Source organism: Hemiscyllium ocellatum, chromosome 38, assembly GCF_020745735.1.
Source record: "Hemiscyllium ocellatum isolate sHemOce1 chromosome 38, sHemOce1.pat.X.cur, whole genome shotgun sequence".
NCBI lineage: Eukaryota > Metazoa > Chordata > Chondrichthyes > Orectolobiformes > Hemiscylliidae > Hemiscyllium > Hemiscyllium ocellatum.
The window spans coordinates 32,676,727-32,953,806 of NC_083438.1; the positions used below are offsets into that span (position 1 = coordinate 32,676,727).

The 277,080-nt window shown below is 49.0% G+C and overlaps 4 protein-coding genes and 1 long non-coding RNA gene across 12 annotated transcripts; 4 read left to right on the forward strand and 1 right to left on the reverse strand.

Moving 5' to 3' along the window:
• Positions 1 to 8,802: 8,802 nt before the first annotated feature.
• Positions 8,803 to 12,724, reverse strand: LOC132833876 (uncharacterized). Of its 2 annotated transcripts, XR_009647123.1 has the most exons (3): positions 12,480 to 12,715; positions 10,480 to 10,714; positions 8,803 to 8,972 (listed from the first exon to the last, which is right to left on the reverse strand). It is a non-coding gene; the product is annotated as an uncharacterized LOC132833876 (long non-coding RNA). The 2 variants fall into 2 exon arrangements; XR_009647122.1 differs by lacking the exon at positions 10,480 to 10,714 and having other exon boundaries at positions 12,480 to 12,724.
• A 154-nt stretch (positions 12,725 to 12,878) lies between these two features.
• LOC132833968 (uncharacterized) lies at positions 12,879 to 102,127 on the forward strand. Of its 4 annotated transcripts, none has more exons than XM_060852672.1 (8): positions 12,879 to 12,905; positions 38,365 to 38,610; positions 89,299 to 89,359; positions 95,418 to 95,660; positions 96,273 to 96,341; positions 96,855 to 97,026; positions 99,765 to 99,891; positions 102,050 to 102,127. In XM_060852672.1, the coding sequence occupies exons 2-8, from the start codon at positions 38,533 to 38,535 to the stop codon at positions 102,071 to 102,073; spliced, it is 774 nt and encodes a 257-aa protein (XP_060708655.1). In that variant the 5' UTR covers positions 12,879 to 12,905; positions 38,365 to 38,532; the 3' UTR covers positions 102,074 to 102,127. The 4 variants fall into 4 exon arrangements, with proteins under 4 accessions (XP_060708655.1, XP_060708656.1, XP_060708653.1 ...); XM_060852673.1 differs by lacking the exon at positions 12,879 to 12,905 and adding an exon at positions 32,415 to 32,509 and having other exon boundaries at positions 99,765 to 99,903; XM_060852670.1 differs by lacking the exon at positions 12,879 to 12,905 and adding an exon at positions 32,415 to 32,509.
• A 13,930-nt stretch (positions 102,128 to 116,057) lies between these two features.
• LOC132833863 (small conductance calcium-activated potassium channel protein 3-like) lies at positions 116,058 to 152,410 on the forward strand. Of its 3 annotated transcripts, none has more exons than XM_060852494.1 (8): positions 116,058 to 116,111; positions 138,247 to 138,336; positions 140,963 to 141,360; positions 142,770 to 142,908; positions 144,187 to 144,297; positions 146,210 to 146,328; positions 147,651 to 147,720; positions 148,670 to 152,410. In XM_060852494.1, exons 2-8 carry the CDS (start codon positions 138,274 to 138,276, stop codon positions 148,832 to 148,834), a joined length of 1,065 nt encoding a protein of 354 aa, XP_060708477.1. In that variant the 5' UTR covers positions 116,058 to 116,111; positions 138,247 to 138,273; the 3' UTR covers positions 148,835 to 152,410. The 3 variants fall into 3 exon arrangements, with proteins under 3 accessions (XP_060708477.1, XP_060708476.1, XP_060708478.1); XM_060852493.1 differs by lacking the exon at positions 116,058 to 116,111 and adding an exon at positions 119,275 to 119,359; XM_060852495.1 differs by lacking the exons at positions 116,058 to 116,111; positions 144,187 to 144,297 and adding an exon at positions 119,275 to 119,359.
• An 8,164-nt stretch (positions 152,411 to 160,574) lies between these two features.
• On the forward strand, positions 160,575 to 203,467 carry smg9 (SMG9 nonsense mediated mRNA decay factor). 2 transcript variants are annotated; one of them, XM_060852640.1, is made up of 14 exons: positions 160,575 to 160,628; positions 168,869 to 168,921; positions 171,807 to 171,883; positions 176,112 to 176,343; positions 177,284 to 177,381; positions 182,010 to 182,122; positions 186,480 to 186,591; positions 186,780 to 186,875; positions 187,177 to 187,262; positions 190,846 to 190,952; positions 192,290 to 192,397; positions 193,872 to 193,997; positions 196,694 to 196,838; positions 202,122 to 203,467. In XM_060852640.1, the coding sequence occupies exons 3-14, from the start codon at positions 171,839 to 171,841 to the stop codon at positions 202,198 to 202,200; spliced, it is 1,347 nt and encodes a 448-aa protein (XP_060708623.1). In that variant the 5' UTR covers positions 160,575 to 160,628; positions 168,869 to 168,921; positions 171,807 to 171,838; the 3' UTR covers positions 202,201 to 203,467. The 2 variants fall into 2 exon arrangements, with proteins under 2 accessions (XP_060708623.1, XP_060708624.1); XM_060852641.1 differs by having other exon boundaries at positions 160,577 to 160,617.
• Positions 203,468 to 240,573: 37,106 nt separating this feature from the next.
• LOC132833948 (uncharacterized) lies at positions 240,574 to 273,404 on the forward strand. Its single transcript, XM_060852635.1, has 5 exons — positions 240,574 to 240,891; positions 264,201 to 264,317; positions 265,288 to 265,410; positions 268,958 to 269,092; positions 272,513 to 273,404. Exons 1-5 carry the CDS (start codon positions 240,840 to 240,842, stop codon positions 272,719 to 272,721), a joined length of 636 nt encoding a protein of 211 aa, XP_060708618.1. The 5' UTR covers positions 240,574 to 240,839; the 3' UTR covers positions 272,722 to 273,404.
• Positions 273,405 to 277,080: the final 3,676 nt, after the last annotated feature.

Here is a 277,080-nt window from a genome sequence, read left to right on the forward strand (position 1 = left end):
CTCCATCGTCAGACCATGGCAACACGACACCTGGAGGAAGAGCGCCTCATCTTCTGCCTAGGAACCCCCCAACCACAAGGGATGAATGCAGATTTCTCCAGCTTCCTCATTTCCCCTCCCCCCCCCACCTTTTCTCAGTCCCAACCCTCAGACTCAGCACCACCTTCTTGACCTGCGATATTCTTCCTGACCCCTCTGTCCCCACCCCCTCTCCGGCCTATCACCCTCACCTTAACTTCCTTCCACATATCGCATTCCCAATGGGCGGCACGGTGGCACAGTGGTTAGCACTGCTGCCTCACAGCGCCTGAAGACCCGGGTTCAATTCCCGACTCAGGCGACTGACTGTGTGGAGTTTGCACGTTCTCCCCGTGTCTGCGTGGGTTTCCTCCGGGTGCTCCGGTTTCCTCCCACAGTCCAAAGATGTGCGGGTCAGGTGAATTGGCCATGCTAAATTGCCCGTAGTGTTAGGTAAGGGGTAATGTAGGGGTATGGGTGGGTTTCGCTTCGGCGGGTCGGTGTGGACTTGTTGGGCCAAAGGGCCTGTTTCCACACTGTAAGTCTAATCTAATCAAAAAACGCCGCCCGCCTTCCCCCCACCTCTAAAGGAGAGCTAATAAAATAAAAAAAAACAGCCCCTTAAAATGGACATTATAACAAAAATCAGAACTTTTAAGGAAACCTAACAAATTAACTTAATGATGTTTCTATAGCTTATAGTGCACTTCCACCACTGCAGTACCAGTTATGAAAAGTGAGACTTGTTTTACATGGACAGGTGCTTATCCTGGTAAACAAGTCCTCACCGGAAGGTTCCAGTCAGTTATAATAAATGGAAGTTTGACTTTCTACTCCCAATAAATTCCACTTTCCTCTGAAGTTGGAAGTCTTACCTCTCTACTGGCGAAGGTTAAAGCAATGTGAAAGTAAAATTGGATCTGCTGAAAAAAAAGAGGTTTTTTAAGTTTTGCTGGCATCTAAAAAAAAGCTGCTCAGAAACCAAATGGGTCTTTTCCATGCCTTGACATAACAAAGATAGAAAAGGAGTGTCTGATTCAAATTTCAAAAGAAATATCCAAACCAGCTCAACCACATCATGAGGAAGATCAATATTCTATCAACTGGAATATTTCAGCCAACAGAAACCAAATGAACAAAGAACAAAGAAAATTGAGAGACGAGGAACAGGATTTTGGCCCTACAAGCCCGAACTGATCCAAATCCACTGTCTGAACCTATCTCCAATTCCTAAGCATCTGTATCACTGCTCTCCACCTACTCATGCATCTGCCCAGATGCACTTTAAATAAAGTATACCATGCCTACCTCAGCTGGCAATGCTTCCAGGCACCAACCACCCTCTGTGTAAAGTACTTGCTGCTTCTCTCCCCCTTAAACCTTTCACCTTTAACGTGTGAATTCTCATTATTGAATCCCTCACTCTGAGAAAAAGCTTATCTACCCTATCTATACCCTTCATGATTTTGTAGATCTCAATCAGGTCCCCTCTCAATCCCCTTTTTTCGAATGAAAACAATTCTAACCTACTCAGCTTCTCTTCATAGTTAGCACCTTCCAAACCAGGCAACATCCTCGTAAACCTTCTCTGCACTCTCTCCAAAGCATCCACATCCTTTTGGTAATGTGGCGACCAGACTGTACACAGTATTCTAAATGCGGCCGAACCAATGTCTTGTACAATTTTAACATGACCTGCCAGCTCTTATACTGAATACCGTGTCCAATGAAGGCAAGCATACCATATGCCTTCTTGACCACTCTCCACTCATGCAGGCACCTTCAGAGTACAATGGACCTGAACTCCCAGATCTCTCTGCTCATCAACTTTTCCCAAGGTTCTTCCATTTACAGTATAGTTGGCTCAAGAATTAGATTTCCCAAAATGCATCACCTCACATTTACCAAAATTGAACTCCATCTGCAACTTCTCCTCCCAACTGTCCCATCTATCTACATTCTCCTGTATTCTTTGACAGTCCCCAATGACTTTCTGCTACTCCACCAATCTTCATGTTGTCTGCAAACTTGCTATGCAGACTAATAATGCCCCCTTTCATTTACGTATATTACAAACAACATTGGGCCCAGCACTGATCCCTGTGGAACACCACTGGTCAACCTTCTCCATTTTGAAAAACTCCCTTCAACTACTTCGGTTTCCTGTTCCTCAACCAGTTCTTCATCCACCTAGCTAGAACACCCTGCGACTTCATTTTCTCCATTAGTTTACCATGGGGGTCATTTGCAAATAGAATGTTGGTTTTTTTCCTGGTTCATTCAATAAATATATTAAGGACAAAAGGTTAACTAGGGAGAGACTAGGGCCCTTCAAAGATCAGCAAGGCGGCTTATGAGTGAAACTACAGAGATGGGGAGATGCTAAAAAGTGTTTTGCTTCAGTGTTTACTGTGGAGAAGGACATGGAAAGTATAGAATGTGGGGAAATAGATGGTGACATCTACTTTACATCTTGAAGAGAAAGTGCTGGATGTTTTAAAACACAAAGGTGAATAAATCTCCAGGATCTGATCAGATCTCTATGGGAAGCTAGGGAAGTGATTGCTGGGCCCTTTGTTGACATATTTACTGCATCAGTAGTTACAGGTGCCAAAAGACTGGAGGTTGGCTAACATAGTGTCACTACTTAAGAAAGGTTGTAAGGAAAAGTCAGGGAACTATAGACCAGTGAGCCTGACATCAGTGGTGGGCAAGTTATTGGAGGGAATACTGAGGGACAGGATTTACATGTATTTGGAAAGGTAAGGACTGATTAGGGATAAACAGAGCTTTGTGCTGAGAGACTGTATATATACACATATACACGCTTCAGTAGTAGAGGTCAGGGTTGCTGGTTGAGCAGATGGCCATTTTCAACAATGGAGAAACTTCTTCAAATCAGACACTGATGGATCTTTGGAGTTCTCTCCCACAGAAGGCTGAGGCGAAGTGGAAAAGGTTTGGCTAAAGTTGTTTCTTCCATTCCTTTCAATGTCCATGGACAGACAAGCAAATGTTAAGTAGGTGACCAAGGAGCAGTGGCCAGTCCTTAGACTTGGAATGAATGAAAGAAACAATTTGCCATAGCTCAAACTGCACTGGGAATTATAGGGCATATTTTAATCAGTCGGCTGCAATGCGTGCCTCGTAGATACTCAACTTCTCAATGATTTGTATGAAGGTAAGTTTTATCTGGAGTTTGGTAGTACCTCTGAGCCAATACCTCTTCAGTTCATTTCTGATGATGGGGAGTTTAACAGAATCTGCAAGTGATCCTTCTTATCCCAAATGCTTTTGTTCCTCAATAGCTTTTAACTTTCTTGGCCTTGAAATTGCCAAGGTGGAAGAGTGGGTGGTATGTGGAAATAAAAGTTCTTGGTCATAATTCACGTAACAAGGGACTCTATGAGCAGGTGGTGAGAACTGTTGCACAACTGGGTCCACTTGACTAATGCTTGTCCCAACCAGTACCCTCCACTGACACCCTCCTTCGACTGACTGAAGTGGTCCTCACTCTTAACTTCTCCTTCAATCCTCCCACTTCCTCCAAACCAAAGGAGTAGCCATGAGCACCCGCCTGACCCCCAGCTATGCCTGCCTCTTCATCGGATATGTAGAACAGTCCATCTTCCACAGCTACACTGGCACCACCTCCCACCTTTTCCTCCGTTACATCGATGATTGTATTGGTGCTACCTTATGCTCCCACGAGGAGGTTGAACAGTTCATCCACTTTACTAACACCATCCACCCTGAACTCAAATTTACCTGGACTGTCTCAGACTCCTCCCTCCCTTTCCTAGACCTCTCCATTTCTATCTCGGGCGACTGACTCAACACAGACATTTACTACAAACCAACCAACTCCCACAGCTACCTAGATTACACCTCCTCCCATCCTGGCCCTGTAAAAGCGCCATCCCTAATTCCCAATTCCTTCGCCTCTGCCACATCTGCTCCCAGGAGGACCAATCCCACTATCGAACAACCCAAATGGCCTCCTTCTTCAAAGACCGCAATTTCCCCTCCGACGTGATCGACGATGCTTTCCACCACATCGCCTTCACTTCCTGCACCTCCGCCCTTGAACCCCGCCCTCCAATTGCCACCAGGACAGAACCCCACTGGTCTTCACCTTCCATCCCACCAACCTCTGGATACATCGTATTGTCCTCTGTCATTTCCGCCACCTCCAAACAGACCCCACCACCAGGGATATATTCCCCTCCCCACCCCTATCAGCATTCTGGAGAGACCACTCCCTCCGCGACTCCCTCGTCAGGTCCACACCCCCACCAACCCAACTTCCACTCCTGGCACCTTCCCCTGCAACCGCAAGAAGTGCAAAACTTGCGCCCAGACCTCCCTCCAAGGCCCCAATGGATCTTTCCATATCCTTCACAAATTCACCTGCACCTCCACACACACCATTTACTGTATCCATTGCACGATGTGGTCTCCTCTACATTGGGGAGACAGGCCGCCTACTTGCAGATTGTTTCAAGGAACACCCGCACCAACCAACCCAACCTGCCAGTGGCTGAACACTAACTCCCCCTCCCACTCCACCAAAGACTTGCAGATCCTTGGCCTCCTCCATCGCCAGACCCTAACCACATGAGCACCTCATCTTCCGCCCAGGAACCCTCCAACCACATGGAATGAATGTACATTTCTCCAGCTTCCTCATTTCCCCTCCACCCACCTTTTCTCCGTCCCAACCCCCGGATTCAGCACCACCCTCTTGACCTGCAATCTTCTTCCTGACTTCTCCACCCCCACCCCCTCTCCAGCCTTTCACCCTCACCTCCTTCCACCTATCGCATTCCCAGTGCCCCTCCCCCAAATCCCCTACCTTTTATCTCAGCCTGCCTGGCACACCAGCCTCATTCCTGAAGAAGGGCTTATTCCAGAAACGTAGATTCTCCTGCTCCTCGGATGCTGCCTGGCCTGCTGTGTTTTTCCAGCATCACATTTTTCAATAGAGGGAATACAGAGTGGTTTTGGTGTCCTGACCTCAGCAAGAGGATGTACTTGCTTTGGAAGGGGTGCAATAAACTTTCATTGGACTAAGCCTTTTCACTAGGCGGGCTGTCCTTTGATAAGAGATTGAGAATAGGCTGCTAGTCCCAGATTTCTGGAAGAATGAGACTTTACCTCATTGGAACTATCAAATTTACATTACAGTTCATCTTGTGACCAATACTTTTTTTTAAATTCACTTAGTGACATAGTTTGAGATCCCAGGTACACTAAGAGAATAAAGCCACCAGATTCCACAGTGTTAAACAAAATAAGCTTTACTAAACAAAGTTAGAATAGCAAGAATAATGTGCAATATATGTACAACTTGCATTGTACCATATAGAATTAAACTGATAATACACTCCACAGAGCACAAATAGCAAATGGGGTCAAGGCAATTACCACGTATTTCTTAACGGATCGAGACATTATTAAATGTGTGGGTCATCAGATATCAATTAAATTTTATAATGGATTCAGTTTTTAAGGTCTTCACAAGTGCACCATCATGGACTGTCTTAATGATTGCTCATACCCTGGTAGTTCACTCTCCTTCCTAAATTTTTCGATTCTTGAGACTGACACAAGGATACAATTTTAGCTCTTTGCAGACAGCTAACTTCACAAAGCTACTATTGCCCCTGGGTTTCACAACTTCGATTTTTCACAACTGCACTAAGCAAATACTGTTTGTACAAATCTTTCACTCCATTCTCAGCTGTACTGAACAAAAGCTGGCTTACATTTTCCAAGCCATTATGGATCTCCTGAGTTTGAAGCATAACACCGCTGCTTCCAGGGCTTTTCCTGTGTCCTACCTGCATGGAGATCATTACAGTAGTGCCCTTTAAGAATGAAGCCTCTTTCTCCGAAAGCTGGCCATCTAGGCTGTCAAATGTACGCCCTGGCTGCCATACACAGGCATTCATGCTCATACCAGTCCAGTGATTTCTCTGTCCATAGAGCTGGGAGTGGAATGGCATGGGAAAATTGTAGTCCTTCACCTCCATCTCTTAAGAAAGGTCAGCTCACACCTTAATGCAGGAACAAGACTGTGGGTTTATCTGTCTGAACCCCCTTTAACATAGGAACCAGGCTCTGGGTTTATCGGCCTGAATTCCCTTTAATACAGAAACTAGACTCTGCATGATGCCACTTTAACAGATTGTTTACCAGGAAACAGCCAAATTTCTTCCTCCAAAGTGTTTTTTTAAGTATCTTATAAGCTTTGTGAAGGAGATTTCCATTACTGTAAAATGTGTTGTATGTTTCTGATATTCTGATGTTGTCTATTTGTGCACATGCTGGGAGAATACATGTGATTCAAACTGCTATCAAGTTGCTTCGTTATGCCATATGTCCAGCACAAGCTGCTTTTACCTGAAGATCCTCAATGTCTGAGCTTTAGCTTTCTCCCAGAAATGAAAGCAGCAAGTTCCTGATAAGAGATTCTTATAAATCCAACATCACAATGTAACCATGTGAAGCTTGGGATGTAATGTATGGGCAGGGATGTTACATCTACTTATTCTAGGTGACCCATCTGACCAGGTTTTTGGGCTCCTTGGAAGCAGGTTGGAAGTAAAGAAGGCGAATGTTATGTTGAACTTCTTGGTGAGAGGAGTTGACTAGGAGGAATTGTGTGTAGGAGCAGTGATGACTTGCTTCAATTACACAGGATCTTGGTGAATACCACATCCGTGTAGTTTTGGTCTCTTCACCTGAGAAAGATATTCTTGTTATACAGTGAGTGCAGTGAATGTTTATCACACTGATTCCTGGGATGGCAGGAGTGATGTCCAGAAAGCGAGGAGATCGGTTAGGAATAATTTACTGCAATTTAGAAGAATTATAGTGGGTCAGGTGAGGGTTGGAGGAAGGAGGTGGTGGTGGTACAGGTCTCAGAAACCTACGGGCTAGACAGGTTGGTTCAATCTTGCTCCTATCTCTTTGTTTTAATATTTTGATGTAAAACCTGATGTCCTCACCTGGTCTGGGGTCTGTGATTGCAGTCCTCTATCTCCCCAATGACTTACTTGGAATTTCAGTTTTTATCAAACCAATGAAGAGAAAAAAAAGAATTAAACTGTATAGACCACTGGCTATGACTCGGAGTCTGAATCAGGTCACAATAAATAAACATCCAGTGCAGTCTTAGGGAAAGTCCCCTCAGTCAGGATCCTGGTTTCCAGGTTGGGAGACTATGTCAGAGCCTGAATTCCCTGTGCATCTCACACTGCACTATTACCATCCCTGGTCATAACTGATCTCACCAGCAGAGGACAGTCAGGAGGGAGAGGTGATCATCTCCAGAGAGAATGTCTGTGTGGCATTTGATGCCGAGAATCAAACCTGGGACCCTGGTGCAGTGAGGCAGCAGTGCTATCCACTGAGCCAACATGCCACCCCACAGTGTTGGTGAACTGGAGACAGGCCTATAGACGCTCTCAAGCAGCCTTTATGAGACCCAGTGCACTGACCATTAAAGTGCATCCCAGGATCCTATGGTGGTGGTGGGGGGGGGGGAAGAAACCAGGATGTAAGCTGCTGGAAATGATCCTGCTCAGGGTCACTCTGGAAAACTTCCATTCTACCCTTCACAGTTCGTGCAATCCTGTTGGATTTTTGGTTCCCAATCCTGTTCCTGATCCCTCCTGATCAGTCTGACCTGAGCCTCATTCCTCCCTGGATGTGTTTCCCTAAAGCCCAATAGAGTCTCTGAACATTTCTGCAGTTTGTTTCACACACCATACTAAACATGATGTTTTCTTTAGGACGAGCTCTGACACCTGGACTGAACACACTTGTATCAGGTAAATCTGTTTCTAGACTACTGCATGTGTTTTCAGCTCTTACATTGGTTCATGCTGGATAGACAGGGAGGTTTGAAATGCTGCGAGATATTTTATCAAAAGAATGACTCCGTGACAGTGAGTGGTGTGGGTCACTGTTGCCTGGAACTGGTTCTTAAGCTACTTGACATTTTTATTTCAATCTCCGAGACTCACTTTTCTGTTCTTCAGATACAGAACTCTCATGAAAACCAAAAGATCTGATGTTGTAATAAAAACAAAAACAAAAACAAAAACAAAAACAAAAGTTGCCAGAAAAACTCAGCAGGTCTGGCAACTTCTGTGGAGAAAAATTCGAGTTAACATTTCAGGTAAAGTGACTCTTCCTCAGAATTCAAAGAACTCTGAATGTGCTACCAACTAGTATTAGTGTTTCCACAATTCTGTGTAGGAACTCAATGTACAATTTTAACCAAACTCCCATGACTGGTTGAAGTCAATGGAGAAGAACACACACCCAGGAGGGAACCAGTGTTGCATCCAGTCCTATGCCTTATCTGATCAGCAAATTATTTTAAAATGTCCACTTTATTTCAGCAGCTATTGGGTTTAATTAAAAAGGGAGACTGCCACTTGTCAGTTATGTCATTTGGAAAGACATATCAATCACATTTTGAGGCAATGTGCATGTACAAGGAGTTGAGGTGGTCTGGTGTGTTGGTGGTTATTGGTATCTAATCTCCCAAATTCCTCCAAGAGTATAATTAACCAAGGATCTGTTTGTGTGAACTGGTTCTGAAACACGAGTGCTGAAGTTCTCTGCTGTTAGTCTCGTTACTGCGTCCTAGTCTGTTAGTGGCTTCACTTGATCCTGGACTTTCTACTATAGCAAGATATGGATTACTAATCAAAGTGCTTGTTTCTATTTTTACTGTAATTGCGAACCAAAAACAACTGAGGTACCAAGTTTCGCAACATCTAACAGTTCACGTTTATTATGATTGTTACATATTTTGTACACGAAAATCCCATGTGTTGGAGGTTGAGCTCTTGAAAATCACAACTTTAAGTGAGACCTGGTTCCCCCTTGTAATCAGTGTTTCAGTGGCAGAGTTAGATTGCTGCTGACAATTTTTGCTGAAAAAAAATGCACAGATTGAAATACTGAACTGTGTGTGTACATTACTATGTATAAACAATTGAATAATTTACAAAACAAAATGAATCACTAAATATGAAAGAAATACCACATGCCACGCAATTCAATACTGTTTAAAAAATGACTGCTGTACAGTACTTTTAAACTGAACATTCCTCATCCAGTGGCAGGTGCGAGTTGGTATTGGATCAGCCCATCTGATCTAATCCCTCGCTCAATATTAAATAGAGACCCTCATCTAATTCTTCATCAGCAATATTGAAGTGAGCTGTCGTTTTTCTGTTTGTTTAGTGCCTTGATCACACAGCTGCTGGAACATCCAGCTCTTGCCCATTGCCTCCACCATAAGCCTCCTCTCCTTTATACTGTGCTCCATCACCATGCAGTTCCTGTCACCCATTTTCCAGCTGCCATTGATCCCCAGGATGTTGAGTGTCATTTGAGGGGTCTGTGCTCCTGAACAGCTCCTTTACACACTTGCTCGAAGTGTTGGATTCTTTAATACAACGTGCACTCTGCTGGTTTTTCTCTCTCATAAGAATTATGTTCCAAGCTGATGCTCTAGCAATTGAAGCATTATAAAGTCATAGAGATGTACAGCACAGAAACAGACCCTTCAGTCCAACCTGTCCATGCTGACCAGATATCCCACCCAATCTAGTCCCACCTGCCAGCACTCAGCCCACATCCCTCCAAACCCTTCCTATTCATATACCCATCCAAATGCCTCTTAAATGTTGCAATTTTACTAGCCTCCAACACTTCCTCTGGCAGCTCATTCAACATACGTACCACCGTCAGTGTGAAAACATTGCCCCCTATGTCCCTTTTATATCTTTCCCCTCTCACCCTAAACCTATGCCCTCTAGTTCTGGACTCTCCTACCTCAGGGGAGAGTTTGTCTACTTATCATATCCATGCCCCCCAATTTTGCAAACCTCTATAAAGGTCACCTCAGCCTCCGATGCTCCGGAGAAAACAGCCCCAACCTGTTCAGCCTCTCCCTATAGCACAAATCCTCCAACCCTGGCAACATCCTTGTAAATTTTTTGAGCCCTTTCAAATTTCACGACATCCTTCCAATAGGAAGGAGACCAGAATTGCATGCAATATTCCAAAAGTGGCCTAACCAATGTCCTGTACAGCTGCAATATGACCTCCCAACTCCTGTACTCAATACTCTGACCAATAAAGGAAAGCATACTAAATGCCTTCTTCACTATCCTATCTCCCTGCGACTCCACTTTCAAGGAGCTATGAACGTGCACTCCCAGGTCTCTTTGCTCAACAACACTCCCTAGGACCTTACCATTAAGGTATATAACATCAAGTGGTTCTCTTTGATAGAAGGTGACCTGTTCAGGTGAAACATACAGCCTTGTGAAACTCAGTTTCCACTGCACTGAGCCTGGATCAGGAACGGTGGAATCAGCCCAATGTTGTGGGGTTCCTGGTGCAAAAGTCTGAAATGAGGATTGGACTCACCAATGACTTCCTGCTTTACACAAAACCTTGAGTAGCAGAATCCCAGGAGGGAACTCCCAGTGTAAATGCTTATGAGAAAAGCTTTACAATTTGGAAACTTTGAAACCATCCTGTTAACGAGTGCCTGAGAATGTCAGGTAGTTTCTGATGAAATTATTGACTTGTTCTCAGCCTGGACGATACAATCAGATTCCACTTATTGTCCATCTCGTCTTGAACCACTGCAGACGGACAGCTGTACAGTATGGAAACAGATCCTTCAGTCCAACTTGTCCATGCTGACTAGATATCCTATATTAATCTAGCCCTATTTGCCAGCACTAGGCCCACATACCTCTAAACCCTATTCATGTACCCATCCAGATGCCTTTTAAAATGTTGTAATTGTACTAGCCTCCACCACTTCCTCTGGCAGCTCATTCCATAAATGCATGCATTTTGAGTGAAGAAGTTGCCCCTTTGAATCAAAAATCTATACCCTTTCGTTTGGACTTCCCTACTAGCACGACCCAGAGCTTTTGATAGACTGCGATTTTCGTTCTCCATTTTAATTCTTGTTCTCACTCTGACACTGAAGGTTCACAGCCTCAAGGTAGGCCATTTAAGATTGAGATGGGTAAAACATTTCTTCACTCAAAAGGATAGTAGACCTATGACCCACACTGCAGAGGCCCTACCACTTGGGTTACACCCAAGTGATGGCTACATTTACTGATTTCAAAGGGATCAAGGGCTACAGGGGAAGGTGGCTTTGAGACAGAGGACCAGATATGATCACACTGAATGGTAGAGGGCCAACTGGCCTACTCCTGTTCCCAGTTTCTATTCTTTGACCAAACACTTTATAGCTTTCAGGACTGAACTGTGAGTTTACATGTAATCTAATCCTATTTTACTAGATATTTCTTTTATCTAAACCACCAACAAACCTCACTCTTTACAACAAAAACAATAACAAATTACAAGTATTGTGCACCAGGGTTAGTGCTCATTTTTCTCTTTGGAGACTACATGACAGCCAACTATTTAGCTGGTTCCTATTTGTTTAAAATGTGCTGCTGGAAAAGCACAGCAGGTCAGGCAGCATCCAAGGAACAGGAGATTCGATGTTTCAGGCATAAGCCTGAAGGAGGGCTTATGCCCAAAACGTCAAATCTCCTGTTCCTTGGATGCTGCCTGACCTGTTGTGCTTTTCCTGCAGCACATTTTTAGCTCTGATCTCCAGCATCTGCAGACCTCACTTTCTCCTCCAATTTTTTTAAGGCATTTTCTAATCAAATCTACACATCTCTGGAGCAGCTGAGACTTGAACCCCACACTCTTCAGGGGTAAGGTTACTACCACTACACCACAAGAGCCTCCTCACTTCTGTCTGTTTTTTAAAAAAATAACTGATTTTTCTCATCAACCTGGTGAGATATGTTATTACGTATCTCTGGAGCAGGTGGGTCTTAAACCTGTTCCTCCATTTTCAGTGGCAGAGACATTACCACTGCATCACAAGAGGGCCCTTACTTGTTTTCTTTTAAATTTAACTTATTTTCCTAATCAACCTGTTCAGAAATGTTATTACACATCTCTAGTGAGCATGGTACTTAAACACAGGTCTCCAACATCAGTAAAGACATTATCACCTACCACACAAGTCTCCTCACTTTTCTCTTTGCTTTCTGCCAGATTGACATACAGCTCTTTCTTTCACATCTCCTCTGGACAGGTATTTTGTTGCCTCACTTGTCATTTCAATCGACCTCTTTAGATTTGCCAAATAAACTCTTTGGTCTTTAAATCTCTACTTTCCTCCAGCCTGTCACAGATCTTTACTCTTGTTCTTGTTCTTTTTCCTCCTTTCACTTGTTCAAGCCCTCTTACACTTCCAACTTGTCTCAGAAGAGCTTATGCTCGAAACATCGACTCTCCTGCTCCTCGGATGGTGCCTGAACGGCTGTGCTTTTCCAACACCACACCTTTTGACTCAGTTTAGATGAAAACTCACTCACCAAAAACATTAACTCTGCGATTTTTCCACAGACGCGTCTGGACTTGCTGACTCCTCTCACCATCTCCCATCCTAACATGGCGCCTGTTTTCTTCCCGGCATTTTCCACCCCACGGCCTCCCTCTCCCGCCCTGCGCTCTCATTGGGTGAGCTGCCAGCCAATCAGCGGATAGCATGGGCGGTGGCATGCGTTTCACTGGGACAATGCGCCAAAGGGAATCCTCAGGATCTGTTACCTCTTGTTGATTGGCTGGGTCTCTTGGGCCAGTATCACGGGGCGCACCTGAGTGGGTGGGGCGGCCTATGATTGACAGCCCGGACCAGCCGCCTAATTGGCCCTTGGCTCGAGCAGAAACCGTTAGAAAAAAACAGTTAAAATTTAAAAGTGGGACTGGAGGTAAAACTTCGAACTGATTGGCCAACTACAGTAAGTTTAATTTTTTGGGGGAGGGAGAGGAGATATCACGTAAAGGAAGCTTAAAAAAAACTAAAGAGGTAAATGTAAGATGTGTTAGAATAAGCATTGAATTTATTGGAAAGAAATGTTTGTTTTAAGAATGAATCATTGTCTGGAGTTGGGGCTTCCAAGAGGAAAGGGAACTGGACAATGGGAAATCCTCCCAAACCAACAACACCCAGCCTTCCTGAGAAGGACAACGCAATAGGAGCATGGAAAAATTATCACCTTCAAGCTCCTCTTAGAATCGCACACTCACACTCCTGCTTTGGAGAGATGTTCCTTCATCGTCATTGTGTTATAATCCTGGAACTCCCTCCCTAATGGCACAGTGGGAGCTAAACCTGATGGAACTCAAGTGGTTTGAGCAGAAGGCCCCCACCATCTTCCCAAGCAGGACATAGGATGGACAATTAATGTGGACCTTATCATTTAACATAGCTCAAGAATTAATAGAGCATTGTAAAGATGAAGCATCTCCCTCCACTGCTGTACACTCTGAAGATTATGCTTTATACAGAAAGCTGTGGTTACATGGACAACTCCTGTAGCATAATTAACAGCATCCTACCAGGAAAGCACAGGTAGATACCATGACTGGTGGGCTAATAATTCTCCCATGGGACACCTGTTCTCTGTTGACCAGACTAGAGCGAACAAATGTGGAAGTCAAATGATGTCTGCTGAAAAAAGCCCCATCTTTGAGGTGATTCAATTTTTCTTTGGATGCAGCAACACAGCTAAGATAGCTTTATGGTACAATGGATAGCATCTCTGTCTCTGAGTCAGGAGCTGTAGTTTCAAGTTCAACCCCAAGACTCATTGACCATGGAAGGTGCATTCATAATGCAACCGAACAGGTCAACCTGCAAATCCTTCCAACGTGGTGATGGAAGGTGGTGGAAGTAAGAGAGAGTCCTGGTCAGCTATGATTGATGTGGAGTGGTGATTAGATTAGAGGGGTGCTGGAAAAGCACACCAGGTCAGGCAGCATCCGAGGAGCAGGAAAATCAACAGTTTTGGGCAGGATTCATTCCTGCGCCTCGGATGCTGCCTGACCTGCTGTGCTTTTCCAGCACCATTCTAATCTTGTCTCTGATCTCCAGCATCTGCAGTCCTCACATTCGCCTTGATGTAGAGTGATGTCCTTCAAGCACAAACTTCTGGCTTCAGGCTTGTGATCTAAAGAGAAAAAAACATAAATAGACAGAGGTGGATCAGTGGTTAGCACTGCTGTCTCACAGCGCCAGGAACCCAGGTTTGATTTTAGCCTTGGGTGACTGTGTAGAGTTTGCACATTCTCCCTGTGTCTGCATGGGTTGTCTCCCACAGTCCAAAGATGTGCAGGTCAGGTGAGTTGGCCATGTTAAATTGCCCATAATGTTACGTGCATTCGTTAGAGGGAAATAGATCTGAGTGGGTTGGTGTGGACTTGTTGGGCTGAAGGGTCTGTTTCCACACTGCAGGGAATCTAATCTAAAGTGTGCGATTCACTTGCCTCATATCTCCAGCTGAAGGAAGGATATAAAGAAAGCAGGAAATAAGTCTAATGACTGTCCTGTGAATCTTCAAAGGTATCCTCACTAATGTAATAGTGGATAAAAAGTGAGTGTCTCATTGAAATTCTGAATGCACACACAAATCAGTTCAAACTGCATCCATGAAGAAGTTCAATGTATTTTCAACACCGAAACAAAGTGAATAGAAATTGGATGGAATTTTCCATGTTGTGAATGAATTTCAAAGGTCAACAAAGGAATGTGTGTTTAAAATATTAAATAATGATTAGCCAAATGAGCCTAACCACAGGTATAATGAAGTTCAAAATGGATAGAAACCCAGTGGTGCACTCAATGGATTGCAAATTAGATCCCTGACATTGTTGATGGATCTGTGGAAATCTAACCTGCTCTTTGGATTTGCACAGAGCCCTCCAGCCATTTCCAGTACAATGCCAGCTACATGTCATGTTGTCCTCTCATATCGCCCACCCTGTGTCAGAGGGAGCCAAACTCTGAAGGGCACAAAATGGAAAGGACCACCTTCTGATTCTCCCAATCACGTTCTGCTCCCTGGAAGCACCGCGTCCTGCAAGAGAAAAGATAAAATGTCGATGTGTGTGCAGCTCTGTCATTGTCTGTAGTGCCGACCATAATTGAATAATTGGAAACATGGATTAGAATAATTTGGAGGTGCCGGTGTTGGACTGGGGTAGACAGAGTTAAAAATCACACAACAGGGAGTTAGAGCAGCAGTCTGAAAGCTAGTGCTTCCAAATAAACTTGTTGGAGTATAACCTGGTGTTGTGTGATTTTTTAATTTTGGAAACATGGAGTCAGTGAGGGTTCAGGGTATTGTTAGCAGCATTAATAGGTGTGTGAAGATAAGCTGCTGTTATTTGAGAACACCGAGTATTCAGGAGTGTTGCTAGGTGACTAGTGGGATGTGTGATGCATTGGGCACTGGGTGGCTATTCATGTTCTGGGTATGAGATACCATGGGCATACACATTTAACAACCTTAACGGCCAGTGTGAGGTCATTTGACTTCTTGTGATGCTGTTACCAAATCTTTGGGCCAGACATTAGAAATGAACTTCCCTGACCACCTGCTCCCATTCTTCTGGACCCCCGAACTTCTCCTGTCCATTATCAGCACTAAGCCTCCAGCACAGTATCTTTGCCCCTTTGTCTTCTCTCTTTGTTAACATTGGCATGCAAAGCTATTCAGCAGCAGCCCCCTGGAATTCAATGCAGTTCACATTTAATGTCTGGTACAGATATTAGTTTTGTATGTGTATCTTCAGTCCTTTCTGCATGTTATTTGTCAAACAGGGAGTTTCTGATCTATGTTATCCAGAAGTTATTTTCAAATGGGGAATATTGTCCTCAGTCAGTTTCAGCAATAAAGTAATTTTCATTTGTCAGACATAGTGCCCTATTGGTGAGACAATGAATCCTCCATTCACTTTAACTCCGAGATGAAATCTGTTTTTTGGAACTTTGTTGCCTATGTGTTTTTGTAAGTTGACAACTGAGAGAATAAACTTTTGCTTGAGTGGAGATTGTAATATTTAAGGTTATATCAGATTTTGTCTCGGAATAGGGCTGTTGCGGGGTTTACATGTCACACATCAATTCAAGAGTCAGTGAAAAGTAGTTGGTGAGGGGTTATTTGGAAGCAGACAAAGAGGAACACTGGCTCCATGCAGCAGAAATACTGCTGTTAGCTGTTTCATAATATGAAAGTCACGAGTGTTTACTGAGTTATATTGGCTCTAAGTCAAACAGCATCTTGATTTAAAATTTGTATCCTTGTTTTCAAGTCCCTCAATGGTCCTGTACCGCAACCCATCTAATTCTCTGAACCCCTTCACTTGTTCATCTCTGATTTCAATTGCTTCATCATGGACAGCTGTGCCTTCAGTTGCCTGTGCCCCAAGCTTTGAAGTCCCTCTTGAATCCTCTTTACTTGTACAGTTTACTTTACACCTTTATGATGCTCCTTAAAACCTACCTCACTGACTTTAGATCATGTGACCAAACAATTCCTTATGTGACTTTGTGTCACATGATATTTGGAATGCCTCTGTAAAGAGCCTTGGGATGTAACTTCCGTAAATAGTGTTAGATAAGTTGATATTTCTGTGGTTATGATGGAACTGAGCATGATGTTTACTTCAATATTCTCCCAAACAGGAGAACTGCTTTTTACAAACCACACCGGAGTAGCAGATTGCTCCTAAGTGAGCTCTGGGAAATAAATAATAAATGTATTGAGACCCGAGAGAGCGGTGTTCTGCCTGCTGCAGATTGATTCTGTTAAGTTTCATTCTTGAAGAAAAATTACAAGAGCTTCAACATATCCTTGAGCCATGAGCAGGTTATTGCTGAGCAGGTGCTGCTTGATAGCATTGTTGATGATACTTTCTATCACACCTTTCTCCTTCAGTGGTCCCTGGCATCAGAGGTGCCAGTCTTCAGCCAATTCAATTCACTCCATGTGATATCAAGACACATAAGAGGTACTGGATTCTGCAAAAGCTGTGGGCTTTAATAACATTCTGGGAACAGTACAGAAGACCAGAACTTGCCACTCCCCGAGCTGAGCTGTTCCAGTATAGCCATAACACTAGCATCCACTATACAATGTAGAAAATTGCGCAGGTATGACCTGCACACAAAAAAACAGGCCAAATCCAACCATGTCAATTACCATCCCATCAATCTACACTTGATTGGCATGGTGGCCCAGTGGTTAGCACTGCTGCCTCCCAGCGCCAGGGGTTTGGGTTCAATTCCGAATATTGTATGCAATTCTAGTCTCCTTCCTATCTGAAAGGTGTTGTGAAACTTAAAAGAATTCAGAAAAGATTTACAAGGATGCTGCCAGGGTTGGAGGATTTGAGCTATAAGGAGAGGCTGAACAGACTGGGGCTGTTTTCTCTGGAGCATTGGAGGCTGAGGGGTGACCTTACAGAGGTTTACAAAATTATGAGGGGCACGGATAGAATAAATAGGCAAAGTCTTTTCCCCGGGGTCGGGGAATCCAGAACTAGAGGGCATAGGTTTAGGGTGAGAGGGGAGAGATATAAAAGAGACCTAAGGGGAAAGTTTTTCACACAGAGGGTGGTACGTGTATGGAATGAGTTGCCAGAGGAAGTGATGGAGGCTGGTACAATTGCAACATTTAAAAGGCTTCTGGATGGGTATGAGAAAAGGAAGGGTTTGGAGGGATATGGGCCAGGTGCTGGCAGGTGGGATTTGATTGGATTGGGATATCTGGTCGGCATGGACGGGTTGGACAGAAGGGTCTGTTTCCATGCTGTACATATCTATGACTCTATAACTGTCTGCGTGGAGTTTGCACATTCTTCCCGTGTCTATGTGAGTTACCTTCGGGTGCTCCGGTTTCCTCCCACAGTCTGGATGTGCAATTTAGTTGAATTGGCCATGCTAAATTGCCTATAGTGTTCAGGGATGTGTAGGCTAGGTGCATTAGTCAGGGGTAAGTATAGGGTAGGGGAATAGGTCTGGGTGGGTTACTCTTCGAAGGGTCGGTGTGGACTTGTTGGGCCTGCAGGAAATCTAATCTAAAATGATGGAACGTGTCATAACGGTACTGCACAGAACACCTGGTCACAGATGTTCAGTTTGTGTTTGGCCAGGCCCACTTAGCTTCTGACCTTTTTATAGCCTTGGTGCAAAACCACATAATTCCACAGGAGGTGAGAGTGACAATCCTTGATGTCAAATTTGACTGTGTTTGGTATCAAGGAACCCTAGGAGAACTGCAGATGCTAGAGATCAAGATCAGGTTCGAAAAGTGTGGAACTGGAAAGGCACAGCAGGTCTGGCATCTAACCAGCAGGAGAATTGATGTTTCAGGCATAAGTCCTTCATCAGGAACATCAAAGAATCTTAGTAAAATTGGAATCAATGGGGATCATGTGAAAATTCTCCAGTTCCTCATGAAGGGCTTTTGCCCGAAACGTCAAGTTTTCTGCTCCTCGGATATTGCCTGACCTACTGATTGATTGAAGTCACACCTGGCGTATAGGAAGATGGTTGTGGTTGTTGGAAGTCAGTCACCTCAAGGCATCTCTGCAGGAGTTCCTCAGGGCAGTGTCTTCCGTTCAACCATCTCTGCAGGAGTTCCTCAGGGCAGTGTCTTCTGTTCAACCATCTTCATCTGCTTCATCAATGACTTTCCCTCAGTCATAAGGTCAGAAATGGGAAGCTTCAATGATGATTGCACAATTTTGAGCACCATTTGCCCCTTAGATACTCAAGCAGACCATGTTCAAATGCAACAACATCTGGACAATATCCAAGTTTGGACTGTCAAGTAGCAGGTAACATTTGCATTACATAAACGCCAGGCAATGACCATCTCCAATAGGAAACAATCTAAACACTGCACCTCATTCATTCAGTGGTGTTGCCATGGCTGCAACACTTTCTGGGGGCTTGCCACTGACTCAACTGAAATTGCCATGGCTGCAAGAACAGGTCAGAGGCTAGGGGTACTGTGGTGAGTAATTCACGTCCTGACTCCCCAAAACCTGTCCATCATCTACAAGGCATAAGTCATGAGTGTGATGGAATATTCCCATGCCTGGATGGGTGCAGCTCCAACAACATGCAAGAAACTTGACAGCATCCAGGATTGACACCATATCTACAAGCATCCAGTTGCTCAACCACTGACTCTTGGTAGTAGCCGTGTGTACCATATCCAAGATGCACTGCAGGAATTCACTAAAGATCATGAATTAGCACCTTCCAAGCCAACAATCGCTTCCATTGAGAAAGACAAGGGCAGCAGATACACGGGAAGACCACCCCATGCAAGTTACACTCCAAGCCAATCACCATCCTGACTTGGAAATATATTGCTTTTCCTTCACTGTCACAGGGTTAAAATACTGGAATTCCCTCCCTAATGGCATTGTGGGTTGACAACACATGGACTGCAGTGGTTCAAACTGGCAGCATACCAGCATCTTGTCAAGGATATCTAGGGACAGGCAATAAATGATGGCCAGCTCATGATGCCCAGATCCCATGAGTAAATATATGTTCTTGTGTGTTCTTCATTGATTTACATAAGAGACACAGCATAGAACCAGGCCATTCAGCTAAACTAACCCATGATGTTTATGCTCCACTCAAGCCTGTACCCTTCTTTCTTCACCTAAATCAATCATTATAACCCTGCATTCCTTTCTCCCTTATGTGTTCATTTAACTTCCACTTGGGTGGCACGATGGCTTTGTGGTTGCCACTGCTGCCTAAATTGTTCATAGTGTTCAAGGATGTGTAGATTAGGTGCATTAGTCAGGGGTATATGTAGGGGAATGGACCTGGGTGGGTTATTGTTTGGAGGGTCGGTATGGGCTTGTTGGGCTGAAGGGCCTGTTTCCACACTGTAGGGATTCTATAGTTCACCTCAACCATTTCATTTGGAAGTGAGTCCCACATTCTGCCCATTCTCTGGATAAAGATTCTCATGATTGTTTGATTGGATTTATTAATTATTGCTTTATATCAATGGTTCTTAGCTTTCTCTTCCTCAGAGCAAACTTTCTCTCTGAATCCATTGTATCATAATAATTGAGAACATTAAAGACTTTTAATAACTTATCTCTTGGCCTTCTTTCTTCAATCACAACCCAGCTTTCCCAAAACATAAACTCACACATTTATCATTTTTGTTAATCTCTCAATGCCTTCCCCAGTGTCTCGAGATCCTTTCTATATTACAGCTAGCAGAATTGCACGCAGTACTCCAAGTCTGGCCCAATCAAGATTAGATATAGATTTAGTATTACCATTCTACTTTTCAATTCTATCCCTCTGGAAATAAATCCGAATTAGAGTCAGAGAATCATAGAGATGTACAGCACGGAAACAGACCCTTTGGTCCAACCCGTCCATGCTGACCAGATATTCCAACCCAATCTAGTCCCACCTGCCAGCATCTGGCTCATATCCCTCTAAACCTTCTTATTCAGATAATCCTCCAGATGCCTTTTAAATAGCCTCCACCTTCATCTGGCAGCTCATTCCGCACACATACCACCCTCTGTGTCTCTTTTATATCTTTCCAATCTCACCTTAAACCTATGCCTTCTAGTTCTCGACTCCCCTACCTCCGGGAGACTTTGTCTATTTATCCTATCCATGACTATGCCCCTCATGATTGTATAAACTCTCAGCCTCTGACGCTCCAGGGGAAAAAGCCCCAGCCTATTCAACCTCTCCCTATAGCTCAAACCCTCCGACCATGGCAATATCCTTGTAAACCTTTTCTAAACGTTTTCAAGTTTCCCAACATCCTTCCAATAGGAAGGAGACCAGAATTGCACGCAATATAACAAAAGTGGCCTAACCAATGTCCTGTACAGCCTCAACATGACCTCCCAACTCCTGTACTCAATGCTCTGACCATTAAAGGAAAGCATGCCATACACCTTCTTCACTATTCTATCGACCTGTGACTCTACTTTCAAGGAACAATGAACCTGCACTCCAAGGTCTCTTTGTTCAGCAACAATCCCCAGGACTTTACTTTTAAGTGTATAAGTCCTGCTAAGATTTCCTTTCCCAAAATTCACATTCATGGTTTACTTTCAGTTTTGCTTTGTTAATCTAAGCTATGGAACAACTTTTCTGTGATTGATGTATTTACACTCCAAGATCACTTTGTTTCTTCTTCCTGCCTACATTTGCACCTTCTATGTAATAAGTGACTTCCCTAATCTTCCCACCAACTTGCACTACCCCATATTTATTTGTGTTTTACTTCACTTGCCAAATATTTGCCAATTTTGAATGCGGCTGTGAGGTCACCCAGGTTAGCCAGATGCAAGACATTGTTCAACACCTTGCACAGTCCTCAATAGATTAGAAGGTGGTACCCCTTTCCAATGCAAGATGTACAGGTAAATTTTCTGCTTTAGCATGATCATCTCACCTCTATATGTGTTAGCACAGAATTGTGTTCTGCACCCATTTTCTTTCAGAACACAGAAATCCACTGAAGTTTGTTCTTATCTATTTAAGAAAGAAATTGGTATTCTTGGTCATTGCTGCAATCCTGTCAAAACAACTTGTCCAGCTGACTTCCACTGAAGCCATGAAATAATTTGACCCTTCAAAGATAGATTCCAATATTGCTGTTTTGTTTTTGATTTCCAGCATCTGCCATTAAAAACAAAAACAGAAACCGCTGGAATATGTTTTTGTTTTTGACTGTAAATGCTTGATTTTCATTTTCTTATTTCCTTATTCTGCACATAGCAAATACAGGCAAGAATGGTGGACATTTCCAAAATGGCTGAGAAATATTGGGTTGAATTGGAAAGTCATTGTTCTGCCATTGATCATTGCCCTGCAGAACGCTTTCTTCTGAAACTCAACTCTACTGTTATTCTATGATGGCATTTGACCTCTATTTTATCAAGTAGCTTGGCATTCTGCTGTCCAGACCGTCCTTTACAATTTCAACGTACTTTGAATCAACTTTTTTTAAATTTCAAAAATAAACTTTATTCACAAAATTATTTGGGTCTCTTTACAAATGGTCATGCCATTCTTGTGCACACATTACATTTCTTTACATACAGACATTGAAATTTACTTTTCCTATATATGAGTCCATACATTTACTATCTAGCTCTTCTGAAGCATCAGCAGAGCACATATGACTGGGCCCCTATTCTTCTTATGCAGGCAGATGTTACACAGTGGTCTTCCCCCACTGCGCCTTGACGGCAGCTGCCCCAGGTTTCAGCGTGTCCCTCAACACATAGTCCTGGACCTTGGAATGTGCAAGTCTGTAACACTCAGTCAGGGCCAACTCCTTCAGCTGGAAGATCAACAGGTTTCGGACCGCCCAGAGAGCGTCCTTCACCGAGCTGATGATCCTCCAGGCACAGTTGATGTTCGTCTCGGTGAACGTCCTGGAGAACAGACCATAGAGCATGGAGTCCCGCGTCACGGCGCTGCTCGGGGCGAACCTCTACCAACACCACTACATTCCTCTCCAGACTTCTTCTGCGTAAGCACATTCCAGAAGGAGGTGTGTGACAGTCTCGTTCCACCCCCCGCAGCTGCTTCGAGGGCAGCGTGCGGTGCGGCTGAGAGTCTGGGCGTGCATAAAGGATCTCGCAGGCAGAGCCCTTCTCACCACCAGCCAAGCCATGTCTTGGTGCTTGTTGGAAAGTTCTGGCGATGAGGCATTCTGCCAAATGGCTTTGACAGTCTTCTCAGGGAATCACTTGATAGGATCCGCCCTCCATGTTTCCCGAAGGGTCTCAAGGACACTACGTGCTGACCACTTCCTGATGGACTTGTGGTCAAAGGTGTTTTTCTTCATAAACTTCTCCATGAAGGACAGGTGATACAAAACGGTCCAACTACTCGGAGCATTCGCGGTAGCGAGGCCTTCGCAACACCGGGGACAGGTAGAACCTCAGTACGTAGTGACACTTGGTATGACCGGACATCCACACACAGCTTGATACAGCCACACACAAAGGTGGCCATTAGGGTGAGGGTGGCATTGGGTGTATTTTTCCCCCCTTGCCCAGATCTTTATACATCGAGACCCTTCGGACCCGGTCCATCTTTGATCTCCATATAAATTGGAAGATGGCCCAGGAATAGGCCAGACTTGTGCCACGTATAACAGCAAAGACAGTGCCTCACACCTGATGACCAGGTTTTTTTCCAGCGATGGAGAGCGACCGTAGCTTCCATCTGCCCGGTTTCTACCTCACTTTGCTGATATGCTCCTCCCAAGGCTTGGCGCATGTCCCAGCCCTCCCCCCCGAACTAAATACCCAGCACCTTCAGATGGTCGGTCCTGACGGTGAAGGGGATCGAGGATTGATAGGCCCAGTTCCTGAAGAGCATGGCCTCACTCTTGCCTCGGTTTACCTTGGCCCCTGAGGCCCGTTCGAACTGGTCACATATGCACATGAGTCTGCGCATGGACAGCGGATCCAAGCAGAAAACGGCAACGTCATCCATGTACAGGAAGACCTTAACCTGCAGGCCCCCACTGCCAGGAATAGTCACCCCTCTCAGGCTCGCATCTTTCCTGATGGACTTGGCAATGGCTCTATGCAGCACACAAACAAGGCAGGAGAGAGAGAGGGCAGCCCTGCCTGACTCCAGATCTGACTGCGAAGCTATCTGATTCCCACCCATTGATTGAGACTGTACTGACAATGTTGGTGTAGAGCTGTCTGATCCAATTGCAGATTCCCTCCCCAAAGTCCATTTTAGAGAGAACATCTCTCATATACGTGTGTGATATCCTGTCAAAGGCTTTCTCCTGGTCCAGGCTGATCAGGCAGATGTCTAACCCTCTGTCCTGCACGTAGGCGATCATATCCCTGAGGAGTGCGAGACTCTCAGTAATCTTCCTGCCTGGTACAGCACAGGTTTGATCAGGGTGAATCACCGACCCCAGAGCAGACCTGACCCGGTTGGCGATTACCTTTGACAAAATTTTGTAATCTGCATTCAACAATGAGATTGGTCTCCAATTTTTGAGTTCCTCTCTCTCTCCCTTCTGCTTGTAGATGAGGGTGATGATGCCTTTCCTCATGGATTCACTCATGGTACCTGCCCGAAGCATACTGACATACACCTCCAGCAGGTCCTGGCCAATCAAGTCCCACAGAGCAGAATTGAGCTCGACCGGTAAACCGTCACTTCCGGGAGTTTTATTCATTTCGAAGGACTCGAGGGCCTTGGTCAGCTCGTCCAGAGATAGCAGCTGGTCCAGTCTCTCCCGTGTTCTGTCGTCTAAGACCTCCGTGATAGAGGACAGGAACGACTGGGAGGCTGTGCTGTCGGTTGGCTTCGCGTCATACAGACTGGCATAGAAGGATTTGCTAATCCTCATGACATAAGCCTGAGATGACGTTATCGAGCTGTCTTCTTCCTTCAGGCTGCTGAGCACGGAGCTCTCTTTGCGCACCTTCTGGAAAAAGAAACGTGAGCACGTCTCGTCCTGCTCCACCGAGCGGACCCTGGACCGGAAGATTATCTTGGAGGCCTCCGAGGTAAAGAGCAGGGCTTGCTGGCCCTTCAACTCCTTGAGGTCCTCCGTGACATTGACCCCCAATGACTGCAGCAGGAGCAGGTTCTGCATACTTTCCTGGAGCTGGGACAGTTTTCCCCGCCTCTCTCTCACTTCCTGAACACCTTTGAAGATGAAGAGCCTCTTGATGTTCCCTTTTACTGTTTCCCACCAGTCCGCTGGGGACTCAAAGAAGGGCTTCACGGTTCTCCAACCTGCGTAGTCCCTCTTGAGCTCCTCATGTTTTCTGGGGTCAACAGCTTTGTGTTCAACTTCCACGTTCCCTTACCAGACCGCTGCTCGTCCTGTAGGTGACAGTCGGCCAGCAGGAGGCAGTGGTCAGAGAAGAACACCGGCTTGACGTCGGTGGATCTGATCAAATCAACCTCTTCAGATATTTCATGCTACACCATGGAAGCAGGAGGAACTGAAGCCTCTCATGAGTTCAATATCATATGACCTATTATAATCAGATGTGGTTTCCATTTGCTTCAGTAAGCTTTTGCCTCTATAGGATAAGAGTCCCAAGTTTTGTTTTCAAAATCATTGGTTGGTTATGAGTTCCATTTCTCCTTTAGAACTAAGCAGTTCCCTTTTCTCTGAAAGGTGCTAAGATACTAAAGCAGAAATGGACCTCAACCAACCAATGATTTTTCAAAACCAACCAAATCAAAACGGGAACACTGCTGACCCATAGATATTTCATGCTTGGGAATTCAGCACAGTTCACAATTTCACTTGTACAGTTACACACAGTGTCATTATAGTCCCCAGTTCCCCAAATCCAGCTTAAATAAAACCAATATTCTTGTTGCTGCCTTTGCATGTCCTTATTTTTACAGTATATGGCATCTTTATATATTTTTTAATAAAACCTTCCACTCCTGGGTGCTATACAACCCTTGCATTTGAACTTGATGAAGGAATCCCTGTCTTGTTGTGAGGATTTTGTTGGTTTTAAGCTGATGATATATTATGATGGTATATTCAGCCTTGATTGAGCGTATTTAGAATTATTTTTCCAATTCTTTGAAATTGATTTTGCCCTCACAGTTATAGCTTAATTACATAAAGAAGAAATGTATGAAGCAGGTAGAATGAACAGGTTACTCTCTGCCTACATTCAGAACATTGTAAACACATAGATCCAAAAAGATATACAGCTCAGAAACAGACCTTTCGGTCCAACTCAACCCTTCCTATTCATATATCCACCCAGCACCGATCCATACAGCACAATGCTAGTCACAGGCCTCCAGTCTGAAAAGCAACCCTCTACCATCATCCTCTGTCTCCTACCTTTGGGCCAATTTTGTATCCAAATAGCTAGTCCTCCCAGTAGTCCATGTGATCTAACTTGTTACCAGTCGACCATGTGGAACCTTGCTGAACGCCTTATGACGTCCACATAGACAACGTCTAGTGCTCTGCCTTCATCAATTCTTTTCACTTCTTCAAAAAATTCAATCAATATGGGCTGGGTGCTGGCAGGTAGGACTAGATTGGGTTGGGATATCTGGTCAGCATGGGCAGGTTAGACCGAAGGGTCTGTTTCCATGCTGTACAGCTCTATGACTCTATAAGTTAGTGAGATATGATTTCCCACTCACAAAGCCATGTTGACTATCCCTAATTAGTCCAAATATATGGAAATCCTGTCCCTCAGAATTTCCTCCAACAATTTTCCCACTACTGATGCCTGGCTCACCAGTCTATAGTTGTCTGGCTTTTCCTTACCACCTTTAAAACATAGAACATTACAGCGCAGTACAGGCCCTTCAGCCCTCGTCGTTGCGCTAACCTGTGAAACCAATCTGAAGCCCATTTTCATCCATATGACTATCCAATGACCCTTTAAATGCCCTTAAAGTTGGCGAATCTACTACTGTTGCAGGCAGTGCATTCCACGCCCCTACTACTTTCTGAGTAAAGAAACTACCTCTGACATCTCTCCTATATCTATTACCCCTCAATACAAAACTATGCCCTCTCATGCTAGCCATCACCATCCAAGGAAAAAGGCTCTCACAGTCCAATCTATCTAACCCTACGATTAAATATATCTTTCTTAAATAATGGCACCACGTTAGCCAACCTCCAGTCTTCTGGCATCTCACCCGTGACTATTGATGTTACAAATATCTCAGCAAGGGGCCCAGCAATCACTTCCCTAGCTTCCCACAAAGTTCTAGGTTACACCTGACCTGGTCTCAGTGATTTATCCAGCTTTATGCATTTTAAGATGTCCAGCACGTCCACCTCTTTTTACGGATACTTTTTAAGAAATTGCTATTTATTTCCCCAGGTTCTCTAACTTCTATATTTTTCTTCACAGTAAGCACTGAAGCACATTACTTGTTTATTCACTTGTTTATGCTCCTCCCCATATAGGCCACATTGCTGATGTTCAAGTGGTGAAAATGTGTTGCTGGAAAAGCGCAGCAGGTCAGGCGGCATCCAAGGAGCAGGAGAATCAACGTTTTGGGCATGAGCCTTTGGATGCTGTCTGACCTGCGCTTTTCCAGCAACACATTTTCAGCTCTGATCTCCAGCATCTGCAGTCCTCACTTTCTCCTTGATGTTCAAGTGGCCCAACTATCTCCCAAGTCACTCTTTTAATGTACTTGTAGAAGCCCTTTGGATTCTCCTCAACCATACTTGCCAAAGCTATGTTTTGTCCCCTTTTTGCTCTCTTGATATCCCTCTTAAATATATTCCTACTTCCCTTATACGCTTTGAGGAATTCACTTGATCCCTGCTGTCTATACCTGACATATGCTCCTTCTTTTTCATGATCCTGTTGATTCTTTGCTCCTGCCTGCCTTGACTATTTGAATTGCTCATTTTCCCAACTGCACCAGCCTCAGACTAATCCCTTTTCTCACTATCTCTCTGGGATCTCCCCTCACCCCAGCCCACCCCACTAGTTTAAATCCTCCATCATGGATATAGCAAATCTCCCCACCTATAGCAAAGTCCCCTTCCAATTCAGTTGCAAATAGTCCATCTTAGACCGGTCACTTCTACCCTGGAAGAGATTCCAATGATCCAAAAATGTGTACTCTTCTGCCCTGCACCAGCTCCTCAGTCACATCTCCATCTGCTCTACCCTCCTATTCCTACTCTCACTAACACGTGGCACTGGGAGTAATCCAGATATTACTATCCTCCAGATCTACCTTTTAACCTCCTGCCTAATTTCCTACATTCTCTCCTCAGAATCTTGTCCTTTTCTCCATTGATTCCAGTCTGTACAATGCTGGTCTCTCACTCTCCTCTTTGAGAACGTTCTGCACTCTGTCCAAGACATCCTTGACCCTGGCACCGGCGAGGCAACACAACTTCTGATATCTCATAGAAATGTCTGTCTGTGCCTCTGACTAGAGTCCCCTAACACAATCAATAGCTTGGAACCTGGCATACCCCATGTTACATTACAGTCTGTCTCGGTACCAAAAACTTGGCTGTTTGTGCTGCATTCACCTTCCAGTCCATCACCCCATACATTTTCCAAAACAGCATACTTGTTTGAGATGGGGCTAATCACAGGAGACTGCTGCACCACCTGCCTACCTTTCCTTGAGTTAACCCATCTACCGACTGTATCTGCGATTTTTCTACCCTCCTGAAATCCCTTAGCTCCTGTAAACTAATCATTGCCTCTAACTGCCACTCCAACTGATCTATGTGAACCAATACAATTCACAACCAAACACACTTCCTGCAGACATAACCATTAGGAACATTGAAATTCTCCCTAATCTCACACATCCAACAGAAAGACTACATTACTAAGGCCATCTTTGCACCTGAACAATATACAGACAGACCCAGAAAACAGCACAGTCTTACTGCTCTAAAAAACATGGCTCTAACTTTTGTATTTTTCAAAAAAGCTTAATCTGGAGACAGATCTCGATAAAATATAAACAAATGAAATTAAATGGACTCAATTATAGACTTAAAAACGAAACTTAGTTGATCCCTAGCTGTGATCCTGATGCTGAGGTTTCTCAAAGTTAAGCTGTGAATTTCAATAGTTCGTAACATTATTCTTAGACTGAACTTCAATGTTCAGAGATACTTGCAACCGTGGGCGGCACAGTGCACAGTGGTTAACACTGCTGCCTCACAGTGCCTGAGACCCGGGTTCAATTCCCGACTCAGGCGACCGACTGTGTGGAGTTTGCACGTTCTCCCCGTGTCTGTGTGGGTTTCCTCCGGGTGCTCCGGTTTCCTCCCACAGTCCAAAGATGTGCGGGTCAGGTGAATTGGCCATGCTAAATTGCCCGTAGTGTTAGGTAAGGGGTAAATGTAGGGGTATGGGTGGGTTTCGCTTCGGCGGGTCGGTGTGGACTTGTTGGGCCGAAGGGCCTGTTTCCACACTGTAAGTAATCTAATCTAATCTAATCTAATCTAATCAATAAACAGCGCAGGCAACCAGCTGTGAAAGTTCATGACCTGGACAGTCAGTTGCACAGGTTCATTGCTTTTTATTCCACCTCCACATGGTAGTTACTACTCCAAGAAATCAAGCAAATCAGCTCTAACACTGAAAAATACTTCAAAAAAGAGGCAGCTCTTACGGTCATAACTTTCTCCCATCCTCTGTCTTGCTACGCCAATCAGGAGTGGGCAATGATGCCAGTCTTGTCCCAGACCCAAGAATCAAAATGTGCCGACCTTCATCCACTCTCAGGGGTATGATACAACAACCAAAACTCTGGCCTTCTAGCTGTCTTCACCCTCTGTGTCACTGAGAAAGAAAAAGTAGCAATAACAATCAACCAGTAAACACACTGTTAAAGGAACAGGGTCTAAAAAGCCATGGGAGAACACCCCAGTGGTGCCCTTGTCATGTGACAGACAGCACTGGAGAATTGCAAACAATTGCTGCCCTTGGAACTGGAATCAAATGGAACCACGGACAGTTACATCACTAAAAGAGGCCATTTTACCCATCGTGTCTGTGCTAGCTCTGTTAGGCCACACCCAGCCTCAACACTGTAGCTTCTTTCTGACATTCTCATAAATTTAAATGTAATAGTTTGAATGTCACTTTTTAAATTACAATCAATTTAAAAGCAGTACTGTGAAGGAACGACGTTTTCGAACCTCCAAAATCCTAAAGCAGAAGCTTCTTGTTAATTTGATATCATTTGATTCCAGCTTCCTGATTGAACAAAATGATGCTTCCAGAATGATGCGGAGGAGCCAGTGTTGGACTGGGGTGGGCAAAACTAAAAATCGCACAACACCAGGTTACAGTCCAATAGGTTTATTTGGAGGTACTAGCTTTTGGAGCGAAGGAGCAGCACTCCAAAAGCTAGTGCCTCCAAATAAACCTGTTCGACTATAACCTGGTATTGTGAGATTTTTAACTCCTTCCAGAATGGCAGACACGGTGAGTCAGGAGTGAGACTACTGTCTTTAAGTATATGTACAATTGCTCAATATTTACAGGCCCAACTGGGCAGGCTGGTGGTTATGCTTATATGAGCCCAACCCTGTTCATCTCCTCCCCCATCCAAAAGAACTGTGTATTACTAAGGCCATCTTTGCACCTGAACAATATACAGACAGACCCAGAAAACAGCACAGTCTTACTGCTATAAAAAAACATGGCTCTATCTTTTGTATTTTTAAAAGAAGCTTAATCTGGAGACAGATCTTGATAAAATATAAACAAGAAAATATTAAAGCTACTCACTATGATAGACTCCCATCACCATATTCTTCTAGTCTATTCTCCCTCATGTACTTATCACATTTAAATGTATTATATTATTCACCACAATACTCCCTGTGACAGCAAGTTCTACATTCTCCTTGCTCTCTAGGCAAAGGAGTTACTCTTGAATTTCTGATTGGAATTATTGGTGACAGTTTAATATTGATGGTCCTTAACTCTGCTCTCACCCATAATTACAGCAGTGACTTCACTTCAGAAATTATTTAACTGGTTGAAAAGAGCCTTGGAATTACTTCTGGTTGCGAATGTAGCAATGTGATAGCAGAGAAGAGTGACACATTTGCTTTTAGGAAGAAATATGAGGAAAGGCAAAATAAATTATAGGTATAATTTTATAGACAGTGTGGGAATGGAGTGACTGGGCATAAGTGCCTGCCAATCTTTGAAGGTTGCTAAATAAGTTATCGAGTATTGTGTTCAAATCTCCCATTTCAGGAAGAATGTCAAAGTCTTGTGGTGAGCTTAAGAAGAGACTTACTTGAATGAGAGGCTTAATTTACTGTGGAAAGATTGGAGAAGCTGAATATATCCTCCTTAGTGGAGATAGGTAAACAGGCTGGATCTATCCTCCTTAGAGGAGATAAGTTAAGAGGGAGATTTAATAGAAGCAGAAATAAGGAGGACTTATTTTCCAGGGCAGGAAGGTTAATCAACGGAGAGGCGCAGATTGAAGAGAATTGTCAAAAGAACAAATCAGAATTTTCTTTCATGCTGTAAGTTGTTATAATCTGGAACGTGTTGCTTACAGCACATGTGATGGGTTTTCAAAAGGGAATTGAATAAATATTTGAAGTTGAAAAAATTGCAGGGTTATGAAGAATGGGATCGATGGTTATATATTTCAAAGAGGATGAAATGAGGACTGCAGATGCTGGAGATCAGAGTCGAGAGTGTGATGCTGGAAAAACACAGCAGGTCAGACAGCATCAGAGGAGCAGGAGAATCGACGTTTCAGGCAAAAGACCTTCTCCTGCTCCTCAGATGCGGCCTGACGTGCTGTGCTTTTCCAGCACCCCACTCTCGACATATATTTCAAAGAGTTGAGATAGACATGATGGCTGAGTGGCCTCCTCCTGTACAGTATTATTCTAAATCTTTCTTAAAGATAGAAATAATCAGGCTGTGACAAACATGAGTATTATTAAGAGGTAAATATTCTGCTAATGGCAAGTCCCAGCATGTTGCTACCCGAGATTTAGATACCTGAATCAACCTGTTAGGGATGTTATTACACACCTTTGGTGTAGGTGGGTCAGCTCTCCTGGCTCAGAAATAGGGATGTTATTACTACACCACAATAGGTCCTTAAGCAACTGCTGAATCATTGCTGAAACAAAGGATTGAATCTTTAGAGTCAAGATTAGAGTGGTGCTGGAAAAGCACAGCAGGTCAGGGAGCATCCAAGGAGCAGGAAAATCGACGTTTCGAGTCCTGATGAAGGGCTTTTGCCCAAAACGTCGATTTTCCTGCTCCTCAGAAACTGCCGAACCTGCTGTGCTTTTCCAGCACCACTCTAATTTTGACTCTGATCTCCAGCATCTGCAGTCCTCGCTTATGCCTTTGAATCTTCAATCTAACACTCCCCCAATTGAGTTATTTCTGCTGACCGCCTAACTCCGTTTACAGCTGCATCATTTGATGAAAGGACATTTAGCTTGAATCATTAATGCAGTTTATTTCCACAGGTGCTGTCTGACCTGTGAGTGTTTCTAGCTCTTTATGTCCAGAAACCATCTGCTGGAAGTCGGTTAAGAGATAAAAATTGGAACTCTTCATTAATAGCCCCTTAATTTCTCACTCCGAGGAATGGCACAGCTTTTACGCACTGATGATCCTTCACACAAACTCCCTTTGATAATCATCATTTGAAACTCTTAAAGGTCTTGTCAGTAAGATTCTGATTTAGCTTTTGGGAAAATTTGGTCAGATGTTCCAATCAGCTGAGGTACCAAATAATTCTGAGTTTCACCAAAATCTCTACACATGACAAATTGAGAAACTTCATTGATTGTATTTCATTTGTTGACTCGATTATATATATATTCAGCTGGGGAACGCCTGTGGGAGTCAACAAAGAATGTTGTTCAGTAACTTTGGAACTGACTTCCTGCTCAGAACTGCTTTTCAGTTTCATAAGCATCAGCAGTGAAACTCAAGCACTGGGTTTTAATACTCTCCATCTGAAGTATTTGAAAGAAAATAAAATGAGGTGCTTCTACTCCAGGTGGGTTATTTATTTGCTAAAACGTAAATGTTAATTGTTAGATTTGCTCAGCTGAACTCCTGATTTTATAGTCCAGTATATTTTGTGTAGGCTGACAATATTTTATCAAATGCTAAATTTTGGTTGGGAAATTATCAAAGTTTACAGCAGAAAAGATGCCATTTGGCCCATTATGTTTGTGCCAGTCATTAGTGTTCACTACGGGGGTGTTCTATTAATTTTGTATTTAGTTTATCACTGTTAACCATGAAATAGGGGCTCCATCAGAATCATTGACAGATACAGCAGAGGAGAAGGGAATTCAGCCAGTCAGAACCTGTGCCAACTCTCCAAAAGGTCTGTCCAATTAATTTCATCCTTCCTCCCCTAACTCTTTCTATCATAGCCCTGAAATTATCTTCTCTTTAAGTATTTCTCCAATGCTCCCGCTTTGGAAAATTCCTGTTGAATCAGCATCCACCTCCTCTCAGACGGTTCCAGATCACAACAAGGAAAAACATATTCTCCTTAAACCCCCTTCTGGTTGTTTTGCAGCTCTCTTCAATCTGTGTCTCTCTGATGATATCGCTCCTGTCACTGGAAATAGCGTGTCACTATTTACTCTGACAATACCTTTCATGTTTTTTGAACAGCATGATTAAATCTCCCTTTTAACCTTCTCCATGCTGATGAGAAGAATCCCAGTTTTTCCGGTCACTGAAGTAATATAAATAAGGTAAATAAAGTAAATAAAGAAACGTAATACTGGGAGGAAAACTACTTTGTTTAAATAATTCAGACTATGAATGTCCATTTTTTCACAGTAAACCCCAAGTCCAACGCCACTGTCTAACTCATCGCACACTTTCTTTAATATACCATCCACCTAATCCTACTCACCCTCTTGATCCCTATAACCTTTAATATTCCATCCAGCCTATATCCACTCATCCCTCACCCCCCATTCCATTTCATATTACACCTAACCTAATCCCACTCTCTCTGACTCATTTGCCCCAGTTTAATCTGACTCTCCCCCTCTCCCCCATACCCTTTAATATCCTAAACACTCTCTCACTCCTTACAGCCTGTAATATTCATCCAATCTGATGCCATTCTCCCTTCTCAGCCCCCATGGCACTTAATAAGTCATTTAGTTTGATCCTCACTCCCTGTACACTTTAACATTCTGTTCTAATTCCATTCACCCCTCACAGTCCATCCCCATTAATATCTCAGTCAGGCCAATACTATTTTCCTGCTGATTGTCCACATATCTTTTAATATTATATTTGTTTGGACCAACTATCTCATTCCGTTTTATTTGTGGTATTTTCATAACAGAATATAGCAGAGAATCTTAGAATTGATCACGTTATGTATAGAAGAACCTGTTAACATTTTTCTAACCTTAGTGATTTTTGTGACGATTTGTAGCTCAGGCTGATGATAAGCCTGTAAGTTTGCTTGCTGAGCTGAAAGGTTCACTTTCAGACATTTCACTGGAGACTGTCACTGATGATGCTACCTAGTATGGTGACCCAATGTCTGAAAACAAACCTTCCAGCTCAGAGAGCAAACTTAGAGACTTATTTTTCTAAACTGTTGTATATCCAGGATTCCATCTTATCTGTTCTTAATATAAAAGTCAGCAAGTGTGTGTGAGAGAGAAAACATGTCAGGAAAGGATGGGATCAGGTTTGATTGCAATGCTTCCTGTAGTGACAGACCCAGTGAATACTCTAAGATCATGAAATAGCTGCCATTTGAGCATGATTCTTGATAATATATTTCTTTGCCTGGAACGGAGGAGAAGATCTGTGTCAATATGAACATATACAAATATTGAGAGTGTGTTTAAAAATTCAGTACTGGGGCTTGGGTGCGGATTATTTGCCCAATGGAACCAAAGATGAGGGACTTTCAGTTACTGAATAGAGACTGGAGTTGTTCTCCTTGGAACAGAGAAAGTCAATCCAAAACTTAATGGAGGTCTTCAAAATCATAAAGAGTTTTGATACGGTAAATCAGGAGAAGTAGCAGGAAGGTCAGAAAGCAGAGGGGGACAGTCTGAAGATATTATGAACCAGAGGAGAAAATGTGAATCATGTTGACACTGGACACAGTGATCCAGAATACACAAAGGGATTTGAAAACAAGGTTTACAAGGGTGTTAATCCCAGAGCAGAGACTTGGGGGTGGATTTTCGACAAATGGTTGTGGGAGCAGGAAGAACTCAAGGACTGTATGCTGCCCTGTGTTGCATAATTCCCTGATTCAATCTCTAATCCAGAATCACACAGAGACAAAGTATTGCAAAACCTCTTCTGGCAGTTAGAGGAAACTGCAGTTGTGTGCTGAAAACAACAAGTGAAAAATTATTCAAAGATCAAATGGTTCCAGGCTGGAAGAAGCCTTTCAACTCTCTAGAATAGAAACATAGCTAGTTAAAATACCCCATTCTTTCCACATAATCTTATATCTCTCAGGCAGTGCATTCCAGATCTTAACCACTTCCTGCAAAACAAGTTTATTCTCAAGTTGCTATTGTTTGATTGACCAATCTCCCTAACTCTGTGATTCTGTTTGTCAGTCTTTCATCCAGTGGGAACAGTTTCCCCATCTCTACTTTGTCCAGTGCCTTATGATTTTCAACACCTCAATCCAAACCCTGGTCAACCTTCTCCTCTTCAAGCAGAACATCCTAATTTCTTCAATTTATCAAAATACTTAAACGCTTCTTATCTGTGGAACCTTTCTCGTGAATCTTTTCTGCAGCTTCACTAATGCCCTTCCTAAAGTGCAGATATACCAGTGATGTATAAACATTCATAACAACCACCTTACTTTTGTAGTTTATAACTCTTGTATAAAGCCCAGGATTACAGCTGTTTTAGTAATCACTTGTCCTGCGACCTTCAAGGATATTATACATACAGAGGGTGTTCGCTCTGTTTTTGGATATTAGATTAGATACAGTGTGGAAACAGGCCCTTCGACCTAACAAGTCCACAGCGACCCACCCAGACCCCATTCTCCTAAATTCACCCCTTCACCGAACACTACGGGCAATTTAGCTCAGCCAGTTCACTTAACCTGCACATTTTTGGACTGTGGGAGGAAACCAGAGCACCTGGAGGAAACTCACGCAGACACACAGAGAATGTGCAAATCCACACAGTCAGTCGCCTGAGGCGGGAATTGAACACAGGTCTCTGGTGCTGTGAGGCAGCAATGCTAACCACTGTGCCACCGTGCCGCCCACAAATCATCCCCTTTTTTTTGTGTTTCCTCATTCTCTCTAGCAAAATATGCAATGTAAAGTCTTAACTCCACGTTAAAAATACTTTGCTTCTACTTGTTTCACATTTTTAATTTGATCAGTTGTTTATCTTAGGAAGAATGTCCGAGTCTCTGAGAAAGGAGAGGCAAGAAGGGGAACTCACAAGACAGGATCCAAGGCAGGAAGAGTTTAGTATTGAGGGGCTGAATGGTCTCTCCCCGTTCCTAGAAGGTGAAGATGAGATATCTGGCAGAATGTCTCATGACCAGAACTTAACACACAAACGCCAAGATGAAACTTGTCCAATGCTGAGGAAAGCTCTTCCCATCAACCTTTCTCTGGAGTCACACCCACTCCTTTTCCTGCAAGTTACTGTGATTGAAAATGGGATGTTATCCGCCTAACGGTGGAATGGACCTTTGCAAGTGAGGCCAGGAGATAGAGACATTGTTTTTGTCAAGATTATTTAAAGTAATTCCAAGATGCAGCGTACTGTGCTCTTTGAGTGTTCACCAGGGACACACATCAAGTTAAACATCAACTGCATCTGTAAGACCATCAACTCAATGAAAGACACTCTTCGGTCTGCCCAAAACTTGCTGGTATTCCAATGCAAGCTATCTTTCAGTATGTGATCCAGATTGACATTTTCTGTTCTAAGTCTACAAGCTGAAGGACACAGCAAAGCTTGGGATAGCCACTGCAGAGGATTAATGTGAAAAGGCCACTGTCTAAAAGCTTTCAGCCTCAGTAGACATAGGGGCTGGAAACTGTAGAACTCCTTGGTCTGTGTGCCTGACAAGAATTGCATGGAAGGATATGGGAAGTAGGAAATAGGAGTGGGTCACTTGAATCCTAACGCCTCCACTGTCATTAATTAAGATCAAGGATGATGTCCCCAGGCCTCAACTCCTCTTTCATGCCAAGTCTTCATAGCCCTCAACCCCGCAAATTCAAAAATTCATCCAATTCCTCTTTAAATGTTTTTAGTGATCTAGCTTCCCAAGTCTCTGGGATAGAGAATTCCAGACATTCACTACCCTTTCAGAAAAATAAAATCCTTTGCATCTTAGTTTTAAATGCTTGTCCCCTTCTTCTGTAACTATGCCCCTTAGTTTGAGAACCTCTCACCAGTGGAAACATCCTCTCAACATTTATCCTGTCAAACCCCATCAGATCTTGCCTCTTCATTCTTGTAACCTTTAATGAATAAAGGCCTAAACTGTTTAACTGTTCCAGATAAGTCATCTCTTCATCCCAAGAATCAGCCCTTTAAAACTGTCTCCAATACCAGTAAAACCTTTCTTAAAAACAGGGCCCAAAACTACACACAGTCCTCCAGGTGTGGCATCACCAACACCCTGTGCAGTTTCAACAGGAATTCCCTACTTTTAAACTCCAACTCCTGTAAATATCAACAATATGGAAATTTAACAAGGCACCTCTGAGTAGAACATACCATCAAGAGAAAAGTCTGTTTCTATTCCACTACAATTAATTTTCAATTTGAAATGATTAGCCCTCAGGTTCTATACCTGGCGTGGAATGTATGCCATGAACATTAAGTACAATTGTTTGGAGTCAGGTTAAATTTTGTTGCACTTTCTGTAATTTTTAAGTTGTCAAAATGTTTAGTAATATGCTTAATTTTGGCAAAAGGTCCAGTTGAAATGTTCAAAATGATAAAGTTAGATTAGATTCCCTACAGTATGGAAACAGGCCCTATCGCTCAACAAGTCCACACTGACCTTCCGAAGAGTAACCCACCCAGATCCATTCCCCCACCCTCTATTTACCCCTAACTAATGCACCTGACACGATGGGCAAGTTAGCATAGCCAATTTACCTGACCTGCACATCTTTGGACTGTGGGAGAAAAGCAGAACACACCCATGCAGACACAGGGAGAATGTGCAAACTCCACACAGACAGTGACGCGAGGCAGGAATTGACCCTAGGTCCCTGGTGCTGTGAGGTAGCAGTGCTAACCATTGAGCCACCGTTCCACCCAGCATTAGTGATAATGAAACACATGGACTTGAGTATTTGAAAGGAGAAGGCTTAGAACAATACATTCACTGGCTCTAGCTTGAGTTTATACCCGAACTTTGCAACATCCATTCTCCCGGTCTCCCTGGTGACCAACTAGAAAGACAACAGTCTTTTCCTTATCTGATTGAATGATCTTAAACTCCCCTTCTCAAGTTTTGAGAAGATTTGTAGCTCAGGTTGAGGTTCTGGACGTCAGTTTGCTCGCTGAGCTGGAAGGTTCATTTGAGTTTTCCAAACGAATGAATGAACCTTTGCCTTCCCAACTCAAACATATTTGGAATTACTAAACAGAAATATTGAAAGAAATGTGTTTTCTAATGCCTCAGGCTTTGCTCCTAGCTCTATCTTGGTGATTAATCTTCAACTCCTGCAGACTCTAGGACAATCCTAAAGGATTGGAAAGAACATCACCACTTCAGAGCAAAAGAAGGATGGACAATAAATAGCAGTCTTGTGGTTAATGCTTGCATACTGCAATGAATTGCTGTTATTGTGCAAAGAGTTACAGTTGTTACAAACGAGTTGTTTTACTATTTTGCAGTTGCATTTGTATTTTGGGAGCTTGCCCCAAATTGGGGGAACAAGAGGAAGAACATCATCCCAGAAAACATTCATGATTACAGAACTATTCCAAAAAGATCAGTTCTGATGCACTAGGATCTCAGTGAAAGAATGGCTTGTGCTGGATATTGGCCAGGTCGGGAGAAATATGAGGAGCACTTGGGGACTGCTTCCTCTAAAGACTGACAGAAGTTTGAATTGGGAAACTTGTCCTGCTCTACAACGGGTGAGTAAATCATGTTTGTATACAGATACTTACATGACTTTAATCTGTATGTGAAATGTTGTTATACCCTCAGTAAATGTGAGCCAATCCAAAACTCTGCTGCCCCGTATCCCAAGTCACACAAGTCCCATGCAACACATAATAGACCTGCATTGGCTCATGGTCTGGCACTGTCTACATTTTAAAATTGTCATCCAAGTTTCAAATTCCTCAATTGACCCACCCTAACTCTGTAAAACTCCTCCAACCCCTACGACCATCTGCATCTCTGTAGCTTCTTCAAGCCCCTACACTGCACCCAATTTCAGTGACTTGCTGCAGTCCTTTCAATGTACCCTATCCCTGTGATCTTCTCAATCCCTAACAGCCTCCAGATCACTACCCTCTCCAATTCTGGCCTCTTGCACAATTCCTGATTTCCAATCCTTCGCCAGTAGTGACTATGACTTCATTACCTGTGGGTCCTAAGTCCTGGAATACCCTTCCTCATCTACTCTTCCAGTACAGTCTCCTGCACTAAGACACTCCTTAAACCTATCCATTTTGCCAAGTTTTAGGCACTTGTCCTAATACCTTCTAATGTGATGTGGTGTCAGAATGTATTTGATTATATTGTAGGAACATTAAAATATTCTTCTCAGCTATACTCTATCCCTCCTTCTGACAACAGTCTGAGATTAAGCTAAACTGTTGGAAATGTTGCAATTTTTAATTAATCAAATTTAAATTCCTCCAGCAACTATGATGGGATTTGAACCCACATGCTCCAAGACCACTTCCCTGGGTTTCTGGATTTAAATAGTCCAACTTATTTGTCACTATAGCACCATCCTTCCTAATTGACTGTCAAGACATATATTGTGCTAAGTGAATATAAATTGTTGCTGCTTCTGCTTTTTTTAATGTAACACCTGGTAACATTTTGTATTAAAAATACAAAGATGGGAACTTACTGTTGTTGTTGCTGGAGGGAAGGAGGTTACCCTCGTTGTTGGAGGTGCTTTTGAAAGGGAAGTTGTTGTTGTCATGGTTATCTGGGTGAAATGACGCTCCCGGCCAGAGGTTGTGCTGCAACCTGGTCTGGGTACCTGCCATTCTTCAGTCAGCCACTAGATGGGAGCAGCTCATTAGATGCGAGAAGTTAATTAATACCTTGCTGATTTCCTTTAAAACAGTTAATCTTTGTCCCTTTCAACTTGGAAACAGTTTACTCCAGAGAGAAAAAAATTGCTGAGCCTTTCAATCCCTGAAAAGTTGTTAAAGTTTTGATGTTTACAATATCACAGAGCCCCAAGTATTAGAAATCCCTTCCTTGTCTACGCTACCTGTATTATCCCCTCCTTGAAGATGCTCCTCATACAAATTATTTGAGTAAAGTTTTAGGCACTTGTCTTTATCCCATCTTATGTGACTCACTGTCAGATTGTGGCTGATTAAACGTTGGGAAGATCAAACCATTCTCCCGCTGTACTGTCTCCACCCCTCTATTACAATACAACTGCAATGTGAATGTCATTGTTGGCAACATTTCTGTGAAACATGTTGGGGCATTTTATGTTGAGTGAAGAGCACAGTAAATGGGAGGGATGTTGTTGTTGCTAAGATTGCTCCAGGAAGTCATGTTCTTGTCCATGTTGTTGTTGCTAATAAACGTCAAATTGTTGCTGTGGTTCTCTGGGTGAAATGTTACCTACAGTCTGATCCAGATACCTTCCATTCTTCAGACAGCTTCTAGGCACAGATAGAACAGCTTCTGTGAATATTCTGTTCCTCTTCCCTCTCTGATTCCCCTTTGGATCACACTGGCCTCTCCATTACAGGAGGTGCAAATGTACATTATCCTGCTCCCTTACATACAGTGTCACATTGTCAAACTCAACGTTTATCTTCCATTCCTAATGTCTGCATTTGTTTTCACACATAAGTCCAACAGACTGATCCCCCTGAATTGAGTTATTGAATTTAGCTCCTGGTATGCCTCCTTTTTTAAAGTTTGCATCCTTGTTTACATAGCACTCCCTCTTCAGTCTTCCTTATTTCTGTAATCTCCACCAGTCCTGTACCCCTCCCTATCACTGTAATCTCCCCCGTCTCTAGATCCCTCCCTACCTCTGAACTTCCTTCAGCCCCTACAATACTTCCTATCGCCAGTTCCTACACATCTCCCTGACTCTGTAATCTCCTCCAGCAGCTACATCCCTTCATACCTCTGTAATCTCCTTCAGGCCTAAAGCTCCTCCCTATTTCTGTAACCACCTTCAGCACCTACAATCTATTATCTAGAGAAATCGTACGACTAGCCAAGAGGAAAAGGGAAGCGTACATAAGATCCAGGCAGCTAAGAACAGAACGGGCGCTGGAGGAATATCAGAAGAGTAGAACCAGTCTTAAACGAGGAATCAAGCGGGCTAAAAGGGGTCATGAAATAGCTTTAGTGAGCAGAGTTAAGGAGAATCCCAAAGCCTTTTATTCTTATATAAGAAGCAATCTAGAGAAAAGATTATCCGTTAAGGGGTAATGAAGGAAGGCGATGTGTTGAATCTGAGGGAATGGGTGAGATTCTGAATGATTACTTTGCATCAGTGTTCACTGAGGAGAGGGACATGATGAATGTTGAGATTAGAGATAGAAGTTTGATAAATCTGGATCACGTTGACATAAGTAGGAAACATGTGTTGGGTAGGCTAGAGGTTATTAAGATGAACAAATTCCCAAGACCAGATGGGATCTATCCCAGGTTGCTGAAGGGGTCTAGATAGGAAGTGGCTGGGCTCCTGACAGATATCTTTGTAACATCCTTAAACACAAGTGAGGTGCCGGAGGACTGCAGGATTGCTCATGTTGTCCCCCTGTAAAGGAAGGGTAGTAGGGATATTCCGGGTACTACAGACCAGTGAGCCTGACGTCAGTGATGGGAAAGTTGCTGAAAAAGGTACTGAGGGATAGGATCTATTTATATTTAGAAAAGAATGGGCTTATCAGTGATGGGCAACATGGTTTTGTGCAGAGGAGATCGTGCCTTACCAACTTAATAGAGTTCTTCGAGGAAGTGACCAAGTCATAGATGAAGGAAGGGTTGTAGATGTCATACATTGACTTTAGTAAGGCATTTGATAAGATTCCCATGGTAGACTAATGGAGAAAGTGAAGTCATATGGTTTGCAGGTTATTCTAGCGAGGTGGGTAAAGAACTGGTTGAGCTACAGAAGACAGGGAGTAGTGGTTGAAGGGAGTTTCTTGAAATGGAGAAAGGTGACCAGTGGTGTTCCACAGGGGTCAGTATTGGGGCCACTGTTGTTTGTAATGTACATAAATGATCTGGAAGAGGGCACTGTTGGTGTGATCAGCAAGTTTACAGATTACACGAAGATTGGTGGAGTAGCAGAAGGCATAAGGGACTTTCAAAGAATACAGGAGGATATAGGTAGACTAGAGAGTTGGGCGGAAAAGTAGCAGATGGTGTTCAATCCAGGGAAATGTGAGCTGATGCATTTTGAGAAGTATAATTCTATAGCAAATTATACAGTAAACAGAAGAGACTTGGGAAAAGTTGATGAGCAGGGAGATGTGGGAGTTCAGGTCCATGTACCCTGATAGTGGCTGCACAGGTGGATAGAGTGGTCAAGAAGGCATATGGTCTGCTTGTCTTCATCGGACAGGGTATTGAGTATAAGAACTGGCAGGTCATGTTAAAGTTGTACAAGATGTTGGTTCGGGCCACATTTAGAATACTGTGTACAGTTCTGGTCGCCATGTTACCAAAAGGATGTGGATGCTTTGGAGACGGTGCAGAGAAGATTTACGAGGATGTTGCCTGGGATGGAAGGTGCTAGCTATGGAGAGAGATTGAGTAGGTTAGGATTGTTTTTATTAGAAAAAAGGAGATTGAGTGGGCACCTGATTGAGGTTTACAAAATCATGACGGGTATAGAGAGGATGGATAGACATAAGCTTTTTCCTAGAATGAAGGATTCAATAATGAGAGCCACACATTCAAGATGAGAGGTGAGAAGTTCACGGGGGATACACAGGGCAAGTACTTCACACTGAGAGTGGTAGGTGCCTGGAACACATTGTCAGCAGAGGTAGTAGAGGCAGGTATGGTAGATTCATTTAAGATACGTCTGGACAGATGCATGAGTAGGTGGGAGCAGAATGATACAGATCCTTAGGAGTTGGGCGACATGTTTAGACAGGGGATTCGGATTGGCACAGGCTTGGAGGGCCGAAGGGCCTGTTCCTGGGCTGTACATTTACTTTGTTCTTTGTTCTTTTATCTCTATAACGTAATCTGCTTGAAGTGAAATATTACCATGCACAAATGTCATAGAGTCATAGAGATGTACAGCATGGAAATAGACCCTTCGGCCCAACTCGATATCCTAACCTCAGCTTGTCCCATTTGCCAGCACTTGGCTCATATCCCTCTAAATCCTGCCTGTTCTAATACCCATCCAGATGCCTTTTAAATGTTGCAACACCTGGTAACATCCTGTATTATATTAAAAATACAAAGATGGGAAATTATTGTTGTTGTTGCTGTCGGGAAGAAGGTTACTCTCATTGTTGGAGGTACTTTTGAAAGACAAGTGGTTAGCACTGCTGCCTTGCAGCACCAGATTCCCAGGTTTGATTCCAGCATCAGACGACTATCTGTGTGGAGTTTGCACATTCTCCCCATTTCTGTGTGGGTTTGCTCCGGTTTTCTCCCACAGTCCAAAGATGTGCAGGTGAATTAGCCATGCTAAATTGCCCATAGTATTGGGTGCTTTAGTCAGAGGGAAATAGGTCTGGGTAGGTTACTCTTCGGAGAGTCGGTGTGGACTTGCTGGGCCAAAGGGCCTGTTTCCACACTGGAGGGAATCTAAGCTAAAAAAAAGTTGTTGTTGTCATGGTTATCCGGGTGAAATGCCACCTTCGGCCAGAGGTTGTGCAGCAACCTGGTCTGGGTACCTGCCATTCTTCAGTCAACCACTAGATGGGAGCAGCTCCTGTAATTTTCTTCTCCGTCTCTGTCTGATTCCCATGTGGGTTAAACTGTTCTATCCATTACCCACATGTTTCTGTCACCTCATACAGCGCATTGACCTCCACAGAGTGTTACATTATCAAACTTATCATTTACTCCCCATCTCCTCTGCTGGCATTTTTTTAAACCACAGATTTGTCAGTGAGAATTTGAAACTCTACTGCCCAATATCATAACTTAAACAAAATCTTGTTCATTCTCCATCCTCATATTCACTGACTGAAATTGGTTCCTGGTTTGGCAACGCCGCCATTTTGAAATTCTCTACCTCTTTTCAAATCACATCTTCTCCAACCTTTCCATCTCTGCAACCTCAATAACCCTGGTATCCCTCAGTACCTCTGTAACAATCTACAGCCGTCAAACCTCCCATTCTCTGTAATGACCTCCAGCTCTGAGAGTTATCCCTATTTCTGTTATCTCCTACAACCTCTACAAATCTTCCTTCCTCTATAACATCCCTAGCCTCAGAACCCTTCCTTTCCCTATAGCCTTCTGCAATCTCTCCAACTCTCCATATTTTTGTATTCTTCTCCAGGCCCTACAATTCTCCAAGATCTCTGCCATTCCAAATCTGGAATCTCGTCTCTCCAATTCTGGCATCTTGCATATTCCCTGTTTTCCAACTTTCTACCGTGGGTGGCTATGCTTTAAGCTATCTGAGCTGTTGTATGTAAATTACTACAGGCTACTTTAACTTCAGCTACTTATTAAGAAATCTCATAGACAATCGAATATTGAAACCTTATTGCGTATATGAACCAAAATATGACTCCTTAAGTAGGCAAGTTAAGTCTGATAACTCGACTGAGCTATTACCTGATCAATGGTGAAATTTAGTTATTATTCCAGTCAACAGCATCTGTCTCTATATAAGTCATAATTCGATTCCTGTGCAGTGTGGTTCTCTACAGATCTGCTACTGAATTTAATACTTATAGGATTTTCTGTCTTGTGAAGTTTCTGATGTGACATTATTGATGATACTTTAGATCTGTTCATCCATAGGATTGATTACACTATGGAATCATTAAGTCTGTAGCTGCCTTCTTATCAGGTGTAGCTTCCCTGTTCCTTGTTACATTCGATGTGAACTGTCTCCTGTCTCCCAGGAAACGGGGTGTTATTGTTGCTTCAACTCCTTCTTCTTAATTAAAAAATCACACAACACCAGGTTACAGTCTAACAGGTTTATTTGGAAGCACTAGCTTTCGGAGCGCTGCTCCTTCATCAGGTGATTGTGGAGTAGGATCACAAGACACAGAATTTGTAACAAAACATCACGATGTCATGCAACTGATACGATATATTTGAATAAACCTAGATTGCTGTAAAGTCTTTCATCTTTTGGAATGAGTTGCACATTTCAGTTCATTAATATGTAGATTTCTGAACCCTCTCAAGTTTCACAACTCACATAACTTCTTTCAAATCACATTCTCGAGATAACAAATGGTTTTATAAAACAAGGTGACATCTCAGCTCAGACGATGAATGAAAGGTATGAGGTTAGAGTCAGCAGTATCCCAACCTTGAGTCAGATTTGAGGCACCTCTCCATCCTTCTGCCAAGGATGGTTAATTAAGGTGTTACTTGTTTCCTTTAAAACAGTTAATCTTTGTCCCTTTCATCTTGGAAACAGTTTACTCCAGAAAAAAAATATTGCTGAGCCTTTCAATCCCTGAAAAGTTGTTAAAGTTTTGATGCTTACAGTATCACAGGGCCCCAAGTATTAGAAATCCCTTCCTTGTCTACGCTACCTGTATCATCCCCTCCTTGAAGATGCTCCTCATACAAATTATTTGAGTAAAGTTTTAGGCACTTGTCTTTATCCCACCTTATGTGACTCACTGTCAGATTGTGGCTGATTAAACGTTGGGAAGATCAAACCATTCTCCCGCTGTACTGTCTCCATCCCTCTATTACAATACAACTGCAATGTGAATGTCGTTGTTGGCAACATTTCTGTGAAACATGTTGGGGCATTTTATGTTGAGTGAAGAGCACAGTAAATGGGAGGGATGTTGTTGCTGCTAAGATTGCTCCAGGAAGTCATGTTCTTGTCCATGTTGTTGATGCTAATAAACGTCAAATTGTTGCTGTGATTCTCTGGGTGAAATGTTACCTACAGTCTGATCCAGATACCTTCCATTCTTCAGACAGTTTCCAGGAACAGATAGAACAGCTTCTGTGAATATTCTGTTCCTCTTCCCTCTCTGATTCCCCTTTGGATCACACTGGCCTCTCCATTACAGGAGGTGCAAATGTACATTATCCTGCTCCCTTTCATACAGTGTCACATTGTCAAACTCAACATTTCCTTTCCATTCCTCATGTCTGCATTTGTTTTCACATGATGAATGAATTTGGAATTGAATCTCTACTTCCAAAAACATAAATCCAACACGCTGAACACCCCTGAATTGAGTTATTGAATTTAGCTCCTGGTATGCCTCCTTTTTTAAAGTTTTCATCCTTAATTTCATAGCACTCCCTCTTCAGTCTTCCTTATTTTTGTAATCTCACCAGACCTGTAACCCTCCCTTTCACTGTAATCTCCCCCGTCTCTAGATCCCTCCCTACTTCTGAACCTCCTTCAGCCCCTACAATACTTCCTATCTCTGTAACCTCCTCTGGTTCCTACACATCCCCCTGTCTCTGTATCTCCAGCATCTACCTACCTCCATGCCTGTGTAATCTCCTCCAGGTCTGAAGCTCCTCTCTATTTCTGTTACCTCCTCCAGTATGTACAATCTATTATCTCTGTAACTTAATCCTACTTGAAGTGAAATATTACCATGCACAAATGTCATAGAGTCATAGAGATGTACAGCATGGGAACAGACCCTTCGGCCCAACCTGTCTATGCCGACTAGATATCCTAACCTAATCTAATCCCATTTCCCAGCACTTAGCCCACATCCCTCCAAACCCTTCCTATTCATATACTCATCCAGATGCCTTTTAAATGTTGTAATTGTACCAGCCTCCACCACTTCCTCTGGCTCATTCCATAGATACACCACCCTTTGTGTGAAAAGGTTGCCCCTTAGGTCCCTTTTATATCTTTCCCCTCTCACCCTAAACCTACACCCACTAGTTCTGGATTCCCTGCCCCTGGGAAAAGACTTTGTTTATCCTATCCATGCCCCTTGTAATTTTACAAATCTCTATATGGTCCTTCTGAATCTGCTGTGAATATGAGAACTCTGCCATGAGGCACACACACTGTAGGCAGATGTTGTGGGGAAAATCACCAGCCTTCGAGTCAGAGTCAGGGTTCAACCATAGTGTTTATTGTACAAGGAAATACTGGAGCTCCAGGCAGAGAAACACCAGCCACACAGTGGTCAGCTGCGATTCTTCTCTCGATCTGGAGCACATGTCAAGATACTTTTATACATTTTGTGATACAATAGGTCAGTGATGTAGTTATTGTCTCTGTAACATAATTTGCTTGTTGTAAACATTGCAGAATTGTTGATAGTTTTGGTGCAGTCATTGTCAGTTCCAGCGTGGCATTTGTTAATTTAATCGCGGTCGTTGGCAATTTCAGTGTAGACATTGTCAGTTTCACTGTCTGCGCAGAAGTCTGTTGCTGTTCCTGAGAAGGACGATTACTGCAGCCTTGGCTATTATCATCCTGTATTGAATCTGTGACAGACTGTTAGCATTTCTATCAAAGGTGTTGACTGGACCCAGACACTTCGGCGGGCAGTATACGCTACTCATGTGCATTCTCTCCTCCACCCACCTTAACCTAATCAACTGGGTTGTGAGTGCATTGTGTTGGTATTCTGGTGGCCCTAGGCAGTGTCTGTGTTTGCTCTGCTGTCTCTCTCGATATTGTGGTCCGGCGGCCATCTTGTGTGTCAACTGGCCAACTTATGGCTCAGCGGCCATCTTGTGTGTCCATATGCCTAGTGTCACCCTGCCCCCTGCCATCTCCCACTTCACAGACATCGTTGACACTTTCATGTTGTATACAGAAAACGTAGTGTCAGAAATGAAACTACGGTGAATGTTGCAGAACCTATGAGAAAGATCAACTCCTGACAGAAAGCCATAGGTATATTTGGAGCCGTGAGCTGCCATTAAATACAAGAACAAAGGAGCAAGCAACAATTAAAATGCCAGTTAAAAGAAAATTACTGCAGCTTTTTCTCTCCCTGCTGCTCTTTAAATGAATCCGAATGTGGAGAAAAACTGTATTTGTTTCCCTGTACAATGGCAGGGTAATGAAATAGCGACAGATTTGTCAACCCAGCCAGAAGAACCATGAGTTGAGAAGGAACTGTCTCAAAATGTATCCCACTCACAGAAGAGTCAAGAAAAAAAATTTGGCAGAAATTTTAAAAACTTTGAAGGCATATTTTGAACCACTGGCGTATTTTATTAATGAATGGTACATATTCATTTTCGGGGATCAAACTGAAAAAGAAAATCCACTGATCGTTTCCAAATGTCATTAAGTCAGCTCACAGAATCTTGTGAATTCATAATTTATAGACAATTTAATTAAAGATAGGATTGTGTGAGGTATAAGAGATGCTGCAGTCAGAGCACGTCCACTGAATAATGAAAAAATTATGCTCAAGACAGCAGTTGACAAGTGCAGAAGTGTTGAGATTGTGAACAGGCAGCTGGAGTACCTTCAAGGCAGAACAGGCCATGTCTTTCCACTTAATCATAGATATCCCAGACAAAAAAGACCAGAACAATCAAAGGTAAAGGGCAGGGCACAAATACTACTGAAGGCGTCATGAAAAGGAGAAGAAGGCATGTCGGACTCGGGGAAAGTAGTCTCCCCATTGCGAGAAGCTGAATTAATTTGTGCACCTGTGTCTAACAAAAGGCAGCCCGTTAAGTAGGCACAAATAGCCGTTGAACAGACATTGGCTGAAGATTCTGATGGAATTCCACTCTTCCATAGAGAAGTTGTTTCAGAGTGGATGAAGTGTGCAGCTGGAAAAAGCACAGCAGGTCAAGCAGTATCAGAGGAGAAGGCGAGTTGATGTTTCAGGTCTGAACCTTACAAGTCGACTCCCCTTCTCTGTGGAGAGGCTGAACAGGCTGGGGCTGGATAGGATAAATAGACAATGTCTTTTCTCTGGGGTCGGGGAGTCCAGAACTAGAGGGCATAAGTTTAGGGTGAGAGGGGAAAGATATAAAAGAGACCTAAGGGGCACCTTTTTCACACAGAGGGTGGTACGTGTATGGAATGAGCTGCCAGAGGATGTGGTGGAGGCTGGTACAATTACAACATTTAAGAAGCATTTGGATGGGTATATGAATAGGAAGGGTTTGAAGGGATACGGGCCGGGTGCTGACAGGTGGGACTAGATTGGGTTAGGATATCTGGTCGGCATGGATGGGTTGGACCAAAGGGTCTGTTTCTATGCTGTACATCTCTATGACTCTATGACTTGCTGTGCTTTGTCCAGCTCCACACTGACTATCCAATGCCTGCAGTTCTCACTTTCTCCAACAAGTTGTTTCAGCCAAGTTGATCGATGCAACATGATTTGTGATTGTTTGAATGGGGATTGCAGAAGAAGAACATAAGTCCACATGACGTGTCAGACACTGTTGTGCTCTGTAATTTAATGTACTTCACAGACCAGCCTGAAGTGATGCAACATGGTGACCCAAAGACATAGCCCTTGAAAGTGATATTGATGGCACCATGCTCATACCAGGAGGACACATTACTCTACAAGCCCACTGTGACAATACAAACAAAAGTCTGGAGTTCCAGATTGTAGAGAGCAAGCCATTGCCACCTGTTTCAGTTGCAGCAAGACTACAGAGTACAAAACCTTCCTCCACCACAACAAGGGTAGAGTCCCCTAGTCCTCACATTCCACCCCACTAACCTCCAATCCAACAGATCAACGTGCACCACTTCCATCACCTGCAGTCTGACCCCACAAGCAAAATGATATTTCTCTCCCTACCCCCATCCGCATTTTGCAGGGACTTTTCCCTCCACGGCTCCCTCGATGGGTCCACATTTCCCACCAATCCCTCCTCCACACCCAGAACCTTCCCCTGTGTTTGCAGGAGGTGCAATTCCTGTCCCCACACCTCCCCTCTTACTTCCACCCAAAGCCTCAAAGAATCATTCCAGGTCCAGCAGAGATTCGCGTGCATTTCCTCTAACCTGATTTATTGCATTCATTGCTCCCAATGTGGTCTCCTCTACATCAAGGGCCAAAGGGCCTGTTCTGCGCTGTATTGTTCTATGTTCTATGGTGCTAATTTATCTGAACTCAATGTCCTCAGAAAGTAATACTGCCTCTTATGCCTCAATGAACTTCACTTATTTTTCCAAGTTGCAAATAAACTCTTGCACTTTGCTTTCCCTTGTTAAAGCCAATGTCCATTTTCCTCCATTCGCAGTCCAAAAATGGAAAGATTTATGATCCAAATCTTTGACTCAGATTTTCAACAGCACTGAACCTTGATGTATCCCACAATTTACAGCTTGACTACCCATTTATTCCGACTCCCCATTGTGTTTGTTAATCAGTTCTCAATCCATGTCAGTACATTACCCCAATCACATGTGCTCTACTGTTATTTAATAAGCTTATTTTGACTCATAGAGTCAAAGAGATGTACAGCGCCAAAACAGACCCTTTGGTCCAACCCTTCCATGCCAACCAGATATCCCAACCCAATCTAGTGCTGCCTGCCAGCACCTGGCCCATATCCCTCCAAACCTTTCCTATTCATATACCCATCCAGATGCCTTTTAAATGTTGCAATTGTACCAGCCTCCACCACATCCTCTGGCAGCTCATTCCATACACGTACCACCCTCTGCGTGAAAAAAGTTGCCCCTTAGGTCACTTTTATATCTTTCCCCTCTAACCCTAAACCTATGCCCTCTAGCTATGGACTCCCCCACCTCAGGGAAAAGACCTTGTCTATTTATCCTATCTATCCCCTCATATTTTTATAAACCTTGGCCTAGCTTATTCAGCCTCTCCCGATAGCTCCAATCCTCCAACCCGAGCAACATCCTTGTAAATCTTTTCTGAACCATTTCAGGTTTCCCAATTTCCTTCCGATAGGAAGGAGACCAGAATTGCATGCGATATTTCGTGCACCTTTACAAACCTTTCTTAAATTCCTTATGTACTACATCTATTGTCTCCCCTTATATATTCTATGACCTGTATCCTCAAAAATCTTCAAAAGGTTAAGCAAATATGATTTTCCTTTCAAAATTCATTTTGACTCTGCCAATCCGAGCATCCTAACTATCCTGTTGTGTCATCCTTGACTGTAGATCTTAGCATTACCAGATGACAGATGTTAGACTAACAAGTCTGTATTTCCCATTTTCCTTCCCACTCCTTTCATTAATAGTGGGGTTGAAACAAGGTGAGATTGAAACATGAATGTAAAATAACGAGGAGTAGAAAATCAGAAAGTACAAACTTCTGTCAGCATGTAAAAGGAAAACATTAGCAAAAACAAATGTGGGTTAATTGTAGGAGAGTTTATAATAAGTATTACTTTGTCTCTGTCCTCTCAAAGGAAGTCATAGATCTTCCTAAGATAATTGTGATCCAAATCTTAGCCAAAAGAATTCCTCAAACCCTTTGCCCAGGTATTCTTCCCTTGAATGACAGACAAAAAACCAGGAGTCGACTCAGACTTTAATTAAACAAACTCTTCTTTATTGAATTCTTTAGGCAACAATGCTCAATATAAAACATACAGTCATTGTAACATTTACTTCATAGCGCTTAAATTCAACTTGAATTCACTTCATTTAATTTCACTTTACCTTACATTAACCTAATTCACATTTAATTCTAACTGTAGCTTTAGTTGTATAAGTTTGGCTTGAAACAAATGCTACACCAAACTGAGTGAAGTAGCCAACTTTGCTCATGGTGTAGATCTTGCCTCATGTTTCTTTGTCTTCTCTGAAGATTTGCCTTCCTCGAAGACTTCAGGGCATGTGCTTCTCAAATGTTGGTCTTGAATGGGCACTCCTGCAAAATCCTTTGTGCTGTTAACTTTTATCCCATTTATTCATTTTCCAGAAACTTCTCTGGAACTCATCCAATGAGCTGACCAAACCTGGTCACAACGTTTGATCTCAGCCAATGGAATTTGCTGGTAAACAACTCACAAATATTTACACCAAGTTGTAAGCAGTCATGTCCCATGGTCATTATAAGGCAATCCAGTGCCAGTATCTGGCAGACCATTATAAAACCTCCCTTATTTTGTCAAGGGACACAGGAGGTCATAACTTATAGGTCCCAACAAGTCCTTGCTGCAGTTTTCACCTAGGTCAGAGTTTAAACTAGTTTGACTAAAGTTCCCAGCATACTTGGCTGTAGTGCTTAACCAGTCTTGTGGCTACACAAGGATCCAGTGAGAACGAGAACAGGTAGATATTAATGTTAGTGAAAAGTAGTATTGAAGAAATCAATGGGATTAAAAGTTGACTAAACCCTAGGATCTAATAACTGTTACCCTAGAATGTTGGAAGAGATGATTACAACCACCTTGCATAATTCAATTAATTCTTCAATGGTGCCCGCAGATTGGAAAACTCCAAGTGTAATCCCAGCTCCATGTTATTTTACATTCATATTTCATTCTCACCTTGTTTAAACCCTAATATTAATGAAAGGAGAGAGAAAACAAGGAACTACAGGCCTGTTAGTCTGTCATCAGTTATAGGTAGAATACTAGAACTTATTAGAAACAATGTGATTACTAGGTGTTTAAAAATTAACTGTCTGATTGGGCAGAGTGAATCCTTCTTCTACAAAGGGGAAACCACGTTTGATAAACGTGATTGAGTTTTTTTGAGAATGTTTGTAGCAGAGTCAATAAGATGGACCCAGTGAACCTGATGTATTTTAATTTTCAGAAATCTTTTGTTAAAGTGCCACACAGGAGGTTAGTGACCGACATTAAAATGGATGCCGCTGGAGATTCAAGATGGCGGCAGTCTGAAAAGTCTGCTGTATTGGATTGTTTGCCATACCCCGGGCAGGGTGGGCTCCTACCTCACTCCCCCCCCACCCCCACATTAGCCACCCCTGAGGAAGATTTTTAGTATAAAGCAGGTAGAGCACCTAAATTAGGATTTGGAGGCTCTGGATATGAAACGAAGATGTCCAAAGGAAGGGGAGCTAGGGGAGTGCAGCAGGCAGAGCACTCCCCTGCTGTGTCGGGTGCACCCGCAGCTGCTGCCTCAACTCCCATGGCAGTGCCTTTACGTTCGGTGGAGCAGCAGCATCTACTCAGGGAGTTCGCAAAACTCCATGAAAAAAATCAAAAAAGCGCTGGAGCCAATTACTGCCACACTGATAAAGAATAAGCAAGAGACCCGGGCGATGGATCGGCACATGGAAGCAGTCAAGCAAAGGACTGCGGCCTCGGACACCGCGCTGGAGGGCTCTGAGGGGCGGATCCAAACCTTGGAAGGCCAGGTTCGGGCCTTGCTGGAACAAGTAGACGACCTCAAAAATCGAGGTCGGGGAACAAATTTACAGGTCACAGTTCTTCCGAAGCGTGAGGAGGGTGAGAATCTGGCTGAATTTCTTGAGAGGTAGCTCCCGGATTTTCTGGGGCTGGAGATTGAGTTGGGCCAGGTGAGTGTGGAGTGGGCCCACTGGATCGCGATGCACAGGTCCAGGTCAGATCTGCACCCCACCCCGCCCAGTCCTAGTGAGACTCCAGCACTATAAAGAAAAGCAGTTAATAATAGAAACGTCCAGAATACTGGGAAGAGATCCAAAGGGCTTTAGTATATAAAGGTTCAAGGATAATGATTTTGCAAGACTTTTCTTGGGCCATAATTAAGAAAAGGAAGACTTTTGATGATGCTAAAGAAAAAAATTAAGAGACTTGAATATTCAGTATTCTCTGAGGTACCTGACAATGCTACAGTTTACTTATGAGGGGGGGGTCTGTCTACAACTTTGACTTGGCAGATAAAGCAAAGAATTTTTGAACTCTCTCAAATAATAGATTTGGACTGAGGGGGAAAGAGGAAGAGATGTGTGCGGACAATGGCATAATCTTTTTTTAATCTTCTCTTTCTTCGTTCTTTTCCCTTTTGTGGTCTCTTGCCTTATAGATGTGGTAGTGCTTTGGTGTAAAATCTGGTTTGTTTCATGTTATATCTGTTTGGTAGTCATCTGTTGATTTACTGTTCTGTTTTTCTGGGCGAAGGGTGGTTACTTCTTTGATGTAAAGACATGTGAGGTTGCGATATGGTGGGGGAGGGGAGGGCGTCCATTGTTAACTTGCAGGAGTATAAATAACATGTCTTTTTCATTGGCTGTGTTTGGGGGTGTGGCCTTAACTGGAAAGTGCCAGGATGGCTGTAAGGTTGGGAGTGAATGCCCCCTATGGGTGAGGGGGAAGATTGCAGGCTATAGTAGGTGGTCATGGCAAGTGATCTGTTCAAGTGGTGCACCTGGAATATAAAATGGAGCCACTCCCCCATTAATAGGAGAAAGGTGCTTTCAAATCTTAGGAAAGAAAGCGTTGACATTGCGCTGTTGCAAGAGACACATTTCACCAATAGGGAACATCTGAAGTTACAGCATAGAGTCATAGAGATGTACAGCATGGAAACGGTCCCCTCAGTCCAACTCATCCATGCCGACCAGATATCCCAATCCAATCTAGGCCCACTTGCCAGCACCTGGCCCATATGCAAGAAAACCCTTCGTATTCATATACCCAGACAGGTGCCTTTTAAATGTTTCAATTGTACCAGCAATTCCAACACTTCCTCTGGCAGCTCATTACATACACGTACCACCCTCTGCATGAAACGTTTGCCCCTTAGGTCCCTTTTATATATTTCCCCTCTCACCCTGAACCTATGCCCTTTAGTTATGGATTCTCGCACCCCAAGAAAAAGACTTTGTCTATTTATCCTATCTGTGCCCCTCATGATTTTATAAACCTCTATACGGCCACCCCTCAGCCTCCGACGTTCCAGGGAAAACAGCCACAGCCTGTTCAGCCTTTCCCTATAGCAAAATTCCTCCAACCCTGGCGACATCCTTGTAGATCCTTTCTGAACCCTTTCAAATTTCGCAACACCTTTCCAATAGGAAGGAGACCAGAATTGCATGCAATATTCCAACAGTGGCCTAACTAATGACCTGTAAAGCTGCAACATGACCTCCCAACTCCTGTACTCATTACCCTGACCAGATACGATAGGGTATCCTTTTCGTCCTTTAACTTCAAAAACAGAGGAACGGTGAGGAATTAAAAAAGCCACGGGGGTTCAGTTCCATGTTTTACTTCTCTTTTAAGACCCAGTGGGGCCTCAAGGGTTAAACATTCCACTGCCAAAATACTTAACTGTTGGAATCCTGTCTTCTTACAATATAGACAGAACATCTCAGCAGGGGGGAGGCTGACTGAATCCCAGAAGAGGAGCATAGTGTAGCCACACACATGGATTCCCCTGTAGTCTCAGACAGAGGGATTTGTCCTTTCCAGACAAGCCTTGGCCTTAGCTGAAAATGTGTTGCTGAAAAAGCGCAGCAGGTCAGGCAGCATCCAAGGACGAGGAGAATCGACGTTTCGGGCATGAGCCCTTCTTCAGGGATGAAGAAGGGCTCATGCCAGAACGTCGATTCTCCTGCTCCTTGTATGCTGCTTGACCTGCTACGCCTTTCCAGCAACACATTTTCAGCTCTGATCTCCAGCATCTGCAATCCTCACTTTCTCCTCAAAGCCTTGGCCTTAACCTTATGAAACTGCCTCCTGCTCCCATTGTCTTACTCCCCCTCCTTATTAGCATAGGAATGTGAATCCCCCATTTAGAGCAGGCAAAACCTTCTGTTTTAATCTCTTTCCATCAACACATCATCATGACGAATACGATGATCAGTTCCTGTAATCCATTCACACGTTATCACAGGACATCGACATTTATTGGGCTTTATTCATTCATAATTACCTACTTTAAACTATGTGATGACAATCACCCATGTGACTGATAAACCTTTTGTTGACTTCCTATAAAATATACTGTCTCTGCATGTGGGGCAGAAGTTCATGAAGAAGTGTCACCACAAGTAGACACACAACTACTTTTGGGGACATTTTGAATCTCTTGCCAGCTGTCCAATAATAAAGCTACTGCTATTGTACAGAAACATGTGTCGTCTGGTGTTCTGGAGCAACACAGACATCAATACTAATACGTAGGAACCTCCCGCTTCAGGTGACAGATCAAATCAAGGATGAATATGGATAGTTTATCATTCTCAAGGCTCTGGTACACGGAGTAGAGTATGGCATCCTGAACGTTTACTGTCCCCTGGCGCACCCTCTTAAATCTTAAGTTCATAGAGTCTCTAAATTAATGGCTCTTAGGTGCACTGTACAATTAGAGGAGGAGACTTTAATCATGTCATGGACCCTGTGGTAGACAGGTTGCCAAGGGGTCAGTCAGGTACATCTCTGCAGTCTAGACTTGGGTAAGGATTTGGGGCTAGTGGATATGTGGACGTATCTTCACCTTAATGGGAGGGATTTTACTTTTTACTCCAGCCCGCACAAGTGCCACACAAGAATTGATATGTTCTTTGTTCTGTCGATTTGTTTGGACTTGGTGTTTGCCTGCAGGATTGGGAACATAACTATTTCGGACCATGCGGCAGCGATGCGCGGATAAGAGCAAGGGTAGTGGAATAGACACACGGCACTGGTGCATGGATCTGGTTCTGCTGAGGGATGGCAACTTTGTATAGTACATTACAAGGGTCTTCAGGGCTTTTTGGGACATCAATCAGGGTATAGCCAGGAATCCATCAGTGCTCTGGAGACCACCAAAGCATTCTTAACAGGGTTGATTATTTCATGCTCGACAATGAGAAAAAGGCAGAGTGGGGAGCAATAGCAGGTGCTTGAGGCCCAGCTAAAAACAGCCGAGTCGGCATATTATACCAGGACATCTGTGGTTAAGTTACAGCAGGTCACGGCTCTCCGGGCTACTCTGGACTCAGCGTTCACACAGACGGTGAAGAGAGCGGTCTCCTTTGCAAAGCATAGGGGATATGGGGATAAGCCAGGTAGATACCTGGCTAGGAAGAAAAGTGCTCCACAGTCCATTGTGTCTATTCAGGAGAGAACTGGCAACGTCACTCGCAAGTTGAAAAAGATTTATGCCAGATTCTGGGAATTCTATGCAGAGTTTTAGCAGTCGGAAGGCTATGGGGGTGGAGTAGTGAGAATGGAATCCTTTTTTGAGAGCCTGGACCTCCCCGGTATAAACGCAGATTAGGAGTCCATTTTAAATGCAGGAGGTGCAAGAGGTGGTAAGGCTTCAAGGCAGAGGTTGATAAATTCTTGATCTTACAAGGAATTAAGGGCAATGGGGAGAGTGCGGGTAAGTGGAGTTGAAATGCCTATCAGCCGTGATTAAATGGTGAGTGAACTTGATGGGCTGAATGGCCTTACTTCCGCTCCTATGTCTTATGGCCTTATTTCATTGTCACGGAGCGCAGTGAAGGCCGGAAAGTTAAATCTTTTCAAGGCAGCTCCGAGGTAGCAAGGCAGAGTTTATACACATGTTAACTGAACCATTTCTGGAGATGTCCAGTCATTCGTAAAGCCAGGACTGCCTTCCACCCTCTCTGAGGGAAGCCAATATCTCCCTGATTTTAAAGAAAGGCAAAGACCCCCAGACCCATCTCATTGTTGAATGCTGACTTCAAAATGTTATCAAAGATGTTGGTTCTGGGATTGGAAAAGGTGCTGCCTGTTATTATAAAAGAGGACCAGATAGGTTTCATCAAGCAGCTCCTCCAATCACATCAGACGGTGTTGAATATAGTGCAAATATGTCGGCAGAGATTGATTCTGGGCTGGGTGCTCTCATTGGATGCAGAAATGGCTTTTGATCAGGTGGAATGGTCATATCTCTTTGCTGTTCGAGATCGTTTTGGTCTGAGAGGGGCCTTTGCCAGGTGGGTGGCAGTGTTATGTAGAGACCCCAAGGTGGCAGTTATCACGAATGGGGTCAAATCGAGCAACTTTAGTGTGGGGAGGGGCAGCCGACAGGGGTGTCCCCTGTCGCCGCTGCTGTTTACCGTGGTCACTGAACTGTTGGCGGAGGCCATCCGAAAGGACCCTGAAATAGGTGGGAATTGGGGAACACAAAATTACTCTTTATGCGGATATGTCTTTCTGTTTTTGGCTAATCCGACAAAGTCTGTACCCAGCTAAAACAAAAAGTTAACTTCATACATGCACAGAAATTAATGCTTCTGTGTAGCACAATTAAACAGGATCAGTAAAAGATGTGATAAAATCCCTTTTGGTATATTTCTGAACATTTGGTAGTATGCGATGAGGTGCTGTGGAGCTATTTAATATTGATAGGTTACTAATGGGACTAGATTGAGTTGGGATATCCTGTCAGCATGGACGAGTTGGACTGAAGGGTCTGTTTCCATGCTGTACATCTCTGTGACTCTGCCACAATGACCTTGAGAGCAGTGCGCCTGTTTGGTATCTCTTCAGATCTGGGAGTTCAACCCCTTCATATCCTGTGGAAGTTGCACCTTGGTAAATTTAATTAGGGGGCACCTCCTGCACCAAATAAATGATCCAAGCCCACTGATAAATCTCCACAGCACCTGTTTGGGTAATGAAACAGGAACATCCTCATGGGATATAATAACCAAGGAAGAACATTCATTTTAATCAAGGCTATATGGCCTAGTGTGATATGAGTTCAGCTAGCTGGATGGCAGGTGTTGAAGACAACAAACACGCTGGTCTCCTGAACTTTTCCAATCGTAATTTCATAACGTCTCCAGCCAGAACATAAGCAAGTGGGTTAATGATGCTGTTCAAACTGGCCATGGCCCGGGCCACTTGGTAATCCAGATAAATGTTTTTGAATGCACTGGCCCTGGAGTTGGAAATACCTCGAGATCAGGTTAGCGTTTCTCAGGACGTGGTAAGGAGCGAAGCAAAGGGATAACAGGAAGGTGACAATCAGCATGAGCTGAAGGCAGCAATCTGGCAAGCATTGCTCCACGTTTTTACTGCGGATCAGAACACCACAACGGGGCTGTAACAGCCAACAATGATGGGGAAGGGGAGGAAGAAAGTGATCACAGCCATGTACTCCCGCGTCTCCTTTATTGTAACACCGTCGTAGCATTCAGTGCGATTGAGGTCGGCCTTGGTTAAATTTGGATCGGCCAAGGTTTGGGCTAGAACCAGCCCCCGGACCAGAAAGTTGATGAGCAGTGAGTAGCGGCGATTCCAGCTGCCCAGCACCTCCATGGGGTGTACTGTGCCCAGGTACCACTGCACACTGATACAAGTGAGGAATCCAAGGCCTCGCAGGTGAGATGTGCCCTCACCAACTTACTGTTGATGGATAAGATGAGATCTGTGGCTGAGCACTATGAGAGTCCGATTAGCATAAATTCGGTGAAAACATGGAGGATAATGTGGCAGGGTGAGGGCAATTTGCTGAAGGCTTCACTGTTTACCCCATTTGTGGGAGCCCCAGGGGTCAATGGACTCCAGCTTCAGAGCATGGAAGGGTAAAGGAATCTCCTGACTGGGAGATTTATTCGAGTGAGAGATCTTGATGTCTTTCAACCAATTAAGTCATAAATACAGAATTCCTAATAGGGACCTTTTCCGATTCTTCCAAGTTAGGGATCATAGACAGAAGAAGACCACACCCTTCGCCCAGCACTACAAGTCATTTATTGAGAGGAGTACTTTGATGTGGGAGCGCTCATCGTTAGTACCATATATTATCTGCAGTGAGGGAATGCCTTGAGGGATATGGAGAGACTCCATGGGATCTGGAATCAGGAGTTAGGGGGAAGAAATCTCATCAGAAGCATGGGAGGATATATGGGGGAAATATAAAGGAAATTTCTTTGTAATTTCTTTGTAATGAATTGGATGTTAGAAAATCCTCCAGGTCTTGTGGGGTGGCGCACACTTGTGATGGTGCACCTTCCCTATGGTGCAGCATGGAACAGAGCAATTTCATAAGAAATGGCAGCCCTTTCTAAAATACATAGATACGGACCTATTGGTGGAACTGATTAAGGCTTTTATATATAGCTGCGAAGGCCATATATGGTGGTCGTAGGACCCCAGGGGTAGGGAAGGGGGGAAACCTAGTAAATCTTGACATAATAACTGTTGCTCCTGTGGATGGGAGCTTCAGTGGAGGTGGGACAAGTGGAATAATGCAATGTGGTGCAATGTAATGTAATTTAATTTTATTGGATTGTAATTTAGTTTAATACAATTTCATTTAATTTGAGTTTATTTTAAGTTGGGTTAAATTAATATGAGACGATTGTAGTAGGCAGATTATTGTTCACGTTAAAAAATGTGATATTATATCTACTTTTCTGTACTTCTGTACTTTTATAACTTTTCGGTTCTTTTTGTAAAGGAGTATATATATAAATAAATGCATGACACTAGAGGTAAGATATGAATAATATTTGAGGATTGGTTAGTGGGCTGAAAGCAGAGAGATGAAATAAATGTTGGGCAGCACAGTGGCACAGTAGTTAGCACTGCTGCCTCACAGTGCCAGAGACCCAGGTTCAATTCTCGCATCAGGTGACTGTGTGGATTTTGCACTTTCTTCTTGTGTCTGCGTGGGTTTCCTCTGGGTGCTCCGGTTTTCTCCCACAGTTCAAAAATGTGCAGATTAGGTGAACTGGCCATGCTAAATAGCCCGTAGTATTAGGTGAAGGGGTAAATGTAGGGGAATGGGTCAGGATGGATTGTGCTTCGGTGGGTCGGTGTGGACTTGTTGGGCCAAAGGGCCTGTTTCCACACTGTAAGTAATCTAATCACAAAAAAAAATGGATAATTGTCAGGCTGTGTCCAGTGGGGATTAGTAAGGATCAATGTTTAGGCCCCTGCACAGCACAATCTACATCAATGTTTTGATGTGAGAAAAATGGTATTATTTCCCAAGCATGTACATGAGGCAAAACTTGATAGGAATACGAGTTGTGAGCAAGATGTAAATGCACTGCAGAAAGATGTAGCCGGTTTGAGTGAGTCGACAAGAGTCTGGGAGATAGAATATAGTGTCGACAAGTATGAAGTTGTCCACTTTGGTAGGAGGGTCAGTAGTGTAGAATGGTTTTAAATCGGTGAGATTAGAAAGTGTTGACATCTAAAGGTATGCAGGTGCTATTGTTAGTGAGTCACTGGAAGCTAATATACTGGTGCGTCCATGGATACGGGAATACTGCAGGAAAATGGCCATCAGGTGAAAAATGAGCCATGATCTCAATGAATGGAGGAGCAGTCTGTATGGGCCAAATGGCCTACTCCTGCACCTTTTCACGTCCTTATTTCACAGCTAGAATGGATTTAATATAAAGTTAGTTTTGTGGGATTCAGTGGAAGCCCACAGAACAAGCAAGGGTTAAATTAGACTTGATTAAACCAGGGTTGAGTCCTCAGCAGTTACTTTCAGGGCAAGAACAGTGGCTTTGTGTTGCTAACTGGGGAAGTGGTCATAGAGGGAATGTGGGATCTTTAAAATGGTTGAAGCACTTCAGCGAACAGCAGGGGGTAACCACAGAGATCAGTTTCAAATGCCCTCGCTATAGAAATTGACATTGCTTTGGGATTGACATTCCTACAGAAATTAACTTTGCGAGAGAAATTGACATTGCTGGAGAAATTGACATTGTGAGTGACCAGACAAATACAGTTACAGTAAAAAGTGAGGTCTGCAGATGCTGGAGATCAGAGCTGAAAATGTGTTGCTGGTTAAAGCGCAGCAGGTCAGACAGCATCCAAGGAACAGGAAATTTGACGTTTCGGGCAAAAGCACTTCATCAGGAATGAGGAAAATGTGTCCAGCAGGCTAAGATAAAAGGTAGGGAGGAGGGTGTTGGGGTAGGGTCGATGGAGATGTGATAGGTGGAAGAAGGTCAAGGTGAGGGTGATAGGCCGGAGTAGGGTGGGGGCGGAGAGCTCAGGAAGAAAATTGCAGGTTAGGAGGGCGGTGCTGAGTTCAAAGGAATCGACTGAGACAAGGTAGGGGAAGGGGAAATGAGGAAACTGGAGAAATCTGAGTTCATCCCTTGTGGTTGGAGGGTTCCCAGGCGGAAGATGAGGCGCTCTTCCTCCAACCGTTCTGTTGTTATGTTCTGGCGATGGAGGAGTCCAAGGACCTGCATGTCCTTGGTGGAGTGGGAGGGAGAGTTAAAGTGTTGAGCCACGGGGTGGTTGGGTTGGTTGGTCCGGGCGCCCCAGAGGTGTTCCCTGTAGCGTTCCGCAAGTAGGCGGCCCATCTCTCCAATATAGAGGAGGCCACATTGGGTGCAGCGGATGCAATAAATGATGTGTGTGGAGGTGCAGGTGAATTTGTGGCGGATATGGAAGGATCCCTTGGGGCCTTGGAGAGAGGTAAGGGAGGAGGTGTGGGCGCAAGTTTTGCATTTCCTGCGGTTGCAGGGGAAGGTGCCGGGAGTGGAGTTTGGGTTGATGGGGGGTGTGGACCTGACGAGGGAGTCACGAAGGGAGTGGTCTTTGCGGAACGCTGATAGGGGAGGGGAGGGAAATATATCCCTGGTGGTGGGGTCCGTTTGGAGGTGGCGGAAATGACAGCGGATGATACACTGTATGCGGAGGTTGGTGGGGTGGTAGGTGAGAACCAGTAGGGTTCTGTCCTGGTGGCGGTTGGGGGGCGGGGCTAAGGGCGGAAGAGCGGGAAGTGGAGGAGATGCGGTGGAGGGCATCGTTGATCACGTCTGGGGGGAATCTGCGGTCTTTGAAGAAGGAGGCCATCTGGGCTGTACGGTATTGGAACTGGTCCTCCTGGGAGCAGATGTGGCGGAGACGAAGGAATTGGGAATATGGGATGGCGTTTTTACAGGGGGCAGGGTGAGAGGAGGTGTAGTCCAGGTAGCTGTGGGAGTCAGTCGGTTTATAGTAGATGTCTGTGTTGATTCGGTCGCCCGAGATAGAAATGGAAAGGTCTAGGAAGGGGAGGGAGGAGTCTGAGACAGTCCAGGTGAATTTGAGGTCGGGATGGAAGGTGTTGGTAAAGTTGATGAACTGTTCAACTTCCTCGTGGGAGCACGAGGCAGCGCCGATACAGTCATCGATGTAGCGGAGGAAAAGGTGGGGGGGTGGTGCCAGTGTAGTTGTGAAAGATGGACTGTTCCACATATCCTATGAAGAGGCAGGCATATCTGGGGCCCATGCGGGTGCCCATGGCAACTCCTTTAGTTTGGAGGAAGTGGAAGGATTGGAAAGAGAAGTTATTCAGGGTGAGGACCAGTTCAGTCAGTCGAAGGAGGGTGTCAGTGGAAGGGTACTGGTTGGTGCGGTGGGAAAGGAAGAAGCGGAGGGCTTTGAGTCCTATGTGATGGAGGATGGAGGTGTACAGGGACTGGATGTCCATCATGAAGATAAGGCGTTGGGGACCAGGGAAGCGAAATTCATGGAGGAGGTGGAGGGCGTGGATGGTGTCCTGAACGTAGGTGGGGAGTTCTTGGACTAAGGGGGACAGAACCGTGTCGAGGTACGCGGAGATGAGTTCGGTGGGGCAGGAGCAGGCTGAGACAATGGGTCGGCCGGGGCAGTCAGGTTTGTGGATTTTGGGCATGAGGTAGAAACGGGTGTGGATTTTGGGCAGGAGGTAGAAACGGGTGTGGATTTTGGGCAGGAGGTAAATACAGTTACACCCAAACCACAGAAACCACAAGGGTATAAGAATGTGAGCCATGATCCAACAGAGAATTCTGCCTTTTAACATCAGAGGACAGGTCCTGGGGAAGGGTTACACCTGAAATGTCAAATTATCCACCTCCTGATGCTGCCTGCCTTGCTGTGTTCTCCCAGCCTCCTGCCTGTCCCTCCTGATGCTGCCTGGCTTGATGTGTTCTCCCAGCCTCCTACCTGTCCCTCCTGATGCTGCCTGGCTTGCTGTATTCTCCCAGCCTCCTGCTTGTCCCTCCAGATGCTGCCTGGCTTGCTGTGTTCTCCCAGCCTCCTGCCTGTCCCTCCTGATGCTGCCTGCCTTGCTGTGTTCTTCCAGCCTCCTGCCTGTCCCTCCTGATGCTGCCTGCCTTGCTGTGTTCCCCCAGCCTCCTGCCTGTCCCTCCTGATGCTGCCTGCCTTGCTGTGTTCTTCCAGCCTCCTGCCTGTCCCTCCTGATGCTGCCTGCCTTGCTGTGTTCCCCCAGCCTCCTGCCTGTCCCTCCTGATGCTGCCTGCCTTGCTGTGTTCTCCCAGCCTCCTGCCTGTCCCTCCTGATGCTGCCTGTCTTGCTGTGTTTTTCCAGCCTCCTGCCTGTCCAACCTGATGCTGCCTGGCTTGCTGTGTTTTTCCAGCCTTCTGCCTGTCCAACCTGATGCTGCCTGGCTTGCTGTGCTCTCCCAGCCTCCTGCCTGTACCTCTGGATGCTGCTTGGCTTGCTGTGTTCTTCCAGCCTCCTGCCTGTACCTCTGGATGCTGCTTGGCTTGCTGTGTTCTTTCAGCCTCCTGCCAGGCTATTTCAGATCCTTGCACCATCAATGTAGTTGTCTCTTTTTTTGCAATTGTACCATCCATGTAACTGCCACACTTCTGCAATAAAGAATATATTGTGTGGTTCCCATCCCCAGTTTTTCCTATTCCCAGGGGAAACAAGTACCGAACAGTAACTTTAACTGCAAACTTCACATCAGTGGGAAAACTTTTTACATTAACTGTTAGACCTGGGGTATTTGACCCTGCAGTGAAATCAAGCATTTGAATAATCATCTGACAATACTGAATGGGATGTGTTGGCCATGATCAAAATGAGGCAGTAGTGGGAACTGCAGATGCTAGAGATTAGAGTCAAGATTAGAGTGGGGCTGCCTGACCTGCTGTGCTTTTGCAGCACCACTCTAATGTTGACCAGGATCAAAATGAGTCTTTTTGTCTGTTGCAAGTGTCAGTCCCGAGATCTCCACTGACACCATTCAGGTGAATGTGTATAAACGACCTCATCAGTGACCCTTCCCTCTGTGTGGTGTGTTGTTAAATTTTTCCATTAATCGACAGTTTTCAAATTTATGCACAAAAGATTTTGATAAGACCTGGTCATTGGACGGGGCTAATCTGGCGTGGAATGTTGTCGTTTTTTTTGATGATTATTTTACCTTTGGTATCTATAGTGGCAAAAGAGAAACTAGGTCCCTATTATAGAAAGTGATGCTTGTAGATGGGCTGTGCAGATGAGGGTTTATCAACCATTTGACCAGAGGAAGCTGGTACAATTGCAGCATTTAAAAGGCATCTAGATGGGTATATGAATAGGAAGGGTTTGGAGGGATATGGGCCGGGTGCTGGCAGGTGGGACTACATTAGGTTGGGATATCAGGTTGGCATGAATGAGTTGGACCGAAAGGTCTGTTTCCATGCTGTACATCTATGACTCCATGACAACGCAGTTATTTTTAAAAAACTATGCCGGCCACACCCTGACGTTCTGGCTGGGAATTCATTCTGACATTAGTATCATTCTTTGTGTGTGAACAGGAAGGCACAGTCTGTTTGGCATCACGTTTGAGTTCTCAATATCCATTTACTTGCCACCAAATACAATATTACAATTACAAATTATAATTTAAGATGGAAATTGGCTGGTATAAAGGAAAAATGTAAATTGAAGAATTATTTAAAAATAACATTGAGTTGGATGCATTCAAAAATATTCACCTTTCGATAAATATTTCAATTGGTGGGAGTTATTATATTGACATCCACAGGGTTTTGATGTATTCTGTTATTAGCTGGGTGGATTTCACAAACACATTTGTTGCTGTTATTTTTACAGATTGGATGTGAGAATTGAGAGGTGTAGATTTTACCAGAATAGCTCAGCTTCAGGAGAGACAGATCAGAACTAATCCTACCCTTGTGGATTCTGGTTGTGAAATGTAGACTTTCACTTCTCCCTCTTAGTTAAGGGTTGGAACCAGAATCTAAAAATGTCGACTGTTTGAATTAAATTGAATGATCCAATTAGATATTCTCCCCACCGCGTAATTTCATAGTAATAGAGGGAGTAGGCCATTTGGCCGAACCAACCTGCTCCTCCATTCATTAAGATCATGGCTGATCTGTTCTCATCTATCCTGGTGAAGAGCTGATGCTCGAAATGTTGATTCTCCTGCTCCTCTGATGTTGCCTGACTGGCTGTGCTTTTCCAGCACCACACTCTTGACTCTGATCTCTCCATCGTCTCAGCTCCTTCTACCTGCATTCTGCCCGTAACCCTTAATTCCCCTACCATGCAAAAACCCATTCAACTGTGTTTTGAATATATTTAATGAAGCTGCCTCGATTGCTTCCTTGGGCAGGAATTTCCACTGATTCACTACTCTTTGGGAAAAGCAGTTCCTCCTCATCTCTGTCCTAAATCTACTCTCCCTAATCTTGAGGCCATGTCTCCTCATCCTAGTCTCACCCACCAGTAGAAACAACCTGCCTGCCTCTATCTTATCTCTCCCTTTCATAATTTTCTGTTTCTAAAAGTACCCTCTCATTCTTCTAATCTTTAGCGAGTACAGTCCCAGGCAGCTCGACCTCTCCTCAATGGGTAACCCCCTCAACTCTGGAATCAACCTGGCGAAACTTCTCTGCACCACCTCCAAAGCCAGTATACCCTTCCTTAAGTAAGGAGACCAGAACTGCACACACAATACTCCAGGTCCAACTCCTTGTACAATTGCAACAGAATGTCCCAGCTCTTAAATTCAATCCTTCTAGCAATGAAAGCCAGTGTGCTGTTTGTCTTCAACTGCTGCACCTGCAAATCAAATTTCAGTGATTCATGTACGAGTACTCCGAAGTCCCTCTGCACAACATCATGCTGCAACCTTTTACCATTTAAATAATACTCTGACCTAGTATTTGTACTTCCAGAATGGATAACCACATATTTAACACCATTGTATTCCATCTGCCAGACCCTTGCCCACTCATGTAATCTATCTAAATCTCTCTGCAGACCCTCCACATCCTCTGCACAGTTTGCCTTTCCACTCAATTTAGTGTCATTAGCATACCTGGATATGGTACACTCGCTTTCCTCTTCCAAGCCATTAAAAATAGGATGAACAGTTGTGGGCCCAATACCAACCTCGGTGGCACCCCACCCACTACTGATGTCCAACAAAAAAACACCCATTTACTCCGACTCTCTATTTACTATTGGTTAACCAGTCCTCTCTCCATGCTAGTACATTCCCCCACTTCATGCATTCTTATCTTACGGATGACTCTTTTATGCGGCACCTTATTGAATGCCTTCTGGAAATCCAAGTCTACAACATCCACCTGTTCCCTCCAACCACTATGCTTGTTACATCCTCCAAGAACTGCAGTAAGTTTGTCAAACTCAACCTTGTCTTCTTGAATCCATGCTGCGTCTGCCTGATGAACCCTTTCCATCCAGGTGTCTCACTATTTCTTCATTAATGTTAGCCTCCAGTATTTTTCCGACTACAGATGTTCAGCTGATTGGCCTATAATTACCTGCCTTTTGCCTACACCCTTTTTTAAACAGCGGTGTGACATCCGCTGTCTTCCAGTCCGCTGGGAACTGCCTGAATACAAGTGAATTTAGGTAAATCACCACTAATGCACCTACTATCACTTCCACTATTTCTTTCAGCATCCTGGACCAGGGGACTTATCTACCTTTAGACCCACTGGTTTGCTCAACATATGATGAAGGGCTTATGCTCGAAACGTTGAATTCTCTATTCCTGAGATGCTGCCTAACCTGCTGTGCTTTGACCAGCAACACATTTGCAGCTGTGATCTCCAGCATCTGCAGACCTCATTTTTTACTACCCCTTTAGTGATAACAATTGAATCGAGGTCCTCACCTTCCAGCGGATCCTTAATATCATACTTTTGCAAGTTAGATACATCTTATACTGTTAAGACTGACACAAAATATTCAAGGCCTTGGCCATTTCAGAATTACACAATATTAAATCCCCTTTCTCATCTGCAAGGGACCTATGTCCACTTTAGCCACTCTATTCCATTTTATATATTTATAAAACATTTTCCTATCTATCTGTTTTTATATTCTGTGCTAGCATGCATTCATAATCTTGAATCTTGGATTAAGAACGCAAGGGAGTACATTTTGGATGTAGGATCCGAGGAAGTATAGAGGAACTCAGGAATGTAGGTGTGAGTGTCCACAAACCCTTGAAGAAAGCCAGAGAGATAAATAGTGGTTTACAAGGCACATGGATTCTTGCCTTTATGCCTATAACCTCCAAGAGCAGGGAGGTGATGATGAAGACACACAGTATAAATATATTAATTCAGTGATGATTAGTGTACTGTGTGCAGTTCTAGTATGTGATTGCACTAGCGGAGCTATAGAAGAAATTAACCAAGACATTGCCTGGGCTGGAGTAATTCAGATATGAAGAGAGACTTGATAGGCTACAGTAATTCTCCTTAAAGCAGAGACGTCTGGGGGAGGGAGGAATCTGATTCAGGTGTAGGAAGTTCTGATGAGTCTAGACCTGATAGATAGGGAGAAACATTTCCCCTTAGTGGTGGAGAGCGAGTGTTAATAACCAGGAAACGTGGTTTTAAAATGAGGGGCAGGAGGGTATTTGAGGATTTCTTTTCACGGAGAGGATTTGATTTGATTTATAGTCATGTGTACCTCAGTACAGTGAGAAGTTTTGATTACGAGCTGTACAGGCAGATCATAGTGAGCAAGAAGATGGAAATCATAGGGTGAGAGAAAAGAAAACTTGGACAGGAAAAGGCATGCAGCTTACACCTCACAGGAGGTGTGCGAGGCAGGATCAACCTTAACAAGATCAGTATTACTGGAAGTTCGAGAGTCCATTTGTCAGTCTGATAACAGCAGGGAAGAAACTATCCTTCAACCTGCCGGTGCACGTGTTCAAGCTTCTGTGTCTTCTGCCTGATGAAAGAGGAGAACATTACAGGGGTGGGATGGGTCTTTGAAGATGTGGGCAGCCTTTCCATGGCAATGAGAAACCTTCTGAAGTTTCATACAATCTTGTTCAGGGCAGTTGCCACACCAGGCTGTAATGGAGCCGGACAGTACACTCTCAATGGGGCATCTGTAGAAGTCAGTGAGGATCCTTATGGACAAGCCGGATTTCCCGAGGCTGCTAAGAAAGAAGAAGCATTGTTGTGCCTTCTTGACCGTCACATCTACATGGAAGGTCCAGGACAGATTGTCAGTTATCGTCACTCTGAGGGACTTAGGGGGAAGCAATGGCCTAGTGGTATCATCGCTAGACTGTTAATGCAGAGACCCGGGTAATGTTCTGGGAACCAGGGTTGGAATCCCACCACGGCAGATGGTGGAATTTGAACTCAGTAAAATCTGGAACTAAGAGTCTAATGATGACCATGAATCCATTGTTAATTGTTGGGAAAACCCATCTGGTTCACTAATGTCCTTTAGGGAAAGAAACTGCCATCCTTACCTGGTCTGGCCTGCATGTGACTCCAGACCCACAGCAATGTGGTTGACTGTTAACCTACTCTGGGCAATTAGGGATGGACAGCAAATGCCGCCCAGCCAGCAACACCTCATCCCATGATTGAAAAACAATTGACTCCGTTTATGTAGATGCGGGTGTGTTCTCATCCTTTCTTTCTGAAGTCAATGTTCAGTTACTTAGAGGTTTTGCCGATATTGAGATAGGGCTCGTTATTATTACATCACATCATCAAGCTCTCTATCTCCTGTTTGTATTCTGACTCATCGTTGTTTGATATCCGTCCTACCACAGTGGTGTCATCTGCAAACTTGTAGATGGTGTTCGTTCAGTTGATGGTTATATGGAACGTCCTGCCTTAAAGAGTTGCTGAGATGGACACCTTCAAGGCTTAAGAACGAATTATAAAAAGATCTGAAGTGTCATTGTATGTAGGGCAAGTGCTGCAAAATGGGTTTGGAATAGATAGGTATTTGATGATGGACAGATTAGGGGCAGTCAACATAAATTGTCCAAGGGAAATCATACCTCATGAACTTGATTGAGTTTTTGAGGACTGATGAGGGCAGAGCAGTGAGCGTGAACGATATGGACTTCAGTAAGGCTTTGAACAATGTTCCTGATGGAAGACTGGTTAGCAAGGTTAGATTACATGGAATAAAGGGAGAAGCCAGTTGGATAAAGCACTGGCTCATGGATAGAAAACAGAATGTGGTGGTGGAGGATTTCTGTGACTGGAAGCCTGTGACCAGTGGAGTGCCACAAAGATTGATCCTGGGTCCACTGTTTTTTGTCATTTATATAAATGATTTAGATACGAACATACGAGTGTGGTTAGTAAGTTTGTAGATGATACCAAAATTGGGTAGTGGACAGTGAAGGTTACCTTAGAGTACAACGGCATCTTGATCAGATGAGTCAATGGGCTGAGTGGCAGATGGAGTTTAATTTGGACAAATGTGAGGTGCTGTGTTTTGGAAAGGCAAATCAGGGCAAGACTTGTACACTTAATGGTAAGGTCCTGGGGAGAGTTGCTGAACCAAGAGACCTTGGAGTTCATAGTTCCATGAAAGTAGAGTTGCAGGTAGATAGGATAGTGAAGAAAGTGTTTGGTATGCTTGACTTTATTGGTCAGTGCATTTAGTATAGGAGTTGGGAGTTCATGGTGCGGCTGTTCAGGACATTGGTTAGGCCACTGTTGGGAATACTGTGTGCAAATCTGGTATGCTGTGAAACTTGAAAGAGTTCAGAAAAGATTCACAGGAATGTTGCCAAGGTTGGAAGGTTTGAGCTATAGGGAGACGCTGTACAGGATGGTACGGTGGCTCAGTGGTTAGCACTGTTGCCTCACAGCACCAGGGATCCAGGTTCAAAAGACAACACCCTCAGATAATTGTCTGTGTGAATTATGCAATTCTCCCTGTGTCTGCAGGGGTTTCCTCCAGTGCTCTGGCTTCCTCCAACAGTCCAGAGATGTGCAGTTTAAGTGGATTGGTCATGCTAAATTGTGCATGGTGTCCAGGAATCTGTAGGTAGGAATGTTAGCAATGGGAAATTCAGGGTTACATGGATAGGATAGGGGGGTGAGTCTGGGAGGGATGCTCTTCAGAGAGTTGGTGTGGACTTTTTGGACTGAATGGCCTGTTTCCACATTATAAGGATTGTGTAACTCTGTTAATAGACTGGAGCTATTTTCCCTGAGGGGTGACCATATAAAAGATTACAAAATCATGCAGGGCATTGGCAGGCTAAATAGACAAGGTATTTTAACTGAGGTGGGTGAGTCCAAAAGTAGAAGGCATAGGTTTAAGGTGAGAGCGGACAGATTTAAAAGGGACCTAAGGGGTAACATTTTCATGCAGAGGGTGGTACATGTATGGAATGAGCTGCCAGAGCAAGTGTTCGAGGCTGGAACAATGACAACATTTAAAAGGCATCTGGATGCGAATATGAATAGGAAGGATTTAGAGGGATATGAGCCAAATACTGGCAAATGGGATTAGACTGATTTAGGATATCTGGTCTGCATGCACAAGTTGGACCAAAGGATCTGTTTCTGTGCTGTACATCTCTATGACTCTAACTGCTGAGGACGAAATGAACCAAAGGCCATTTGGGAACCCATTTTGGGAGGGGACTGGCGTATTGAAGAGGATGCTATGAATGCTCCTGATAACAATACGAGATTGCGAAACTTGTAAAGATAAAGCAAGGCTCAAAATTATAACCCTCAATTAGGAATTCCCAGCACAGAAACAGGCCGTTCTGCCCATCGACACCATGCTAATGTTTCTGCTCCACAAGAGGTTCCTCCCATCTCTTCATTAACTCAGCCTATCACCATCTCCCTCAAGACAAATTTGCCCTTGTGTGTTTATCCAGCTTCCCACCCCACCTTCAATGCATCAACATGCTTCACCTCGATCAGCCCCTCTGGGAACGTTTCCCACATCCATCCCCCACTCCCTCTGGGAGTATGTCCCACATCCCCCACACCCATCCCCCACTCCCTCTGGGAGCATGTCCCACATCCCCCACACCCGTCCCCCACTCCCTCTGGGAGCATGTCCCACATTCCCCACACCCGTCCCCCACCCCCTCTGGGAGCATGTCCCACATCCCCCACACCCGTCCCCCACTCCCTCTGGGAGCATGTCCTACATCCGACACATCCATCCCCTCACTCCTTCTGAGAATGTGTCTCACATCCCCACACCCATCCCCTCATTCCCTCTGGGAGCACGTCCCACATCTCAAACACCCATCCCCTCACTCACTCTGGGAACGTGTTCCACATCCCCTCACTCCCTCTGGGAACGTGTCCCATATCCCCCACACCCATCCCCTCACTCCCTCTGGGAACGTGTTCCACATCCCCCGCACCCATCCCCCCCATTCCCTCAGGGAACGTGTCCCACATCCCCCACACCCATCCATTCATTCCCGCTGGCAACATGTCCACATTCCCCACACCCTTCCGCCCTCTCCCTCTGGGAATGTGTCCCACATCCCCACACCCAACCCCCCACCCCTTCTGAGAGCACGTCCCACATCCCCAACACACATCCCCTCACTCCTCTGGGAACGTGTCCCACATCTCCCACACCCATTCCCCCCCCCCCGCACTCCATCTGGGAACGTTTCCCACATTCCCCACACCCATCCCCAACTCTCTCTGGGAGCATGTCCCACATCCCTAACACACATCCCCACTCCCTCTGGGAACATGTCACACTTTCCCTACCCATTCCCCACTCCCTCTGGGAACGTGTCCCACATCCCCTCACTCCCTCTCGGAACATGTCCCATGTCCCAGACACCCATCCCACATTCCCTCTGGGAACATGTCCTACATCCCCCACACCCATCCCCCCCACTCCTCCTGGGAATATGACCCACATCTCCTCACTCCCTCTGGGAATGTGTCCCATATCCCCCATGCCCATCCCCCACTCCCTCTGGGAACGTGTCCTACATCTTCCACACCCATCCCGGGAAGGTGTCCCACATCCCTGACTCCCATTCCCCCCTCTCCCTCTGGGAATGTTTCCCACAACTGCCACACCCATCCACCACTCCCTCTGGGAACATGTCCCACATCCCCCACTCCCTCTGGGAATGTGTCCTACATTCTCCACACCCATCCCCCCCACTCCCTCTGGGAACGTGTCCCCAATCCCACCCCCCCCTCCCCCCACACACACACACCCCCCCCCCACTTCCTCTGGGAACATGTCCTACATCCCCCACACCCATCCCCCCCACTCCTTCTGGGAACATGTCCCACATCTCCTCACTCCCTCTGGGAATGTGTCCCATATCCCCCATGCCCATCCCCCACTCCCTCTGGGAACGTGTCCTACACCTTCCACACCCATCCCGGGAAGGTGTCCCACATCCCCGACTCCCATCCCCCCCTCTCCCTCTGGGAATGTTTCCCACAACTGCCACACCCATCCCCCCAACTCCCTCTGGGAATGTGTCCCACATCCCCCACTCCCTCTGAGAATGTGTCCCACATCCCCTACACCCATCCCCTCGCTCCCTCTGACAGCATGTCCCACATCCCCAACACACATCCCCACTCTCTCTGGGAACGTGACTCACGTTCCCATACCCTCCCCCACTCACTCTGGGAACGTGTCCCACATCCCCCACACCCAGCCACCCCAATCCCTCTGGGAATGTGTCCCACATCCCCCACACGTATCCCCCACAATCCCTCTGGGAACGTGTCCCACATCCCCCACACGTATCCCCCACACTCCCTCAGGGAACGTGTCCCACATCCCCCACATCCCCCACATCCATCCCCCACACTCCCTCTGGGAACGTGTCCCACATCCCCACACTCCCTCTGGGAACATGTCCTACATTCCTGCACACACTCTGGGAGCAATCCCACATCCCACAGCAATCCAATTCCCACTCCCTTTAGAAACAAGTTCCACATTCTCCACCATCACATCCCTCCCACCACTTATTGCTGCAGCCATTCCCAGGAACTCCCCCATTCCCTGTCGATGGTGATTCTCCTGAATTTCCCATTGGATGTATTGGGGACAGTCTTTCCCTGGATGCCCTCATTTTCACCCTGCCCACCTGTGATGGTAATGCTGAGCTAATTTCCCAGGAGCTGCCTTCTGCCTACACGCGGAGAGTGTGCATTCTCTCAGACCAGGAAACCCACCTGGAGGCAGCGTTATCTCTCCACCCTGGAGGCTCCCAACCTCATTCCTGATGAAAGGCTTTTGCCTCGGATGCTGCCTGACCTGCTGTGCTTTTCCAGCACCACTCTAATCTAGACTCTGGTTTCCAGCATCTGCAGCCCTCATTTTTGCCTAGTTGATTTTAACCTTACCGCGAATCCTCTTGCAAGCATGCCTACCTTGAAGACAGTCTCCTCCTCTCTCCACAAGAATCTCAGTGAGTCTCTCTCTTCCTTCCTCCCCCCCAGGTCATCTCCTCTGCCCTGAAGCTCTTCAACATGTACTGACCAGCTCAGCACCACCCTCATGATCTGTCGGACCTGCCAATCTTCCTTCCCACATTTCAGCTCCACCCTCCTCTCCTCCATCCACCTATTGCACTCCTTGCTACTTCTCCCCAGCCCCACCCCCTCCTATTTATCTCTCCATCCCTGATGCTCCCTGCCTCATTCCTGGTGAAGAGCTTCTCGGATGCTGCCTGACCTGCTGTGCTTTTCCAGCACCACACTAAGACTGGTGACTCCGAAAATGTTCTGGGTCAGTGATGAATCTTTACTGTTTGAGGAAATGAAGGGAGTCAGAATTGGGGGGAGGGGGGATCGGTTCTCTTCACCTTCGGACCGGGTTTTTGTCTATTTCAGTGAATATTGCGTTCGGCTGGATTCAGACTTGGCCTGTTCTGTCAGCAACTGCGGAGTCCCGTTTGAACAGCGGGATTAATTTAACAATAATCGGGTTATTTTAAACACTGTAGGGATTCTGTGAGGTACGGAGAAATTAAATACCCGAAAACTCCTTCCAACGAAATCCTTATTTATCTAAACGAAAAACTTCAAACTAAAAGGAATCTTATTGAAATTTGTAATCAATATTTCTGTTTCATGTTTTAAGAAGTGACGCTAAGTAATTTAGTTTATTTATCGGCGCGCTTTGAACGGAATACCAAATGATTGCCGCGTGTGTATTTCTCGGCCATGAAACAGATCGGGGTGTTTCCGGGGACTGTTGGATTTCTCCTGTAACTGAGTCTTTGATTTTGGAAGAGTTTGAGACAGTAGCAAACAGGCGGGAGCCGCTGGATTCTCTGATTTTTTGGTAACCGGAAATGTAAAACTGATGGCGCTAGTTTCAACTGTAGATAGAAAATGGAGGTGGGGGATTGAAGGATTGTGCTTTACATAGCGAATATGTTTAATATAGAATATAAAACATCAAACAACCAGCTGATGAAGGAGCAGCGCTCCGAAAGCTAGTGTTTCCAAATAATCCTGTTGGACCAGAGTAAAAAATGAGGTCTGCAGATGCTGGAGATCACAGCTGCAAATGTGTTGCTGGTCAAAGCACAGCAGGTTAGGCAGCATCTCAGGAATAGAGAATTCGACGTTTCGAGCATCGAAACGTCGAATTCTCTATTCCTGAGATGCTGCCTAACCTGCTGTGCTTTGACCAGCAACACATTTGCAGCTGTTGGACCAGAGCCTGGTGTTATGTGATTTTTAACTTTACAAAATATAGCTTTAACTGAAAACTCTGTCAATCCGAAATAGAGATTATAACTGACAAATACTCACTATTTGGACAATCTGATGTGTTTAAGTCTGTATTTGAACAGTGTACCCTGTATTTTAAATGCCCGAAATTTAATAAGATGGGGAGCCCTTCATTCCTGATGAAGGGCTTTTGCCCGAAATGTCGATTTTCCTGCTCCTCCGATGCTGCCTGAACTGTGCTTTTCCCGCACCACTCTAATCTAATCTAGACTCTCATCTCCAGCATCTTCAGTGCTCACTTATGTACCCCATTACATCTGTACCCCATTACATCTGTACCCCATTACATCTGTACCCCATTACATCTGTACCCCATTACATCTTTCACTGGCGAATCGTGCCCTAATGGAGTCTGTAAAAATTTGTTCCGCTTTCTTAAAGTCAGTTCTTTGGGTCGGTCTGAATTTAAACTCGAAGTCGGTAAGGTGTTGAAAGAACTCACGTTGGCGAATGTAGTGGGAAGGGGATATTTAAATGGAGTTTATCCAGGCGGCACATCATAACAGGTTCAGGTCTCGCTGCATTGACCACACTCCGTGGAGTGGACGGGATTGAATTCCGAGCGGAATCTGAGGCTGTGAGATTGTCCGACCCGAGTGATTGTTACCGTTTAGATCTGAACCTGTAATTGGAAGACGTCAAGAATGATCTTGTTTCATTATATAACGTACAAAGAAGGAAATGGGCTGATTTTAAGGTGAAAGATTAATTGGAGTGGTGGTTGGAAACTGAGCTGGATGTATCTGAATAATTCGGTGAGAGACCCTCTCCCCGGTATCTCCTATCTGTGCTGTATCTATAAAGATTTCCTTTAATTGGAATCTGTTTTGTATGAGCACGGCAAGGTTTTTGACAAGACCTAATCATTGGTCAGGACTAATCTGCTGTCCGTTCTGATGCTGGTCGACTGATTGTGAGAATTCTCAGGTTGAGATTTTACCCAATGGGTCTACTTCAGTGTAGAAAGCTGAGATTTTCAGAAGTGGATTCTGATTGTGATCTGTACATTTTTACTTTATTCAGTTGAGTAAGAAGCAAGATCAAGAGATACCCAGTGCTTTACGTGAAAATTTAAATTCTCCAATTAAACAATTTTACTGTTTATACTCTCCATATTCCAAAGTCAATATTAACCGTAATGTTCTGAAAAGAGAGATTTTAATGAGTGAACGGTTGAATTTAACTAATTTTCAGTGGGAAATAAACAGTGAACAACTAAACACTAAAATGTTCAATTTTATTTCAGAATTCCATTCACCTGAACATTGTTTTCGACTGGCAGAAATTGTCAGATTATTCCCATTTATATCCTGCGCAAATCTCAATCCAATATTTTGAATTGGAGTTGTTGGTGTTGGATTGGGGTGGACAAGATTAAAAATCACACAGCACCGGGCTACAGACTAACAGGGTTATTTGGAAGTATTAGCTTTCCAGCTGCTGCCTCTTCATCATGGTTATGGAACATGACCATGTGACACCAAATCTATAGCAAAGGGGTGACAGTGACATGGAGGTGTAATGATATATTAAACTACATTAATTTTTTAAAAACCCACAACGTCAGTTATTATTCTTAAACCAATTCAGATCAAGTCTTTCATCTTTTCGAATGGGATATGGTGGTTTGCAACTCTCAGGACTCCTTCTAATTTATATTCTCAAGGTGACGTCAGTTTATCTAAGATGTGTAATTTTAGCTCAGACAATGCATTCCATGTGTGAAGGCAAAGACTTAATCAATGTTCTATTTCTAAAATGGGGCTGACAGAATTTTCTGTGGATTTATGCAGTCTTTGAGCAAAATAATTCTGCAAATACAAATTCACCCCATAAGCTTCTGTGTGTGTGGATGCAATTCAGAGACACTGAGAGCGTAAATACATGTAAGATTCTGTCAACCCCACTTTCAAAGTAGAACTGACTCAACATTGGTACAGTTTTTAGCTTCACACGTGGAATGCATTTGAGTATGTACTCATTTCAAACATTTATTTTGAATTCTGTTCATCAAAATATTTCAGTTGCAACAATCTTCATTGAATGAAACTTTGCTTTGGAAATTTGGGAAATAAGCAGGTGTTGGTAGGTCATTGAGCTCATCAGCTCATGGTCCAATTGGATTTCCATTTCAACCAGTCACTACTTAGGTGTTTCTTCATGAACATCCCTCAGAGCAGATATATTGGTAGCATGCGAGGGTTTCAACAATGGGGTTTTTTAAGCAAATGACTAACATGCATAACTTAATTTTTAAAATGGAACAAAGTAATAGAAATAAAGGGATAGTCACAGGAATACTTTTAATGTGGATTTAGTTTTGTTTTGGAAGGTTTGATGGCTGCTGTCATTCTGGCTGTGGGCCTCACCCTTTTGGTTACTTGAATGAAAGTTTCAAGCCCAGCGTACAGATTGGGTTGGTGCCAACATCCCCTCTGAGTCATTCCAACCCCAATGAGACATCTCTCGCTAATAGTGCACAGTTAATTGACGTTTGCAATGTTTGGGACCAGAGTACTCAGGTTTGCAAGAATAATAGCCAGACTTCAAGGGTGAAGTTCTAAAGAGAGATTGCACATAAATTATACCTAGAATTTGCAAGGTTAATAAGAGGTGACATAGAGTCATAGAGATATACAGTATGGAAACAGACCCTTCTGTCCAACTTGTCCACATTGACCAGATATTGTAACCTAATCTAGTTCCATTTGCCAGCACTTGGTTCACATCCCTCAAAACCCTTCCTATTCATATAGCCATCCAGGTTCCTTTTAAATGCTGTAATTGTAGCAGCCTCCACCACTTCCTCTGGCAGCTCATTCCATACACGTACCATCCTCTGTGTGAAAAGGTTGCCCTTTAGGTCCCTTTTATATCTTTCCCGTCTCACCCTAAACCTATGCCCTTTAGTTCTGGACTCACCCACCCTGGGGAAAACACTTTGGTATGGACAGGATAAATAGACACTCATGATTTTATAAACCTCTTTAAGGTCACCCCTCAGCCTCCGAAGCTCCAGGAAAAACAGCCCTACCCTGTTCAGTCTCTCCCTGTAGCTCAAATCCTCCAACCCTGGCAACATCCTTGTAAATCTTTTCTGAACCCTTTCAAGTTTCACAACATCTTTCTGATGGGAAGAAGACCAGAATTGTACATAACATTCCAACAGTGGCCTAACTAATGTCCTGTACAGCCGCAACATGACCTCCTAACTCCTGTACTCAATACTCTGACCAATAAAGGAAAGCATACCAAACGCCACCTTCACCATCCTATCTACCTGTGACTCCACTTTCAAGGAGCTATGAACCTGCACTCCAAGGTCTCTTTGTTTAGCAACACTCCCTAGGACTTTACCATTAAGTAGGTAAAAAAACAATGACTGCAGTTGTTGGAAACCAGATTCTGGATTAGTGGTACTGGAAAAGCACAGCAGTTCAGGCAGCATCTGAGGAGCAGGAAAATCGACATTTCGGGCAAAAGCCCTTCATGATTTCTGATGAAGGACTTTTGCCCGAAACGTCAATTTTCCTGCTCCTTGGATGCAGCCTGAACTGCTAAGCTTTTCCAACACCTCTCTTATTCTCTACCAGTCAGTGTATAAATCCTGTCCTGATTTGCCTTTCCAAAATGCAGCACCTCCCATTCTGTGGTTGTAAATGCAGGATATAAATGCAAGTCATTTTCCTTTCTCAAGACTGTACCATTAAGGAGGAAGCAATATTCTGTCAAATGTTGTTGAATTTAAAAAAAACTAACCCCCATAAATTTTTTTATGTAATATTTATGCATTTTAATCAAAGTGCATTTTTTCAATAGTCATTATAAATAATAAGTTTTGAATTTGAAATCATTTTCAAAGTTAAAAATCACACAAACCAGATACTCGTCCAACAGGTTTATTTGGAAGCCCTATTTGAAATATTTACTTCACAACCATCTGAAGGTGCAGCGCTCTGAAAGCTAATGCTTCCAATTAAACCTGTTGGACTATAACCTGGTGTTGTGATTTTTGACTTTGTCCACCCCAGCCTAACACCGGCATCTCCAAATCATTATTATTTATAAGACAATGTGTGCACTTGAACACCATCAAATCCTTACAGTGGGGAAGCAGCTCATTCAGCCCAATCAAGTTCACACCAACCTCTTGTAGAGCGTTCCATTCAGACCCATCTGTATTCCTTATAACCCTTCACTTGCCATGGCTAATCCACCTCACCTGCACACCCTTTGGATACTATGGTGAATTTAGCATGGCCAATCCACCCTAACCTGCACATCCCTGCACTGTAGGACCTTTCAAGACAATAACAGGAAAGGACGGGGTAGATAAAGATCGTGTTTCCACTGGTTGGGGATTCAAGACTTTTTGGGCACCGTCTGAGAACGAGGGGAAGCTTGTTCAGCAGAGATGTTAGGAAACACTTTGACACACAAAGGGAGGTGGATGTTGGAAGCTGTCTTCCACAGAGGACAGGAATGCTGGATCAGTTAATTTAAAATCTGAGACGGAGAAAGTTTTGTTAACAAAGTTATTAACGGATATAGACCAATAGCATGGGGGTGGAGTTAGATCACAGATCAGCTATAATCTCATAGAATGATGAAACAGGCCGGAGGGAGTGTTGAACACTTTATAATGGTCTCAGCAGAAAGGATCATTTGCCACTCGGTCTGTTAATGAGGGTTTGCACTATTCCTCTGTACATTGGATCTAACTTTTACACCACGTGCAGGAAGAAACTCGTTTATTTAAACTGGGGATAAGCGATACCGCTCACTGTTTCCTGTAAGCGGAAAATATACATTAATCTTTAGGGTGAGCGGCAGTTTATATCGACAAGGCAGAAGTGGGTACTGCAGATGCTGGAGATCAGAGTCAAGATCAGAGTGGTGCTGGAAAAGCACAGCAGGTCAGGCAGCATCCGAGGGGCAGGAGAATCTATACAGTTCCTGATGCCCGAAACGTCGATTTTCCCTGCTCCTCGGATGTTGCCTGACCTGCTGTGCTTTTCCAGCACCACTCTGATCTTGAGAATATATTGACAGGCGAAGGCTCCCGCCTCCGTTACCACTCAAAGGTAAAAGTTGAGATCATTTCCGAGGAGCAGTCCCCTCCTCTCCTGCTGAATCCAGTATCTGGAAGGCAGCGTTCGAGTCAACATACAGCTTGCCTTCCCTTCAAAATGCTCTGGGTGAGTGGTGAATATCTGAGTCTGAGGAAATGTAGTGGCTGTGAATGGGGCAAATCGGTTCTAGTAGTCTAAGGACTTTATCTGTCGCAGTAAAGTTGGCGGAATCAGATGCGGTGCGGGTGGTTCTGGTTCTAGCCGGCTCCGTCAGTCACGGTGCTCAATCCCGCCTGACCAAAGGCTTTAATGTAACAATAACCTGTTTATTTTAAACACCACAGTCCACAGGGTGTGGTCAATGCACTGAGACCTGAACCTGTTGTAATGTGCTCCATTTAAAACACCCTATTCTCACCAAAGTGGTTTCCGAGTTTAAAATCAGACCGATTTAAAAATAAAACAACTTTATCAATCTGGAATAGTTCTTACAAACACCATCGGCGAGTCTGAAACGTGTGATGGAAGAGATGTGATAAATCCCTGGGCAGGATAAAGGTAGGAATATTTCAATTATTCTTACCAACCCAAAGCAATGCCCGTGTGAACAGAATTCTGAAATAAAACGTGATCATTGTGCAATTGAACCCTTCCTTGTTCAATGATCATTTCCTGTCGCATGTTACTGCCAAATTCAATCGTTCGTTTGGATGAGAAACTAGGTACCTCAACGCTCTTTCTAACGAATTCCTCATTTAAATGCAACGGAAAACTAATGATCATTTCTGTTTATCGTTTTGTGAAGTGGCGCTAACTATCTTAGTTTTGTTCAACCGCGCACTTTAAACGGAAAATCGAGGAATTGCAGAGTGTGGGGTTTCCACCAATCTGTTAGCTTTCTCCGGTAATTTATTTGATTTTAGAATAGTCCAATGCACTGGTAACGGTGGGCCCTGCGTTACTTGAGTTTTTGATAGAATTGAATTGAATTTATTATGAGGTGTACCTAGGCGCAGTGAAAAGTTTTATCTTGAGAGCAATATAGACAGATCAGAGTTAAGTAACATAGTGTAAAGTTAATGGCGTTGATTTCAACTGTAGGTAGAAAATAGAAGTGGTGGATATAACTTTAACTGAAAACCTTGTCCATAGGGAATAAGAGGTTGGTTAATCCGTACTCGTTATTCTGGTCAAGCTGATAAATTTAAACCTGTATTTATTAGTCTCCCCTACACTTTAAAGGACCTGAAATTTAATAGGACGGGGAACTCTTTAGACCCTGATGGTGTTTGTAAGAACTGTTCCAGATTGTTAAAGTTGCTTTTTTGATTGATCGATCTGATTTTAAACTCGAAGTGTTGAAAGAGCCCGCTTTGGAGAATGTGGTGGGAACAGGGTGTTTTATCCAGGCAGTACATTACAACAGGTCCAGGTCTCACTGTATTGACCACACCCCGGGAACTGGCTGTGAATGAATTCCGATCGGAATGTGAGGCTGTGAGACTGTCCTTCCCGAGTGATTTTGTTACTGTTTAGATCTGAACCTGTATGTATAAGACAGCGGGAACTGTCTATCTGATTACATAAAGTACAGAAAAGGAAATGAGCTGATTTAAATTGAAAGATAAATTCAAAGTTTGGGAGAAGATTTGTAGCTCGGGTGCTTGTTGTTGTGGTTCTGTTCGCCGAGCTGGGAGCTTTTGTTGTAAACGTTTCGTCCCCTTTCTAGGTGACACTCTGTGTTTGGGAGCCTCCTGTGAAGCGTTTCTGTGGTGTTTCCTTCGGCATTTATAATGGCTTGTCTCTGCCGCTTCCGGTTGTCAGTTGCTGACAAGTTGCTGAAAGATGAATTGTGGCAGTCATGAGAAACTAGCTGCTTATACCAGAATAAACGTGTTGGACTAAAACCTAGTGATTTTTAACTGAATAAAAGAGTTCCATTGTTCGGAATCTGTTTATATCGATAGTTTTGATCAAACTTTGTCATTGGTTAAGTTTAATCTGCTGTACGTTCTCAAACATTTTAAGATTTGGAGATGCCGGTGTTGGACTGGGGTGTACAAAGTTTAAAAATCACCCAACACCAGGTTATGGTCCAACAGGTTTAATTGGAAGCACTAGCTTTCGGAGCCATGATCCTTCATCAGGTGGTAGTGGTGCCCTCCACAATCACTTGATGAAGGAGCGTCGCTCCGAAAGCTAGTGCTTCCAATTAAACCTGTTGGACTATAACCTGGTGTTGGGTGATTTTTAACTTCAAACATTTTAAAGTTTCGTTTATGCAGCTATTTAAAAACCGATTGTGAGAATTGACCGCTTTTCCCTGAATGTGTGAGCTTCAGTGTAGAAAGCTCAGAACCACAGCAATGTCACTGAGCTTGAGTGCTGACTGTAGACTTTCACTTTGTTTTCTCCCTCAGCTGGGAATGGAAATCAGGTTCCAAAGTTGTCCGGTATTTGTGTTAAAACTGAGTTCTCCAATTAGGGGATTTCCTCCTCCGGGTTTTCCACATTGCACAATCAAAATCAAGTCTTCAATCCGAAAAAAAAGACTCAATGACCGAACGATTGAATTTGGCAGTAATATTCGATGAGAAATGATCATCGAACAAAGTTACATTGTAAAAAAAAATGTTCACGTTTTACGGCATTGCTTTGGGTTGGCGGGAATAATACAAATATTCCCCCCTCTATCCTGCCCAAGGATTTATCACATCCCTGTTCAATACTTTGAAGGTGTGTGTAAAACTGCTGTAGAAATAAAAAGGCTTTTCAGCAAAGGCTAGCGGATTTAATGTTAGTCACACGAGTGTGGACGGAATTGTATAGGCCCAGCCCACAAAGACAGATAAATGCTGGAGAAACTCAGTAGTAGATCCGACGGTGTCTGTGGCGAGAGAAACAGAACGAACGTTTCGAGTCCAATTAGTTTCTTCTCCGGAAGGTGTTGGGGAGATGTTTGGAGATGCCGATATTAGGCACGGTGTGGAGGAGCCGGTGTTGGACTGGGCTGGACAAAGTTAAAACCCACACAACACCAGGTTATAGTCCAACCGGTTTATTTGGAAGCACTAGCTTTCGGAGCGCTGCTCCTTCATCAGGAGGTTGTGGAGGTTAAAGGTCATGTTCCATTCCGGATCATTCTGCTATAAATTCTGAGAGAATGACCTTTAACCTCCACAACCACCTGATGTAGGAGCAGCGCTCCGAAAGCTAGTGCTTCCAAATAAACCGGTTGGACTATAACCTGGTGTTGTGACTTTTTTTAAAAAAAACATTGATATTATGTCCATTTCGTAAATGTCACTTTTCTTCTGGATTTCTTGCGAACTTGTCCCCGAGCAGAAATGGCGTCTGTAGAGTGAGGCAGTTTTTCACAACCGTGTTGAGTGTTTGAACTTGTATGAACTGGTGACATCGAGATGACGGGGAATCAGAGGGGTAAATGTTGGTGCGGATTTGGTTCTGGTTTGGAAGCTTGGACGGGCTGAGCTGAGTCCGAATCCAGACCTGACTCCGACAGTTTCATGCAAGTTGAGATTAGACTATTGAGTATGGGCCAGTCGTTTCTCCCTGGGATTTGAGCACCTTGCCGATTCCTTATCTCCAGGAGAAAAATATGGAATTCATTGAAGTCAGTTTTTGTCACAAAGAACTCCGTCCACCCTGTCCAATACAAGGAAAAATGAACCAATCTTCAGTGGAAAAAAAATACTGAAAAACTTTAAAATTAATCGATGTTTCTGTTTGTGTATTTTTTTATTTAGTGAAGTGACGCTAATTTGGTTAATGCGATTTGTTTAAATGCTTACCTCCAGCGGAATATCGGGGGAAGCATTCCTGATGTAGGGTTTATGCCCGATTCTCCTGTTTTTCCAGCGCTACACTCTGGAATGGAGCGGAATATCAGAGTATTGCAGATTGTATATTTATCTGGAGGAGTTAAACTGATCAGACTGCTTCCTGGGGAGTATTTTCGCTCAGTCTGATAGCTTTCTGCTGTAATTAATGACTTGTGTTTTGAGTCATCGCAACAGGCCCATTGGGCATTGATCATCAGTTTTCTCTGCAGGAGAGAAGTTTCAACTGGAGATAGAGAATGAAATGGGGTGGGGGAATTGGGACATTCACAAAAAGAATGGTTTAATGTAAAATATAACTTTAACTGAGATCTCATGCCTGTAAGACATCCGTTTCTAATTGAGTTCATTATCTGGTCGCCCTGATGTGTTCAAGCAGCGAGGTGAATAAGGGTCTGATATCGAATGTTTTGGCGAGGATTAATCAGAATCTGTTATCACCGACGCATTCTTCCCTCATACCGTGAGTTTGAGTTGACCTTTTTTAATGAGAAGGAATCTAGTCAGTTGTTAATATTATTTTCGAAGCTGGTATTAATTTATAGCGGCCGACGCGGAGAAAGTGGAGCTAATTGTCCATTGAAGAATGTAGTGGGAACGGGGAATAATAATAACTTCCGTTTATCCAACAAGAGGCAGCGGGTGATAATCTGCCTGTTGTTCGGGAGGGAGTGAATTCCTATCGCTAATCACGCTGTAAGATGACCTTTCCTGAGTACACTGTCTACCGCATTTCTCTTGTCATTTAGTGAAGTATTGACTTTAAACTACTAGGAGTAACTTCTTAAAAGTTGAGCTGGGCAAAGGTCTGGCAGATGGAATACAATGTTAATAAATGTGAAGTCATTCATTTTCGTCGGATTATCACTTGAATGGAGGAGAAAGTGAGGTCTGCAGATGCTGGAGATCAGAGCTGGAAATGTGTTGCTGGAAAAGCGCAGCAGGTCAGTCCCACACTTTCCTCATTCCTGAAGAAGGGCTTATGTTCGAAACGTCGAATCTCCTGTTCTTTGGATGCTTGCCTGACCTGCTGCGCTTTTCCAGCAACACATTTTCAGCTTATTACTTGAATGGTAACTATTTGCAGCTTGCTGCTATGCAGAGGGACCTGTGCATGACTCACAAAGGGTTGGTCTAAGGTAGAACAACAAATTAGGAAAGCAAATGGAATTTTGTCCTTTTGTAAGAGGGATTGAGTTATGTTGCAGCTGCACAGGGTGCATGAGATACATGCAGAACTTTGTTTCTGACTTTCTTGAATTAACAGGACTGGGAAAATCAGACCTGGCATTCGATTTAACCATTTATTTCAATCTCCACAATCACATTACATCCCGTTTCCTCTCAAGAAAGAGAATTAGCACTCATATATAGATAGATATTGTCAATGTGTCTGTATACTATGTAGGGTATTTTCATGCTGTTATACTGCCAGTGGATGGTAATACTGGACAAAGTCAGGTTTCATGCTGGGATCGGATAAGAGTATACATTCATCATTGTGATTTGTTTACTCTGGTTGTCAGTCTTTGAACATATCATAAGGATCTACCAAACAAAAATGTATATTACAGAAAAGAATGGCACTATCTACAGTTTACTGTGTAAGAACCAGAGGAAATAGCCTCATTATAAATATCAAGTAAATAAACGCACATTTACAGATGCTATACAAATCAGTGACAATTTACATAATATAACTACATATTATAATTAACTTCTAATTATCTTTGTATGCATGAAAAATTGATTTTCAGAAATGATTAATGGGTTCTTATCTCTTGGCTGTTTGACTCTTCCTGTGCATAATAGTAATTACTGCATTGATGGCAGGAGACAGAGGGTGGTGACAGAGGGTTGTGATTTTGGACTGGAGGCTTGTGACCAGCAGCGTGTGCCACAAGGATCAGCGTTGGGTCCAAGGGCTTTACGTTATTTATTTAAATGATTTTGATGCGAATATAGAAGGCATGATTAATAAATTTGGAGAATAGGTGGTACAATGGATAGTGAAGAAGGTTATCAAAGAGTATAACTTGACTTTAATTAGATGGGCCGATAACGTTTGAAATAAGAGACCTAAGGTACAACTCTTCACGCAGAGGGTGGTACGTGTATGGAATGAGCTGCCAGAGAATGTGGTGGAGGCTGGTACAATTGCAACATTTAAGAGGCATTTGGATGGGTATATGAATAGGAAGGTTTTGGAGGGATAGGGGACCAAACACAGACAAATGGGACTGGTTCAGCTTAGGGATCTGGTTGGTGCAGACAAGTTGGACCGAAGGGTTTGTTTCTGTGCTATGTGACTTTGACTCCACCACTCGGATGACTCAAACTGCATTTCAGAAAGTCTTTCTTATCTATAAAAGTCTAGGATGAAGTGAGTCACTATACAAACGCACTTTCATTTCATAACTGATTCTTTCCTCTCAGCTGAACGTTTCAGTTTGATGAAGATGGGAATATTACAAACTGTAAATCTATAGTATACTTCTGCACAGTCAAAGAATAAATGCTTGAAGGGAGTGAAACTGGTGGGGCGGGCACATAATTTGGAGGAGCTGGTGTTGGACTGTGGTGTACAAAGTTAAAAATCTCAACACCAGGTTATAGTCCAACAGGTTTATTTGGAAGCACTAGCTTTCTGAGCGCTGCTCCTTTGTCAGGTGATTGTGGAGAATAAGATCGTAAGACGCAGAATTTATAGCAAATATTTAGTGTGATGTAACTGGAATTACATATTGAAAAAGACCTGGATTGTTTAAATCGCTCATTTTTTTTAGAATTACCATGTTAGGTTCAGTTCTTTCAATGTAAATCCAGAACATTTAAAAGTTACATTCTCGAGTGAACTTTAACAATTGTCTTGTCGGCCCAGAGAATGCATTTAAAGTGTGAGCTGCTCTGTGTGAAACAATGATTTGGAGATGCCAGTGTTGGACTGGAGGGTTCAAATTTAAAGATCACACAACACCAGGTTTTAGTCCAACAGGTTTAATTAGAAAGGCTAACTTTCGGAGCATTCATCAGGATGAAGGAGTGGCGTTCCAAAAGCTAGTGCTTACAATTAAATCTGTTGGACTATAACCTGGTGTTGTGATTTTTAACCTTGTGAAACAATGGTCAGACTGATTCTAATCTAAAAAATGGATTTACAGAATCTTACGTGGATTCATGCAGATTTTGAGCAAAGTACAATGTAATTCTGCAAGTACAAATTCACCCCACAAATGGAGATGCATATGTGTGCATGTGGGTGTGTGGTGGGGCGTGAGGGTTAGAAGTCTCTGAGGGTATGTGCATGTGAGTGTAAAGAGGTATAAGTCTGTGAGTGGGTGCAAGTGTATGTGTGAGCATTTTGAGAGAAGGTCTGTGTGAGTGGGAAGATTTGAAGAGAGCATTTGCAAGGCTAGCACTAGCACAATGGGCTGAGTGGATCCTGCTGTCTTGTGCAGGTCCTGCTGTATCTATTTTTTACACTATAATGTCAAAAACACAGCACACCATTTCCCACTCTGTCTGTCGCTGGGGCTGTGCTTTGTAAATCCTGATGTTTCATTCTGACACTAGTCAGTCAGACAAAGGGTCGTCTTACTGGCTTCAAGTGAGAGCACAAATTGTGGCACGTTTCATGTGTTTATCGATCAATGTGATCAGTTGCTGACTGAGTCAGAGTATTCCAAATGCCCGTGATGTTGCTCATTTACCTGAGGGATAAGATCTGTCTCTAACCATCTCGGTGTCACAAATGATTTCCTCCAGATTCAATATTCTGAAGCGGATTGAGAGTAGGCTTTTTGGGAATGCCTCCTCCCCCTCGTGACAAGTTCAGAAATTCCCTGATAGCTTCAGAACCTGCTCATGAAGACTGGGAGCTTCTCCCAGCTCCTGCATTGACCAAATTTGGCAGGTTTCCTTGTTTCCATGGCACCACCAAAGTACTTATCTCAAAGTGCTGATTCATGGGCCTGCTTGCTAGGCCCGAACCTGGGATCCCTTTCGTCAGAGCAGGGGAGAGTTTCCCTTTCTTTAACGGAGGGACTCGCTCCTTCCTGGATGACTGATTTTTCAAACCTACAATTCCCAGGTTGATCTGAAATCATGAGCCTTCATCACGTCAAGTCCGCTGCAAGAAGTAAACTGATCAGTGTCCTCTCCCCTCCAGGCTGAGGCAGGGACACCACTCAGTATTTCCCCAGTATTCGCTGGACAGGAGGGAGATGTTGCTTTTCAAGGTTTGCTAATGCCTGTGCAGCCCGGAACCGTGGGAGTGAACGGTGCTGGGAGATATCTCAGCCTGTTTTGTTCTTGCTGGCCCCTTGTCCATGATTTGTTTGAATCCATCGGGGTCTGACAGTCCCATCGCTTGTTCAGGCTGGGGAAGTGAAAACCTTTTCGCAGACTCGAGTGCCACAGTGGTTAGCACTACTGCCTCACAGCGCCACAGACCGGGGTTCAACTCCCGCCTCAAGTGACTGACTGTGTGGAGTTTGCACGTTCTCCCCATGTCTGTGTGGGTTTCCTCCGGATGCTCCAAAGATGTGCGGGTCAGGTGAATTGGCCATGCTAAATTGCCCATAGTGTTAGGTAAGGGGTAAATGTAGGGGTATGGGTGGGTTGCGGTGTGGACTTGTTGGGCCGAAGGGCCTGTTTCCACACTAAGTAATCTAATCTAATCCAGCAGCTCAAACTGAGTGGTAGAGTGGTGTGTGTGCACACGTGTGTGCGTGAGTGTGTGAACTGTTGGCTTACATTTCTACCCACCCTGTTTGCAATGTTTTTGAAGTAGCATCTCTTTGAACCTGGGATGAAATCATTGCGAACCCCATCGATGACCAGTTGTTAGTGTGCCTTAATGTTTCAAACTGAAACTGATCTAATACCTTTCTGAATTGCAATTTAATGTTTTAATTTCTGTTTCCCAATGATTGCAGGCAAGTATTTTACCGATGATGTTTGCATCAGCCAACATGGCGCATGAACCTTGTACAGAAGGTATGTGGTAGAATAGGAATCCGGAGTTGTGTGAAATATTTACCTCACTGTATTCAAATGAACTTTTAGCTCTTTTTCCAGCAAGAACACGTTAGAATTGGATTGTGATCTACCATCCACCTCAAATATTCAAAGTTTAAATTTAGATCTCTCTAAGATGCATACCATTATCCAGTTCAAATTACAGGCATCTTCACACAAACTGAACCAATTACAACAGACTGAAGAATGAGTGAAGAGATGAACTCTTGATTGTGTTCTCAATGAGCACATTCTCAGTGAGATTCCTGATGAATGGCTTTTGCCCGAAATGTTGATTTTTTTTTTTTCCCTGCTCCTTGGATGCTGCCTGACCTACTATGCTTTTCCAGTGTCGGAGTCATGGAGTCATGGAGATGTACAGCATAGAAACACACCCTTCGGTTCAACCTGTCCATGCCAACCAGATATTCCAACCCAATCTAGACCCACCTGCCAGCACCCGGTCCATATCCCTCCCAACACTTCCAATTCATATACCCATCCAAATGCCTTTTAAATGTTGTAATTGTACCAGCCTCCACCACTTCCTCTGGCAGCTCATTTCATACACGTACCATTCTCTGCATGAAAAAGTTGCCCCTTGGGTCTCTTTTATATCTTTCCCCTCTCGCCTTAAACCTATGCCCTCTAGTTCTCGACTTCCCCACCCCTGGGAAAAGACTTTGTCTCTTTATCCTATCCATGCCCCTCATGATTTTATAAACCTCTATAAGGTCATCCCTCAGCCTCCGACACTGCAGGGAAAACAACTCTAGCCTATTCAGACTCTCCCTATAGCTCAAATCCTCCAACCCTGGCAATATCGTTGTAAATCTTTTTTAAACCATTTCAAGTTTCACAAATCTTTCTGATACGAAGGAAACCAGAATTGCACATAATATTCCAAAGGTGGCTTTACCAATGTCCTGTACAGCCACAACATGATCTCCTAACTCCTGTATTCAACTCTGACCAACAAAGGAAAGCATACCAAACACCACCTTCACTATCCTATCTACCTGTGACTCCACTTTCAAGGAGCTATGAACCTACACTCCAAGGTCTTTATTCAACAACACTCCCTAGGATCTTACCATTAAGTGTATAAGTCCTACTAAGATTTGCTTTCCCAATATGCAGCACCTCACATTTATCTGAATTAAACTCCATCTGCCACTTCTCAACCCATTGGCCCATCTGATCAAGATCCTGTTGTAATCTGAGGTAACCTTCTTCACTATCCACTACACCTCCAATTTTGGTGTCATCTACAAACTTAGTAACTGTACCCCTTCTGTTCGCATCCAAATCATTTATGTAAATGACTCATCTTGACTCTAATCTGCAGTACCAACTTCTGCCATATTTGGCACAACATCAAGTAATTCACACAATTCACCCCCTCACACAATGAATATTATTGCAAGGTTCAGGAACAATTGTTAGTGACAAGCCAACATTATTACAGTGATATTGTTCAAGTGTCTTTCAATATTATTTTGTGCACACAGAACGGTACAGCACAGAAACAAGCCATTCTGCCTGTCTAGTCCGTGCCAGCGTTTCTACTCAATGTGGATCTCTTCCTACTCCATCTTGCCCTATTGACACATCCTCCATTTCCAAATTGCAAAAATAAAATTGATTAACCAAGTCTTAAAAGGATTTTAGGAAGCAAACTTTAAAACCACCCCAATACAGAAAGATGATTTTAGTACACTTATATAAATCCAATTTGTTTAAATTTAAGTCAAAACATTTGCTACATTAACTGTGAGCATCAGTGTGTAGCAGAATCTCTGTTCCACCATCTTGAAATTATCTTTGTCATATTGCTGGAATAATTCAATTCTGAGACCGCTCCAGCTGAACTTTTTTGTTGTTTTTCAACAGAAGCATTCACACCTCAATATATTTGAACAAGATTGTACAGAATAGCCAACAATTTCTAGCACAGAAGTTGGCCATTTACCCCATCAGTTCCATGTCAGTTTTTCTGCTTCATATGAGCATTCACCCCTTCACATCCTCCGCCTCATCTCCCACTATCACAACCCTCTTCTGTTCCTTTCTCCAACGTGTGCTTATCCAACTTCCCCACTTTGGTACATTAGTTCACTTTAACCACACACTGTGGGAGCAAGTTACACATTCTTCCCATTTTCAGGGTAAAGGAGATTCTCATGAATTACTAACAGAGTTTATTAGTGACTGTCTAATGATCCTCACGAATGAGTTAAAATCTGTATAATTGAATGATATCTTAATGATTTTGTGTATCATTGATTTTTATATTTTCTGATTCAGTCTGTGGAAGTACCTCCCTAGAGAAGGTGCAAAACTTGACCTACTCTTGGGAGGTAAGGCAGGTCAGTGGGGCAGCACTTTGGGATCAGCGACCATAATTCTGTTAGCTTCCAAATAGTGATGGAAAAGGATAGACCGGATCTAAAAGTTGAAGTTCTAAATTGGACCAAGTTTAATTTTGACGGTATTAGGCAAGGTCGTTCAAAAGCTGATTGGGGCAGATGTTCGCAGGTAAAGGGACAGCTGGAAAATTGGAAGCCTTCAGAAATGAGATAATGAGAATCCAGAGACAGTATATTCCTGTTAGGATGGAAAGAAAGGCTGGTAGGTATGGGGAATGCTGGATGATGAAAGAAATTGAGGGATTGGTTAAGAAAAAGAAGGAAACATATGTCAGGTGTAGGCAGGAAAGATTGAGTGAATCTCTAGAAGAGTACAAAGGCAGTAGGAGTCTACTTAAGAGGGAAATCAGGAGGGCAAAAAGGGGACATGAGATAGGTTTGACAAATAGAATTAAAGAGGATCCAAAGTGTTTTCAAAATAAATTAAGGACAAAATGGATAACAAAGGAGAGAATAGGGCCCCTCAAGGATTGGCAAGGCGGCCTTGGTGTGGATCTGCAGGAGATGGAGGAGACACTAAATGAGCATTTTGCATCAGTATTTACTGTGGAGAAGGACATGGAAAATATTAAATGTAGAGAAATAGATGGTGACATCTTTATAAATGTCCATATGACAGGGGAGGAAGTGCTGGATGTCTTGAAATGCATAAAGGTGGATAAATCCCCAGGACCTGATCTGGTGTACCCTAAAACTCTGTTGGAAGCTAGGGAAGTGATTGCTGGGCCTCTTGCTGGATACTTGTATCATCGATAGTCACAAGTGAGGTGCCGGAAGACTGGAGGTTGGCTAATGTGATGCCAGTCTTTAAGAAAGGTGGTAAGGACATGCCAGGGAACTATAGACCGATGAGCCTGATGTTGGTAGTGGGCAAGTTGTTGGAGGGAATCCTGAGGGATAGTATGTACATGTATTTTGAAAGGCAAGGACTGATCAGGGATAGTCAGCATGGCTTTGTGCGTGGGAAATCATAGCTTAAAAATGTGTTGCTGGAAAAGCACAGCAGGTCAGGCAGCATCAAAGGAGAAGGAGAATTGACGTTTCGGTCATAAGCCCTTCTTCAGGAATGAGGAGGGTGTGCCAAGCAGGCTAAGATAAAATTCTGGATTAGTGGTGCTGGAAGAGCACAGCAGTTCAGGCAGCATCCAAAGTGCATCCTCCAGTTTCATCCTCTGGGACACCCGCACACTGCAAGTCCTTGGCCTCCTCCGTCGCCGTGGCAACACGACGCCTGGAGGAAGAGCGACTCATTTTCTGCCTAGGAACCCTCCAACCACAAGGGATGAATGCAGATTTCTCCAGCTTCTTAATTTCCCCTTTTCCCCCCACCCCCCACCTTTTCTCAGTCCCAATCCTCAGACTCTGCACCGCATTCTTGACCTGCAGTCTTCTTCCTGACCTCTCCGCCCCCACCCTCTCTCCGGCCTATCACCCTCACCTTAACCTCCTTCCACCTATTGCATTCCCAATGCCCCTCCCCCAAGTCCCTCCTCCCTACCCTTTTATCTTAGCCTGCTTGGCACACCCTCCTCATTCCTGAAGAAGGGCTTATGTCCGAAACGTCGATTCTCCTTCTCCTTTGCTGCCTGACCTGCTGTGCTTTTCCAGCAACACATTAAGCTCTGATCCCCAGCATCTGCAGTCCTCACTTTCTCCGTGTGGGAAATCATGTCTCTCAACTTGACTGAGTTTTTTGAAGTAGTAACAAAGAGGATTGAGAGCTGGGCGGTGGATGTAATCTATATGGACTTCATTAAGGCGTTCGACAAGGTTTCCCATGGGAGACTGGTTAACAAGGTTAGATCTCACTGAATACAGGGAGAACTAGACATTTGGATAGAGAACTGGCTCAAAGGTAGAGGACAGAGGGTGGTGGTGGAGGGTTGTTTTTCAGACTGGAGGCCTGTGACCAGTGGAGTGCCACAAGGATCGGTACTGGGTCCTCTACTCTTCATCTATTTAAATGATTTGGGTGTGAACATAGGAGATACAGTTGTAAGTTTACAGAACACCAAAATTGGAGGTGTAGTGGACAGTGAAGAAGGTTACCTCAGAATACAACAGGATCTTGATCAGATGGGTCAATGAGCTGATAAGTGGAGTTTAATTCAGATAAATGTGAGGTGCTGCATTTTGGGAAAGCAAATCTGAGCAGGACTTAGACACTTAATGGTCAGGTCCTAGGGAGTGTAGCTGAACAAAGACCTTGGAGTGCAGGTTAATAGCTCCTTGAATGTGGATTCAGATAGGTAGGATAGTGAAGAAGGCGTCTGGTATGCTTTCCTTTATTGGTCAGCGTATTGAGTACAGGAGTTGGGAGGGCATGTTGCGGCTGTACAGGATATTGGTTAGGCCACTGTTGGAATATTGTATGCAATTCTGGTCTCCTTCCTATTGGAAGGAAGTTTTGACCCTTGAAAGGGTTCAGAAAAGATTTACAAGGATGTTGCCAGGGTTGCAGTGCTTGAGCTATAGGGAGAGGCTGAACAGGCTGGGGCTGTTTCCCTGGAGCATCGGAGGCTGAGGGGTGACCTTTATAGAGATTTATAAAATCATGAGGGGCATGGATAGGATAAATAGACAAGATTTTATCCCTGGAGTGGGGAGTCCAGAACTAGAGGGCATAGGTTTAGGGTGAGATACAAAAGGACCTGAGGGGCAACATTTCACGCAGGGGGTGGTATGTGTGTGAAATGAGCTGCCAGACGTGGTGGAGGCTGGTACAATGACAGCATTTAAAAGGCATCTGGATGGGTATATGAATAGGAAGGGTTTAGAGGGATATGGGCCAAGTGCTGGTAAGTGGGACTAGATTGGGTTGGAATATCTGGTTGCTTTAGAGGAGTTGGACCGAAGGGTCTATTTCTGTGCTGTATACCTCTATGACTATGCGATTGATGTTACAACCCAAACTTGCACCATTGACCAATATGGATAAAAGATTGTGTGATTGACATCTGCAAATAAAAGATTTGAGAAGCTTCTAGAAATTATAAAAGCTGAAAAATGGAAATCCTGTCATTGTTTTGGTAAAAACAATTTTCCCAGAAGGTGGGGTGCGTGCGGATGACATATTTTCTTTGAAGTAATTCAACAAGAGTTCACTAGGACTTAATTCTTGAATTAATAAATTGTTTAATCAGGAGATATTGACTAAAATGGGCCATTATTCTGAGGAGACTGGAGAAATGAAAGGTGATCACATTGATGCAAATTGCTTTCAGGCTTTGACAGGGTCAGTGCTGAAAGGCTGTTTCATCCCTGGGGAGGATAGTCAAGAAGATGGGGAGACCATGTCAAAATGTGGCATTGGCCGTTTTGAACTGAGATGCGGAGAGATTTTTTCACTTTGAGTTCTGTGCAGATTTGGAATACTCCGTCCAGAGAGCTATGGATGCTCCACCGTGGAGTGTTTTCAAGACGTGCATCAGTTGATTTTTGGGAACTGAGGGAAAATGGGGGAAGAAAATGGAGCTGGAGCTGAAGATCAGCTGTGATCATATGGAATGGGGAGTGGGTTTGAATGACTGAAAGATGACCAGCTGCTTGTATTATGAGTTTGGAACGGTCAACAAGTTCAATAAAGCCTGTTCTCCCTTCTCTCTTAGCACATATTGGAAAACCTTTAAATATAACAATTCCAGAATGCAAGAAGGGGAGTATGACACCAACCCTGACCAAGGGAATACAGGAGCTGATATGCAAGGATTTAGAGTGCAGCGGGACTTTCAAAGCAACATTTATTTGCAACGAATATTACAACGTCTACATTCCAAGTGTTTCAAAGAATAATATTTCTGAATACTGGCTCGTATGTGGTGAAGATCAGATAAAGATAGTCTTGAAGGAAGGTGAGTTTAAAGTGTCTGGAAGCAGTTGTGTGTTATGGCACAACATTCATAATCTCATTAAGTCTCTTTTCACCCATAATTTGTAGACCAATAGTCAGTGCAAATTCAGGCTGCACAATAACTGATATAAATAAAGATTAAACAGGAGATACACATATTTGAGGATGTGATGGTCTTGTGGGCTTAGTGCTGGACTGTTAATCTGAGGGATTATCACACTGTTGGGGGGTCAGTGCTGAGGGAGCGCCGCATGAGCTGGAGAAGGTGAGAACATGGTAGGACTGGTGGTAGTGAGGCTGTGGGGGGATCTGAATACACAGATGAGAATTTAAATGTGCCAGACTGGAAGCTGGTCCTGGTAGTCCTGGCTAATGATGGGAGAATGAACTTGGTGTGGTTTAGGATCTGGCAGCAGAGGATTGAATGGTGAATGTGTCCTGATGTCAGCGTGGTCCAGTCTGAAATATTGGCCACAAAAGCACAAAATGCTTGACCCTGCAGTAAGAGGGACACGAGTGTTAGTTCGTGCAGTAAATTAGGCTAGTTTGGGCTTATACGAAAGGTGAAGAGTGGCTCAGTTTCACATTGCAACTGTACTGTTCTATTTTCCAGGTTGTCCACATCGAGAGTCAAGTAACAATTCAATTCCAGACTGTCACGAACAGTTCAATACCACTCAAGGTAAAAGAGTGAAACTGTAGAATGTCATATCAGGTGTTAGCTGTGGTTCTAACCTGTCAGTCAGAAAGTCTTGGGTTCAGGACCATTCTGGAAGGAATTGTTTTTATTTAAGAAATGAAACAATGGGCAGAGTTGGAGGAAGAGGCAAGCGATTGACACGAAGTTGAAATGCAGTGACACTGAACACAGACATGATGGACTGAATGCACCATCTGTGATCCTCTGAAATTTACAGAGAAGGCCTGGAGTGGGGGATGGGGATGCAGTCTGAAAGGCTGCGCTTCTCTATGAGAGATGTGTTGGGTGGTGAGGGAGTCTGCAAGGCCAGGCCTGGGGTGGGGAGGGTGTCTGTGAGGCTGTGCCCAGGCTAGGGAGGGAGCCAGCAGAGTAAGACCCGAAGAGGTGGCGGGAGTTTAATACACTGTTCACCGGTACCAAGCTAACCAGGAGCCAGGAAACTCTGGAGGCACAGGTGATGTTCAACTTCCGTTTTTGAATTTCATTTCTTCTCAGATATTTTCTGGAAAACGGGGAACAGAACAACTTCAGACAAGAGTGATTCTTCAACAATAAAGCCCCCAGGGATTGTTGGAACGATTTGGATTATTGGAACGATTGGGATTATTGGAACGATTATAGTTTGCTGTGTATTGAAGCACAGGTACCCCTCAGTCTGGAACATTTGGTGAGTTGATTGTCATATATACTCCTTGATTTGGATCTCTAGTGAAGAGGCGCAAGATTGGGCACGGAATGAGCTCTCTGGGTGCTTTTTGATGTTTGACAGCTTAACAATGAGGGGCACTCAAAACTCCTTACTCCAACACTCCAGTATCTGGGGAAGTCCCCTTAACCCCCTCTCTCACCCGTATATAATGGGGAGGCCTCCCTAACCACCACTCTGATATGCAGACTGGCATTTGCTACCTTTGAATTCACAGCCACAAGTGAGAACTACTTTGCATGTGTTAATGAGTCCAGACTGTGCTGCAATTCACCTCTGAAACGGATTGGTCAGTGAGCTATTCTTGCTTGACCAGCTAATTGATGGGCTTCTCTCCTGTGGTCTCCATGTGCCTGCTCTCACTGGCACACACATGCATTTAGATTCTGACAGTTGCACATGCAGTAAGTGGGGCTTGATCAGTAACTTCACAAACAGGGCTTGAGCCATTTGTTCAGCGTACAACCTGAGGCTGAAATAGGGCACACCACAGGCAACCTGTGCAATTATAACTCCTCTGATCGCCACGTATTGTTCAAAATGGAGAACAGTCATAAGGCTGTCACCTTTGACCTCCAGTTCCCAGCCTGCTTGCTATTCTCCCTGGATTCAGGGATCTTCCCATATCCTTCCTGGAAGGGCTCTCAACACTTGGGTGACAGAGGAGAGGAGTTATTTTATGCTGCTACTCTGCAGCAGCAACACAAGTGGCAGTTCTCACTAATGGGATGCTCCAGAGGTGTTCCACCTGTCCAACAGCTCAGTTAGGGGGTGGCTGAATTCCAGTGCTCATTACGTAGGCAGCACAAAGCAAAGACTGGTGAGTCATAACAAATAACATGGAATCCATTCAGTATGGAAGGGGGCCATTCGGTCCACCAAAGAATATCCCAATAGATCCACCTGCCTACCTTATCCCTGTTACCTTGCATTTCCCATGGCTAACCCACCTAACCTACACATCCCTGGACACTATGGGCAAGTGAACATGGCCAGTCTGCCCTAACCTACACATCCCTGGACACTATGGGACAATTTAGCATGGCCAGTCCACCCTAACCTGCACATCCCTGGGCATTATGGGACAATTTAGCATGGCCAGTCCACCCTAACCTGCATATCCCTGGGCACTATGGGACAATATAGCATGGCCAATCCACCCTAGCCTGCACATCTTTGGACTGTGGGAGGAAGCTGGAGTACCCAGAGGAAACCCACTCAGACACGTTCCTTTTGTTGTTCACAACAAGAAAAGTACTGACTGCTCACATCCAGTCCACATTTGTAAAATTGCCTAACATTAGATGTGATTCCAGGAATGAATAACATTTGCTAAACAATCCTGAGTCTGCTAAGAATTATGCTAACAATCAGTTTAAGATTATAATTTGGGCTCACCGGGTCATGTATTTGTGTGTACTGAGAGCTACAAACAGTCATCCCATTGCATGCACAAGGGTTCCATTCCTGAGAACCCCTGTTATGGACCAGGCCAGAACCCCCTCAAAACATTTCAAGAAGGTAGCCCAGACCCTAACTTTTCCAGTTCTTCTAAGCAGGTGTAAAGTGGATGTTCCAGAGTGATTCAGTTGGCCCAACCACTCAGTTTTAAACAAAACAATTTATTTGTACATAAACAAAATAACCAAATTTAGATTAGCATACCTACTTGAAAACCCAGTGGACTCTATTGCAACTTAATGATACTGTTCCAAATACTTGCAAATCCCCATAAACACCCCCTTGGCAAATAAGGTAAAATCAGACACAGGCTCTTACAGACGTGCAATGTCAGAGAGAGAGAGGATCAGCATGGAGCTGTTTCTTTGACCAGTGGTCTCAAAAACCTGACTGCCCACTCAAACCAAACCAAACTCTGAACTGGGCAACTAGCCCCTCCCCTTTCATTGTACAAGTGTTTCAAAAGAAAGACTTAAAAAGCATTCTCAAGTAGATATTTACAGACACATTGGAACCTCTGCCATTACAACCCCTCTGAAAAACAACAAAGGAAAACATTCCTTTGTTAAAGGAACAGCATCATCATGTCCCCATGAACAATGAAATTTAAACATACAGGCTAACGATAGGTGGAAAATCACACATGTGAGTTCTGCCCCAGATGTTGAATAATGTTGTTACTTTTTGGTGTGGATAGGCGAATTTCCAAGTTATGATCTCAGAATTTATTGAATGTCTATACAGGACCATGTTTTTGCAGACAGAAAGGATAAGAAAATGTAGAAATTAGGTACAGGACCAGACCCTCCAAGCCAACATGGCCTTGTCTGATCCTCTGTCTCAATACCACGCTCTCACGCTCTCCCCAAACACCTGAACACCTTTGGTCTCTAGATAGGTAGCTATGCATTTCTTTCTTAAATATATTCAGTGACCTGGCCCGCACAACATTCTGTGGGAAGATTCTCCTATCCTCTGAATGAAGGAGTCTCTCCAAATTTCCATTCGAAATGGTCCACTGTACAATGTATGCTGAGTCTGTGATGCCCTGCCAGGGGAATGATGTCTCCACATCCAGTCTGTCCAGTTCTCAGTATTGAATATGTTTCAACGAGATCCCCTTTCATTCTAAGCTGTAGTGAATACAGGCCCAGTTGACTGAATACCACCTTGTGTGACCACAAGGGACATCCTAAACCCATCAACGTGTTGTATAATTTGAGGATTTGTTTTTCTAGTTCCCAACGCATGGTTCGCAGACACAGAGATCAAGAAACAGATCAGCATAGCTACGAATTAAGTCCCCTGAATAATTGTAATGCTGAGACCAGGATATCAATTGACCAAGAACATCGACTGACCAGGGTGTGTGGATAGGTATGTTTTGTGATACAATGATAAAGGGAACATAGAGTCATAGAGATGTAAAGCACAGAAACAGACCCTTCAGTCCAACCCGTCCATGCCGACCAGATATCCCAACCCAATCTAGTCCCACCCGCCAGCACCCGGCCCGTATCCCTCCAAACCCTTCCTATTCATATACCCATCCTGACGCCTTAAATGTTATAATCGTACAAGCATCCATCACTTCCATACACGTACCACCCTCTGTGAAACAGTTGCCTCTTAGGATTTTTTTTATATATATCTTTCCCCTCTCACCCTAAACCTCTGCCCTCTAGTTCTGGACTACCTGTGGCCAGGAAAATTACTTTGCCTATTTATCCTATCCATGCCCCTCATGATTTTGTAAACCTCTATAACCCCTCAGCCTCTGATGCTCCAGGGAAAACAGCCCCAGCCTGTTCAACCTCTCCCCGTCGCTCAAACCCTCCAACCCCTGGCAACATCCTTGTAAATCTTTTCTAAACCATTTCAACATCTTTCCGATAAGGAGACCTGAACTGCATGCAATATTCCAACAGTGGCCTAACCAATGTCCTGTACAGCTGCAACATGACCTCCCAACTCCTGTACTCAATACTCTGACCAATAAAGGAAAGCATACCAAACACCGCCTTCACTATCCTACCTACCTGCAACTCCACTTTCAAGGAGCTATGAACCTGCACCCCACGGTCTCTTTGTTCAGCTACACTCCCAAGGACCTTACTATTAAGTGTATAAATCCTGCTAAGATTTGCTATCTCAAAATGCAGCACCTCGCATTTATCTGAATTAAACTCCATCTGCCACTTCTCAGCCCATTGGCCCATCTGGTCATGGTGTAATATGAGGTAACCTCCTTCGCTGTCCACTACACCTCCGATTTTGGTGTCATCTGCAAACTTACTAACCACACTTCCGATGTTCATATCCAAATAATCCAATATAAATGATGAAAAGTAGTGGACCCAGCACCAATCCTTGTGGCACTCCACTGGTCACAGGCCTCCAGTCTGAAAAACAACCCTCCACCACCACCCTCTGTCTTCTACCTTTGAGCCAGTTCTGTATCCAAATGGCTAGTTCTCCCTGTATTCCATGAGATCTAACCTTGCTAATCAGTCTCCCATGGGGAATCTTGTTAAACACCTTACTGAAGTCCATATAGATCACATCTACTGCTCTGCCCTCCATCAATCCTCTGTTACTACTTCAAAAAACTCAATCAGGTTTGTGAGACATGATTTCCCACGTACAAATCTGCTCTCAACAGCACTGTCCCTGCAGTGGGGTGGGTGACCTTATGATGCTACATAACATCAAAATGAACATGGTGTTCTGCATATCTTAACCATTGATTGGTACTGTCTTCCATTTTGAGACATGGGTGTTGGTGCAGAGAGGTTGAGAGGTGACCTTGAAAGGTCTTTAACATGAGAAAAGGCTTCAATGAAGATGCTTTCATTTCTGAAGGGGAGACTAGGACGAGGGGCTTTTGATAGAAGACAGTCCCCAATAAATCCAATTGGGAATTCAGGAGAAACATCTTTCCTCCAGGGAGTGGGGGATATGTGGGACTCACTCCCACATGGAGTTTGCGGGGGGGGGGGGGGAGAGAATGTGGGACTCGTTCCCATGGGGGGTGGGGGGGGATGTGGGCCTCGCTCCCACATGGAGTTTGGGGGGGAATGTGGGACACACTGGGAGTGGGGAAATATGGCACTTAGTCACAGGAAGTTGGGGGGAATGTGGGCCTCGCTCCCACAGGGAGTGGTCCAGGTGAACTGTGGGATTGAAGAGGGTAAAGCTAGACAAACATGATAGGAGGTGGGGAGGGTGTGTGTGTGTGGGGGGGAAGATGAAGCGAGGGGTTTGGGTGCCGGCTGATGTGGAACCAAAGCCTGAGCAGAACGGTTTGGTTCGGCAAAAATGATCAGAGTCCAGATTAGAGTGGTGCTGGAAAAGCACAGCAGGTCAGGCAACATCCTGGGGCAGGAAAATTGACGTTTTCACCAGGAATGAAGCCAGGGAGCCTCTGGGGTGGAGAGAGAAACGGGAGGGGCTGGTTAGGCTGGCTGATCAATTTTTATCCTGTAACATCTTTGTAACTTTGTCATTTGTTTTTATATTTCAGGGTGTAAACACTATTCGGCCATGAAGAAATATCTGACTGAATCTGAACCTGACTAGTGTTTATGTTCTGGACTCCTGTTTTTATATGTTTTAAATAAAAAGATTAAAAATGTATTGTTGCCGTTATTGGAGTTTGTTTCCTTTACAGGATCTCTTTTAAACCCCCACCCTTCCTTCTATTTATCTCTCAGCCCCCTTTCTCATCCCCAGCATTCCTGATGAAGGCCTTATGCCTGAAATGTTGACTCTCCTACCCCTCGGATGTTGCCTAACCTGCTGTGCTTTTCCAGCAACACACTCTCGACTCTGATCTCCCGCATCTGCAGCCCTCACTGCCTCCTCTAAGACCTCATCATTTTAACAAGTTGCATTATAGGAAGTGAGTAAGTCAGACAAAAATTGGGCCACTATTGGGAAGAAGAGCAGTGGATAAGGGAGAGGGTGGGGACATCGTGGAGGTCTCCCCAGTGTCCCGAGGTTGATATCGATCCCTCATTAAAATAAACCAGATGACCTGGGTCATAGTCGCACTGCTGACTGTAAGATCTGCTAAAGTGCAGAAGTGACCAGAACTCAGGAAACTGGATTCAGAATTCGAATTTGGTTTATTGTCACATGTACTCACAGGAATACGGTGAAAAGGTTACAAGTCTCTGCTTACGACTCCATCTTGGGTATCAAGGCACAGATTCGAGTACAAATTCTTAGGGGAAAACGATGAGAAAAATAAGTGCAGCAATAAATTACAAAATAGTTAAAGATGACTTTGAAATAACAATCCTTCCAAAGAACAAAGTAAATGTGCAGCCCAGGAATAGGCCCTTCAGCCCTCCAAGCCTGTGCCGATCCGAATCCACTGTCAAAACCTGTCACTGATTCCTAAGGATCTGTGTCCCTCTGCTCCCCACCTCCTCGTGCATCTGTCCAGATGCACCTTAAATGAATCTACCATGCCTGCCTCTGCTGGCAACATGTTTCAGGCACCTACCACCCCTCTGTGTAAACTACTTTCTGCGGATATCCCCCTTAAACTTTTCATTTCCTTGAACACATGACCACTTGTTACTGAATCCCTCACCTGGGAAAATGCTTAGCTCTATCCATCCTGTCTATATCCTTCATGATTTTGTAAACCTCAATCAGGGGGTGTTTGATGGGAGACAGTGTAGGGGGAGCTTTACTCTGTATCTAACCCCATGCTGTCCCTGTCCTGGGAGTGTTTGATGAGGGGGACTGTGTGGAGAGAGCTTTATTCTATATCTAACCCTGTGCAGTCCTTATCCAGGGAGAGTTTGGTGGGGGACAGTGTAGAGGGAGCTTTACTCTGTCCCCCATCAAACACATCCAGGACACGGATAGCACGGGGTTAGATACAATGTAGATGGAGCTTTACTCTGTATTTAACCCCATGCTGTCACTGTTCTGGGATTGTTTGATGGGGGACAGTGTAGAGGAGCTTTACTCTGTATCTCTCCCCGTGCTGTCCCTGCCCTGGGAGTGTTTGATGGGGGACAGTGTAGTGGGTGCCTTACTCTGTATCTCTCCCCGTGCTGTCCCTGCCCTGGGAGTGTTTGATGGGGGACAGTGTAGTGGGTGCTTTACTCTGTATCTAACTCTGTGCTGTCCCTGTCCTGGGTGTGTTTGATGGGGGACAGTGTAGAGGGAGATTTACTCTGTATCTGACCCCATGCTGTCACTGTCCTGGGAGTGTTTGATGGGGGACAGTGTAGAGAGAGCTTTGCTCTGTATCTGACCCCATCTGTCCCTGTTCCAGGCATCTACCATCCTCTGTGTAAAGTACTTTCCGTGTGTATCCTCCTTAACCTTTTCACCTCTCAACTTGAACACGTGATCTCTTATTATTGAACCCCTCACCCTGGGAAAATGCTTAGCTCTATCCACCCTGTCTATATCCTTCATGATTTTGTAAACCTCAATCAGGTCCACCCACAATCTCCTTTTTTTTCGAAGGAAAACAATCCTAACCTACTCACCCTTACTTCATAGCTAGCACCTTCCATACCAGGCAACATCCTTGTAAACCTTTTCTGCGCTCTCTCCACAGCGTCACCATCCTTTTGGTAACGTGGTGACCAGAACTGTACACAGTATTCTAAATGCGGCCAATTCAAAGTCTTGTACAATTTGAACATGACCTGCCAGCTCTTATACTCAATACCGCGTCCAATGAAGACAAGCATACCATATGCCTTCTTGACCACTCTATCCACCTGTGCAGCAACCTTCAGGGTACAATGGACCTGAACTCCCAGATCTCTCTGCTCATCAATTTTTTCCCAAGGCTCTCCCGTTTACAGTAAAGTTCGCTCGAGAATTAGACTTCGCAAAATGCATCACCTCACATTTACCCGGATTGAACTCCATCTGCCACTTCTCCGCTCAACTTCCGACCCAGACGGTGTCGGGTTCCACCTCGAGGTCAGGGGTCATGGGCTGCAGAAGGTGTCCCGAGGTGGGGAAAGGCCCTAGGGAAGGCAGGGCTTTAGCTGTGGATTGTACATGATCCGGTGGGAAGCAGAGTTTGTTCATGGGGAAATGTACTGGGCTGGTATTCCTGTACATCTTCAGCCCACGTCCTTACAGATGGAAAGAGGTCATGGGTTTGGAAGGTGCTGTCTCAGGAGCCTTGGTGAGTTCCTGCAGTGCCTCTTGTATTTGGTATACATTGCTGTTACTGAGTGTTGGGGTGGTAGATGGAGTGGATACATTGCCAATCCAGTGGTTTTGTCCTGGATAGTGTCAAGCTTCTTGAGTGTGCTCTGAAGAGTCATTTAGACTCGAAACATGAGCGTGCTGTCTCTCCATGGATGCTGCCTGACCCCGCTGTGACCTCCAGCATTTGTTGTGCTCAGGACACATTCCAGCATCTGCAGCCATTCACTCTTCCTGCTTGAGTGGGTATTGTGCTCACAGCTGCCCCCCTGTGGACATTAGGCCTCCAGCAAGTTAATTTTCACTTTGTTCCAGTGTCAATGTTGGAGACTGGGGACAATGGAAGACAGATTTACTCTGTATCTGTCCCTGCCCTGGGAGTGTTTGATGGGGGACAGTGTAGAGGGAGCTTTACTCTGTATCTAACCCCGTGCTGTCCCTGTCCTTGGGAGTGTTTGATGGGGGACAGTGTAGAGGGAGCTTTACTCTGTATCTAACCCCATGCTGTCCCTGTCCTGGGAGTGTTCCAGGCACCTACCATCCTCTGTGTAAAGCACTTTCCGTGTGTATCCTCCTTAACCGTTTCACCTCTCAACTTGAACACCTGATCTCTCATTATTGAACCCCTCACCCTGGGAAAATGCTTATCTCTATCCACCCTGTCTATATCCTTCATGATTTTGTAAACCTCAATCAGGTCCCCCCTTTTTTCTAATGATAACCATCCTAACCTACTCACCCTCACTTCATAGCTAGCACCTTCCATACCAGGCCACATCCTTGTAAATGTTTTCTGCACCCTCTCCACAGCGTCACCATCCTTTTGGTAATGTGGTGACCAGAACTGTACACAGTATTCTAAATGCAGCTGATCCAAAGTCTTGTACAATTTGAACATAACCTGCCAGCTCTTATACTCAATACCGCGTCCAATGAAGACAAGCATACCATATGCCTTCTTGACCACTCTATCCACCTGTGCAGCAACCTTCAGGGTACAATGGACCTGAACTCCCAGATCTTTCTGCCCATCAACTTTTCCCCAGGCTCTCCCGTTTACAGTAAAGTTCGCTCAAGAATTAGACTTCGCAAAACGCATCACCTCACATTTACCCGGATTGAACTCCATCTGCCACTTCTCCACTCAACGTCCGACCCAGACGGTGTCGGGAACCACCTCAAGGTCAGGGTTCATGTGCTGCAGAAGGTGTCCCGAGGTGGGGAAAGGCCCTAGGGAAAGGCAGGCCTTTAGCTGTGGATTGTACATGGTCCGGCGGGAAGCAGAGTTTGTTCATGGGGAAATGTACTGGGCTGGCATTCCTGTACATCTTCTGCCCACGTCCTTACAGATGGAAAGTGGTCATGGGTTTGGAAGGTGCTGTCTCAGGAGCCTTGGTGAGTTTCTGCAGTGCCTCTTGTATTTGGTATACATTGCTGCTCCTGAGTGTTGGGGGTGGTAGATGGAGTGGATACATTGCCAATCCAGTGGTTTTGTCCTGGATAGTGTCAAGCTTCTTGAGTGTGCTCTGATGAAGAGTCATTTAGACTCGAAACATGAGCATGCTGTCTCTCCATGGATGCTGTCCGACCCCGCTGTGACCTCCAGCATTTGTTGTGCTCAGGACACATTCCAGCATCGCAGCCATTCACTCTTCCTGCTTGAGTGCGTATTGTGCTCACAGCTGCCCCCCCGTGGACATTAGGACTCCAACAAGTTAATTTTCACTTTGTTCCAGTGTCAATGTTGGAGACTGGGGACAATGGAAGACAGATTTACCCTGTATCTGTCCCCGTGCTGTCCCTGCCCTGGGAGTGTTTGATGGGAGACAGTGTAGAGGGTGCTTTACTCTGTATCTAACCCCGTGCTGTCCCTGTCCTAGCAGTGTTTGATGGGGGACAGTGTAGAGGGTGCTTTACTCTGTATCTAACCCCAAGCGGTCCCTGTCCTGGGAGTGTTTGATGGGGGACAGTGTAGAGAGAGTTTTGCTCTGTATCTAACCCCATGCTGTCCCTGTCCTGGGGAGTGTTTGATGGGGGACAGTGTAGAGGGAGATTTACTCTGTATCTGACCCCACGCTGTCCCGGGCAGTACCATCCTCTGTGTAAAGTACTTTCCATGTGTATCCTCCTTAACCGTTTCACCTCTCAACTTGAACACCTGTTCTCTCATTATTGAACCCCTCACCCTGGGAAAATGCTTATCTCTATCCACCCTGTCTATATCCTTCATGATTTTGTAAACCTCAATCAGGTCCCCCCTCAATCTCTTTTTTTCCCTAATGATAACCATCCTAACCTATTCACCCTCTCTTCATAGCTAGCACCTTCCATCCCAGGCAACATCCTTGTAAACCTTCTCTGCACCCTCTCCACAGCGTCACCATCCTTTTGGTAATGTGGTGACCAGAACTATACACTGTATTCTAAATGCGGCCGATCCAAAGTCTTGTACAATTTGAACATAACCTGCCAGCTCTTATACTTAATACCGCGTCCAATGAAGACAAGCATACCGTATGCCTTCTTGACCACTCTATCCACCTGTGCAGCAACCTTCAGGGTACAATGGACCTGAACTCCCAGATCTCTCTGCTCATCAATTTTTTCCCAAGTCTCTCCCCTTTCCAGTAAAGTTCGCTCGAGAATTAGACTTCGCAAAATGCATCACCTCACAGTTACCCGGATTGAACTCCATCTGCCACTTCTCCGCTCAACTTCCGACCCAGACGGTGTCGGGTTCCACCTCGAGGTCAGGGGTCACGGGCTGCAGAAGGTGTCCCGAGGTGGGGAAAGGCCCTAGGGAAAGGCAGGGCTTTAGCTGTGGATTGTACATGATCCGGTGGGAAGCAGAGTTTGTTCATGGGGAAATGTACTGGGCTGGCATTCCTGTACATCTTCAGCCCACGTCCTTCCAGATGGAAAGAGGTCATGGGTTTGGAAGGTGCTGTCTCAGGAGCCTTGGTGAGTTTCTGCAGTGCCTCTTGTATTTGGTATACATTGCTGTTACTGAGTGTTGGGGTGGTAGATGGAGTGGATACATTGCCAATCCAGTGGTTTTGTCCTGGGTAGTGTCAAGCTTCTTGAGTGTGCTCTGATGAAGAGTCATTTAGACTCGAAACATGAGCGTGCTGTCTCTCCATGGATGCTGTCCGACCCCGCTGTGACCTCCAGCATTTGTTGTGCTCAGGACACATTCCAGCATCTGCAGCCATTCACTCTTCCTGCTTGAGTGGGTATTGTGCTCACAGCTGCCCCCCTGTGGACATTAGGACTCCAGCAAGTTAATTTTCACTTTGTTCCAGTGTCAATGTTGGAGACTGGGGACAATGGAAGACAGATTTACTCTGTATCTGTCCCTGCCCTGGGAGTGTTTGATAGGGGACAGTGTAGAGGGAACTTTACTCTGTATCTAACCCCGTGCTGTCCCTGCCCTGGGAGTGTTTGATGGGGGACAGTGTAGAGAGAGCTTTACTCTGTATCTAACCCCGTGCTGTCCCTGTCCTGGGAGTGTTTGATGGGGGACAGTGTAGTGGGAGCTTTACTCTGTATCTAACCCCATGCGGTCCCTGTCCTGAGAGTGTTTGATGGGAGACAGTGTAGAGAGAGTTTTGCTCTGTATCTGACCCCATGCTGTCCCGGGCAGTACCATCCTCTGTGTAAAGTACTTTCCGTGTGTATCCTCCTTAACCTTTTCACCCCTCAACTTGAACACGTGATCTCTCATTATTGAACCCCTCACCCTGGGAAAATGCTTATCTCTATCCACCCTGTCTATATCCTTCATGATTTTGTAAACCTCAATCAGGTCCACCCACAATCTCCTTTTTTCCCTAATGATAACCATCCTAACCTACTCACCCTCTCTTCATAGCTAGCACCTTCCATACCAGGCAACATCCTTGTAAACCTTCTCTGCACCCTCTCCACAGCGTCACCATCCTTTTGGTAATATGGCGACCAGAACTGTACACTGTATTCTAAATGCGGCCGATCCAAAGTCTTGTACAATTTGAACATGACCTGCCAGCTCTTATACTCAATACCGTGTCCAATGAAGACAAGCATACCGTATGCCGCCTTGACCACTCTATCCACCTGTGCAGCAACCTTCAGGGTACAATGGACCTGAACTCCCAGATCTCTCTGCTCATCAATTTTTTCCCAAGTCTCTCCCGTTTCCAGTAAAGTTCGCTCGAGAATTAGACTTCGCAAAATGCATCACCTCACAGTTACCCGGATTGAACTCCATCTGCCACTTCTCCGCTCAACTTCCGACCCAGACGGTGTCGGGTTCCACCTCGAGGTCAGGGGTCACGGGCTGCAGAAGGTGTCCCGAGGTGGGGAAAGGCCCTAGTGAAAGGCAGGGCTTTAGCTGTGGATTGTACATGGTCCGGTGGGAAGCAGAGTTTGTTCATGGGGAAATGTGCTGGGCTGGCATTCCTGTACATCTTCTGCCCACGTTCTTACAGATGGAAAGAGGTCATGGGTTTGGAAGGTGCTGTCTCAGGAGCCTTGGTGAGTTTCTGCAGTGCCTCTTGTATTTGGTACACATTGCTGCTACTGAGTGTTGGGGGTGGTAGATGGAGTGGATACATTGCCAATCCAGTGGTTTTGTCCTGGATAGTGTCAAGCTTCTTGAGTGTGCTCTGATGAAGAGTCATTTAGACTCGAAACATGAGCGTGCTGTCTCTCCAAGGATGCTGTCCGACCCCGCTGTGACCTCCAGCATTTGTTGTGCTCAGGACACATTCCAGCATCTGCAGCCATTCACTCTTCCTGCTTGAGTGGGTATTGTGCTCACAGCTGCCCCCCTGTGGACATTAGGCCTCCAGCAAGTTTATTTTCACTTTGTTCCGGTGTCAATGTTGGAGACTGGGGTCAATGGAAGACAGATTTACCCTGTATCTGTCCCCGTGCTGTCCCTGTCCTGGGAGTGTTTGATGGGGGACAGTATAGAGAGAGCTTTACTCTGTATCTGACCCCGTGCTGTCCCTGTCCTGGGAGTGTTTGATGGGGGACAGTGTAGAGGGAGCTTTACTCTGTATCTAACCCCGTGCTGTCCCTGTCCTGGGAGTGTTTGATGGGGGACTGTGTAGAGGGAGCTTTACTCTGTATCTGACCCCGTGCTGTCCCTGTCCTGGGAGTGTTTGATGGGGGACAGTGTAGAGAGAGTTTTGCTCTGTATCTGACCCCATGCTGTCCCTGTCCTGGGAGTGTTTGATGGGGGACAGTGTAGAGGGAGCTTTACTCTGTATCTAACCCCGTGCTGTCCCTGTCCTGGGAGTGTTCCAGGCACCTACCATCCTCGGTGTCAAGCACTTTCCGTGTGTATCCTCCTTAACCTTTTCACCCCTCAACTTGAACACGTGATCTCTCATTATTGAACCCCTCACCCTGGGAAAATGCTTATCTCTATCCACCCTGTCTATATCCTTCATGATTTTGTAAACCTCAATCAGGTCCACCCACAATCTCCTTTTTTCCCTAATGATAACCATCCTAACCTACTCACCCTCTCTTCATAGCTAGCACCTTCCATCCCAGGCAACATCCTTGTAAACCTTGTCTGCGCTCTCTCCACAGCGTCACCATCCTTTTGGTAATGTGGTGACCAGAACTGTACACAGTATTCTAAATGCAGCTGATCCAAAGTCTTGTACAATTTGAACATGACCTGCCAGCTCTTATACTCAATACCGTGTCCAATGAAGACAAGCATACCATATGCCTTCTTGACCACTCTATCCACCTGTGCAGCAACCTTCAGGGTACAATGGACCTGAACTCCCAGATCTCTCTGCTCATCAATTTTTTCCCAAGTCTCTCCCGTTTACAGTAAAGTTCGCTCGAGAATTAGACTTTGCAAAATGCATCACCTCACATTTACCCGGATTGAACTCCATCTGCCACTTCTCCGCTCAACTTCCGACCCAGACGGTGTCGGGTTCCACCTCGAGGTCAGGGGTCATGTGCTGCAGAAGGTGTCCCGAGGTGGGGAAAGGCCCTAGGGAAAGGCAGGGCTTTAGCTGTGGATTGTACATGGTCCGGTGGGAAGCAGAGTTTGTTCATGGGGAAATGTACTGGGCTGGCATTCCTGTACATCTTCTGCCCACATCCTTACAGATGGAAAGTGGTCATGGGTTTGGAAGGTGCTGCCTCAGGAGCCTTGGTGAGTTTCTGCAGTGCCTCTTGTATTTGGTATACACTGCTGCTACTGAGTGTTGGCGTGGTAGATGGAGTGGATACATTGCCAATCCAGTGGTTTTGTCCTGGATAGTGTCAAGCTTCTTGAGTGTGCTCTGATGAAGAGTCATTTAGACTCGAAACATGAGCGTGCTGTCTCTCCATGGATGCTGCCTGACCCCACTGTAACCTCCAGCATTTGTTGTGCTCAGGACACATTCCAGCATCTGCAGCCATTCACTCTTCCTGCTTGAGTGCGTATTGTGCTCACAGCTGCCCCCCTGTGGACATTAGGCCTCCAGCAAGTTAATTTTCACTTTGTTCCAGTGTCAATGTTGGAGACTGGGGACAATGGAAGACAGATTTACCCTGTATCTGTCCCCGTGCTGTCCCTGTCCTGGGAGTGTTTGATGGGGACAGTGTAGAAGGAGCTTTACTCTGTATCTAACCCCGTGCTGTCCCTGTCCTGGGAGTGTTTGATGGGGACAGTGTAGAGGGAGCTTTAATCTGTATCTAACCCCGTGCTGTCCCTGTCCTGGGAGTGTTTGATGGGGGACAGTGTAGAGGGAGCTTTAATCTGTATCTAACCCCGTGCTGTCCCTGTCCTGGGAGTGTTTGATGGGGGACAGTGTAGAGGGAGCTTTAATCTGTATCTAACCCCGTGCTGTCCCTGTCCTGGGAGTGTTTGATGGGGGATAGTGTAGAGGGAGCTTTACTCTGTATCTAACCCCGTGCTGTCCCTGTCCTGGGAGTGTTTGATGGGGGATAGTGTAGAGGGAGCTTTACTCTGTATCTAACCCTGTGCTGTCCCTGTCCTGGGAGTGTTTGATGGGGGATAGTGTAGAGGGAGCTTTACTCTGTATCTAACCCCGTGCTGTCCCTGTCCTGGGAGTGTTTGATGGGGGACAGTGTAGAAGGAGGTTTACTCTGTATCTAACCCCGTGCTGTCCCTGTCCTGGGACAGTGAGGTCAGTGTGGAATGTGTTGTGATTGTAATGAGGTCAGTTTGGTGGATGTCACAGAATAGGAGTTCCCTGATTGGGGCTGTTAAGCTGGTCCCATCAGGGAGCCCTGACTGACAGATAGAAACAGGTATGCCAGGGGTTCTGCTCACTCTGAGAGCTGGTTCTGAGCTCGCTGGACAGTGTAATGTTATTGTCCCAGTATCAAACGGTGTCCTTTTAAAATTCATTTGTGGGACTTGGGTGTCACTGACTGGCCAGCATTGATAGCCCATCCCTATTTGCCCTTGAGAAGGTGGGGGTGAGCTGCCTTCTTGAGCCGCTGCAGTCCATGTGCTGTGGGTAGACCCACAATGCCCCTGAGGGAGGGAATTCCAGGATTCTGGCCCAGGAAGGAACAGCTGATATATTTCCAAGTCGGGATGGTGAGGGGAGGGGAACCTGCAGGAGGGTGGGGTTCCCATGTACCTGCTGCCCCTTGTCCTTCCAGATGGAAGTGGCCGTGGGTTTGGAAGGTGCTGCCTGAGGGCCTTTGGTGAGTTCCTGCAGTGGGTCTTGTAGCTGGTACACACTGCTGTTACTGAGGGTGGGTGGGGGGAGGGAGGGGATGGTACACACTGCTGTTACTGAGGGGTGGTGGGGGAGGGAGGGGATGGTACACACTGCTGTTACTGAGGGGGGGTGGGGGAGGGAGGGGATGGTACACACTGCTGTTACTGAGGGGGTGTGGGGGGAGGGAGGGGATGGTACACACTGCTGTTACTGAGGGGGGTGGGGGGGGGGGGGGGGGCGGGGAGGGGATGGTACACACTGCTGTTACTGAGGGAGGGTGGGGGGGAGGGAGGGGATGGTATACACTGCTGTTACTGAGGGGGGGTGGGGGAGGGAGGGGATGGTACATACTGCTGTTACTGAGCGTCGGTGGAGGGAGGGAGGGGATGGTACACACTGCTGTTACTGAGCGTCGGTGGGGGGAGGGAGGCGATGGTACACACTGTTGTTACTGAGTGCCGGTGGGGGGATGGAGGGGATGGTACACACTGCTGTTACTGAGGGTCGGTGGGTGGAGGGAGGGGATGGTACACACTGCTGTTACTGAGCGTCGGTGGGGGGAGGGAGGGGATGTTTGTGGATGGGACTTATTTCTGCGCTGACGAGAGGAAATCATGCCCCTGAAGAGATTTGCTCCTAAGTGTCGTCTTTGAGTTGTGATCCACATTTCTGGCATCATGCTGTTATTTGGGAAGTGTGATTCACTTGAGTCCAGTATGTGGAAGGAATGCTTTAGGTTTGTGTGGCAAATGACATTGGGCCGGATGACTGCAACAATTCATTGTCCTGACTGCTTGTGGAGCCAGAGCTTTTTCAGTTACTAGGGGCCTTACTTTCCCCAAGGCTCGTGATACCAAAAGCTTTCAAGGGTTGATGGATTTAGCGGAGGAATATTATGGCCCCAAGCCTCTTCTGACATGGTATTGGTTTTACTCGGCAGACTGAGAACCAGGGAGATCTCTGTCGGGAGTTTTGACCGGGTTAAGACGACAGGCAGAGGCATGAGATTTCAGTCTGATCCTTAATGAGATGCTGAGAGGTATGTGGAATTAATGATGTAATTGGGCAAAAGCACATCCCAACTGGACTTCAAACAGGCATTTCCGACTGGAAAATTGGTATTGGAAAATGCAGCAAGTGGAGCACGTGATTTGGAGTGTATTTTCATGGAAGTGTACACACTCGCTAATCCGACTGCTTGGGGAACACCACTCAAGTGTAACTCAGGGCTGGACCGAGGGACTGTAGCTCAGCTGACAGCAAAACCCCAAAGCCAAGCGAAATGGTCGAAATTTTCTTGAGGATCTGGACTGACAGGCCATTGTAGTTGCTGCCAGTATGCCAGCAAGAGGCCTCAATAGGTCTGACTTGAATATCCTGTATTCTAGGAGAGCGCACACCCTGGAACGTCCACCTGCAACTGGTTCGGGACAGTTAAATCGCTTAGCAACATCCAAATCCGAACCAATCAAAATGAAGGTGATTGAATGGTCACCCAGTTCTTATAGAGGTTGATACCAGCGCGGCGCTGTATCAGCGATAGTGGGACCAGTCTTTATGACAGTTCAGGGAGGAGCAAGTGGGGACTGCAGATGCAGGAGATCAGAGTCGAGAGTGTGTTGCTGGAAAAGCACAGCAGGTCAGGCAGCATCCGAGGAGCAGGAGAATCGACGTTTCGGGCACAAGCCCTTCGTCCGGAATGAGGAAAGTACTCTCTGGACTCCATCTCTTAAGTTAGTGTAAGACTTTGTCAAGGCTGAGAACCTATACCGGGGAACCATTACAAATTAAGGGTACAACTTCAGTTCCAGTCTTTGATGAGAAACGAAGAGTTACTGACCGGAGTAAAAGACTCACGCCCAATCTTAACAGGATGAAATTGGTTGGCACAACATTTCTCGATGAGAAAATGGCTGCCTGAGAGAATGTCCTGATGAAATACCTGGACGTTTTTCAGGGAAGAGGTTCTAAGAATTGTCAAAGGAAACCAAGGCTACCTTCCATGTTGACCAGGAAGTAGTTCCACGATTCCGGGAGGTCCGCCCCGCTGTCATTTGCATTATGGGTAAAAGGAGAGTCAGAAATTAGGAGGCTGGACAGTGAAGGGATCATCCAACCGCTCCGGTTTGTGGAATGGGCCCTGTGGGTCAGGATTGGGAAGCCTGATGGAATTGGTTGCCTCTGTAGGCATGGGCTGGCTCAGTGGTTAGCACTGCTGCCTCACAGCGCCACGGACCTGGGTTCGATTCCAGCCTCGGGTGACTGTCTGTGTGGAGTTTGCACATTCTCCCCGTATCTGTGTGGGTTCCCTCTGGGTGCTCCGGTTTCCTCCCACAGTCCAAAGATGTGCAGGTTAGGGTGGATTGGCCATGCTAAATTGTCCCATAGTGCCCAGGGATGTGCAGGTTAGGGTGGATTGGCCATGCTAAATTGTCCCATAGTGCCCAGGGATGTGCAGGTTAGGGTGGATTGGCCATGCTAAATTGTCCCATAGTGCCCAGGGATGTGCAAGTTAGGGTGGATTGGCCATGCTAAATTGTCCCATAGTGCCCAGGGATGTGCAGGTTAGGGTGGATTGGCCATGCTAAATTGTCCCATAGTGCCCAGGGATGTGCAGGTTAGGGTGGATTGGCCATGCTAAATTGTCCCATAGTGCCCAGGGATGTGCAGGTTAAGGTGGATTAGCCATAGGAAATTACCCATAGTGCCCAGGGATGTGCAGGTTAGGGTGGATTGGCCATGCTAAATTGTCCCATAGTGCCCAAGGATATGCAGGTTAGGGTGGATTGGCCATGCTAAATTGTCCCATAGTGCCCAGGGATGTGCAGGTTAGGGTGGATTAGCCACAGGAAATTACCCATAGTGCCCAGGGATGTGCAGGTTAGGGTGGATTGGCCATGCTAAATTGTCCCATAGTGCCCAGGGATGTGCAGTTTAGGGTGGATTAGCCACAGGAAATTACCCATAGTGCCCAGGGATGTGCAGGTTAGGGTGGATTGGCCATGCTAAATTGTCCCATAGTGCCCAGGGATGTGCAGGTTAGGGTGGATTGGCCATGCTAAATTGTCCCATAGTGCCCAGGGATGTGCAGGTTAGGGTGGATTGGCCATGCTAAATTGTCCCATAGTGCCCAGGGATGTGCAGAGTAGGGTGGATTAGCCACAGGAAATTACCCATAGTGCCCAGGGATGTGCAGGTTAGGGTGGATTGATGAGGTATTGTACAAGGTCTGCCCCGGGTCACCATTTATCTGCATGACATGCTAATAACCAGGAAGAGCAGTAAAGAGCATTTGGAGAACTTGGTAAAATTGTGCTTAAATGTTTCTCCAAGGGAGGTGTGCACTTTAGGAAGGTAAAAATGTGCATTCCAGTCCCCCCAAGTGACCTCCTTGGCTTACAGAGCCGACGAGACCAGATTACACCCATTAGGAGAGTAACTGAGAGTGGTCAAAGGTATCCCAGTTCCCTTTCTGTGGGCTGCTGGTTTATTACGGAAATTCATAAGTTGCCTCACATCCATCCGTCTGATGTTGAGAAAGGGGAAGCCGCCATTTCTAGCCTGTTGCTTATTGCCCTCGAGGGGGGTTGATATGAGTCACCCTCTTGTACCTCCATTTGGACATCCACCGTGCTGTTAGGAGGGCAGACCGTCCCTGGGTTTTGACCCAGCAACAGTGAAGGAACCCACAAGGTCAGGGGTGGTCCGTGCGTCATTGTGATCTCTGAACATGGTTTTAATACCGACCCTGTTCTGGATTAGTGGTGCTGGAAGAGCACAGCAGTTCAGGCAGCATCCAAGGAGCAGCGAAATCAACGTTTTGGGCAAAAGCCTTTCATCAGGAATAAAGGCAGAGAGCCTGAAGGGTGGAGAGATAAGCTAGAGGGGGGTGGGGGTGGGGAGAGAGTAGCATAGAGTACAATGGGTGAGTGGGGGAGGGGATGAAGGTGATGGTCCGGGAGGAGAGGGTGGAGTGGATAGGTGGGAAAGGAGCTAGGCAGGTAGGACAAGTCATGGGGACAGTGCTGAGCTGGAAGTTTGGAACGAGGGTGAGGTGGGGGAAGGGGAAATGAGGAAACTGTTGGAGTCCACATTGATGCCCTGGGGTTGAAGTGTTCCGAGGCGGAAGATGAGGCGTTCTTCTTCCAGGCATCTGGTGGTGAGGGAGGGGCAGTGAAGGAGGCCCAGGACCTCCATGTCCTAGGCAGAGTGGGAGGGGGAGTTGAAATGTTGGGCCATGGGGCGGTGTGGGCGATTGGCGACCAGCTGTGAGGTATTGGCGCGGCCGTACTTGGAGTATTGTGTACAGTTCTGGTCACCCCATTACAGGAAGGATGTGGAAACATGGGAGAGGGTTCAGAGGGGATTTGCCTGGTATGGGGGGAAGGCCTGACGAGGAAGGGCTGAGGGACTTGAGGCTGTTTTCGTTGGAGAGAAGAAGGTTGAGAGGGGACTTAATTGAGACGTATAAGATAATCAGAGGGTTAGATAGGGTGGACAGGGAGAGCCTTTTTCCTCAGGATGGTGATGGCTAGCATGAGGGGACATAGCTCTAAACTGAGGGGGTGATAGATATAGGACAGATGTCAGAGGTAGTTTCTTTACTCAGAGAGTACTAGGGACGTGGAATGCACTGCCTGCATAGATCTGCCAACTTTAAGGGCATTTAAATGGCCATTAGATAGACATATGGATGATAATGGAATAGTGTAGGTTAGATGGGCTTTGGATTGGTTCCACAGGTCAGCACAACATCGAGGGCCGAAGGGCCTGTACTGCGCTGTAATGTTCTATGTTCTCTCTCTGCCCTGCCCAACCTCCCAAGTAGAGATCGTTGACTTTCCTTTGACTCTTTTAAACTGAGTAAAGCGATCTCAGCCCTGTCCCCAATCAACGCTTCCTGGACGGGTTTGAGGTGCAGAGGGAATTAAAAAGGGGTTGCGCACATGTTTCCCACATTGGGAGAGGGGGTGCGTTGGCCATGTTTCAGGAAATACACTTTGCCGGTGACGGTGTGTTTTCAGGATGTCCTGAGGCGGGGAGAGGCGCTAGAGAAATGCAGGCCTTCTGCTGCACTCCCAGATGGTGTTGTAGGCTGTGCTCACTGCTGCCCTCCCGTGGACAGCGCCCCCCACAGCAGCTTCTGTGGAGTTCCTGCTCCATTTCACTGTGGCTGGCTGCTTGTGGGTCTGTGGGCTGGGTGCAGTGAATGGGGCAGAGTGTTGTTGAGGGAGGGTGGGTGGGGGTAGGGACCAACTCGGAGATCCCTGGCGAGTGGGCAGTCAGGGTGGGTTGAGTCTAGGGGCCGAGGGGAGGGGGGTGTGCGGTCACTGAGGAGGAGAGATGTGGGGGGGGGTTAATACACTGTACTGGAGGGGTTGTTGATGGGTGGGTGGGTGGGGGCAGATGCAGTCAGTTCTGGAGTGACCCCCCCCAGAGTCAGACCAGGTTTTAATTTTGTTTACCATTTCCAGGTCAACTCTCAATCCCCACCAGCTTAGAATGTGGAGGATGTGACCCTTCGGCCCCCAATTCTGAACTAACCCCCTCTGCCTGCACATGCTCCCTTTCCATCCACTCCCTGCCTGTTCACGTGTCTGTCTAAATGTCTCTTAAATAAACCCCTGCGATTCGAACATTGGCTCTACGCCAACTCACTTTTACGAGAGACCTACATTAGCAGCTGTTTTCAGAAATCCGAAGAGTTATGGATGAACTTTTCCCGTATCAATTAATGCTTCTTCACCATATACCATGTCGGATCATGAAAGGTTTCAGAGGAATACTCTACTTTCGGATAGTGGGAGATACCACTATAGGGTCAGTATAGAGGTGAGGGGCCGAATGTCCCCCTTCTGCACTGTGTCGGTGGAGCGGTGGTCTTGCTTGGTGTTGGATGCTCCTGGTTATGATGCTAGTGCTTGTGCATTGAGAGGGAGGGGGTAGGAGGCAGGGGGACTACAAGCAGGGGACACCCCCCCCAGCTTTGAAAGGAGTTTGGGAGGTTGACTCTGAGGATGGACAGAGACAGAGACAGAGAGAGAGAGAGAGAGAGAGAAAACGCGATCGCACTGATCAGTTCTGACTTGAGTAAAGCTGCCCCCGAGAATTGCAAAATACCCTTTCTGAGCTATATACAGTTCTGAAAAGGAAACTGGTGTTTCCTTTCGGTGTACTTACTCCGCTGATAAAGCTGCGTTTTGCTTAATTCCAGAGAGTTGTCTCTCTCCGTGTCTCTGTCACTGTCTCTGTCTCTGTGTGTGTGTTTCTGTCTCTCTCTCACCCGCCCACTCTGTGTCTCTGTCTCTCTCTGCCTATCTCTCTCTCTCCCTCTCTCTGTCTATCTCTCTCTCTCCCTCTGTCCGTCTCTGTCGCACTCTCTCTCTCTCCTCCCCATCTGTCCTCTCTCCCTCACTCTCCCTGTCCTCTCTCTCTCTCTCCTCTCTCTTTCACCCTCTCTCCCCCTCTCTCTGTGTTTGTCCCTCTCTCTCTCTGTACTCTCTCTTTTTCTCTCCCTCTCTCTCTCTCTCTCTCTCTCTCTCTTCCTCCCCCGTCAGTCCTCTCTCCCTCACTCCCCCTGTCCTCTCTCTCTCTCTGTTCTCTTTCTGTCTGTCTCCCTCTCCCTCCCTCTCCCTCCCTCTCTCCCGATGTCTGGGTCCTCCTTCAGCATGGTCTTCCCTGAACAGACAGTCGCTGAGACACAGTTCTGCCCTCTTGCCAGGCAGCCTCTGGCTGTGCCCAGCGCCAGTGACGGGGCAGGGTGGCAAACTCGCAGGACGAGGGTGGTGGGTCCTCTGGAAGATATCGCCTCTGCTCTCCGACGGAGGAAAGTCATCGTGAGGAGCAAGCAGAGGCTGAGTGTGTCTTCCCTGCTGCTAGCTGCCGTGGGGATTGGATTAATGATGGCCAGCACTGAGCTCTGTCTATACGACACCAGCCCGGTGAGTAACCACTCCCTCAGCATTTCGCTCTCATTTACTCACTGACTGTGGGATGTGAGCATCTCTGACTGGGCTCAGCTTTCATCGCCCCATCCCTCATTACCCCCTCTTCATAGGATCATAGAATCCCGACAGCGTGAAAGCAGGACATTTAGCCCAACAATTCCACAACGACCCTCTGAAGGGTATCCCACCCAAATGCTAAATTACCCATAATGCCCAGGGATGTACAGGTTAGGGTGGATTGGCCATGCTAAATTGTCCCATAGTGCCCAGGGATGTGCAGGTTAGGGTGGATTGGCCATGCTAAATTACCCATAGTGCCCAGGGATGTGCAGGTTAGGGTGGATTAGCCATGCTAAATTGTCCCATAGTGCCCGGGGATGTGCAGGTTAGGGTGGATTGGCCATGCTAAATTGTCCCATAGTGCCCAGGGATGTGCAGGTTAGGGTGGATTAGCCATGCTAAATTGTCCCATAGTGCCCAGGGATGTGCAGGTTAGGGTGGACTGGCCATGGGAAATTGTCTAGGAGAAAGTGAGGACTGCAGATGCTGGAGATCGGAGCCTAGATTAGTGTGGTGCTGGAAAAGCACAGCGGGTCAGGCAGCATTCACAGAGCAGGAGAATCGATGTTTCGGGCACATGCCCTTCATCATCCCATATTGTCCAGGGATGTGAAAGTTAGGTAGTTTAGCTTTGGGAAATGCAGGGTTCAGGGAGTGGGTGTGAGTGGGATGCTCTTCAGAGGCTGATGTGGACTCAGTGGGCTGAATGGCCTGCTTTCACATTGTAAGGATTCTCTGAATTCAGTCACTTCTGACTGTCCTAAACATCAGAGGGTATAGTCCTGGCCTGTCTAATCTTTCCTTAATAGGCAATCTCTCATTCCACGTATTAGTCCAGTTAACCCTTTCTGAACTGGTCCCAATACTTTAGCATCCCTCTGTAAACACATTCATCCATCCTGTACACAATATTCCAAATGTAGCCTCACCAATGCCCTGGATCATTAAAGTTACCCTTCCTACCTTTGCAAATAAAACATTCCATTCTCCGAGCTTTCCTGACTTCCTGCTGTCCCTGTCTCACCATAATCTGTGATTCATGTACAAGGACCCTCAGATCACTCTGGTACCTCTCACTGTTTCCCTCACAGTTTTTAATCTTTTTGCTGAAGTGAGTAAATGTACTTGTACCTTCTCTCATGAAAACTCATGCAAAATATTTCTTTAATCCACCTGCTCTCTCATTATCCTCCATTACAAATTCCCCAGACATGTTTTCTGTAGGATCAACACTTTGCTGATATCAAGTCAGGGAGATGTACAGCACAGAAACAGGCCCTTCGGTCCAACCCGTCCATGCTGACCAGATATCCCAATCCAATCTGGTCCCACCTGCCAGCACCCGGCCCATATCCCTCCAAACCCTTCCTATTCATATACCCATCCAGATGCCTTTTCAATGTTGCAATTGTACCAGCCTCCGTCACTTCCTCTGGCAGCTCATTCCATACACGCACCACCCTCTGTGTGAAAAAGTTGCCCCTTAGGTCTCTTTTATATCTTTCCCCTCTTACCCTAAACCTATGCCCCTCTAGTTCTGGACTCCACCACCCCAGGATTTGGATGTGAACATAGGAGGTACAGTTAGTAAGCTTGCAGATGACACCAAAATTGGAGGTGTAGTGGACAGCGAAGAGGGTTACCTCAGATTACAACAGGATCTGGACCAAATGGGCCAATGGGCTGAGAAGTGGCAGATGGAGTTTAATTCAGATAAATGTGAGAAGCTGCATTTTGGGAAAACAAATCTTAGCAGGGCTATGCACTTGTCTATTCATCCTATCCATGCCCCTCATGATTTTAGAAACCTCAATAAGGTCACCCCTCAGCCTCTGACACTCCAGGGAAAACAGCCACAGCCTGTTCAGCCTCTCCCTATAACTCAAACCCTCCAACCCTGGCAACATCCTTGTAAATCTTTCCTGAACCCTTTCAAGTTTCACAACATCTTTCCAATAGGAAGGAGACCAGAATTGCACGCAATATTCCAACAGTGGCCTAACCAATGTCCTGTACAGCCGCAACATGACCTCCCAACTCTTTGACTCAATACTCTGACCAATAAAGGAAAGCATACCAACGCCTTCTTCACTATCCTATCTACCTGCGACCCCACTTTCAAGGAGCTATGAACCTGCACTCCAAGGTCTCTTTGTTCAGCAACACACCCTAGGACCTTACCATTAAGTGTATAAGTCCTGCTAAGATTTGCTTTCCCAAAATGCAGCACCTCACATTTATCTGAATTAAACTCCATCTGCCACTTCTCAGCCCATTGGCCCATCTGGTCCAGATCCTGTTGTAATCTGAGGTAACTCTCTTCACTGCCCACTACACCTCCAATTTTGGTGTCATCTGCAAACTTACTAACTGTACCGCTTATGCTCGCATCCAAATCATTTATGTAAATGACAAAAAGTAGAGGACCCAGCACCGATCCTTGTAACTCTGTTTTTGTAAATATGTGAAGCAACGTTTCAGCTCTGTTTTTATATTTTTGACCAACTGTTTCTCGTTCTCTGTTTTTTAATAATTTGCATAATGATATGGCTTTCTTCTGAGTTTGATACTGTCTGTGAGTTGGTGGGTCTGATCCTCAGAAATGTTTTTCATGGTTCAGATGTATCCATTCTGCACTTTCTGGATTATCACCTGAAATATCATCCACCGCAGAAACTTGGAAAGATTTCCTTCATTGACTCCCCCGCCTCACTCCTCTCCTCCTTCCAAAAGGAACACCCCAAGCTTTAGGGCAGCACAGTGGCTCAGTGGTTGGCACTGCTGCCTCACAGCGCCAGGGACCCGGGTTCGATTCCAGTCTCTGACGACTGTCTGTGTGGAGTTTGCACATTCTCCCCGTGTCTGCGTGTGTTTCCTCCGGGTGCTCCAGTTTCCTCTCACAGTCCAAAGATGTGCAGGTTAGGGTGGATTGGCCTGAGTTAAATTACCCATAGTGCCTAGGGATCTGCAGGTTAGGGTGGATTGGCCATAGGAAATTGTCCCATAGTGCCCAGGGATGTGCAGGTTAGGGTGGATTGGCCATAGGAAATTGTCCCATAGTGCCCAGGGGTGTGTAAGTTAGGGTGGATTGGTCATGCTAAATTGTCCCATAGTGCCCAGGGATGTGCAGGTTAGGGTGGATTGGCCATGCTAAATTACCCATAGTGCCCAGGGATGTGCAGGTTAGGGGGATTGGCCATGCTAAATTACCCATAGTGCCCAGGGGTGTGCAGGTTAGGGGGGATTGGCCATGCTAAATTACCCATAGTGCCCAGGGGTGTGCAGGTTAGGGTGGATTGGCCATGCTAAATTACCCATAGTGCCCAGGGATGTGCAGGTTAGGGTGGATTGGCCATGCTAAATTACCCATAGTGCCCAGGGATGTGCAGGTTAGGGTGGATTGGCCATGCTAAATTACCCATAGTGCCCAGGGGTGTGCAGGTTAGGGTGGATTGGCCATGCTAAATTGTCCCATAGTGCCCAGGGATGTGCAGGTTAGGGTGGATTGGCCATGCTAAATTACCCATAGTGCCCAGGGATGTGCAGGTTAGGGTGGATTGGCCATGCTAAATTGTCCCATAGTGCTCAGGGATGTGCAGGTTAGGGTGGATTGGCCATGCTAAATTGTCCCATAGTGCCCAGGGATGTGCAGGTTAGGGTGGATTGGCCATGGTAAATTGTCCCATAGTGCCCAGGGATGTGCAGGTTAGGGTGGATTGGCCATGCTAAATTACCCATAGTGCCCAGGGATGTGCAGGTTAGGGTGGATTGGCCATGCTAAATTGTCCCATAGTGCCCAGGGATGTGCAGGTTAGGGTGGATTGGCCATGCTAAATTACCCATAGTGCCCAGGGATGTGCAGGTTAGGGTGGATTGGCCATGCTAAATTGTCCCATAGTGCCCAGGGGTGTGCAGGTTAGGGTGGATTGGCCATGCTAAATTACCCATAGTGCCCAGGGGTGTGCAGGTTAGGGTGGATTGGCCATGCTAAATTACCCATAATGCCCAGGGATGTGCAGGTTAGGGTGGATTGGCCATGCTAAATTGTCCCATAGTGCCCAGGGATGTGCAGGTTAGGGTGGATTGGCCGTGCTAAATTACCCATAGTGCCCAGGGATGTGTAGGTTAGGGTGGATTGGTCATGCTAAATTGTCCCATAGTGCCCAGGGATGTGCAGGTTAGGGTGGATTGGTCAGGGATAAATGTAGAATAACGGAGAAATGGGTCTGGGTGGGTTACTCTTTGAAGGGTCAGTATGAACTTGTTGGGCCGAAGGGCCTGTTTCCACAGTGTCGGGATTTTCTGACCCTATGACTCTGATTGTAGAATTGGCAATTTGACTGCATGGGGCTCGACCTCCCCTCTGCAGCGCTACCTCCAACGTGCCTCTGTCCGTTGCCCCCTCCCTCGCTCGTCTCTGTCCCGAAGATGCTGCTTTTGAGCTCAAAAGAGGGCAGTATTTCCTGGCTGACAACTCACTGTAAGGTGTCTACACCGTGAAACCAGGCCCTTCGGCCCGACCTGCCATGCTGTGCCCAGCTTTCACAATTAAACGCGTCCCATTTGCGTACGTTTGGTCCCTATCTCACCCCCCCACCCCCCTTCCTTCCCATCACCACCCTCTGTGTGAGAAAGCTGCCCCTCTGGACCCTTCTGTATCTCTCCCCCTCTCACCTCAAACCCGAGCCCCTCCAGTTTTAGATTCCCCTACCCTGGGGAAAGGCTGTCAGCTATCTACATTATCGATGCCTCTCAAGATTTGATAGACCTCTATAAGGTCACCGCTCGGTCTCCTACACTCTGCAGAAAAATGTCCCAGACTTTCCAACCTCTCTATACCACACAAACTCTTCCAGCCCCGGTTGTTAAACCTCTCTACGCTCTTTCTAATTTATGAATACCGTTTCTCTGTATTATACTGCACACAGTATTCCAAAATGGCCTCCCCAATATCTTGTACTGCTGCAACATGACATATACCCAATGTTCTGACTGATTAAGGAAACATGTCAAAAGTTCATTAATTATTTTAGTTAAAAAAAAGTACCGTGGTGTCCGAAATAAAACTGTTAAAGTTGTTATCGCCACACTCCAGTCAGATAAGAAACAGTCCCCAAATACGTTCTGTGAATGCTTCCTCATAGCTACCCCTGCCAATCTGACTATTCCAATCTCCATGAAGGTTAAAGTCACCTCCAATTAATTTGTTATTATGCCCTTATTATCTCCTGATTGATTCTCTGTACCACCATAAAGCTACTTTGAGGAGACCTTGAGACCACACCCTTGTCTTCTCCCCCATTTTTATCCCTTACCTCCATCCATATCGTCCGATTCAAGATCATTTCCTGCTGCTGTACAGATTCCATGCTGTTCTAATAACGCCAACCCACCATCTTTTCCTTTCTGCCCAACCACCTGAGTTGTCACGTACCCTTTTAATGATTACCTTCCTGCCTTTAATCTCCTTGTAATCATGTGACCACAAACACATCCCAGTCCAATCTTCCATCCATCGACTCTGTCTACACTCCTCTCTGCCTCAGAAAGGATGCCAACATCATCAAAGACCTGATTATATTCCCTTCCATCGGGCAGAAGATACAGAAACATAAACACACGTACTAACAGATTCAAGAACAGCTTCTTCCCCACTGTTATTGGCGTTCTGAATGGAACTCTCAAGTTTTAAATGTCATGTTGATCTCGCTGTGAGAGCACCTTCTCTGCAGCCATGACATTGCGTTCCCCGTTCTGTTCCATTACCCCTTTGGATTGTGTGATCTTACTGCAAAACAAAACTTTTCACTGTATTGAGGTACAAATGACAATGATAAATCAAATTAAATCTGCAACGGTTATGAGATCATACCCATCAGCCTCTATGTGTGCTGTTAATTGTTTTTATTAAATACCATTTACCTTTAAGTAGAATAAAAGCGAAGTAATTTTGTTCTTTGCCCCCTTTGATCCTATTCGCCGTTTGTATCCTCTGTCCCATGCTTTATCCTAATAACTGCCCCTATAATAATGCCATATCCTTTTGCTTAGTTGGCTACATCTCCCTCTCCCAAACCCCTCCCCTCCAATTAAATTAAAGCCCTCCCTACACCATCAGGATATTGGTTACAGCACAGATCAGGTGAAGCCTGTCCCAGAAGATCAGCTCCCCCCTCTTACCCGAGGACTTTAAATTGTACATTTATCCAATGAAACTCCAGCCCATTGACTCAATCGATCGAGATCGCTTTGTAATCTTAGGTAGCCTTCTTCACTCTCCACAATGCCGCCAATTTCTGTGTCATCCATTAACTTGTTAACCATGTCTCCTATATGCTCATCCAAATCATTGGTATAAATGAGAAACAAGTGCCCCCTGCATCGATCCCCGTGGAACATCGTTGGTCACAGGTCTCCAGTCTGAAAAAACAACCCACCGCCACCACTCTCTGCCTCCTGCCTTTCAGCCAGTTTTGTATCCACTCGGCCAGTTCACCCTGAACCCCATGTGATCTGACTTCCCTCATTAGTCTACCATGTGGAATCTTGTCCAAGGCGTTACGAAAATCCACATAAACTGCTCCGCCCTCAGCAACCTTCTGGGTTGCTTCCACAAAAAACTCAATCAGGTTTGTGAGACACAGTTACCCACGCCGACTGTCCCTAATCATTCCTCGCCTCTTCCAATACGTCTAAATCCTATCTCTCAGAATCACCTCCAACAACGTACCCACCAGCGAAGTCAGACCCTTCTTACACAAAGACATGACATTAACCATGCCCCAGTAATTCAGTATCTCACCCACAGTTATAGAAGATGCTTAGGGGGCCCTGTAATTTCCTCCCTAAGACCATAAGACGTAGGAGTGGAAGTAAGGCCATTCGGCCCATCGAGTCCACTCCGCCATTCAATCACATTCAACTCCACTTACCCGCATTCTCCCCGTAGCCCTTAATTCCTCGAGACATCAAGTCATTCCACAATGTCCTGGGATACACCTAATCAGGTCCCGGAGATTTATCCACCTTTATATTTTTCAAGACCTCCAGCACTTCCTCTCCTGTAGTGGGAACCGTCAATATTTATTAACAGCTCCTATTTCTTTCTCCATAGTGAAAATAGATGCGAAACATCCATTTAATGTCTGCTCCCCCTATCTCCTGATTTACCGCAAATCAATTTGGCTGTGGCTCAGGGAGCTGTCCAGGGGATGTTTTCGTAGTAATTTAGGAAAGGTGACCCTGTGGACAAAGCACAAAATGAGTTATTTCAGTCAGAAGGTCACCAAGGGGAAATACGGTGCCACTCTGCATCTGGAATGAAAATGTGCAGAGATGGCTGGTGAACACATATTGAGAATTCAGTTTTATAAATAGTGACAGAGAAGACAATAGGGAGGAAATTACTCAAACTCTCTATTCAAATTACAAACCTGGTTCACCATCAAGTGCTCTATTGTGTAAAATTCCAAGAAAGGCACTTTCAGAAGAATCGGGGGGGGGAGGGTGGTGGGGTGGGAGTGGGGAGGGTGGGGATTCTGGAAGAGATTTACCCGGGAGGGTGTCAGGGTTTGAGGGACATCAGTTCACATGGAGAGAGGCCGGGAGACTGGGATTATCCAGCAGAGATGGTTCAGGGGAGGTTGGATTACAGAGTTCAGACTCACCAGGGGGTTGTAGAGGGGGGTGGGTTTTGATCGAGTCAAACAGACCGACGGAGGGGAGAGGCCATTTTGGATTTGGTGCTCAGCAATGAGCCAGGACAGGGGTCAGATCTCGCGGTGATGACGGTGATCACAACTGCCTCACATTTACCACAGCCTTGGAGAGGGAAAGGAGCAGTTACCCAGGGAAGGTATTTAATTGGGGAAAAGGAAGTTATGACGCTATCAGACAGGAGTTGGGAAATACAGACTGGGAGCAATTGTTCTACAGAACGGGCACAGCAGACGCGTGGAGACTGTTTAAGGAGCAGTTGTTGCGAGTGATGCACAAATGTATTCCTCTGAGATGGGTAAGATGAAGGAACCTTGGATGACGAGAACAGGGGAGCTTCTCGTCAAAAGGAAGAAGGCAGCTTACATAAGGTGGAGGAAGCCAGGATCTAGCATAGCTTTAGAGGATTACAGGCTAGCTAGGAAGGAGCTCAAGAATGGACTGAGGAGAGCCGGGAGGGGGCATGAAAAAGGCTTGGCAAGAAGGATTAGGGAGAACCCAAAGGCATTTTACTCATACGTGAGGAATAAGAGAATGATCAGAGAGAGGGTAGGGCCGGTCGGGGATAGTGGAGGGAACTTGTGCAGGGAGTCTGAGCAGATAGGGGAAGCCCTGAATGATTTTATTGCTTCAGTTTTCTTTAAGGAAAGGGACCTTGTTGTGAATGAGAACTTTGAGGAGCTGGGAAACAGGCTGGACCAGATCAAGATTGATGAAGTTGATGTACTGGAAATGTTGGAAAAGTCCCCAGGGCCAGACCAGATTTATCCCAGGCTGCTCTGGGAAGTGAGAAAGGATGTTGCTAAGCCGCTGGTGAAGATCTTTGCCTCATCACTCTCCACAGGAGTTGTACCGGAGGACTGGAAGGAGGCGAATGTCGTTCCTCTTTTCAAGAAGGGTAATAGGGAAATCCCTGGCAATTACAGACCAGTCAGTCTTACGTCTGTGGTCAGCAATATTTTGGAAAGAATTCTGAGGGATAGGATTTATACCTATTTGGAAAAGCATAGCGTGATTAAAGGCAGTCAGCATGGCTTTGTGAGGGGCAGGTCATGCCTCACAAATCTTATTGAGTTCTTTGAGGAGGTAACGAGACAGGTCGACAAAGGTCGAGTAGTGGATGTGGTGTATATGGACTCCAGCAAGGTATTTGATAAGGTTCCCAATGGTAGGCTCATTCATAAAGCAGCAAGTATGGGATACAGGGAGATTTGGCTGTCTGGATTCAGAATTGGCTGGCTGACAGAAGGCAGAGAGTGGTTGTAGATGGAAAGTATTCTGCCTGGAGGTCAGTGTTGAGTGGTGTCCCTCAGGGCTCTGTTCTTGGGCCTCTACTTATTGTAATTTTTATTAATGACTTGGATGAGGAGATTGAGGGAAGGTTAGTAAATTTGCAGATGACACAGAGGTTGGAGGAGTTGTCAATTGTATCGAGGGCTACTGCAGGCTGCAGTGTGACATAGACAGGATGCAGAGCTGGGCTGAGAAATGGCAGATAGAGTTCAACCTGGATAAATGCGAAGCGATGCATTTTGGAAGGTCAAACTCGAATGCTGAATATAGGATTAAAGACAGGATTCTTGGCAGTGTGGAGGAACAGAGGGATCTGGATGTGCAAATACATAGATCCCTCAAAGTTGCTACCCATGTGGATAGGGTTGTTAAGAAAGCATATGGTGTTTTGGCTTTCATTAACAGGGGGATGGAGTTTAAGAGCCGTGAGGTTTTGCTACATCTCTACAAGTCCCTGGTGAGATCACACTTGGAATATTGTGTCCAGTTCTGGTCGCTTTACTATAGGAAAGATACAGAGGCTTTGGAGAGGGTGCAAAGGAGGTTTACCAGGATGCTGCCTGGACTGGAGGGCTTGTCTTATGAAGAGAGGTTGACTAAGCTCAGACTTTTCTGTCTGGAGAGAAGGAGGAAGAGAGGAGACCTGATTGAGGTGAACAAAATAATGAGAGGAATAGATAGAGTCAATAGCCAGAGGCTTTTCCCCAGGGCAGGATTGATTGGCATGAGGGGTCATAGTGTGAAGATATTAGGAGGAAGGTATAGAGGAGATGGCAGAGGTAGGTTCTTTACGCAGAGAGTTGTGAATGTATGGAATGCATTGCCAGTGGTGGTGGAAACAGAGTCATTAGGGACATTTAAGCGACTGTTGGACATGCACATGGATAGCAGTGAGGTGAGGGGTGTGTAGGTTAAAGTATTTTATTTTACATTAGGATTAAACTATGGCACAACATCGTGGGCCGAAGGGCCTGTTCTGTGCTGTACGTTTCTATGTTCTATGTCCCATGAGTCGATGAGGGAGGCACTGTCTCCAGGGGCTGGAGGGTCAGTCACAGGAGGACACAGATTGGAGAGACCCGGGAAAAGGCCCAGAGAGTGGGGGGGTCGGGCAGAGGAGGAGAATTTGTCTTTCGACCCAGTGGGTTGTTGTTGTATCTGGGAACGCGCTACAAGAAAGGAACTGATTGAGCAGGAACGTTCACCGCAATGAGGAGAAATACCGGAAGTGGGTGTTCATCGTCTTGCAGCTTTTATTGCACCAGTTTACTTCTGTCAGTTCATCATTCTGTTTTGTTGACCTCCTGACTCTCCCCAAAACCTGTTCCACCTTTGGCAAGGTACAAGTCAGGAGGGTGAGGGAATACTCCCCAGCTGCCCCCCAGGATGGTGGCAGATCCAACAAAACTCAAGAAGCTCAACACCACCCAGAATGAAATAGCCGACAGTTGTTTGCCAACCTAACGATGTTGGCTATTTTAGACTGCATTGACATGACTGCCATTTTGTGCTGACTTCAAGGAGCAGCCATTTTGATTTGAATTGAGAGGTCGGCCATTTTGGTCTGAGATGAGGGGAAACATCTACCTACATTGGGAATCTTTGGAACACTGTCCCCAGAGACCTGTGGATGTTCCGTTCTTGAGTAGATCCAAGGCCAAGACCAGTTGATTTTCAGGGAGGCAAACAGAAGCTGAGGGCGAAGGGAGTGTGTTAATAACAACACGGGTCACCTGGGGGGCAGGGTGTTAATATTTACAGGGAGGGATCCCCAGGAAGTGTGTCAGTATTTACAGGGGGGAATCCCTGGGGAGTGTGTCAGTATTTACAGGGGGAATCCCTGGGGAGTGTGTCAGTATTTATAGGGGGGAATCCCTGGGGAGTGTGTCAGTATTTACAGAGGGGAATCCCCGGGGAGTGTGTCAGTATTTATAGGGGGGAATCCCTGGGGAGTGTGTCAGTATTTACAGAGGGGAATCCCCGGGGAGTGTGTCAGTATTTACAGGGGGGAATCCCTGGGGAGTGTGTCAGTATTTACAGAGGGGAATCCCCGGGGAGTGTGTCAGTATTTACAAGGGGGAGTCCACGGGCAGTGTGTCAGTATTTACAGTGGTGAATCCCTGGGGAGTGTGTCAGTATTTACAGGGGGGAATCCCCGGGGATAGCGTCAGTATTTACTGGGGGGGAATCCCCGGGGAGTGTGACAGTATTTACAGGTGAGATCCCCTGCAGATTGTGCCAATTTTTCCAGGGAAGACCCCTTGAGGAGTGTGTCAGTATTTACAGGGGGAATCCCCGGGGAGTGTGTCAGTATTTACAGGGGGAGTCCCCGGGGAGTGTGTCAGTATTTACAGGGGGGAATCCCCGGGGAGTGAGTCAGTATTTACAGGGGGGATTCCCTGGGGAGTGTGTCAGTATTTACAGGGGGCAATCCTGGGGGAGTGTGTCAGTATTTACTGGGGGAATCCCCGGGCAGTGTGTCAGTATTTACAGGGGGGAATCCCTGGGCAGTGTGTCAGTATTTACAGGGGGGAATCCCCGGGGAGTGTGTCAGTATTTACAGGGGGAAATCCCCGGGCAGTGTGTCAGTATTTACAGGGGGGAGTCCCCGGGGTGTGTGTCAGTATTTACAGAGGGGAGTCCCCGGGGTGTGTGTCAGTATTTACAGGGGGGAATCCCCGGGGAGTGTGTCAGTATTTACAGGGGGGAGTTCCCGCGGAGTGTGTCAGTATTTGCAAGGAGGAATCTACGGGGAGTGTGTCAGTATTTACGGGGGGGGAATCCCCGGGGAGTGTGTCAGTATTTACAGGGGGGAATCCCAGGGGAGTGTGTCAGTATTTACAGGGGGGAATCCCCAGGGATTGTGTCAGTATTTACAGGGGGGAATCCCAGGGGAGTGTGTCAGTATTTACAGGGGGGGATCCCGGGGGAGTCTGTCAGTATTTACAGGGGGAGTCCCCGGGGAAGTGTGTCAGTATTTACAGGGGGTGGTCCCCCGGGATAGTGTCAATATTTACATGGAGGATTCAGTGGGGAGTGTGTCAATATTTACAGGGGGGAATCCCCAGGGCGTGTCTCTGTGTTTACAGGAGGAATCCCCGGGGATTGTGTCAGTATTTACAGGGGGGAGTCTCCGGGGAGTGTGTCAGTATTTACAGGGGGAATCCCCGGGGCATGTGTCAGTATTTACAGGGGTAATCCCTTGGGAGTGTGTCAGTATTTACAGGGGGAATCCCCGGAAAGTGTGTCAGTATTTACAGGGGGGAATCACCGGGGAGTGTGTCAGTATTTACAGGGGGGAATCCCCAGGGAGTGTGTCAGTATTTAAAGAGGGTGGTCCCGGGGATAGTGTCAATATTTACATGGAGGATTATTGGGGAGTGTGTCAGTATTTACAGGGGGGAATCCCTTGGGAGTGTGTCAGTATTTACAGGGTGAATCCCCGGGGATTGTGTGAGTATTTACAGGGAGGTATCAGTATTTTACAGGGGTGAATCCCCGGGGAGTGTGTTAGTATTTACAGGGGAAAACCCCAGGGATTGTGTCAGAATTTACAACAGGGAATCCCCAGGGGGAGTGTGTCAGTATTTACAGGGGGGAATCCCCGTGGAGTGTGTCAGTATTTACAGGGGGAATCCCTGGGGAGTGTGTCAGTATTTACAGGGGGTGGTCCCCCGGGATAGTGTCAATATTTACATGGAGGATTCAGTGGGGAGTGTGTCAGTCTTTACAGGGGGGAGTCCCGGGGGAGTGTGTCAATATTTACAGGGGGGAATCCCCAGGGCGTGTCTCTGTGTTTACAGGGGGAATCCCCAGGGATTGTGTCAGTATTTACAGGGGGGAGTCTCCGGGGAGTGTGTCAGTATTTACAGGGGGAATCCCCGGGGCATGTGTCAGTATTTACAGGGGTAATCCCTTGGGAGTGTGTCAGTATTTACAGGGGGAATCCCCGGAAAGTGTGTCAGTATTTACAGGGGGGAATCCCCGGGGAGTGTGTCAGTATTTACAGGGGGGAATCCCCAGGGTGTGTGTCAGTATTTAAAGAGGGTGGTCCCCGGGGATAGTGTCAATATTTACATGGAGGATTATTGGGGAGTGTGTCAGTATTTACAGGGGGGAATCCCTTGGGAGTGTGTCAGTATTTACAGGGGGAATCCCCGGAAAGTGTGTCAGTATTTACAGGGGGGAATCCCCGGGGAGTGTGTCAGTATTTACAGGGGGGAATCCCCAGGGTGTGTGTCAGTATTTAAAGAGGGTGGTCCCCGGGGATAGTGTCAATATTTACATGGAGGATTATTGGGGAGTGTGTCAGTATTTACAGGGGGGAATCCCTTGGGAGTGTGTCAGTATTTACAGGGGGAATCCCCGGGGAGTGTGTCAGTATTTACAGGGGGCATCGCCGGGGCATGTGTCAGTATTTACAGGGGTGAATCCCCGGGGATTGTATGAGTATTTACAGGGAGGTATCAGTATTTTACAGGGGTGAATCCCCGGGGAGTGTGTCAGTATTTACAGGGGAAAACTCCAGGGATTGTGTCAGAATTTACAACAGGGAATCCCCAAGGGGAGTGTGTCAGTATTTACAGGGGGAATCCCCGTGGAGTGTGTCAGTATTTACAGGGGGAATCCCTGGGGAGTGTGTCAGTATTTACAGGGGGTAATCCCCGGGGAGTGTGACAGTATTTACAGGTGAGATCCCCTGCGGATTGTGCCAATTTTTCCAGGGAAGACCCCCTGAGGAGTGTGTCAGTATTTACAGGGGGAATCCCCGGGGAGTGTGTCAGTATTTACAGGGGGAATCCCCGGGGAGTGTGTCAGTATTTACAGGGGGGAATCCCCGGGGAGTGAGTCAGTATTTACAGGGGGGATTCCCTGGGGAGTGTGTCAGTATTTACAGGGGGCAATCCTGGGGGAGTGTGTCAGTATTTACTGGGGGAATCCCCGGGCAGTGTGTTAGTATTTACAGGGGGGAATCCCCAGGGATTGTGTCAGTATTTACAGGGGGAATCCCAGGGGAGTGTGTCAGTATTTACAGGGGGGGATCCCGGGGGAGTCTGTCAGTATTTACAGGGGGAGTCCCCGGGGAAGTGTGTCAGTATTTACAGGGGGTGGTCCCCCGGGATAGTGTCAATATTTACATGGAGGATTCAGTGCGGAGTGTGTCAGTATTTACAGGGGGGAGTCCCGGGGGAGTGTGTCAATATTTACAGGGGGGAATCCCCAGGGCGTGTCTCTGTGTTTACAGGGGGAATCCCCGGGGATTGTGTCAGTATTTACAGGGGGGAATCTCCGGGGCATGTGTCAGTATTTACAGGGGGAATCCCCGGGGCATGTGTCATTATTTACAGGGGTAATCCCTTGGGAGTGTGTCAGTATTTACAGGGGGAATCCCTGGAAAGTGTGTCAGTATTTACAGGGGGGAATCACCAGGGAGTGTGTCAGTATTTACAGGGGGGAATCCCCAGGGAGTGTGTCAGTATTTAAAGAGGGTGGTCCCCGGGGATAGTGTCAATATTTACATGGAGGATTATTGGGGAGTGTGTCAGTATTTACAGGGGGGAATCCCTTGGGAGTGTGTCAGTATTTACAGGGGGAATCCCCGGGGAGTGTGTCAGTATTTACAGGGGGCATCGCCGGGGCATGTGTCAGTATTTACAGGGGTGAATCCCCGGGGATTGTATGAGTATTTACAGGGAGGTATCAGTATTTTACAGGGGTGAATCCCCGGGGAGTGTGTCAGTATTTACAGGGGAAAACTCCAGGGATTGTGTCAGAATTTACATCAGGGAATCCCCAAGGGGAGTGTGTCAGTATTTACAGGGGGGAATCCCCGTGGAGTGTGTCAGTATTTACAGGGGGGAGTCCCCGGGGTGTGTGTCAGTATTTACAGGGGGGAGTCCCTGGGGTGTGTGTCAGTATTTACAGGGGGGAATCCCCGGGGAGTGTGTCAGTATTTACAGGGGGGAGTTCCCGCGGAGTGTGTCAGTATTTGCAAGGAGGAATCTACGGGGAGTGTGTCAGTATTTACAAGGGGGGATTCCCCGGGGAGTGTGTCAGTATTTACAAGGGGGAGTCCCCGGGGAAGTGTGTCAGTATTTACAGGGGGGAATCACCGGGGAGTGTGTCAGTATTTACAGGGGGGAATCCCCAGGGAGTGTGTCAGTATTTACAGGGGGGAATCCCCGGGGAGTGTGTCAGTATTTACAGGGAGAATCCCCAGGGAGTGTGTCAGTATTTACAGGGGGAGTCCCCGGGGAGTGTGTCAGTATTTACAGGGGGGAATCTCCGGGGAGGGTGTCAGTATTTACAGGGGAGAATCCCAGGGGAGTGTGTCAGTATTTACAGGGGGGAATCCCCGGGGAGTGTGTCAGTATTTACAGGGGGGATTCCCCGGGGAGTGTATCAGTATTTACAGGTGGGCTCCCTTGGGAGTGTGTCAGTATTTACAGGGGGAATCCCCGGGGAGTGTGACAGTATTTACAGGGGGCATCCCCGGGGCATGTGTCAGTATTTACAGGGGGGCTCCCTTGGGAGTGTGTCAGTATTTACAGGGGGGCTCCCTTGGGAGTGTGTCAGTATTTACAGGGGGAATCCCCGGGGAGTGTGACAGTATTTACAGGGGGCATCCCCGGGGCATGTGTCAGTATTTACAGGGGTGAATCCCCGGGGAGTGTGTCAGTATTTACAGGGGGAAACCCCAGGGATTGTGTCAGAATTTACAACAGGGAATCCCCAGGGGGAGTGTGTCAGTATTTACAGGGGGGAATCCCCGGCGAGTGTGTCAGTATTTACACGGGAGAATCCCTGGGGCGTGTGTCGGTATTTACAGGGGAGAATCCCCAGGGAGTGTGTCAGTATTTACAGGAGGGATTCCCCAGGGAGTGTGTCAGTATTTATAGGGGGGCTCCCTTGGGAGTGTGTCAGTATTTACAGGGGGAATCCCCGGGGAATGTGACAGTATTTACAGGGGGCATCCCCGGGGCATGTGTCAGTATTTACAGGGGTGAATCCCCGGGGAGTGTGTCAGTATTTACAGGGGAGAATCCCCGGGGAGTGTGTCAATATTTACAGGGGGGAATCCCCAGGGAGTGTGTCAGTATTTACAGGGGGGAATCCCCGGGGAGTGTCAGTATTTACACGGGAGAATCCCTGGGGCGTGTGTTGGTATTTACAGGGGGAAATCCCCAGGGAGTGTGTCAGTATTTACAGGACGGTTTCCCGGGGAGTGTGTCAGTATTTACAGGGGGGAATCCCCGGGGAGTGTGTCAGTATTTACAGGGGGGATTCCCCAGGGCGTGTGTCAGTATTTACAGGGGAGATTCCCCAGGGAGTGTGTCAGTATTTACAGGGGGGATTCCCCGGGGAGTGTGACAGTCTTTACAGGGGGCATCCCCGGGGCATGTGTCAGTATTTACAGGGGGAAACCCCAGGGATTGTGTCAGAATTTACAACAGGGAATCCCCAGGGGGAGTGTGTCAGTATTTACAGGGGGCAATCCCTGGGGAGTGTGTCAGTATTTACACGGGAGAATCCCGGGGCGTGTGTTGGTATTTACAGGGGGAAATCCCCAGGGAGTGTGTCAGTATTTACAGGAGGGATTCCCCGGGGAGTGTGTCAGTATTTACAGGGGGGAATCCCCGGGGAGTGTTTCAGTATTTACAGCGGGGAATCCCCGGGGAGTGTGTCAGTATTTACAGGGGGGAATCACCGGTGAGTGTGTCAGTATTTACAGGAGGGAATCCTCTGGGAGTGTGTCAGTATTTACAGGGGGGAATCACCGGGGAGTGTGTCAGTATTTACAGGGCGAGTCCCCGGGGAGTGTTTCAGTATTTACAGGGGGGAATCACCGGGGAGTGTGTCAGTATTTACAGGGGGAGTCCCCAGGGAGTGTGTCAGTATTTACATGGGTGAGTCCCCGGGGAGTGTGGCAGTGTTTACAGGGGGAAATCCCCGGGCAGTGTGTCAGTATTTACAGGGGGAAATCCCCAGGTAGTGTGTCAGTATTTACAGGGGGTAATCCCCGGGGAGTGTGTCAGTATTTACAGGGGGAGTCCCCGGGGAGTGTGTCAGTATTTACAGGGGAGAATCCCCGGGGAGTGTGTCAGTATTTACAGGGGGAAATCCCCAGGGAGTGTGTCAGTATTTACAGGAGGGATTCCCCGGGGAGTGTGTCAGTATTTACAGGGGGGAATCCCCAGGGAAGTGTGTCAGTATTTACAGGGGGGAATTTGGGGGAGTGTGTCTGTATTTACGGGGGGAATCCCCGGGGGGGTGGTGTCAGTATTGACAGGGGGAATCCCCAGGGATTGTATCAGTATTTACAGGGGGGAATCCCCGGGGAAGTGTGTCAGTATTTACAGGGGGGAATCCCCAGGGAAGTGTGTCAGTGTTTACAGTGGGGAATCCCCGGGGAGTGTGCCAGTATTTACAGGGGGGAATCCCCGGGGAGCGTGTCATTATTTACAGGGGTGAATCCCCGGGGAGTGTGTCTGTATTTACAGGGGGGAATCCCCGGGGAGTGTGTCAGTATTTACAGGGGGGAATCCCCGGGGAGTGTGTCAGTATTTACAGGGGGAATTCCCGGTGAGTGTGTCAGTATTTACAGGGGGGAGTCCCTGGGGAGTGTGTCAGTATTTACAGGGGGAGTGTGTCAGTATTTACAGGGGGAATCCCCGGGGAGTATGTCAGTATGTACAGGGGGGAATCCCCAGGTAGTGTGTCAGTATTTACAGGGGTGAATCCCCAGGGAAGTGTGTCAGTGTTTACAGTGGGGAATCCCCGGGGAGTGTGCCAGTATTTACAGGGGGGAATCCCCGGGGAGTGTGTCATTATTTACAGGGGTGAATCCCCGGGGAGTGTGTCTGTATTTACAGGGGGGAATCCCCGGGGAGTGTGTCAGTATTTACAGGGGGAATTCCCGGTGAGTATGTCAGTATTTACAGGGGGGAGTCCCTGGGGAGTGTGTCAGTATTTACAGGGGGAGTCCCCGGGGAGTGTGTCAGTATTTACAGGGGGGAATCCCCGGGGAGTATGTCAGTATGTACAGGGCGGAATCCCCAGGTAGTGTGTCAGTATTTACAGGGGGAAATCCCCGGGGAGTGTGTCAGTATTTACAGGGGGGAATCCCGGGTAGTGTGTCAGTATTTACAGGGGAGAATCCCCGGGGAGTGTGTCAGTATTTACAGGGGGTAATCCCCAGGTAGTGTGTCAGTATTTACAGGGGAGAATCCCCGGGGAGTGTGTCAGTATTTACAGGGGGAATCCCCGGTGAGTGTGTCAGTATTTACAGGGGGATTCCCCAGTGTGTTTGTCACTATTTACAGAGGGGAATCCCCGGGGAGTATGTCAGTATTTACAGGGCGGTGTCCCCGGGGAGTGTGTCAGTATTTACAGGGGGGAATCCCCGGGAGTGTGTCAGTATTTACAGGGGAGATTCCCTGGGGAGTGTGTAAGTGTTTAGAGTGGGTGTTCCATGGGGTGTGTGTCAGTATTTAGAGTGGGTGTTACCTGGGGAGTGTGTCAGTATTTAGAGAGGGTGTTACCTGGGGAGTGTGTCAGTATTTACAGGGGGGAATCCCTGGGGAGTGTGTCAGTATTGAGAGTGGGTGTTACCTGGGGAGTATGTGTAAAATGTTGTGTGAATGTCGCTCTGAGAGTTCAGGAGGGTGACCTCTGAACTGACTGGGTGACTGTTTTCTGAGATGCACTCTCCAATCAATATCGGTTGTGGTTTATTATCTCCCATGAGCCAGCAAGGTTAACCCATCCCAGTTTGCTCTCTGAAAGGAATGTGTCTTTTTATCCCCTTCTAGTTCACCATCGAGCTCCTCAGCGTCGCTATGTCCATCTCCACCCTCCTGCTTCTCATCCTGATCGTAGCTTACCACATCCGGGATATCCAGGTAACTGCCCTGCTTGTAACCAGCACCATCCCTTCAGTTTTCCCCCTCCCCAGTGGTCCTGACACATCAGACCGTAAGACATAGCGGCAGAATTAGGCTGTTCGGCCCATCAAATCTGCTCTGCCATTTGATCATTCTCAACCCCATTGTCCTGCCTTCACCCCATGACCCTTGACCCCCTTACTAACCGAGAACCCAATTCTGTCTTAAAGATGCTCAGTGACTTGGCCCCCACAGCCTCTCTGCGGCGATGGGTTCCACAGACACTCAACTCCAGAAATTCCTCCTCATCTCCAGTTCTAAAGGGTCATCTCTTCACTTTGAGGCTGTGCCCTTGAGTCCTCATCTCTGCTCCTGGTGGAAGCATCAATCTAGGCCCCTCGGTCTCTTGTATGTTTGAAGTAGATTCCACCCCTCCACCCCCCCACCTCCCCCCCCCCCCCCCCATTCCCCTAAACTCCATTGAGTACAGACCCAGAAACCTCAACTGCTCCTTATGTGACATAGGGGGCCACTTCGAAAGGCTCCTCACACAGCACCTTCCAAACCCACGGCCACTTCCATCTAGAAGGACAAGGGGCAGCAGGTACATGGGAACACCACCCCCTGCAGGTTCCCCTCCCCTCACCATCCCGACTTGGAAATCTATCGGCTGTTCCTTCCTGGGTCAGAATCCTGGAATTCCCTCCCTCAGGGGCATTGTGGGTCTACCCACAGCACATGGACTGCAGCAGCTCAAGCTGGCAGCTCACCCCCCCCACCTTCTCAAGGGAGGCAACTAGGGACGGGGGCAATAAATACTGGGCCCAGTCAGTGGTCATTTTAACCTGATAATGACCAGATGATGAACTGAGGAGTTGAAGAGAACAGCAATGATGCAGTTAAAGCTCTTTCTGTCTCTCTCTCTCTCTCTGTCTCTCTCTCTCTCCCTCTCTGTCTTGCTCACTCTCTCTGTCTCGCTCTCTGTCTCTGTCTCGCTCTCTCACTCTCTGTCTCGCTCTCTCTCTCTCTGTCTCGCTCTCTCTCTCTGTGTGTCTCGCTCTCTCTCTCTGTGTGTCTCGCTCTCTCTCTCTGTCTCGCTCTCTCTCTCTCTCTGTCTCACTCTCTCTGTCTCTTTCTCTCTCTCTCTGTCTCGCTCTCTCTCTCTCTGTCTCTCACTCTCTGTCTCGCTCTCTCTCTCTCTGTCTCGCTCTATCTGTCTCTTTCTCTCTCTCTCTGTCTCGCTCTCTCTCTGTCTGTCTCTCACTCTGTCTCGCTCTCTCTCTCTCTGTCTCGCTCTCTCTGTCTCACTCTCTCTCTGTCTCGCACTCTCTCTTTCTCTCTCTGTCTCGCTCTCTCTGTCTCACTCTCTCTCTCTCTGTCTCGTTCTCTGTCTCACTCTCTCTCTCTGTCTCGCTCTGTCTCTCTCTCTCTCTCTCTCTGTCTCGCTCTCTCTCTCTCTCTCTGTCTTGCTCTCTCTCTCTCTCTCTCTGTCTTGGGTATCATTGAATTGTGCCAATGGGAAAATATGCTCAAACACAATCATTGGCACCGTCCCTCCCTCAGCTCGGGCAGTTTTCCACACAGTTATATCCTGTTCTTGTTCCTGTAAATCAGAATGCCCAGGGACTGCATGTGTGTCACTGTGTGTGTGTGTGAGAGTGTGTGTCTGTGTGAGTGTGCGTGTGTCTGTGTGAATGTGTGTGAGTGTGTGTCTGTGTGAGTGTGTGTGATCTGTGTGTGTGTGAGAGAGAGAGAGTGCATGTGTTGTATCTGTGTGAATGTGTGAGTGAGTTGTGTGTGTTTGTGTGAGTGTGTGTGTCTGTGTGAGTGTGCGTGTGTCTGTGAATGTGAGTGAGTGTGTGTCTGAGTGTGTCTGTGTGAGTGTGCGTGTGTCTGTGTGAACATGTGAGTGATTATGTGTGCGCTTGTGTCTGTGAGTGTGTTTGTGTGTGTCTGTGTGAGTGTGCGTATGTCTATGAGTGAGTGTGTCTGTGTGTGTGTGTCTGTGTGAATATGTGAGTGAGTGTGTGTCTGTGAATGTGTGAGTGAGTGTGTGTGTTTGTGAGTGTGTGTCTGTGTGTGTTTCTGTGTGATTGTGTCTGTGTGAATGTGAGTGAGTCTGTGTGTTTGTGTGTGCGTGTGTCTGTGAATGTGTGTGAGTGTGTGTGTGAATGTGAGTGAGTGTGTTTGTGTGTGTCTGTGTGAGTGCGCATGTGTCAGTGTGAATGAGCGTGTGTCTGTGTGAGTGTGCGTGTGTCTGTGTAAACATGTGAGTGTGTGTGCGCGCTTGTGTCTCTCTGTGTGTGTCTGTGTGAGTGTGTGTGAATGTGTGTCTGTGTGAGTGTGTGTCTGTCTGTGTGAATGTGTTTGTGTGTGAGAGAGAGAGAGAGTGAGTGTGTGAGTGTGAGTGTGTGACCAGATTCACAGGAATTGGGGGAGCATGCTTGAGGGGCTGAATGGCCACCACTTGTCCTGATTTCCCAAGAAATGGTGGGGAGTGGAGGGCTTGTAAGACTGGAGGGGCCAAATGGCATCTGCCCAATTGCCGGAGTGTGGGGGGGATTTGGGGGAGGTGGAGAGGGCCCCCTCGCAGTGACTGAACCCACTCTGCATCTCGTTTCCCCACCACCCCCCCGACCTCCAGCTCTTCACCATCGAAGAAGGGATTCGGGAATGGCGGGTGGCGTTGACCAGACGCAGGAAGCTCCGGCTGGTCCTGGAGCTGCTGGTGTGCGCCCTGCACCCGTTCCCGCTGACGTTCCGGAGCTCTGGGAGCAGGGGGGAGGAGTCGCTGCTCTCTGGCACCGTCATCGTCCTCTCCAACCTGATGTTCCTACGGGTTTACCTGGTGCAGAGGGTCCTCTTCCTGCACAGCAGCGTTCTGGAACCTTCCTACCAGACTATTGGCTCGCTCAGCAAGATCAACCTCAAGTTCCACTTTGTGCTCAAAGTGCTCATGAACAACTGCCCCAGCAAAATCCTCCTCCTCTTCGTCCTCTTCGGCTGGTGTGGGGCATCGTGGGCCGTCACTCTGTGTGAGAGGTAAGTCTGAGGTACCGACTCTGTCACAGAGAGGGAATCCTCACCCACAAACTGAGACACCTCTTCCAGGGGCTAATAGGGTCAGAGAGATGTACAGCACGGAAACAGACCCTTCAGCCCAACTCGTCCATGCTGACCCAGATATCCCAACCCAATCTAGTCCCACCTGCCAGCACCCGGCCCATATCCCTCCAAACCCTTCCTATTCATATGCCCATCCAAATACCTCTTAAATGTTGTCATTGTAACAGCCTCCACCACTTTCACTGTAAACAGGCAGGAGGCTGGAGGAACACAGCCCCTCCCTCCCCCCACCGACGCTCAGTAACACCAGTGTGTACCATCACCTCCCTCCCCCCACCGACGCTCAGTAACAGCAGTGTGTACCATCCCCTCCCTCCCCCCACCGACGCTCAGTAACAGCAGTGTGTACCATCCCCTCCCTCCCCCCACCGACGCTCAGTAACAGCAGTGTGTACCATCCCCTCCCTCCCCCCACCGACGCTCAGTAACAGCAGTGTGTACCGTTCCCCTCCCTCCCCCATCGATGCTCAGTAACAGCAGTGTGTACCATCCACTCCCTCCCCCCCACCGAAGCTCAGTAACAGCAGTGTGTACCATCCTCTCCCTCCCCCCATCGACGCTCAGTAACAGCAGTGTGTACCATCCCCTCCCTCCCCCACCGATGCTCAGTAACAGCAGTGTGTACCATCCCCTACCTCCCCCCACCGATGCTCAGTAACAGCAGTATGTACTTTCCAAGCCATGTATTATCTTGTACGTCTCTATTAAGTCTCCCCTTAATCTTCTAAACTCCAATGAATGCAATCCCAGGATCCTCAGCCATTCCTCATATGTTAGACCAACCATTCCAGGCATCATCCGTGTGAATCTCCGCTGGACACGTTCCAGTGCCAGTATGTCCTTCCTGAGGTGTGGGGACCAAAACTGGACACAGTACTCCAAATGGGGCCTAAACAGAGCTTTATAAAGTCTCAGTAGCACAATGGTGCTTTTATATTCCAACCCTCTTAGGATAAGTGACAACATTGCATTCGCTTTCTTAATCACGGACTCAACCTGCATGTTCACCTTTAGGGAATCCTCGACTAGCACTCCCAGGTTCCTTTGTACTTTGGCTTTATGAATTTTCTTACCGTTTAGAAAGTCGTCTATGCTTTTATTCTTTTTGCCAAAGTGCAAGACCTCGCGTTCGCTCACGTTGAATTCTATCAGCCACTCTCCCAAACTGTCTAGATCCTTCTGTAGCCTCCCCACTTCCTCAGGAAAGGGTAGAAGTGTGAGTCAGTAAAATAAGTTTGCGCTGTGGTCACTTGCGTGGGGAATGAATATCGCGACGGCGCTGGGATTTTGCGAGGTGACTGACCCTCCCCCCCTTCCTATTGCAGGCACTCTCAGAATAACAGTACGAACAATATCATCACCTCCATGTGGCTCATCCCCATCACCTTCCTGACCATCGGCTATGGTGACATGGTTCCTGTTACAGTGTGTGGGAAGGTCATCTGCCTCATCACTGGGGTTACGGTAAGTGCACCCTCTCTCGGGCGCCCTGCTAGAACGATTGGCCAATATTGTGGTTTATACTGAGGCAACCCACCAGCTCTGAGCAAGCCCTTTGCAAAGCTCGGTTTCCGTTATTGAGATAGATTCCCCCTTGCGATATCATCAGCAACAGCAGCGGGTCATTCCACTTCCTGAATCTGCTGAACATTCCCAGGATGTACGTGTGGCTGACTAGGCCAGCCGGAACAACGTGGGAAAACAGACCCTTCGGCCCAACCCGACCAGATATCCCAACCCAATCTAGTCCCACCTGCCAGCACCCGGCCCATATCCCTCCAAACCCTTCCTATTCATATACCCATCCAAATGCTTCTTAAATGTTGCAATTGTACCAGCTTCCACCACATCCTCTGGCAGCTCATTCCATACACGTACCACCCTCTGAGTGAAAAAGTTGCCCCTTAGGTCTCTTTTATATCTTTCCCCTCTCACCCTAAACCTATGCCCCTCTAGTTCTGGACTCCCCGACCCCAGGGAAAAGACCTTGTCTATTTATCCTATCCATGCCCCTCATGACTTTATAAACCTCTATAAGGTCACCCCTCAGCCTCCGACGCTCCAGGGAAAACAGCCTCAGCCTGTTCAGCCTCTCCCTGTAGCTCAGATCCTCCAACCCTGGCAACATCCTTGTAAATCGTTTCTGAACCCTTTCAAGTTTCACAACACCCTTCCAATAGGAGGGAGATCAGAATTGTCCGCAATATGAATTTATAAATTTCTTGCTATTTGCTCTCAAGAGCTGAATTCGAGTATTTGGGGCGGCTCAGTGGTTAGCACTGCTGCCTCACAGCGCCAGGGACCTGGGTTCGATTCCAGCCTCGGGTGACTGTCTGTGTGGAGTTTGCACATTCTCCCCGTGTCTGCGTGGGTTTCCTCCCACAATCCAAAGGATGTGTGGGTCAGGTGATCTGGCCATGTTAAGCTGCCCATTGTGTTAGGTGCATTAGGCAGAGGGAAGTGTGTCTGGGTGGGTTACTGTTCAGAGGGTTGGCATGGACTTGTTGGGCCGAAGGGCCTGTTTCCACACCGTAGGGATTCTAATTTATTTTCCCAGCACCATGTTAATTGAACAGTTTGCAGTTTTCTGACTCACTCCAAACCCTCGGAATGTTGTTGAAGGGATTTGGAATGACCCTGGGTTCTGAAGGGGGGGGGGGGGGTGTTTTTGGAATGAAGCTTATGCCCTGGGAGAGACTGGGGCGAGGGGTGTAAAGGTATTTGACTATGTCACCCCCACAGGGAGTCAGCTGTACCGCCCTGTTCATCGCTGTGATCGCCAGGAAACTGGAGTTTGACAAGGATGAGAAACACGTCCACCATTTCATGCTGGATATCCAACTCACAAAGGAGGTCAGGAATCTGCAAGATGGCGGACTTGGTGGGAACGGGCTGATCTTCAATGGAAATGCAGGAGGTCAAGGGGAAGGGTCTTCAATGGGAGGGTGAGGGGGACGGAGAGAGGGTCCTCAGTGGGAGGGTGAGGGGGACAGAGGGAGGGTCCTCAATGGGAGGGTGAGGGGGACAGAGAGAGGTTCCTCAGTGGGAGGGTGAGGGGGACAGAGGGAGGGTCTTCAATGGGAGGGTGAGGGGGACAGAGAGAGGGTCCTCAGTGGGAGGGTGAGGGGGACAGAGGGAGGGTCCTCAGTGGGAGGGTGAGGGGGACAGAGGGAGGGTCCTCAGTGGGAGGGTGAGGGGGTCAGAGGGAGGGCCCTCAATGGGAGGGTGAGGGGGACAGAGGGAGGGCCCTCAGTGGGAGGGTGAGGGGGACAGGGGGAGGGTCCTCAGTGGGAGGGTGAGGGGGTCAGAGGGAGGGCCCTCAATGGGAGGGTGAGGGGGACAGAGGGAGGGCCCTCAGTGGGAGGGTGAGGGGGACAGGGGGAGGGTCCTCAGTGGGAGGGTGAGAGGGACAGGGGGAGGGTCCTCAGTGGGAGGGTGAGGGGGACAGAGAGAGGGTCCTCAGTGGGAGGGTGAGGGGGACAGAGGGAGGGTCCTCAATGGGAGGGTGAGGGGGACAGGGGGAGGGTCCTCAGTGGGAGGGTGAGGGGGACAGAGGGAGGGTCCTCAATGGGAGGGAGAGGGGGACAGAGAGAGGGTCCTCAGTGGGAGGGTGAGGGGGACAGAGAGAGGGTCCTCAGTGGGAGGGTGAGGGGGACAGAGAGAGGTTCCTCAATGGGAGGGTGAGGGGGACAGAGGGAGGGTCCTCAATGGGAGGGAGAGGGGGACAGAGAGAGGGTCCTCAATGGGAGGGTGAGGGGGACAGAGAGAGGTTCCTCAGTGGGAGGGTGAGGGGGACAGAGGGAGGGTCCTCAGTGGGAGGGTGAGGGGGACAGAGAGAGGGTCCTCAGTGGGAGGGTGAGGGGGACGGAGAGAGGGTCCTCAATGGGAGGGTGAGGGGGACGGAGAGAGGGTCCTCAATGGGAGGGTGAGGGGGACAGGGGGAGGGTCCTCAGTGGGAGGGTGAGAGGGACAGGGGAAGGGTCCTCAGTGGGAGGGTGAGGGGGACAGAGGGAGGGTCCTCAGTGGGAGGGTGAGAGGGACAGGGGAAGGGTCCTCAGTGGGAGGGTGAGGGGGACAGAGGGAGGGTCCTCAGTGGGAGGGTGAGGGGGACAGAGGGAGGGTCCTCAGTGGGAGGGTGAGGGGGACAGAGGGAGGGTCCTCAGTGGGAGGGTGAGGGGGACAGAGGGAGGGTCCTCAGTGGGAGGGTGAGGGGGACAGAGCGAGGGCCCTCAATGGGAGGGTGAGGGGGACAGAGGGAGGGTCCTCAGTGGGAGGGTGAGGGGGACAGAGGGAGGGTCCTCAGTGGGAGGGTGAGGGGGACAGAGAGAGGGTCCTCAGTGGGAGGGTGAGGGGGACAGAGGGAGGGTCCTCAGTGGGAGGGTGAGGGGGACAGGGGGAGGGTCCTCAATGGGAGGGTGAGGGGGACAGAGGGAGGGTCCTCAGTGGGAGGGTGAGGGGGACAGAGGGAGGGCCCTCAGTGGGAGGGTGAGGGGGACAGAGGGAGGGTCCTCAGTGGGAGGGTGAGGGGGACAGAGGGAGGGTCCTCAGTGGGAGGGTGAGGGGGACAGAGGGAGGGCCCTCAGTGGGAGGGTGAGGGGGACAGAGGGAGGGTCCACATTGGGAGGGGGGAGAGAGGGATTGATTATGGTGGGACTGCCCATGAAATGGGTCCTGCTAACTTCCCTCCCCCTCCCAGCTCCCTGTGCTAATATTTCACTCCCAGACTCTCTCTGCATTCACCAACATACCCCTCATGTGGTGACAGGTTCAGAAAATCGCTGCTGACCTGATTGGAGTGAGCTGGTTGCTATACAAACGCAGGAAGTGTGGAAACGCCCGACTGATCAGGAGATGTCACCGTGATGTCCTCGCTACTGTGTGTCGGTGGGTGACAATGTCTGTCCTGTTAGTCCGGAACCATCCCCAACCACCCCTACGCAGACTCACCCACAGGGTGGGAGCAGTATCACCCTCCGACAGTGCGGCGCTCCCTCAGCACTGACCCTCCGACAGTGCCCACTCCCTCAGCACTGACCCTCCGACAGTGCGGCACTCCCTCAGCACTGACCCTCTAATAGTGCGGCACTCCCTCAGCACTGACCCTCCGACAGTGCTGTACTCCCTCAGCACTGACCCTCCGACAGTGCGGCTGCCCCTCAGCACTGACCCTCCGACAGTGCGGCTCTCCCTCGGCACTGACCCTCTGACAGTGCGGCACTCCCTCGGCACTGACCCTCTAACAGTGCGGCGCTCCCTCAGCGCTGACCCTCCGACAGTGCGGCTCTCCCTCAGCACTGACCCTCCGACAGTGCGGCACTCCCTCAGCACTGACCCTCCGACAGTGCGGCACTCCCTCAGCACTGACCCTCTGACAGTGCGGCACTCCCTCAGCACTGACCCTCCGACAGTGCGGTGCTCCCTCAGCACTGTCCCTCTGACAGTGCGGCACTCCCTCAGCGCTGACCATCCGACAGTGCGGCACTCCCTCAGCACTGACCCTCCGACAGTTCGGGATTTGTCCAGCAATGATGGAATGCTGTTAGATTTTCTGGCTGAGTCTGCCCTGGTACTTTGGGCTATGGGGTATTGGTCCTGAAGTAGCCCATTTGGCCCACTGAATCCGCTCCCTCTTTCATTGAGGTCATGGCCAACCTGATACCCCTCAACTCCACTTTCCTATCTTTTCCTCATCACCTCCACTCCCCTTACTGAGGAAAAATCTCTTGGTCTCATCCTTGAATATACTCTACATCCTGTTGTGGTAAAGATTCCTTGGAATCATTATCTCATCTCGAATTCTGCCTTTAATTTGCAACGCCTAATTTTGAGATGATACCCTCTCATCCTCAACTCTCCCGCAACAGGATTCCAGCTCTCCGTATCTCCCCTTGGAATCTTGGATGTTTCAATGAGGTTTCTCAATCTTTTCAACTCTAACCAGGCCAGGCCCAACCTCCTCAATCTCTCCTCATGACAGAGTCCCCTCCTTCCCCCGCATCCGCCCAGTGAACCCTCTCTGGACTGCTCCCAATCCCAGAATCCCTTTCCTCAGGTGAATGGCCCAAAACTATTCACTGTATTCTAGCTGTGATCTGACTCCTGCCTTCTGTTGTTTGAGCAGACCACTTTCCTTGAGGTGAGGGGCTAACCCACTGACCTGGAGTTTTGACGTGACCCGGTTAATTTATTTTCTCTCGCGTTGTCAGATTCCGCAAAATAAAACTGAAACAGAGGAAGCTCCGGGAGCAGGTCAGCGCGATGATGGACATCTCCAAGGTAACAGGCGCTACTCTCTAATCAGCTTCCAGGTCAAAGGTCAATGGACCCATCATCGCCCCCTTCCCTTACACGGAACTGTGCAGAATGGAGTCAATGGGAAGGGGGTTTGATCCATTGGGATTCTGTAGAATGGGAGTGAGTAGGAAAGGATTTGGCTCCTCTGGATTTGTGTCCAATGGGAGTGAATGAAAAGGGAGCATGATTCATTGGGATTGCATCCAATGGGAGTGAATGGGAAGGGGTTTGGTCCATTGGGAGTGGGTCAAATGGGAATGAATGGGAAATGGTTTGAACCCACTGGGATTGCGTCCAGTGAAGGTGAATGGGAAGGGGTTGAGTCCATTGGGATTTGTACAATGGGAGCGAATAGGGAAGGGGTTTAGGTCCACTGCGATTGTGTAGAGTGGGAGTGAATAGAAAGACATTTAGGTTCCGTTAGGATTGTGTTGAGTGGCTGTGAACAGGAAAACGTTTCACTCCATTGGGATTGTGTGGAGTGGGAGAGAATGGGCAAAGGATTTTGGGGTCCAATTGGGATTGTGTAGACTGGGAGTGAATGGGAAGTTGTTTGGGTCCAATGGGATTGTGTAGACTGGGATTGAATGGCAAGGGGTTTAGGTCCATTGGGATTATGTAGAGTGGGAATGAATAGGGAAGTGTGTTGGGTCCTTTGGGATTGTATAGAGCAGAAGTGAATGGGAAAGTGTGTTGGGTCCTTTGGGATTGTGTAGAGCTGGAGTGAATAGGGAAGTGTTTTGGGCCCATTGGAATTGTGTAGAGTGGGATTGAATGGGAAGACGTTCAAGGTATTCCCTGACATGACGATCCTCAGAGATGCTGGGGGTGGAGGTGGGGGTGGGGATTGGCGAGGAACAACGTGTCATGAGTAGGGGGGTGAAGAGCGATGTCGCTACGGAAGGTTAACATGTAACTCCTGACCTTGAAGATGCAGCTGCTCCTCCAAGACATGAACACCAGGATGATGGAGTCCTATGCCGAGATGGAGAACAACCTGGCAGCCTTGGTAACCAAGGTCGATAGACTCTCTGCGGCCTTTGAGGAGCTGCCCAGGCTGCTCTGTGACACTTTTAACCGGCAAAACACCGGGTGAGGGGCGACCCCCCTTGGCAATGATTTTCCATAAACACTGGCTGGTACCTGGGCACCCAATCAGGAGAGGGTTGGGGGGCCTAGATGGTTTCGAGTCGCTGGCGAACTCCAGGTTTCCTGTCACCCATTCATTCTGAGGCTAATGCGAACCTTCCGGAACATTCTCAAAGGGGAAATGTCTGAGGCTGTTGGTCACCCTGAGGAGAAACGTTTATATCAAAGACCGCTCACCGACAGCTCAAAATGGTCGCCGTAGCGGCCGTGAAAATTCCTCTGAATTTCTGACCAAACCAGGGAACACGGCCGGGAATACTAAGGCTCAACCTTGTCATTTGGATGGATGTTCCTTTCGTTCATTCGGCTCTGCTTCCCGGATTTTAATGGCACCCCATCCCCACCCTTTTCCCTCCCCCTCTCTCTCGAAAGCTTCGGCTCCTCGGTGGGGGAGGGAACTGGTGGCGGTGGCAACGGAGGATTGCATTCCTCTAGCGCCCCACCCCACCCCAAGCACATGCCAGAACCACCTCCCTGGCTGACTTCCTGTGGACGTGGCATCACGATTGGAAACAGTTTGCGCAACACAGGCTCCCGCATGTCAGCACCGTGACAATGACCCACGTTCACCTGTAATGAGGGTTGGCGAATACAGGCCTCAAGCCATCAGGGACAACTTCCCCATTTCACTGCCTTTCATCCAAATAATCGAGTTTTATTCATTTGTGGGGGGCATTGCTGCCTGGGCCCACCATTTATCACCCCCGTCCCAAGTCTCCCCCTTGAGAAGGTGGGGGTGAGCTGCCATCTTGAACCACTGCAGGTCACATGCAGTTGGTAGACCCACAATGCCTTGAGGGAAGGAATGCTGGGACTTTGACACTGAAGGAGCGGTCATACATTTCCAAGTCAGGATGGTGATTGGCTGAGAGGGTGACTTGAATCCACAATCCATTGGCTTTGAGTATCATCGTGCACCACATGGCCATTACTAGTCTCTGGCGGTGAAAAGGCTGTTCAACCTTGGGGTGCATCATCCCATTTGGCATGGGATCAGGATGAACCGACTGATAAAGATCGATTCGTACTGTTAGCGGCTGACCCTGACCTCTGCTCCTAACTCTGACCCTATCCCTGCTCCCTGGCAAAACTATGTCCAACCGCACTGTGGTGCAACACTGGGGAAGAGACGTAATGCACTGTTTTGGCTGGTATACATAGGAAGGCAGTTCAGCACAGACAAAGGCCATTCAGCCCATCGCTCAGTGCTGGTGTTTCTGCTCCACCTTTCTCTTCACCTGCCCCCATCGCCATCTCCCTCCCTCCTTTTTGCCCTTGTGGGGTTTATCCATCGTTTCCACTTCACTTCCCAACATATCGACACAATTCACCATGAGCAAGTCCCTCATTTCTCCTCTCCCCACTCCCTGTGGGAATGGGATCCACATTCCATTCCCCACCCCAAATCCGTGGGGGAGTGAGTCCCACATTCCCTCACCCCCCCCAGCCCCACACTCCCTGTGGGAGTGAGTCTCGCATTCACCACCATTGATCGTGTGAAGACATTTATCTTGAAACCCCATTGGATGTTTTCAGGTCTGTCTTTTGTCGCTGCAGATGCCAAGCCCCTCACCCCCCCCCCCAAATTCTGGCCTCCCTACCCCCACAACGGGAAACATCCTCTCCATGACTGACCTATTGAACCCCCCCCCGAGATTTATTTAGGCCTGAGACGGCCCTCCCCTCAGCCTCCTCTCTCTGAGAAAAGGGAGGGAGAATGTCTGCCCAATCCCTCTTGCCTGTGAATCGTGACCTCTGACCTCTGTTGTCCTTGACTACACCTTCCTATCGGCCTCTCTATAACGCCACGTGTCACCGGAAAAAGTGAAAGATTGTTGTCTCTGTCCTTGACCTGATGGACTTGGATTGGCCATTTCTAAGGCCCATAGCTGTGGGTTTCTGGAGTCACGTGTAAATCAGACCGGGTCAGGATGGCAGATTTCTCCGAAAGGACATTAGTGAACCAGAGTGCTCTTTCTGACAATTGAAAATAATAACACAGTCGCCATCGCAGAGACGAACTTTATATCCCATTGGTTCACACTCATTGACTTTACTGGCCACCATCTGCAGTGTTTATCGTTGCATGTCTTGGTATAATCGAGACTTCACAATTTGGAGAGGATCCAGTTCAGTCACGGCCCATGATTTGTGATGACTTTATAGATTTCGGAAGCCTTCCCAACCCCACCACCCATCAGAATCACAGAATTGTTACTGGGCCAATGGTTCTCTGAATGATCTTCTCACCTAGTGCGGTTCCCTGACCTTCTCCCTGTAACCTCCACACTTTCCAGGTACCCCTGCTAATTCCCTACGGAAACCCCAGGACCCACCCGGCCAGGCCCAGGCCTGAGCCACTCACTGCCCCGCACCCTCTCCATTTCTTGTGGTGGGGGGGGGGGGGAGGGTTTGTCACTATCTTGACCAATCTCCTTCGACATCTCCATCTCCTCTCGTTCTTGAACTGTTTCTCCCTGCCCACGCCGTCGAGACCCCTCATGAGTTTGAACGTCTGATCTGCTCTCCGCCTTCTCTTCCTCACCCCGGCAATGTAACAGCAGGACTAGGCCATTCTGCCCATCGGGTCTCCTTGTTTCATGGCTGATCCTGAAATCCACTTTCCTGCCTTTCTCCCATGGCCCTTACTGGTTAAAGATCTGTCTGTCTCAGCCTTGAATATACCGTACTTAATGAGCCAGACCTCCGTAGCCTTCTGTGGTTAGACACTTCCACAGTGATGCAGGTTGGCAGGAAGAAATAGAGCAGCAGCATATTATTTAAATGGAAAAGAGTTGACCCAGGGACTCAATGGTGAGCACTGCTACCTCGTAGCGCCAGGGATCCGGGTTCGATTCCAGCCTTGGGCGACTGTCTGTGTGGAGTTTGCACATTCTCCCCGTGTCTGCTTGGGTTTCCTCTGGGTGCTCCAGTTTCCTCTCACAGTCTAAAGATGTGCAGGTTAGGGTAGATTGGCCATAATGCCCAGGGATGTGTGGGTTAGCGTAGATTGGCCATACTAAATTGGCCCTAGTGTCCAGGGATGTGCAGGTTAGGGTGGATTGGCCATGCTAAATTACCCATAGTGCCCAGGGATGTGCAGGTTAGGGTGGACTGGCCATGCTAAATTACCCATAGTGCCCAGGGATGTGCAGGTTAGGGTGGACTGGCCATGCTAAATTACCCATAGTGCCCAGGGATGTATAGGTTGGATTAGCTCTGGAGCAGCTTCAAGAGAACCTTCACACCGAGGGGGTGAGTGAGGGGAAATACTGGAAGGCGATATATCCTCCAGGGCAGCGGGTGAGGGGGTGGAGGGGGTCTAATCAGAGAGATCTGACAGAGACAGGCTGAATGCCACTCCCAATGTGCTGCAAGATGTTCCAACTCCAGGACAGTTATCCCTCTTGAGCCTGTCGTTGTTGGTGATGATGTCTTTGTTGTTATTATTATAAATGCTTTGGGCGCACGTTCCTGACGTGCAATTCTTTCTGTCATAATGCCGCGATATTTTTAAATAAAAGAACACAGAAAAGAAACGTCCAAGTGGAAATGCTCTGTTCCTTATCATCTCAGTGTGTGCCCTCATCAAACATTTCTCCCGGGGTCCAGCAACCAGTCAGGAGGAAGCCATTCAGATCCTTGAGATTGCTCTTGTATCCCTCTCCACCTTCACCACCATTCAATAGCTCCTCCAGCCCGATTCCACGTTCCCGAATTGTGAATTCCAAGAATTGGCTGCTCTGTGGTCAGGTGCTGAATGGCTACGAGCCTGGGTTAAGAGCTACAATGAAGCATGCTGGGAATTTCGGCCAAGCCTAAACCTATGCCCTTCAGTTCTGGACTCCTCCACTCCAGGGAATGGACCTTGTCTATTTATCCTATCCATGCCCCTCATGATTTTATAAATCTCTATAAGGTCACCCCTCAGCCATCGACACTCCAGCCCCAGCCTGTTCAGCCTCTCCCTGTAGCTCAAACCCTCCAACCCTGGGAACGTCCTTGTAAATCTTTTCTGAACCCTTCTGATAGGAGGGAGACCAGAATTGCACAGTTTTCCAACAATGGCCTAACCAATGTCCTGTACAGCTGCAACATGACCTCCCAACTCCTGTACTCAGTACTCTGACCAATAAAGGAAAGCATATCAAACGCCTTCTTCACTATCCTATCTACCTGCGACTCCACTTTCAAGGAGCTATGAACCTGCACTCCAAGGTCTCTTTGTTCAGCAACACTCCTGAGGACCTTACTATTAAGTGTATAAGTCCTGCTCAGATTTGCTTTCCCAAAATGCAGCACCTCACATTTATCTGAATTAAACTCCATCTGCCACTCCTCAGCCCATTGGCCCATCTGATCCAGATCCTGTTGTAATCTGAGGTAACCCTCTTCGCTGTCCACTACACCTCCAATTTTGGTGTCATCTGCAAACTTACAAACCACACCTGGGGGGCATCTAATCACGTTCTCCCCCGGAGAGCAGACAGGGGCTTGATGGAGAGAAACTATTTCCTGTGCTGGGGAATCTGGGACTGAGACTGATCATTCGGGAGCACCTGGATTTTCCTTCAGCAACAGGATTGAGGGGTACAGGGTAAAGGCAGCTCCTTGGGTTCTGGTCATAGCTCAGGGATGATCACATCGGCCAGAGAACAGACTGAAGGAAGGGGCTGAATGGCCACCAGCCCTTGAGGAGCTGACTCCCCACCTTCCTCTGCAGCACACTGTCTCTGAGTCTCCCAGCTATTCTGGGCTGCTGTCTGCCTGAAGGGAGCAGTTATCCCGCCTGCCCGATAATCACGGACACGTTCGGACCGTTTCTAGGCTGTGGGTCATTAACCCTCCTCATTTCCCCACCTATACGGGGGTGGGAGGCTGTGGGGAACGACTTTGGGTTATCCTGCCCATGTGATCACACACGTGCTAGGGTGCTCATCAACCATGAGGTGCATCACAACTAAGCTTAGTAATGAACGATCTGTAAACACACACACACAGATACACACACAGACAGACACACACACAGACACATACACACACACACACACAGACACACAGACTCACACACACAGACACACACACAAACACAGACACATACAAGCACAGACACACACAGACACATACAGGCACAGACACACAGACTCACACACACACACATACACTCTCTCTAACACACACACACACACAAACACTGACACATACAGACACACACACACAGAGACACATATAGGCACGGACACACAGACACATACAGGCATGGACACACAGACTCACACACACAGACACATACGCACACACACATACAGGCACAGACACACAGACTCACACACACAGACACATACACACACACACAGACACATACACACACACACACACTCACAGGCACACACACATTCACACAGACACAAGCATTTGGGGAGGGAGGTCCAGAGCAGTGGAACAGGGAATAGGGGTGGTATGGTGAAGGGCTGTCTGGACGATGAGGGGAGGAAAGGCACGTTGTTCAAAATAGGTGGACACCTGGGATACTTGCGAGTGGAATGTCTCCTCGTCTGAGCAGATGCAGGGGTGGAATTGGGAGAATGGGATGGAGTTCTTGCTGGATACTGGGTGGGGAAAGGTGTAGTTCCAGGTAGCTATGAGAGTCTGTGGGTACGTAGTAAACGTCCATCTGGAGACTGTCACATGGAGATGGAAATGGTGAGGTCAAGAAAGAGGAGGGAGGTGTCTGAGACGGACCAAGTGAATTTGAGGGCGGGGTGGGAGTTGTGGGCGAAGTCAACGAACTGCTGCGGGCTGCCTGGGTGCAGGACGCTACGCCAATGCAGTCATCGATGCAACAGCTGAAGAGTTGGGGCATAGCGATTATGTAGGTACTGAAGATGGACTGTTCGATACGGCCAACAAAGAGGCAGGCGTAACCAGGACACCTACAATTTTCTTTGTCTCAAGCCAACCCCATTGGCTGGGATTGAACATTGTCGTCAGGTTCGGTCAATTCATTGGCTGAGTGCCAGAGAAGGTTCTAGAAGGATGAGCACACTTTGGGATAAAAGTTAGCAGAACAAAAGGTTTCGTAGGAATGACCACTTGACACCAATAGTTGAGAAGCACGTGCCCTGAAGTCTTTTTTCTTCAAGAAAAAAAACCATGACGCAAGATCTACACCGTGAGCAAAATTGGCCACTTGACTCGATTTGGGGTCGTATTTGTTTCAAGCCAAACTAAAATATTTATAGTTAGGGTTAAATGTGGATTAAGTTAAAGTGAAATTAAATGAAGTGAGTTAAAGTTGGATGAAGTAAACAATAACTATCGTAACAATTGTATGTTTTAGATTGAGTATTGATTCCCCAAGTGTTAAATAAAGAAGGGTTTGTTTGATTAAAGTCTGAGTCGACTCCACGTCTTTTGTCTGTCACATGAGGGAAGAATTCCTTGACAAAAAGGACTCCTTTCAGGTAACAACCTTTGAGTGACAACATGTCTCCTCATCTCCATCCAAAATGGCCGACTGCTTATCCTGAGACAGTGGCCTGGTCGTAGTTTAGACTCTCCCGCGAGGGGAGGGTGGACCCCTCAGGTGGGAATAGCCTCCTAGCTTTGACCCTGCAAGAATTTAATTCATTTCATAGATTCACACAGTGCAGAAAGGGCCCTTCGGCCCATCGAGTTCGCACCGACGTAGATGCCAGTAAAAGTGTGCTGATCCCATTTTGTCCCATACCCTTGAATGTCACGATATTTGAAGTGCTCACCCAAATATTTTTACAGAGGTTGTAAAGTTTCTAGCCTCAATTACCTTCCCAGGCAATGCATTCCAGATTCCCATTATAGGCTGAGTGAAAAATCATTTTCTCAAATCCCCTCTGAATCGCCTGCCCCTTTCCCAAAGACTGTGCCATTTTGTGATTGATCCCTCAACCAAGGGGAACAGCTCCTTCCTATTCACCTCGTCCATACCCCTCATAATCGTCCACACCGCAACCATGTCGCCCCTCAGACTTCTCTATTCTACAGTAAACAATCCAAGCCAGGTTAGTCTCTCCTTATTGCTCATCCCCCAACCTCCTAAACTCCAGGAAATTGTATCCTATCTTACTTGGGCAGCACGGGGACTCAGTGGTTAGCACTGCTGCCTCAGAGTGTTCGATTCCAGCCTCGGTTGACTGTCTGTGTGGGGTTTTCACATTCTCCCCATGTCTGTGTGGGTTTCCACCAGGTGCTCCGGTTTCCTCCCACAGTCTGAAGATGTGCAGGTTAGGGTGGATTGGCCATGCTAAATTGTCCCATAGTGCCCAGGGATGTGCAGGTTAGGGTGGATTGGCCATGCTAAATTGTCCCATAGTGCCCAGGGATGTGTAGGTTAGAGTGGAGTGGCCATGCTAAATTGTCCCATAGTGCCCAGGGATGTGCAGGTTAGGGTGGTTTGGCCATGCTAAATTGTCCCATAATGCCCAGGGATGTGCAGGTTAGGGTGGATTGGCCATGCTAAATTGTCCCATAGTGCCCAGGGATGTGCAGGTTAGGGTGGATTGGCCATGCTAAATTGTCCCATAGTGCCCAGGAATGTGCAGGTTAGGGTGGATTGGCCATGCTAAGTTGTCCCATAGTGCTCTGGGATGTCTGGGTTAGGTACATTAGTCAGGGGCAAATATAGGGTAGGGGGAATGGGTCTGGGTGGGTTACTCTTCAGATGATGGCCTTTTTCCACACTCTAGGGATTCTATGATTCTCAGTTGCTCTCCAGCGGAGAATCCTCTCATGTTTGGAGTCCATTCCCCACCAGCCTGCAAGGTAACCCTTCCTTAGATAAAGAGACTAAACAATGCTTCACTTGAGGTTCGATCTTCCCAAAGCTCTATGTAAATGCAGCAAAACTTCCTCATTTGCACCCCTTCACAGTCAGGGCCTCTGCATTGCCTGCTCCATAGGCCCAATCTGCAGTTGCCATGGAGATCCCTCCAAGTTTCCCACTTGTTCATGACCAATTAAGATCGATATGCTGTCAAATTAAGTTAAGGTACCACTTGGAAAGGGGCATCAAAATTTAGACCCAGGAGGTTGAGTTAATGGATGCTGTCTGTGAAAGTTCAGTCACTGCGCCGTCTGCGTGGAATTCGTGCACTCTCTTGTCACATGTTGAGGGAAAGGTTGGTAGTCGGCCAATTGCTTTACACCCCTCCAATGTCTGTCAGTAGACAACACAGCGTGTCTTCTGACACATCCCTGCTCTGCGTTGGATGGCTAGACTTCAGCGATGTGTGACCAAGGTGAAGGAATTGACAAGTGCAGCACGCTAATGCCAGGTGATGACCATCTCCAACAGGAGCGAATCTAACCACCATCTTTGACTTTCAATGGTGTTACCATCCCTGAATTCTTCGCCATCAACATCCTGGGGGTGACCATTGGCTAGTAACGCAACTGGACATCCCCTATCCTCCTAAACCCCAAGAAATTATACCCCCATCCTGCTTGGGGAGGCACGGTGGCTCAGTGGCTAGCACTGCTGCTTCACAGCACCAGGGACCCAGGTTCAATTCCAGCCTCAGGTGACTGTCTGTGTGGAGTTTGCACATTCTGTCCGTGGGTTTCCTCTGGCTGGTCCGAAGATGTGCAGTTTAGGGTGAACTGGCCAGGGCTAAATTGTTCACAGCAATCAGGGATGTATAGGGTGGGTGCATTAGTCAGGGGGTAAATATACAGCAATAGGGGAATGGATGGAATACTTATCAGAGGGTTGGTGTGGATGTTTTGGGCCGAATGGCCTGTTTCCACACTGTTGGGATTCTAATAACATTCTATTTGATTTATTGTTGTCACATGTACCTCGGTACAGTGAAATATTTTGTTTTGCGTGCAATACTGGCAGCTCGCACCCTTCAAAGATCACAGAGTGATACAACAGAGCGAGGAACACAATATCACAGCTACAGAGAAGGTGCACAGAGAGCCAGATCAACACTTGAGAGGTCCATTCGGAACGCTAATGATGCAGGGAAGAAACCGTTGGTACGTGTGTTTAAGCTTCCGTACCTGCCGCCCGATGGAAGAGGATGGAAGAGATTAGAACTGGGTTGGGGGTCTTTGATGATATTGGCTGTCTTCCCGAGGTGATGTAGATGGAGTCAGTGGGTGGAAACGTGGTTCACAAACTCTCTGTAGTTTCTTCCAATCCTGGGAAAAGCAGTTGCTTTCACAATGCAGCTATTAAAAATTAGTAAGAGCTGATACAGACACCCCGAACTTCCTTCGCCTCCTGAGGGAGTAGAGGTGGTGTTTTGTTTTCTTGACTGTTGGCTCACTGTGGGTGGACCGGGATAAATTGCTGGTGATCATCACTCCCAGGAACTTGATGCGCTTGACCCTCTCCACCTCAGCTCCATTGAAATGGTCGAACTTCCTTGCTTTTTGAAGTCAATGACCAATGATCAGAAACACAGCAACTATAAGAGCAGGTCAGAGGCTAGGAATATGTTGGCAAGAAACTCCCCTCCTGACCCCCCAAAGCATGTCCCACCATCTGCAATGCACAAGGCAGGAGGGTGAGGGAATACTCCCCACTTGCCCCTGGATGGGGGCAGCTCCAACAACACTCAAGAAATTCAAGAAACACCATCCAGGGACAAAGCAGACGCTGCTGGATTGGCCCAACACCCACAAACATCCCCTCCCTCCCCCCACCGACCCTCAATAACAGCAGAGTGTACCATCCCCTCCCTCCCCTCACCGACACTCGGTAACAGCAGTGTGTACCATCCCCTCCCTCCCCCACCGACGCTCAGTAACAGCAGTGTGTACCATCCCCCCACCGACTCTCAGTGACAGCAGTGTGTACCATCTCCTCCCTCCCCCACCCCCCCTCAGTAACAGCAGTGTGTACCATCCCCTCCCTCCCGCCACTGACGCTCAGTAACAGCAGTGTGTACCATCCCCTCCCTCCCCCACATACGCTCAGTAACAGCAGTGTGTACCATCCCCTCCCTCCCCCACTGACGCTCAGTAACAGCAGTGTGTACCATCCCCTCCATCCCACACCGACGCTCAGTAACAGCAGTGTGCACCATCCCCTCCCTTCCCCACTGATGCTCAGTAACAGCAGTGTGCACCATCCCCTCCATCCCACACCGATGCTCAGTAACAGCAGTGTGTACCATCCCCTCCATCCCACACCGACGCTCAGTAACAGCAGTGTGTACCATCCCCTCCATCCCCCCACCGACGCTCAGTAAAAGCAGTGTGTACCATCCCCTCCCTCCCCCCACCCCCCCTCAGTAACAGCAGTGTGTACCATCTACAAGACCCACAGCAGAAACTCACCAAAGACCCTCAGGCAGCACCTTCCAAACCCACGGTCACTTCCATCTAGGAGGACGAGGAGTAGCAGATACATGGGGACACCACCTCCCTGCAAGTTCCCCTCCGAGCCCCTCACCATCCCGACTTGGAATTTTGCCAATTCCTTTGCTGTTACTGGGTCAAGATCCATCCCAAACAGCACTGCAGGTGCAACGATACCCCCAGGGTCTGCAGTAGTTCAGGGAGGTGGGTCGTAATCTCCCCCACAAGGGGCAGTAAGAGATTGCCTGCAATTACGACAAACTTAATGAAACAAAACCCTTACCGATGTTCTGCTGAGAGTTAAGGAGATACAATGCTGTCGGTGGGCCTGGCTGGATTTAAAATGACCAGCCTGGTCTCTGCCCGGTGACTAGTCAGCCTCTTGCTGCAGGGGTTAGAACATGTTTCCTCTCTTCTCATCTCCACTGGTGTGTCCAGATCGCAGGTAAGCCTGGGAGTGTGGTGGAGGCAGGTTTATTCAAGGCATTGAATAATTCATAGAATCATCAGAGAATCCCTACAGTGTTGAAGCAGGCCATTCTGCCCATCGAGTCCACACCAACCCTCTGAACGGCATCTCACCCAGACCCACCCCCGGCTAACCTATCCCTATAAACCTGCACCTCCCATGGCCAATCCACCCTAACCTGTACCCCTTTGGACTGTAGGAAGAAACCATAGCACCCGGAAGAAACCCACACAGACACGGGGAGAATGTGCAAACTCCACACAGACAGTCGCCCCAGGGTCGCATCGAACCCGGGTCCCTGGCACTGTGAGGCCTGATTATTTGGATAGGAACAGGTGTGGAGGAAATATCTGGTGATTGGCAGTTGGCCATGATTCTCACCTGAAGAGCTAGGGCAGGCATGATGGGATGAACAGCCTCAGCCTGCCCTGTAACAATGCGCTGTATTGGCGATCACGGAGTGACACCGTTGTCTAACTCTTTAAATTTTGCTTTGAGGATGATGTTACTTTCTGCAGACGGTCAAAAGGAAGCTTCTGGGTGTTGGGGAGGAGATGGGGGCAACATGAGTTTTCCCCAATCCCCTCTCATCAAGGTCACCGTCTCCCCCATTTATTTCAAAGAGCGGGGAGCTGTTGTCTTTCATTTGGGAAGGAAAGTAAGTGTGTTGCCATGAAATGGGGGGGGGGGGGAGGGGAGGGGAGCCTCATGAGCACTGTCCTGTCTCTGGGTCAGGAGGAGAGTGTGGGATTGGACAATGAAGGTGTTGGGGGAAACAGTCTGATTGAGGCGGAACTATAGTTCCCAGCCTCGGCGCTCCAGCCGGACGGCTCAGAGGCAGGCGCTGTTTGCCCGGGGCCGGTCCGCCGCTCTCAGTTCTCCGGGCGGCCGGTGGCGGAAGAGGCCGAGAGCAGGTGAGAGGGAGGTAGGTATTGACCTCAGGACCCAGCATTACTAGTTATACTAGTTACAGGGAACTAGTTATAGTTATATGGAACAACTCGTTATAGGGGACGGCCAGTTATGGCTATACTAGTCCAAATGTACCTTACTAATAGTTAAAATGTATATAACCAGCACTACTAGTTATACTAGTTATGGGGTACACCTAGTTGGTGGGAAAGACTGGTTACTTGGAAATGACTAGTTATACTGGTCAGAGTGTACTGTCCCCCTAATTAAAATGTATATAACCAGCACTACTAGTTATACTAGTTTTGGGGAACACCTAGTTAGAGGGAAAGACAGGTTACTTGAAATGACTAGTTATACTAGTCAGAATGTACTGTCCCCCTAATTAAAATGCATAGAACCAGCACCACTAGTTATACTAGTTTTGGGGAACACCTAATTGGAGGGAAAGACTGGTTACTTGAAATGATTAGTTATACTAGTCAGAATGTACTGTCCCCCTAATTAAAATGCATAGAACCAGCACCACTAGTTATACTAGTTTTGGGGAACACCTAATTGGAGGGAAAGACTGGTTACTTGAAATGATTAGTTATACTAGTCAGAATGTACTGTCCCCCTAATTAAAATGTATATAACCAGCACTGCAAGTTATAGTGAATAGCTGCTTATGCTGGTTATAGAGATCAACTAATTATCTGGAATTGCTGGTTGTACTAGAGTCACAGAGATGTCCAGCACAGAAACAGACCCTTCGGCCCAACCTGTCCATGCTGACCCAGATATCCAAACTCAATCCAGTCCCACCTGCCAGCACCCGGCCCATATCCCTCCAAACCCTTCCTATTCATATACCCATCCAAATGCCTCTTAAATGTTGTAATTGTACCAGCCTCCACCACATCCTCTGGCAGCTCATTCCATACACGTACCACCCTCTGTGTGAAAAAGTTGCCCCTTAGGTCTCTTTTATATCTTTCCCCTCTCACTCTAAACCTATGCCCCTCTAGTTCTGGACTCCCCCACCCAAGGGAAAAGACTTTGCCTATTTACCCTATCCATGCCCCTCATAATTTTGTAAACCTCTATAAGGTCACCCCTCAGCCTCCGACGCTCCAGGGAAAACAGCCCCAGCCTGTTCAGCCTCTCCCTGTAGCTCAGACCCTCCAACCCTGGCAACATCCTTGTAAATCTTTTCTGAACCCTTTCAAGTTTCACAACATCTTTCCGATAGGAAGGAGACCAGAATTGCACACAATTTTGACTGTACTGTGCTGTTAATTTAAATGTAGACATCACTGTTAGTTATATTGTTTCTAGGGATTTGCTAGTTACAATGCTTTACTGCATCCCTATTTAAAATGTATACACTAATTGCTGCTAGTTGTATTAATTAGTGAGTGTACTCCTAGTTAAAATGTATACAACGGCACTGCTAGTTAAAAGTAACAGCTTAGACGGGTTCCAAGGTATTGTGTTCCTGATTATAAATAGAGCCAGGATACAGCATTCCTCTGGTTATATGTGTTGAATAACACTACACTTCTGTTCAACTATCTTTATGATACTATGGTTCTGTTAATTATACTAGTTCTAGGGTACTGCATTCAGTTGGTCCTCTTAGAGCTAGGCTGTATACACTTAATGGTTAGGTCCTAGGGAGTGTTGCTGAACAAAGAGACCTTGGAGTGCAGGTTCATAGCTCCCTGAAAGTGGAGTTGCAGGTGGATAGAATAGTGAAGAAGGTGTTTGGTATGCTTTCCTTTATTGCTCAGAGCATTGAGTACAGGAGTTGGAAGGCCATTTGGTGAGGTCCGTTTTGGAATACCACATGCAATTGTGGTTTCCCTACTATAAGAAGGACATTGTGAAACTTGGAAAAAAGTGAAGACTGCAGATGCTGGAGATCAGACTTGAGTGTGTGGTGCTGGAAAAGCTCAGCAGGTCAGGCAGCTTGAAACAGGTTCAGAAAAGACTTACAAGGATATTGCCATGGTTGGAGGGTTTAAGGTCCAGGCCATTTAAAAGGCATCTGGATGGGTATATAAATAGGAAGGGTTCAGAGTGATTGACAAAAGGGACTACATTACTTAAGGATATGGTTGGCATGGACAAGTCGGACCGAAGGGTCTGTTTCTGTGCTGTATAAATCTATGATTCTATACAGCACTCTGTCCAGTTCCTGGTGTAGTTCTCCTAGTTAAACTAGTTTTAGGACCCCCGTCTCAGAGTTAAACTAGTTGCTCCTGCTCTGTGTATTAATCCTGTGCTAACAGGCTCTTGATTGTTCGATTAGTTTTAAGACACTGTTCTTGCCAGTTATTCTTGTTCAGCGATAATGCACAATTGGTGGTTGTCCTGCGATCGTGCTCATTAGACTGGTTGCAGGATGCTGCGTTTGAAATGGCTGTAAATATCGGACAGGATGCACTCCTGGTGCACGTTGCTGTTCAGTACAATGGGCTGACCCAGCACAGGAAGAGGCCAGTGCTTGTGTTTTTGAAAGATTAATTCAAACAGTATCAGTTCCCCATCTCTGCCCTGGTCGTTTCCCAATCCTCAAGCTAGTCATTTCCCCCCCATGGCTCTACACCTCTTTCCCCTTCATGTATTTCTTCAGTTCCCCTTTTGCAAGTACCTGCTGCATCTGTTTCCCTCCCCAGATCACAACAAGTTGCTGCATCAAACGTAAATTCGCCCTGAACTCCCATTTAAAGCTCCCCCTTAACTTTCTCTGCTCTTAGGAGAATGACTCCCAGCCTTTCTGCACGAACTGAAAGCCCTCATCTCTGAGACAGTTCTAATGAAACCCTCTTCAAGGCCTCAATGTCCATCCGGAAGTGAGTGGCAGAACGGAATGGGTCGCAGGAATCCAACTAGTGCTTAAGAACAAACCAGATGCCTTTCTAAACTAAAGAACATTTACCAGGCATCGATATGACTTAATGAAGAGGGATGAGGAGCTTCAGTTCATGTCAATTGTATCCCCACTATTCCCTGCCTATTCTTGAGAGAGTGGGAGCCTGGCACAGGGAGAGGAAGAGAGAGGGAATTGAATTTGCCATGTGTACCGAGGCACAGTGAAAAGCATTGTCTTGCGAGCAATACAGGCAGATCACACAGAGTTAAATAGCATGGATAAGTAAATAATAGTAAACAGCACCAAAAACACAAACACAGGTACAGGCGAAGGTTATGAGTTTGAGAGTCCATTCAGTATTCTAACAACAGGAGGGTAGAAACTGTTTCGAAACCGGCTGGTGTGTGTGTTCAGGCTTATGAGGGGAGGGTGAGAGAAGGAGTCCAGTGTTGGGGGGAGGGAGGAGAGAAGGGGTACCCAGCACTGGTGAGGTTGGGGAGAGTTGGGGGGGGCTGGGGAAGAGACCGAGAGAGAGAACGAACTGTTGCACATAGTGTTGAGGTTAGGTGCATTAATCAGGGGTAAGTGTAGAGTAATAGGGTAGGGGATAGGTTACTCTTTGGAGGGTCGGTGTGGACTTGTTGGGCCAAATGGCCTGTTCTTGTAGTGTCGGGATTCTGAGTTTGTCCCTGGGTAGCTAAGGTGGTGACATAGTAAACTTGTCACTGTCACCCTGTACCTCAGTACGTATCGCAATGAAACCTAATTCTAATATCTGACAGGCTGCCTCTTAAACATTGCAATTGTACCCAGCTCCATCACCCTCAACACGAAATATCTTGTTTATAAACTAACCCTCGCCCCATGCTAAAATAAAAATCCCTCGCTGACGGATTTTCCCAAGGTGGGGTTGTGCACTGAAGTTTTGAAATCCTGCTGGAAATGGTAATTGTGAAACTGTAACCCGTGTCCGTGTCCAGGCTGTTCTGCTTTCAGAGCCCTTGCTATATACGGAAAACTTCTTTTGAGAAGTGCTGGGTCCCGTTCCTTTCGATTTGAATTCTTCTTGGAGATTTGAGAATCAACACATTTTCGCCTCTTACTTCCCATCTCTTTTGATTCCCCGAATTCCATCTCTCTTCTCTTCTCTTTTTTCAGACTGAATTAAATAATTCGATATTTCTAGTTTGCGCGCCTTGGTGAGGGTGGATGTAGCGTCCAGATTTGGAGCTACATCCAATTCATACATGTGATTCATACATGGATATTGAGATTTACCAGCTTAATGGCCATTCAGATTGACAGATGAGTTATTCATTTTGGGATGGATTTCATTGTTTTAACTGTCTCTCGATCCTCTGATTCCAACCTCTTGAGAATTCCCCAGTTCCCTGTGCTCCACCAACAGCAGCTCCCTCACCCTGTGCCTTCAACCGCCTGGGACCCTGAACTCATTAGCTCCCTCCCCAGATGTCTCCATCTCTCTCCGGCAGGGCTATAAGAAACACGTATACGTACAGGTGTAGGCCGTTTGCCTCTTGCTCCCCCATTCCACAGGATTGTGGCTGATCCGACGTTCCTCATGTCCCCTTTTTCCGTGATTCCCCGACTGATCGGGAATCTCTCTCGGCCTTCAATATATGCAAGGACCCTGCTCCCCCCACGGCTCTCTGTGGTAAGGGTGTTCCAAACACCCTCCCCCCTCTCCCTCCCCATCTCCATCGGAAATTGGTGCCCCTTTTATTCAGAGATGGTGCCCCCCTGGGTCCTAGCCTCTTCCATGGGGAGGGGGGTAACACCCTCTCAGCATTGACCCCATCCAGCCCCCTGTTTGTTTCAGTCAGATCCCCTCTCATTCTTTCTAAGCCCCCAGGGAGTAGAGTCATAGAGATGTACAGCATGGAAACCCTTCGGTCCAACCTGTCCATGCCGACCAGATATCCCAACCCAATCCAGTCCCACCTGCCAGCACCCGGCCCCTATACCTCCAAACCCTTCCTATTTATATACCCATCCAAATGCCTTTTAAATGTTGCAATTGTACCAGCCTCCACCACTTCCTCTGGCAGCTCATTCCATACACGTACCACCCTCTGCGTGAAAAAGTTGCCCCGTAGGTGTCTTCTATATCTTTCCCCTCTCACCCTAAACCTATGCCCCTCTAGTTCTGGACTCCCCCACCCCAGGGAAAAGACTTTGTCCATTTATCCTATCCATGCCCCTCATAATTTTGTAAACCTCTATAAGGTCACCCCTCAGCCTCCAACGCTCCAGGGAAAACAGCCCCAGCCTGTTCAGCCTCTCCCTGTAGCTCAGATCCTCCAACCCTGGCAACATCTTTGTAAATCTTTTCTGAACCTTTTCAAGTTTCACAACATCTTTCCAATAGGAAGGAGACCAGAATTGCACGCAATATTCCAACAGTGGCCTAACCAATGTCCTGTACAGCCGCAACATGACCCCCCAACTCCTGTACTCAATACTCTGACCAATAAAGGAAACCATACCAAACCTGTTCAGCCTTTGTCCATGAGACTATCTCTCCCTCCCTCCCTCCCAGGGACACCCTCTTTGAGCTGCCTCCAATGAAATAATATCTTTCCGGAAATAATGGGACCAGATCCGCTCCCAGTATTCCGGGTGTGGTCTCCCCAGCACCTTGTACGGTTTGAATGAGACTTCCTGACTTTTACGCTCCAACCCTCTTGAAACTAGGGCCAACATTCCATTAACCTTAAGCTGAAAACTAAAGAAGCTGGAGATCAGGAACGCAAGCAGAACCCTTCCTGATTCCCTGCTGCCCGTGTGCGACCAGCTGGCTGTGTTATGTGCATGGGGGTCCCACAGTCCCTTTCTGCAGTTTCTCTCGGTTAAAATAACACTTTCTTCCCCCTTCGAAAATGAACGACTTTGCATTTTTCTCTCACGTTGTGGAACTGCAACAGTGACACAACAGGCGATGCTTCTGCTTTCAGAGCCCTCGCTTTTTTACTGAAAAGTTCCCTCGAGAAATATCGGGTCACGTTCCTTTGGAATTGAATTACCTTTTGGAGATTTGAGAATTAACATGGTTTCCCCTCTTACTTCCCATCTCCTTTCATTCCCCAAATTCCATCTCTATTCCCTTCTCTTTTTGCAGACTGAAGTGAATATTTTGGTATTTGAATCTTCGCTTCCTGCTTTACAGTTTGCGGGTCTCACGTTATTCTCTATTAGCTCAGGTTTGTGCCCACCCACTTGACCCATCGATATGTCCGTCAACTGTTTGTATTCCTCTCATCTCCACCACCTACTTTTCATGTCACCGGCAAATTCCATTAGTCCATTCCCTTCCTCCCTCTGAGTCGTTAATATATGTTGGAAGCATTTGTGGATCTTTCACTCATCCCTGTGGTCACTGATCGCCAATCTGCCAAGAAAATGCCAAATGAGTTTCCTCATTTCTCCTCTCCCCACCTCTCACCCCAATTCCAACCCTCCAGCTCAGCACCGTCCCCATGACCTGTCCCACCTCTCACCCCAATTCCGACCCTCCAGCTCAGCACCGTCCCCATGACCTGTCCCACCTCTCACCCCAATTCCAACCCTCCATCTCAGCACCGTCCCCATGACCTGTCCCACCTCTCACCCCAATTCCAACCCTCCATCTCAGCACCGTCCCCATGACCTGTCCCACCTCTCACCCCAATTCCAACCCTCCATCTCAGCACCGTCCCCATGACCTGTCCCACCTCTCACCCCAATTCCAACTCTCCATCTCAGCACCGTCCCCATGACCTGTCCCACCTCTCACCCCAACTCCAACCCTCCATCTCAGCACCGTCCCCATGACCTGTCCCACCTCTCACCCCAACTCCAACCCTCCATCTCAGCACCGTCCCCATGACCTGTCCCACCTCTCACCCCAACTCCAACCCTCCTGCTCAGCACTGTCCCCATGACCTGTCCCACCTCTCACCCCAACTCCAACCCTCCTGCTCAGCACCGTCCCCATGACCTGTCCCACCTCTCACCCCAACTCCAACCCTCCATCTCAGCACCATCCCCATGACCTGTCAATCTTCCTTCCCACCTATCTGCTCCACCCTCCTCTCTGACCTATCACCTTTACCCTCACCTCTATCTACCTATTGCACTCTCAGCTACCTTCCCTCCCAGCCCCCCCCTTCCATTTATCTCCCCACCTCCCAGCCTCATTCCTGATGAAGAGCTTTTGCCCAAAACATTGATTCTCCTGTTCCTCGGATGCTGCCTGACCTGCTGTGCTTTTCCAGCACCACACTGACCTTGACTCTAACCTCCAGCATCTGCAGTACCCTCTTCTGCCAACTGGATTGGAGACAGTCAGGGGCCTGATGTTGTCAGCCTGTAGATGGCAGTCATGTTTCACTTGAAGTCCATCTCCGAGCCTTCTAAATATTGATCATTGTCAAGGAATCGAGAGGTGAGCGTATCAGATTGTGTTGAGGCTGTACAGGACGTTAGTGAGGCCGTGTCTGAAGTACTGTGTCCAGTTCTGGTCACCGTGTTTGTAGGAAGGGTGTTATTAAGCTGGAGAGGGGTTCGGAAGAGAGTTCCCGGGCTATTGCCAGCAAGGGAGGGTTTGAGTTAGAAAGAAAAGCTGGGATTTTTATCCCCTGGAGCGTCGGAGGTTAAGGTGTGACCTTATTGAGGTTTATAAAATCACAAGGGGCATGGACTGGCAGGTGTCTGGGGTGAGGTATTTCCAAACTCGGGGGCATATTTTGAGGGTGAGAGGGGAAAGATTTTAAAAATGAGGTGCCATTTTTTTGTTTTGCTCAGAGGGTGGTTTGTGTGTGGAATGAACTTCCTGAGGAAGGGGTGGATGGGAGTACAGGGACTACATTTTAAAAGATTAGATTAGATCAGATTAGATTACTTACAGTGTGGAAACAGGCCCTTCGGCCCAACAAGTCCACACCGACCCGCCGAAGCACAACCCACCCATACCCCTACATTTACCCCTTACCTAACACTACGGGCAATTTAGCATGGCCAATTCACCTGACCCGCACGTCTTTGGACTGTGGGAGGAAACCGGAGCACCCGGAGGAAACCCACACAGACACGGGGAGAACGTGCAAACTCCACACAGTCAGTCGCCTGAGTCGGGAATTGAACCCGGGTCTCTGGCGCTGTGAGGCAGCAGTGCTAACCACTGTGCCACCGTGCTGCCCAAATGGGGTGGGCTAGGTCCCGGGGTAGGTCCATGAATAAGCAGGGATATGGGCCAGGAGCAGGCAGGTGGGGCTAGTATAGCTTGGGATGATGGTCAGTATGAACTGGAAGGGTCTGTTTCCATGCTGTTTGTCTCAATAAGATAACGTACCAGGATGTACTGATGCTCATGTCTTCTTTGTGAATTATTCCAGTAGGTACCCAGTGAGTGGTGTTCCCAAATCTGGAAGATTTGCCACGTATCCAGGTAATATAGTGGGTCAGCTGATGTTGATGAACCGAAACTTGCTTATTCCGGTAACGCAATCGCTTTCAATTTTTCTCTCTCGCTTTTGCTTGTTGCTTAATTCAGATTATTGGACCATTCTGTGGTAACTGATGTAAATCTAGCTTTGAGTCATTGAGTATAATCTCTACAAAAGCCCATATTAGGATATCTCAACACTTCACTCTCCTCAATCGCAGGATGAATGTTGAGTATGTGACCTTGCTAATGCGATCCACTCGATTGTAAAGGAAACCAATCATTGGTTGCGATTTAAAATATGCAGGAGATGACGGGGCGCTCCGCCCCCATTCTCCTCAGGGAAGGTGAAGGGGGAAATCAAATTGAGGTGTTCCTGGTTAGTGAGGGCCTGTCAATGGGGTGGGGGAAGTTACCAGAATGCCCTGTCAGTAACAGTGGTGGACTCTCCCTCTTTATGAGCATTTAAACGGGCATTGGATAGGCATATGGAGGATAGTGGGCTAGTGTAGGTTAGGTGGGCTTGGGTCGGCGCAACATCGAGGGCCGAAGGGCCTGTACCGTGCTGTATTTTTCTATGTCCTAGGGGCATGGATTGTGGAGAATCTTGGAGGTGGAGGAGCGCGGTGAGAGGAGGCGAACTTTTGTTTTTGTTTTGCTGTGAGAATGTGTGGGATCGGTTGCTTGAGGGTGTGGTGTGGACAGAATCTTTCCATAGTGAGTGACAGCAACACTGAGAGGGAGGGCAAGAGTTTGCTGGACTCTGTCTGTGGGAAGGAATGGTGGGACAAATTGGAGAGAACTTTCAACAAGTTAGAATGGTCACGATGGGCTGACTGGCCTCCTTGCACGCTGGAGAGCGCTAGAGTTGATGGATATTTTGTTCCACAAAACCGGACAATCCAGTACACAGTAGATAATAGACAATAGATAACAGGTGCAGGAGTAGGCCATTCTGCCTTTCGAGCCTGCACCACCATTCATTATGATCATGGCTGATCATCCTTAATCAGTATCCTGTTCTTGCCTTATCCCCATAACCCTTGATTCCACTCTCCTTAAGAGCTCAATCCAAATCTTTCTTGAATGAATCCAGAGACTGGGCCTCCACTGCCCTCTGGGGCAGAGCATTCCACACAGCCACCACTCTCTGGGTGAAGATGTTTCTCCTCATCTCTGTCCTAAATGGTCTACCCCGTATTTTTAAACTGTGTCCTCTGGTTCGGGACTCACCCATCAGCGGAAACATGTTTCCTGCCTCCAGAGTGTCCAATCCTTTAATAATCTTATATGCCTCAATCAGATCCCCTCTCAGTCTTCTAAACTCAAGGGTATACAAGCCCAGTCACTCCAGTCTTTCAGTGTAAGGTAGTCCCGCCATTCCAGGAATTGACCTCGTGAACCTATGCTGCACTCCCTCAATACCCAGATGCTTTACTGTCGGACAGCTGGCGAGAGATTCTCAGTGTCCCCAAAAGTAGTCGTGTGTCAACTTACACAGAACATGGAACTTTACAGCCCAGTACAGGCCCTTCGGCCCTCGATGTTGTGCTGACCTGTGGAACCAATCTGAAGCCCATTTAACCTACACTATTCCATTTTCATCCCTATGTCTGTCTAATGACCCTTTAAATGCCCTTAAAGTTGGCGAGTCTACTCCTGTTGCAGGCAGGGCATTCCACGCCCCTACTACTCTCTGAGTAAAGAAACTACCTCTGACATCTGTCCTGTATCTATCACTCCCTCAACTTAAAGCTATGCCCCCTCGTGCTCGCCATCACCATCCTGAGGAAAAAGGCTCTCCCTGTCCACCCTATCTAACTCTCTGATTATCTTGTATGTCTCCATTAAATCACCTCTCAACCTTCTTCTCTCTAACGAAAACAGCCTCAAGGCCCTCAGCCTTTCCTCATAAGACCTTCCCTCCATACCAGGCAACATCCTGGTAATCTGCTCTGCACCCTTTCCAAAGCTTCCACATCCTTCCTGTAATCTGGTGACCAGAACTGTACACAATACTTCAAGTGCGGCCGTACCAGAGTTTTGTACAGCTGCAGCATGACCCCATGGTTCCAAAACTTAATCCCTTTCCTAATAAAAGCTAACGCACCATGTACCTTCTTAATTGCGCACTTTCATTTTAACAAGGAAATTAGTGGTGAGACCCCTCCCCCACCCCCCCCGAATCTCTGCCCTACATACAAAGGCGTAACTTTTTACAGGAGTAGTGCATAAAGTCTATAAATCACATGGTTGATTGTCAATACATTGTTTAAGATAGGCCATTATAATTTTACAAGGCCCGGTGAATGTTGATGCCCTGTGATAACGTGTGAATGGATTACAAGGACTGATTATTGCATTGTTCATGGTCATGTGTTAATGGGAAGAGACTCGAGCAGAAGGGTTTTGCATGCTCTAAACGGGGGATTCACGTCTGAATGCTGATACGGAGGGGAAGGAAGACAATGGGAGCTGGAGGCAGTTTAGCAGGGTTGTCTGGAGAGGACAAATACCTCTGTCTCAGGCTCCAGGGGAATCCACATGTGGCTCCAATGGATTCCTTCCTTAGGATTCAGTCAGCCTCCCCCCTACTGAGCTGTTCTGTCTATCCTCTAAGAGGACAGACATGCAATTGAGACTGCAGTGCGTCCCTTTGGCAGTGGAATGTTTAACCCTCGAGTCCCCAGTGTGCCTTCAAAGAGAAGTAAAACATGGAAGTGATTCCCTTTGTGGCTTTCTGACTTCCTCACTTGGCTTTGAGCTGGGTTGCCAATGAGGTGGTGTGGATGGTGGTCTGTCGCTTCCTTTGAGCTGTCAGTCTCACATTGAGAGGGGGGGGGGCAGCGTTCTCTCAGCAAGTCTCAAACCCATGCTTGTTTCCACAGGATGAGAGTGGAGGACTGATAGACGGGGAAACATGCAGAAAACGCCAATCATTCTGGCCAAGCCTCCTGCGGAGAGGGTAAGTGGAGAGGACAGCAGCTGGGGTGCAGGCAGAGCGGCCTCGCTCTGTTCCCATTGGGACCCACTGTGCAAGCAGGGAAGGGCGTGTGGTTAACTTCAGCACAGTCTGGATCAGTGGTGCTGGAAGAGCACAGCAGTTCAGGCAGCATCCAAGGAGCAGCGAAACCGACGTTTCGGGCAAACGCCCTTCATCAGGAATAAAAGCAGTGAGCTGGAAGCATGGAGAGATAAGTTAGAGCTTTATTCCTGATGAAAGGCTTTTGCCTGAAACGTTGATTTCGCTGCTCGTTGGATGCTGCCTGAACTGCTGTGCTCTTCCAGCACCACTGATCCAGAATCTGGTTTCCAGCGTCTGCAGTCAATGTTTTTACCTAACTTCAGCACAGTGCCCACCCTTCAGTCACCTGTCTGTCTGGACACCACACCTCCGAAAGGCCAACAGAACACTTTCATCTTTCACCAGCCAGCGTAGAGTGTCACACTGTACGGTACGGGGATGTGCAGCAGGATCCCGTACCTGATAACAACCCGAATCGCTCTTTTTTTCCCAAAACCCCTTCGTCCATCGCTCCTGTTCTTTCGTGGAATTGCTGGGGAGAGTGACCTTTGTTAATTGCCCCCTTGAGAAGGTGGGGCAGAGCTGCCTCCTTCAACTCCTGCAGTCCATGTGCTGTGGGTAGATTCCAGATGCCCCTTAGGGAGGGAATTCTGGGATTGTGACCAGCCACACTGAAGGAACGGCCGATATATCTCCAAGTCGGGTTGGTGAGGGGCTCGGAGGGGAACTTGCATGGGGCTGGTGTTCCCATGTATCTGCTGCCCCTTGTCTTTCTGGCTGGTAGAGGGTTTGGAAAGTGCTATCTGAGGTGAATTTTGCAGTGCATCTTGTAGTCGGTACGCTGCTACTGAGCATTGGTGGGGGGGAGGGAGGGGATGGTACACACTGCTGTTACTGAGTGTCGGTGGGGGGGAGGGAGGGGATGGTACACACTGCTGTTACTGAGTGTCGGTGGGGGGAGGGAGGGGATGGTACACACTGCTGTTACTGAGGGGGGGGTGGGGGGAGGGAGGGGATGGTACACACTGCTGTTACTGAGGGGGGGTGGGGAGGAGGGAGGGGATGGTACACACTGCTGTTACTGAGGGGGGGTGGGAGTGTGAGGGGATGGTACACACTGCTGTTACTGAGGGGGGGTGGGAGTGTGAGGGGATGGTACACACTGCTGTTACTGAGTGTTGGTGGGGGGAGGGAGGGGATGGTACACACTGCTGTTACTGAGCGTTGGTGGGGGGAGGGAGGGGATGGTACACACTGCTGTTACTGAGCGTCGGTGGGGGGAGGGAGGGGATGGTACACACTGCTGTTACTGAGGGTCGGTGGGGGGAGGAAGGGGATGTGTGTGGGTGTGGGTCCAATCCATCGGGGGCTGCTTTGTCCGTGGATGGTGTCGAGCTTCTCGAGTGTTGTTGGAGTTGTCCCCCATCCAGGGGCAAGTGGGGAGTATTCCCTCACCTTGTGCAAGAGCTGGCTATTATTGAACTGGAGAAAGACTGCAGAAAGCTACACAATAGAGAGATTTGGGAGTGTCATCCGTGAATCAGAAACAAGCTGGGATTCAAATTCAGGAAGGGCAGATGGAATGTTGGCCTTTATTTCAAAGGGGATGTGGTACCAAAGTGACCAAGTCTTTTTGAAAGGATGCAAGGCGCAGGTGGGAGAACAGCCGGAATCCTGTGAACGGTACTGCTCTCCTTCGCTAAGGAATGATCTGCTGGTGTTGGAGGCAGTCCAGAAAAGATTCACACCATAATAGTCACAGACTCGGAGAGATGTACAGCACGGAAACAGACCCTTCGGTCCAACCCGTCCATGCTGACCCAGATATCCCGACTCAATCAAGTCCCACCTGCCAGCACCCGGGCCATATCCCTCTAAACCCTTCCTATTCATATACCCATCCAAATGCCTCTTAAATGCTGTAATTGTACCAGCCTCCACCACATCCTCTGGCAGCTCATTCCATACACGTATCACCCTCTGTGTGAAAAAGTTGCCCCATAGGTGTCTTCTATATCTTTCCCCTCTCACCCTAAATCTATGCCCTCTAGCTCTGGATTCCCCCACCCCTGGGAAAAGACTTTGTCTATTTATCCTATCCATACCCCTCATGATTTTATAAACCTCTATAAGGTCACTCCTCAGTCTCCAACACTCCAGGGAAAACAGACCCAGCCTATTCAACCTCTCCCTATAGCTCAGATCCTCCAACCCTGGCAACGTCCTTGTAAAGCTTTCCTGAACTCTTTCAAGTTTTACAACATCTTTCCGATAGGAAGGAGACCAGAATTGCAAGCAATATTCCAACAGTGGCCCAACCAATGTCCTGTACAGCCGCAACATGACCTCCCAACTCCTGTACTCAATACTCTGACCGATAAAGGAAAGCATACCAAGCACCTTCTTCACTATCCTATCTACCTGTAACTCCACTTTCAAGGAGCTATGAACCTGCACTCCAAGATCTCTTTGTTCAGCAACACTCCCTAGGACCTTACCATTAAGTGTATAAGTCCTGCTCTGAGCTGCCTTTCCAAAATACAGCACCTCGCATTTATCTGAATTGAACTCCATCTGCCACTTCTCAGCCCATTGGCCCATCTGATCCAGATCCTGTTGTAATCTGAAGTAACCCTCTTTGCTGATCCACTACACCTCCAACTTTGGTGTCATCTGCAAACTTACTAACCACACTTCCGATGTTCATATCCAAATAATCCAATATAAATGATGAAAAGTAGTGGACCCATCACCGATCCTTGTGGCACTCCACTGGTCACAGGCCTCCAGTCTGAAAAACAACCCTCCACCACCACCCTCTGTCTTCTACCTTTGATCCAGTTCTGTATCCAAATGGCTAGTTCTCCCTGTATTCCATGAGATCTAACCTTGCTAATCAGTCTCCCATGGAGAACCTTGTCGAACGCCTTACTGAAGTCTATATAGATCACATCTACTGCTCTGCCCTCATCAATCTTCTTTGTTACTTCTTCAAAAAACTCAATCAAGTTTGTGAGACATGATTTCCCACGCACAAAGCCATGTTGACTATCCCGAATCAGTCCTTATCTTTCCAAATAAATGTACATCCTGTCCCTCAGGATTCCCTCCAAAACTGCCCACCACCGAGGTCAGGCTCACCGGTCTATAGTTCCCTGGCTTGTCTTTACTGCCCTTCTTAAACAGTGGCACCACATTTGCCAACCTCCAGTCTTCCGGCACCTCACCTGTGACTATCGATGATACAAATATCTCAGCAAGAGGCCCAACAATCACTTCCTTAACTTACCACAGAGTTCTAGCGTACACCTGATCAGGTCCTGGGGATTTATCCACTTTTATGCATTTGAAGACGTTCAGCACTTCCTCCTCTGTAATATAGACATTTTTCAAAATGTTGTTATTGTTTTCTGCACATTCTATATCTTCCATATCCCTCTCCACAATAGACACTGATGCAAAATACTCGTTTAGTATCTCCCTCATCTCCTACGGCTCCACACCTAGACCCTCTCAAGTTACCCTTTTATTCTTAAAAGTATGGAGGGACTGTCTTGCGAGGGGAGGTTGAATGGTTTGGGCCTGTCCTCACTGGAAAAATAGAAGAACTATAACATACAAGATACCTCCGGGACTGGACAGCAGTGGGGGTGGGGAGGATGTGGGTTGGTTCCCCTTGTGAGAGAGTCTGGGGGAGTAATCTCAGAACATAAAGGGATCGCCTGTTTAAGGCAGAGACGAGGGGGAACTTCTTCTCCTGAGCGCGGAGAATGTATGGAATTCCTGACCACTGTCGAGTCTGGGTCGTTGAGTGTATTCAAGGCTGAGACAGATTTTAATGAGTGAGGGAAATTAAGGGTTGTGTGGGGGTGAGCAGGAAGGTGGAGTCAAGGATCCTAGATCAGCCGTGATCTCGTTGAAAGGTTGGAGCAGACTCGATGGGCCGAATGGCCAACCACTGCTCCCTTGTAGACAGGCATTTGGGAGTCAGGAGGTGAGTTGCCTGCTTTGGGATTTGAATTATAGACTCTCTGACTGTCGAAGTGAGAGAGAGACTGACAGTGGGAGAATCCTATCGGTGGGGGCAACTCGACATGGTCGGGGGCTGTGGAGAAAGGAGTGTTTCCTTTGATGTTTTGTCCTGATGCTGTGTCTTCTTCCCCGCCAGGGCAGTAAGGCAGTGCCCACCCCTCCTCTGCCCGCTGCCAATGCCAGCGAGAAGCCCATCGTGCTGATGAAGGCGAGGGAAGATGGCAAACCCACCGCGACGGGAGACGGTACCTCGCAGGTTCCCGCTTCTTCAGGGAAGGCCGAGAGGGAGTACCAGCGACCGACCCAACCCGTCTACCAGATCCAGAACCGGGGCATGGCCCAGTCTGCACCAAGCACCAACGTTGACCGTGAGTCTACCCTGCACACCGTTCGGCCCCTCTCCTCCATGCTGCTGTCCGTGCTCCACACCTCTGTCTCTTCCCCCCACAATGCCCTCCTGCTGTTTCCCACCCCCCCCTCGCTTTATCCTCCCACATCGAGACGGTTCACCCCCATCGGTGGGTACTGAGGTCAACGTGTGGGGGGCCGAGGCCGGGCCAGGCGCGGGGAGCTTGGAGAGGCCACATCTGGACCATCCCCGGGGGAGAGGGGGAGGGAGACGGTCCATTTCCCCCCCCCCCCCCATGGAGAGAGAGATGGTCCCCTCGCTGGGGGCGAGGGGGAGAGAGATGGTTTGTTCCTCCCTGGGAGAGAGGGGGGAGGGGAGGGAGATGGTCTGTTCCCACCCCACTCCACCCCGGGGAGAGAGGGGGAGGGGACAGTCTGTTCCCCCGACACGGGGAGAGAGAGGGAGAGAGAGAGACGGTCCCCTCCCTGGGGGAGAGGGGGAGGGAGATGGTTCATTCCCATCCCCTTGGGGAGAGAGGGGGAGGGAGATAGTTCATTCCTACCCCCCCGGGAGAGAGGGGGAGGGAGATGGTCCATTCCCACCCCCCCCCCCCCTGGAGAGAGAGGGGGAAGGAGACAGTGTGTATCTCACCCCCATCCCCCCCCCATCCCTGGGGGAGAGGGAGGGAGAGGTCCGTTCCCACCCCCAGGGAGAGAAGAGGAGGGGAGGGAGACAGTCCGTCCCCAGCCCCCTGGGAGAGAGGGGGAGGGAGGTGGTCCGTTCCCATCCCCTCAGGGAGTGGCTGGGGATTTGTTTTGAGTCGATGTGGCGTGTTTCTCCCCCCTCCCCCGGGGTTTGTTGAGGGTGACACTGAGAGTCTGGGTCCTGCGAGCGGCTGCCGGGTTAAAGGCCCCAGTCCCTGTTCCCCCAGTAACACTCTGACCCCTCTCCTTCCCCAGCCGTGATTGGCCAGGCCAAGCTGCACCCTCCCGAGAGGATGAAACACTCCATCAAACTGGTCGATGACCAGCTGAACTGGTGTGACAGCGCCATGGAGGTAGGTGCGCCGAACCTCACCCGCTACAACAACAACCAGGTGTGTTTGCAGAGCAGCGCTCCCCCGCAGCAAATGCCCCCCTGCTGCTCCACGTAACCGGGTGGGGGGGAGTGGGACAGCGCGGCTTTCACCAGCTCAGGTGTGATCTGAAACCCAGGCCCAGAGCTTGGGTTATCCAGCATCTCTTCAAAGAGAGGGAGAGCGGGAGAGAGAGAGCGAGAGAGATGGAGAAGTTCAGGGAAGATTTCCAGAGCTCAGAACCCTGGGACAATGACGGTGCAGCACTGGGAATTGGGGAATGCTTGGGATTCCAGGATTGGAGGGTGTGACATATAGGGAGGGGGTGTAGGGGCTGGAGGGGGTTACAGAGATAAGGAGGGGGTGTAGGGGCTGGAGGGGGTTACAGAGATAGGGAGGGGGTGTAGGGGCTGGATGGGGTTACAGAGATAGGGAGGGGGTGTAGGGGCTGGAGGGGGGTTACAGAGATAGGGAGGGGGTGTAGGGGCTGGAGGGGGGTTACAGAGATGGGGAGGGGGTGTAGGGGCTGGAGGGGGTTACAGAGATAGGGAGAGGGTGTAGGGGCTGGATGGGGTTACAGAGATAGGGAGGGGGTGTAGGGGCTGGAGGGGGTTACAGAGATAGGGAGAGGGTGTAGGGGCTGGATGGGGTTACAGAGATAGGGAGGGGGTGTAGGGGCTGGAGGGGATTACAGAGATAGGGAGGGGGTGTAGGGGCTGGAGGGGGGTTACAGAGATGGGGAGGGGGTGTAGGGGCTGGAGGAGGATACCAAGATAGGGAGGTGGTTTAGTGGTTGGAGGGGTTTACAGAGATAGGGAGAGAGTTTCGGGGCTGGAGGGGGTTACAGAGATAGGGGGGCTAGGGGCTGGAGGGGGTTACAGAGATAGGGAGGGGGTCTAGGGGCTGGAGGGGGTTACAGAGATAGGGAGGGGGTGTAGGGGCTGGAGGGGGTTACAGAGATAGGGAGGGGGTGTAGGGGCTGGAGGGGGTTACAGAGATAGGGAGGGGGTGTAGGGGCTGGAGGGGGTTACAGAGATAGGGAGGGGGTGTAGGGGCTGGAGGGGGTTACAGAGATAGGGAGGGGGTGTAGGGGCTGGAGGGGGTTACAGAGATAGGGAGGGGGTGTAGGGGCTGGAGGGGGTTACAGAGATAGGGAGGGGGTGTAGGGGCTGGAGGGGGTTACAGAGATAGGGAGGGGTGTAGGGGCTGGTGGGGGTTACATAGGGAGGGAGTGTAGGGGCTGGTGGGGGTTACATAGGGAGGGAGTGTAGGGGCTGGAGGGGGTTACAGAGATAGGGAGGGGGTGTAGGGGCTGGAGGGGGGTTACAGAGATAGGGAGGGGGTGTAGGGGCTGGAGGGGGTTACAGAGATAGGGAGGGGTGTAGGGGCTGGTGGGGGTTACATAGGGAGGGAGTGTAGGGGCTGGTGGGGGTTACATAGGGAGGGAGTGTAGGGGCTGGAGGGGGTTACAGAGATAGGGAGGGGTGTAGGGGCTGGAGGGGGTTACAGGGATAGGGGGTGTAGGGGCTGGAGGGGGTTACAGGGATAGGGGGTGTAGGGGCTGGAGGGGGTTACAGGGATAGGGAGATGTGTAGGGGCTGGAGGAGGTTACAGAGATAGGGAGGGGGTGTAGGGGCTGGAGGGGGGTTACAGAGATAGGGAGGGGGTGTAGGGGCTGGAGGAGGTGATGGGGTTAGGGAGGGGTGAGTGGGCGGGTGGAACACCGTGTTGCAGCGTGGCCCCTCGCCCCTGACTCTCGGTTGCTGTGGTATTGTCTCTGACCCCTTTTGCACTTCATTGTTGATCTGTGTCTGGGGAATTTGAAGCTTTCATTCAGCCCCGATCAGCTTGAGTCAGCACCACCTCCATCTCGGGATAGGCTTCCTACGGAAGTTCATGTGTGAAAATCAGGGTTTGAACTTCGTCCAGTGTCCAACGGGGAAGGGCCAAGACAAGCAAGTGAAAGGTTCGTTCCACTGAGTCACTGAGCGAGAGGGATTATCAGGGAACTGATAAAGGGACAACAGTTTCATTAAAGAGCCTTATCGGAGCACGCACTACCTCACCACAGGCAGCGTTGCTCGTAAATACAGGCCCAGCCAGCGACATTCACATCCTGTGACTGAATAAAGAAAACAAAAAAAAGGTTGTGCTTTTGAACAAATCATGAACGGCAGAGATTCCTCCTGGCCCAAAGGAAAACTTCAGGAGTCACAGAGATGTACAGCACAGAAATAGGCCCTGCATACCAACCAGTCCTCCGAAATTAATCTAGTCCCACCAGCCAGCACCCGGCCCACATCCCTCCAAACCCTTCCTATTCATATACCCATCCAGATGCCTTTTAAATGTTGCAATTGTACCAGCCTCCACCACTTCCTCTGGCAACTCATTCCATACACGCAGCACCCCCTGTGTGAAAAAGTTGCCCCTTAGGTCTCTTTTATATCTTTCCCCTCTCACCCTAAACCTATGCCCCTCTAGTTCTGGACTCTTCCCCCCCCCCCCCCCAAGATTTTGTCTCTTTATCCTATCCATGTCCCTCATGATTTTATAAACCTCTATAAGGTCACCCCTCAGCCTCCAACGCTCCAGGGAAAACAGCCCCAGCCTGTTCAGTCTCTCAAATTCTCCGACCCTGGCAACATCCTTGTAAATCTTTTCTGTACCATAAATTGGGCGGCACAGTGGTTAGCACTGCTGCCTCACAGCGCCAGAGACCCAGGTTCAATTCCTGACTCAGGCGACTGACTGTGTGGAGTTTGCACATTCTCCCCGTGTCTGCGTGGGTTACCTCTGGGTGCTCCGGTTTCCTCCCACAGTCCAAAGATGTGCAGGTTAGGGTGGATTGGCCATGCTAAATTGTCCCATAGTGCCCAGGGATGTGTAGGTTAGGGTGGGTTGGCCATGGGAAATTGCCCATAATGTTAGGTAAAGGGGAACGTAGGGGAATGGGTGGGTTGCGCTTTGGAGGGTCGGTGTGGACTTGTTGGGCTGAAGGGCCGTTTCCACACTGTAAGTAATCTAATCTAATCTTAAAACATTCTTCCGATAGGAGGGAGACCGGAATTGCACACAATAGTACAACAGTGGGCTAACCAATGTCTTTTACAGCCGTCACATGACCTCCTAACTCCTATATTCAATCCACTGACAAATAAAAGCAAATGTACCAAACACCACCTTCATTTCCGTGTCTACCTGTGACTCCACTTTCAAGGAATTACACACCTGCGCCACTAGGTCTCTCTGTTTGACAACACTCCTCCGAGCCCTAACGTTAACAGTGTAAGTCCTGCCTGGTCAGTGTCTCGATTAGAGTGGTTCTGGAAAAACCCAGCAGGTCAGGCAGCATCTGAGGAGCAGGAAAGTTAATGTTTCAGGCAAAAGCGCTTCACCTGGAATGAAGGGCTCTGGGGTGGAGAGATAAATGGGAGGTGGGTGGGCCTGGGGTGAAGGCAGTCTAGAATACAATCGGTGGATTTGGGGTGGTCAGTGCTGAGGGAGGGCCGCACTGTCGGAGGGTCAGTGCTAAGGGAGGGCCGCGCTGTTGGAGGGTCAGTGCTGAGGGAGTGCCGCACTGTCGGAGGGTCAGTGCTAAGGTGGCGCCGCACTGTCGGAGGGTCAGTGCTGAGGGAGTGGGCACTGTCAGGGGGTCAGTGCTGAGGGAGCGCCGCACTGTCGGAGGGACCGTGCTGAGGGAGTGGGCACTGTCGGAGGGTCAGTGCTGAGGGAGTGGGCACTGTCAGGGGGTCAGTGCTGAGGTAGCGCCGCGCTGTCGGAGGATCAGTGCTGAGGGAGCACCGCGCTGTCGGAGGGTCAGTGCTGTGGGAATGGGCACTGTCGGGGGAGGTCAGTGCTGAGGGAGTGGGCACTGTCGGGGGAGGTCAGTGCTGAGGGAGTGGGCACTGTCCGGGGGTCAGTGCTGTGGTAGTGGGCACTGTCGGAGGGTCAGTGCTGAGGGAGTGCCGCACTGTCGGAGGGTCAGTGCTGAGGGAGCGCCGTACTGTCGGAGGTTGACTCCTTGTGTTCTGATGGTGCGGCGCTCCCTCAGCGCTGTGGACTCCTGAAGCATAGGGAGTGAATGGCCTGGTAGTAGTATGGCTAAAAGTATTAATTCAGAAATCTGGGTAATATTCGAGGGTCCTCAGTTCAAACCAACCACGGTCGACAGTAGAATGTGAATTCACTTTCAAATAACCCTGGGTCATTAGGGTTGGGTGGTAAATGCTGGTATTTCGACTCCCGCTGAATGAATTTCCCAATGAACAAGGTCCTCATCAACGTCCGAGTCAAGCCTGGCCTTGGGGGTGATGGTCGGAAACTCTTCTGCGCAGCCACAGGCGTGCGCTTTCACACGCACACGCGCACCTGCACGCAGGCATGTGTAAGCACATGGACACGCACTCGCAGAGACACGGGGCATTGGAAGGTGCGATGCTTGTGAGGGTGTGAGACCGCGCGTGAGAATTCCTGAGGCTGAGATTGACCAATACTGACTGTGTGCATGAGGGCGGGGTGGGGATGGGGGGGGTACTGACTGCTGACAGAGCTCGCTGATGTTGCTGAGTAACCTTCACCCCCTGACTCCTCTCCTTCCCCTTTTTCAGTTCTTGCTGGACCAGACGGACGTGTTGGTGATCGGAATCATCGGGCTGCAAGGAACAGGCAAATCCACCATCATGTCGCTGCTCTCTGCCAACAACCCGGAGGAAGACCAGAGGTCAGGGTGGGCCGGGTTCTGAGGGCGCAGGTCAGAGGTCAGCACCAGGCTGAGCGGTTCCGTATCGGTGGCTGCATTTTGCGTCACTGAAGTGGCAGTTCGGCCCGTCGACCCTGCCCTTGCTCTCCATCTGAGCATCATTACTGAGTGCGAGTCGCCGGCCTTTACTTCCTTACACACTATTTCTATCCAAATCGACAACCAATATCTCAACTGAACCAGCCCCCATTATAGTTCCAGACAGGCCACTCCATACCGCAAAGCCTGCTGGGTAAACATGTATCTCCTCATGTCACCTTCGCTGTCTCTGCATGTCTCTTTAATTCAATGCTCCTCTTCCCCTACTTCTTTTCTGAACAGGGACAATATGTCCATCTACAGTCAGCCACGGACTCTCACTCCCACTCCCTTCCTCTCTTGGCATGCGGTAACCCCACCTCCACCCCCCCCCGGACATTTCATAATGAGGGAGCGCCGCGCCATCGGAGGGTCCGCGCTGAGGAAGCGCCGCACTGTTGGAGGGTCAGTGCTGACGGAGTGCCGCACTGTTGGAGGGTCAGTGCTGAGTGAGTGCCGCACTGTCGGGGGGTCAGTGCTGAGGGAGTGTTGCACTGTCGGGGGGTCAGTGCTGAGGGAGTGTTGCACTGTCGGAGGGTCAGTGCTGAGGGAGTGTTGCACTGTCGGGGGGTCAGTGCTGAGGGAGTGTTGCACTGTCGGAGGGTCAGTGCTGAGGGAGTGTTGCACTGTCGGAGGGTCAGTGCTGAGGGAGTGTTGCACTGTCGGAGGGTCAGTGCTGAGGGAGTGTTGCACTGTCGGAGGGTCAGTGCTGAGGGAGTGTTGCACTGTCGGAGGGTCAGTGCTGAGGGAGTGTTGCACTGTCGGAGGGTCAGTGCTGAGGGAGTGTTGCACTGTCGGAGGGTCAGTGCTGAGGGAGTGTTGCACTGTCGGAGGGTCAGTGCTGAGGGAGTGTTGCACTGTCGGAGGGTCAGTGCTGAGGGAGTGGGCATTGTCGGAAGGTCAGTGCTGAGGGAGCGCCGAGCTGTCGGAGGGTCAGCGCTGAGGGAGTGCCGCACTGTCGGAGGGTCAGCGCTGAGGGAGTGGGAATTGTCGGAGGGTCAGCGCTGAGCTCCGTAGTAGTGTCATATATTTCCTCCTTATGTCATTGTTGGAATGCACTTCAGTTTGTGGAGGAAATGTGAAATGTAATAAAAACAAAGTGTGTTCCAGACTCATTTCCTTGCTGTTCTGTCGGCGACGCGGCGGGGAGTGAGTGGTAATCCTGTGGTAGCCAGCTCCCTCCTGGTGTGAGGAGAGGGGGTGGGGGGCGGGGGATGGTGTTGGCTTTGCGGACTGGAGTGAGCACCGAGCCCAGCTGGAGTTGGCAGGAGCCCTGTGCTCTGCAGTAAACACTGCCCCGATTGTTCCTCCCCATCTGGTTATTCACACTGGCTGCAGGCCGTCTCTGCTCTTGGCCCTGAGTTGGTGTGTTGTGACTGCTCCGGTATCTTCGCCCATCTGTGTGTGTTTTCCCTTCTCTCTCGGGGAGTGTGTGTGTGTGTGTGTGTGTGTGTGTTTGTGCACAGTCACCTGTCTGAGTGCTCTCGGAGAGTGTGTTTGTGCGTGCGTGATCACGTCTGGGGTAGGTGCATGGTTTTGTTTTTCTGACTGTGTGCGTGTCCGGGGCACATGTCTGTTTGTGGCTCATTGTGCCCGCCTGTTTGCAACGTGTCTCTGATTTCTTATGCGTGTGCAGACGTTTCTTGTCTGACTCCTGGTGTTCTATAGCAATTTGGACCTGAAATGTTAACTCTCCTTTTCCCCCCACAGTTCCTGCCAGACCTGCTGAGTTTTTTATCCCCCCCAGCAATGTCTGTATTTGTTTCTGGTTTCCAGCGTCCGCAATCTTTCAGTTTCTTTTAACGCATTAACGATCTGACGCAGAGATTGAGAGTGTCAAAAATCGGTTTGCGGCTGACTCAAAGATAGGTGCAGGGATAGGAGGTGTTGAGGCAGGCTGAGGAAGGGCAGGCCTGGAGACGTGGCAGATGGAATACAACATGGGAACGTCTGAGGTCACGCACTTCCGTAGGAAGAATACCAGCCGAGACTGGTTTCTAAATGGAGATCGGCTTTGGAAATCTGAAACTTGATGGGATTTGGGACTCCCTAGTTCAGGATTCTCTTCAGGTTAAGAGGTTGGTTTGGCAGGTTCGGAAGGCAATGTTAGCTTTCATTTCCAGAGGGCTGAAGTACAATGGTAGAGATGTCCTGTATAAGGCTCTGGTCAAACCTCACTTGGAGTATTGCGAGCAGTTTTGGGCCCCCTTTCTAAGGCAGGATGTGCTGACTTTGGAGGGGGATTCAGAGGGAGGGTTGATGTCCAGAGATGAAGGGTTTGTTGCACAGAGTCATAGAGATGTCCAGCACAGAAACAGACGCTTCGGTCCAACCCGTCCATGCCGACCAGATATCCCAACCCAATCTAGTCCCACCTGCCAGTACCTGGCCGATATCCCTCCAAACCCTTCCTATTCATATACCCATCCAGATGCCTCTTAAATGTTGCAATTGTACCAGCCTCCACCACTTCCTCTGGCAGCTCATTCCATACACGTACCACCCTCTGCGTGAAAAAGTTGCCTCATAGAAGTCTTCTATATCTTCCCCCTCTCACCCTAAACCTATGCCTCTATAGTTCTGGACTCCCCCACCCCAGGGAAAATACTTTGTCTATTTATCCTATCCAAGCCCCTCATAATGTTGTAAACCTCTACAAGGTCACCCCTCAGCCTCTGACGCTCCAGGGAAAACAGCCCCAGCCTGTTCAACCTCTCCCTATAGCTCAGATCCTCAAACCCTGGGCAACATCCTTGTAAAGCTTTTCTGAACCCTTTCAAGTTTCACAACATCTTTGCGATAGGAAGGAGACCAGAATTGATGAGTTGTGGTTGAGGACTCGGGCTGTACTCGATAGGTTTTGGAAGGATAAGGAGCAGCAGAGTGGGGAATGGCTGATTGAATCTTACAGCATACTGAGGGGCTGGGACAGACTGATGGGGAAATAATATTTCCGATAAACAAGGACCCGAGGGCACAGCCTCTGAGTGGAGGGACGATGTGGACGAATTTCTTCAGCCGGAGGGTAGGGAATCTGTTAAAACAATTCATTCACGGGTTAAGGGCACCGCTGTCTACCCTAGTGTTTATTGCCCCTCCCAGAGGGCAACTGAGAGTCAGCCATATTGCTGTAGGTCTGGAGTTCTCTGTAGGTCCAGACCAGGTAAAGATGGCGGTTTGGTTCTCAAATGGACATTTGTGAACCAGATGGATTTTTCCGAAAATTGGCAATGGTCGTCATTGGAATCTTAATGCCAGCTTTTTATTAAAACTGGATTTGCACCCAGATCCTCGGAATGTTATCTGGATCTCTGGATGAACAGTCCAGTGATAACTGCAATAGACCATCACCTCCCCAGTGGGACTCACTGCCACAGAAGGCTGTGGAGGCCAAGTCATTGCGTGTGTTTGCGACAGAGTTTCCCTAAAGTGGTGTTACCAGTGTCTTGTACAACTGCAGCGTGACGTCCCAACTCCTGAACTCAGTTTTCTGAAGACTGAAAGCACCCTGTCTACCCGGCACTGTTTTCCCTGGAGCGTCAGAGGCTGAGGGGTGACCTTTATAGAGGTTTATAAAATCATGGGGGGCACAGATAGCGTAAACAGACAAGTCTTTTCCTGGGGTGGGGGAGTCCAGAACTAGAGGGCACAGGGCGAGAGGGAAAAGATATCTGAGGGACAACGTTTTCACACAGAGGGTGGTACGTGTATGGAATGAGCTGCCAGAGGAAGTGGTGGGGGCTGGTACAATTGCAACATTTAAAAGGCATCTGGATGGGTATATGAATAGGAAGGGTTTGGAGGGATATGGGCCGGGTGCTGGCAAGTGGGAGTAGAGTAGGTTAGGATATCTGGTCAGCATGGATGAGGTGGGCTGAAGGGTCTATTACCGATTACTGGGGGGCATCAAAAGGTACATGGAGGAAGCAGGAGAATGGGAGTGAGAAGCATATCAGCCATGGTTGAATGGTGGATCAGACTCGATGGGCTGAATGGCCTCATTTCTGCTCCTATATCTTATAATCTTGCGTACTTTTCTGTTTAGTGTGCGCGCGCACGCTGGTGTGTTTGACCTTTCACCGCCACCACGTTTGGAGCGTGTGCATGTGTTTACTCTGTCTGATGTGTGTGTGTATGGTTTGAGCTTGTTGCGTGTGTTCACGGTAGTCCCCTTGAGCAGAGAGTTCGGTGAAAGGCCAGGCTGTTCCCTCACAAGCGGTTTCTGTTTTTGTTTTCGAAGGGCGTATGTGTTCCGAGCCCAGACCCAAGAGATTAAGGAACGCGGTGGGAACCAGACAAACGGGATTGACTTCTTCATTACCCAGGAACGCATCATATTCCTGGACACTCAGGTTCGGAGGTTGTGAATTTTTGATCTGTGATATTGTACAATGGAGATGACTGATATCAGTGAGGTCGCTGTGTCTCGCGATAGGGCTTGCTTTCCTCAGTCTGGTCTCTTGTGTGGTGGTTCCTGCTCCGTTGTATTTGAGCAGTGGGACGGACGTTAACTGTCATTCTTTTCCCTTTGCTCCTGCAGCCTATTTTGAGTCCCGCTGTACTCGATCACCTGATCAATAATGATCGTAAACTCCCTCCGGAGTACAGTCTGCCGCACACCTACGTGGAGATGCAGGTACCTTGAGCCCCCAGCGTGTGTTAACGGTGTCATGTTCGCTCCTGTCCCCAGGGAGACTGCCCGGCGTACCCACCCAGAATGCACAACTCTCCCATCCTCATCGCTCACTTCCTGCTCCCCTTCGCCCGTCTCCCCTCCGCCCGTCTCTGCCCCCTCCTCCCCTCGCACTAGTTTCCCCCATACCTGTCTTTTCCCCTCCCCCTCCCCCTCAGCCTCCCTCCTTCCCCTTGCCCTGTCCAGTTGAGCAGTGCCCCTGCCCTGCCTGTTGTCTAACGTATGGTGTCCCTTGCCCCCGCAGTCTCTGCAGATGACTGCCTTCCTGTTCACCGTGTGCCATGCAGTGCTCCTGGTCCAGGATTGGTTCACCGACCTCAACCTGTACAGGTAGGAGCAGCCTGCAGCCCAGGGGGGCACTGACCACACAGGGTGCCAGCTCAGGGAGGGCACAGTGAGGCCAGGCACACGCCATATCGGGAGAGAGACAAGGGCGAACCAGTGGGGAACGGGGGGAGATGGGGAGAGACACAAGGGCGAACCAGTGGGGGAACGGGGGGAGATGGGGAGAGACACAAGGGCGAACCAATGGGGGAACGGGGGGAGATGGGGAGAGACACAAGGGCGAACCAATGGGGGAACGGGGGGAGATGGGGAGAGACACAAGGGCGAACCAATGGGGGAACGGGGGGAGATGGGGAGAGACACAAGGGCGAACCAATGGGGGAACGGGGGGAGATGGGGAGAGACACAAGGGCGAACCAATGGGGGAACGGGGGGAGATGGGGAGAGACACAAGGGCGAACCAATGGAGGAACGGGGGGAGATGGGGAGAGACACAAGGGCGAACCAATGGGGGAACGGGGGGAGATGGGGAGAGACACAAGGGCGAACCAATGGGGGAACGGGGGGAGATGGGGAGAGACACAAGGGCGAACCAATGGGGGAACGGGGGGAGATGGGGAGAGACACAAGGGCGAACCAATGGGGGAACGGGGGGAGATGGGGAGAGACACAAGGGCGAACCAATGGGGGAACGGGGGGAGATGGGGAGAGACACAAGGGCGAACCAATGGGGGAACGGGGGGAGATGGGGAGAGACACAAGGGCGAACCAATGGGGGAACGGGGGGAGATGGGGAGAGACACAAGGGCGAACCAATGGGGGAACGGGGGGAGATGGGGAGAGACACAAGGGCGAACCAATGGGGGAACGGGGGGAGATGGGGAGAGACACAAGGGCGAACCAATGGGGGAACGGGGGGAGATGGGGAGAGACACAAGGGCGAACCAATGGGGGAACGGGGGGAGATGGGGAGAGACACAAGGGCGAACCAATGGGGGAACGGGGGGAGATGGGGAGAGACACAAGGGCGAACCAATGGGGGAACGGGGGGAGATGGGGAGAGACACAAGGGCGAACCAATGGGGGAACGGGGGGAGATGGGGAGAGACACAAGGGCGAACCAATGGGGGAACGGGGGGAGATGGGGAGAGACACAAGGGCGAACCAATGGGGGAACGGGGGGAGATGGGGAGAGACACAAGGGCGAACCAATGGGGGAACGGGGGGAGATGGGGAGAGACACAAGGGCGAACCAATGGGGGAACGGGGGGAGATGGGGAGAGACACAAGGGCGAACCAATGGGGGAACGGGGGGAGATGGGGAGAGACACAAGGGCGAACCAATGGGGGAACGGGGGGAGATGGGGAGAGATACCAGGGCGAACCAATGGGGGAACGGGGGGAGATGGGGAGAGATACCAGGGCGAACCAATGGGGGAACGGGGGGAGATGGGGAGAGATACCAGGGCGAACCAATGGGGGAACGGGGGGAGATGGGGAGACACCAGGGCGAACCAATGGGGGAGATGGGTGACGGTTGAGGATGGAATAATGGTGGGGAGATCGGTGGGGGAGACGGGTGAGGATGGGGGATGGAGTGGAGACAGGAGGGTGGGACAGGGGGTTGGACAAATTCAATCACAGCTGAGAGAGGGAGAGTAAAACAATTCACCCCAAAGACACAGCATCATCACATTTGTAGCTTGTCAATGACCCTCTGTCTCTCTCTGCTAAATTACCCATAGTGCTCAGGGATGTGTAGGTTAGGGTGGATTGGCTGTGGTAAATTACCCATAGTGCTCAGGGATGTGTAGGTTAGGGTGGATTGGCTGTGGTAAATTACCCATAGTGCTCAGGGATGTGTAGGTTAGGGTGGATTGGCCATGCTAAATTACCCATAATGCCCAAGGATGAGCAGATTGGATGAGTTAACCATGGGAAATGCAGGATTATGAGGATGGGGTCTGGATTGGATGCTCATCGGTGGGTTGGCGTGACCGTGAGGGGCCGAATGGCCTGCTTCCACACTGTGTTGGGATTCCTATGATTTCAATCATTCATTCGAGTGAAATCAAGTCCAGGCCCCTTCTGCAGAGTATCTTGTCACAGCATAAAGCTTCAGTCCCCTTGAGTGGTCAGTCTGAGGGAGTCCGTGTTGTCCCTGGCCCAGGGTGAGGGTATACTCCCTGCGGGAGAGTGACCAGGACTCCACACAGTGAACCACTCCAGCCAGCGTTAATCCCAGTCTCTCAGCAGCCACAGCTCAGCCCCCACCCCTCGCTGTCCTGGAACTCCGAGTCCTGTCAGAACTTGGTCGAGGACACATTCCAGGAAATGCTGATCCAGTGGGATGTTGGCTGCAAGTCCCAGGTCCATGGGAACGAGGCTCGCTCAGCCCATGTTGATGGAGAGCTGCCTGGGAAAGCAGTTAGATTGTGGGTCAGCGGGTCCGGGGAGGGGGGAGAGAGACAGAGTCGCAGATGTTGGTGGGGGGACGATGATGCGCATTTGTAGAGAGACCCAAGTTGCAGGCGTGGGAATCCTTACGCACACCAGCGATGGCGGACAGGTCCTTTGTTTCATGTCTCTTCAGGAAGATGGTACCTCCGACAGTGCGGCACTCCCTCAGCGCTGACCCTCCGACAGTGCGGCACTCCCTCAGCAGTGACCCTCCGACAGTGCGGCATTCCCTCGGCAGTGATCCTCCGACAGTGCGGCGCTCCCTCAGCACTGACCCTCCGACAGTGCGGCGCTCCCTCAGCGCTGACCCTCCGACAGTGCCCACTCCCTCGGCGCTGACCCTCTAACGGTGCGGCGCTCCCTCAGCACTGACCCTCTGACGGTGCGGCGCTCCCTCGGCGCCGACCCTCCGACAGTGCGGCGCTCCCTCGGCACCGACCCTCCGACAGTGCGGCGCTCCCTCGGCACCGACCCTCCGACAGTGCGGCGCTCCCTCGGCACCGACCCTCCGACAGTGCGGCGCTTCCTCGGCACCGACCCTCCGACAGTGCGGCGCTCCCTCGGCACCGACCCTCCGACAGTGCGGCGCTCCCTCGGCTCCGACCCTCCGACAGTGCGGCGCTCCCTCGGCTCTGACCCTCTGACAGGGCTCCACAGTTGAGCAGGCAGGCGGGTGACTCTGTGACTGTCAGAGACTGGTCCCTGTCTGAGGAAACCCGTCCAGCATCTACAACCCCTTTTTTCTCTGTCACCTCCTGTAAACCGTACAGCACTCTGTGATCTCGGAGTTCCTGCAGAGAGTGACAAGAAGTGAGATTCAGGTTAACAAAGGGACCAAGGTGTGGAGCAACGGGCAGATGCAGACAGAATGAGTGGCATTGAGAGAGCCAGGGAGATATGCACAGAGACTGACACACAGGTTAAGGGTCAGACAGACCGACAGCTTACTCCCGGGGATCTCCAGCTCAGTGTGGGCATGACCCTGCATCCCCAGCCCCCGACTCTTTCGACAGATCACCGCAATCTCTGCCCGGTGCCTGCTGTTCTGGAGGGCGCTCGGTGCCAAAGGTCAGGCTTGGTTGCGTTCCCAGAGGGCAGTGGGGGGTACTTGACCCTGAGAGGTCAGAAGGAGAGTGAATAATGACGGGCGACGTTCTCGCTCTCTCAGGTTCCTGCAGACAGCGGAGATGCTGAAACCTTCCACTCCCTCGCCAAGTCACGAGTCGAGCGGGGGCCCGGGTTCGGACGAAGGGTCGGAATATTACCCGAACATCAGTAAGTACAGAGGGAGCCTCCCAGATCAGCGTCTGTGACTGAGCTGAGCAGTGCAGCAAACGGCCCTGGATATCAGAGAGCTGCTTCACTCAGTCAGGGCACACAGGGGCGCGTTACCCCGTCGCGTAGTGAACCAGAACAGCTCTCATTCCCCGGCTCAGAATCCTGTAAATGCAGGCCGCAACGCTGAGAGTTACTGAGGCTCCCAGGCTGAGGGGTTGCAGTGTCAGCATGGAGCTGCAGTAGCACAGAGACTGCGGGGCGTATGAGAGGATATCTGGGTTTTCAGAGGGGCAGGAGCCCTCCGTGAGGAGCTGATCCAGTTATGATTCACCTCAGACTGCGTCTCCTCGCCTCCCACCCTCCTGAGCAACACGATTCCAGCTTTCATTTCCCACCTCACCGGAAAGGTGCAGCTCATCCAGAATGCTGCCCCTAAAGCCCCCTCATCTCTGTAACCCCCTCCGGCCCCTACACCCCCTCCCTATCTCTGTAACCCCCCTCCAGCCCCTATACACCTCCCTATCTCTGTAACCCCCTCCCTATCTCTGTAACCCCCTCCGGCCCCTACACCCCCTCCCTATCTCTGTAACCCCCTCCGGCCCCTACACCCCCTCCCTATCGCTGTAACCTCCTCTGGCTGTTGGCCCTTGTGTCTCCCCAGGGTTGCTGAGGGGTGTGTGGGAGTGCAGCTCTGCTGAGGACACCGTCTCTGGGATGAGCTGCTGGGCCGGGGGCTCTCTGTGCCCCCCCCCTTCCCTGGTCCGGGTTAATGCCCCCCCAATCCATGTGGCGTTACAGAGCGGCCGAGGGACGATGCCGGGAATTGTTCCATGTCTTTTGAGTCCTCAGGCACGTGGCTGGATCGGAGACACTGGGCCTGCTCTCCTTGAGGTAGAGGAAGTTTGATCCAGGTGGTCAGAACCACTGAGGATGGGGGCCGGTGGGGAGAGTCAGTGGGCAGATTGGATAAGGAGACCCTCTCCCTGTTGATGGGGTTAGGACCGAGAGCCTGTTGCCTGAGAAACCGTTCTGGTGGTGCGCTCCAAAAGAGGGAGTCGGACTATAATCCATAGGGAAAAGTTGGACCATAATCCTCAGGGAAAAGGTTAGGAGGGGAGCTGTTCCTGAGGGTGAGAGAGAGTGGCTCCTGTGGGGACGACCAGCCTCCTGCCCGCGCCCCCGTGGTGCTGGACCATCCCGAACGTAGCTGCCACGTTTTGTGGGCAGCAGCTGATCCCGGGAGGGTGGGCACTCGCGACATCTGACTGATTTGGGCCAGCCCCAGTCTCCTGCATTGGCTGGTTTGACTCCCTCAATGTTTCCGTTCCGAGCAGTTTTCGTGCAGAATAAGGCCAGGCGGGACGACTTCTGCCCACGCAACCTCAAGAAGATGCACACAGTCATTGACAAACTGATGCTGCACTCCCACCTCAAGTATAAAGGTAACGGGGTTTGACTGGGACAAGGATGGTCATGGAGGGGTTGGGGAGGGGTTCATCCCAACATTCCTGCTCCCATTGGAGTGGACTCTCTGTGACCAGCAGTTTAACCAGCCTGGCGTAGAGGGAGCTTTACAGATGGAGTATAGGAGCTGGGGAGGTCATGTTGCGGATGTACAGGATATTGGTTAGGCCACTGTTGGAATATTGTGTGCAATTCTGGTCTCCTTCCTATCGGAAAGATGTTGTGAAACTTGAAAGGGTTCAGAAAAGATTTACAAGGCTGTTGCCAGGGTTGGAGGATCTGAGCTACAGGGAGAAGCTGAACAGGCTGGAGCTGTTTTCCCTGGAGCGTCAGAGGCTGAGGGGTGACCCTTATAGAGGTTTATAAAATTATGAGGGGCATGGATAGGGTAAATAGACAAAGTCTTTTCCCTGGGGTCAGGGAGTCCAGAACTAAAGGGGCATAGGTTTAGGGTGAGAGGGGAAAGATATAAAAGAGACCTAAGGGGCAGCTTTTTCACACAGAGGGTGGTACGTGTATGGAATGAGCTGCCAGAGGATGTGGTGGAGGCTGGTACAATTACAACATTTAAGAGGCATCTGGATGGGTATATGAATAGGAAGGGTTTGGGGGGATATGGGCCGGGTGCTGGCAGGTGGGACTAGATTGGGTTGGGATATCTGGGTCGGCATGGACGGGTTGGACCAAAGGGTCTGTTTCTGTGCTGGACATCTCTCTGACCAGATGAGTTGAGTTCGCTCGTGAAAGAGCACAGGCAGAATCCTGGCCATGGTGGCCTGGGTTGCGAGTGACCTGGGCCGATCCCGTCAGAAACCGCTCGGTTTGCACTCAGCCGGAACACCGTGTCCCATTCGGCACTCTGCACGCTTCGGGAACGCCGCCAGAGTCTCCGCAAGAAGGGCTGGAGGAGATTGACCGGGAGAGGGACCCAGGGTGCAGAGGGGGCAGGGTGGGGGGGAGGTGTGGCATTCCCACGGAGAGACCAGGAGAAGCTGGGATCCTCCCGCCCCCCAACACCCCCATTTCGGAGCTGGGAAAGGGTCAGGGGGAGATTGAATTGTGGCATTCAGAATGCTTGGGGGCGGGCGGGGGTGAAGGTGCGCTCAATCGAGTCGATGAGGGAGACCCCTTCTCTAGGTGGGTCAGTCAACAGAGGGACATGGATTGGAGAGAATCAGGAAGTGACCTCAGAGGAGGTGGGGGAGGGGCTGGATGAGTTGTTGTGATCTGCCATGCGCTGCCTGGAAGAGGCGGGAGGGGGTCTCTATCGTCGCCAGGTGTGGTGGGATTCCATTGTGGCGTCACCTGTTTACATCCATTAAATCCCATCGGATTGACCCCCGGCCCGGTGTTGGTCACCTCTTGCAGCCGGCTGTTGCAGTCAGCCCAGTGTTTACTCGTTTCCCGGTCGGGCCAGATCATTTTGCTCACAGCATTCCCTGTTCACCTCAGGTACACTCTCCATGTTGGACTGCAACATCTTTCCTGGGCTGAGCAATGACTTCCTGGAGTCAGAGGTCAACTTGTTTCTCCTCCCGGTGATGGAGAGTGAGGTGGAGGAGAACCTGGTCAGAGCTGGTAAGACGACCGTTCCTCGGACCCTTCGAACCTGTATTTGAAAGGAACAATGGCCAGTGCACTGCTCCAAGTCACTCTACACTGTCCCTCATCAAACACTCCCAGGACAGGGACAGCACGGGGTTAGATACAGATTAAAGCTCCCTCTACACTGTCCCTCATCAAACACTCCCAGGACAGGGACAGCACGGGGTTAGATACAGAGTAAAGCTCCCTCTACACTGTCCCTCATCAAACACTCCCAGGACAGGGACAGCACAGGGTTAGATACAGAGTAAAGCTCCCTCTACGCTGTCCCTCCATCAAACACTCCCAGGACAGGGACAGTACAGGGTTAGGGCAGCACAGTAGCACAGTGGTTAGCACTGCTGCCTCACAGCACCTGAGACCCGGGTTCGATTCCCGACTCAGGCGACTGACTGTGTGGAGTTTGCACGTTCTCCCCGTGTCTGCGTGGGTTTCCTCCGGGTGCTCCGGTTTCCTCCCACAGTCCAAAGATGTGCGGGTCAGGTGAATTGGCCATGCTAAATTGCCCGTAGTGTTAGGTAAGGGGTAAATGTAGGGGTATGGGTGGGTTGCGCTTCGGCGGGTCGGTGTGGACTTGTTGGGCCGAAGGGCCTGTTTCCACACTGTAAGTCTAATCTAATCTATTCTAAACAGATACAGAGTAAAGCTCCATCTACACTGTCCCCCATCAAACACTCCCAGGACAGGGACAGCACGGGGTTAGATACAGAGTAAAGCTCCCTCAACACTGTCCCCCATCAAACACTCCCAGGACAGGGACAGTACAGGGTTAGATACAGAGTAAAGCTCCCTCTACACTGCCCCCCATCAAACACTCCCAGGACAGGGACAGTACAGGGTTAGATACAGAGTAAAGCTCCCTCGACACTCAGCTATCAAATCCCGCAGAGGCCATGATTCCCTCACACGCCTGCCCCATGCCTTACCAGTAACAGCCAGGCTTTGAGGGGTTGCGAGTGAGTTCCTGATGGCAGAAATCCCAGCCACTGGTCTGCTGTCACTGTAGCAACGTCTGTAACATCGGCCGCAAATCCCCGAACAAACCCAGGAAGTAAGGGCGTGTGAAAGTGTCTCCCTGGTCCCTTTGGGGCCACTCGAGAGAACAGGCAGCCAAAGGTCACATGCAGGCTGTGAAATATCCAAACAGACCATCACCCTCACGGAGAAACCAGCCAGAAGTCCCCACTGTGTGCTGTACTTTTCCAAGCATCGTGTACAACAACACTTACTGTCTACAGAAATCAGACCCTCCGAGATGTTTGTAACTACTGAGGTGGTTCTGTTTTTTGGGAAGTTGATCACTCGCAGGAAAGGTAGGAACAGGAATGCTGTCAGTAAGTTCCCACAACCTGCATCAATTCCTAGTTTCCATGTCTGTTGAGGGATAAGTAATTGTCCCCAGAAAACGTATCCATCCACACTCTCTCCTAATGGTGGCCAGGGGTCCTTGAACATGGCTGCTGAATCAGACCTCGGTTCCCTCAGGAACACGGTACCTCAGAGAGTGCGGAGCTCCCTGTGCCCACCACTGGATTCATCCACCTCTCGTGTCCTATCCCCGGACCCGAACTCTGAGGGGTTTCAACCAGACCTCAAGGTCAGAAAGAGAGAACGCGATCCCACTGACGCTCTGTTGAAGAACAGCAAGCATCTGGGAATACGTGGGAGGATTCATCCCTGTGTCCTGGGGCCAGTATCTGTGCCCGAATCAGCACATTGGACTCTGGGTCTTGTGATTGAACAGTATAGTCCAGGCCATTCGGCCCTCCACGCGTTGAGGGTGGGAGCTGGGGCTGTTTGCAAATTGGCTTTTGGGTCTCTTGCAGGGGCAACCTGAAAACGTAGAAGATAGGAGCTGGAGAAGGCCATTCAGCCCTTCGATAGGACCATGGCTGACCATCCAACTCAGTCCCTGCTCTCCCCTTTGATCCCTTTACCCCTAAGAACGATACAGACGTACAGCAGGGAAACAGACCCTTCAGTCCGACCTGTCCATGCTGACCCAGATATCCCAACCCAATCTAGTCCCACCTGCCAGCACCCGGCCCATATCCCTCCAAACCCTTCCTATTCATATACCCATCCAAATGCCTCTTAAATGCTGTAATTGTACCAGCCTCCACCACATCCTCTGGCAGCTCATTCCACACACGTACCACCCTCTGTGTGAAAAAGCTGCCCCTTAGGTCCCTTTTATATCTTTCCCCTCTCACCCTAAACCTATACCTTCTAGTTCTGGACTCCCCCACCCTGGGGAAAAGATCTTGGCTGTTCATCCTATCCATACCCCTCATGATTTTATAAACCTCTGTAAGGTCACCCCCTCAGCCTCCGATGCTCCAGGGAAAACAGCCCCAGCCTGTTCAAACTCTCCCTATAGTTCAAACCCTTCAATATCCCTGAGTCAGCACATTGGGATCTGTGTCTTTTTTGCTTATGTTTGAACAGTACAGCACAGCACAGGCCAGGCCCTTCGGCCCTCGATGTGTTGTGGGTGGGAGATGGTGCTGGGTGTAAGTTGGCTTTTGGGTCTCCTGCAATGAGGGTTCTTTACCTTCTCCAAAGCCTTCAATTCTTTTGGCTTTGAGATGTCAGTGTGACAATTGTGAGCTTTGTCTGTCTTTTGGCCTTTGCTAACAGTGAGGTTTTTCCTTCCTTCGCGCGCACAGGGACCGGAGGGATATCTCTGTTCTCACTGCTTCCGGGTTACAAAGGTCACCCCAGCTTCCAGTCTCTGGTGGGCAAACTGAGGAGCCAGATCCTGTCCATGTGCCGGCCTCAGCTCTCTCACACCATCCTCACCGAGAAAAACTGGTAAGGACTCCCCTTCAAAGTTTGGGAGAAGATTTGTAGCTCGGGTGCTTGTTGTTGTGGTTCTGTTCGCCGAGCTGGGAGTTTTTGGTGCAAACGTTTCGTCCCCTGTCTAGGTGACATCTTCAGTGCTTGGAAGCCTCCTGTGAAGCGCTTCTGTGCTGATTCCTCCGGCATTTATAGTGGCTTGTCTCTGCCGCTTCCGGTTGTCAGTTGCTGTCCGCTGCAGTGGCCGGTATATAGGCCGACTCCCCTTCGGCCCTACGCTCAGCCTGCTATCTCAGTCTGTCAACGTCACCCTCCCTCCCTGAGAGTGTGGAGTGAAAGGGGGAGTTTGTTCCCACAGGAAGGCGGATTGTGTCGTGATTTGGAGGGGGAAACGTAGAAAACAGGAGTAGGCCATTCCAGCCTTGCAAAGCCCCATTCAATAAGATCACTTTCTGACCCCATTCCCTTTAGCCCTAGTCTAAAGCCATCTTGGAAACCAGGAAGATTCTGGCCTCAACCAGTGGCTGTGGTAGAGAGTCCCGTGAGCTCCCCCACTGTTTCTCCTCAGCTCAGCCTTACCCCTTACCTTGACACCTAGTTCTGGACTCCCCAGTCGCCAGGACCGTCCTTCCTGGTGGATAAGGACGTGAGCGAGTGAGGATCTGAGGAGGGGCGGTGGGGGGGGGGGGGGATTGGTGATGACGAGGAGGGTAAGGGATTGCTTAGGTGGAGCAGGAATGCTTCTAGATGGGCCGAGTGGCCTGTTTCTGTGTGGTATGTCTAGCGTCTCAGGAAGGTTGGTTCGTCAGCCTGCGCTGTTGCCACGGTGATCCTCGAGTTAGGCTTGCCTACCTCGTAGGCCGCACTGCTCCCAGATGTAATGTGCAGAGGTGGGGCGGGATGTGTGTCAATAAGTGGGTAGGCCTCACGGGACCTGGTGGGTCATTTGTGATCCACTCTTCATGCAGCGAGTGAGATTCTCAGCTGATTTAGAGGTTGCTGAAGTCTCTGTGACAAGCGAATTGGGAACGCCTTTCAGAAGAAACAAAAATGCCACTCTGTTTATTCCTTGCTGTGAACGCTGAGTGAGATGTTAGTGTTGAAGAATTGGACAATGCCAGGGGGAGCCTGATTGGCTGACAGGATGCCAATCTGATCAAACAAGACTGCAGTCTCTCTGATTGGCTGGTTGGGGGTGGGTCCTTCTGACTGGCCAGTGTCTGTGGCATGGTGCAGGGTTGGCGACGGAGTGTCATGTCATTGACCGATTGCCTCCCCATCTGTTTCTTCTTGACCATCCATAACATGTCGCCAACGCCATCAGCTCAGCAGTAACTGCTCAGTGACGCCCAGTTTGGGTTCCACCAGGGCCACTCAGCTCCTGACCTCATTCCAGCCTTGGTTCAAACGTGGACAAATGTTCTGAATTCCAGAGGGGAGGTCAGTGTGTCAGCCCTTGACATTAAGTCTGTTTTCGACCGAGTGTGGCATCAAGGAGTCCTAGCGAAACTGGAATCAGTGGGGATTGGAGCAAACGTGTTGGTTGGAATCATATCTAGCACATAGGAAGATGGTTGTGGTTCTTGGAGGTCAGTCATCTCGGCCACCTCTGCAGGAGTCCCTCAGGGTAGGGTCCTAGGCCCAACCATCTTCAGCTGCTTCCTCAATGACCTTCCCTCCATCATAAGGTCAGAGGTGAGGATGTTCACTCATGGCTGCAGTGTTCAGCACTATTCGCGACTCCTCAGATACTGAAGTTGTCCGTGTCCAAATCCAACAAAGATCTGGACAATATCCAGGCTTGGGTTGACAAGTGGCCAGTAATGTTGGCACCACGCAAATGCCAGGCAGTCACCATCACCAATGAAAGACAGTCCAACCATCACCTTGCCATCATTGCATCCCGCCCTCTATCAGCATCCTTTGGGTGCCCGTCGATCAGAAAATGAACTGGATGAGAAAGGTTACCAGAGTAGGTCAGAGGTGGGAATCCGTGTGGAAGCAGGTCATCAGGCCCGTCGAGTCTACACTGACCCTCTGAAGAGCATCCCACCCACACTCATCCCCACCCTATTCCTGTGACCCTGCACTTCCCAGAGGTAATAAGCACTGAGCCTGCACATCCTTGGGCACTACGGGACAATTTAGCATGGCCAATCCACCCTAACCGCACATCCCTGGGCACTATGGGACAATTTAGCATGGCCAATCCACCCTAACCAGCACATCCCTGGGCACCATGGGTAATTTATCATGGCCAATCTGCCATAACCTTCACATCTTTGGTGTGTCGGAGGAAACCCCACGCAGACACGAGGAGAATGTGCAAACTCCACACAGACATTCCCCTGAGGGTGGGTCAAACCCAGGTCCCTGGCGCTGTGAGGCAGCACTGCTAACCACTGAGCTACCTCACCCAGGAATCCTGCAGCAAATAACTCACCACCTGACTGCCTCCAAAGCCTGTCCCACCATCGACAAGGCCCAAGGCAGGAGGGTGAGGGAATACTCCCCACTTGCCCCTGGAAGGGGGCAGCTCCAACAACATTCAAGGAGCTCAACACCATCCAGGGACAAAGCAGTCCCCGCTGGATTGGCACCACACCCACAAACATTCCCTCCCTCCCCCCACCGACGCTCAGTAGCAGCAGTGTGTACCGTCCCCTCCCTCCCCCCCCCCCCCCCCCCCCCCCACCCCCACCGATGCTCAATAACAGCAGTGTGTACCATCCCCTCCCTCCCCCACCATCGCTCAGTAACAGCAGTGCGTACCATCCCCTCCCTCTCCCCACCGACGCTCAGTAACAGCAGTGTGTACCATCTCCTCCCTCCCCCCCCACCCCCCCTCAGTAACAGCAGTGTGTACCGTCTCCTCTTTCCCCCCACCGACGCTCAGTAACAGCACTGTGTACCATCCCCTCCCTCCCCCCACCCACCCTCAGTAACAGCAGTGTGTACCATCCCCCCCCCACCGACGCTCAGTAACAGCAGTGTGTACCACCCCCTCCCTCCCCCCACCGACGCTCAGTAGCAGCAGTGTGTACCATCCCCCCCCTCCCCGCCCCCCCCCAGTAACAGCAGTGTGTACCATCCCCTCCCTCCCCCCCACCCCCCCCTCAGTAACAGCAGTGAGTAACATCCCCTCCCTCCCCCCACCCCCCCTCAGTAACAGCAGTGTTGTACCAGCTACAAGACCCTCTGCAGAAACTCACCAAAGACCCTCAGGCAGCACCTTCCAAACCCACGGCCACTTCCATCTGGAAGGACAAGAGGCAGCAGGTACATGGGAACACCACCCCCCTGCAGGTTCCCCTCCCCTCACCATCCCGAATCGGAAATATACCGGCCGTTCCTTCCTGGGTCTGAATCCTGGAATTCCCTCCCTCAGGGGCATTGTGGGTCTACCCACAGCACATGGGCTGCAGCGGGTCAAGAAGGCAGCTCACCCCCACCTTGTGAAGGGGGGGCAACTAGGGACAGGGGAGGCAATAAATGCCGATCCCAATCTGTGAGGCCCAGGTCCTGTGGGAAACTGGGAAAAGAACGTCCAGGAACAATTATTCCGCTCTGAGTTGGTAATCACTGGTGCTGACCTCGATTCTGCAGATCAGTGTCAAGTTTGATGGATTATCAACGTTGGTCATCGGCCAGTCCCCTCCTCAGGGTGTTCACGGGAGGGAGAGGAGGGAGGATGGGGGCTTGTATCTCCCAGCTGTTTGTTATGACTGACTCACATCAGGGATTTATCAGGAGAATTGGCCTGTAGGGGATTGCCATGGCAACCAGCAAGCAGGACAGTGATTAACAACGTATTGTCATGCTACAAACTAACTGAGGCCAGAAGGCAATACCTCCCTCCACACCCCTCTGGAGTTAGTGCTGAGGGAGCGCCGCCCTGTCGGAGGGTCAGTGCTGAGGGAGTGGACACTGTCGGAGGGTCAGTGCTGAGGGAGCGCGGCACTGTCGGAGGGTCAGTGCTGAGGGAGCGCGGCACTGTCGGAGGGTCAGTGCTGAGGGAGCGCCGCACTGTCGGAGGGTCAGTGCTGAGGGAGCGCCGCACTGTCGGAGGGTCAGTGCTGAGGGAGTGCTGCACTGTCGGAGGGTCAGTGCTGAGGGAGTGGGCACTGTCGGAGGGTCAGTGCTGAGGGAGTGGGCACTGTCGGAGGGTCAGTGCTGAGGGAGTGGGCACTGTCGGAGGGTCAGTGCTGAGGGAGTGGGCACTGTCGGAGGGTCAGTGCTGAGGGAGTGCCGCACAGTCGGAGGGTCAGTGCTGAGGGAGTGCCGCACAGTCGGAGGGTCAGTGCTGAGGGAGTGGGCACTGTCGGAGGGTCAGTGCTGAGGGAGTGGGCACTGTCGGAGGGTCAGTGCTGAGGGAGCGCCGCCCTGTCGGAGGATCAGTGCTGAGGGAGCGCCGCGCTGTCGGGGGGGTCAGTGCTGAGGGAATGTCGCACTGTCGGAGGGTCAGTGCTGAGGAAGTGGGCATTGTCGGAGGGTCAGTGCTGAGGGAGCGCCGCCCTGTCGGAGGGTCAGTGCTGAGGGAGTGCCGCACTGTCGGAGGGTCAGTGCTGAGGGAGTGGGCACTGTCGGAGGGTCACTGCTGAGGGAGCGCCGCCCTGTCGGAGGGTCAGTGCTGAGGGAGCGCCGCGCTGTCGGGGGGGGTCAGTGCTGAGGGAGTGCCGCACTGTCGGAGGGTGAGTGCTGAGGGAGTGGGCACTGTCGGAGGGTGAGTGCTGAGGGAGTGGGCACTGTCGGAGGGTGAGTGCTGAGGGAGTGGGCACTGTCGGAGGGTCAGTGCTGAGGGAGCGCCGCGCTGTCGGAGGGTCAGTGCTGAGGGAGCGCCGCACTGTCGGAGGGTCAGTGCTGAGGGAGCGCCGCGCTGTCGGAGGGTCAGTGCTGAGGGAGTGCCGCACTGTCGGAGGGTGAGTGCTGAGGGAGTGGGCACTGTCGGAGAGTCAGTTTCAGCTGAGACATTAAAGGAACAGTGTACCAGCTCCGTGCGACGGTGTTACAGTCTGCCCAGCTTGAAGTAGGAATGATACCAAACTGTGCTCAGTGACCTGAGCTCATTCCTGAACCTGGAATCACTTGGAAAAAGTGGCACCCTGATTGGGTTTTACCCATGTGGGATCATGCTGTGCAGGTTGTGGCTTCCGCTGCACATCCCTCGTTGTGGAGGTGGCACGGTGCGATGCTCAGTTGGGTGTGGGTACGGGTGGGGGGGTGGGGAGGGGTGACCAACTCAGACCGGGGGCTGTCGCTTTGCAATCACAAGCTCTTTCCTTCTGTTCCTTCCGGAAGGTTCCACTACGCCGCCCGGATCTGGGATGGGGTGAAGAAATCGTCCGCTCTCTCCGAGTACAGTCGTCTGTTGTCCTGAGGGAGGGGGTGGGGGTGGTGTGGAGGGGGTGTGATGCTGTGACTCCCCTCCCCACCCCACTCCGTGTGGAAGACTCTGAGGGAGATCCCACTCTGGCCTTCGGGAGAAGGGTAGGAGAGCAGCATGCGCGGAGTGATCCGACTCCCTCTGTTCCCGGATCTTGGCATTCCCTTCTCCAGGAGCGCGTTCCCGTCAGTTCCCGTTCCCCTCGCACCCGCCTCTTTCCTCCCCCCGCCCCCTCCCCAGGACTGCAGCGCTGAGGGAACTGGGAGGCAGAATCCCACACGGCCCTTTCGGGCGGGATATCTCCCATTTTGGGGCGTGTTCCTGAGGCTGAGGGAAGGGGACGGAGCGATGGAATGATGTTCGGGAGTTGAGGGGTTCGGGAGCGACACCAGCAAGTCGCGGGAGCTTGGATGAGCTGACAGCTCCATGTCAGCCTTGGACCGGGATCGCTCCGTCCTGTCGCAGTGAGCAGCGCATGTGGGAGCAATGTCTGTGCTCTCCATTGACCCTCCTCTCAAACATCCCCACCCCTCCACACACACACACACACACACACACACACACACACACACACACACACACAGCACTGGGGTCATATTCCCCCCCCACCCCCCACCTCGAGCACTGCTCAGTCACCTCTGGCTCTCTCACTGCGGGCCAGGAGGAGTGAGGAAGGTTTCGGGAAGGAATGGCCTCTGGAGGCCGTTCAGCCCCCTCCTAGCCCCCCTGGCTCATCCACCATTTATTTGCTCCAAGACCCTTAACCCGTTGGTCAGTATCCCCTCCTTTCCTTGCACTTTTCCTGAAATTCCCTTTGACTCAGGATTGGAGGGATGGGCAGGGACAGAATTCTCGATTTCCCTCTTCCTGATGTGTTTTCCTCCCCCTCCCCCCGACTGGGAATGGGATGACCTGGGAACTTGGTGTGGACTCTCCCAACGGAGACAGAGCCGATGGGGAGAAGGGAGTGACCCGTTGAATGGTTTTAGACTTGGGAGTGAGGGGAGAGACAGTGAGCTCCGAGACAGAGCGACGATCCCGTGACACTGTCACCACCCCCTGCCAGAGTGTGGTCAGCTGTGTGTGTTAGAGCAGCCTCCACCCCTCCCCGAGGGCAGCGATGTGTGGGCACACTCCCCGTCGGTGCTCACTCTCTGGGTCACACCAAAGCAGTCGGTGTGATTTGTTTCTGAGTGTGGTGAAGGGCCACTCTCTGCTGACTCAATCGATTAAAGTTAATGTTTCTGTTTGTGGTTCAAAAGCTGTCTCGCTTTCTCGGGGTGGGGGGGGGTTGGGGTGCGGGACGGGGGGAGTGTGAGTGCAAGGGATGGGCAGGAGGAGTGTGCGCGAGGGGAGGGACGGACGGGGGGGGAGTGTGAGTGCGATGGACAGACGGGGGGAGTGTGCGCGAGGGGAGGGACGGATGGGAGGAGTGTGCGCGAGGGGAGGGACGGGGGAGTGTGCATGAGGGGAGTGACGGGGGGAGTGCGTGTGCGAGGGCGGGATGGGGGAGAGTGTGCTTGCGCGGGCGGGACGGGGGTGAGTGTGTGGGTGTGTGAAGGTGTGCGTTGACTGTGAGGGGTGTGGAGACGCACAGGGTGGTGTGTGTGTATGTGTGGGGGGGGGGGGAGGGGATGTGTGTGTATGTGCACAGTGGGGGCAGGAGTCGTGTTACAACACAAAGGTGAACCTGTCTGATCCAGAAAAGCTTACCTCAGCTTTGTAATCTGATAAAGTCTGAGTGACAGAAAACCCCCAAATTGCACTATTGAAGGAAAAATAATATCAATTTATTCTGTAACTCTAAAAGCGAATGTTAAGCCACAGCCATTCACAACTCTTAGCTCCCCCCGCCTTCTCTAAAGTGCTTGCGCTCTCCCCATAACTCTATAACAAGATGCTGTTCTAAAAAAAGCCCACATTCAAATTGCATCGACTTAATTTCCAAACCACACCATGGCTGTCATTTCCGGTCTCATCCTTCTTTCAGCTGTAGATCTCCCTGGGTTGTCTTCTGTCTTTGCTTCATATGAGAAAGGTATCTTTGACAGAGAGTGCTTTGAATGGCCGTCTGTCTCGATGACAGTTACTCTGTCTGACTTTCAAAAGACCTGCTGCTTTATATCCCAAACATCGGGTTGTCCCAATCGTTCAATATTTTCAAAAACAATAAGTTCAAACTCGATTGGGTTTTAGTATCCTGGGGCATAATTTTAACTGGTTAAATTTGAATTGTTATTCAAATAGCAACCAACTCAGGTATCGACTTCACAGCTAAATGTTACATATTTGTGATTTTCCAGTACTCTCTGAGACTGCTAGCTGGTCACATAACAGGTGCTTGTAAGCTCACCATGCCAGCCAGCATTCACTCTCTCTTAAAAGGTACAGTACACGTCTTCAACTTCATAACAGTAGGCCATTCGGCCCCTCAAGCTGCCTCTGCCATACAGTACGATCACAGCTGATCCCATCTTGTCCCCTTTCCTGCCTGCTCCTCTTAACCCTCTCACCCATTCTGAATTTAAACACTGATCTGCCGCCTCCGGTGCTAGGTAAGGTGGGGGTTTAGCAGCGAGTGTGAGAGAGTGGTCAGAGCACGAGGGTGAGGGATTGGTTGAGAGAAGGCGAGGATTTCCCATCCTGCACCTCTACTCAGTCAGGTACCTGCTGCAGTTTTGCACACCCCCACCCCCTCCCAGCACACGCTTGTTCCCATCGCTCCACCTTCAGCCGCACGGAGCTGTAAAATCTGGGATTCTTCCCCCTCCCACTCCCCAAACCTTTTTCCCGCTCTCCCCCTGCCACAGCGCAGCGCCCTCACGGGCTGCTGCCATTCGCTGTCCTATCCCTGAAGTCTCCACGTGTAGCGCAGGCCGTGACTTTTCCTGACGGCTGCGTCTCTAGGGACTTTTCTCAAATGGCGAAGGAAAATTCCGCGGCTGGTGGAAATTCGGGATCAAAGCAGAAAGTTCTGGGAATTCTCAGAGAGTTTCTTGCTGGGGTGAGAAAACCGCGTTTGATCATCGAGACTTTTGCTTTTAAAATCCATTTACTCTTGCACTTAATGATAAGGTCCTGGGGAGCGTTGCTGGACACAGAGACCTTGGAGTGCAGGTTCATAGCTCCTTGAAAGTGGGGTCGCAGGTAAATAGGATAGTGAAGGAGCGTTTGGTATACTTTATTAGTCGGAGCATCGAGTATAGGAGTTAGGAGGTCATGTTGCGGCTGTACAGGACATTGGGTTAAGGCTCTTTTAGAAGACTGAGTTCAGTTCGGGTCTCCCTACTGTACGAAGGATGTTGAAAGAAGGTTTGAACATCCCTTCAGTAGAAATGATGATCTTGGGGACAGATTTTCTGTGATGTATCTCTGCATTTTCCCCTGATATTCTATCTAAAGAACTTTCCCTGCAGCTGCTGTTTCCCAGGGGGAGGTGTCACGTTTTGGATTAATCTGATCACCCATTAGTGGAAAACTTTATCCCTGTCATATTCTCCGTGTCAGCCACTTTTTCTTTGTACTTTTCCCGAGAGTAATTAATAGGGAAAAAAAAAAATTCAGTTTCAAAGTGTAGAATCAGTTTTACTCTGTATCTAACCCCATGCTGTCCCTGTCCTGGGAGTGTTTGATGGGGGCAGTGTAGAGCGAGCTTTACTCTGTATCTAACCCCATGCTGTCCCTGTCCTGGGAGTGTTTGATGGGGGACAGTGTAGAGGGAGCTTTAATCTGTACCTAACCCTGTGCTGCCTATGTCCTGGGAGTGTTTGATGGGGGGACAGTGTAGAGGAAGCTTTACTCTGTATCTAACCCCGTGCTGCCTCTGTCCTGGGAGTGTTTGATGGGGGACAGTGTAGAGGGAGCTTTACTCTGTATCTAACCCCGTGCTGTCCCTGTCCTGGGAGTGTTTGATGGGGGGCAGTGTAGAGGGAGCTTTACTCTGTATCTAACCCCGTGCTGTCCCTGTCCCTGGGAGTGTTTGATGGATTTCCCCTCCCCCACCGTTTGCAAAAAGCTCAGCAACAGGAACATTGATCAATTCTGTGTACTCTGTCAGGCGTTCCTGAGTGTGTACTGACCTCGTGTGACCTGCTAGTTCCGCTTTGAGATGAAATGTCATTGTTTTCCAAGTGTCTGAGTCAGGAGTTTGACGAGACAGATTCCCTTGGCAACGTCTTTGTATTGAAAGTGCAGTGCGTTGAGTCCTCCTTCCTCACCCCCACAGCCCCCTTCCCTCTCTCTCTCTCTCTCTCTCTCCCTCCCTCCCTGCTCCTGCCTTTCCTGATTTTGAGGAGGGGTCCTGAAGACTTTCGAGATGGGGCCTACCTCAGCGCCTCTGCCTTAGGTCTGAGGGAGCCACCCTGAGGGGGGGCTCTGCTGGGTTTGAACCCCTGAACGTGACGTTGGAAACCCAGGGCGTCGGTGAGCGGGCACAGGACGTGGAGCTAGGTGAATCGATTCCACCGTGAACAAGAGAGAGGGAGGAGACAGTAGAGAGCTGAGTGAGCCCCAAAATAGACGCAGGATGAGAGATCGGAAGGAGAGTGGGAACTTCTGAACCTACACCTAATAAAGGGACAGGGATAAATCCGTGATGGCAAAGTGGGTGGGGGAGTCCAGAACAAGAGGGCATAGCTTTAGGGTGAGACAGGAACGATATAAAAGGGTCAGCTTTTTCACACAGAGGGTGGTACGTGTATGAAATGAGCTGCCAAAGGAAGTGGTGGAGGATGGGACAATTAAATGGTACCTGGATGGGTATATGAATAGGAAGGGTTTGGAGGGATATGGGCCAAGTGCTGGCAGGTGGGACTAGATTGGATTGGGATATCTGGTTGGCATGGGCGAGTTGGGCCGAAGGGTCTGTTTCCGTGCTGTACATCTCTATGACTGTATAAGTGATATAGGAATCCCGACAGATCTGAACTGGAGGAATGTATGCTCTATAGTGGTTCACCCCCCTGATTATTTTTCAAGCCTGTTATGATAGATAAATACATTAAGCAAGCTGTTCAATCTATCAGAGCTGAAAATGTGTTGCTGGAAAAGCGCAGCAGGTCAGGCAGCATCCAAGGAACAGGAGATTCGACGTTTTGGGCATGAGTCCTTCTTCAGGAAGAAGGAAGCTCTTCTTCAGGAAGATTCCTGAAGAAGGGTTTATGCCCAAAATGTTGAATCTCCTGTTCCTTGGATGCTGCCTGACCTGCTGCGCTTTTCCAGCAACACATTTTCAGCTCTGATCTCCAGCATCTGCAGACCTCACTTTCTCCTGTTCAATCTGTCAAACAGCAATGCGAGAGAATTGCCTCTCTGAGTGGCTAGAATCGAACGATGGAAATGGGGCAAATGGTCCAGTTGCGTTATCGCCCGACTCTGAATGGAGAGACTCGGGGAAATGTTCTGGGGAGTCAGGTTCAAATCCTCACCGCGGCACGTGAGGGAGTTTGATTTTGTTTTGATTTATCGTTACATGTCGCGGAGTACAGTGAGAAGCTTTGTTTGTGAGCGTCACAGGCTGGTCCTGATGTGAAAAGAAAGGTCTGAGACAGAAGCAGACAGGTGACATTGCACTGGATGTGTGCGAGATGAGATTAACATTAGCATGGTCAGCATTATCTGAAGTTGGACAGTTGATTTGTCGGTCTAATAACAGCTGGGGAGTAGCTGTTCTGGAATTTACCGGTGCATGTGTTCCGGCTTCTCCATCTTGTTCCTGCTGGAAGAGGTTGTGGGAGAGCAATACTGGGGTGGGATGGGTTTTTTTTTTAGATTAGATTAGGTTACTTACAGTGTGGAAACAGGCCCTTCGGCCCAACAACTCCACACCGACCCGCCGAAGCGTTTACCACCCAGACCCATACTCCTACATTTACCCCTTCACCTAACACTATGGCAAATTTAGCATAGCCAATTCACCTTTTTTGGACTGTGGGAGGAAACCGGAGCACCCGGAGGAAACTCACGCAGACACGGGGAGAATGTGCACACTCCACACAGACAGTGTGTCTGAGGCAGGAATTGAACCCGGGTCTCTGGCGCTGTGAGGCAGCAGTGCTAACCACTGTGCCACCGTGCCGCCCATAAATGCAAATTGCACCATCTGCCATAGTGGGATTTGAACACATTCCCACATAACATTAGCCTGGAACCCTGGATTACTAGAGCATTGACATTATCACTAGGCCACTACACTACTTACTCGAAGTAAGTCTTTGATGAATTCAGTAAAAATCTGGTGTTAAGAGTCCAGTTGTGACCATGAGTCCATTGTCAATTGTCAGAAAAGCCCATCTCTTTCAGTAAAGTCCTTTAGAGAAGGAAACTGCCATCCTTACCCGGTCTGGCTGATATGTGACTCCAGCCCCCTCAGAAATACAGCTTAACTCTTAACTCTGGGCAATTAAGCATAGGCAAAGCATGCTGGTCTAGCCAGCGACGTCCATGTCCCATTGAATGAATAAAACAAATTCTACTGCTGTTGCACTGTCACTCTGAGTAAAGGTCACTCGCTCCAAAACCACAGACCACAGATCAGAAAAAAATGGAACTCCAGACAGACACTTAGTCTCAGTGTAAATCCTGAGGGAGTGCCGTACTGTCGAGGGTCAGTGCTGAGGGAGTGGGCACTGTCGGAGGGCCAGTGCTGAGGGAGTGCCGCACTGTCGGAGGGTCAGTGCTGAGGGAGTGGGCACTGTCGGAGAGTCAGTGCTGAGGGAGTGGGCACTGTCGGAGGGTCAGTGCTGAGGGAGTGCCGCACTGTGGGAGGGTCAGTGCTGAGGGAGCGCCGCACTGTGGGAGGGTCAGTGCTGAGGGAGCGCCGCACTGTGGGAGGGTCAGTGCTGAGGGAGCGCCGCACTGTGGGAGGGTCAGTGCTGAGGGAGCGCCGCACTGTGGGAGGGTCAGTGCTGAGGGAGCGCCGCACTGTGGGAGGGTCAGTGCTAAGGGAGCGCCGCACTGTGGGAGGGTCAGTGCTGAGGGAGCGCCGCACTGTGGGAGGGTCAGTGCTGAGGGAGCGCCGCACTGTCGGAGGGTCAGTGCTGAGGGAGCGCCGCACTGTCGGAGGGTCAGTGCTGAGGGAGCGCCGCACTGTCGGAGGGTCAGTGCTGAGGGAGCGCCGCACTGTCGGAGGGTCAGTGCTGAGGGAGCGCCGCACTGTCGGAGGGTCAGTGCTGAGGGAGCGCCGCACTGTCGGAGGGACAGTGCTGAGGGAGCGCCGCACTGTCGGAGGGTCAGTGCTGAGGGAGCACCATTTTGTTGTTTCTGTGGTTTGGAGGGTGTGGGGATTTGGGATATTTTACCAGATGTCCTGCAGTTAATAAAAATCCCTGTAGCCACTTCAGAAAACGCAATTATCCTGGTCATTGTCATGTTGCTGTTGGCAGGGAATTCCTTTGTGCCTATTGTGTGCTGCAGTTGAAATATTACATCAAGGACCTATTTCACAGTGAATGTTTTGTGCTTGGGAAAGGTTCGAGATGAACGAAAAAGCATTCTCACTCTGTGGTGTGTACAGTCTGTCCACAAGCAATGTCAGTAAAACATTGCTCCTTGCTGTTTTCACAGTGTTTATGAGATCTGCATTTGTGATAACCGAGCAGAGGAAACAGGGTGATTTCTTCGAACTGATCTCACTGCTCCCCCGAAGGGCACAGCTCAAAACATCCCAATGTTCAGTGAGCATTTACACAGACACATCTTCACACACACACACACACACACCTCCCTCCCTATCTCTGTAACCTTCTGCAGTCCCTATGACACCTCTCTATCTCTGTAACCCCTTCCAGCCCCTACACCCCCTCCCTATCTCTGTAACCCCCTCCAGCCCCTACACCCCCTCCCTATCTCTGTAACCCCCTCCAGCCCCTACACCCCCTCCCTATCTCTGTAACCTCCTCCAGCTCCTACACCCCCTGCCTATCTCTGTAACCCCCTCCAGCTCCTACACCCCCTGCCTATCTCTGTAACCCCCTCCAGCTCCTACACCCCCTCCCTATCTCTGTAACCCCCTCCAGCCCCTACACCCCTCCCTATCTCTGTAACCTCCTCCAGCCCCTACACCCCCTCCCTATCTCTGTAACCTCCTCCAGCTCCTACACCCCCTCCCTATCTCTGTAACCCCCTCCAGCCCCTACACCCCCTCCCTATCTCTGTAACCTCCTCCAGCCCCTACACCCCCTCCCTATCTCTGTAACCCCCTCCAGCCCCTACACCCCCTCCCTATCTCTGTAACTTCCTTTAATCCTGGTCTCTCAAGCATCAGCTGATTCCCATTGCTCAGGCTGCCCGGGGTCCTCAGCTCAGCAATTCCCTCCCTGAACCCCTCTGCTCCTCAGTGAGCAGAGACCTCCATTAATATAGCACCATTAGGGGGTGGCAGAGATAGGGAGGGGGTGGAGGGGGTTACAGAGATAGGGAGGGGGTGTAGGGGCTGGAGGGGGTTACAGAGATAGGGAGGGGGTGTAGGGGCTGGAGGGGGTTACAGAGATAGGGAGGGGGTGTAAGGGCTAGAGGGGGTTCCAGAGGTTTATAAAATCATGAGGGGCATGGATAGGATAAATAAACAAGGTCTTTTCCCTGGGGTCGGGGAGTCCAGAACTAGAGGTTTAGGGTGAGAGGGGAAAGATATAAAAGAAACCTAAGGGGCAACTTTTTCACGCAGAGGGTGGTACGGGTATGGAATGAGCTGCCAGAGGATGTGGTGGAGGCTGGTACAATTACAACATTTAAAAGGGATTTGGATGGGTATATGAATAGGAAGGGTTTGGAGGGATATGGGCTGGGTGCTGGCAGGTGGGTCTAGACTGGGTTGGGATATCTGGTTGGCATGGACAAGGTGGATCAAGGGGTCAGTTCCTGGGCCGTACACCTCTATGACCCTCTGCCTGTCTGACTCACCTGACAGAGTGAAAGCAAGCCTGGGGACTGCTGGAGAAACTCTACAGGTGTGGCAGCATCTGTGGAGAGAGAGAGAGGAGTTAGCGTAGTGAGTCCGGTATGACACCTTGCCAGATGAAACAGCAGAGGAGTGCAAGATCTTGGAGGATTGCGGGCAATGTTTGAATTTGACATGCCAACCTGAAAACTGGTTCAGTGTTGCAGGTGAGTATTGTGAACATCAGTTAATATTTCCCAAGTCACAATATTCACAATCGGCCAGATTATCTTTGCCTGGGGAGATTTTAAAAAGATATTGAAGGGGGGTGGCCAATGTTTTTACCCAGAGGGTGGTTCGTATGTGGAATGTGTTGCTGGAAAAGCGCAGCAGGTCAGGCAGCATCCAAGGAGCAGGAGATTCGACGTTTCGGGCATAAGCCCTTCATCAGGAAGGAATCATTCCTGAAGAAGGGCTTATGCCCGAAACGTCGATTCTCCTGCTCCTTGGATGCTGCCTGACTTGCTGCGCTTTTCCAGCAACACATTTTCAGCTCTGATCTCCAGCATCTGCAGACCTCACTTTCTCCTCATCTGTGGAATGACCTTCCTGAGGGAGTGGGGGGTGTGGGGACAGTTACGATGTTTAAAAGACATTTGGATCAGGACATGACCAGGAAAGGGTTGGAGGGAGACGGGGTAGGAGTAGGCAGGTGGGACTCGGAACTAGGGTCGGTATGGACTGGCTGGGCCGAAGGGCCTGTTTCCATGCTGTCAGACTCTATGACGGATTTGTATCAGTGGTGGGTTGAGGTGTTATGGAGAGGAAAGTAGAGTTGAGGCGCGGATGAGATCAGCCATTCCCACTCCTCGTTCTGATGTGACATTCCTGGAATTCTCATCAACACAAGTGAAGAGAGCCTCTCCACTCTGGAATGTTTCATTCCCCATTCTCCTGAAGGTTGAAGGAGTCATGTGGAAGGGACACCCTGTTGGGACTGTGTCTCGTAATGGAGCGAGGGAAGGTGCCGATGGAGCTCAGGCTGAGGAACCCATCGCCACGGAGGCCGGGGCGTCAAGACAGAGGTTTGTCATCGGGGAGGGGATCGGGGGCGAAGGCAGGGGGTTGGGGGGGGGTGGAATGGGCTGGGGAAACGTCACACCTGCCATGAAATGGTGGAGTGGTCTCGATGGGCCAAGTGGCCAAATTCTCCTCCACTGCAGTGCGATGCTGTCCCACCTCAGGGGGTCACGGTTGCGTTCGGGAGGTGGAGGGGGTCGAAGTAACATCCGCGAGAACGACGCGGAGGATCAGTGAGGAGGGAAAGATCCCAGATCCCAGCAACGAACTCTGGTAGATTCCCATCATCAGTTGTCCAGAGTGAGAGCTTGGACCCAGAGTGGCTTATCCTGATACTCAGCCATCTAACAGTTTACACTCTTAACTGAATCAAGTGAAGTATCTTGTTCTCACAGAAATTAATCCACTTGTTCACTGGGACATGTGTTTTTACTTTCAGATTGTAAACAATTCAAATGTTGTTCTCTGGCCTGTGGAATTCAGCGATCAAGTTTCTCATTCATTTCCCAATTAACTGTTCTCTCATCAGAAAATCTCTGGGTTCCTTGTCTTCCGCCAATGCTCGTGACAGCAGTAATTTGCGATTTCAGTTCTCAAATCGTCCCAGGCTGATTTATTTCAACAGAAGTTTCCACACTGGGACGCAGCTCGAGAGGTGACCATCCATGTTGAAGGAGACTCTAGAGGTGGCGGAGGGGAGGGGAGGGGGGAGAGAGAGAGAGACGGAGAGATGTAAGGAGGGATTTCTCGGGCTCAGGATCCCTAGTGAAGACGCAGCCCGCAATGGTGGAGCTGCCACCAACTGTCCGCCCAATCAAGGACAGCACGGGGTTAGATACAGAGTAAAGCTCCCTCTACACTATCTCCTATCAAACACACCCAGGACAGGGACAGCATGAGGTTAGACATAGAGTTAAGCTCCCTCTACAGTGTCCCCCATCAAACACTCCCAGGACAGGGACAGCACGGGGTTAGACATAGAGTTAAGCTCCCTCTACAGTGTCCCCCATCAAACACTCCCAGGACAGGGACAGCACGGGGTTAGATACAGAGTAAAGCTCCCTCTACACTGTCCCCCATCAAACACTCCCAGGACAGGGACTGCACGTGGTTAGATACAGAGTTAAGCTCCCTCTACACTGTCCCCCATCAAACACTCCCAGGGACAGGGACAGCACGGGGTTAGATACAGAGTAAAGCTCTCTCTACACTATCTCCTATCAAACACACCCAGGACAGGGACAGCATGAGGTTAGACATAGAGTTAAGCTCCCTCTACAGTGTCCCCCATCAAACACTCCCAGGACAGGGACAGCACGGGGTTAGACATAGAGTTAAGCTCCCTCTACAGTGTCCCCCATCAAACACTCCCAGGACAGGGACAGCACGGGGTTAGATACAGAGTAAAGCTCCCTCTACACTGTCCCCCATCAAACACTCCCAGGACAGGGACTGCACGTGGTTAGATACAGAGTTAAGCTCCCTCTACACTGTCCCCCATCAAACACTCCCAGGGACAGGGACAGCACGGGGTTAGATACAGAGTAAAGCTCTCTCTACACTGTCCCCCATCAAACACTCCCAGGACAGGGACAGTACGGGGCTAGATATAGAGTAAAACTCCCTCTAGACTGTCCCCCCATTAAACACTCCCAGGACAGAGACAGCATGTGGTTAGTTATGGAGTAAAGCTCCCTCTACACTGTCCCCCATCAAACACTCCCTGGACAGGGACAGCATGGAGTAGATCTGGAGTAAAGCTCCCTCTACACTGTACCCCATCAAACACTCCCAGGACAGGGACAGCATGGAGTAGATATGGAGTAAAGCTCCCTCTACACTGTCCCCCATCAAACACTCCCTGGACAGGGACAGCATGGAGTAGATATGGAGTAAAGCTCCCTTTACACTGTTCCTATCCGATATTCCCGGGGCAGGTAAAGGGTGGCTGTTTCTCACGCCTGTTTTCCTGCTAGTCTCGGTTCTGCCAAGTTGGGAACAGTTCCGAACCGGATGCCAGTTGGGAAAAGGTTTTGGCAGGGGTAGTGGTGAAAGGTATTTATTCCACCGAAATCAATTCAACGCTGATGATCAAATGTTCTACTCATGAGACCATTTTGGAAAGGCAGATGTATTTTAAGAAGAGATTAAGACAGTAAATCCGATAGCATCTAACTCCCGATTCGTTGATCAGATGTGGGAATATTAATGTTGGCTGTGCACACACTAGCTAAATATTTACTGACAAATGACTCCCTTGTTGAAAGCCAGAATTCCCAACCTCTCGAACTACACTGATTTCATGACTTTTTCTAGTACACTGCTTTGGCAGTCCGGCCTGTGCTAAAATAAGATTAGGCTGATCTGTTTAGTATCATTTTGTGGCTTCTGACATTGCTCATGGATTTGCTAATGGACAGAAAGTGTCGAATTTCTATCTGTCCCTCTGCAGTGAATATATGAAAGAAACAGGTTGGCATTTGAGCTAGTCTGGAAATCAATGGGCTGAAGGACCTGATTCCACATGGCAGTGTTCTCTATGAGACGACTGTTGAGGTGGATTTGAACAGGAGGTTTAGGATTTCAAAGTGTTCCATTCACCCCCTAATGTTCCTGACCAGCCTGCTCAAAGGAACACCCCACGACCAGTGTTACAACGTGGGAAAAACAGCCCCTGCTAATTTAAACCTGCAATCCCAAGAAGATTAATCCTGTGCAGTAATCTGTGAAAATTCCAGAGGCCAAGAACTATCCTAAAGGTTACTATTTAAAATAAAAATTAACAACTTTTTCGAAAAATTCTGACAGAGAATATTAACTAAAAACTATTTATAACCCCTTTCTCTGATCTATCTTTTACTTTCCTTTCTGCAATAGTTGTCTGATAAACTCCTCCCCCAATTAAGATTTGACCAAAATATTCAAATTTCAAAACCAACCCGCTGTCGAATCTTTTCCTTGTATCTTCCCCGTCTTTTCTCCTTTCTCAGGATATCTGGTTCACATGTCATTGATAGATAAAGGTACCTTTAAGAGAGCTATCTTGTGGGCAGTCTGCATGTGTTTGGTGGCATGGCAATTCAATCTCTCTTGGTCTGATACCCCAAAGCATCAGATTCGTTTCATTGGTGTTAATATTGTCAAAATACCAAATTCAAACTTGATTGGAGTTTAGCATCTTGGGGCATAATTTTAACTGGCCAAATTTGAATTTGTTTTTTGTCTCATAGCAACCCAGGTACTGCTAGTTGCTGGATCAAATGTTACATTGTAAATGCTTGCTAAGTTCTTCAATTCTCTTAAAGGTACAGTATCCCTTACACCTTCATAACACCTCCCCCTTAAGAATAAATGAACCATCATGATGAAAAAATGCTTCTTTTTTTCTATTCTTTAAATGCACTATAACATACAGATAACTTTAATCCAAATGCAAATTAACTTCCTCCCCGCTGTATATAATATTAAATTGATGTACCTTAACTTTATCAGTTCAATCCATGATAACGTATCTGCGATTACGTTCTTACAACCTGCAACATGCACGATTTGTAAATTAAAAGTCTCCAGTGGAATAGGCTTATATTCTTGTCTTTAAAGCGTTCCAAGAATGTAAGAGGATTGTGATTCATGTGCACGATCATCTCCGACACATTGTTCGTGACATACACACTAAAATGCTGTAAGGCCAGTACTGAACGCAATAGTTCCTTTCCGATTGTGGTGTTGGATGTTGATCTTCTTTGAAAAGTGACCAAGTGGCAGTTCAATCCCATCCTCATCTTCCTGGAGGAGTACAGCTCCAACTCCCGGGTCATTAGCATCGATGGCAACTTGAAAAGCTATTTGGTATCGCTAAAACTGGTTTGGTGGTTATTATTGATTTCAAATGATCAAATGCCTCCTGGCATTGTTCTATCCACCGAAACTTTGTGTTCTTCCTCAGTAAATTGGTTAACGATGTAACCACGCTGTTGAGGTTTGGAACAAACTTCCAATAGAATCCGCTCAGTCCTAAGAATCGAAGCACTTTCTTCAAGACTGTTCGTGGAAATTCCTTCGTCTTTGCGTTCCATGGGGTCAATCTTCCATGGCCGATGTTACATCCCAAGAACAGCGCCTCTGCTTTCGCGAATTCCATTTTATTTAAGTTTATCACCAGTTTTGCTTCTCATTGTCATTCAAAGAGCTCTGCCAGCTGTACCATGTGATCTTTCCAGGACTCACTAAAGATCACCACATCGTCCAAATAGACTGCACAGTTTGTTAACCCAGCCACAACTCTGTTCATGAGTCTTTGGAATGTGGTGGGTGCGTTCTTCATTCCAAAGGGCATCACTTTAAACTGATATAGCCCATTTGGGGTTACAAGTGCAGAAATTTCTTTCGCCGAATCCGATAAAGGGACCTGCCAGTAACCACGCATTAAGTCCAAATTGGTGATGTAACTGGCTTTCTCGAGACAGTCCTCCAATCCCGGGATTGAATAGGAGTCCGATTTTGTAACTGTGTTGACCTTCTGATAATCCACGCAGAATCATTGAGTCCCATCAGGTTTGGGAATGAAGATTGGCAAACTGCATTCACTCTGGCTTGGTTCGATGATGTCCTCGTTGAGCATGGCCTCCACCTCCATCTGGACCTGTCTGGCTTTGAAAGGATTAAGTCGATAGGGGTGTTGTTTTATTGGAACAGCATTCCCTCCGTCTACTTCATATACAATAGCATTAGGCCTCCCCATCTGATTCTTACATATGTCCTCAAACCGCAGTAACGAATCTTTCAGCTGCGTTCTATGCTCCTGAGACCGATAGCTTACTAATCCATCCCACTCCTCAAGGACCTTTCATTTTTTAACATATTTTGAGACACCTCAAAATCAACATCGTCTGGATTTGATCCCTCATTCTGTGAGGCAGTAACTAACACCTGTTTCTCTAGTTCTTTCCCTCTCTTAGTTCTCAGGAAATCATTCTAACCCACGTGAAAGGCTCTTCAAATGCAGGAATTGGCAACACAGGTGCTGGTTTTATTACCACCCGTAGTTTACTTACCATTTAGCATGTATGACATGCACGGCAAAAGCTAACCACATCCTTGTGCATTCCAGGCCAATAAAAATGTTTTTGTACCTTAGCCTGAATATTTTGTACCCCTCTGTGACCTCCTCATGTAGTTCTTGTGCTACCTTTAATACCTCCTGTCTGTATGCTACCGGCAACACATTCTGGTGCACTTTGACCCATTTCTCCTCTACACTTACCTGCCGTGGTCTCCATTTCTGTCTGAGGATTCTGTCTTTCAGATAATAACGCTCCGGAAGAGTCTCTGCCTCCTTTTCAAAGTACACATTCACATATATATCTTTTATCATCTTGTTTTGCTGTTGCAAGTCCCTGAGCCATTCAGGAGTAAACACTCTTGTAGATTATCAAAAGTCTTATCTATTTTTAAAGCACACACCCATCAATCAAAATGACTGTTTAATTCTTTTGAACTCAACCTAACTCTGACTTGGTTCCTTCTTCATGTTTCTGAACCGCTGTCTATATGCTTCTGGTACCAATTCATAAGCACTTAAAATAACCTGTTTGACCTCTTCATAATCTCTTGATCCCTCATCTGACAGCGCAGCACATACCTCACTAGCTCTGCGTACCAGTTTAGTCTGAACTAGCATTACCCATAAGTCCTCAGACCACTCCATCTGTCTAGCCAATTTTTCAGATGAAATAAAGAAGGCTTTGACATCTTTCTCATTGAAAAGTGGCAGAGTTTTGACATATTTTTCACTACCTTCTTGATTAGATACCTACAGTGTGGAAACAGGTCCTTCGGCCCAACAAGTCCACACCAACCCTCCGAAGAGTAACCCACCCAGACCCATTTCCCTCTGACTGATGCACCTAACACTACAGGCAATTTAGCCTGGCCAATTCACCCTGACCTGCACATCTTTGTGACTGTGGGAAGAAACCAGAGCAAACCCACGCAGAGACGGGGAGAATGTGCAAACTCCACACAGACAGTCGCCTGAGGCTGGAATCGAACCTGGGTCCCTGGCGCTGTGAGGCAGCAGTGCTAACCGCTGAGCCACCATGCCACCCAATCTTTTAACCTCCATCCTGTTAACTTGACTTTGCTGACTAAGTTGCAAATGTGTTGCTGGTCAAAGCACAGCAGGCCAGGCAGCATCTCAGGAATAGAGAATTCGACGTTTCGAGCATAAGCCCTTCATCAGGAATAATTTTGCTGACTAAGTCACAACTTCTCATGTTCAAATTGTCTCTCTTTCTCTCTCCCTTTCTCCTCTCTCTCCTTCACTTTCTCTATCCCTTTCTTTATCTTTTAACTCCGTTTTCCTCAATTGCAATTTATGTTTTTCAACCTCTCCTGCGCTTGTCTGTTTCTCATAACACACCTAAATGTTTGAGTAATTCCCTTACAATTTCAGCTTTTACCTTTGGTTAAACCCAAATCTAACGTCTTTGCTAATTCTAAAAGCATAGCCTGTTTAATTTCTTCTAAAACTTTCTTGGCAAATTTGAGAAACATCTTCAAATCCCACATCCTCTTTAGCAATTTTAAGAGCCATTTCTTTCACTTTTAATTTAATCAACCACAAGTCACTGAAGCTAAACAAACCGTCTCATCTACATTTTCTTCAAATGTCTAGGACACTAACCTGCATGTGTTGAAATCAGCTGGGATTTTTCAGACACCACCCCGACATCTATCCAAATCTGTCTAAACCAGTTCAAATCTCAGCCAAAAGCCCCCAAATTGTTATGACACGGGGTGGACCCTCCTGCTTAATTTAAACCTGCAACACAGAAATGATTCATCCCGTGTGGTAATCTGAAATTTCCAGAGGCAAAGAACTATCCCAAAGGTCACCATTGAAAATAAAAATTAACAACATTTTTTTAGATGTCTAACATAGAATATTAACTAACAAATATTTACAATTCCTTTCTCTAACCTATCTTTGACTTTCCCTTCTACAATACTGGTCAAATTAAAACCCCTAATTAAGACTTACTGAACTATTCAAATTTCAAAACCAGCCAGCTGTCAAATCTTTTCCTTGTGTCTTCCCCTGTCTTCTTTTCTCCTTCCTTGGGATTTCTGTTTCACAGGTCGATGATAGATAAAGGTACCTGTAAGAGAGCTATTCTGTGGGCAGTCTGCATATGTTGGTGGCTTGGTAGTTCTCCAGTTTTTCAATTTGTTTAATATTTATATGACAAAGCAACAGATCATTTTATTGGTGTTAATATTGTCAAAATACCAAATTCCAAGCTTGTTTGGGATTTAGTATCTTGGGGCAAAATTTAAACTGATTGGCTGAATTTGATTTTTTTTGTCTCACAGCAACCTGCGAGCTGTTGGACAAAATGTTACATTGTACATTCTCTGGTATTCTGTGTGCTTGTGAATTTCTTCAACTCTCTTAAAGATACAGTATCCCTTACACCTTCGTAACACCAGCGATGTTACAATGTCTGGGATCACCGTGATTGGGGATACAGGTTGAGGGTACAGCATTGCCTGCAGGACTCAGAGCTGCACATGATCACCCACTGCAAAACAACACCCACCCTCACTCGGAAATCGGCCCCTCTGTCAGTGCAGTGCTCCTTCAGCACTGACCCTCCGACAGTGCAGTGCTCCTTCAGCACTGACCCTCCGACAGTGCAGTGCTCCTTCAGCACTGACCCTCCGACAGTGCGGTGCTCCTTCAGCACTGACCCTCCGACAGTGCGGTGCTCCTTCAGCACTGACCCTCCGACAGTGCGGCACTCCCTCAGCACTGACCCTCCGACAGTGCGGCACTCCCTCAGCACTGACCCTCCGACAGTGCGACACTCCCTCAACACTGACCCTCCGACAGTGCGGCACTCCCTCAGCACTGACCCTCCGACAGTGCGGCCCTCCCTCAGCACTGACCCTCCGACAGTGTGGCACTCCCTCAGCACTGACCCTCTGACAGCGCGGTTGGATGAGGTTGAACCATACCTCGAACCTATGGATTGTCTTGTGCCTTTGACGAAGGACAGGTCAACTGGCATTGAAGACAGTCCTGAGAGGATTCCTGAGACTGCACCTGGAGAAGAAGGGCCTGTGCTGTGGAGGTGCGATTGAGTGGTTTTGTCCTGTATTCACTGGAGGACAGAAATTGAGAAATTACTTTATTGAAACAAGGAAAAGTGATAGGGATTGAACAGGGAGGTGCGGTGAGGTTGTTCCCCTTGTGGGAGGGTCTCAGACCTCAGGGATTAATCTTACAATATGGCGTCACCCATCTGAGACAGAGATAGGGAGAAATTTCCTCTCTCTGAGGGCAGTGAATGCGAGGAATTCTTTCCATAGATGGATGTCAAGGCAGAATGACTGTCTTTCATCACACAATGTAGAAACAGGCCCACCGGCCCAACAGGTCCACATTGACCCTTCGAAGAGCAACCCATCGAGACCCATTCCCTTATCCCTACTACTCGACATTTACCTCTGACTAATGCATCTAACCTACACATCCCTGAGCACAATGGGACAATGTAGCATGGCCAATCCACCCTAACCTGCACATCCCTGGGCACTATGGGACAATTTAGCATAGCCAATCCACCCTTACCTGCACATCCCTGGGCACTATGGGACAATTTAGCATGGCCAATCCACCCTAACCTGCACATCTCTGGACACTATGGGACAATTTAGCATGGCCAATCCACCCTAACCTACACATCCCTGGGCACTATGGGACAATTTAGCATGGCCAATCCACCCTAAACTGCACATCCCTGGGCACCATGGGACAATTTAGCATGGCCAATCCACCCTAACCTGCACATCTCTGGGCACTATGGGACAATTTAGCATGGCCAATCCACCCTAACCTGCACATCCCTGGGCACTATGGGACAATTTAGCATGGTTAGTCCACCCTAACCTACACATCCCTGGGCACTATGGAACAATTTAGCATGGTCAATCCACCCTAACCTACACATCCCTGGGCACTATGGGACAATTTAGCATGGCCAATCCACCCTAACCTACACATCCCTGGACACTATGGGACAATTTATTATGGTCAATCCACTCGAACCTGCACATCCCTGGGCACTATGGGACAATTTAGCATGGCCAATCCACCCTAACCTGCACATCCCTGGGCACTATGGGACAATTTAGCATAGCCAATCCACCCTAACCTACACATCCCTGGGCACTATGGGACAATTTAGCATGGTCAGACCACCCTAACCTGTACATCCCTGGACACTATGGGACAATTAAGCATGGCCAACCCACCCTGACCAGTGGGAGGAAACCGAAGCACCCGGAGGAAACTCACACAGACATGGGGAAAATGTGCACACAGGCAGTCCACACAGACAGTCACCCGAGGCTGGAACCGAGCTGGGATCCCTGGCGCTGTGAGGCAGCAGCGCTAACTACTGAGACACAGTGCCACCCTATAATATTGACGGTGAATACATTGAAGAGAGACAGAGATTGACACAGCCGTGCCGAATAAGGGGAATGGGCCAAATGGCAGCAGATGAATGGAGTTGAGGGTGATCGGATTTGTTGTGATGTCATTGGATGGCGGAGCTGAGTCGATGGGCTGAATGCCCCTCTTCTGTTCCTGGATAGGGTCATCTCAAGCGCCAGCTGCCACTCCATCTCCCCACCCAGCCCACATCCATGCTAGGGGACTATGTAACCAACTCAGTCACCCCAGAGTTGAGTCCGTTTGGCATCTCGATCTTGAGTTGCTGCGTCGGGAGATATTTGAGGCGGGGTGGGGAAATGTTTGAGGGTTGAGGTGAACACTTGGGAAATGGAGGGTGTAACGATAATCTCTGTGACAGCCCACCCTCGGAGTTTTGGGGGGAGTTGGACTGCATTACCCAATGTCAGCAAGGATGTCCAGCAGACAAAATGAAAGTGAAAATTTGGCACCCCCACCCCATCTCTTTGCCCCTCACGCCAGTCTGTAGCAGGGGGCAGTGGCACGGGCTGGGGGTGGTGTGGAGAGAGCAGGTTGGAGGATGGACGGGCCGTTGGGGAATGGGGTTGGCGGGGGGTGTGGTGTTGGTTTGTTTGATAATGAGTCTGGAAACTGGGATTGATCCCTCTGGAAAACCTCCAGCCAAGAATCTTGTTCCTCAAGCCATCACTTTCATTTTGTTTGGAATCCCAGGCAGTCTTGGGCCATTCTCCTGTGGGATCTTGCTGTGCGTACCATTCAGGCCTTATCCCGAGACGACGGACGTGGGGGGCTAGGGAAAGGCGAGTGCCCGGTGTACAACAATTGCCTGTGGTGAGGTAGTGCGTGCTCCGATAAGGCTCGTTAATGAAACTGTCGTCCCTTTATCAGTTCCCTGATAATCCCTCTCACTCAGTGACTCAGTGGAACGAACCTTTCATTTGTTTGTCTTGGCCCTTCCCCGTTGGACACGGGACGAAGTTCAAACGTTTATTTTTACACATGAACTTCCGTAGGAAGCCTATCCCGAGATGGAGGTGGTGCTGACTCAAGCTGATCAGGAGCTGGGTGTGTTGGCTACATCTCGGAGTGTTCAGAGACTGGTACCAATATCGTTGACAGAAAAGTCCCAGACTCCACCCTGGCGCAGAACTCTTGACGCATGACGCTGTGTTGGAGACATGCTGCTCTTTGTAACCTTAACATTTAATACGAACCCAGACGCTTGTGCCTCTTGCTGAGTAGAAATGTTTGTTCGGAACAGTTCATTGGAAGAAAACTCTGTTGCATCCTTCAATACCACCAGATGATCCAAGCCCCGTTTCCTCCCTCGCAGTCACATGACCACTGCCGCACTCGGCAGGTGACGTGTCCTGGGAAGCAGGGCAACAGGACACAGGGTCAGGGTTCAAAGGTCAGAGGTCTGTGATGACACCACTCCGGCTGGTGTGTTGGGTGGTGGTGATGTGAGAAGGGATGGGCAAGGAGCCAGAATTTAACTTTGAGCTCCTCGTGTTCCGTCCCGCTCCTACTCTCCCTCCATCGCCTTCCACCTCTCCCTCTTGGCCTCTCTTACACTTCCTCTCACTCCTCTGTCTCTCCCTCTCTCCTCACCACTTTCTCCCCCTCACTCTCTATCTAACACTTCCTCCCTCTTCCATCACTCACTACCCGCTCTCTCTCACGCTCTCCCTCTCTGTCGCTCACTCTCTATCGAACACTTTCTCACTCAGTCTCTTCCATCATTGACTCCCCTCTCTTTCTCTCTCCCTTTCTCTCTCTCTCTCCCTTTCTCTCTGTCTCTCTCTCTCTCTTCTGTCTCTCAGTGCCCCCTTTCCCTGTCTCTCCCTTTCTCTCTGTCTCTCTCTCTCTCTAACACCTCTCTCTCTCTCCCCCTCTCACTCACTCTCTCTCTTTTGTCACGCACTCCCCTCTTTCACTCGCTAACTCTTCCCTCCCTTCCCTCTCTGTACCTCACTCTCCAACACTTTCTCTCCCTCTCTCGCATCACACATTCTCCCCTTCCCCCCGACTCTCTCTCTGCTGTTTCTCTCTCTCACTCTCAGCCCTGTTCTCTCTCTGCCTGCCTTCCCTCCATGAGATTCAGAGAGGAAGGAACAGCAGGAAGCCATTCAGCCCATCATGTCCACTTGGCCAGTCAATGGGATGATGGCTGATAACTCAAACCCACATTTCTGCCTTTCCCCTTCCCCACTCCCAAGCCCATCCATCCACCACTGTTTAAACATTCCATAAATATACGGACTGACGGAGAATCAGCCAGGCTCTGCAGAAACAATTCCTGGAATGCTCTCCCTCCCTCTCTCTCACTCACTCACTCTCTCTGGCCCCACTGTCCACTGCAAGTTTGGGGGACAGTGTAGAGGGAGCTTTACTCTGTATCTAACCCTGTGCTGTCCCTGTCCTGGGAGTGTTTGATGGGGACAGTGTAGAGAGAGCTTTACTCTATCTAACCCTGTGCTGTCTCTGAACTGGGAGTGTTTGATGGGGGACAGTGTAGAGAGAGCTTTACTCTGTATCTAATCCCGTGCTGTCCCTGTCCTGGGAGTGTTGATTAGGGACAGTATAGAGAGAGCTTTACTCTGTACCTAACCCTGTCCAGTCCCTGTCTCATAGAGTCATAGAGTCATAGAGATGTACAGCATAGAAACAGACCCTTCAGCCCAACCCGTCCATGCTGACCCAGATATCCCAACCCAATCTAGTCCCAGCTGCCAGCACCCGGCCCATATCCCTCCAAACCCTTCCTATTCATATACCCATCCAAATGCCTCTTAAATGTTGCAATTGTACCAGCCTCCACCACATCCTCTGGCAGCTCATTCCATACACGTACCACCCTCTGCGTGAAAAAGTTGCCCCTTAGGTCTCTTTTATATCTTTCCCCTCTCACCCTAAACCTATGTCCTCGAGTTCTGGACTCCCTGACCCCAGGGAAAAGACTTTGTCTATTTATCCTATCCATGCCCCTAATAACTTTGTAAACCTCTATAAGGTCACCCCTCAGCCTCTGACGCTCCAGGGAAAACAGCCCCAGCCTGTTCAGCCTCTGCCTGTAGCTCAAATCCTCCAACCCTGGCAACATCCTTGTAAATCTTCTCTGAACCCTTTCAAGTTTCACAACATCTTTCCGATAGGAAGGAGACCAGAATTGCACGCAATATTCCAACAGTGGCCTAACCAATGTCCTGTACAGCCACAACATGACCTCCCAACTCCTGTACTCAATACTCTGTCCAATAAAGGAAAGCATACCAAACGCCTTCTTCACTATCCTATCTACCTGCGACTCCACTTTCAAGGAGCTATGAACCTGTACTCCAAGGTCTCTTTGTTCAGCAACCCTCCCTAGGACCTTACCATTAAGTGTATAAGTCCTGCTAAGATTTGCTTTCCCAAAATGCAGCACCTCGCATTTATCTGAATTAAACTCCATCTGCCACTTCTCAGCCCATTGGCCCATCTGATCAAGATCCTGTTGTAATCTGAGGTAACCCTCTTCGCTGTCCACTACACCTCCAATTTTGGTGTCATCTGCAAACTTACTAACTGTACCTCTTATGCTCACATCCAAATCATTTATGTAAATGATAAAAAGTAGAGGGCCCAGTACCGATCCTTGTGGCACTCCACTGGTCACAGGCCTCCAGTCTGAAAAACAACCCTCCACCACCACCCTCTGTCCTCTACCTTTGAGCCAGTTCTGTATCCAAATGGCTAGTTCTCCCTGTATTCCATGAGATCTAACCTTGCTAATCAGTCTCCCATGGGGAACCTTGTCGAACGCCTTACTGAAGTCCATATAGATCACATCTACTGCTCTGCCCTCATCAATCTTCTTTGTTATTTCATCAAAAAACTCAATCAAGTTTGTGAGACATGATTTCCCATGCACAAAGCCATGTTGACTATCCTGAATCAGTCCTTGCCTTTCCAAGTACATGTACATCCTGTCCCTCAGGATTCCCTCCAACAACTTGCCCACCACTGAGGTCAGGCTCACTGGTCTATAGTTCCCTGGCTTGTCTTTACCACCCTTCTTAAACAGTGGCACCACGTTTGCCAACCTCCAGTCGTCCAGCACCTCACCTGTGACTATCGATGATATAAATATCTCAGCAAGAGGCCCAGCAATCACTTCCCTAGCTTCCTACAGAGTTCTTGGGTACACCTGATCAGGTGCTGGGGATTTATCCACCTTTAACCGTTTCAACACATCCAGCACTTCCTCCTCTGTAATCTGGACATTTTGCAAGATGTCACCATCTATTTCCCTACAGTCTATATCTTCCATATCCTTTTCCACAGTAAATACTGATGCAAAATATTCATTTAGTATCTCCCCCATTTTCTGCGGCTCCACACAAAGGCCGCCTTGCTGATCTTTGAGGGGCCCTATTCTCTCCCTAGTTACCCTTTTGTCCTTAATGTATTTGTAAAGACCCTTTGGATTCTCCTTAATTCTATTTGCCAAAGCAATCTCCCTCCCCGTTGTCTTCGTCTTCCCTTTCACCCTGACAGGAATATACTTTCGCTGGATTCTTGTTATCTCATTTCTGAAGGCTTCCCATTTTCCAGCCGTCCCTTTACCCGCGAACATCTGCCCCCAATCAGCTTTCGAAAGTTCTTGCCTAATACGTTAAAATTGACAATTCTCCAATTTAGAACTCCAACTTTTAGATCTGGTCTATCCTTTTCCATCACTGTTTTAAATCTAATAGAATTATGGTCGCTGGCCCCAAAGTGCTCCCCCACTGTCACCTCAGTCACCTGCCCTGCCTTATTTCCCAAGAGTAGGTCAGGTTTTGCACCTTCTCTAGTAGGTACATCCACATACTGAATCAGAAAATTGTCTTGTACACACTTAAGAAATTCCTCTCCATCTAAACCTTTAACACTATGGCAGTCCCAGTCGATGTTTGGAAAGTTAAAATCCCCTACCATAACCACCCTATTATTCTTACAGATAACTGAGATCCCCTTACAAGTTTGTTTCTCAATTTCCCTCTGACTATTGGGGAGGGTCTATAATACAATCCCAGTAAGGTGATCATCCCTTTCTTATTTCTCAGTTCCACCCAAGTAACTTCCCTGGATGTATTTCCAGGAATATCCTCCCTCAGCACTGCTGTAATGCTATCCCTTATCAAAAATGCCACTCCCCCTCCTCTCTTGCCTCCCTTTCTATCCTTCCTGTAGCATTTGTATCCTGGAACATTAAGCTGCCAGTCCTGCCCATCCCTGAGCCATGTTTCTGTAATTGCTAAGATATCCCAGTCCCATGTTCCTAACCATGCCCTGAGTTCATCTGCCTTCCCTGTTAGGCCCCTTGCATTGAAATAAATGCAGTTTAATTTATTAGTCCTACCTTGTCCCTGCCTGCCCTGACTGTTTGACTCACTTCTGTTCTCAGCTGTACCCGTCTCAGATCAATCTCTTTCCTCACTATCTCCCTGGGTCCCACCCCCCCACCTTACTAGTTTAAATCCTCCCAAGCAGTTCTAGCAAATTTCCCTGCCAGTATATTAATCCCATTCCAATTTAGGTGCAATCTGTCCTTCTTGTACAGGTCACTTCTACCCCAAAAGAGATTCCAATGATCCAAAAATGTGAATCCTTCTCCCATACACCAGCTCCTCAGCCACGCATTCATCTGCTCTATCCTCTTATTCCTGCCCTCATGAGCTCGTAACATTGGTAGTCCTGGGATTGTTTGATGGGGGACAGTATAGAGAGAGCTTTACTCTGTATCTAACCCCGTGCTGTTCCTGTTCTGGGAGTGTTTGATGGGGGACAGTGTAGAGGGAGCTTTACTCTGTATCTAACCCCGTGCTGTCCCTGTCCTGGGAGTGTTTGATGGGGGACAGTGTAGAGGGAGCTTTACTCTGTATCTAACCCCATGCTGTCCCTGTCCTGGGAGTGTTTGATGGGGGACAGTGTAGAGGGAGCTTTACTCTGTATCTAACCCCATGCTGTCCCTGTCCTGGGAGTGTTTGATGGGGGACAGTGTAGAGGGAGCTTTACTCTGTATCTAACCCCATGCTGTCCCTGTCCTGGGAGTGTTTGATGGGGGACAGTGTAGAGGGAGCTTTACTCTGTATCTAACCCCATGCTGTCCCTGTCCTGGGAGTGTTTGATGGGGGACAATGTAGAGGGAGCTTTACTCTGTATCTAACCCCGTGCTGTCTCCCCTGTCGGAGGATTTCCGTTTGCTGGCATAGTCTGTAACAAAAACATCCTCGACCTCAATCCACCAAAAGGATTTTCTTGAAATCATTGAAAACATAGTGGCGACAACATGCAGTTTTGTATAAAAGGAGGAAACCTGCTGTATCCGTAACAACTTGAAAATAATGCTGAAAATTCCAACTGCTCCTTTGAATACTTTCTGAATGTTATCAAACCGTAATCTCCCTGCTCACCCTCTCCCACTCCGAAAAGCTCAGCTCAACTCTGGCTCAGTGCTGAGGTAGAGGGCACCGTCGGAGGGTTAGTGCTGAGGGAGTGGGCACCGTCGGAGGGTTAGTGCTGAGGGAGTGGGCACTGTCGGAGGGTTAGTGCTGAGCGAGTTGGCACTGTCGCAGGGTCAGTGCTGAGGGAGTGGGCACCATCGGAGGGTTAGTACTGAGGGAGCGTCGCACTGCCAGAGGGTCAGTACTGAGGGAGTACCACGCTGTCGGAGGGTCAGTGCTGAGGGAGTGCCGCATTGTCAGAGGGTCAGTGCTGAGGGAGTGGGCACTGTCGGAGGGTCAGTGCTGAGGGAGTGCCACATTGTCAGAGGGTCAGTGCTGAGGGAGTGGGCACTGTCGGAGGGTCAGTACTGAGGGAGTGCCGCACTGGCAGAGGGCCAGTGCTGAGTAATTGGATTGAATTCTGAACCTCGTTTTGTTTATATGAAATGCTAAATTTCCATGTAAATTGTTTGGCACGAGCTGAATCTCTGTAGGCTGGCAGTGAACTACTGATGTGTCGGGTTTAATCCTGTGCCCTGCTAATCTCAAATCCCAGTGTGAATCACTGGGCTTAACTGGTACCATCCAGGGAAATAGCAGCCCCCACTTGATAGGCCCCACACCCACAAACAGCCCCTCCCTCTCCCCCCACCGACACTCAGTAACAGCAGTGTGTACCATCCCCTCCCCCCACCCCCCCAAGTAACAGCAGTGTGTACCATCCCCTCCCTCCCCCCAACCCCCCTCAGTAACAGCAGTGTGTACCATCCCCTCCCTCCCCCACCGACGCTCAGTACCACCAGTGTGTACCATCCCCTCCCTACCCCACCCCCCCAGTAACAGCAGTGTGTACCATCCCCTCCCCCCACCCCCCCCTCAGTAACAGCAGTGTGTACCATCCCCTCCCTCCCCCACCGACGCTCAGTACCACCAGTGTGTACCATCCCCTCCCTCCCCCCACCCCCCCAGTAACAGCAGTGTGTACCATCCCCTCCCCCCACCCCCCCCTCAGTAACAGCAGTGTGTACCATCCCCTCCCTCTCCCACCGACGCTCAGTAACAGCAGTGTGTACCATCCCCTCCCTCCCCCCACCCCCCCTCAGTAACAGCAGTGTGTACCATCCCCTCCCTCCCCCCACCCCCCCCCCCCCGCAGTAACAGCAGTGTGTACCAGCTACAAGACCCACTGCAGAAACTCACCAAAGACCCTCAGGTAGCACCTTCCAAACCCACGTCCACTTCCATCTAGAAGGACAAGGGGCAGCAGGTACATGGGAACACCACCATCTTCAAGTTTCCTCCAGGCTGAGTGGTTAGCACGGCTGCCTCCCAGCGCCAGGAACCCAGGTTCGATTCCAGCCTCGGGCGACTGTCTGTGTGGAGTTTGCACATTCTCCCCGTGTCTGTGTGGGTTTCATCCGGGTGCTCCGGTTTCCTCCCACAGTCCAAAGATGTGCAGGTTAGGGTGGATTGGCCATGCTAAATTGTCCCATAGTGCCCAGGGATGTGCAGGTTAGGGTGGATTGGCCATGTTAAATTGTCCCATAGTGCCCAGGGATGTGCAGGTTAGGGTGGATTGGCCATGCTAAATTGTCCCATAGTGCCCAGGGATGTGCAGGTTAGGATGGATTGGCCTTGCTAAATTGTCCCATAGTGCCCAGGGGTGTGCAGGTTAGGGTGGATTGGCCATGCTAAATTGTCCCATAGTACCCAGGGATGTGTAGGTTAGGGTGGCTTGGCCATGCTAAATTGTCCCATAGTGCCCAGGGATGTGCAGGTTAGGGTGGATTGGCCATGCTAAATTGTCCCATAGTGCCCAGGGATGTGCAGGTTAGGGTGGATTGGTCATGCTAAATTGTCCCATAGTGCCCAGGGGTGTGCAGGTTAGGGTGGATTGGCCATGCTAAATTGTCCCATAGTGCCCAGGGATGTGCAGGTTAGGGTGGATTGGCCATGTTACATTGTCCCATAGTGCCCAAGGGATGTGCAGGTTAGGGTGGATTGGCCATGCTAAATTGTCCCATAGTGCCCAGGGATGTGCAGGTTAGGGTGGATTGGCCATGCTAAATTGTCCCATAGTGCCCAGGGATGTGCAGGTTAGGGTGGATTGGTCATGCTAAATTGTCCCACAGTGCCCAGGGATGTGCAGGTTAGGGTGGATTGGCCATGCTAAATTGTCCCATAGTGCCCAGGGATGTGCAGGTTAGGGTGGATTGGCCATGTTACATTGTCCCATCGTGCCCAGGGGTGTGCAGGTGAGGGTGGTTTGGCCATGCTAAATTGTCCCATAGTGCCCAGGGATGTGTAGGTTAGGGTGGATTGGCCATGCTAAATTGTCCCATAGTGCCCAGGGATGTGCAGGTTAGGGTGGATTGGCCATGCTAAATTGTCCCATAGTGCCCAGGGATGTGCAGGTTAGGGTGGATTGGCCATGGTAAATTGTCCCATAGTGCCCAGGGATGTGCAGGTTAGGGTGGATTGGCCATGCTAAATTGTCCCATAGTGTCCAGGGATGTGCAGGTTAGGGTGGATTGGCCATGCTAAATTGTCCCATAGTGCCCAGGGGTGTGCACGTTAGGGTGGATTGGCCATGCTACATTGTCCCATAGTGCCCAGGGATGTGTAGGTTAGGGTGGATTGGCCATGCTACATTGTCCCATAGTGCCCAGGGGTGTGCAGGTTAGGGTGGATTGGCCGTGCTAAATTTTCCCGTAGTGCCCAAGGATGTGCAGGTTAGGGTGGATTGGCCATGCTAAATTGTCCCATAGTGCCCAGGAATGTGCAGGTTAGGGTGGATTGGCCATGCTAAATTGTCCCATAGTGCCCAGGGATGTACAGGTTAGGGTGGATTGGCCATGCCAAATTGTCCCATAGTGTCCAGGGATGTGCAGGTTAGGGTGGATTGGCCATGTTAATTGTCCCATAGTGCCCAGGGGTGTGCAGGTTAGGGTGGATTGGCCATGCTACATTGTCCCATAGTGCCCAGGGATGTGCAGGTTAGGGTGGATTGGCCATGCTAAATTGTCCCATAGTGCCCAAGGGATGTGCAGGTTAGGGTGGATTGGCCATGCTAAATTGTCCCATAGTGCCCAGGGATGTGCAGGTTAGGGTGGATTGGCCATGCTAAATTGTCCCATAGTGCCCAGGGATGTGCAGGTTAGGGTGGATTGGTCATGCTAAATTGTCCCACAGTGCCCAGGGATGTGCAGGTTAGGGTGGATTGGCCATGCTAAATTGTCCCATAGTGCCCAGGGATGTGCAGGTTAGGGTGGATTGGCCATGTTACATTGTCCCATCGTGCCCAGGGGTGTGCAGGTGAGGGTGGTTTGGCCATGCTAAATTGTCCCATAGTGCCCAGGGATGTGTAGGTTAGGGTGGATTGGCCATGCTAAATTGTCCCATAGTGCCCAGGGATGTGCAGGTTAGGGTGGATTGGCCATGCTAAATTGTCCCATAGTGCCCAGGGATGTGCAGGTTAGGGTGGATTGGCCATGGTAAATTGTCCCATAGTGCCCAGGGATGTGCAGGTTAGGGTGGATTGGCCATGCTACATTGTCCCATAGTGCCCAGGGGTGTGCAGGTTAGGGTGGATTGGCCGTGCTAAATTTTCCCATAGTGCCCAGGGATGTGTAGGTTAGGGTGGATTGGCCATGCTAAATTGTCCCATAGTGCCCAGGGATGTGCAGGTTAGGGTGGATTGGCCATGCTAAATTGTCCCATAGTGCCCAAGGATGTGCAGGTTAGGGTGGATTGGCCATGCTAAATTGTCCCATAGTGCACAGGAATGTGCAGGTTAGGGTGGATTGGCCATGCTAAATTGTCCCATAGTGCCCAGGGGTGTGCAAGTTAGGGTGGATTGGCCATGCTACATTGTCCCATAGTGCCCAGGGATGTGTAGGTTAGGGTGGATTGGCCGTGCTAAATTGTCCCATAGTGTCCAGGGATGTGCAGGTTAGGGTGGATTGGCCATGCTAAATTGTCCCATAGGGCCCAGGGATGTGCAGGTCAGGGTGGATTGGCCATGCTAAATTGTCCCATAGTGCCCAGGGATGTGCAGGTTAGGGTGGATTGGCCATGCTACATTGTCCCATAGTGCCCAGGGGTGTGCAGGTTAGGGTGGATTGGCCGTGCTAAATTTTCCCATAGTGCCCAGGGATGTGTAGGTTAGGGTGGATTGGCCATGCTAAATTGTCCCATAGTGCCCAGGGATGTGCAGGTTAGGGTGGATTGGCCATGCTAAATTGTCCCATAGTGCCCAAGGATGTGCAGGTTAGGGTGGATTGGCCATGTTACATTGTCCCATAGTGCCCAGGAATGTGCAGGTTAGGGTGGATTGGCCATGCTAAATTGTCCCATAGTGCCCAGGGATGTACAGGTTAATTTGGATTGGCCATGCCAAATTGTCCCATAGTGTCCAGGGATGTGCAGGTTAGGGTGGCTTGGCCATGCTAAATTGTCCCATAGTGCCCAGGGGTGTGCAGGTTAGGGTGGATTGGCCATGCTAAATTGTCCCATAGTGCCCAGGGATGTGCAGGTTAGGGTGGATTGGCCATGCTAAATTTTCCCATAGTGTCCAGGGATGTGCAGTTTAGGGTGGATTGGCCATGCTAAATTGTCCCATAGTGCCCAGGGGTGTGCAGGTTAGGGTGGATTGGCCATGCTAAATTGTCCCATAGTGCCCAGGGATGTGCAGGTTAGGGTGGATTGGCCATGCTAAATTGTCCCATAGTGTCCAGGGATGTGCAGGTTAGGGTGGATTGGCCATGCTAAATTGTCCCATAGTGTCCAGGGATGTGCAGGTTAGGGTGGATTGGCCATGCTAAATTGTCCCATAGTGCCCAGGGATGTGCAGGTTAGGATGGTTTGGCCATAGGGAATGCAGGGTGACAGGGATGGGATAGGGGAGTGGGTCTGGGTAGGTTTCACTTCAGAGTTCAATGTCTTACCGATGGGCCGAATGGCCTGCTTCGACTTCTGTAGGGATTCTATTCCATGTTTTCTGCAAGCCCCTCTCCATCCCGACTTGGAAATATATCGGCCGCTCCTTCCTGGGTCAGAATCCTGGAATTCCCTCCCTCAGGGGCATTGTGGGTCTACCCACAGCACATGGACTGCAGCGGGTCAAGGAGGCAGCTCACACCCCCCACCTTCTCAAGGCCAGGGGAAGATCTAGGGATGGTGGGGTTGAAACAAATACTTTTGAAACCATCAATCACGAAGTCACTAAATTGAGATAAAACATTTTGCCGAGGTGATGGGAGTGATTGCGTCAGTTATAAATGAATGCCAATGAGCTAACTAAGGAAACAATTATTCTGGGCTGCAGTGTACATACATCATTCGAGTGAGTGATTCAGGAACAGGAAAAATGCTGAAGGATTCCTCTGGACGGTGAATGAATATGTTCTATGTCTTTTCCTGTCCATGACTACGTTATCACTCCCTGTTTGGCTTGGAATCAGTGAATTGTGACATTGTCATATTTATTCACAAAATTAGTAACATCACTGAGTCATGTGTCACGTTCCGAAATCGAGCCCAGGAACTCCACCTTTCGAGTCATTTCTTGGAAATCTCTCTGATCACTAATCCCAATGGAGAAGTGTCAAATACCAGGCCGAGGTTCAGAGGTTTCAGGCCTGAGTCACAGCGTCCTGGACTTGGGTCCCAGTCCATGGAGCATGACACAAAACATCTCAAGTAATATTCTCTATTAGCTCAACTGAGGGAGTGCCGCACTGTCGGAGGGTCAGTGCTGAGGGAGTGCCGCACTGTCGGAGGGTCAGTGCTGAGGCAGTGCCGCACTGTCGGAGGGTCAGTGCTGAGGGAGTGCCGCACTGTCGGAGGGTCAGTGCTGAGGGAGTGCTGCACTGTCGGAGGGTCAGTGCTGAGGGAGCACTGCACTGTCGGAGGGTCAGTGCTGAGGGAGTGCCGCACTGTCAGAGTATCAGTGCTGAGGCAGTGCTGCACTGTCGGAGGGTCAGTGCTCAGGGAGTGCCGCACAGTCGGAGGGTCAGTGCTGAGGGAGTGCCGCACTGTCGAAAGTCAGTGTTGAGGGAGTTCCGCACTGTCGGAGGGTCAGTGCTGAGGGAGTTCTGCACTGTCGGAGGGTCAGTGCTGAGGGAGTTCTGCACTGTCGGAGGGTCAGTGCTGAGGGAGTGGGCACTGTCGGAGGGTCAGTGCTGAGGGAGCGCTGCACTGTCGGAGGGTCAGTGCTGAGGGAGCGCTGCACTGTCGGAGGGTCAGTGCTGAGGGAGTTCTGCACTGTCGGAGGGTCAGTGCTGAGGGAGTGGGCACTGTCGGAGGGTCAGTGCTGAGGGAGCGCTGCACTGTCAGAGGGTCAGTGCTGAGGGAGTGCCGCACTGTCGGAGGGTCAGTGCTGAGGCAGTGCCGCACTGTCGGAGGGTCAGTGCTGAGGGAGTGCCGCACTGTCGGAGGGTCAGTGCTGAGGGAGTGGGCACTGTCGGAGGGTCAGTGCTGAGGGAGTGCCGGACTGTTGGAGGGTCAGTGCTGAGGGAGTGCTGCACTGTCGGAGGGTCAGTGCTGAGGGAGCACTGCACTGTCGGAGGGTCAGTGCTGAGGGAGTGCCGCACTGTCAGAGTATCAGTGCTGAGGCAGTGCTGCACTGTCGGAGGGTCAGTGCTCAGGGAGTGCCGCACTGTCGGAGGGTCAGTGCTGAGGGAGTGCCGCACTGTCGAAAGTCAGTGTTGAGGGAGTTCCGCACTGTCGGAGGGTCAGTGCTGAGGGAGTTCTGCACTGTCGGAGGGTCAGTGCTGAGGGAGTTCTGCACTGTCGGAGGGTCAGTGCTGAGGGAGCGCTGCACTGTCGGAGGGTCAGTGCTGAGGGAGCGCTGCACTGTCGGAGGGTCAGTGCTGAGGGAGTTCTGCACTGTCGGAGGGTCAGTGCTGAGGGAGTGGGCACTGTCGGAGGGTCAGTGCTGAGGGAGTGGGCACTGTCGGAGGGTCAGTGCTGAGGGAGCGCTGCACTGTCGGAGGGTCAGTGCTGAGGGAGTGGGCCGCACTGTGGGAGGGTCAGTGCTGAGGGAGTGCCATGCTGTCGGAGGGTCGGTGCTGAGGAAGCGCTGCACTGTCGGACGGTCAGTGCTGAGGGAGTGGGCCGCACTGTCATTGAAACTGCCAGTGACTCTGAGGTGGAGTGATGGAGTGACGCAGTTATACAGCACAGAAATAGAACTTCTGGTCAAAGTAATCCTTGCTGACCTTTATCCCAGATTACCCCACCCCAACTGGCCCTTATCACTCCAAACATTCTTTAGAAGAACACTGCTGAACCAAGTGCTGGAGTAGGCCATCCGTCCCATCAAGCCTAGCCCCCCTATCAGTAAGAACATAGCTAACCTTATCATGGCCTCAGTTTCACTTACCCGCCCTCAAACCATATCCCTTCATTCCTTTATTGTTCACAAAATTGTTTTTACCTTAAATACATTCAACAAGGAAGTCTCATCTCCTTCCCTGGGCTGGGAATTCAACAGATTCGCAACCCTCTGGGTGAAGACGTTCCTTCCCAGTTCAGTCCTAAATCTGCTCCCCCTTATTTTGAGGCCATTCCCCTCTTGTCCTATTGTCACCCCCCAGTGGATATATCCTCCCTGCTTCTAACTTATCTATTCCCTTCATTATTATTTCTGGAAGGTCCCCTCCCATTCTTCTGAATTCCAATGGATATAATCCCAATCTACTCAGTTTCTGTCGCCAACTCCCTGAACTCCGGAATCAACCTCGGGAACCTGCTCTGCACCCCCTCCAGTCCTTTCTCAAGTGAGGAGACCAAAACTGCACACAGTATTCCAGGTGTGGCCTCACCAGCACCCAATACAGCTGCACCATAACCTCCCTGCTTTGAAACTCCAGCCCTCTGGCAATGAGGGGGCAATATTCTATTTGCCTTCTTAATTACCTGCTGTACCTGCAAACCAACTTTTTGTGATTCACGCACAAGGACACCCAGATCCCTCTGCACAGCAGCATGCTGTAATTGTCGACGAATAGTCCTTTTTGCTGTTATTCTGTCCAAAGTGGATGACCTCACATTTAGCCAACATTGTACTCCATCAGCCAGAACCTTCCCCACTCATTTAACCTATCACTATCCCTCTGTCAGGTTTTTGTGTACTTTTCACACTTTGCTCTACCACTCATGGGTACGGTGGCTCAGTGGTTAGCACTGCTGCCTCACAGCGCCAGAAACCCCGGTTCAATTCCAGCCTCGGGTGACTGACTGTGTGGAGTTTGCACATTCTCCCCGTGTCTGTGTTGGTTTCCTCCGGGTGCTCCAGTTTCCTCCCACAGTCTAAAGATGTGTAGGTTAGGGTGGATTGGCCATGCTAAATTGTCCCATAGTGCCCAGGGATGTGTAGGTTAGGGTGGATTGGCCATGCTAAATTGTCCCATAGTGCCCAGGGATGTGTAGGTTAGGGGGGGATTAGCCATGCTAAATTGTACCATAGTGTCCAGGGATGTGCAGGTTAGGGTGGATTGGCCATGCTAAATTGTACCATGGTGCCCAGGAATGTGTAGGTTAGGGTGGATTGGCCATGCTAAATTGTCCCATAGTGCCCACGGATGTGTAGGTTAGGGTGGATTGGCCATGCTAAATTGTCCCATAGTGCCCAGGGATGTGTAGGTTAGGGGGGGATTAGCCATGCTAAATTGTACCATGGTGCCCAGGAATGTGTAGGTTAGGGTGGATTAGTCCTGGGTAAATATAGGGGAATGCGTTTGGGTGGAATACTCATCGGAGGGTCGGTCTGGACCTGTTGGGCTGAACGGTCTGTTTCCTCACTGTCGGGATTCTAGATCATCTTAGTGTGATTTGTGAACTTTGACACACTCCACGTGATCCCCAACTCTAAATCATTGAGGGAATGTGGAGATAATTGCAGTCCCAACACCGATCCCTGAGGCACACCACTAGCCACTGATCACCAACTTGAAAAACACCCACTTATCCCCACTCTTTGCTTGCTGTTGGTTAACCAATCTTCTATCCATACTAATACATGACCCGTAACGCCTCATGGGCTTATCCGAATGACAAGTTTCAAATGTTGTAATTGTCCCCACATTGTCCACTCCCTCAGGAAGTCCATTCCACACACAAACCACCCTCTGCGTGAAACATTTACCCAATCGTGTCTCTTTTCGATCTCTCTCCTCTCACCTTAACAAAAATGCACCCACTCACCTGAGGGAAAAGATTCCATTCGCCTTAGCTATACCCCTCATGATTTTATAAATCTCCATCAGGTCACCCCTCAGCTGCCTACGCTCCAGTGAATAAAGTCCCAGCCTATCCAGCCTCTCCTAATAACTGAAACCCTCCATTCCCGGTAAATCTCTTCCGAACCCTCTCCAGTTTAATCATATCCTTCCTATAACGAGGCGATCCGAACTGGACACATTATTCCAGATGAGCTCTCACCAATGTCCTATACAACCTCAACATGACGTTCCCAACTCCTACACTCAAAAGATCTGAGCAATGCAGGCAGGCATGTCAAATACCTTCTTAACCCCCTTGTCTATATGTAATACAAAACTTCAAAGAATTATGTACCCCATGATCTCTCTGTTCTACATCTCTACCCTACTTTCAATGAGAGAAGCCCAGCCCCTGTTTGTTTTAGTAAAATGCAACACCTCACATTAATCCAAATTAAACTCCACCTGCCACTCTTCAGCCCATTGAACCAACTGATCCAGATTTCTTTATCATCTGAGATAACCTTCTTCAGCAGTGGGCGGCACGGTGGCACAGTGGTTAGCACTGCTGCCTCACAGCGCCAGAGACCTGGGTTCAATTCCCGCCTCAGGCGACTGTCTGTGTGGAGTTTGCACGTTCTCCCCGTGTCTGCGTGGGTTTCCTCCGGGTGCTCCGGTTTCCTCCCACAGTCCAATGATGTGCGGGTCAGGTGAATTGGCCATGCTAAATTGCCCGTAGTGTTAGGTAAGGGGTAAATGTAGGGGTATGGGTGGGTTGCGCTTCGGCGGGTCGGTGTGGACTTGTTGGGCCGAAGGGCCTGTTTCCACACTGTAAGTAATCTAATCTATTATACCATAGTGTCATCTGCAAACTCGCCAACCATCGTTTGGATATTCTCACCCAAATATATGACAAATAGAAGTGGACCCAGAACTAATCCCTGTAGGACATTCCCAAAAACAACCCTCCACCATCACAAAGGGTCAGTTAGACTCGAAACGTCGGCTCTTTTCTCTCCTTACAGATGCTGAGATTTTCCAGCATTTTCTCTTTTGGCTCCACCATCGCTCTCTGTCTTTCCAATTTTGAGTCAATTTTGTATCCAATTGGCGCGTTCAGCCTGAATCCCATGTGATCTGACTTTACTAATTACCACGCAGAACCTTGTCAAAGACTTTACTAAACTCCAAGTGGACAACATTTCTCTCTCTGCGTTGATGTGCATGTGCTGGGATGGATGAGGCCAGAAGTCACCTGACACCAGGTTATAATCCAACAGGCTTGTTCGAAATCACGAGCGTTCAGAGCATAACTCAGCTGAAGGGGCAGCCCTCCGAAAGGCAAAGATTTCAAATAAACCTGTTGGTCTCTAACTTTGGTGTTGCCTGAACTTGAAACTTTACCGCTCTGCCCTCATCAAGCTTCGTGGTTACTCCCTCGAAAAACTTCAGTCAAGTTTGTGAGACACAGCTTCCCTCACACGCTGACTGTCCCTAATCATTCCTTGCCTCTCCAAATGTGTCTAAATCCTATCTCTCAGAAACAACGTACCCGCCAGCAAAGTCAGACTCACAGCTCGATAGTTCAGAGGTTTCTGTCACATCTCTTCTTGAACAAAGGCAGGACGTCAGCTACTTTCCAGACAGTACCTGACCCGCAGTTAGAGGCAACACAAATATTTCTCTAAGGGGCCCTGCAATTTCCTCCCTAATTTCCCTCAACGTCCTGGGATACACTAGTTCAGGTCCCGGAGATTTATCCACCTTTATATATCCACCGCCTCCTCTGCAGTGGGAACCGTTTGCAAAGCGTCAATATTTATTTCCCAGAGTTCTCTAGCCTCCATTTCTTTCTCCACAGTGGAAAGGGACAAGGGAGTGGTGGGAATTGTGGGACTTGCTCCCAGTGGGAATGGGGAGGAAGTGGGGGGGGGGGGGGGAATGTCAGACAGGCTCCCACAGGGAGTTGGTGGGGGGGAACATGGGACTCACCCCCACAGGGAGTAGGGGGGTAGGGAATGTGGGACTCACTCCCACAGGGAGTGGGGGGAAATGTGGGACTCACTCCCACAGGGGGTGGGGGGGGTAGGGAATGTGGGACTCACTCCCGCAGGGAGTGGGGGGATGGTGAGGAATGTGGGACTCACTCCCACAGGGATTGGGGTGGGGGGGGTAATGTGGGACTCAATCCCACAGGGAATAAGGAGGGGGGGTAATGTGGGACTATCCCACAGGGAATGATCCGACAGGGAGTGGGTGGGGAGGTTAATCATGGTGGGAAGGGTGGAAAGCTGTATTAACAGTCGAGGGAGAGAGAGATAGAAAAGAAATGATGGGGATGTGGAAATGAAAAGGAGGAGCGGGTGAGCTAGTACGGAAGAGATGGCCCGAATGGCCCTAGCCCAGGCTGTGTGTGTGTCTATATCTAAGTATGTATCTGTCTATGTGTGTGTGTGCCTGTGTCTGTGTGTGTTTCTCTGTGTGTCTATGCGTGTGTGTGTGTGTCTATGTCTGTATGTGTATGTGTGGATATCTGTCTCTGTGTGTGTCTATGTCTGTGTATGTCTATGTGTGTGTGTCTGTATGTTTGTGTCTGTGTGTATGTGTGTGTGTCTGTCTGTGTGTATGTGTCTGTATGTTTGCGTATCTGTGTATGTGTGTGTCTGTATGTTTGTGTGTCTGTGTGTGTATGTGTGTGTGTGTTTGTATGTTTGTGTGTCTGTGTGTGTATGTGTGTCTATATGTTTGTGTGTGTGTCTGTATGTTTGTGTGTCTGTGTCAGTGTGCGTTTGTATGTTTGTGTGTCTGTGTGTTTGGATCTGAGTGTGTGCCTGTATGTTTGTGTGTCTGTATCTGTCTCTGTGTGTATCTGTATGTCTGTGTGTCTGTGTGTGTTTCTGTATGTTTGTGTGTGTGTCTGTATGTTTGTGTGTCTGTATCTGTCTCTCTGTGTGTCTGTATCTGTCTGTGTGTGTCTGTATCTGTCTGTGTGTCTGTATGTTTGTGTCTGTATCTGTCTCTGTGTGTGTCTGTATCTGTGTGTGTGTGTGTGTGTCTGTATGTGTTTGTGTGTGTGTGTGTGTGTGTCTGTGTGTGTGTGTGTGTGTGTGTCTGTATGTTTGTGTATGTTTGTGTGTGTGTGATGCTGGCTCTCCCGTTGCTGTGCTGAAGTTCAGGGTGGAGCGGTCGGCAGTGTTCCCCACTGTGTGAGAGACTGACTTGGCTGCCAGAGGATTTTCCGAAGCTATTTTTTTCAAATTGTTTTCCGGCTTTTAAACAGAAAGTAGGATGGTCCCTCCTCACTCAGCCCCGGCATCTGAGAGAGTTTTCACCCAGAGTGTCACAACGTTTTGTTTTGAGAGTGTGTGAGAGGTAGATCCTGGAGGCTGGAAATGTAATCACAACGCCCAGTTTTCCTGTGTTTATAATACTGCCCTCCAGGAAACTGCCTTCAATCCCTGTCTGCACTGACAGCCCTCACTATGCACCTCCAGCCTGCCCTCATCCTTGTGCTCTGTGCCTTCCTCGGCTATGGTAAGTTCTGAACCTCTGAACTTATTTACTTTTCTGGATGTGACAGTAACAACATATAACACTGTGATTAGCCCTACATCTCTCTCTCTCTCTCTCTCTGTCCCTTGGATAACTGCCCGGGATCTGAACAACCGCAAATTGCGGTTTACCAGTAAGAGGGAGTCTCCCTCGGTTCAACTGATTCAGGGATGTCATCACATCTCCCATTTTCAACAGAGAGAGATAAATGAAATGAGTATAGGAGAGAGAGAGAGAGAGAGAGAGATAAAGTCGTAAAGGAGAGAGAGAGAGAAGTGGAATGAGTATAGGAGAGAGAGAGAGAGAGAGAGAGATAAAGTCGTAAAGGAGAGAGAGAGAGAAGTGGAATGAGTATAGGAGAGAGAGAGGGAGAGAGATGGAATGAGTATAGGAGACAGATAGAGATGAAGGAGTGAAGGACAGAGAGAGAGACGAAGGACTGAAGGAGAGAGAGAGAAGTGGATTGAATAGAGAAGAGAGAGAGAGATGAAGGAGTGAAGGAGAGAGAGAGAGAAATGAAATGAGTATAGGAGAGAAAGAGAGAGAGATAAAGACGTAAAGGAGAGAGAGAGAGAAGTGGAATGAGTGAGTATAGGAGAGAGAGAGAGATGAAGGAGAGAGGGAGAGAGAGAGAGAGAGATGGAATGAGTACAGGAGAGAGAGAGAGAGATAAAGAGAGAGAGATGGAATGAGTATAGGAGAGAGAGAGATGAAGGAGTGAAGGAGAGAGAGATGGAATGAGTATAGGAGAGAGGTAGAGATGAAGGAGTGAAGGAGAGAGAGACAAAGGACTGAAGGAGAGAGAGAGAAGTGGATTGAATAGAGAAGAGAGATAGAGATGAAGGAGTGAAAGAGAGAGAGATGAAAGAGTGAAGGAGAGAGAGAAAAATGGAATGAGTATAGGAGAGAGAGAGAGATGAAGGAGTGAAGGAGAGAGAGAGATGAAGGACTGAAGGAGAGAGAGATGGAATGAGTATAGGAGAGAGAGAGGTGAAGGAGAGAGAGATGAAGGAGTGAAGGAGAGAGCGAGATGAAGGACTGAAGGAGAGAGAGATGGAATGAGTATAGGAGAGAGAGAGATGAAGGAGTGAAGGAGAGAGGGACAGAAGCGGAAAGAGTATAGGAGGGAGAGAGAGAGAGAGACAGAGACAGAGGAAAATAAATTCAGTGAATGACAGAAGGAGAAAGAGAAATAAATGGAGTTAGTAAAGTACAGAGAGAATCAGATTAAATACAAGAGAGAGAGAGAAAAATAGAGTGAGTAAAGGAGAGAGATGGAATGATTAAAGGAGAAAGAGAGAAACAGAATCAGTAAAGTGGGGCCCGGAGCTTCAGCCGGACCTGGTGTGATTTGCTTGTTGAAAACTGAAGACAGGATATGGGAGAGAGAAGTCAATATGTCCAGGGGTCCTGGGTGTAAAATGTGCTGCATTAATAAAGCAGACAATCTGCATTAATCACAGAGACATTCAGTACAAGAACTGGGGGTGCTGCTGAATTTGTGAAAGGAACGAGATCTAACTGAGCTGGGGGGGGGGAGCAGGGAACCTTTCCCAGGCTTCTTCGGACTCCCTTTGTGAAGGCATTGGGCTGGTATTCACCACAATCTCACAGACTGAGAGGTAATCTCACTGAGACCAACAAAATCCATCTGGAGATTAACAGGGTAGGTGCAGACAGGATGCTTTCACTGGTTGGAGCGGAGGGGTCCAGAATTTAAAAATAAAGGGGATGTCATAGGTGGGGGCAGCATGGTGGCTCAGTGGGTTAGCAATGCTGTCTCACAGCACTAGGCACCTGGGTTCGATTCCAGCCTCGGGTGTCTATCTGTCTGTGTGGAGTTTGCACATTCTCCCTGTGTCTACTTGAGTTTCCTCTGGGTGCTCCAGTTTCCTCCCATAGTTCAAAGATGTGCAGGTTAGGGTGGATTGGCCATGGGAAATTACCCATAGTGCCCAGGGATGTGTAGGTTAGGGTGGATTGGCCATGCTAAATTGTCCCTTAGTGCCCAGGGATGTGCAGGTCAGGGTGGATTGGCCATGCTAAATTGTCCCATAGTGTCCAGGGATGTGCAGGTTAGGGTGGATTGGCCATGCTAAATTGTCCCATAGTGCACAGGGATGTGCAGGTTAGGGTGGATTGGCCGTGCTAAATTGTCCCATAGTGCCCAGGGATGTGCAGGTTAGGGTGGATTGGCTGTTCTAAATTGTCCCATAGTGCCCAGGGATGTGCAGGTTTGGGTGGATTGGCCATGCTAAACTGTCCCATAGTGTCCAGGGATGTGCAGGTTAGGGTGGATTGGCTGTTCTAAATTGTCCCATAGTGCACAGGGATGTGCAGGTTAGGGTGGATTGGCCATGCTAAATTGTCCCATAGTGTCCAGGGATATGCAGGTTAGGGTGGATTGGCCATGCTAAATTGTCCCATAGTGCACAGGGATGTGCAGGTTAGGGTGGATTGGCCGTGCTAAATTGTCCCATAGTGCCCAGGGATGTGCAGGTTAGGGTGGATTGGCTGTTCTAAATTGTCCCATAGTGCCCAGGGACGTGCAGGTTAGGGTGGATTGGCTGTTCTAAATTGTCCCATAGTGCCCAGGGATGTGCAGGTTAGGGTGGATTGGCCATGCTAAATTGTCCCATAGTGTCCAGGCATGTGCAGGTTAGGGTGGATTGGCTGTTCTAAATTGTCCCATAGTGCCCAGGGATGTGCAGGTTAGGGTGGATTGGCCATGCTAAATTGTCCCATAGTGTCCAGGGATGTGCAGGTTAGGGTGGATTGGCCATACTAAATTGTCCCATAGTGCCCAGGGACGTGCAGGTTAGGGTGGATTGGCCATGCTAAATTGTCCCATAGTGCCCAAGGATGTGCAGGTTAGGGTGGATTGGCCATGCTAAATTGTCCCATAGTGTCCAGGGATGTGCAGGTTAGGGTGAATTGGCTGTTCTAAACTGTCCCACAGTGCCCAGGGATGTGTAGGTTAGGGTGGATTGGCCATGCTAAATTGTTCCATAGTGTCTAGGGATGTGCAGGTTAGGGTGGATTGGCCATGCTAAATTGTTCCATAGTGTCTAGGGATGTGTAGGTTAGGATGGATTGGCCATGCTAAATTGTTCCATAGTGTCTAGGGATGTGTAGGTTAGGATGGATTGGCCATGCTAAATTGTCCCATAGTGCCCAGGGATGTGCAGGTTAGGTGCATTAGTCAGGGGTAAATGTAGAGTAATGGGTAATAGTTCTGGATGGTATACACCTCGGAGGTTTGGTTTGGATTTGTTGGGCTGAAGGGCCTGTGTCCATACAGTAGGGATTCTAAGATTTTGGTCTGAGACGAGGAGGAAAGGCTTTATTGGGAGAGGCATGAATCTTTGGAATTGGGGTGGCATGGTAGCTCGGTGGTTAGCACTGCTGCCTCATCGCACCAGGGACCCGGGTTCAATCCCAGCCTCAGGCTTCTGTCTGCCTGTGTGGAGTTTGCACACTCTCCCAGTGTCTGTGTGGGTTTCCTCCGGTTTCCTCCCACACTCCAAAGATGTGCAGGTTAGGGTAGATTGGCCATGGGAAATTGTCCCATTGTGCCCAGGGATGTGCAGGTTAGGGTGGATTGGCCATGGGAAATTGTCCCATTGTGCCCAGGGATGTGCAGGTTAGGGTGGATTGGCCATGGGAAATTACCCATTGTGCCCAAGGATGTGCAGGTTAGGGTGGATTGGCCATGGGAAATTACCCATTGTGCCCAGTGATGTGCAGGTTAGGGTGGATTGGCCATGGGAAATTACCCATAGTGCCCAGGGATGTGCAGGTTAGGGTGGATTGGCCATGGGAAATTACCCATAGTGCCCAGGGATGTGCAGGTTAGGGTGGATTGGCCATGCTAAATTGTCCCATAGTGCCCAGGGATGTGTAGTTTAGGGTGGATTGGCCATGCTAAATTGTTCCATAGTGCCCAGGGATGTGCAGGTTAGGGTGGATTCGCCATGCTAAATTGTCCCATAGTGCCCAGGGATGTGCAGGTTAGGGTGGATTGGCCATGCTAAATTGTCCCATAGTATTAGCTTCATTAGTCAGATGGAAATGGGTCTGGGTGGGTTGCTCTTTGAAGGGTCAGTATGGACTTGTTGGGCTGAAGGGCTTGTTTCTACACTCGAGGGCATCTAATCTAATCTTTCCCACAGAGGGCTGTGGAAGCTCAGTTTTCAGTGACGTTTAATGTACAGATTGATAGATTTCTTATTTCCAGTGGGAAAACAGAATTATGGGGGTGGGGTAGGACACAAATATTGAAGTGTTTACTCAGGCGTGCCCATGTTGGAGGGTGGTCTTGGTTCGATGGACTGAATGACCTCATCCTGGACATTACACATCAGCAAGGATTGAAAGGACAGTCAATGGTAGGGCCCTGAGAAGGGTTGTCAAACAGAGAGTGACCTCAGGGTCACAGGTAGACCGACTGGTTAAGAAATTGTTCAGCACATTACCTTTATTGCTCAGACCTTTGAGTAGAGGAGTTTGGAGGTCATGTTCAGGCTGTGTAGGACATTAGTGAGGCCACCTTTTCGAATACTGCCTACAATCCTGGTCACCCCACAATAGGATTCGATTAGAATTCCCGACAGTGTGGAAACAGGCCCTTCGGCCCAACAAGTCCACACTGACCCTCCGAACAGTAACCCACCCAGACCCATTCCCCTACCCTGTATTTACCCCTGACTAATGCACCTAACACTATGGGCAACTTAGCATGGCCAATTCACCTGACCTGCACATCTTTGGATTTTATTTTTATTATTATTAAATTGGAGGGGGAGCAGAAAAAATTTACCAAAATGTAGCATTTGAGCAACAGGGAGAGGCTGATAACATGGGATCTTTTCCTTGGAGCGTCGGAGGCTGAGGGGTGACCTTACAGAGGTTTATAAAATCATGAGGGACATGGATAGGATAAATGGACAAGGTCCTTTCCCTGGGGTGGGGGAGTCCAGAACTAGAGGGCATAGGTTTAGGGTGAGAGGGGAAAGATATAAAAGGGACAACTTTCTCACACAGAGGGTGGTACGTGTATGGAATGAGCTGCCAGAGGATGTGGTGGAGGCTGGTACAATTACAGCATTTAAAAGGCATTTGGATAGGTATATGAATAGGAAGGGTTTGGAGGGATATGGGCCGGGTGCTGGCAGGTGGGACTGGGTTGGGTTGGGATATCTGGTCGGCATGGACGGGTCTGTTTCCGTGCTGTATGACTCTAAAGGCTTCAGAGGGAGTGCAGAAAGGATGGATGGAAAAGATTCCAAGGATGAGGAACCTCAAGAGGGTTAAGAGACACTCAAAATCATGAGGGATCCAGTCAGAATGGGGAGAGTCAGTTCCCATTACAAAATAATCAACGGGAGTGCGGGCTTACAGAGGGAACGGGGTTTCAGGTTTGCACACAGTGAATGGTGGTGTAAATTACAATTAGGACAAATGGATGAGCCATGTGGAATTGAACGTGGATAAATGCGAGCTTATCCATTCTGGCCAGCGAAATGGAGAGGCATTTTGTTATCTGAACAGAGAGCAAGTTCTGAGTGCTCAGAGCCGAGAATTGTTGCAGGAATTGTCCATTGTTGCTGGAGCAGGTAACAAGGCCAATGGAATTTTATTACTTACTGCGAAATGAATGGAATATAAACGTAAGGATGTGTTGTTGCAACTGTGCTAGGTGTTTAGTGAGACCACGCTGGAATGCTGCATATATTTCTGATCGCCTGGAGATTGGAAACTGCATTGGGGCTAGATCAGTGGATGATTCCAGAGATGGAGAGGTTTGTTTTATGAAAAGAGCTTTGGTCTTTACTCTCTGGAAGAAGAGTTAAGAGAACGAGGGGGTGAATAAACATCTTTTCCCCAGGGTACAAAGAACATTACAGCACAGGAACAGGCCCTTCAGCCCATCCAAGCCTGTGCTGATCCAGATCCTCTATCCAAACCTGCTGCCTATTTCCTAAGGATCTGTCTCCCCCTGTTCCCTGCCCATTCATGTATCTGTCTGGATACATCTTAAATGATGCTATGGTGCCCGCTTCTACCCCCTCCCCTGGCATCGCGTTCCAGGCACCCACCACCCTCTGCATGAAGAACTTCCCACACACATCTCCCTTAAACCTTTCCCATCTCACCTTGAACCCGTGACCCCTAGTCATTGAGCTCCCCCACTCTGGGGGAAAGCTACTTGCTATCCACCCTGCCTATCCCTCTCATGATTGTGTAGGCCTCAGTCAGGCCCCTCCCCTCAACCTCCATCTTTCTAATGAAAAGAATCCGAATGTCCACCAACCTCTCCTCATCGCCAGCACCCTCCATCCCAGGCAACACCCTGGTGAACCTCCCCTGCACCCTCTCCAAAGCCTCCACATCCTTTCGGTAATGTGGCGATCAGAACGTGGCCCGAACAGAAGTCCTACACAACTGTAACATGACCCGCCAACTCTTGCACTCAATACCCCACCCAATGAAGGAAAGCGTGCCGTATGCCTTCTTAACCACTCTACTGAGCTGCGTTACCACTTTCAGGGGACAATGGGCCTGAACACCCAGGTCCCGCTGTACGTCAATAGGGGAGGGGGAGTCCAGAACTAGAGGGGCATGCGTATAGGGTGAGAGGGGAAAGATATAAAAGGGACCGAAGGGGCAACTTTGTCACGCAGAGGGTGGTATGTGTATGGAATGAGCTGCCAGAGGAAGTGGTAGAGGCTGGTACAATTACAACATTTAAGAGGCATCTGGATGGGTATATGAATAGGAAGGGTTTGGAGGGATATGGGCCGGGTGCTGGCAGGTGGGACTAGATTGGGTTGGGATATCTGGTCGGCACGGACGGGTTGGGCCGAAGGGTCTTGTTTCCGTGCTGTACATCTCTGTGAGTCTATTGTACAATGACTTTTTCCACAGCACTAACATGATCCTCAAAATATCGACATTGTAAACAGTGTTACATGGACGAGGCGTTTAAAAAGCTACATTATCGATGAAATAAAACTGACTTAAGTATAAGAATATGTGCATCGAGTGGCTGGGAACATTCTGAAAAACATTCCAACATAATCAAGAAAGTGAAATATTATTCTCTGTTAGCCTGGCTGTGGTAACTGAATCCAAAATGAACCGCATTACTTGGAATGTGATCTCATATGTGAGGAATTTCTGGGACTGGGTTGGAAACAGGGGAGTCTGTATCCCCGACTGGCGGCAGGGTTTTACCAGCTTTGCCATAACCTCGGTCAGGCTTGGTAGAGGTGCATTTCTCTAGCGCCCCTCAGCACCTTGCATTTCACTCGACAACGGACTGGGCATATTGGGTTTGGAAGTGTGGTCACTGCCCCAATGTGGGAAGTGCCGCCCGCAAGGTGGGGACAGAAAGCTCCCACAGTCAGGAATACACCAACACTCTACCTGTCTTTCCACTGATGTTGATTAGGGAATGGATTTCGGTCCCAGGATACTGATTCCCACCTCCCCAGTGGATGCTCGTTCCCCCCATCGTCCCCCCAGCCTGAATCGGATTCCAATTCCTGCCCGTGGGATCATTTCCACAGAGCGGGAAGACAGAACATCTCCACATTATTGCTGCCTATGTCCCAACCCTGACTCAATCAAAGTTTACCGGCCTGCTCCCTGTCACTCACCTCCCAGCCAGCAACAACTCGATTTCCAAACTCCCATTCCCATTCCAGCAATAATTCTCCTCACATTCCCCCTACACACACTCCCTATGATTACCTCTTCCAGCCCCTACACCCCCTCCCTATCTCTGTAACCTCTTCCAGCCCCTACACCCCCTCCCTATCTCTGTCACCCCCTTCCTGCCCCTACACACCTCCCTATCTTTGTAACCCCCTCCCTATCTCTGTAACCGATCCCTATCTCGGTAACCCCCTCCAGCCCCTACACTCCTCCCTATCTCTGTAACCCCCTCCAGCCCCTACACCCACTCCCTATCTCTGTAACCCCCTCCAGCCCCTAAACCCCCCCTCCCTATCTCTGTAACCCCCTCCAGCCCCTAAACCCCCCTCCCTATCTCTGTAACTCCCTCCCTATCTCTGTAACCTCCTCCCTAGCTCTGTAACCCCCTCCCTACCTCCGTAACCCCCTCCAGCCCCAACACCCCCTCCCTATCTCTGTACCACCCTCCAGCACTTACACCCCCTCCCTATCTCTGTAACCTCCTCCCTATCTCTGTAACCTCCTCCAGCCCCTACATCCCCTCCCTATCTCTGTAACCCCCTCTAACCCCTACATCCCCTCCCTATCTCTGTAACCCCCTCTAACCCCTACACCCTCTCCCTATCTCTGTAACCTCCTCCAGCCCCTACATTCCCTCCCTATCTCTGTCACCTCCTCCATGTCTCTGTAACACCCTCTCTATCTCTGTAATCTCCTCCAGCCCCTGCACCCTTCCTATCTCTGTAACCCCCTCCCTATCTCTGTAACCCCCTCCAGCCCCTACACCCTCTCCCTATCTCTGTAACCCCCTCCAGTCCCTACACCCCCTCTCTATCTCTGTAACCCCCTCCAGCCCCCACACTCCCTCCCTATCTCTGTGACCCCCTCCAGCCCCTACACCCCTTCCCTATCTCTGTAACCCCCTCCAGCCCCTACACCCCCTCCCTATCTCTGTAACCCCCTCCAGTCCCTACACCCCCTCCCTATCTCTGTAATCCCCTCCAGCCCCTACACCCCCTCCCTATCTTTGTAATCCCCTCCAGCCCCTACACCCCTCTCTATCTCTGTAACCCCATCCAGTCCCTACACCCCCCTCCCTATCTCTGTAATCCCCTCCAGCCCCTACCCCCCTCCCTATCTCTGTAACCCACCCCAGCCCCTACACCCCCTCCCTATCTCTGTAACCCCCCTCCAACCCCTACACCCCTCCCTATCTCTGTAACCCTCTCCAGCCCCTACATTCCCTCCCTATCTCTGTAACCCCCTCCAGCCCCTACACCCCCTCCCTATCTCTGTAACCCTCTCCAGCCCCTACATTCCCTCCCTATCTCTGTAACCCCCTCCATCCCCTACCCCCCTCCCTATCTCTGTGACCCCCTCCAGCCCCTATTAGAACCTGGGAACAGTGTCTTCTCATTGACTTGATCAAAATCAAGAAGGGGGGTGGTTTGAACGGTCTGATTCCATCTCCCCCCTTGACCATCTGCGCCCAGGGGGAAGCAGCCTGACTTTGCGACAGCCCTGATTGTGCTCCCTTTAGGGATTGATGGGGGTCGATGTTCTCAGGTTCCCCAACACAGATAAAGGGTCCTCAGTAAACCATGGTCAGAAACTATTCTAATCCCATTCTGGGATTGCCATTGACCTCGTGATTCCCAATCCCAAGCTAGCAGTCGGAGATTCAGTCCAATCCCACTCTTGCATTGGATGTCGGGAAAGCCTATCTGGTTTAGTTATGTCCCGAAGGAAATCAGTCATGCCTGTGTGCTTCACCTACTCTGGGGCAGTATGGTGGTTCAGTGGTTAGCACTGCTGCTGGTCCGCGGTTCGATTCCAGCCTCAGGCAACTGTCTGTGTGGAGTGAATTGGCCGTGCCATAGTACCCAGGGATGTGCAGGTTAAGGTGAGTTATATTGCCCATAGTGTTCAGGGAGGTGCAGCTAGTCAGGATTAACTGCAAAGTAATAGGGTAGTGGAATGGGTCTGGGTGGCTTACTCTTCATGGGGGCTGGTTGGGGTGGATTTGTTGCGCCACAGATCCTGTTTCCACACTGTCGGGATTCGATGAGAATACATGTGACTCTGGGCTCACAGCGAGTCACTCCTTAAAGGACAATATTGGCTGGAGCATGGGGAATCTGAAAGGTCATGCTCTGGGAGAAATGTCCTCCACCTGTCTTTTTCCCACAAGCCTCCTCTCATCAATGCACGCCTAAAACCCACAGGAAGGCAGGTTTGCCACAGGTGGGAGGGTTCCTCACGGACGATTCCAAATCCACGCCACCATTTGCAAAAAAAAGTGAACTCAGCCAACCCTCTGTGATCCATTGCAACAGATTGCGTTGAAGGTTTGTGTGTGTGTGTGAGAGAGAGAGAGAGAGGCAGCGTTGAGTCATAGAGCTGTACACCATAGAAACACATCCTTATGTCCAACTCATCGATGCCAACCAGATATCCTAACTGTCGGAGAAATTAGCCCAATAAGTTAGAGATCACAAAGCACAGCTAGAAGTGAAATTAACAACCAGTATATTAGCACAACGATATCACGGAAGAGAAATTTCCGAAGCTGAAACAGCACGGACAGTCCGTCCAGATAGCCGAGAAGTCTCTTCCTCAAGCTGAGGATGAAGCCAGGTTTTATAGGAATCTTGTACAATGAGGTCAATTAAAATGGGGAAAGATACAACGTGTTTGGAAATTAAGTTAAAAATCACACAACACCAGGTTATAGTCCAACAGGTTTATTTGGAAGCACTAGCTTTCGGAGCGCTGCTCCTTCTAACCCTAATTCCACCATCACCTGATGAAGGAGCGTCGCTCCGAAAGCTAGTGCTTCCAATTAAACCTGTTGGACTATAACCTGGGGTTGGGTGAATTTTAACTTTGTACACCCCAGTCCAACACCGGCATCGCCAAGTTTGGAAATTAAGCAATCCAGTTTCCTCCCACAGTCACAAAGATGTGCGGGTCAGGTGAATTGGCCATGCTAAATTGCCCGTAGTGTTAGGTAAGGGGTAAATGTAGGGGTATGGGTGGGTTGCGCTTCGGTGGGTCGGTGTGGACTTGTTGGGCCAAAGGGCCTGTTTCCACACTATAAGTAATCTAATCTAATCTAATCTAATGATGGTAATTGGAAACCAGTTATTGGATAAGTGTCCTAGGTCCTGATACAAAGCACCATCCTGACAGTGTGAGTAGGGTCAGGAGATTCCAGCTCTCTGCAGGCCGGCGAGAATGTCTCCTCTAAAACTGTCAGGTGCTTCTATTGTTCCTGTCCTGGGAACGAGGTCCTTGGCGGTGTCTCTCCGTCTGACCTGTCCTTTGTCTAGCTTTGGGACAGCTGCGTTGACCGGGAATTGTTAGTGGGTTTTGGGAAGTGTATTCCCTAGTCTGTGAGTGCTGTCTGGTTTTGCTTGTCAGCCTATTTGGTCCCTTGCTGAGGCATTCTGGGTGTTTCTGGCCAAGTTTGCTTTCCTATGTTGTGTGTGGGCCTACTGTGGGTAGGCCGGGTGGCAGATCTTTTCCCACACTAACCCAATCTAGTCCCATTTGCCAGCACCCGGCCCATATGTTTGGTCTAACATACGAGGAACGGCTGAGGATCCTGGGATTGTATTCATTGGAGTTTAGAAGATTAAGGGGAGACTTAATAGAAACTTACAAGATAATACATGGCTTGGAAAGGGTGGACGCTAGGAAATTGTTTCCGTTAGGCGAGGAGACTAGGACCCCTGGACACAGCCTTAGAATTAGAGGGTGTCAATTCAGAACAGAAATGCGGAGACATTTCTTCAGCCAGAGAGTGGTGGGCCTGTGGAATTCATTGCCGCAGAGTGCAGTGGAGGCCGGGACGCTAAATGTCTTCAAGGCAGAGATCGATAGATTCTTGATGTTTCGAGGAATTAAGGGCCACGGGGAGAACGCTGGTAAGTGGAGTTGAAATGCCCATCAGCCATGATTGAATGGCGGAGTGGACTTGATGGGCCGAATGGCCTTACTTCCACTCCTATGTCTCATGGTCTTATATCCCTCCAAACCCTTCCTATTCATATACCCATCCAGATGCCTTTTAAATGCTGTAATTGTACCAGCCTCCACCACTTCCTCTGGCAGCTCATTCCATACATGTACCACCCTCTGGTTTGTTTGGCTTGCACGGAGACTATTTGCCCAGGCTCGCCCCACCCACAGGGCGGTAAAATACAATGCACTCGCTCTCCTAGCGATCCCAGGACAGTGGTCTCCAGCAGGACATCCTGCCCACAGCCCCAACCTGTAACAGTGACCTGCCCAGAGCCAGTAACAGCCCAGGGGTGTGAGGTTTGTTCAAGTGATTTATTACAAGCAGTTACCCGGCAAACACAGGGAGAGGAGATCCAGGCAGAAACACAGGAATACCAGACTCACTCCATTTCATATAAGATAGGAGGCCATTCGGCCCTGCTCCCCCATCCATCACCATCATGGCTGACCGTCCAACCCAACATCCTGCTTTCTCCCTGTAACCTTTGACCCCATTCGCCCCCACGTGCTGTATCTAGTCGCCTCTTGAACATATTCACTGTTTTGACCAGCTCCTTCCCGTGGGAATGAATCCCACAGGCTCCCCACTCTCTGGGTGAGGAAATGTCTCCTCATCTCTGTCCTAAATGGCCCACCCCGAATCCTCAGAGTGTGACCCCACCCCCGGATCTGGACCCACCCACCATTGGGACCCTCCTCCCAGCATTGACCCTGTCCCACCATCGGGAACCTCCTCCCAGCATTGACCCTGTCCCACCATCGGGAACCTCCTCCCTGCATCGACCCTGTCCCACCATCAGGAACCTCCTCCCAGCATCGACCCTGTTCCACCATCGGGAACCTCCTCCCTGCATCGACCCTGTCCCACCATCGGGAACCTCCTCCCTGCATCTGCCCTGTCCCACCATCGGGAACCTCCTCCCCGCATCTACCCTGTCCCACCATCGGGAACCTCCTCCCTGCATCGACCCTGTCCCACCATCGGGACCCTCCTCCCTGCATCGACCCTGTCCCACCAGCGGGACCCTCCTCCCTGCATCTACCCTGTCCCACCATCGGGAACCTCCTCCCTGCATCGACCCTGTCCCACCGTCGGGAACCTCCTCCCTGCATCGACCCTGTCCCACCGTCGGGAACCTCCCCCCTGCATCGACCCTGTCCCACCATCGGGAACCTCCTCCCTGCATCGACCCTGTCCCATCCTGTTAACATTTTAGAAGCCTCTATGAGGCCCCCTCCTCCTCCCCCTCACCCGTCTGAACTCCAGTGAAAACAATCCTAACCTGGTCAGTCTCTCCCCGTGCGTCAGTCCCCCATCGCTGGAACCATCCTGGGTAAACCCTCGCTGCACTCCCTCAGGAGCAAGGGTATCCTTCCTCAGAAAAGGAGTCCAGACCTGCCTACAATACTCTCGGTGGGGCCTCCCCAAGGCCCTGTATAACTGCAACAACACATCCCTGCTCCTGGACTCGAAACCTCTCACAGTGAAGGCCAACAAACCATTTCCATGCTGTAGCGCCTACTGCTCCTGCAAGCCTACCTTCAGCAACTGGTACATCCAGGTCCCTCTACACGCTCCCTTCTCCCAATGTACACCCCTTCAGGTGGTAATCTTGTTTTTGATTCCAAAGTGAATAACCTCAGATTTATCCAAATTATACTGCATCTGGAATTGATTTGTCCACTCACCCAATCTGTCCAGATCATGCTGGAGGATCTCTGTGTCATCGTCATAGTTTAGATTAGATTCCCTGTAGTGTGGAGACAAGCCCTTGGGCCCAACAAGCCCACAAGGGGCCTCCGAAGAGTAACTCACCCAGACCCATTTCCCTCTGACTAATGCACCTAACACTGCAGGCAATTTAGCATGGCCAATCCACCCTGACCTGCACATCTTTGGACTGTGGGAGGAAACCGGAACAAACCTGCACAGACACGGGGAGAATGTGCAAACTCCTCACAGACAGTCGCCTGAGGCGGGAATCGAACCTGGGTCCCTGGTGTGGTGAGGCAGCAGTGCTGACCACTGAGCCACCATGCTGCCCCATAGTTCATCCTCCCATCCAACTTGGTATCACCTGTAAACATTTGAGATGTTGCATTTTATTCCCTGCATCTAAATCATTGATGTATATTGTGAAAGGCTAGGGTCCCAGCACCAAACCCTGTGGCACCCCACCAGTTACTGCCTGCCAATTTGAAAAGGGCACCATTAATTCCTACCCTTTGTTTCCTCTCTGCCAAACAGCTTCCTCTTCATCTCAGTACACCTCCCCCAATCCCATGTGCTTTAATCTTGCACAATAATCTCTTATGTTGGAACTTGTCAAAGGCTTTCTGAAAGTCCAAATATACCACATCGACTGGCTCCCCCTGGTCAACTCTCCTCATAGAATTCCAACAGATTGATCAAGCATGCTCTCCCCATCATAAATCCATGCTGACTCCGGCTGACCCTGCCACTGCTTTCAAAATGCTACAATATGAAGTCCTTGAGAATGGATTTGAGATTTTTCCCTACTCCCGACGTTGGGCTTACTGGTCTATAATTCCCTGGTTTCTCTCTCCCTCCCTCTTTGAATATTGGAGTGACATTAGGTACCCTCCAGTCTGCAGGGGCACTTCCAGAGGCTATAAAATCCTGGAGGATGACCACCAATGCATTTGTGAGCACGGGTTAGTTCAGTGGCTAGCAATGCTGCCTCACAGTGCCAGGGCCCAGATTCGATTCCAGCCTCAGGCAACTGTCTGTGTGGAGTTTGTACATTCTCCAGTCAATGGTTTCATATCGATTCTGTGTGTGTGTCTCTGTGCATTTGTGTGTGTGAGTGTGTCTGACTGAGTGTCTGTATCTGTGGCTGTGTGTGTATATCTGTGTCTGTGTGACTGTATGTGTATCTGTATCTGTGTGACTGTATGTGTATCTGTATCTGTGTGTGTGTATATCTGTGTCTGTGTCACTGTATGTGTATCTGTATCTGTGTCTGTGTGTGTATATCCGTGTCTGTGTGACTGTATGTGTATGTGTATCTGTGTCTGTGTGAGTATCTGTGTGTGTGTGTGTATATACATGGGGGATTCTTCCCTTTCACCTCTGAACCCTTCCTATTCGTATACCCGTCCAGATGCCTTTTAAATGTTACAATTGTACCAGCCTCCACCACATCCTCTGGCAGCTCATTCCATACACGTACCACCTTCTGTGTGAAAAAGTTGCCCCTTATATCTTTCCCCTCTCACCCTAAACCTATGCCCCTTGAGCTTTCCCACCTCAGGGAAAAGACCTTGTTTATTTACACTATTCAGGCCCCTCATGGTTTTATAAACCTCTATAAGGTCACCCCTCAGCCTCCAACGCTCCAGGGAAAATACAGATGGCTCTGCTATAAGGAGCATTTCATCTGTGCAAATTGGCTCCAATGTGATTGACGAATTGTGGACGCTGTTTGGACCTTCTACTGAACGGATACACTGATTAAACCACGAGTGATCTCCTACAGCGTAACTTTGGATAGCATGAGACCACAGAGGAACATAACTGTCATGTTATAACAGAGTGTGACCTGTAGCCCCAGCCACTTCAGCCTTTTCCTGTTGCACAACTCCGGTAACCTCCTTGTAAATCTTTCCTGAACCCTTTCACAACATCCTTCCTGTAGCAGGGAGACCGGAACTAAACGCAAAAGTGGCTGAGCCAGTGACCTATACAGCCACAACATGACCTCCCAACTCCGATACTCAATGTTCTGACCAATAAAGTACCGAACGCTTTCTGACCTGATTGTGGCTTCAACTCTGCGTTCCTGCCTGTTCCTCACAAACTAGATCAAGGCCATTCGGCCCTTGGAGCCTGTTCTTGCCTTTCAGAGCGATCATGGATGATATTCGATCTCCTAATTTCCCCGCTCGTCCCCCCCCACCCCCCACCACCCGATGCCTTTCAAACTGAGACTTCTAGTATCTATTCAATAGCCTGGTCTCCACAGTAGAGAACTCCACAGGTTTGTTCCTCTCTGAATCTTTCCTGATCCCGGTCCTGAATGATGTTATCCCGTGTACCGGGGGGCTGTGTTTCCCCTGGTCAGAGATTCCCCGAACCCTTAGGCAAAAGTGGGGACTGCTGGAGATCAGAGTCAAGCTTAGAGTGGTGCTGGAAAAGCGCAGCAGGTCAGGCAGCATCCAAGGAGCAGGAGAATCGACGTTTCGGGCATAAGCCTTTCATTAGGAATGAGGCCCCATATCCTTTCTTAGCCAGGGACACCGAAACTACCCACAACTCTCCAGCCGTGCTCTCCCTAAGGCCCTGTAGCACCGTGATAAGACATCCTCGCTTCTGACCTCAAATAGTTTTTTTTTTGACAATGAAGACCTGAATATGACTGACTGAGTCCTACAGCACGGAAACATCCACTCCCGCCAACCATAATCCCAAACTAAACTAGGCCCGTTACCCTCCAACCCTTTCCTGCTCCTGTCCTGATCCAAATGTCTTTTAAACGTTGTAACTGTCCCCACACCGCCCCCCTCCCCTACTTCCTCAGGAACGCCAGTCCACACACAATCTCTGTGCAAAATAAATGCCCCCTCATTGTCTTTGTTTTTAAATCTTTCTCCTCTCGCCTTAGGAAAATATGCCCCCTCGTCTTGAAATCCCCAACCCAAGGGAAAAGACACCTTATCGATACCCTCCTCATGATTTTATAAATGTCTATACGGTCAACCTCCTACGCTCCAGTGAATAAAGTCCCAGCCTCTCTGTATACCGTGAACTGTCCATTCCCCGCAAAATGCTGGTAAATCCCTTCTGAACGCTCTCCAGTTTAATAAAATCCTTCCGATAATGGCTTGTCACAGCTCCCAGTCTAACTTTCATGGACTGGTGTACACTGGCACCCTTTGTGCATCACCATTTAAGCGCTCGAAACTATCGAATGCAGCCGTGAATATATTCGACGGCCCAGTCTCCTGCAGGAGACAATTCCCCGGACCGGCCACCTTTTGGGAAATCTCTCCTTCTCCCGTTCTTAAATGGGAGACCCCTTTTCTCTGAGTCTGTGTCCACATCATTTGGAATTGTCCCACTGGGTGTGGGGACGTTGGAGGGGGGGCACCATCATCTCAGCAGCTCGCTCCCTCGGAATCGTGGACATCACAATAAGACCACAATCTCATTCTACAAATATCCAACCAGCCCGACCTGGTCAACACTTCCCTCAGGACGAGCCCCTGCATCCTGGGTGAACAGTAAAGTGCCAGTTAGGGTGGGTATGCTAAATTGTCCCATAGTGCCCAGGGATGTGCAGGTTAGGGTGGATTGGCCATGCTAAATTACCCATAGTGCCCAGGGATGTGCGGGTTAGGGTGGATTGGTCATACTAAATTACCGATAGTGCCCAGGGATGTGTAGGTTAGGGTGGATTGGCCATGCTAAATTACCCATAGTCCCCAGGGATGTGCAGGTTAGGGTGGATTGGCCATGCTAAATTGTCCCATAGTGCCCAGGGATGTGTAGGTTAGGGGGGATTGGCCATGCTAAATTGTCCCATAGTGCCCAGGGATGTGCAGGTGAGGGTGGATTGGCCATGCTAAATTGTCCCATAGTGTCCAGGGATGTGTAGGTTAGGGTGGATTGGCCATGCTAAATTGTCCCCTAGTGCCCAGGGATGTGTAGGTTAGGGGGGATTGGCCATGCTAAATTGTCCCATAGTGCCCAGGGATGTGCAGGTGAGGGTGGATTGGCCATGCTAAATTGTCCCATAGTGTCCAGGGATGTGTAGGTTAGGGTGGATTGGCCATGCTAAATTGTCCCATAGTGCCCAGGGATGTGCAGGTTAGGGTGGATTGGCCATGCTAAATTGTCCCATAGTGCCCAGGGATGTGTAGGTTAGGGTGGATTGGCCATGCTAAATTGTCCCATAGTGCCCAGGGATGTGTAGGTTAGGGTGGATTGGCCATGCTAAATTGTCCCATAGTGCCCAGGGAGTGTAGGTTAGGGTGGATTGGCCATGCTAAATTGTCCCATAGTGCCCAGGGATGTGCAGGTTAGGGTGGATTGGCCATGCTAAATTACCCATAGTGCCCAGGGATGTGCGGGTTAGGGTGGATTGGTCATACTAAATTACCCATAGTGCCCAGGGATGTGTAGGTTAGGGTGGATTGGCATGCTAAATTGTCCCATAGTGCCCAGGGATGTGCAGGTTAGGGTGGATTGGCCATGCTAAATTACCCATAGTGCCAGGGATGTGCAGGTTAGGGTGGATTGGCCATGCTAAATTACCCATAGTGCCCAGGGATGTGCGGGTTAGGGTGGATTGGTCATACTAAATTACCCATAGTGCCCAGGGATGTGTAGGTTAGGGTGGATTGGCCATGCTAAATTACCCATACTGCCCAGGGATGTGCAGGTTAGGGTGGATTGGCCATGCTAAATTGTCCCATAGTGCCCAGGGATGTGTAGGTTAGGGGGATTGGCCATGCTAAATTGTCCCATAGTGCCCAGGGAGGTGGAGGTGAGGGTGGATTGGCCATGCTAAATTGTCCCATAGTGTCCAGGGATGTGTAGGTTAGGGTGGATTGGCCATGCTAAATTGTCCCCTAGTGCCCAGGGATGTGTAGGTTAGGGGGGATTGGCCATGCTAAATTGTCCCATAGTGCCCAGGGATGTGCAGGTGAGGGTGGATTGGCCATGCTAAATTGTCCCATAGTGCCCAGGGATGTGTAGGTTAGGGGGGATTGGCCATGCTAAATTACCCATAGTGCCCAGGGATGTGCAGGTTAGGGTGGATTGGCCATGCTAAATTACCCATAGTGCCCAGGGATGTGTAGGTTAGGGTGGATTGGCCATGCTAAATTGTCCCATAGTGCCCAGGGATGTGTAGGTTAGGGTGGATTGGCCATGCTAAATTGTTCCATAGTGCCCAGGGATGTGCAGGTGAGGGTGGATTGGCCATGCTAAATTGTCCCATAGTGTCCAGGGATGTGTAGGTTAGGGTGGATTGGCCATGCTAAATTGTCCCCTAGTGCCCAGGGATGTGTAGGTTAGGGTGGATTGGCCATGCTAAATTGTCCCATAGTGTCCAGGGATGTGTATGTTAGGGTGGATTGGCCATGCTAAATTGTCCCATAGTGCCCAGGGATGTGCAGGTTTGGGTGGATTGGCCATGCTAAATTGTCCCATAGTGCCCAGGGATGTGTAGGTTAGGGTGGATTGGCCATGCTAAATTGTCCCATAGTGCCCAGGGATGTGTAGGTTAGGGTGGATTGGCCATGCTAAATTGTCCCATAGTGCCCACGGATGTGCAGGTTAGGGTGGATTGGCCATGCTAAATTGTCCCATAGTGCCCAGGGATGTGCAGGTTAGGGTGGATTGGCCATGCTAAATTGTCCCATAGTGCCCAGGGATGTGCAGGTTAGGGTGGATTGGCCATGCTAAATTGTCCCATAGTGCCCAGGGATGTGTAGGTTAGGGGGGATTGGCCATGCTAAATTGTCCCATAGTGCCCAGGGATGTGTAGGTTAGGGGGGATTGGCCATGCTAAATTGTCCCATAGTGCCCAGGGATGTGTAGGTTAGGGTGGATTGGCCATGCTAAATTGTCCCATAGTGCCCAGGGATGTGTAGGTTAGGGTGGATTGGCCATGCTAAATTGTCCCATAGTGCCCAGGGATGTGTAGGTTAGGGTGGATTGGCCATGCTAAATTGTCCCATAGTGCTCAGAGATGTGTAGGTTAGGGTGGGTTGGCCATGCTAAATTGTCCCAGAGTGTCCAGGGATGTGCAGGTTAGGGGGGATTGGCCATGCTAAATTGTCCCATAGTGCCCAGGGATGTGCAGGTTAGGGGGGAATGGCCATGCTAAATTGTCCCATAGTATCCAGGAATGTGTAGGTTAGGGTGGATTGGCCATGCTAAATTGTCCCATAGTGCCCAGGGGTGTGCAGGTTAGGGTGGATTGGCCATGCTAAATTGTCCCATAGTGCCCAGGGATGTGTAGGTTAGGGTGGATTGGCCATGCTAAATTGTCCCATAGTGCCCAGGGATGTGCAGGTTAGGGTGGATTGGCCATGCTAAATTGTCCCATAGTGCCCAGGGATGTGCAGGTTAGGGTGGATTGGCCATGCTAAATTGTCCCATAGTGCCCAGGGATGTGTAGGTTAGGGGGGATTGGCCATGCTAAATTGTCCCATAGTGCCCAGGGATGTGTAGGTTAGGGTGGATTGGCCATGCTAAATTGTCCCATAGTGCCCAGGGATGTGTAGGTTAGGGTGGATTGGCCATGCTAAATTGTCCCATAGTGCCCAGGGATGTGTAGGTTAGGGTGGATTGGCCATGGGAAATTGTCCCATAGTGCCCAGGGATGTGTAGGTTAGGGGGGATTGGCCATGCTAAATTGTCCCATAGTGCCCAGGGATGTGTAGGTTAGGGTGGATTGGCCATGCTAAATTGTCCCATAGTGCTCAGAGATGTGTAGGTTAGGGTGGGTTGGCCATGCTAAATTGTCCCATAGTGTCCAGGGATGTGCAGGTTAGGGTGGATTGGCCATGCTAAATTACCCATAGTGCCCAGGGATGTGTAGGTTAGGGGGGAATGGCGCTGGGAGGCAGCAGTGCTAACCACTGGTCGAATACACTATGTCTTTCTCTCTCTATCACTCTCTGTCTGTCTCTCCCTCCCCCTTCCTATCTCCCTCCAACCTGTGGTTACTCACCTTTGGTCAGTTTAGAGGGATTATGGGACTCAGAGGTGAGGTCCAGTCAAGGTACATATTGTTCCTGATGTAACTAAACAACCTAACCATCTTCAACTGCTACATCAATGACCCTCCCACCAGGAGCGGGGACATTTGCTGACGATTGCACAATGTTTAATACCATTCGCGCTTCCTCAGATACTGAAGCAGTCTGTGTCCAAAGGCAACGAGACATAGACAATATCCAGGCTTGTGCTGGGACATGAACTAAAAATGTGCTACTGGAAAAGGTCAGGCAGCTTCCAAAGAGCAGGAGAATTGATGTTTCGGGCATAAGCCCTTCATCAGGAATGAGGAGAGTGTGCCAGGCAGGCTAAGATAAAAGGTAGGGAGGAGGGACTTGGGGGAGGGGCGATGGAGATGTGATAGGTGGAAGGAGGTCAAGGTGAGGGTGATAGGTCGGAGTGGGGTGGGGAGAGGTCAGGAAGAAGATTGCAGGTTAGGAAGGCGGTGCTGAGTTCGAGGGAAGGTGGGGGGAGGGGAAATGAGGAAACTGGAGAAATCTGAGTTTATCCCTTGTGGTTGGAGGGTTCCCAGGCGGAAGATGAAGCGCTCTTCCTCCAACCGTCGTGTTGTTATGTTCTGGCGATGGAGGAGTCCAAGGATCTGCATGTCCTCGGTGGAGTGGGAGGGGGAGTTAAAGTGTTGAGCCACGGGGTGGTTGGGTTGGTTGGTCCGGGCGTCCCTGAGGTGTTCTCTGAAGCGTTCCACAAGTAGGCGGCCCGTCTCCCCAATGTAGAGGAGGCCACATTGGGTGCAGCGGATGCAATAGATGATGTGTGTGGAGGTGCAGGTGAATTTGTGGCGGATATGGAAGGATCCCTTGGGGCCTTGGAGAGAAGTAAGGGAGGAGGTGTGGGCGCAAGTTTTACATTTCCTGCGGTTGCAGGGGAAGGTGCCGGGAGTGGAGGTTGGGTTGGTGGGGGGTGTGGACCTGACGAGGGAGTCACGAAGGGAGTGGTCTTTTCGAAACTCTGAAGGGGAGGGGAGGGAAATATATCCCTGGTGGTGGGGTCCGTTTGGAAGTGGCGGAAATGACGGCGGATGATACGTTGTATACGGAGGTTGGTGGGGTGGTAGGTGAGGACCAGTGGGGTTCTGTCCTGGTGGCGGTGGGGGGGTGGGGCTCAAGGGCGGAGGAGCGGGAAGTGGAGGAGATGCGGTGGAGGGCATCGTCGAACACATCTGAGAGGAAATTGCGGTCCTTGAAGAAGGAGGCCATCTGGGTTGTTCGGTATTGGAACTGGTCCTCCTGGGAGCAGATGCAGCGGAGATGAAGGAATTGGGAATATGGGATGGCGTTTTTACAGGGGGCAGGGTGGGAGGAGGTGTCGTCTAGGTAGTTGTGGGGGTCAGTCGGTTTATAGTAAATGTCTGTGTTGATTCGGTCGCCTGCGATAGAAATGGAAGGGTCTAGGAAGGGGGAGGGAGGAGTCTGAGACAGTCCAGGTAAATTTGAGGTCAGGGTGGAAGGTGTTAGTAAAGTGGACGAACTGTGCTGAGACATGGCAAATAACATTCGCGTTACACAAAGTCCAGGCTATGACCGTCTCCAATAAGTGACAATCTAACCATCGCCCCTTGACATTCAATGGGTTTCCCATCACTGAATCTCCTCCCCGTCAAAGTATCAACATCCTGGGAGTTTCCATTGACCAGACACTCCTCCCAGAAACCCAGCGGCTCCAAGAGCAGGTCCGAGGCTGGGAATCCTGCAGCAAGTAACTCCCCTCCTGACTCCCCCCAAAGCCTGTCCCACCATCGACAAGGCCCAAGGCAGGAGGGTGAGGGAATACTCCCCACTTGCCCCTGGATGGGGGCAGCTCCAACAACACTCCAGGGACAAAGCAGCCCCCGTTGGATTGACCCCACACCCACAAACATCCCCTCCCTCCCCCCACCGACGCTCAGTAACAGCAGTGTGTACCATCCCCGCCCTCCCCCCCCACCAACGCTCATTAACAGCAGTGTGTACCATCCCCTCCCTCCCCCCACCCCCTCAGTAACAGCAGTATGAACCATCCCCTCCCTCCCCCCACCGACGCTCAGTAACAGCAGTGTGTACCATCCCCTCCCTCCCCCACCCCCCCTCAGTAACAGCAGTGTGTACCATCCCCTCCCTCCCCCCAACCCCCTCAGTAACAACAGTGTGTACCATCCCCTCCCTCCCCCCACCCCCCCTCAGTAACAGCAGTGTGTACCATCCCCTCCCTCCCCCACCCCCCCTCAGTAACAGCAGTGTGTACCATCCCCTCCCTCTCCCCGCCCCCCCTCAGTAACAGCAGTGTGTACCATCCCCTCCCTCCCCCCACCCCCCCTCAGTAACAGCAGTGTGTACCATCCCCTCCCTCCCCCCACCCCCACCCCCCCTCAGTAACAGCAGTGTTGTACCAGCTACAAGACCCACTGCAGAAACTCACCAAAGACCCTCAGGCAGCACCTTCCAAACCCACGGCCACTTCCATCTGGAAGGACAAGGGGCAGCAGGTACATGGGAACCCCACCCCCCTGCAAGTTCCCCTCCCCTCACCATCCCGACTTGGAAATATATCGGCCGTTCCTTCCTGGGTCAGAATCCTGGAATTCCCTCCCTCAGGGACATTGTGGGTCTACCCACAGCACATGGACTGCAGCGGGTCAAGGAGGCAGCTCACCCCCACCTTCTCAAGGGGAGGGGGGTGCAAATTGGGCGAGGGCGATAAATACTGGGCCCAGCCAGCAACACCTACATCTCACAAACAAATAGACGTAACCTTGAAGGGCCGATTGGAGTCATACATCCTTCTGCCAGGGCTTAATGTCTGTCTTTTTCTCCTGTAGGTCAGACACTCAAGTGTTATAAATGTTCCAGTCCCAAGTGTAACACGACACGGATGGGTGTGGAGGATTGTGGAGTTGGCCAAGTGTGTATGACCATGTCAACGTGGCAGTTCCAAGGTAAGTGACCACCGTATTCCACCACAAACACACTTCCCATCAGGAAACCTGAAAACCTGCTGGGAGAGAAACGGGAAGAGGCAGAGACAGCCTTTGACAGATTCAAGTCACAGCACACCTAACACCCCCTAAAACCCACCCCACCCCACCCCACCCCACCCCACCCCACCAGGAAGGAGGGACTTCAGAATTCTCCACAAATGTGGAGTGTGAGTGTGAGTGAGTGTGTGAGTATGTGTGTGTGAATGTGAGTGTGAATGAGTGAATGTGAGTGTATGAGTGTGAGAGTGTGAGTGAGCGTGTGAGTATGAGTGCAAGTGCGTGTGAGTCTTTGAGTGTGTGTGTGAGGGTGAGTGTGTGTGAGTGTGAGTGAGCCAGTTCCTATCTTACAGTGAAAGGTGCTTTTAGCAGTTGCCCAACATCAAGAGCCCAGTCTGACAGGAACACCCCCAGGACATGGGGGGCCGGGGGTGGGGGTGGGGGGCGGTGGGAGGTGAGCACTCTCCTCCAGGGTCTCTAGGATGGGAACGCTGCTCTCTGGACCTGGATTTGTGACAGGGGTTAATACATTTTCTCTCTCTCTCTCTCTCACTGACTCTGTGTCTGTGTATCTCTCTCTCTCTGCCTCACTCTCTGTCTCTCACTCTCTCTCTCCCTCTCTCTCACTCCCTCTCTCTCTGTCTATGCATCTCTGTCTCTCTGCCTCACTCTCTGTCTCTAACTCTCTGTCTCTCACTCTCTCTCTCCTCCTCTCTCTCTCTCACCCTCACTCTCTCCCTCTCTTCTCTCTCTCTCTCCCTCTCTCTCTCTCTCTCTCTCTCTCCCTCTCCCTCACTCTCTCTTTCTCCCTCTCTCACTCTCTCTCTCTCCCTCTCCCTCTCTCACTCTCCCTCTCTCCCTCTCCCTCTCCCTCTCTCTCTCACTCACTCTCTCTCTCTCTCTCTCTCTCTCTATCTATCTCACTGTGTAGGTGATGTGATGTTGAAACACTCCTGTGTGCCCAGGAAGGACTGTGTAAACATCAGCCTCAACCTGGGAAGTATCAGGAAAGTGGTCAGTTGCTGTAATCGCGATCTGTGTAACACTAAGCCAGGTAAGGTGACATCCCCATCCCCGGCCCACGACCCTTTCCTGATCCATATTCCCCGTCTCTATCTGTTTATATCCCCCTGTCTCCCTCTCCCCGTCTCTGTCTGTTTATATCCCCCTGTCTCCCTCTCCCCGTCTCTATCTGTTTATATCCCCCTGTCTCCCTCTCCCCGTCTCTATCTGTTTATATCCCCCTGTCTCCCTCTCCCCGTCTCTATCTGTTTCTACCCACCAATTTTCATCTCTGTCTTTCTCTCTCTCTCCCTCTGCGCTTTAGTCTTCCTTTCTCTCTTCCTCCTGTTCTCTGTGTTATTCTGTCTTGCTCACTTCATCCATCCAGTCCTCTATCTTTGTCTCAGACTCTCACACTATCTGGACAGCTCGATTCATCTATATATTCACCTCACGGTCTGTGTCTTTACATTCTCTGTCTCTACCATCGTACCCCAGCATATCTCTTTCTTTATCCCTTTACCTTTATCCCTGAGTCTCTCTCTCTCTCTCATTGTCTCTCTGTGTGCCTACCCCACGGTATGTCTGTCTATCTGAGTTTCTATCTCTGTGTGTGTGTGTGTGACTATGTCTCTCTCTGTCTGTCTGAGTGTGTATGTGTTTCCGTCTGAGGGTCTGTGTGCGTGTGTGTATATATCTGTGTGTGCACATGTGTATATATATTTGTGTGTGTGTGCACGCACGTGTATATATATATATATATGTCTGTGTGTGTGTATATCTGTCTCCCTCTGTGTGTGTACATATCTGTGTATGTGCGTCTCTTTCTGTCTGTCTGTGTCTGTCTCTCTCTCACTCCCTATTTTGCTCACTATCCAGGTATCTATCTCCCTTTATCAGTCTCTGTATCCGCCTCCCTGTTTCTCCTTCTCTCGATCTGTGATTCTCTCTTTCATCCTAACGTTAATATAATTGAATGATCTCTCCCGTATTTCTCAAGGCCAGCTCTGTATGGGAGGGGTGTCAATCTCAGCAGTGGCCTGGGGTGATTGGAGGGGGTGGTGTTGTTGGGATCGGAGGTTATTCGGACAGGCAGCTGATTGGCGTAGGAGGTGGGAGACAGGAATAAACCTGTTTGATGAACAGAGCACTCTGCAAGTCAATACCCTTCATGTCATGAGGGTTAATTAGGGTGTAGGTTTGCTCGCTGAGCTGTAGGTTTGATATCCAGACGTTTCATTACCTGGCTAGGTAACATCATCAGTGGTGACCTCCAAGTGAAGGAAGCTGTTGTCTCCTACTTTCTATTTATATCTTTCTCCTGGATGGGGTTCCTGGGGTTTGTGGTGATGTCATTTCCTGTTTGTTTTCTGAGGGGTTGAGAGATGGTATCTAGATCTATGTGTTTGTTTATGGAGTTGTGGTTGGAGTGCCAGGCCTCTAGGAATTCTCTGGCATGTCTTTGCTTAGCCTGTCCCAGGATAGATGTGTTGTCCCAGTCGAATTGGTGGCTTTTTTTCATCCATGTATAGGGCTACGAGGGAGAGGGGATCGTGTCTTTTTGTGGCTAGCTGGTGTTCCTGTATTCTGGTGGCTAACTTTCTTCCTGTTTGTCCTACGTAGTGTTTGTTGCAGGATTACTGTTAACCAGAAATTGGATCCGCCACATCAACACAGCGGCTCCAAGGGCAGGTCCGAGGCTGGGAATCCTGCAGCGAGTAACTCCCCTCCTGACTCCCCCCAAAGCCTGTCCCACCATCGACAAGGCCCAAGGCAGGAGGGGGAGGGAATACTCCCCACTTGCCCCTGGATGGGGGCAGCTCCAACAACACTCGAGAAGCTCGACACCGTCCAGGGACAAAGCAGCCCCCGCTGGATTGGCCCCACACCCACAAACATCCCCTCCCTCCCCCCCACCGACGCTCAGTAACAGCAGTGTGTACCATCCCCTCATTTCCCCCACTGACGCTCAGTAACAGCAGTGTGTGCCATCCCCTCCCTCCCCCCACCGATGCTCAGTAACAGCAGTGTGTACCATCCCCTCCCTCCCCCCACCACCCCCTCAGTAACAGCAGTGTGTACCATCCCCTCCCTCCCCCCCACCACCCCCTCAGTAACAGCAGTGTGTACCATCCCCTCCCTCCCCCCACCACCCCCTCAGTAACAGCAGTGTGTACCACCCCCTCCCTCCCTCCCCCACCCCCCCTCAGTAACAGCAGTGTGTACCATCCCCTCCCTCCCCCCCACCCCCCCTCAGTAACAGCAGTGTGTACCATCCCCTCCCTCCCCCCACCACCCCCTCAGTAACAGCAGTGTGTACCATCCCCTCCCCCCCACCCCACCTCAGTAACAGGAGTGTGTACCATCCCCTCCCTCCCCCACCCCCCTCAGTAACAGCAGTGTGTACCATCCCCTCCCTCCCACACCCCCCTCAGTAACAGCAGTGTGTACCATCCCCTCCCTCCCCCCACCCCCCCTCAGTAACAGCAGTGTGTACCATCCCCTCCCTCCCCCCCACCCCCCCTCAGTAACAGCAGTGTGTACCATCCCCTCCCTCCCCCCACCCCCACCCCCCCTCAGTAACAGCAGTGTGTACCATCCCCTCCCTCCCCCCACCCCCACCACCCCCTCAGTAACAGCAGTGTGTACCATCCCCTCCCTCCCCCCCACCCCCCCTCAGTAACAGCAGTGTGTACCATCCCCTCCCTCCCACACCCCCCTCAGTAACAGCAGTGTGTACCATCCCCTCCCTCCCCCCACCCCCCCCTCAGTAACAGCAGTGTGTACCATCCCCTCCCTCCCCCCACCCCCCCTCAGTAACAGCAGTGTGTACCATCCCCTCCCTCCCCCCCACCCCCCCTCAGTAACAGCAGTGTGTACCATCCCCTCCCTCCCCCCACCCCCCCCTCAGTAACAGCAGTGTGTACCATCCCCTCCCTCCCCCCACCCCCCTCAGTAACAGCAGTGTGTACCATCCCCTCCCTCCCTCCCCCCCACCCCCCCTCAGTAACAGCAGTGTGTACCATCCCCTCCCTCCCCCCACCCCCTCAGTAACAGCAGTGTGTACCAGCTACAAGACCCACTGCAGAAACTCACCAAAGACCCTCAGGCAGCACCTTCCAAACCCACGGCCACTTCCATCTGGAAGGACAAGGGGCAGCAGGTACATGGGAACACCACCCCCCTGCAGGTTCCCCTCCCCTCACCATCCCGACTTGGAAATATATCGGCCGTTCCTTCCTGGGTCAGAATCCTGGAATTCCCTCCCTCAGGGACATTGTGGGTCTACCCACAGCACATGGACTGCAGCGGGTCAAGGAGGCAGCTCACCCCCACCTTCTCAAGGGGGGCAACTAGGGACAGGGGCAATAAATACTGGGCCCAGGCAGGGACCCTCATGTCCCAGGAGTGAATGAAAATAGAGGAAAATAACAGTGAGTTCCTGACAGGGTAGTGAGAGACTCGGGAGAGGGCTCTCCAATCGCAACAGCCAGCCAGAAAGCTGGTAGTTGGAGGGAGAGATGGAATGTGAAAGAGAGGAGAGTCCTGGGGAGATGGTGGAATGATCGAGTCTAACTTTTGTTCCTCTGTGTTTCCAGTCAGCCAGGAAAGCAATCAAACATGTGTCGGCTGTTTGGAGATGCTGAACGATTTTAAGTGCGCCAAGAAAGGGCAGATACGCTGTCAGGGGACCCAGACCAAGTGTGGGAGGCTTCAACACTTCCTCTCGGACAGTAGGTCACCGCTTCTGTCTCTCAACAACAATCGGCTGCATTTCTCTAGCACCTGTTACGAGGTGGCGCAACCCTGAGGCTCCTCACCAGGGAGGAGCCTTTCGGAAGGGAGTTCTGCCAACGGTGAACTGCCCTGGGGAGTTTGAGTGGTCAGAATTGGAGGAGCACAGAGATCTCTCAGGGGTTAGGGGCTGGAGGGAGTTACAGAGATAGGGAGGGGGTGTAGGGGCTGGAGGGGGTTACAGAGATAGGGAGGGGGTGTAGGGGCTGGAGGGGGTTACAGAGATAGGGAGGGAGGTGTAGGGGCTGGGAGGGTTACAGAGATAGGGAGGGGGTGTAGGGGCTGGGGGGGTTACAAAGATAGGGAGGGGGGTGTAGGGGCTGGAGGGGGTTACAGAGATCTCTGAGGGGTGTAGGGGCTGGAGGGGGTGACAGTGATAGGGAGGGGGTGTAGGGGCTGGAGGGGGTTACAGATATAGGGGGGGTTTAGGGGCTGGAGGGGGTTACAGAGATAGGGAGGGGGTGTAGGGGCTGGAGGGGGTTACAGAGATGGGGGGGGTTTAGGGGCTGGAGGGGGTTACAGAGATAGGGAGGGGTGTAGGGGCTGGAGGGGGTTACAGAGATAGGGAGGGGGTGTAGGGGCTGGAGGGGGTTACAGAGATAGGGAGGGGGTGTAGGGGCTGGAGGGGGTTACAGAGATAGGGAGGGGGTGTAGGGGCTGGAGGGTGGTTACAGAAATGGGGAGGGGTTGGAGGGGGTTACAGAGATAGGGAGGGGGTGTAGGGGCTGGAGGGGGTTACAGAGATGGGGGGGGTTTAGGGGCTGGAGGGGGTTACAGAGATAGGGAGGGGTGTAGGGGCTGGAGGGGGTTACAGAGATAGGGAGGGGGTGTAGGGGCTGGAGGGGGTTACAGAGATAGGGAGGGGGTGTAGGGGCTGGAGGGGGTTACAGAGATAGGGAGGGGGTGTAGGGGCTGGAGGGTGGTTACAGAAATGGGGAGGGGTTGGAGGGGGTTACAGAGATAGGGAGGGGGTGTAGGGGCTGGAGGGGGTTACAGGGATAGGGAGGGGGTGTAGGGGCTGGACGGGGTTACAGGGATAGGGAGGGTTTCATACACGGAGTGAATGAGGACAGCTTGAGTGCTCCCAGATCCATAAATCTGTCATCGGTGAGGAATGGAGCAGTTTGGTAATTGTCACAGTGGGTCACATCGCATCGCGCTGATGCAAATCACCTTGAATTCAAATCTGATTTCAATCCAAGCTGACCCTCCAACAGTGCCCACTCCCTCAGCACTGACCCTCCGACAGTGCGGCACTCCCTCAGCATTGACCCTCCGACAGTGCGGCGCTCCCTCAGCACTGACCCTCCGACAGTGCAGCGCTCCCTCAGCACTGACCCTCCGACAGTGCGGCACTCCCTCAGCGCTGACCCTCCGACAGTGCGGCACTCCCTCAGCGCTGACCCTCCGACAGTGCGGCGCTCCCTCAGCATTGACCCTCCGACAGTGCGGCACTCCCTCAGCACTGACCCTCTGACAGTGCGGCGCTCCCTCAGCATTGACCCTCCGACAGTGCGGCGCTCCCTCAGCACTGACCCTCCGACAGTGTGGCACACCCTCAGCACTGACCCTCCAACAGTGCGGCACTCCCTTAGCACTGACCCTCCGACAGTGCAGCACACCCTCAGCACTGACCCTCCGACAGTGCCCACTCCCTCAGCACTGACCCTCCGACAGTGCCCACTCCCTCAGCACTGACCCTCCGACAGTGTGGCACTCCCTCAGCACTGACCCTCCGACAGTGCGGCGCTCCCTCAGCATTGACCCTCCGACAGTGCGGCGCTCCCTCAGCACTGACCCTCCAACAGTGCGGCACTCCCTCAGCACTGACCCTCCGACAGTGCGGCGCTCCCTCAGCATTGACCCTCCGACAGTGTGGCACTCCCTCAGCACTGACCCTCCGACAGTGCGGCGCTCCCTCAGCACTGACCCTCCGACAGTGCGGCACTCCCTCAGCACTGACCCTCCGACAGTGCGGCGCTCCCTCAGCATTGACCCTCCGACAGTGCGGCGCTCCCTCAGCACTGACCCTCCAACAGTGTGGCACACCCTCAGCACTGACCCTCCAACAGTGCGGCACTCCCTCAGCACTGACCCTCCGACAGTGCAGCACACCCTCAGCACTGACCCTCCGACAGTGCCCACTCCCTCAGCACCGACCCTCCGACAGTGCCCACTCCCTCAGCACCGACCCTCCGACAGTGCGGCGCTCCCTCAGCACTGACCCTCCGACAGTGTGGCACACCCTCAGCACTGACCCTCCGACAGTGCCCACTTCCTCATCACTGACCCTCCGACAGTGCGGCACTCCCTCAGCACTGAACCTCCAACAGTGCGGCACTCCCTCAGCACTGACCCTCCGACAGTGCCCACTCCCTCAGCACCGACCCTCCGACAGTGCCCACTCCCTCAGCACTGACCCTCCGACAGCACGGCGTTCCCTCAGCACTGACCCTCTGACAGTGCGGCGTTCCCTCAGCACTGACCCTCCAACAGTGCCCACTCCCTCAGCACTGACCCTCCGACAGTGCGGCGCTCCCTCAGCACTGACCCTCCGACAGTGCGGCGCTCCCTCAGCACTGACCCTCCGACAGTGCGGCACACCCTCAGCACTGACCCTCCGACAGTGCGGCACTCCCTCAGCACTGACCCTCCGACAGTGTGGCACACCCTCAGCACTGACCCTCCGACAGTGCCCACTCCCTCAGCACTGACCCTCCGACAGTGCGGCACTCCCTCAGCACTGAATCTCCGACAGTGCGGCACTCCCTCAGCACCGACCCTCCGACAGTGCCCACTCCCTCAGCACCGACCCTCCGACAGTGCCCACTCCCTCAGCACCGACCCTCCGACAGTGCGGCGCTCCCTCAGCACTGAATCTCCGACAGTGCCCACTCCCTCAGCACTGAACCTCCGACAGTGCGGCACTCCCTCAGCACTGACCCTCCGACAGTGCGGCACTCCCTCAGCACTGACCCTCCGACAGTGCGGCACTCCCTCAGCACTGACCCTCCGACAGTGCGGGAATCTTTCTTTAACTATTTAGATTTGTTCCATTCCTGAGGGACGTATTCCCTCCCCCCACATTGAGCCGGGAGTGATGTGTTTTTGTAAATTGCAGTGCCATGAATTGACTAACCAATCAGCAGCCCCTTTTCCTGCTGGATAAGTTGTTGCTCCCTTTCTAAAATTGGGTTTCTTGTGTTTTTGTCCTGATGAGTGAGAGCTGAAATATTTGCCTGTGCTCCCCCGCGATTATTTGTTTGCAATTCTGCCTCGTCATCGTGCGTGGATGAGGTGGTGGGTCTGAGGGTGAGAAACTGTTTCCCACCATCACAATCTGTTTGTCCCTCCTCCAGCCGGTCGCAATTTAACAATCGATTTCCAAGGATGTCTCTCTGACTCGATTTGTCGCCTGAATTCAACGCAGATGATATTTGGAATGGAACTGCAGAAAGGCTTTGAGTGTTGTGATGACCGACTGTGCAATGGGAGTGCAAGAACCGAGTTGGGAGCTCTCTGTACTCTCTTACTGAGCTTGTATCTGCTTATCATCAGTCTCGACTGACCCCCTGTGATGTTCTCATGTGTACGTCGCTCTGTTTACCTGTAAATACCTCCCTTTATTTATCGGAATCTCCCTCTGTATTTATTGCGAATTCCTGATCATTTTGTTGGAAAGGGGGATCTGGGGAAATGAGTTGAAGGCTTTGCCCTGGGACTGAGTGGAACCCATCGCAACACTCTCGATCGATGTTTTATCGCTTTTGTTTCTGACAGATGTCTGCCTGTGCTGTGTCTCCGAACCCCCAGGGCTCCCCTCCCTCCCTCACTCTCCACACCCCCCTCCCCTAAACCCCCCAACTGACCCCCTCGTCCACTCCGAACCCTAACCCCGTTCCCTACGCCGGACCGCGTCTCCCCCACTCTCTCGGACAGACCCCTCAGGACCCTAACCCCGTTCCCTACACCGGGCCGCGTCTCCCCCACTCTCTCGGACAGTCCCCTCAGGACCCTAACCCCGTTCCCTATACCGGGCCGCGTCTCCCCCACACTCTCGGACAGCGTACTCCAAACCGAGACCACAGTAGGACGCCATTCAGGGGCCTACCCCTGCTGCTAGCCCCTTGTTTTGATGTTTAAAAAAAAGAGGCCATTGGAGAAGTTAGTGCTTTTGTTTATTGATGTGGTGTTGTTTTTACATTGTAAATATACAGGATATTAATGTCTATTAAAAATACGGCTCTCTCACACATGCGTTTTGTTCACAAAATGGATTGTCTTGTTCACAGGAGAAATACTTTCACAGTGAGACCTCCTCATTGGAGTAATGTTTGCACCCACCATGACTGGCCCCAATAGGAGACACTCGAACCACAACCTCTCGACATCCCATCACTCAATCCCCCACTGTCACCATCCTGGGGGTTACCATGGACCAGAAACCCAACTGGACCCACCACATAAACCCAGCGGCTCCAAGAGCAGGTCAGAGGCTGGGAATCCTGCAGCGAGTAACTCCCCTCCTGACTCCCCGCTAAGCCTGTCCCACCATCGACAAGGCCCAAGGCAGGAGGGTGAGGGAATACTCCCCACTTGCCCCTGGATGGGGGCAGCTCCAACAACACTCAAGAAGCTCGACACCGTCCAGCGACAAAGCAGCCCGCGCTGGATTGGCCCCACACCCACAAACATCCCCTCCCTCCCCCCACCCCCCACAGTAACAGCAGTGTGTACCATCCCCTCCCTCCCCCCACCGACGCTCAGTAACAGCAGTGTGTACCAACCCCTCCCTCCCCCCACCGACGCTCAGTAACAGCAGTGTGTACCAACCCCTCCCTCCCCCCACCCCCCCTCAGTAACAGCAGTGTGTACCATCCCCTCCCTCCCCCCACTGACACTCAGTAACAGCAGCGTGTACCATCCCCTCCCACCCCCCCTCAGTAACAGCAGTGTGTACCGTCCCCTCCCTCCCCCACAGTAACAGCAGTGTGTACCGTCTCCTCCCCCACCCCCCCTCAGTAACAGCAGTGTGTACCGTCCCCTCCCTCCCCCCACCCCCCCTTCAGTAACAGCAGTGTGTACCGTCCCCTCCCTCCCCCCACCCCCCTCAGTAACAGCAGTGTGTACCATTCCCTCCCTCCCCCCACCCCCCCTCAGTAACAGCAGTGTGTACCATCCCCTCCCTCCCCCCACCCCCCCTCAGTAACAGCAGTGTGTACCATCCCCTCCCTCCCCCCACCCCCTCTCAGTAACAGCAGTGTGTACCAGCTACAAGACCCACTGCAGAAACTCACCAAAGACCCTCAGGCAGCACCTTCCAAACCCACGGCCACTTCCATCTGGAAGGACAAGGGGCAGCAGGTACATGGGAACACCACCCCCCTGCAAGTTCCCCTCCCCTCACCATCCCGACTTGGAAGTATATCGCCGCTGTCAGTGATAACCTGGATGGGAGAGGCTCTGCCCAGAATCCTGACCCACCGACAGAATCTGGATTCACACCGATTCCCCCTGGGAACAATAGGAGGGATCAAGTGGACCATCTGGTCAGGTGTAACAGGCTGGAGGAGGAGGGGCTGAATGGCCTCCTGTTCCTGTGTAACAGGCTGGAGGAGAGGGGCTGAGTGGCCTCCTGTTCCTGTGTAACAGGCTGGAGGAGGAGGGGCTGAGTGGCCTCCTGTTCCTGTGTAACAGGCTGGAGGGTGGGGAAAGTTTAATTGCCTCAATGGGCAGTCAGAACCCCAGGCTTGCTCCATGTCCGCTTTTCCATTCTCTCTCAGGAGCTCACAATTGTACGCTGGGCGTCGGACAGTGCATCAGTCTGATGCTCATTGTCAGACAACCTGAGGAACATGAGACAGGAGCACAACATCAGCCCCACGCTGGCTTTCCCCATCCCCCCCCTCCTCCTCCTTCCAGGAAACTGGCATCATTTGTTCCGAACGTGAACTCCGCCAGGATTTCCTCCACATCGTGTCTGCTGTGTGACCACAACTAAAAATAACCAACCTCACTCTGAGTGGAGTCACATACTCTGACCCTACACCCCCTCCTTATCACCATCACCACCCCCTCCCTATCTCTGTAACACCTTCCAGCTCCTACACCCCCTCCCTATCTCTGTAACACCTTCCAGCTCCTACACCCCCTCCCTATCTCTGTAACCTCCTCCAGCCCCTACACCCTCTCCATATCTCTGTAACCCCCTCCATCCCTATGTCTGTATCCCCCTCCTGTCCCTACACCCCCTGCCTATCTCTGTAACCCCCTTCAGCACCTACACCCCCTCCCTATCTCTGTAACCCCTCCCTATCTCTGTAACCCCCTCCCTATCTCTGTAACCCACCCCAGCCCCTACACCCCCTCCCTATCTCTGTAACCCCCTCCAGCCCCTACACCCCCCTCCCTATCTCTGTAATCCCCTCCAGCCCCTACACCCCTTCCCTATCTCTGTAACCCCCATCTCCCTGAACCCTACATTCTTTTAGTCTGGGCCTGTCATTTCTGGCCCCGATTCCCATCGCTCTGTACCTGGTGTCCGGACCTTCAGCCACCTGTTCCAAGCGCTCTGGATATCCCTCTCTCCCCTCCGCCTCTCTCTCCCCTCCCTCCTCTCCCTCCATCACAAAAATCCTTAAAATTAACAGCTGTCTTCATATCTCTGCATTACCCATTTTGCCTTTCGCTTCAATTTTCTCTGATGTTGTCCGGTGTAGGCCCTTAGAACCCATGTTGTAAGGTGCCACATCAATGCAGGTAGTTGTTGATTCCCATGTTGTCTGGTGGTTAACCCAGGGATGTCACAAGCCAGTGTACAGTGCTGCCTAGTGGAGAATGTTGGCTACTGCAGCTACAGAGAACTCAGTGACCATAGAGAATCAGCAGCAACTCACCAGAGAGTTCGAACCTGGGAAGTCAAGGAGGGCTAACTTACAGCTCAGAGCTGGCTCTTGCAAATGAAAGGGTTCCTGTCTCTGAAGGTCATCGTCAAAAAATTATCACGTCGGCCACACCACATCGAGTCTCGTTTTATTTCCGTAGGGGTCAGCACTCAGGAATATGCAAAAGCAAGGCCCAACCAGAATAACGCAGTTACCTTTACCCAGTTCCCCCCACCCCACCCGTCAATCAGGCTTCCACTCATCTCCTGCATTGACTGAGACAACCCCAAAAGGATTCTTTTCCAAATCTACCCACCAGGAGTGTCAATGTACAGTTCATTGGACACGATCCCAAAGGATCAAAATATTTCCCATTCACTCCCACTCCACTACAATCCCAATGGATCAAACCCTTTCCCATTCACCCCCATTGGACGCAATCCCAATGGTTCCAAACCCCTTCCCATCCATTCCCATTGGACACAATCACAATGGATCAAACTCTTTCCCATTAATTCCCATCAGACTGAATCCCAATGGATAAAACCCCTTCCCATTCACCCCATTGGATGCAATCTCAACGGATCAAACCCTTCCATTTCACTCCCGTTGACACAATCCCAATGGATTAAATCCTTTCCCATTAATTCCCATTGGGCACAGTCCAAATATTTGAAACCTCTTTCAATTCACTCCCATTCCACTACAATCCCAAAGGAGCAAACCCCTTACCCTTCACCCCCATTGAACGCAATTCCATTCGATCCACATCCCTTCCCATTCACTCCCATTGACACAATCCCAATGGATCCGAATTCCTTCCCATTCACTCCCATTTTTACAATCCCAATGCATCAAACCCCTTCCCGTTCACTCTCACTCTAATATAATCCCAATGGATCAAACCCCTATTCATTCACTCCCATTTGATGCAATCCCAATGGATCAAACTCCTTCCCATTGGACAGAGTCCCAGTAGACCCAAACCCCTTTCCCATTCACTCCCATTAGACATCATCCCAATGGAGCCAAACCCCTTCCCA

Excerpts from the sequence above, each read along its gene's own strand:
- LOC132833968 (XM_060852672.1), top strand. The coding sequence starts at position 38,533 with ATGAGGAGCACTTGGGGACTGCTTCCTCTAAAGACTGACAGAAGTTTG. Across the intron at positions 89,360-95,417 it reads GCATGAACCTTGTACAGAAG|CACATATTGGAAAACCTTTA; the intron begins GTATGTGGTAGA and ends CTTCTCTCTTAG. Across the intron at positions 97,027-99,764 it reads CCCTCAGTCTGGAACATTTG|TTCCCAACGCATGGTTCGCA; the intron begins GTGAGTTGATTG and ends TTGTTTTTCTAG.
- LOC132833863 (XM_060852493.1), top strand. The coding sequence starts at position 119,318 with ATGATGGCCAGCACTGAGCTCTGTCTATACGACACCAGCCCG. Across the intron at positions 119,360-138,246 it reads GTCTATACGACACCAGCCCG|TTCACCATCGAGCTCCTCAG; the intron begins GTGAGTAACCAC and ends ATCCCCTTCTAG. Across the intron at positions 144,298-146,209 it reads ATATCCAACTCACAAAGGAG|GTTCAGAAAATCGCTGCTGA; the intron begins GTCAGGAATCTG and ends ATGTGGTGACAG.
- smg9 (XM_060852640.1), top strand. The coding sequence starts at position 171,839 with ATGCAGAAAACGCCAATCATTCTGGCCAAGCCTCCTGCGGAGAGG. Across the intron at positions 177,382-182,009 it reads GGTGTGACAGCGCCATGGAG|TTCTTGCTGGACCAGACGGA; the intron begins GTAGGTGCGCCG and ends CCCCTTTTTCAG. Across the intron at positions 196,839-202,121 it reads ATCCTCACCGAGAAAAACTG|GTTCCACTACGCCGCCCGGA; the intron begins GTAAGGACTCCC and ends TCCTTCCGGAAG.
- LOC132833948 (XM_060852635.1), top strand. The coding sequence starts at position 240,840 with ATGCACCTCCAGCCTGCCCTCATCCTTGTGCTCTGTGCCTTCCTCGGC. Across the intron at positions 240,892-264,200 it reads CTGTGCCTTCCTCGGCTATG|GTCAGACACTCAAGTGTTAT; the intron begins GTAAGTTCTGAA and ends TTTCTCCTGTAG. Across the intron at positions 269,093-272,512 it reads TCAACACTTCCTCTCGGACA|CCGGTCGCAATTTAACAATC; the intron begins GTAGGTCACCGC and ends TCCCTCCTCCAG.